This window comes from Zootoca vivipara, chromosome 16 (genome assembly GCF_963506605.1).
Source record: "Zootoca vivipara chromosome 16, rZooViv1.1, whole genome shotgun sequence".
NCBI classification, from domain to species: Eukaryota; Metazoa; Chordata; class Lepidosauria; order Squamata; family Lacertidae; genus Zootoca; species Zootoca vivipara.
This window is the reverse complement of record NC_083291.1, coordinates 25,866,161-26,139,260: the sequence shown is the minus strand read 5'-3', so window position 1 is coordinate 26,139,260 and position 273,100 is coordinate 25,866,161. Positions and strand designations below refer to the sequence as shown.

At 46.7% G+C, this 273,100-nt stretch overlaps 9 protein-coding genes and 2 non-coding genes across 36 annotated transcripts in view; 9 read left to right on the top strand and 2 right to left on the bottom strand.

The window, feature by feature from the left end:
- The first annotated feature begins 2,230 nt into the window (after window positions 1-2,230).
- Window positions 2,231-2,303, top strand: TRNAK-CUU (transfer RNA lysine (anticodon CUU)). Its single transcript has one exon. It is a non-coding gene; the product is annotated as a tRNA-Lys (tRNA).
- A 28,670-nt stretch (window positions 2,304-30,973) lies between these two features.
- On the top strand, window positions 30,974-59,696 carry ZNF384 (zinc finger protein 384). Of its 8 annotated transcripts, none has more exons than XM_035140918.2 (10): window positions 30,974-31,069; window positions 36,440-36,510; window positions 36,600-36,840; window positions 38,916-39,234; window positions 42,835-42,957; window positions 50,161-50,385; window positions 50,952-51,134; window positions 51,988-52,066; window positions 55,672-55,830; window positions 55,973-59,696. In XM_035140918.2, the coding sequence occupies exons 2-10, from the start codon at window positions 36,445-36,447 to the stop codon at window positions 56,357-56,359; spliced, it is 1,782 nt and encodes a 593-aa protein (XP_034996809.1). In that variant the 5' UTR covers window positions 30,974-31,069; window positions 36,440-36,444; the 3' UTR covers window positions 56,360-59,696. The 8 variants fall into 8 exon arrangements, with proteins under 8 accessions (XP_034996809.1, XP_060125150.1, XP_034996807.2 ...); XM_060269167.1 differs by lacking the exon at window positions 30,974-31,069 and adding an exon at window positions 31,079-31,447; XM_060269171.1 differs by lacking the exon at window positions 30,974-31,069 and adding an exon at window positions 31,398-31,447 and having other exon boundaries at window positions 36,444-36,510.
- An 18,295-nt stretch (window positions 59,697-77,991) lies between these two features.
- ING4 (inhibitor of growth family member 4) lies at window positions 77,992-89,474 on the top strand. Of its 4 annotated transcripts, none has more exons than XM_035097322.1 (8): window positions 77,992-78,065; window positions 79,598-79,669; window positions 79,824-79,990; window positions 80,198-80,312; window positions 83,563-83,671; window positions 84,379-84,526; window positions 86,854-86,915; window positions 88,985-89,474. In XM_035097322.1, exons 1-8 carry the CDS (start codon window positions 78,029-78,031, stop codon window positions 89,022-89,024), a joined length of 750 nt encoding a protein of 249 aa, XP_034953213.1. In that variant the 5' UTR covers window positions 77,992-78,028; the 3' UTR covers window positions 89,025-89,474. The 4 variants fall into 4 exon arrangements, with proteins under 4 accessions (XP_034953213.1, XP_034953217.1, XP_034953216.1 ...); XM_035097326.2 differs by having other exon boundaries at window positions 77,993-78,065; window positions 83,566-83,671; window positions 84,382-84,526; XM_035097325.2 differs by having other exon boundaries at window positions 77,993-78,065; window positions 83,566-83,671.
- Window positions 89,249-114,880, top strand: ACRBP (acrosin binding protein). The gene is made up of 9 exons (XM_060269110.1): window positions 89,249-89,253; window positions 95,737-95,969; window positions 97,512-97,606; window positions 101,052-101,833; window positions 105,100-105,232; window positions 109,169-109,348; window positions 109,452-109,616; window positions 109,706-109,792; window positions 114,758-114,880. The coding sequence occupies exons 1-9, from the start codon at window positions 89,249-89,251 to the stop codon at window positions 114,878-114,880; spliced, it is 1,803 nt and encodes a 600-aa protein (XP_060125093.1).
- Window positions 114,881-120,340: 5,460 nt separating this feature from the next.
- Window positions 120,341-129,871, bottom strand: LOC118075300 (protein Wnt-4). Its single transcript, XM_035097206.2, has 5 exons — window positions 129,807-129,871; window positions 128,828-129,066; window positions 125,605-125,736; window positions 123,845-123,987; window positions 120,341-121,218 (listed from the first exon to the last, which is right to left on the bottom strand). The coding sequence occupies exons 1-5, from the start codon at window positions 129,869-129,871 to the stop codon at window positions 120,751-120,753; spliced, it is 1,047 nt and encodes a 348-aa protein (XP_034953097.2). The 3' UTR covers window positions 120,341-120,750.
- Window positions 129,872-133,417: 3,546 nt separating this feature from the next.
- On the top strand, window positions 133,418-153,756 carry LPAR5 (lysophosphatidic acid receptor 5). Of its 3 annotated transcripts, none has more exons than XM_035097379.2 (2): window positions 133,418-133,525; window positions 149,019-153,756. In XM_035097379.2, exon 2 carries the CDS (start codon window positions 149,252-149,254, stop codon window positions 150,362-150,364), a length of 1,113 nt encoding a protein of 370 aa, XP_034953270.1. In that variant the 5' UTR covers window positions 133,418-133,525; window positions 149,019-149,251; the 3' UTR covers window positions 150,365-153,756. The 3 variants fall into 3 exon arrangements, with proteins under 3 accessions (XP_034953270.1, XP_034953271.1, XP_034953269.1); XM_035097380.2 differs by lacking the exon at window positions 133,418-133,525 and adding an exon at window positions 140,443-141,583; XM_035097378.2 differs by lacking the exon at window positions 133,418-133,525 and adding an exon at window positions 140,443-141,669.
- Window positions 153,757-179,155: 25,399 nt separating this feature from the next.
- On the top strand, window positions 179,156-207,326 carry CHD4 (chromodomain helicase DNA binding protein 4). 8 transcript variants are annotated; one of them, XM_060269145.1, is made up of 40 exons: window positions 179,663-179,757; window positions 181,069-181,248; window positions 184,271-184,398; window positions 184,574-184,768; window positions 185,132-185,250; window positions 186,227-186,468; window positions 186,693-186,820; window positions 186,987-187,122; window positions 187,549-187,730; window positions 187,838-188,077; window positions 188,878-189,081; window positions 189,174-189,379; window positions 189,771-189,902; window positions 190,130-190,226; window positions 191,374-191,565; window positions 191,661-191,861; window positions 192,054-192,191; window positions 192,814-192,935; window positions 193,046-193,219; window positions 193,514-193,655; window positions 194,204-194,335; window positions 194,593-194,710; window positions 195,113-195,237; window positions 196,331-196,595; window positions 196,727-196,899; window positions 197,119-197,299; window positions 197,399-197,485; window positions 197,877-197,965; window positions 198,140-198,273; window positions 198,553-198,697; window positions 198,888-199,053; window positions 199,341-199,465; window positions 199,872-199,998; window positions 200,185-200,262; window positions 200,361-200,498; window positions 200,595-200,703; window positions 201,940-202,072; window positions 202,982-203,177; window positions 206,479-206,654; window positions 206,813-207,326. In XM_060269145.1, exons 2-40 carry the CDS (start codon window positions 181,152-181,154, stop codon window positions 206,828-206,830), a joined length of 5,790 nt encoding a protein of 1,929 aa, XP_060125128.1. In that variant the 5' UTR covers window positions 179,663-179,757; window positions 181,069-181,151; the 3' UTR covers window positions 206,831-207,326. The 8 variants fall into 8 exon arrangements, with proteins under 8 accessions (XP_060125122.1, XP_060125123.1, XP_060125128.1 ...); XM_060269144.1 differs by having other exon boundaries at window positions 200,358-200,498; XM_060269143.1 differs by having other exon boundaries at window positions 197,119-197,302; window positions 200,358-200,498.
- Window positions 199,091-199,223, top strand: LOC118075510 (small Cajal body-specific RNA 11). The gene has a single exon (XR_004691388.1). It is a non-coding gene; the product is annotated as a small Cajal body-specific RNA 11 (non-coding RNA).
- A 3,103-nt stretch (window positions 207,327-210,429) lies between the features above and the next one.
- On the top strand, window positions 210,430-231,548 carry NOP2 (NOP2 nucleolar protein). The gene is made up of 16 exons (XM_035141214.2): window positions 210,430-210,635; window positions 213,184-213,229; window positions 214,046-214,113; window positions 215,485-215,729; window positions 217,841-217,884; window positions 219,437-219,594; window positions 221,022-221,221; window positions 223,376-223,465; window positions 223,556-223,643; window positions 223,769-223,909; window positions 226,030-226,169; window positions 226,576-226,665; window positions 227,834-227,956; window positions 228,838-228,935; window positions 229,040-229,170; window positions 230,991-231,548. Exons 1-16 carry the CDS (start codon window positions 210,530-210,532, stop codon window positions 231,314-231,316), a joined length of 2,094 nt encoding a protein of 697 aa, XP_034997105.2. The 5' UTR covers window positions 210,430-210,529; the 3' UTR covers window positions 231,317-231,548.
- Window positions 231,549-233,577: 2,029 nt separating this feature from the next.
- On the top strand, window positions 233,578-257,887 carry IFFO1 (intermediate filament family orphan 1). 7 transcript variants are annotated; one of them, XM_035141206.2, is made up of 10 exons: window positions 233,582-234,490; window positions 245,335-245,395; window positions 245,492-245,587; window positions 247,754-247,894; window positions 248,347-248,355; window positions 248,829-249,013; window positions 250,523-250,643; window positions 253,481-253,576; window positions 256,059-256,189; window positions 257,089-257,887. In XM_035141206.2, exons 1-10 carry the CDS (start codon window positions 233,664-233,666, stop codon window positions 257,189-257,191), a joined length of 1,770 nt encoding a protein of 589 aa, XP_034997097.1. In that variant the 5' UTR covers window positions 233,582-233,663; the 3' UTR covers window positions 257,192-257,887. The 7 variants fall into 7 exon arrangements, with proteins under 7 accessions (XP_060124650.1, XP_034997101.1, XP_060124649.1 ...); XM_035141210.2 differs by lacking the exon at window positions 248,347-248,355 and having other exon boundaries at window positions 233,580-234,490; window positions 253,484-253,576; XM_060268666.1 differs by lacking the exons at window positions 248,347-248,355; window positions 257,089-257,887 and adding an exon at window positions 256,622-257,069 and having other exon boundaries at window positions 233,580-234,490.
- A 14,269-nt stretch (window positions 257,888-272,156) lies between these two features.
- The window catches only part of GAPDH (glyceraldehyde-3-phosphate dehydrogenase), a 7,869-nt gene continuing 6,925 nt past the window's right edge, over window positions 272,157-273,100 (bottom strand). The window contains exons 11-12 of the mRNA XM_035140942.2: window positions 272,607-272,704; window positions 272,157-272,386 (exon numbers count right to left, since the gene is read on the bottom strand). Of these exons, the coding sequence (XP_034996833.1) occupies window positions 272,317-272,386; window positions 272,607-272,704 (168 nt within the window). The 3' untranslated portion in view covers window positions 272,157-272,316. The remainder of the gene's footprint in view (window positions 272,387-272,606; window positions 272,705-273,100) is intronic.

Here is a 273,100-nt window from a genome sequence, read left to right as displayed (position 1 = left end):
CTTGATTTTCAGTTATTTGTCTATACATTTATTTGGTCCATTTTTATGCTTCCCTTCAAAATAAGGGCCTCTTCAGAGGTCCTTTTCTTTGCATATCTGTGATGATTTGTGCTCAGGATCGTATTGGGACAGTTGTACACAACCCAGCCTTCAATACTGTTTATGCCTACAAAAGTTGTGGGGCAAACCCAATTGGTGTGTGTCTCACAACTCCCAGCTGAAATCCTGTAACCTTTTATACCACGAATGCTTACTTTTTTTGTCCCACTTCTGTGGCACTATAGTGCAAGAGTGCCCCTCCAGACAGCAATAATGGGAATAATATTACTGGTTAAGCATCGCAGAATAACTAATAAAGCAGGATCATGTGTGGGTGGTTCAGTATATAAATCCACCACCAACACACTATTTTTACATCAATGACAGGTTGCAGAATCCACCTGCCGAAAAGTGGTCTGGAGGGGCCATAGGAATTCTTGAGGGGGCTCTCAGCAATTAAAAACACACACGATAAAAATCTGTTTCATTTGGACTCAATCACAACAACTCCTGTCCAACCCCAGTCAGAACAAAGAGTCCATTCTTTCAGCTACCACAGCCTTAAGTGAGCCAATTATCAGAAAAGAAAGGTGGAGGGGGTGGGGAGAGAAAAGGTGCTGGAAAGAGATTAGAGGTGCAGGCAAAGGCAGGGAGGGCACGGCCAGTGGGACGCTTGGGAGACGGCGGAGGTGCCTGGCCCTTGCCTGCATTAGGTGGGCACCTCTGCTAATCCCTGCTTTTATTCTGCTTGGCTCCCACCTCCCCTCTTAGCTTCCTCCAATCACAGCTCCTTCCCAGTATTGGCCGCTTGACTAACCCATGACAAAGTTCCTGCACAAATGTCACTTCCATGTAGGAAATGGATGCTTGCTCCAGTAGTGACCGTGAGCAGTCAAATATAGAGTAGCAGCCAGAGGCAAGAGGTTCAGCAGTGGGGGCTGAACAGGCATGGAGTTTTGCCATAATAATAAGCATTAATAAATAAATAAAAACTATTGTCACAATTTCCTCTGTAGTATGGAAATAGCACTATAACGCTGTAATATAAATAGATTATTTTTTTGAGTAAAATTGTCTGTTTCTTGGAAGATTGGGTCATGGCCAAAGATGCGCTGGGGAGTGTTCTGAATAGGCTTGGTTAAAAGAGGAAGAACCTGCGAGAGATTATCTCCTCTCCTCTCCTCCCTCCAATTACACCACTGTCACATGTAACAAATGCCTGTCTGGGATGTGTACATGCCTGGGGAACCCGCCACCCACCGAGTCGACTTGTGGCCAAATAAACGCATGTGCATTTGTGTGACGTGCGACAGTGACCCTGCAAGTTTCTCTCCTGGAAGTGCTATCTGTGCCTAGCACATCTGTCGTGTGTGAAGCAGGGTCTCTCGTGTGTCTTGCCCTCCTCCTCCTCCTGCCCCTTGTGCACCGTATGATATATTTTTGTAGGGTTTTCTTCTCCTCGTGGTGAAGTTCTTAAATTCTTGTGGGATGTAAGTTTCAACATTTTTTTTAAATAAAACTTTGCAAAATACTGAAAGCAAATGGCTGGCTGCGTGCTCTTGTGGGCTGCTTGCTGCCTGGTTGCTGTGAGCAAGCCGATCATTATTACCCATTTTTATTTTATTATATTATGGGGAATTTTTTTTGCCTTGGGCAGAGCTTGGGATTTGAGAAAAGAATGTTAAAATTTCTTAATGGCCCAAGGCGGCCGGTAGATGTCTCTTTATGGGTGGGAGATGGTGGTCAGAAGATGCTTTCTCACTACAGAGATCTCTCTGCAATGTTTGGGAGGGGAAATCAGGTGATCAAACTTGTTCAAGGTGATGAGGTGATAGGGGGTCAGTGGGCAGCCAGCTACTGACCCTCTGGTGTCGTTGCATTGGACCAGACATCATGTCTGGTATGGGATGAGAAAAGATGTGGCTCCAAGGAACAGTTAAGAACTTAACAGGAGCTCCTGATGTTTCCTTTGCAAATGGGCTTTGCTTCCAGGACTGGCTCAGCTGCCCTACCAGAGCAGCCAAGAGGGGTGGCTATTAGTGTCGTTCAGCAAGCTATACCTGCACATGAGCATGCTTCTTCTGCAGACAGGTTGCCGGCTATTGTATTTTGGTGGCAGTCACCAATCCCACCCGCCGTAGCTAAAGGGAAAGGTCAGGTTCCTTGTGTGTGAGAGGGAACAGAACAAGATGCTGGGGTGGCTCAGTCGGTAAAGCACGAGGCTCTTAACCTCGGGGCTGTGGGTTCGAACCCCACCTTGGGCAAAAGATTCCTGCGTCCCAGGGGGTTGGACTGGATGACCCTCAGGGTCCCTTCCACCTCTATGTTTCTACACAGTTTAGGGAGAGGCAGAAGAAGCAGCTGGAGGCCGGGAACATTTTAGGGTGCAGAGATCTGGTGTGAGGTAGCACATTGCTTTCTCACATCAGTGAACATGCTGCTTGCCTCTATTAATGCTACTACTTTCATATTTAAGAACCGGGGTCAGCAACCTTTTTCAGCCGTGGGCCGGTCCACTATCCCTCAGACCATGTGGTGGGCCGGACTATATTTTGAAAAAATAATAATGAACGAATTCCTATGCCCCACAAATAACCCAGAGGTGCATTTTAAATAAAAGCACACATTCTACTCACGTAAAAGCACCAGTCAGGCCCCACAAATAACCCAGAGGTGCATTTTAAATAAAAGGACACATTTTACTCATGTGAAAACACGCTGATTCCAGGATCGTTCATGGGCCGGATTGAGAAGGCAATTGGGCCGCATCCGGCCCGCGGGCCTTAGGTTGCCTACCCCTATTTAAGAACAAAGCATTTATTTATTTATTTATTTATTTATTTATTTATTTATTTATTTATTTATTTATTTAAAGAAAATAAATCATAAACCGCCAGTGCCCTCTCTCCTCCCTTGAAGGGAAGCAGGGCACAGGAATGTCTCCCTGCTAGGGAATTGGAGAGCATGTAAGAGTTAATTACGGGGAGAAATCTGTCTAGGCAGTTGGCTTGGGAAATGTAAGGCATTGCTTAACATGTTGATTCTGTGCAGAAGGAAGATCAACTCCATTCTGGTCACTGGTTTCTCCTGGTCGTCCTTTCTCTCCTCCAGCCCACATGGTGGTAGTGGTGGTGGGGAAATCCTCCTAGCAGAGACTCTTATTTCCACGGGGCCTTGCTCAAGATATTTTGGTACCTGAGTGGGAAATCTAAATGCATCTCCCTTCTTGCCAGTTAACAGTGTGTGTATGTGTAGCGGGGGAGACACAACCCACTGGGAAGTCCTCATGCTTGAGCTTCACAGGAGAACTTTCTGGTGGGTTGCGATCTACAAGTAGGATCTGACTGTCTCCCACTCGTGACACCTTTAATAATAACATAACAAAACCTGACAACCGGAGGGGCTGCCTCATCCTTCTTCCACGGTTAGGTCTACCTCAGAATTCCCGTGCTCAGTTCGGTAATTGCTGCTTTTGCTTGCAACATACAATTTCCCATCTCGAAATCTTGGATTTTTGTAACATTTTAATTTCAGGCTGCAGGAGGGAGGGAGGAGAGAGGACAGAAATAACTGGAAGAAAAGGGAAAGCAAGGCAGGGAGCAGAACGCTCGCTCGCTCGCTCGCTCGCTCCACTCCCCATGGCTGCCTCCACGCTTTCTATTTAAGGCTCTTCTCCAGCCTTCTCTTCTGTCTAGGCTGCTGCCAACGTCCCAGGTTTCCAGGGTTGTTCGGCAGCCTGTCCCCTCGCCCCCCCCCCACCCATCATCTGCTTAAAATCCCACCCCCCACCCCCGCACTTCATCAACCCTGGCAATCAATGATGGAGAAAGGATTTTGGCACCACAGCAAAGCATTTCAGTGCCACACTTTAGCCCTTGGCTCTCCAGACGATTAGACTGAGGGTGGGCTGGGAGATGGATTAATAAACCCATGTTGGCTGAGATGAAGACCTCCGTCTGAATAGGAAACTTCAGAGTCCTCAAGGGATTTCAGAATTGAGGCTACCCCAGCTCTGGACACAGAGGCTGGCCCTACATTTAAAAGTTATTTTCAAACGTTGGCAGAACACCACACTCGGGGGATTCTGACTGAACTTGTGTCATTGTTCCCACAGTAAATATGGGACTGCTGTGTGGCAGCTGGGAGTGGGTGGCTAGGTGTCATATTGCCCCGCCCCCCGTTTCTTTTTTAAGAACTCGATCATAGAGCGAAAAGGTATTCACTGAATTTGCCGCTATTACCACAACGCAGCCTAGGCTAAATGTGAGTGAGGGTGCTGATGTCTTAAAAACCCACCTTCGCCTTAGGAGTGTTGAGAAATATGTACAGATGTACTTCGGAGTGACGCAGGTGGCGCTGTGGGTTAAACTACAGAGCCTAGGGCTTGCTGATCAGAAGGTCGGCGGTTCAAATCCCTGCGACGGGGTGAGCTCCTGTTGCTCGGTCCCAGCTCCTGACAACCTAGCAGTTCGAAAGCACGTCAAAGTGCAAGTAGATAAATAGGTACCACTACAGCGGGAAGGTAAACGGTGTTTCCGTGCACTGCTCTGGTTCGCCAGAAGCGGCTTTGTCATGCTGGCCACATGACCTGGAAGCTGTACGCCGGCTCCCTCGGCCAATAACGCAAGATGAGCGCCGCAACCCCAGAGTCGGTCACGACTGGATCTAATGGTCAGGGGTCCCTTTACCTTTACCTTTACTTCGGAGTGAGCTCTGCTTCCCCTCAATTTTTCTGGACAGAATCCCAGTTGCCTCTTCCTATTTGCAAACACACACACATGCGCACACACATGCGCGCACACACACGCACACACACACACACAGAGTCCACTTTGGGTTTTTCCAAGCACCTCAAGTGCTTGTCTGCTCAGCACTATTTTAAAATAAGTTTTTTTTAACACTTCGTCATCCTCCTTTTAAAACACTTTTAAGAAGGCGATGTGGCTAATTATATCTACGAAGTCTTTTGCTGTGTTCCCCAGATGCTTAGCCTCCTTCTCCTCACCTCAGGGTGGGTTACTTTAAACTCATCCCTAACCTGTTTTCTAACCTTGATGCAAAACCTTAACATGGTGTTCTGGCCTAAAAAGCTCCCTCATATACATGCTGTGCCATTCCTTCCTTTTGTCAATGCTTCTGTCACAAGGTCCATCCCAGCCGTGGCTCTGGGGGAATGGAGCATAGCTGCCAAGTTTTCATTTTTCTCGCGAGGAAGCCTATTCAGCACTAGGGGAAATCCCTTAAAAAAGGGATAACTTGGCAGCTATGGAATGGAGTGGGGGGATATCTCATTCAAGAAAGAGGAGTGGCGCTTTGCAGAGTCCTCCAAGGCTGCACACAGACATAATCTCTTAATTGCTTGTAAAAAGCCTTGGAGAGGAGAGGACTTAAGACAGCTGTGGGGAGGTGGGGGCTTTCAGTCTCAGCATCTGATTCAAGGGGCAAGACCTACTGGGGATGAGCTGCTATGCTTGTTAGGCCTGACACTCCATCAGTGTTTTTGCTAATAAAGAGTTAACTCAAAATGGGAACGGTGTGATTTACAGCTGGCTTTGACACCAAGTGACCCAGTCACTTTGCCTGGATGCCCATGCGCCGCATCTGGATCTCTGCCTTCACCCTCCTTTGCTCCCACCCACCCAGGAACAGAGGGAATAAAAGACCTGGCAAGGTGCTCAGAGCTGGTGGAGGAGAGCTGGCAGCCAGATGGCTTCATTACCTGGGGTCTCCTTGAGAGGAGGGAGAAGCCAGCCAGGAACCAGGTGTGCATTGATACCCAGCAGGTGGCCAGAAAGGAGGCAGAGGTCCCTGAAGGGATATAAACCTCCAAGCCTCTCTGGACCTTTGCTAAAGTAATGGTTCCCTATTAGGTGCCTATAGGAAATGCCAATTAACCCAAGCGGTAGCTCTGGCTCAGCCCATCCTTGAGACAGGAAACTGATGATGGACAAGTCCCTCTCTCCTTGGTCCCACCCCCTCCATGAAAATCCAGAGAGATTCCTGGAGCCATAAATATTGTCTCTGGTAAGTGGTTCTGGGCTAATAGCATGCTAATGCCTGGATAGCTCAGTTGGTTAGAGTGTGGTGTTGATAAAGCCAAGGTTGCAGGTTTGATCCCTGTATGGAACAGCTGCATATTCCTGCATTGCAGAGGGTTGGACTAGATGATCCTCAGGGTCCCTTCCAACACTAGAATTCTATGTTTCTAATGGGACTTGAGCCCTACGCAGTTTGTGGCCTGAAGTCACATCTTTTCCTGTCCACATGTTCCATGGCGAAGGCTGGGATTCTTCTTGGGTCGTTTGTTAAAGTTGAAAAAGTACTGCTTCAAACTGGTAAGCTGTATGAAGCTGCTGTTCTTTTTTTAAACGACTTGCCACTTTTTAAATATTTTATTTTATTTTTGCAGCTTGGTCCAGGCTCAAAATCCTACATGGTGTCCACAAAAGTTCTCAGACCAGATGTAGAATGAGAGCACATACTGTAATTGTACATTGCGCCTCAAAATGCATGGGGTATTCAGGTTTTTGCTCCCTCTCCTTTCCTTGTGTGTCCTTGACACACACACACACACACAGAGAGAGAGAGAGAGAGAGAGAGGCACTTGGTGGGTGTCAGGGGATCTCCCAGAACAGTGAAGGGGCGAGGAGATGGGAGATTTTTTTGCTCTGATAAGCTTAAACGTTTGCACTGATTTAGCAATCTGTATACTGCTACAGTATGTTTCATTCCTCCCCGTTTCCCCTGATATTCAGTAACCTCCATTACGTAACAAGAAAGGCTTAACACTGCCGTTGTGGAATATGTTTACTGTATGAAGCAGGCTATTGGCTTCATGCTGAAAGAAACCTTGGGTTATTACTGTTATTATTAGATTTAAATACTGTCCTTCAGGGCAGTTCACAGAATAAAATACAGGATAAAAACCAGGAAACAACTGAAACGAAACAGCAAAACAATAACCCCCTTTCCCACAGCCAACTAAGTCACACTCAGAGTAAACCTATTGAAATAAGTGCACTTAAGTTGGTCAAGTCCATTGGGTTCAGTGGGCCTCCTAAGCACATGTCTTCGTTGGCTGCGATCCTTTGCAGATAGCTAAAACACAGCAAATGAAAGAGCCTTGTATGAAAAGCACAGTACAGAATATAGATCGGTTTTGTTTGATGACATTTCTTGGGATGTTGTTGGAAAATATTATGAACTGATTAACTGATCAATGTCACCATTGATCTCTTTTGGCGCGCTGCTCCGGTCTGAATGTGAATACGCACACAGCACAGTGTGGTTCGGTTCAGTATGGTTGCCTTGTAAGCACCTGCCAATTCCAGTTCCGTAGCCTTTCCTGCGGTTGCACTTGATGGATGACTTCAGGTCCAGATGGGTTGACGTGCATTTCCAAGACGAGTATCCAATTAGATCCAACAGACTAGCCATCACATCAAGCAGACACAAAGGAAGCTGTGGGTAGACTGAATTAGCACTCCTGCGACACACTGTGCTTTTGAAATACTGGGAGATAGCAAACCACGGTGGGAGGAAGCTGGTTTGGCTTGAGCCTGTGGATTTGCATACAGAAGGGAGCACAGCTCCCGTACAGATGAGTGGGTCTTCGATTTGTATATCAAGCATACAAATATTTCCAGTTAAAAGCATGCACGCACATACCTTCTGCAAACATGTGCACACACACACACACGAGAGAGAGAGAGAGAGAGAGAGAGAGAGAGAGAGAGAGAGAGAGAGAGAGATTCTGCAATTTTGCCACTGCACTCAAGGAGAGTGGCTGGGGAAACCCAGCCAGATGGGCGGGGTATAAATAATATATTATTATTATTATTATTATTATTATTATTGTTATTATTGTTATTATTGTTATTATTGTTATTATTATTACACAATCATCCCTACAAATCGTCCCACAAAGTTGCCTCCAGTCAAGGCATGCCTAGTAAGTATATATCCTTCATGTGCTTTTGCTTCCCATACTGGGAAATGTATTCCTCACTTGCTTGTTCTTTTTCCTGTTAACAATTAAATGCTTTAAGGAATGGTTGGATATAGTTAGATCATCCACAAATGGTACATCTCCATTTGGGGATTGAATGACAGCACCAGCATCCATATTGATTGTGCTTGCGCAAACTAAAGAGAAGTGCTGGTCTCTTCAAGACTGTGTGTTTTACGCACAACATGGAACAAGAGTGTGCCTTTTCATGGTTGTGGCTGCTGTCATCATGGCCTCCAGGTCATTACCTGACCAAACATTTTGTAATGACATATTCAATGACTTACTCAACAGAAGACCTCTAAGCAGTTTGTTGTTGTTGTTTAGTCTTTTAGTTGTGTCTGACTATTCGTGACCCCATGGACCATAGCACGCCAGGCACTCCTGTCTTCCACCGTCTCCCGCAGTTTGGTCAAACTCAAGTTGGTAGCTTCAAGAACACTGTCCAACCATCTCGTCCTCTGTCGTCCCCTTCTCCTAGTGCCCTCCATCTTTCCCAACATCAGGGTCTTTTCCAGGGAGTCTTCTTTTCTCATGAGGTGGCCAAAGTATTGGAGCCTCAGCTTCACGATCTGTCCTTCCAGTGAGCACTCAGGGCTGATTTCCTTCAGAATGGATAGGTTTGATCTTCTTGCAGTCCATCGGACTCTCAAGAGTCTCCTCCAGCACCATAATTCAAAAGCATCAATTCTTCGGCGATCAGCCTTTTTTATGGTCCAGCTCTCACTTCCATACATCACTACTGGGAAAACCATAGCTTTAACTATACGGACCTTTGTCGGTAAGGTGATGGCTCTGCTTTTTAAGATGCTGTCTAGGTTTGTCATTGCTTTTCTCCCAAGAAGCAGGCATCTTTTAATTTTGTGACTGCTGTCACCATCTGCAGTGATCATGGAACCCAAGAAAGTAAAATCTCTCACTGCCTCCATTTCTTCCCCTTCTATTTGCCAGGAGGTGATGGCACCAGTGGCCATGATCTTGGTTTTTTTGATGTTGAGCTTCAGACCATATTTTGCGCTCTCCTCTTTCACCTTCATTAAAAGGTTCTTTAATTCCTCCTCACTTTCTGCCATCAAGGTTGTGTCATCAGCATATCTGAGGTTGTTGATATTTCTTCCGGCAATCTTAATTCCGGCTTGGGATTCATCCAGTCCAGCCTTTCGCATGATGAATTCTGCATATAAGTTAAATAAGCAGGGAGACAATATACAGCCTTGTCGTACTCCTTTCCCAATTTTAAACCAATCAGTTATTCCGTATCCAGTTCTAACTGTAGCTTCTTGTCCCACATAGAGATTTCTCAGGAGACAGATGAGATGATCAGGCATTCCCATTTCTTTAAGAGCTTGCCATAGTTTGCTGTGGTCGACACAGCCAAATGCTTTTGCATAGTCAATGAAGCAGTTTACAAAGTTACAAAAAACCTAAAATATAAATTTAAAAATACAGATGGAAACAAACAACAAGTTAACGTGTACAGTAAGTTAAATGCGTACAGTATTAGCAATTTTGAAACAATTATACATGCAGTCAGTTCTGTTTTGTTGTTAACATGAGAAAACCATTTCAAGGAGATTTGATTCATGAATAATTATTTTTGTGAAATGCTGTGGAGGGTTCATTTCCCTCAAGTTCATTTAATTCAAATCTTTTCCTTAATAAAATGTTCAATGCACCAATCGAACACCAGCCTAGCTTCATCATAACATTTTGCTGTTTGAATGAATCTTTGGACAAATGCAGTTATTCCAGCTGAACAAGTTGGTTGTTTTTAATAGGGCGGGCACCATGGAAATGCCAACAATAAAGACCACTTGACCTGTTGGTTTATTGCTTTTGGCTTATGCACTTGCGGAAACATCCTTCGGAGCACGAAATCCACATCGTTATCACCCTCAGAGCTAAATTTATGGCATGAGATGTGTGCTTCCAGAGGAAGTGTTTATTATACAATCAGTATGCCCTGTTAACTCATGTTCCACAGAGGATGAGGCCCACAAAATATATTCATCAGCATCTGCCAAAGAGTGAGCCAGCAGTAAATCACACTCTTCAAAGTTGGTCTTAACTCTTTATTAGCAAAAACATGATCTCCACAAACTTGGTTGAGTGTCAGGCCTAATGAGCACAGCAGCTCATTCCCGGTGGTCCCACTCCATGAAAATCATTTGCTGAGACTGAAAGTCCCCACAGCCATCTTAAGTCCCCTCTCCTCTCCATGGCTTTTCCCCAAGCAATCGTGTAGCCAACCTCTCCTCCATTGTTTTCATGCCTCTTCTGGTTCTGGGACAAGGGGGGAGGAGAGCTTGTTGCAGCAGGAGGGAGAGGCACCTATGAATCTTTGCCAGCCTGACTCATCTCTGCCTCTTGACCTCCCTCTTCTCCTGCTTCAGCTCCTGCCTCTGATTCTGGACTTCCTTCTGCCGCAGACTCTCCCAGCTCACTAAGCCCTGTTACCTCTTCAGCTTCCAACACCTCCTTCTCCCAGTCTTCTCTCTCTGACCACTCATCCTCATCCCACCACCATTCCCTAGCCTCTGAGCCTTCTTCCCTTGGTGGCTCCTCAGCTGGTACCTCTTACCTACCATTCCTCTGCATCCAACCAGTCCATGACATCATCTTTACGCATCTACCCTGCCTCTCCTCCCAAAGGAGCTCAGGACAGCAATGCACAAGCCTCATGTTCCACTGACCTGCGTCATGCAGATGCCTTGCACTTTTGCAGTTTTGGGAGGAAAGCGTGGATTTAGAAGCATAATTTCTCTGCAGGTGTGGAAGTAAAATTGGAATTGCTGAAGGTGGGCGGCATGCTATAGGTGCCCTTTCTTCCATTTGTCACCTCTCTGCATTTCCAGTCCCCCTGAAGAGCACAGTATTATGATTTTTGTCAAGAAAAAGAAATTGGGGGGGGGGTTGGGGCTGTTTAGTGGTCTGAATTGACCTGTGGTGGAATAATGTGACTTATTTTCCTTTAATGGAGCATGCACACTGATTCAGAACTGGTAAGTGCACACATCAATGCTCAAATGGTGGTGAGAAGTCCCTGCTTTGAAATGTCTGGAAATCTTGAGGGCTTGGAAGAAAGTAGAGCCTACTGGGCTATGTCCTGTCTGATGTGTGGATGCAAAACTTAGGAAGCTGTGCACACCCTGAAGTGCTAAACTCCTTGCAGCGGGGACTGCGAATGCCAATTCTGCTTTTACCTTACAGCTAAAGACCAATTATTTGGTAGTGCTAGGAACACTCTAGCAGGAAGCACCCATGTTCCAACATGCAGAACACTTCAATTTGCCATATGGTAACAAGAACAATTAATCCGATGAAAATATAGAGAAACGCTGCCAAATTTATACTCCCCAGCTCATTTCTTCATACTATGTTTTGCATGGGCTCTTGCTAAAAGGATAAATCTCAACGGAATACCTTGTTCCTATTTTATGCTGAGGATCTCATCACCTACCGAAATAGCCTTCAAAGCATTTGCTGATTTGAACGTCTTCAGTGCACTTTCGTCAGGTGATCCCACACACAATGTTAGTGTTCATTAAGCAGCCATTGATTATCTTTTCAAACAGTGCCTGTTCAACAACAGCGCAATTTGGAACGTTAGAATGCCATTTGTTGTCTGTGTGCCAGCAAATTGGTCACCATGTGCAACAATTACCTCTTCCCATTTTGCAAGATTGCACGTGGCTCTTTCTCACCATAGCTGTGAGAAATAGCTGGAAAAACCATATACACAGAATACCTAAAGCACAGTACAGTGGTACCTCGGTTTATGGACACAATTGGTTCCAGAAGTGTTCATAAACTGAAGCGTTCATAAACTGAAGCGAACTTTCCCATTGAAAATAATGGAAAGTGAATTAATCCATTCCAGATGGGTCCGCGGCGTTCGTAAACCGAAAATTCGTAAACCGAGGTGTTCATAAACCGAGGTTCCACTGTATGAGGTGTTTCTTGATCGCTCCACTGCAGAGAACCTGGAAGTGCCAAACACATTGAGAGCGAACCATGGAGTTCTTTTACTATCTGAAGTACAGATGGGGAAGCAATTTGATTCAGTTCGCATTTTAATGCAGACCAACCAAATTTGCACGTCTCTGAATTTTGCAATGCAGAGCTCCAACCCAAAACCATGCATAAAAAATGTGGATACAGTATTTGGGGAAAGTGTGCACAGAAATGCACAGGTTTGTTAAATAGTATGCAAAACTGCATCACATCAGGGAAGAGTGCTTAAGAATTGAAGACAGATGGATGGAAGAGGAGGAGGAAGGGAGTTGGAGTAGATCAGATCCTGATGGCCACAGGGGAAGTCACTGGCAGAGCGTGAAAGGCAACAAAAAGCAAACTTTTTGAGTTTCTGGTCCATGGTCTCTCCCAGCTTCAGAGCTACCACTACATGTCCTTACCAAGAGCGCAAGGGAGCCTAGCTATGCCTGTAGTTGCATCTAACCTTTTCTCTCCATGTGGGCAGTGCCAGGCGAGATAACATGTTCTCACACAGTAGCCATGTCTCTCATCATTTCTGCCCTTGACCCCACTCTCCATGCAGTAAGAGAAGCTCTGAGAGGGAAGCTTGCTGAAGATGTATAGGCTGCCCCCATGAGCTGGCATGTCGCAGCAAGAAGAAAGATGACATCCGTAGGTCTAAACTACGTTTTATTCACACTATATACAGAGGATCCATAATCACGTCTGTGTTCTCCAGCTCCGGCAGAAACAAGACCTAAAAGACACACTGCAGATGTGAAAGTACAATCCAATAACACTCTCAGACGGAAGAGATAAGACAGTCTTCCGTTCCCACAGTCTTCTCAGACAACTCATGTGATTCACACCAATCACACTACCCAGCATCGGGTTCACAAAATCCTAACAGCCCTGGGTTCAGCAGATTCCCCCCCCCCCCCGCGCCTGCCTCCAGGCTTTCCCCCAAAGTATGCGCAGGGTGTGGGCCAAAGCTGGCTGGGGATGTGACAGTGAAACAGGACTAGGAGGCGCACTTCTGGCCCCACCCCCAGTCCCTCCACAGGGTCTTCAAAAGGAAAGCGAAAAGTCATTGAGACCAGAGTTGGTAAGGCTCAACTCCTTTCGAACAGCCCATGAAGAAAGCCGGTAGGAGGACCAGTGGCAAGAGACTGCAGGAAGACGTTCTGTGCACCCAACAAAGGTGGAAGGGACATAGCAGAAGAAGGAGATTAAGGATTCCGAGTAGTGGTTAGAAGCCAAGCCCTACTTGCCAGTTTTTAAAACAAATCTCTAAGATGCAATAAACATGGACATAGATGATCTGTGGTACGAATGACATCATTCCAGTGTTAAGTTTGAGCATCCACCCCTTCAGGTATTTATACCATTAGTGCTGAGCTGCTAAATATCCTGGGAAGAGGCTGATGAGGGCCTTGTGTTCTCTGCTGGCAATTTCCAACGGTGAGAAATTGCACGGTCCTTATAAGGCCTCGGCATGCGTTGGGTAACAAGCACGGTGTTAAAGATGCTAAGCACAGCTGCATGTAAATGAAACACAATAAAACACAGGGAATATGGACATGGTGAATAATTCAGACAACAAGCTAGCTATAGAAATCAATCTCATTATAAATTGCATCGGAGGAGGAATGGAAATACCATCGTGCTTAAAGGATATGAAGGCGGTAAAGTTAAACACTCGAGTGTTAGAAACGGCAACAATTGAAGCGGCTTTTTCAACTTTCCTTCTGCCCTCTTTGGCACTTAGGAGGCACTTTAATTATTTTACCACGTTCTCTTTCTCCAAAGAACCTTCTCTCATTTAGAGCTTGAGATGAAGAGAGCTGAATGAATGGTTGGCTCCTCGGTATTCTTTCTTCCGCTCATCATTGTATACCTGGCCTCAGGCCTTATTTATCACACACCATGCAATGCCTGTGCTGAATACAAAATTATCCTTTGCCTCTTTTTTTAAAACAAAATTTGTTTCCATGTACCAAGCCCTGTAGTGTCTGGGCATTTCACAGCATCTCCTTCTTAGATCATGGCATCTGGAGAAGAAGGGAGACCTGCATCTTACCAGAATGCTTTTGCTATGAGTCGAGTCCCATCGGTTTGCCATCAGCAGACACTGCAGGGAGAGTTTTGGTCATGTTCCTGGTGTCTCTCTGTGGGAATCCCTGAACCAGGAGCCTCTGAAGATTCATGAAACCACTGGCAAGTTCCCCCAAATGTGGTAGTTGGGATTTTGACAAGACAAGCCTCTTCAATGCATATTGCGGTACAGTGGTACCTCTACTTACGGACGCACCCCAAAAAGTCCGTAAGTAGAGCGCCGCTTCTGCGCATGCACCTGATGCAATAGAAGAGAAGAGGAGGAGGAGGAGTAGTTTGGATTTGATATCCCGCTTCATTACCCGAAGGAGTCTCAAAGCGGCTAACATTCTCCTTTCCCTTCCTCCCCCACAACAAACACTCTGTGAGGTGAGTGGGGCTGAGAGACTTCAGAGAAGTGTGACTAGCCCAAGGTCACCCAGCAGCTGCATGTGGAGGAGCAGAGACCCGAAGCTGGTTCACCAGATTGTCTACCACTCTTAATCACTACACCACACACGCAAAGTGCGCAGAATGCTTCTGCGCGTGCGTGGTGAAACCCGGAAGTATACACTTCCGGGTTTGCCACGTTCGCAACCCGAAAATCCGCAACGTGAATCTAAAGCAACTAGAGGTATGACTGTATTTAGGTCCTTCAGGCAGGCAGAGTGTCCATATTAACTGTTTGGATTTGTTCTTATATGCAGGGCCGGCACTACAATTGGACAGAGTGTGGTGGCCGCCTCAGGTGGCAGCTCTTGGAGAGCAGTAGCAAGATGTTGGAGGACAGGGCAGTTTGTGCTACATGCCCTTCCCTCACCCCCTAAATTAGTCTGTTACCCCTCAAGTGCACACCCTCAAAGTGTCCTGATTTTCCAAGGACAGTCCTGGAATTGTTGAAGCCATCCTAGCTTCTGATTTGATCCCAGAATGTCCCTGATTTCCCCACCAGTGCTGAGTTCAGGGAGGAAGATGAGCTGGAGCTTGTCCCGAGCGATGGTGATGGCGGCAGTGGCAACTGAAAGGGAACATCCCATAGCCTGCCCATGGCCACTGCTGTCAGACTCCTCCCTTCGGCAGCTGGTGGCAGCTGGTGGAGAGAGGGCAAGGAGGAGAGGCTGTGGCCATTGAGGCCCAGCCCCGCATAATGCGCCAGCTTTGAGGGGCAGGCAGAGGGCAGGAAGAAATAGTGAGCGGAGTGGAGCACAAGGAAGACTGTATTGGTTTTTAAAATGCTTTGTGCGTCCACGTCTAATTTTGCCCCTTTCTAAAATTCATTTATTGGTATGTGTGTTTCTTTTTGCAACTCTACAATAAAATAAATTGGAATTGGAATTAAGGGGTTTTCTCAAGATTGTGTAAGGTGTTTGTGTTATGCCCCGTTGGTGAGGTGTGAGACTCGCCCTTCCTCTGGTAGGAAATGCTCTGTGGAGGGGAGGGAGACAAAAAAAAATGGAGTGGGTTGAGGAGGGTCAGTTGGAAGGGAGTGAGAAATGCCCCTATTTTCATCTGAGGAATGTTGCAGGGTATGCAAGTAGAGCGGAAGATGCCAATGCAACTGCCAAGCTGGCAGGCATTTGTGCATGGAGCGGGAAACGCCATCTTGTCTGCCTCAGGCAGCAAAATATCTTGAGCCGGCCCTGTTTATATGCATCTGTCCTTGGCAAATGTAAGGCCAGTGGGCAAGCTGGCAGTAGAAACCAGGCCAGGCTGGATCTTACAAATCAATCCAAAGAGACACTGGTATAGTCAAATCGAGTCCATAGCTACTGCTGAAAAACTATATTAGAGGGCCAATTTAGAAAAGACTCATTTTCAACTACAGTACATGGCAAAAAAACATATTATATATTTATGATGACAGCAGTGTTCCAATGCCTCCTGTGAAATATGCCACAATTTGGAATTTTTCATAACTTCTCAGCTTTGTGAGAATATCATAAGGCCTCCAGGACAATATACGGATACACTATTTATAAACAAGACAAATCTTTTTAAAAATTGTTACTGACCCTCAACACCAATAATGGTAATTGGGGTTTTTTCCTAGCGATTGTGAACGAAATGACCCAAATTTGTGTGTGTGTTAATTTTCATTCAACTGTATTATTATTTTCTTTATTTCTTTACTCTTGTATGCCACTGAAGTACATATTGTTGATTAAATAAATAATTTTAAAAGCATTTTTATCATCATTCTGCCCGGACACTGAGGTCCAGCACCGAGGGCCTTCTCGCAGTTCCCTCGTTGCGAGAAGCCAAGTTGCAGGGGACTAGGCAGAGGGCCTTTTCGGTGGTGGCGCCTGCCCTGTGGAACGCCCTCCCAACAGATGTCAAAGAGGAAAACAACTGAAGGATACAGGCTTTTAGAAGACATCTGAAGGCAGCCCTGTTCAGGGAGGCTTTTAATGTTTAATAGACTATTGTGTTTTATTTTTCTGTTGGAAGCCGCCCAGAGTGGCTGGGGAAACCCAGCCAGATGGGCGGGGTATAAATAATAAATTATTATTATTATTATTATTATTATTATTATTATTATTATTATTATTAAAAGAGATACTGTAAGAGCCTTTCCAAGTGTAACTGATGCACAGTGCATTTTTGCCATTTGGGACCTATACCCCGGGTGTATTTTTTCTTAATGGCCCTAGTCTGACCAGGTCGTTTTCCATAGGCTAGCCCAGGAATTCCTCTGCAGCTGGTATTCCTCCCTTCACATCCCAAATACTCAAAATCCCGGCATTTGCATATCGAGGTTGCCAGACATCCCCCCTGAATAACTCACACCACACACAGAAATTTTGGTTTGGGTTTTGGCATTAATTTGGCCACAACTTTATTTAAATACAATTAAATGTGAGTGTTGGCTTAGGCATTGGTTAATCCACCTGTCCCCCGCCTGGGACAGATCAGCTCTGACTTCCCTAGCCGTATAGGGAAGTCAAGTAAACCCCCCCATGGGAGAGGAGGTAGCTGTGTCCAGGCACTCTCCCCTCGACCAGAAATGTTCCCCAAGGCTCATGGTCTGTAATGGCCCCAGCCCCACCCGTTGCGGGGGTGTATGGACTAGAGCCCTGGAGCCCCAGGATTCCTTTAACGGAATACTTCTATGTGAAGCAGCATTTTAACGAGGGGTAGGCACCTCCATGCCATACTCCCTCCACCAACCAGAATTATTAACCAATGCCTAACCGCCAACCTAACAAGTTGTGACGATTTGCTAAGCCGTAGGTAAAAACCAATGACAACACCCAATCAGCTAAATGGCAAAATTCCTACTGGGCCCTTGCAAAACAAGCGACCCCATGAAAGGCAAAGCAATGTCAGGCTAAAACCATTAGAAAAAGGTGGTGGGCGGGAGGGAGATCCGAAGCACTTTGCCAAAGTGAAACTAACCGCCAAACGCTGATGTTTTAAGGGTCACTTTCTGTCAATCAAAATTGGCTACATGCTTTTTACCCCAGCAACCCAAAAGGATCCTATCACACACACTCCCTCTCATCCGACACCCCCCCCCCCAACCCAGGAGATGTCTTTTAACCCTTCCACAACACGCTCTCTCCCTGATCTTACCTTTCAAGTCCCGGACTGCAGAATCCGGGACCGGCAGCTATGTGACACCGGACGTTGCGTCGACGTAACTTCCGGTGTCGCTTTGCCCTTCTATGGGCACAAAAAATGGCCGGCGGCGGCATCGAAAGTCGCTTGTACGCATGTCAGGAAGTGCGTCGACGCAACTTCCAGTGTCGCTCCGCCCATGTATGGGCACCAAAAATGGCTGCCGCCGACACCGGAAGTCGCGTCTATGCACTTCCGGACATGCGTAGATGCGACTTTTGAAGCCGCCGGCAGCCATTTTTGGTGCCCATAGAAGGGCAAATCGAAAAAAATGGCTGCCGGCAGGAGAAAATAACGGAGAAAAACGGGAGACGAAGTGATACGGGGGACCACCGGGAAAAGCTAAGTAAAAACGGGGGTTTCCTGGGAAAACGGGGTACTTGGCAGCTATGTCCCTGATTGGAAAACGCGTGTTATGTACTGAGCTGACTCCTAGAACAATAGGATTCAGAATCAGCGGGAGCTACCCAATCCAACTCCAGGTGGAAGTGAATCCGCAACCTGATTGGCCTGCTGGAGCAGCCAATCAGGCGGCTGGCAGAAGTCAATCCATAATATAATTGGCCCACAGGTGTAGCCCTGAAGTAGCCAATCACGCAAGGCCCATTGTGTAAATAATGTATATAAGCAGTTAATTAATTTCTAGGGTTTAGGGAGGGGACCCCCCCTCTAAATCTAGAACAGTATTACGGGCTATACCAAAGCATCTTTTGGTATATTCAGTCCTTTTTTAAAAAAAATCTGACTGTGCTGCATCTTTTGAGCAGAAGGAACTGAGAACTAGGAGTCAACATCAACGTCATTGTAACCTCCAGGGGTACCAGTACAGAGATCATGAGACTCCTGATTCAGATGTTGGCTTGTCCGGAGCTTGACAGTGATGGAGCCCAGAAGGCCTATTCTTCCGTCATTTCTTTCTGTTGTGTTCCTCCCTCCCTCCGGCTCTGAGGAGGCTCTGATGTGGCCCAAATAACTGGAGGGGAGAGATCAGGTCAGAAGCCCTGCTGTGGAAGGAACCGGAGCAGCCTGCCTGAGTCATCCTCTCTGTAGCGGCAGAAATCTCTGCTCAGCATCCTGCTCGGATCCTGCCCCCAACTTCTGCAGAGTCCTGATGCTGGAAAAGAAATGTCACCTCCAAGGTTGATTTATCAAGCACGGGAATAAATTACATTACATGAAGAGTGGGGGGAAAGTGATGAGTATTCATGAATATTCAGGAGGCAATTCAAACAAGCCCAATTAATAAGGAAATTAATTACCAAAGTGATTGGGGCTGCCAGTTCCTTTTATTTAAATGCACCAACAATTGCCTCTGCATGATCCATCTCACTAGTGGGGTTGTTGCAGGAGAAATGAAGCCCCATAATCCCATTTCTGTTAGAGTTGTCAGAGGTGGGACAGTGATGGGGAGGGTCTTTTGCAGGAAATTTGGGGGTACCATTAAAGGGAAGCAAAAATATTTGTGTTGTTGTTGTTTTTTAACACCACAGCAGCCACCGTTCCAAATTACTGCTTCAGGTGTTAAGATGTCTTAGTCCATGTCTGGGTTGTGACCCAATCTGTGAGCTATGCGAGGCTGCGCTTTCCTGCATCAGACTTGCTCCATCGAAGGTCTTATACAGCGAATGGAAGTGTGGGTGGGTGGGAGTGTAGAACTCTGTATCCTTCAGAGCACCTCTTTTTGTCAACTCTCTGGAGCAGATGAGAGGGAGCTTTTGCCCCAGCAAGCATAAACAATGACTAGGGATGATGGGAGTTGTGGCTCAGCAACATGGTTCCCCACCTAAAGGTTCCCCACACCTGCCCTAGAGCCTTTAAAAAGAAATATTACAAGAAATAAGATGTCAATTGGAACAAGAGAGAGAAAACACAAAATGGACAAACAGTAGATTTGCAAACCTGGGAAGTGGGGACATTAACATCCCTTATTATCCCATGCCTTGGTAGGCTTGAGCCGGCCAACAGAAATGAGGGTGAAAGAGTGCTCAGTGTTCCGATGTCCTTTTTATAGCTTAAAAAGAAAAAAGAACTCCTCTGCTTTTTAAAACTGTGGGAGTGTTTAGGATGGTAGGAAAGGATATACTGTATTGAATAAGTATTATCCTTCCTTCACTCACGCTAGTAAGTGATGTAGTAGAGCAGATTCTCCTCAATATAGCTGGAAGCTGGTTTGCAGATTCATTTGAATCTCTTAAGATTATTACCTGTTGTCCCCTTTGATCCCTCTTAAAAGAATAAAGACACAAGAGTCTTTCTGAGTAAAGTAACAAAAGGTTTACTCACATTTCAGTTCACGATTTGGTCCCTGAAAGGCAGTCTTTACTTAGTATTTACACAAACTGTGAGTTCATCTCATATAGAGACTGAACTCGTGTGCTGCTGGCTGAGAGCCGGCAGACAGCAAAATTACATTAATAGAATAAAATGGCTGCAGGAGAGCAGCATGACAGCAAGAGATACAACAACAACAACAACAACAACAACAACAACAACAGTATCAAGACAGCAAGAATCAAGACTGTGAAAATGGCTGCATGACAGCTCTTTTATCTCCCAGGTCACATGCAGGGGGAGGATGCTCCAGACCGGTGGAACAGGAAGTTACACTGACTGGATGTCCCCCTGCCTTGGCCCACTCTAGGGAAATAAGGAATGTTGCATTTGACTGTACCAATGGATTAAAAGGTAAAGGTAAAGGACCCCTGACAGTTAAGTCCAGTCACGAACGACTCTGGGCTTGTGGTGCTCATCTCGCTTTACTGGCCGAGGGAGCCAACATTTGTCCACAGACAGTTTTTCTGGGTCATGTGGCCAGCATGACTAAGCCGCTTCTGTCACAACAGAACACTGAAACCAGAGCAGCGCATGGAAACACCAATTACCTTCCCGCTGGAGCGGTACTTATTTATCTACTTGCACTTTGATGTGCTTTCAAACTGCTAGGTTGGCAGGAGCTGGGACTGAGCAATGGGAGCTCACCCCGTTGCGGGGATTCGAACCGCTGACCTTCCGATCGGAAGCCCTATGCTCAGTGGTTTAGACCACAGCGCCACCCGCATCCCACCAATGGATTAAGGTAAAGGGGCCCCTGACCATTAGGTCCAGTTGCAAACGACTCTGGGGTTGCGGCACTCATCTCGCTTTATTGGCCGAGGGAGCCGGCGTACAGCTTCCAGGTCATGTGGCCAGCATGACTGCCGCTTCTGTCACAACAGAACACTGAAACCAGAGCAGCGCATGGAAACACCAATTACCTTCCCGCTGGAACGGTACTTATTTATCTACTTGCACTTTGATGTGCTTTCGAACTGCTAGGTGGGCAGGAGCAGGGACTAAGCAACGGGAGCTCACCCCGTTGCAGGGATTCAAACTGCCAACCTTCTGATCGGCAAGCCCTAGGCTCTGTGGTTTAACCCACAGTGCCAAAACAAGGGGAGTGAAAAAGGAATCAGGCACATGGCTCAGTATTGCCCTGGCCTTCCACATATCAGGGGAACAGGGCAGTTCAAGACTGTCTTCAGTATAGATAGTTCAATTTTGGTTACATAATGATTGGTCTCTGATGAAGCATCTATGACGAAGACCCCAGAGGTGATGTGCTTCTGAATGCTGGTTGCTAGGTGTCAGAGACAGCTAGGGAGAGCTGCTTCCTTCATGACCTGCTTTTGGACTTTTTTGTCTTTTATTGGGAACAGGATGATGGACTATTTGGGCCCTTGGTCTAATACAGTTGGGTGTCATGTATGGGTTGGACGCAGAAGAATGGTGGGAGGAACCAGCTGGGGAACCCCCAAGGAAAGAAGGCTTGGAGCCTAGAGATTGATGGTGGGACACTTGTGAGTGGTCACAGGGAGAAGAGGGAAAAGACTGGGAGGAGGAGGTGTCAGAAACTGAAGAGGTAACAAGACTTAATGAGCTGGGAGGAGTCTGGGGCAGAGAGCAGTCCAGAATCAGAGGCAGAATCTGAAGCAGGAGAATGAGATGAGGGAGGCCAAGAGGCAGAGATGAGATAGGCTGGCAAAGAGTCACAGTTGTCTCGTCCTCCTGCTGCAACAACCACCCCTTCCCCCTTGTCCCAGAACCAGAAGAGGCATGAAAAAGGCGGAGGAGAGGTTGACAGCAGACAGGTGCAGTTTCCGATTGCTTGGAAAAAACCTGGAGAGAAGGCGGGGACTTTCAGTCTAGAGAACTGACTTTCATGGGGGAATGAGACCACCGGGGATGAGATTTTCTGCTCATTAGGCCACAGACTCAATCAACTCTGTGACGATCGTGTTTTTGCTAATAGAAAGTTAACTCCATCTTTGAACTGTGTGAATGCTCCTGTAGCATTGGGATTTTTTTATGTTGAGCTTAACCATGGCTCTACACAGCTGCTCTGATGGCAATGGCAGTTCCTCTACCTACCCTGTGTGACCATATCTGTGACAAAAGGATGACCATTTGCCTGCTGATGGTGACCATGTCTGGACTGGCAAGGGATTCACACTCTTATCTGAGGAGGGGGCCAAAGGTCATGCAGTTGGTATTGGTTGCTGCTTTCCAGGCGATTGGAGGCTTCTGCCACTGTGGGCATTCCCACCCAGTTAGCTTACCTTGCGGACTGCAAGTGGAGACGAGGCCTATCCTGGATCGCCTGCCCTAGCATAAGTGTGGCACTCTCATCGCCATTGCACTTTGACTGGGACCTCCTTTGCGAGGGTCGCATGGGGCCATCCTTAGCGCACAACATTTCATGGAGGCACTTCCAAGGATGCTGTGGAAGGGAGAGCTGACGTTGCTACATTGGGGTTTGTTTCCTCGGTTATTGTTTTGCTTTCTCCTTTGATGCTGAGAGTGCGCAGGATTGTAAATGCATGGTGCCAGCATGCATTAGCTCTGGCATAGCGACTACTGGAGCAGCCAAACATAGGACCAGCCTGTCTCTTATAGATAAGGAATGCTGTGTTGAAGGCAAGGAAGTGGGGGGGGGGGGGAGCTGCGGTTTGATTCTTATTATCATACAGAAAAAATATGGAAGTTTTTGTTCTCTAGAAGATACAGGGTGAGGAGACCGCCTCAGGAGACGTATTTTGGGGTGTCATTAAAAGGCAGTAAATGGTCAACTATTTAGTTTATTATGTTTTTACCACCCTAGGAGGTGTCTCCTGCATCTTCTCACTCAAAAACAAGAATGTCAAGGATTGTCTGTGATTTCATATTTGGAGCACCAGTATTTTCCCTATTTTAATGGGGAAAGAAAGCAAAACAAAAAAACCAGTTCCCTCTTAGAAGAAGGTTCTTGTCCACATGAAGCTTTCCATGAAGCACGGTCTCGAGTTGGAAGGGACCCCAGGGTCATCTAGTCCACCCCCTGCAATGCAGGAATCTCAGCCAAAGCATCCGTGACAGGTGGCCATCCAACTTCTGCTTAAAAACTTCCAAGGAAGGAGAGTGTTGCCAATAAATCATGTTACCGTAGTTGAGCCTTAATTTAAGTAGGAACAACAGCTAAGGAAAGATAGTTCTACGGAATTTTCCAAAATAAATATGGGCGGGTACCTCCCACCTGTTTGGGCTGGCCTTTGACCCACCCTTAGCCAGGGAGGACACTGGCCGGCCGGCCAGGGTGGGGCTAAGGCCAAAGAAAAGAGGCTGAGCCTTTCGGCAGGACTCACTTGGTTTATTCCCTCCAGGATCACCCACCCAACCCTCCCTCAATAATAATTCTTGCCTCCTAATTTCATCCTAGGTCAGCGGACTTCAAGTTAACATTAACATTTATTTTTTACAGACTAATATTTTGCGTTCCAGGTCAGCGGGTGCTGCTGCGGTCGTAAGATGGTTGCTGTATTCAGAACCAGGAAGGAATTTCCCCTGCATTGGCAGGTTTCGCCTTCCCCGTAGCATCTCGTCACAACTTGGCAATTTTAGGCCTTGGCAAGGTATCCTTTATCAGCAAGTTGGGGGGGGTGCATTCATGCTCCCTTCCCATGCGGCGGCGCTTGCAGGGCCCGTTAAAGGACAAAACTGGGAGTCCCTGGCCCTAGAGTAGTGGCATGTAGGTCAAACTCCCGGGCCGAGGTTAGTGGAAGGGCATGCTGTGTAAGTTTGTGCTTTACAGTCCCCTCCCACTGCATCTCATCAGCCTGCATATCCTCAGCCAGACGTCCTCAGCCATATCCTCCCACTTCTGAGGCTCAATAAAGTTGTGGCCAATTTGAACCCATACTCTGGTCTCTTGTCTCATTCTTTGGGGGGAAGGGATAGGCACCACAGACAGGGTTTAGCGTGTGTGCCCACAAATATTTGAGGTCAATTTGGGAGAGTCAAAATGGCTTCAGGATTGTACTATTTTGTACTATACATGGTTTATATACTTATGTGTTTGCCTTGTACATTTATGAACATTTATTTTATATTTTTCTTATAACACCTGTGAGGAACATGGCAGAAGAAGAAGAAGAAGAAGAAGAAGAAGAAGAAGAAGAAGAAGAAGAAGAAGAAGAAGAAGAAGAAGAAGAAGAAGTTTGGATTTGATATCCCGCTTTATCACTACCCGAAGGAGTCTCAAAGTGGCTAACATTCTCCCTTTCCTTCCTCCCCCACAACAAACACTCTGTGAGGAGAGTGGGGCTGAGAGACTTCAATGAAGTGTGACTAGCCCAAGGTCACCCAGCAGCTGCATGTGGAGGAGTGGGGAAGCGAACCTGGTTCACCAGATTACGAGTCTACCGCTCTTAACCACTACACCACGCTGGCTCTCCATTGTGGACTTTCCGGATATGTGTTTGTAGCACTGCTAGTGTGAGAGAGAAAGGGGGTGTCAGAGGAGGAGGACACACAAGCGAATTCCGCCACCTGCAAAAGCTGAGAGTTTTGAGGTTCTAAGAAGGACAGCAAGAAAATTGGTGCCAGTAAGACAGCTTGCAAGCCCTAATCCAAGGGCAAACCAGCACCACAGATTGAGGCAGCCTTATTCTCTCCCCTGTGAGGACTGTGGTTCTAGAGCAGAGGAGCTAGGAAACTGGAACTGGCGCAGAAACTCTTCAGCGGCCTCCGCAAGCAACAACCCCTAGGTTTCTTTTGGGTGTAGCTGTGATGGTGGGATGAAGCCAACACAAATCTGTAGTGTAGATATGCCCCCAAGTGGACTTTTTCAGAAAAGTGATGTGGTGATGAGGCAGCATCTTTGCTTACAGATCTTTCTGGCGAAGGGGTGGGGGAGAAGACAGCACACAGGGTGGTAACGTATAGTGCATTCTTTCACGAGAAAGACAGTGGCTGGGATTAAATATTAACATTGGCTGGCCCAGTGATGTAGGAAATGAGCAATAGAAGGTAGGAGCTTGCCCTAGGTTTCTTTTGGGTGTAGCAGGGAACCAGGCAGAGGGCCTTCTCGGTAGTGGCACCCACCCTGTGGAATGCCCTCCCACTAGAGGTCAAGGAGAACAACAATTACCAGACCTTTAGAAGGCATCTTAAGGCAGCCCTGTTTAGGAAAGCTTTTAATGTTTGATGGATTTCTGTATTTTGGTGTTTTGTTGGAAGCCGCCCAGAGTGGCTGGGGGAACCCGGCCAGATGGGTGGGGTATAAATAATACATTATTATTATTATTATTATTATTATTATTATTGCCCTATGTAGATGCTACTGTTAATGTTTAGCTCGGGCTTCGGGCAGAACAATGCAAAAAGCAGCATACTCTCAAAATGGAGAGTTGGCAGCCACTGCCACACCAGCAGAACACCCGCCTTATCCAGTGCATCATTAGCCCTAGAGGGGAGGACAAGACCACACAACCCCAAAATAGTTGAGTTTGGGAAGTAGGCTGTACGCCGAAGACCCTCCTAACCCCTGGATCTCGCGAGCGTTAAAACATAAGCCAGGTTCGCTTCTTGGTAAGGCGATCACCCAGGTGATGAGCCATTAAGGGGAACAAAGGAAAGGGGCTCTGGGCGAGGTGGCAAATGGGTGGGGGCCCTCCCCCAACTTGTAGGTAGAGCGAGAGTTGAATTTGTTTGGAGTGACGTTAGCTAGAAGAAAAGCAGCAAGCTGGGAACAGAGAGAGAGAGAATCATGACTGATTTCTGTTTGAATGCAAGGCTGCGGCTATGGTCACCGCCACATGCCTCCAGAGAGTGTCATTCTATATGGATGATATCACTGCCCCAGGCAGCCCAGAGCATACCTGGCAATGACAGAAACAAATCATCCCCATGCTTGCATCAAGCACAGAGGTCGTGGGGTGTCAGGATGACATGTCAGCATGCCCCACTGCGGGCTGACATCATGTGTGCATTCTGTGGGGCATGCTTGCATGGCGTGCTGATGTCATATATCTACAGCCCCCTCAATCGCGGGGGGCATGAATGGAGCGAGGCTTCCACTGAATAATTGCCCATCAGCCAGGATCACTCAGATCTAGTATTGCATCCTAAATAAAAACATGTTTTGCCTCAAAACTTTTTTTTTTTTACAAAAGAGTTAGAAATCTTTGGAATATCTTCTGTGACAGGTTCGAGATGATGTGCTTCAGTTATGTAATATGTAGCTTAGCTACAAAGGGATTGATAAATATCCACACTTTCTCCCCTTTTTGGTTAAACACTGTAGGCAGTCAGTGTCATTACTTATTTGTCTGCAAATCTTAAAACAAAATACAAAACATTAATCATCTGGCTGCTTTTGAGCAGCAGTTTTGCAGTAAAAATCTGGTAATAAATTAAACTGCAGATATATGTAGCTAGACGTATTAATAGTCAATATATAAAGGGGCTACATGCTTACTTTCTGTAGTTAAAATATACCAGCTCTTTGCTTTTAATCTAAAATTTATGCATTTTCTTCCTCTTCCTTTATCATCTCTTTTGCATTTATTATGGTGAAAGGCAACAGCTTTAAAATATTGATTATGACAGCTAAGGAAATAAACCCATGGGAAGGTTCCTTGTAATATCCATCATTTTCTGGCTTATGCTTCAAAAGAAAGCTATTTCCTTTGCAGTTCCCCATTTGTTGATATGATCAAAATTCATTCATCTTCATCATCTTCATCTTTTTCTTCTTCACTGGTGTTTGCCTCACTTGCCACAAGATAAACTTGCATTTTATTAAAAAGCATTTGCTTCTACCAGTTCCCCCTTTTGATGTTGATGAATTCATACATACAGACTGATTATAAAACAAAAGCAAGCAAAAAGCTGCTCTGTTCTGTTTATAACATTGTTTTATATAGTTGTTATTCTGTAATTTATTAGATAGGTATAGATATATAATTTATATAATTGTTTTATATAAATCAGGTCATCATTTTAATTTCATTTCACTTTTAATTTGTATACTGCCTTTCCATATTGCTATACACAAGGCGGTTCACAAGCTGAAGAAACAACAAAATAGCAAAGATCACACACGTAAGAATCTGATCCAATAAAAAAAAAAGTCACTATAACTTTAAAAGAGACAATGTATCAAATCAAGCAATATTCAATAATCCATTAGAATATGATAGTAAACAGTAAAATTAAAGATCAGCAAATAGTAATTAAACATTTGTTCATGTGACCCTTTTTTGTGTCATAAAATTTGTTAATTCAAAAGTGGACTTCCCTGCAGCCTGCCATGATCCCCGTAGCTTCTTCAAAAGATAAGTGCCAAGTGCAATTGTTGGAGGAAATTGTCATGTGCCGTTATGCTGTCCAGACCTCCTCAAAGAACATCTCACTGTTCATTGGATAGGCTGTGTTTGCAAAGGACACTTGCTCTCTGCTTCCTGGTCAGGTGAATTCAGCTCAGTGCCTCCGCCACCCCCTTGCAGGTTGTAGCCCACTAGGATTGGACAATACCTGTGTCCTGTTGCTGGCCTGAGCATCTAGCAGAGGGGAACTCTGGTCTTTGAGGTTCCATCTGTGTGTCATGGCTAACAGCCAGTTTTTAAGAACGGGAGCAAGGGTAGCGCATTTGAAGTCATCCTCTGTGGCAAGTCATGGTGGTGCCTGAAACAGAATTTAAAATGCTATCCCCATTTCTACTGTTTACATAATTCATGCATAGGCTTCACTGAAATGCACAAGAGTTATGTAGCCCAAATTCGTTTCAGTGAGACTTATGCAAGAAAATTTCCCAGAGGTTTGTGTTCCATGTTAAATAGTGGGATGTGAAATCTGTTTCAGGTAGCAAAATGACTTGGGACTGCTAAAAACATTTGCTGTATCCCATCTTCAAGGTTGGTACAATTCCGTTCCCTGCAGACATCATTTGCACTTTTATTCATACAGTATTAAAATGTACAAGCTGTGTTTTGGCTTTAAGGGGCTCTAAAGCAATGCACGACAATCATAAAACGAACACACAAAATTTAAAAGCAAGAAATGTGCTAAAATGTTCAGCAGCACAAAAAGCAAAAGGAGAGCTCATTCAGCAAGCAGAGTCAAAGAGTGAAACTGTGAGTAGGTGTGTGAATCGGAGCTTATTTCTATGGTTGATCTCTGAAGCTCATAGTACGGTATATGTATATAGATTGATTTGACATAAATAGGACATGAGATTCTGCACCGTGAACCTTGCTTGATCTTGGTAGAAGTCTGATACCAGCCTCAACTCCAAACACATCCTGAAGGCATTCAGGCATATCCTGAGTTCCTCACACTTTGCATAAAGGTCAATGCATGTAAATAAAGTTGCCAAGTATGGTGTATTCAGACTCCCAAATGGGAGTCATCAAGGTCATGGTGAGGCAGACAACAGACAAAAAGGTAGCCTGTTCAAGTCACTAGGATGACTTTCACTCAAAACACTGAACTTGCAAGATGGGCAAAGCAGGCAAGAAATTCTGGGATAAATTCAAAAGCACAATAAAACCAGCTGTTCATCTCAAGGCCCCCCCTCCACTGGCATGCCTTGATCAGAAGTATACAAAGCAGGGGTGCCCAAACTTTCCTGCCTGAAGGGAACATGTGTGAGGGCCGACCAAAGTTGTTGACCTTTTTTTAGGATTGAAGTTGTTGAGCTTTTTTTTGGATTTTACCCCAGGAAATAAACTGCCACAGGGGCCGGATTGAACCAACTGGCAGGTCAGATTAGGCCCCCAAAACGGACTTTGGACACGCCTGGAAAGGAATCCTAAAATTTGGAATCAGTGGCTCTCCTAGCTCCAACGATGACCTTCATTCAGTGCTCCCAAGAACACACATACGCTTAGAAACAGGTATAGCCTACTCTCCTTCCCTCCACCTCCATTTCTTAAATTAGTGCTCACTTCTGTAGGATTTTGAGAACGAGTAGGGATTATTCCACTCTTTAGATCAAGGTGTGTACAGTATGTATGGTTGGATTTGCTGCCCGCTTAAATTGTAATTTCACTGTCTGAAACAAGCTTTCTTAGTCAATGTGTCAATATACAGCTGTTTGCTTGCCTCTAAAAATTACTGGGTCACCAGTCTTGCATTTAAGAGGTCTTTAGGATTACCAGTCCAGAATAAACTACTGGATATCAGGTGTTTTATTTAGACAGGAATAGAGGCAAACACATATTCACAAATGGGCACACATTATAACTCCAGCAAAAGATCTTAAACCTCTCATTGGTTGTGTGAATACATGTCTGTGCTGGACATGCATGTTGGTTTAGATACCTGCTGTAATAAGACTAATTAGAGGGAGCAAACCATCCCACTATTGAAGGCCTAGTGAAGCAACACTGTCTTCACCATCTTCTTAAAGGTTTTCAGGAAAAGGGCTAGACAAGTCTCCCAAGTTTCAGAGTTGGGAACTTCAACTAAGGTGGTTATGTCTGGTATACTCACTGGGGGTGGGGAAGCAAGATCACGTGGGAGTAAAATCTGTTGGGCGTAGTTTTTTTTTCCTTTTAGATATACTATAGTGGGTAATTTTCCATCGCATTGTAGATGAAAACCACCAACTGTGTAAACAATACACCTCTCCACTAGTTCTTGCCTCTTGCATTACCTCATTGCTGAAGTAGCATGTAACACCACTGTTAAACCAATGAGTGATATTGAATGTTAGTCATACTCAAAGTAGACCCACTGAAACCAATGGGTCTACATTATGGCTAATACTGGCAATCACTCAATAAAGACTCTGGGTGTGGGGGAATCACACATCCATTTTTAATATCCATTTAGTAGCAAGGACAACATAATTCAATGGCAAGCACAATAATTATGGCCTATACAGTGCCCTTCATCCTAAGATCACATGGTAATCTACAATACAAGAGCTGAAAAACACACACCTTATTAGCAGAGACAGACTTTAGTCTTTCAAATTTCAGCAATTTCTGAAAGACCTGAATTCGGTGCCCCCCCACTCTCACTTTGTTCTGTACTCAGCACCCAGTACCCTAAATCTGCTTCTGTATATTAGTAACATAAACAATAAACAAGACATAGGCACCCCAGTGTTTGCCAGCCATTCCAATGCATTTGTATTTATTAGGCAATAATAATACAGGTGGTGACCATTTTGCACACATCCAAATGACAAGTGACTGCCAAAGCGCAAGTCCTTTTGGACCTGGAAGAGGGCGGAAGGGGCTTATGCGCGTTCCACCGATGGACACAGGGGCCAGGAACTGAACCCTCATGCAAATTGTTCTCCCCCTGTAATAATAAACACTCTACAGAGCAGGACTGGGGACTGCTTCTTCCTGGCCCCTGAGGCAGAAATGCCTTTCCCGCTTAACCTCTGAGTAACCTCAGAAAGATAAAAGGTTGGCGTTTCCTTTAAAACGGCAGCCGAGAGACCGAGCTCGGGAAAGGGATCCGAAATATCCCACTGGGGGAGGGAGAAAAAGAGAGACCCTAACCCCCCCCCGGCTGCAGCCATCACCCCAGTGCGGCTATCTGGCCAAAAGCCTGGAGAAAGGGCCGAGGAAGGCAACGCGAGCGAGCCAGCCCTCTTTACCGATTTAACTCGGGGGCAGCTATTACTATTTATTTGCTTACTAAATCTGTATACCGCCCTCCACCCGTAGATCTCAGGGCGGTTTACAACATAAAAAATACAGGTACAAGCCAAAAACAACAACAACATGCATAATGGAAACAAAACAGTAGCCTCCCCATAGGAGGGGAAAACAGGCTTCAAGCCCGTAGCTGAGGGGAGCCGCCCCGCCAGACCCGGTCCCTACGGCTGCCGTTGTCGCGCCCGCTGCCCTCTGTTTTGGAACTCCGGTTTTCGGCCGCCGTCCCCGTCACTTCCGGCGCGCGCGAGGGGGGGATTGGGAAGGGGCCCTCTGTCCAGCCGTAAGCTCTCCGGGAGCCCCGGAAGTTTTAGTTGCCAGACCCCGCCCCCTCGCCCTCGGAAGTGACTCGCGGCCCCCTTTTCCGGTGAGGAGGAGGAGGAGGCTGCCGTTGCCGCCACTTGGGCCAGAGCCTGGGGGCTGCCTCCGGGGGCCGGGCCGGGCGGGAGGAGCCGGGCGATGGGCAGCGGGCGGGAAAACATGAGCGGCTTCCCTCGGCAAGGAGCCCTCTCGGGCCTAGGTCACCCGGAAACGGAAGACAAGGGCTGCCTGCTGTCCGCCTGGCTGTCCGCGGGAGCGTCGGTGGCGGCGGCGGGAGGAGGAGGAGGCGGCATCGTCGGCGGTGGCGGCTCCGGGGCTGCCCCACCTCAGCTCGTGGCCCGTGCGCCGCTGGACTCCGCGTCGGCCCGGCCGCTGTTCCCTGCCTCGGCCCGGGCAGGGCGGAGAGCAAGGGGCCGCGGGCGGGGTCAGTGCGAGCGAAGGGACGCGGCGGGGGTGGCTGCTGGGGGCTGGGAGGCTGACGGGCGGAGGGTCGGGGGCTGGCGGTTCTCTGAGGCGGCGGGGCGGGTTGCTGAACGGCGTGCAGGTGGCTGGGGGCTCGGGGACCGGGAGAAGGGAGCCCGCTTCTCTCGTCGCGTTATGTACGGCGGTTTGGAGGGCTTGAAAGGGTGGCGGGGGTTCAGTCAGGTTTGCGGAGGGTAAGGTGGTCGGTGCCCACGTGGAACCTCCATGGTCAGAGGCAGCATCCCGCTGAACGCCAGAAGCTGGGGACAGACAGCATAGTGGGTAGGGGTGTGTGTGTGGCTTCATGCCCAGCTAGTGGTGCTCTCTATAGGCGTTTGGCCCATGGCCTGATCTGATAGAGTTTTCCTTATGGGCTTAAATGGGTTCCTCATTTCGCTTTTCTCCCAGGGGCAAGGGCTGCATATGCTTCCCCACTGAATTATCCTCTTTTTTCAGTGTACAGCTTTTAAGTGCATTACAGTTCTCTTGTGGGCTGCAGTGTGAATGCTGAAACAAACCTTCCTCACTCCAGTTCTAAAATGTGGCTTCTTGAACTGCTGTGGTTTTGTGCAGGGAGGGCATTTGGGTTACATGGAAGCAGGTGGCAAAACAGAGTTCCAGAAAGGAGAGGACTTGTAGTAGGTGGATCATGCCCACTGGATAAGTTGCTGCTTTGTTTTTATATTTTCTTGTATGTTCTGGGGGGTGGTGTCTAATGTTTTTATATTTAACATTGGATAGACATAGCTTAGCATTGCAATATAAGAGTTCTTGCTCCCCACAATCTGAATTGTAAACAGGGTGTTTGTATCTGCAATTTCTTTTTTCTTTGCTGGAGTGCTGTGGGTTTAACCACAGAGCCTAGGGCTTGCTGATCAGAAGGTCGGCGGTTTGAATCCCCGCAACGGGGTGAGCTCCTGTTGTTCGGTCCCTGCTCCTGCCATCCTAGCAGTTCGAAAGCGGGAAGGTAAACGACGTTTCCGTGTGTTGCTCTGGTTCGCCAGAAGTGGCTTTGTCATGCTGGCCACGTGACCTGGAAGCTGTACGCCGGCTCCCTTGGCCAATAACGCAAGATGAGCGCGCAACCCCAGAGTCGGTCAGGACTGGACCTAATGGTCAGGGGTCCCTTTACCCTTAAAAGCACCTCATCTTGCTCTCAGGCCTTTCAGGGGCACAGGTCCTAGTTTGCAATCTGCATTGATGTATCAGATATTAGTAGCTAGTCCCCTGAAATATGGCACTTGAGTACACTTATTTCTGTATAAGGTACTATCCCTTCTCTGTAGCTTGTTTAATTGTCCATAGTACTTTATAGTCCAGCCTGAGGCATTAGGGCATGTCATTTTAGGAGCTGAAACTTAATTTTTGCAAATTTCTTTGGTGAGGGCTCTTAAAAATAAGTTTTTGGGTGCAAGGAATTAAAATCTGTTATTTTTGTGATTGAACAACATTTAAATTACTTTTTGAAAACATTTTTTAAATTTTTATTTTCTGAAAATGTCAGGTAATATAATATAACCAACTGCAAGTGCTTGACAATCATTTTTAATGGTTTCTTTACGATTTTGCACACATGTTACTTACCAAGCAAAACTAAAATATATGAATTTAACCAAAATATATTTTGAGTTCTCAGGTCCTTAGCACCCCTCATTTTTTGAATTTGAAAGTTGAAAAATTAAACACGCCCTCCTGAGGCATGCCCAATAAGTTTGGTTGGCTTTGAACAATCGGCGATATCAAGAATAATGTTTCTTAATAGTTCTGTTGCTCCATATTTAATCTTTGATGGAAACCCTTGGGAACTCCGTAATTATAAGTTGGAGGTGAATGAAATTTGAATATGTGGCAGCATGTTAGTAATCAATGTGGTCTTTCTGCAGATTGTTCTGTTTTGTCAGTAAATACAAACTTTGGTTGGAATGTTTGTTTGTATTGCTTTAAAGTTGCACTGGTAACCCTTGATGGGTGACTGGAGGTGAGAAAAAAGGTTTATTTGGCTTATCTTTGACAATAGAAATAACCTTTCTGTATAATTCAATTCTAAAGTTACCACCAAGGAAGTATGCATAGGATAGCAACCATTGTTCATTAGAGGTCATTGGGGGCCTGTGTTGCATGTTTTGTATTAGAAAATATGTATGCATTATCATATTAAGTAAACTTTCCATTGTGGAAGTTGTGCTGTGGTGTAAAACTCACATTTTCTCCATGTTTATTTTACAAAATTCCGTAAAACTATCTTTCCTTAGCTGTTGTTCCTACTTAAATTAAGGCTCAACTACGGGAACATGATTTATTGGCAACACTCTACTGGCATGCACTTCAGATGTATAATAATGAAATATTGTGGGTGGCTCTGGACGTGACTTTAAAAAATAAAGTAACATTTTCCTGGCATGTCTGTCATAAAATGTAAAGGGTGTATGATGAGGTGAAACATCCAGGACATACCCATAAGGATGTCAGTTGTGTTTTATAAAAATTCACCATTGCATTTTCTGTTTGGGGTATTCTTTTAGTACTCTGACTCTTGCAGTGAAGTTTTTTCAAAGGTCTACAGGTCTTTCAAAGGCCTCCAGACTGAAGGAAAAATTAAGATTGGATGGCACTGATCAAGCATATCCTATTTTAGGGAGTTGTGTACTAACAGCATGGGAGTGACTACAAATAGGGAGTCCGGACCCAGGACTTTGGTGTTTTGTTGACACATATGGGAGAGAGAAAAGGTTTTTTTAATGTCCTGTTGATCTCAGAGGATTCAGAACTAAGAGACATATCCTTTGGCTCAACAAAGTCAGCAGAACATTTGGGCCATATGGCTCCACCTCATTGCATCCCAATGGGCTGAAGCAAATGAGACCTCTTTCGAACTTCCAGTATTCAGCAATCATTAATAGACTTCAGAATGATGAAATGCAAGGTTCTTTATCTGCTGCCTGTGTCCTCGGTTACAGGCAAGTAGCTGTGTTGGTCTGCCATAGTCGAAACAAAATTAAAAAATTCCTTCCAGTAGCACCTTAGAGACCAGCTAAGTTTGTCATTGGTATGAGCTTTCGTGTGCATGCACACTTCTTCAGATACATTGAAACAGAAGTCACCAGACCCTTATATATTGTGAGAGGGTGGGGAGGGGTGGTGGGAATGGGTGATTGGCTGATAGGTGTGGTAAACCTGTTGACGACTGTTAACGACTGCAATTGGTCTTACAGGAAAAAGCAAGGGGTGAGATGGCTAAAAATAGCTTTATCATGTATAATGAGATAAGAATCCAATGTCCCTATTCAGACCAGGTCTCTCCATGGTTTTAAGTTTGGTAATAAGTTCCAATTTAGCAACTTCTCTTTCCAGTTTATTTCTGAAATTCTTTTGTAATAAGACAGATACTTTGAGATCTTGTATAGAATGTCCTGGGAGACTGAAGTGTTCTCCTACTGGTTTCTCTGTCTTGTGATTCCTGATGTCAGATTTATGTCCGTTTATCCTTTGGCGTAGCGTTTGGCCTGTTTGTCCAATATAGAGAGCTGAAGGGCACTGTTGGCATTTGATGGCATACACAATGTTAGAAGGTGAACAATTAAATAGTCCTGAGATGGTATGTTTGATGTTGTTGGGGCCAGTAATGGTGTTGTGGGGCTACCTTTGAAGGTGACCCGGAAACTACAACTAATCCAGAATGCGGCAGCTAGACTGGTGACTGGGAGCGGCCGCCGAGACCACATAACACCGGTCCTGAAAGACCTACATTGGCTCCCAGTACGTTTCCGAGCACAATTCAAAGTGTTGGTGTTGACCTTTAAAGCCCTAAACGGCCTCGGTCCGGTATACCTGAAGGAGCGTCTCCACCCCCATCGTTCTGCCCGGACACTGAGGTCCAGCTCCGAGGGCCTTCTGGCGGTTCCCTCACTACGAGAAGCCAAGTTACAGGGAACCAGGCAGAGGGCCTTCTCGGTAGTGGCACCCACCCTGTGGAATGCCCTCCCACTAGAGGTCAAAGAGAACAACAATTACCAGACCTTTAGAAGGCATCTCAAGGCAGCCCTGTTTAGGGAAGCTTTTAATGTTTGATGGATTTCTGTATTTTAATGTTTGATGGATCTCTGTATTTTAGAATTTCTGTTTTGTTGGAAGCCGCCCAGAGTGGCTGGGGGAACCCGGCCAGATGGGCGGGGTATAAATAATAAATTATTATTATTATTATTATTATTGTCTGGGTGTATGTGGCAGCAAAGTTGTCATCTGGGTTTATTGCTGGCTCTGGTACCAGTGTCCATGTTAAGTCTGGTGGCTGTATTATTGTGGGTGAGGAGTTGCTTAAGATTGGGTGGCTGTCTGTAGGCAATGAAAGGTCTTCCTCCCAGAGCTTGAGAAGAGAACCGTCATTGTCAAGGTTGTTAGGAATTGTTCTGCAGTTCTGTCATCCAAAGTTCCACACCAAGGAAGGTATTCGTTTTGTTTAAGATTTTGGTAATATTGCAACCATGCGCATTTGTGCAACATCTCCCTTTCTGTATTTTGTTTGTCATCTGGGCAAAGTTTCAGGAGAAAAGCAAGAGAAACATGAATGTTCCCCCCCCCCCCCCCAGCTCCTGCCATGTTGGTCTAAGCAGCACAAAATTCTCGTCTTTCTATGAAGCCCATAGGTGGGATTCAACTAACAACTCCTATTAGCTTAAGAGAGCTTCACCCTCCTTCCTCATCCTCCAAAATTGTCTCAGGTGGATGTTGAGAGACCCCCAAAGCAGTGCACTGGAAGGAAGAGTGAAAATTTTGGATAATTTGGACTGTGGAACATAAGAGCATATTAGCAGCCCCCAATTTGCTTAGCAAGGTCATGGAGTGTCAGGAGTAGAGTTGGGGCTGTCTTGAAATAAGAAAGTCACTGTGTTTCAGTAGTAACATAAAAAGGTTCCCTGGTTTAACATCAACCCTTCTCTGTCTTTATCTCCCCCAGCTAGAATGGAAGAATCTCACTTCAACTCCTCCCCATATTTTTGGCCAGCAGTGCCCACAGTCTCAGGACAGGTAAGGAGTAACCAAGTAGCAACATGCTTCATGGAGTGTTTACCCCGTAGCTATTCTAAACTCTTCCCCTTTCCTCCTTCCCGCTGTAGATTGACAACAGTATGTTCATTAACAAGATGAAGGAGCAGCTCTTGCCCTCAGAGAAGGGCTGCGGTCTGGCTCCTGCCCACTATCCCACCCTACTGACTGTACCCACCTCTGTGGCCCTTCCCACCAACATTTCTATGGATTCTGACACCAAGCCAGAACAGCTTACTCCACACAGTCAGGCTTCCGTGACGCAGAACATCACTGTGGTGCCTGTGCAGTCTGCTGGGCTCATGACAACAGGTGAGAGGATTGGGCGGGTGTAGTAGCAGTGGAGGGGTGCAGCTCAAAGAAACGGTGCTTGGGCCATTCTTGGTCAAAGAGCAAGACTAATCCTTGTCTCAGATGGTTAAAAAAAGAAGAGCATGCTGTCCGAACGCACAGTATGGCCTGAATGCTTCTGTCCCATAAAATACCTAACTATCCACTTGTTGCCTAGATGAGTGTCTTGGTTTCAGTCCTGTACAGTGGTACCTTGGAAGTCGAATGGAATACATTCCGGAAGTCCTTTCAACTTCCTAAACATTCGAAAACCAAGGCGCGACTTCCAATTGGCTGCAAGAAGCTCCTGCAGCCAATTAGAAACCGCAGCAGTCGCATTGGATGTTCAGGTTACAAAGAAGGTTCTCGGAACACTCGCTTCCGGGTTTGGGAGCCAAAACATTCGACTCACGAGGCATTCGGGATCTAAGGTGCAACTGTATTGTTTGTGTCTTTATTACACCCTTCCTCTGTTGTATTCACCAGCTCCCCTGCCTCTTGCCTACTTGGCTGGGAATGGAGGGGGGAGTTTGCATCTCAGTTCTGACGGTCAGCCCAACTGTTCTCAGGCAGCAATGTCAACTTCTCCTTATACAGTTTTCCTGCCCAGGAGCAGGAAAAGCCTGGAACAGGAGGTCCCAGTTAGGCCATGGGTTGCCCAGGCTCTTTGGGTTCTTTTGGCATGCAGCTGTCAACAATCCACAGCCTTCCTCAGATTTGGAGCTGGGCAGGGTTGGGGGATCACCAGCAAACGATCTCCACCTACCATTGCAGCTTCACAATTGAGAATAGGGCTGGGCAATAATCTAGTTTTCAACATTGTGATATATCTTCAGCTGAGAGTCCCATGGACTGTTAGAAGATCAAACCTATCCATTCTGAAGGAAATCAGCCCTGAGTGCTCACTGGAAGGACAGATCCTGAAGCTGAGGCTCCAATACTTTGGCCACCTCATGAGAAGAGAAGACTCCCTGGAAAAGACCCTGATGTTGGGAAAGATGGAGGGCACAAGGAGAAGGGGACGACAGAGGACAAGATGGTTGGACAGTGTTCTCGAAGCTATGAACATGAGTTTGACCAAACTGCGGGAGGCAGTGGAAGACAGGAGTGCCTGGCATGCTCTGGTCCATGGGGTCACGAAGAGTCGGACACGACTAAACAACAACAACAAACATCACGATATACTGATATATCACAGTGTCTGAAATAAGAATGGAGCAATGTAGAGGCATTGGCTGGCTTCATGGTTTTCCCCACACTGTGATTTTTGCATAAAACACACACATCATGATTCACAATATATTGCGAGGTCAAAAATAATGAAATCATTATCATGATACGGACTTGAAACCGGTTTTGGATGATATATCGCCCAGCCCTAACACATACCATGATTCGTGATATATTGCCAGGTCAAAAAAGAAAAATGAAACTGATAGCACAGTATGAACTGCCAGCCGGTTTGGGGTGATATATCAATAGATCACCCGGCCCTAATCGAGAGAAATCAGCCAATTCTCATGCTTTCCAAAAAAGAGCACCACAGTCATTGTGGTGGTGAGATTTGTTGAAAGCCAGCATTCAGTGCTCTTCCTCTCCCAGGGCCGGCTCATCATAGACCCCCGGTGGCGCAGTGCACCATGGCGCCGGCCCGCCAGGAGGGCGCCGCGAGCTGCGCCCGCCCGCTGACCAGCTGGTCCGCTGCGCGCGGCGCCCACCTGCCCACCGCGCTGGGAAACGGGGCGGGAGGGCGCCATAGAGATCGCGCTGTGTGCCCGCCCGCCGCGCAGCAGCGCCGCGCCCACCACGCTGGGAAACGGGGCGGAAGGGCGCCGGAGAGATCTGGCGCGCCATGGCGACAGGGGCGCTTAAGACGGCGCTGTCCTCTCCCCACCCCCTTTTATCCTCGCAGCAACCCAAGTCCTAGTCCGAGTCTTAATTACTGCATCATATGGAATGCCTTATGTGGCAAAACTGTTAAATGTGTAGGTCTTCTTTCCTTTGCCATCTTGAAAGATGGAGTTGGAATCTGACCCTTCCCTTTTTCCTCATTGCAGGTCCTGGCCTGGTGATCACTTCTCCCTCTGGTTCTCTGGTGACCACAGCCTCTTCCGTGCAAACCTTTCCCATCTCTGCACCAATGATTGTCTCAGCGCTTCCCCCTGGCTCCCAGGCAACTCTCCAAGTCGTACCTGACCTTTCCAAGAAGGGGGCCACGGAGGGTGGGGCAGCCGGAGGTGCTGGAGGTATAACCCCCAAAGCTCGTGGTCGAAAAAAGAAGCGGCTACAGGAATCTGGCCTGCCAGAGATGAGTGACCCTTTTGTGTTATCAAATGAGGATGATGAAGACCAGCACAAAGATGGCAAGACATACAGGTGTGGTTATGGGACTCAAAGTTGCATATGGGCAGCTAGTGTGCACTTTGAATTTTAGACTTAATTGGTTCGGGTTTAATCATGGTCTTGGCTCATGAACCAAACGTCATGGCATGGCTCAAGGGCAACTCTGGAATTAGCAATAAGATGAGCAACCAATGCTGGAATAATTGAATAAATGGTTAATTACAGAAATAAAAGATTAGTTACAGCAGCCGCATTCACATAGGACCAGCAACTATTTGAGTCGATCTCTAGAGGATCAGGACATATAGAATGAGAAGAAGCAATGTGTTGGTGCCATGATAATTGTGGACAGGGGGCAGCAATAGATGCCAGAAATACATGGCATCCCTTATAAGGCTTTTATAGGGGATGCCATGGTTTTTTTGTGTGCGTTTTTTGTACCTGTCACTAAAAGGTAGATATGCTTCAGGAGAGAGAAAGACAGACGAATTGGAAAGGGAAAAGCGCCTAAGGCACAGGTGTTGCCTATTCCAAGATGATGGGAGATGCTAATAATCAGGAGTTATCCTCTGGTCTAAGGCTTCTTGGGCTTTCCTTTGCTGCAGGTTTGTGATAGGAGAACTGGGGTAAAACAAAGCTTTTGTAGATCACCTTAACATCCCTTTACCTGGAGAAAGAACATGAGGCTATGCATTCCATTAGAAACCCAAACGGAACAAAAGTTTTAAAACAGAGATGTAGGAGGAAAAACTGGAGGGGAAGTCGAGAAAGAGAATTGGGGGCTGGGGAGGCAAAGCTACCAATTTCTGGACTGACCTCAATTGGATGAGCTAAAACAGCACCTCAAACTCCACTTTACTTCTCTTATAGATTTCGTACTTCAATGAGGGGTTTGCCCAGATCACTTGGGGGGGGGTGCCTAGAGAGCTAGTGATATCTTAAGTTTTTCTGCCACAGATGCTGAGTGCAAAGGTTTGTGTAGTGCAAAATGAGTTTTGTCTATACATTATGAGTAGAGGTTCCTAGCCTTGATGGATGCTAATGCATGCTAACGTGTTGGCTGGTGGTTGTAGTGTCTGAGATACGGAGTTTTCCTTTGCCAGAACTCTAAGCAGGCTTGTTAGTGATTACACCCTCAGCTGGTTGATTGTGTTAGGGACCAGAACAGGAGGAAAGTATCTGCAGATTTTGGCGTTCTCGTACCTCTTCGCATATCTGGTAAAAGTCGCTTGGAAGTGAACGTGCTAAAGAAGGAAATCATGGGGCTGCTTCCTTATTGTCTTGGGTGCCTTAATCTAAGCCAGGCATCCCCAAACTTTGGCCGTCCAGATGTTTTGGACTACAATTCCCATCTTCCCTGACCACTGGTCCTGTTAGCTAGGGATGATGGGAGTTGTAGGCCAAAAAATCTGGAGGGCCGCAGTTTGGGGATGCCTGGTCTAAGCTTAACATCTCAGCCTAAATGGAGATTTGAAGTCAAATGTGACCATGGAAAATGATTGGGAAGTTGATTTCCTTGATAACAATGGTTGTGTCCTTCTAATGCTTGATTGGTCTGTTTGTTGCCAGTGAAGGTGCCCAGACAGAAACAAGTTGCCCTCAGTTCCCAGGATTATATTCCATTGTTAACTTTTAGCAAGTATTGGACTCTCGAGAGGCTAATGCAAATTGCCTGGGGCTATAATTTTATGCTGAGAACATATTTAATTCCACCTGCTGCAAGTCTTGTGTAAATATGAGATACTGAATGGTCATACTTTCCTTGTCCTAGGGTGGATTCTGAATATTTGATATTTGTAGTCTCAGTATATTGCCATAGCTGAACTATTGCTCTGTCTGTTCCGTAATTCTGAGGAATTTGTCTCTCAAGTAGCAATTCCAGTTGTCTCTTGTGCTGAGCTCTGTAACATGCGGTGTGGCTGAACAGGTTGTGCTTGTGTGGGGGTGTTTGCTGTCCATACTACAGGGTTCTCTTCCATTTAAGTAAGATGGTCTTGCATACTAAATTTATTTTTAATAAGTAGCATGAAATAGTTTGCTGGAATCCAGGATCATTATAGGGCATTGGTACAAGCCAGCTCATTTTGTCTTGAACTTGTGCTGAGGAGTGTTCTTAGATCTGTTTTACCTTGTCCTTTTGTTTTGCAACTGAATTCAAAGCAGGATTTGTGCTGCTGGCACTCTATCCTTTTACTTCCATTGTTGACTTCTGTAGTTGGTGAGGGCTGCTGTCCTGGTTTGCTTATTAGTGTCTCTCAAGTGTTTCCAAATTATAATGGCTTGGCTTGTCCTCTGTGGCCATAATCCAGCAAAACTATATGACTACATTGGGGCGAGGCGGCAGTATTTTGCATGCAACTTGTAGTTTCTTAATATGCTTATAGTAGTTTATTAGGACTGTTGAAGAAGCAAATTGCTTTTCAGATTAAAATGGCTTGTTTCTTCGGTATTTGTCATTTCTACCAAAGAAACTTCTGACTCCTTGCTCCAGTGCAGTACAAAATATGGAGCCTCTGACATTGATTGGATGATCAGGTGTGATTGCACAGCACATTCTCATTGACATCGTTCCGGGTACTCAAGGAGCAAAGACATTAGAATGTTTTCAGCCCAACTTTGGTTAAAAAAGGGGAATGTTGCCAATTCTGCTGGGTTAAAAACTTGAAAGCCCTTGAGGAACAGGCTGAAGAATGGTGAAAGGGGTCAAGGGAGAGGAAGCCCAGAAGCAAAGTGGCTGATGGAAGAGTGCAGAGTTGGTGATGGATTGAGAAATCAGAGTCTGAGGGAAGAGCAGGTGAGGGAGGAATGGCCTAGTGAGCAAAGAAGTCTTGGAGTTGTGGGAAGAAAGGGCTAATGAAAAAGAGAGATATCTCAGCGTCAAGGGGGAGTAGGTGGCATAGGGAAGGAAGGCGGGAGTGGTTAGAGCAGCGTTTCCTGAACTTGTTGTCTCCTGCTGTTTTGGGACAACAATTTCCACAATCCTTTACCACTGGTCTTGCTAGCTAGGGATTATGGGAGTTGTAGTCCAAAAACAGCTGGCGACCCAAGTTCGGGAAAAACTTGTGTTAGAGGAAACAGAACGAAGAAGCAAGTGGGCTAGAAAGTTGCAACCTAAGGAAGCAATTATTATTGGTTGGGTATAATAAAATGGGGCAGCAGGGAAGAACCAAGGACAAAGTAAGACGTAAGGGATAAGGAAGCAGATGTGCAATTGAGCTTTCAGAGCCTGGGGCAATGGGATTGCTAGACCCTGATAGGCCTGCCTGTACCTTTTAAGAATCGCATAGGAGGTGAGTTCTGTTATTTGTGACTTACTATCACTGCAGCATTTCACATGACCCTACTAAGGGGACAAGGACAGACTAGAAGTAGTGGCAGATTGGAGCTGCTGTCCTATAGAAGTGAAGCTTAAAAGGGTTGGCATTGCTGTAACAGGATAACTGCTGCCTACGTAGATTTGTTGAATCTTTTCTCTTAATCTGTACCAATTGGACCCAATCTGGCAGCAAGTATTTCAGCCCAATTTATAAGCTAATATTCTGTGGTGGGTGTGAGATCGCCACCACAAAGTGTAACTGATTTTTCCCCCTCCACTAAACTTTGATTATGAAAATCTTCCTCTCTGTTGACCAGGATCCCTGGGGAGCCTAGAACTTCATGGTTTGCAGGATGTGCTGGCTGCGTTAATACTTGGTATAGTTGTCAGAGCTTGGACTTCCCAGCTTCTGGTTTCGTTCATGGAAAAGATCACTTCAAGTTAGTACTGATATTCAAAACTGTGGTTGTTTCTGAGTGTTTATTCAAGCAAAAATAGGCGCTGATGCTTTGGGATCGTCAGATCTTGAGAAGGTGCTGCAGAATACAATTATAGTAGCAATAGCCTTTGGGTGGCGGGAGACTTTCAGTTACCTACAGCAGCTTAGGCAGCAAAATGCGATGCCCAGTGTTCTTTGTGTGCCTAAAGGGCAATAGCGTGAAGCTATTTAATTCAGTAAACAGTAGAACTTTTAACAAGATCTCATGTTCAGAAGTGTTTCCACCCAGGCTGATTCATAGAAGGGTCCCTTGAAAATTCCTAGCCTCTTACTAGCCACTTCCTCTTTGATGCTATTCAAGGGGGCTTTGGATGTTGGGTTGGGACATCTTGCCCACCTGACCATGACACAGAGCCTTGGCTTTAGTCTCTGGTGTATCAGTGACCAGTTCTGAGACCTCGTCATTGCTGGGCAGGCATGTACAGTTGAGGTTGCAATGGCCTAGGCAAAGTCCCAACTGGACCCGATAACTTTTGTGGTCCTTTGAGGTCTGAGGATGGGGAGAAGACAAAAGGCTTGGGAATAAGTCACTGTGTAGCTGAAGAATACTTTGCAGGCAGGGAGCGCTTTCATTTACAGATCCAGAAGCTCATCACATGGTGAAACAGCAAGAGTTCTAGTTGTAGAAGCTCCTGATACTCTTTGTGCCATGTAACTACCATCCATCGCATCCTCTAGGCTAGGTTTGGTTTTTCTCATTCATACAGTCCTTACAATGAGGCAGGGCGGAATAGTTTTGTTGCCAGAACTACAGGGCTATTTTCCCAGAGCCCTCTCATGACTGCCGCCTCCTAATGGGACATGGTTATGTTATATTCAGCCATATCCAACTTTGGGCCAAAGCTGTGGGTATCAAGTGCAGATAGATGCTCCCCTCTGTTGGAAATGAGTCCAGTTTGTGAGCGTGTCAAAGTCCGTCCTGTTGAAACACTTTTAAGAAAGATGGTTCTGTGTATCCACAGTTAAAATGCTGCAGCTAAGGCTTATAATGAATGTGAAGTCGTGAAGCAGGTTGTTGTAGCAGCATACAGAGGAAGGGGTTGAGCAGGCAGAGCCTCAAAATGGTGCCAAGAAATCAATCTCTATCCAATAATCATTTCTGTAAAACACTGCAAAGCTAGGCAAGAACTGTATTTGATAAAGATTGATTTCTTGGCACCACTGTGAGGCTCCATCTTATCTTTTGTGGTTTTGGTACAGCCTTTTTTCTTATCCTTTTTCACTGTAGAGCATCATGGGGTCATATGGTATTGCATTGGTCTTTCCCAGTTCTTGTGCATCTCCAGCTTTTGAGGGCTGCCTTCACGTAGTGAAGTGTGGATGCCTGCCTGAGAGGAGAAGGTGCATGCATGATGGTAGTGGTGAAGTGAACATAGTCTGCAGTGAACATAAGAGCTCTTCTGGATCAGACCAAAGTAGTCTGATCTAGTCCAGCGTCTTGTTTTCCACAGTGACCATCCAGATCCTTGTGGGAAGTCTAACAGTGAGGCATCAGTGCTATATCCCTCTCATGCTGCCTGCATATAAATTTTGTATAGATTTGTACAAATGCTGCCATTACCGGGATTTAAAAGGTGGAATTGACGTCCTGGATCTTAGGCAAGTCAATTGAAAAATTGCAACTCCAGCCTTACAATATTGGCAATTATTATTATTTTTATTCCTTTCCTAATGATCCCTGACATGGAATGTCATTTTCAACACTGTTGTACCCTCAGTTGTCTTTTTCATTGATTTATCCACCCCAATCCTAAATCGCTTTCCTAGTCAATCACCCCACCTGCTAACATTGACTGAACATTTCTCATTTCTCTCAACCTCTTTATTTTTATTACCCTGAACAATTCTCAGCAAATTTGACTACATTACTGCTTGCTCCTAGCTTCAGATGAACAAGCTTAAAACCACAGGCCCCGATGAAGGTCCTTTGGGGACCCCACTGATTAAATTTCTCTGTTGTGAGAACAGCCTGCTTATTCCACTCTCTGCTTCCTGTTCTTTATCCTATGGCTGCTAAGTTTCCTCTGGAGCCTTTGGTGAGGAATTTCTAACAGGGCATAATCCAGTGTGAGTTTGACATTGACTCCCTGCTCCTCTTCAAATGGCCATGTCCCCAAGCTGTTTGAGAGTTCACCAGCTGGAAGGAAGGAAGGAATAAGGGCACCTAATACTTTCATTGGAGCCTCGGGGCCTGCTTCCAGTCATCAGAGCATGCTTGTGTGTGATATCTGTGGGTTCCAGTGCTACTAACCGCAGGAGATTTAGGCTTCCATTACCGTTTTGATGCTTCATATTATAGTGCACTCACCCGGCTCTTCTCAGCATTTGTTGAAGGGGCGTTGTATGTCTGGGTTGCCTGGGCCTTTCCCCACTCCACCCAGTATCGTCCCCCAACTTAAGGCACTTGTCCTTGAACCCTGTTGCAGATTGATTCCTGGTGCTAGTGGGCATGTGCCTGGCAGCGTTCAAAATTTGCCAGGCGCATTTTGCACCTAGCTATCAGCCACTGTGAGGATGCCCGGGTGCCAGGAGGGCGCCTGACGTCTCCACCATCTGGAGGTGCATGCCTGGGGATCCTTGGATCTTGCCTGTTTTCACACACTAGCAACGCATCCTTTAGAATTCTATTAGTGGTATTTTATATGCACAATCGGAATGAATTTCAGGAACCAAAATGTCGTATTGAAAAATGCAACCTTTGTGCCATCTGGCCCCAAAATGGCAACTAGACATTCTGTTTTGGCGACTGTAACCTGGTTTAAGGAGCCTTTGGGCGCTGAGTTTCTAATACTGGTGCCTGGATATTTGACACCACTGGTTTGAAGGTGGTACTGCCAGACAACCAAATGGTTTTAGCTTTGTTTGCCAGATCAGCTTGTTTAGGCATGCATATGAATGAGAGAATATCTTCAGAGTAAAAACCCCAGCTTCTGCATTTACAGGGGGGTGGGGGGAACAAGAAACCCGCAGCACTTGGAAATTGATGGTGTGGTGTAATGTTTGATTTTGGCAACTATTTGCATTCTGTGGTTGGCTTAGAAAGATGCATTCAGTCAAGAGCAAAGAAGAGCTCAGTGCTTAAAAAGAGTTGCCGATTCCCAAGTATGCACTGAGTGTTTAGTTTGATGGAGGGCTGGTTTGGCATGAGTTTTGAGTCAGAAAATCCCCAGGTCGGATTTCAGTAAGCTCAATTTTCTAGCCTCTTCTCTGAAATACGGAGGACATAGAACCATTGCAAGGATGATCTATGTGGCTGCTTTGAGCATAAGATTTTGAAAAGGATGCCACCTTTTCACAGTGCAGCACTGAAGTTCCTTCTCCGGCTTGCATGGGTTAATAACTACTATGACAGCAGTGGGTGTATATACTTTCTTTCAGTCCCAGCATAGAGATCCATAAATCCTGAATCAGGTCCTAGCTGAGTACTGCTTATTCTGGCATTGACTCGCCAAGGTCTCAAGCTGTGTTCTTCCTCAGCCTTGCTGCAGGGTTGAACTTTGGGGACCATTTGCATGTGAGGCATGCTAGGGAGGGACTCTCCCAGAAGGAGGTGTTCCTGTGAGCTTTTCAGCCCAAGTGAAGTGTATCCAGGCTTACATTTTTTAATATTGTTCATATGCTTCTAGAGGGGAGAACCAGTTAAGTGTAGGTACGTTTTTCTGAAAGTCGGAGAGCTGGAGAAGCGTCTTCGTGGTCCCTGGGTGAGCTACAAAGGAGTGTGTGTTGGTTTTGTTTTCATGCTCATGGCTTGCCTTACTCTTAAAAGCACTTCCCTGTAGCTGACCCAAGTCATTCCTGCATGTTGAATTGTTTGCAGGCAGCTTTGCAGAAGATTTGGGTGAGTTCGCAAGCAGAGGTCCCTGCGCCAAGAAATAGGGAAGCGCAACATGTAGAAATATCTACGTAGGGGTCATTGTTCCCTGTTTAAGATCTGAAGCACCCCACTTTGTTCTTAAAAACAAAATGTGTACTGTACGTGTCATAGCGCATTCTTTTTCATCTGCGGGATTAGAAATGTCCTGCTTTCCTATGGTAGTTTTCTGTCACCATTTCATAAGTGGGAAACTTTGCCATGATATTCCCTCTATTGATCTTCATTCTTCTAGCAGTGTGTGGTCGGGATCTCACACAGCGATCCTGCCTGCTTTAGAGGCTGAGATGGTTATGGCAACCTTTTAGAAAGCTGTTTTGAGAACCTCACACAGCTTTCTGAATACTGAGGAAAGAAAATTGGGGAGTTTTTAAGACCAGCTTTTTATGTAATGGCTAAGAAAAATTGGGAAGGAAAGTTGAGACTGAAAACCCTCTTCTTTTTCTCAAAGCAGCTACTTCTCTGTCCTTCCCTTGTTCTCCTCGGAGGAATGAATGCCTATGCAAACTTTCCTAGAGGCCAGCTCCATTTCAGCTGTGTTGCTGAGGACTGTTATGCTGGGGGAAATGAGTTAACAGCTTAGCTATGGCAAGAATTTTCTATCTATAGGAAATCCAGTTGTGAGATCTTTACACTCAAACCTGCAGAGTGTGTGGCATTTCATGTGAGGCTCCCATTTTTAAAAGGTTTTGCATAATCAAAACCATCTGTTGAATTTTACCAGACACCAGACATTTTTGTTTGTTTTTTTAGAAAAAGGAAGTTAATCCTAGAAATTCAAACCAAAGCCTTGTGTCCGGGTGGCTATTTTGGGAGGGGGGGGGGCGTTGGAGCTATAGCTAGTCTGGGAAAGCCCTGCTTTAACTGCATGGAAAAGGGAGCATGCCAGTTCATACATGAACTATTTAAAAATCTATCCAAAAAGGCAAGCAATAGGTACTGTTGGCAGAGTGAAATACAGAAAGCGTTGCTTTATTAATGCCATGTGCTCATGCCCCTACAGTATCATTCTGCTTTCACAAATGGTCTGAAAAAGTACCAAGTAAAGACATGTAATCTATTATTGTCATTTATTATTATTTACTAAATTTGTATACCGCCCTATACCCACAGTTCACAGGATAAAATCACAATATAAAATCACAAAATACATAATAATAACAAAAGCAACCCAACCCCCCCCTTCCCATAACATTTTAAAAGGCATTGGATGGCAATCAGCCAAAGGCCTGGTTAAAGAGGAACATTTTTGCCTGGCGCCTAAAGGTGTACAATGAAGGTGCCAAGCAAACATCCCAGGAGAGCATTCCATAGACGGGGAGCTACTGCAGAGAAGGCCTGTTCTCCTGTTGCCACCCTCCGGACTTCTCATGGAGGAGGCACGCGTAGAAGGGCCTCAGAAGGTGAACTGAGGGTCCGGCAGGTTCATATGGAAACCTGCATATGAACTCTGAATTCTGTGTTGTTATAAAATTGTCTCTGCCATATGAGAAGACGGTTAGGGATTTAAAATGGGAGTTGTTGTTTTGGTCTGTTACTGTGTACTTTTATCCTGTACAGTATTTAATAAAATAAACAAATTTTAAATACATAAAAACATATTTTAATACATTTATTGAAATAAAACATTTAATTAAATAAATAAAATGTAGAAGGATACAATGAAAGGGTGGCCTGTACATCATGGAGCAACCGTTTCCTTCCCACCAGCCAAAGCAAAATGAGATAGAATGTCTGAGTTATGGTCACATGACTTTCCTGAACATGTGATCTTCCTTGTGAATAATGTGCTCCTACTTATAAAGCATATCTGAGCCCTTGCATGGTGAAGGTGGGGGTATGAATCAGGAAATCCTTAGTTTAAATCTTGTCTCTGCCTTCCCTCAACTCATTAGGTAGCCATAGTCCAGGCATAGGCAAACTTTGGCCCTCCAGATGTTTTGGCCTACAACTCCCATGATCTCTAGCTAACAGGACCAGTGGTCAGAGATGATGGGAATTGTAGTCCAAAACATCTGGAGGGCCGAAGTCTGCCTATGCCTGCCATAGTCACTCCCATAGGCAATATGGGGCTGATACTGACCAACTTTACCCTGTTGTATTCTTACAAAAAACATGTAATGTGTGAAGTTATTTTAGAGTATGTGCATTATCTAAATGTTAAGGTGATATTGATGATGATGGCATTTAAAATGACATGTTCTGTTGTTAATGAAATGTAAGTAAGCAACATTTACCATCCAATAGTAGGGGTAGTAGGGGTATCCCAGGTACTAAGACGATTTGCAGGGGTTTCCACATCAATCATCTGCCATCCTTTTCATAAGTGAACTGCAGTGATTGTGGCTATTTCTTCCTGAAAAGAGGGGATGTCTTATAATTTTAATGCTTACCTAGGCTTGGGAATAGGTTAGAGATTAGCTCTTTGGTTTGGGAAAGGCAAGTGACTGTTATAACACTATATGTTGTGGATTCAGATTGCATTGTTGAGTAAAATCAGCACTCAGTTCTACAGAGCAGAAAGCAATTGCTTGTATCATGGCATCTCAGCTTACATCCATTATGGGTATCTGTCATGGTTTCTTTAGCTCCACATCCTAGGGCACTGGGGAGGGGGGTGGGGAGCCATGAGGCCCGGGCCAAATGCAGCCTTCATGTCCTCTGTCCACCGCTTGGACCTCTACCCAGGCCATGCCCAGTCTTCTGACACTTCTCAGTGACCTTGCTCTGAGCTAACGTCAAAACATTTGACTTTTCTGAGTAGTTTGCACAGAGTTTAATGTGCAGAGTTAATTACCCGAGGTAGATTCACCCCAATTGTTGCATGTGTGAAACGAGGTCCACTCATGCAATAGGACTTCCTGCCTCTCTTCCCCCTGTGTTCCCCAAATCTGCTCTGGAAGGCTGGGGGGAGGGGGGACTCCCAGAACAAGTTTGTGGGGGGCACACTTGGGGAGGAGAGAGTGGGAAAGTCTTGTTGTGTGAGCAGACTTTGCTCCCATGTATAGCTATGTTGAATTCCACCCACTGGATGCTCCCTTAGTTTTGCTTGGGGGCCCCACCCAGTGATTGCCCCAGAACGTCCCCCATGATGGAATATTCCCACCCCTGCCCTAGTTGCAGATCTGCTTCGCCAGAACTGAATTAGGAAAAAAACAGAACTTGGGGGTGGAGGAGGTAGCCCTTGGGGGTAAGCAGCAACCTTCTAGCGAGCAGTGGATAGGTATCTTCAGGCACGGGGGTGTGATCCTGTCTCTTTCGCCCTGGTCTCAGGTGCCGGATGTGTTCCCTGACCTTCTACTCCAAGTCGGAGATGCAGATCCACTCCAAAACCCACACCGAGGCAAAGCCGCACAAGTGCCCTCACTGCTCCAAGAGCTTCGCCAACAGCTCCTACCTGGCTCAGCACATACGCATCCACTCGGGGGCCAAGCCCTACACCTGCAGCTACTGCCAGAAGGCCTTCCGCCAGCTCTCGCACCTACAGCAGCACACACGGTAAGGGCCGCGAGGGCGGGGGAGGCTTCCGCGCTGCATGTGCTGCCGGCATCTTCGCATGGGGGGGAGACTGCTCAGGGCAGCGTTGACATTGACTGCCAGTGGTTCCCCCATTAGTGCACCGAGCAAAGGTACTCCTCAGTGTGTGCTCTCTAGCCCTCTTCTAAAGAGCCGCCCGGGGCGAGTTGAGGGGGGCTGTTTAGCTGTCAAAGACAGGCATTCCTCTGTGATCCGTGGGAGACTGAAAGCTGTAGGTCAGGACTGGCAGCCTCCCCAAACGGCACTTCCTGAGCAGCCGTCCCTACCCCCCCCCAAGCCTACCCCAGCCCCCGGGGCTTCCCAAGCGCCCACTTCTGCCAGCCCGGTTCTCCTCTCTCTGACCTCCTGGTGCAGCTAGCGCTCTCAGCCTTTCGTTCTTTCTTTGCTGGAGCTCGGGGCAAGAGCGCTCCTTGGTTTTCCTCCCCTGTCGCCAGGCAGCATGGCGCCGTCCCTTGTGTCCTTGCTAGCCAGCTGGCGGTCATATCCCAACTGCTGCCCCTGCTCCTCCTCCTCCTCCTCTTCGGCAGGATCCACTCCAAGCTCCACACGGCGATTGTCAAGCCGCACAAGTGCCCTCACTGCTCCAAGAGCTTCGCCAACACGTCCTACCTGGCCCAGCACCTCCGCATCCACTCGGGGGTCAAACCCTACACGTGCCGTTACTGCCAGAAGGCGTTCCGCCAGCTCTCCCACCTACAGCAGCACACACGGTAAGGGCCAAGGAGGCTGGGGGCCCAGCCTGGCCCCCCGTGCCGTCAGCATGCACCTTTTTGGAGCACGCACGCCAAGCATGCAGAGTGGGGGGGCGCGGGGGGGAGGTAGAACGGCCCCGTCAATCGCAAGGGAGCGGCCCACCAGAGAGGATGGAGTGAGGGCTGCAGAAAAGACAACTGACCTTGCCAGGGCAGGGGTGGGCAGGGGCCTACCCTGGGGAAGTCTCTCCCCCCCCCACATTTCCCCCAGGGGGTCACAGAGAGAGAGAGAGTGGGGGGCAGACACGGGTCATTAGGGGTCCCAACCTATGGGAAGGGGGAGGGATGGCAAGAATTGGAGCGCAAGGGTGTGGGGAAGCTTCCATTGGATAGAAAGCGGAGCCACTTCCTTTAGCAATTCTGGCCTGGCCTTGGGGACGGTGTTGGTTCTTTTGTAAGGCCAATGAATGGATCTGTGGGCCTGTCCTTGGGCACTGTGGAGGGCAGAAGGAAATTGCCCACAGACTCCGCTTGAGCAGAGATCTTGCTCTCCAGTCCCTTGCCTTGGCACAACTGCGGGTGACTGTGGTACCGGTGAGCTTGCCTTTTGTCCAGGAGCTGCTTGTCCCTCTTCTTTTGTTCTTGCACAATCTTGCATGCTTCCCCCTTGCCCTTAGCTAGCTCAAGTCGAAGGAGTAAGGGTTTGCGACATGGGGTTCACACTAGAGAATTGAACGAATAAGCCTGGTGGAGGGGAGTTCACCTCTTGCTTAGCTCAACTGTAGGGCTTGATCGGAGCGTCTGGGAGCAGGGTTCTCTTTCTGTGTTTCTTCTGCTCATCTTCCCTTTGCGCTTTTCCTTTCTGCGGCAGGATTCATACTGGAGACCGGCCCTACAAATGTGCTCACCCTGGGTGCGAAAAGGCTTTCACGCAGCTCTCCAACCTGCAGGTAAGGTGGTGAAATTGCTTCATATTCCCTTTTGAAGTAGGACACTATATGGTCCTTTGTTTCTCCAAACCAGAGCAGAAAGGAGTTGTGGCTGGAGAGTGTTAATGTTAGAAAAGGAGGCATCTCTATATCTGTTCATTCCTCAAGTGCAGGATCTGTGGGTGTGACCAGGGTTGTGTTGAGAGCCTAGAACAGGCATAGGCAACCTTGGCTCTGCAGATGTTTTGGAACTACAACTCCCATGATCCCTGACCACTGGCCCTGTTAGCTAGGGATCATGGGAGTTGTAGTTCCAAAACATCTGCAGAGCCAAGGTTGCCTATGCCTGGCCTAGAATGAGCAGGAAGTTGTTTACTGTGGGGGGGGGGGGCGTTCATCAGAATTTAAAAGAATTGTGAAAATATTGAAATCCCTAGAGTTATTTTTGGAGGGTGGGCTGGGGATAAGACAGCTCCCATTGATCTCAGTGGGGCCTAAGTTCAACCAGTTTAGTCTGCTTTTATGGATAGCTCAGTTGCTTAGAGCGTGGTGCTGATAATGCCAAGGTTGCTGGTTCAATCCCCAAATGGGATAGATGCCTTGCAGGGGATTGGACTAGAGCAGGGGTCCCCAAATGCGGGGGATGCGGCCCAATCGCCTTCTAAATCCGGCCCGCAGACAGTCTAGAAATCAGCATGTTTTTACATGAGTAGAATGTGTCCTTTTATTTAAAATACAGTACATCTCTGGGTTATTTGTGGGGCCTGTCTGGTGTTTTTACATGAGTAGAATGTGTCCTTTTATTTAAAATGCATCTCTAGGTTATTTGTGGGGCATAGGAATTCGTTCATATTCTTCCCCAAAATATAGTCCGGCCCCCCACAAGGTCTGAGGGACAGTGGACCGGCCCCCTGCTGAAAAAGTTTGCTGACCCCTGGACAAGAGGATCCTCGGGGTCCCTTCCGACTACAATTCTATGATTCTCTGGTCCCAATATTAGTAGTTTTAGTACCAATATTGCATAAAATTAATGAAGTGTTCACTAGACATTGTGCAATAAATGGAACAGACCAGTCTTATCCTACTACAGGCTTGCAATTCTGAATCAAAATAAGCAGCCTGAAGAAATGTGTGTGTGTGTGTGTGTGTGTGTGTGAGAGAGAGAGAGAGAGAGAGAGAGAGCTGGAAGTCTGAGTATCTGTTAAATGAAAAGGCGAGGATGTTCATGTGTGCCTTTTTTCAATTACTGTGGTGCAGTCTGATTTGGTTGCTTAAGTAATTGTGGGAAGATCAGTGGTTGTTGCCTGTCACAGTAGGTAGATAGCTTGATCTATAAAAATTAAGATGTTCCTATCGGTATGAATAGTGACAAATCTTAATGCTGAATTCAGAACAGCTGCCATTGCTTCCTGTGAACCGTGTGTGTGTGTGGAATCTGCTTGTTAACATGACTACATATGAATTTTAATGGCTTGGGGGGACGGGGGGAGCATGCATTGCAGAATACAAATTCTAAAAATTAAAGGCTTTGCTTGAAGATTTTGGAAAGGATAGCTTAGGGTGTGCTTGCATCCTTTTTATGCTGAACAAACCTGAAATGTGGTATGAGTTTGGAGCAGAGAAACAAAGAAGGATGGGATAAGGGAGAAGGAACATTGGGAGGGATGGGGAAAGAGATGGGTAGATGGAGAACCTCGTGAAGTGCCCAGGTTTGAACTCTGGACACAGCAATTTAAGCAAGGTTTAATTAACCCATCTTCATAGGGGAAAGGCCTGGAGCCCAGGAAACAAAATTGGATGCTAAATCCCAACACACTGTCCACTTTCTTGGTTATTGCATATTTAACCAGATAAGTTAAATATTTCTCAAAGTCGTTTTCAGAATATTTTAAACGAGGGCTGGTGGTTCAGTTAGCAGCCTCTTAATGAAATACCATATATAACTAATCCCATCTTTGCCAATGCTAGCATCAAGAAGAAAAGGAGATGGCTCTCCTCTCTTTCCCGTCTGGTGCATTTAGGTCCACTTTACCCCCTTGCAATGCCCCACACCTTTTATGGAACAGATTCTGCACCGCTTGCCCATGATGGCAGCAGGGAGAAGAGGAGGAAGGACAAGTCAACTCGCACAGCTTTAGGTATTGTTCAAAGTCTGCCAAGCGACAGCTGATCTCTCCTAAGTGGAAGTGTGGGGCAAAGTAAGGAGATGAGGGTCAGCAACACTCTGAAGCCACTATTACTTAACCTTGGCCTCTGAGAAATGGAATAGAGATGGTAGGGAATGGGTGAATGGGTCTTTGAACATGGCACCACAATAAGAAGCTAGGTTTTATCAATACAGCTTCTGCCGTGTGTGCATATGTGTATAGAGAGAGCCAGTGTGGTGTAGTGGTTAGAGTTGCAGACTAGGACCATGAAGACCTGGGCTCAAGTCCTCGCTCAGCCTGCCAAGATCACTTATGATCTTTGTCCAGTCGCTTATTCTCACTTCTTCCATCTCACAGCCCTGAGCTTCAAGGGCTTGATTAATGAAAGCAATGGTGGGTGGGTTGGGGGTACCATGTTTGCAGCCTTGACCTTGGAGAAGGGTGGAATATAAATGAAGCAAATGGTATAAATGAAAGCTGCGTTGGTTTCATATCACTTTGGGTTCCTTAAGTGCAAAGGCAATTAACTGAGAGGACAGCTAGCATTTGTATGGCTGTCCAAAGCAAGCATAAATCTCTGGCTATAGAGTATGTTACAGGTTCAGTATGTCAGGTCAAGAGCAAGCTTGAAGTCTCAGGTGTGTAGAGATTTGAAGGACCTCTATGGAATCAAGACTTGGAGTGCTTGTTAATAATAATAATAATAATAATAATTTATTATTTATACCCCGCCCATCTGGCCGGGTTCCCCCAGCCACTCTGGGCGGCTTCCAACAAAACAGAAATTCTAAAACACAGAAATCCATCAAACATTGTTCTTGAGCTTAGAATTCTGGGGTGACTACCGGCTAACTTGCCCTTTCTCAACCTTGGGTCCTCAGTTGTTGTTGGACTACAATACCCATCATTCCTTGCTGCTAGGACCAGGAGTTAGGGATGGTGGGAGTTGTAGTCCTACATCCCATATGAAGGATCATGTTCCTCCCTCCAGAGAAGGAACTTGTCACAGTAAGCACCAACGTTTGCATCTGGGGACATGGGCGTAGCCAAGAGGGGGCAGAGGGGCAGCTGCCCCCCTCCCCCAGATCAAGTGAAATAATAAAAACACTTAGCTAACTGACCAGTCATGTTGGTTTTGTCCCCCCTCCAAGTCCTGCCCCCCCCAAAAAAATCTTGGCTACACTGATGTCTGGGGACCCTTAAATAATCCAATAGCAGAATGGGCAGGGCGTCCATGTTCTGTGATTAGCATCACCCCTGAACCTGCTCCAGAAGATTCCCCTAACCCTCCAGACCAGATTTTGGGATTGCACAGGGAGAGAGGGGGATGATGAAAAATGGCCTCCTCTTCTTGTTCCACTGACAGATTCCTTCCAGACTGTTGTTATTGGGCTCCACCCTCGTTTCTGACTGCATCAGTAGTGGGGCTGAAGTCTAACTTTAATCCGCACCCCTTCTGTCTCCTCTCATGCTCTGCAGTCCCACAGAAGGCAGCACAACAAAGACAAACCATTCAAGTGCCACAACTGCCACCGTGCGTACACGGATGGCACCTCTCTCGAGGTCCACCTGGCCACCCACACGGTGAAGCATGCCAAGATCTACAACTGCTCCATGTGCAATCGGGCTTACACCTCAGTAAGTACCATCCTGTGCTGGGTCTTGGCAGTACTTTGGAAAGAGATTCCCCATGGCTTCTCTGTTAGCATGAAGGAGATAGTTGTCCTGTCTGTCTGTCTGTCTGTGTCTGGTTTTATTTTCCATCTCTCTTCTGTTACAGGAGACATACCTGATGAAGCATATGCGGAAACACAATATCCCTGATGCCCAGCAACAGGTGGCTGTGGTCCAAGCCCAGGTGCAGGCCCAGGTCCAAGCCCAAGTTCAGGCCCAGGTTCAAGCCCAGGTCCAGGCCCAAGTTCAAGCCCAGGTCCAAGCTCAGGCTCAGGCTCAAGCTCAGGCATCGCAGCAGCAACAGCAACAGCAGCAGCACTTCCAGTCACAAGGCGGCGGGGCAGCCGGGGGCCCGTCTGGAGACAACCCTCCCAACCCGCCGCCCCAATGTTCCTTTGACCTTTCCCCTTACAAGACTTCAGAACATCACAAAGACATCTGTCTCACGGTTAGCACCAGCGCCATCCAGGTGGAGCATCTTTCCAGTTCCTAGAGACCTTGCTAGAGGGGAACGGGGGGAAAACTCCTTGCTCGTAATCTGTGCCCGAGGGCATTTCTGGTGTGGCGGCCTCTCCTCGTGCAGCAAGCAGCCTCTGGCCTCTTCTTCTACAGCTTCCCTTTGGGTGGGCAGGGGGAATGGGAAATGGGGGCTGTGTCCCCGTAGCGGCTGCCCCTTGGCTCAACCATCTGTGCTTCAAGGCGCAACAACAGCACGTCCTAGACGTAGGGGAACGAGCCGGTTACTTGTGAGAGGCAGTCCTCTGTTTCAGGAAGCATCTTTGGTTCGTCCAGGGAAAGCCCCCGTTTCTGTCACTTTATGAGACGAAAGGAGAACGCCCTTTGGTTGCCTAAGTGAGGTGAAGCTGTTTGATGGAAGGGGCTGCAGCAGCGGCTGGCCGATGGCGGATGAGCGAGGGCAAGGGAGCCTCTGGAAGCTTTCCCTTGGGTGGGGAGCGGAGAGCACTTGCTCTTTTCGTCTCCCCTCCTTTCGAGGGGGAGGAAAAATGGCTGCTCCAGTTCTAGGTACCAAATGTGCCCACCTTGCAGACGTGTAGGCAAAAGGGGTGTTGCAGAGGGTTTGACCTGTACCGGCTGAATCACACACTGTAGGTGGCTGGCATTGAGGTTACAAACCTTTCTTCCCAACCAGATGCAGAAGTAATGGGGGGGGGGAGGTTCGGCCCCCGTTGCAACAAGAAGCCTGCTGCAGATAATAAGATGAAAGTCTGAACCAAAACAAAATAAGCAGCTGGTGGTGACAGTGCCAAAATGAAGCCCGGTCCCTTCCCTCAGAGAGGAGGGGAGGTTGGGGGCTAGGGAGGCCATCCTTCTGACTTCTTCCCCCCCAGGATCACAGGCTGCACCCCCAAAAGGGAGTCCTTTCTGAGGGGCCAAGGGGAAAAGGAACTGCTGAGCTGCTCCTTGCTGCACATCGTCCAAATGCTTCCTTTGCTCTCTCAATCGCCAAGAAAAAACCCGGAAGGAGGTGGCTGCAGTGGCAGCACACAGACAGCAAGGCAGCGACTGAATCTTGCAGAGGGTGGACAGTGGAGAAGAGGGGAAGACGATGGAAACAGCTGCTCACACAGAGAGAGAGACCAATGAAAAAAGGGGGAAACCCCAAGCATAGACTCAAACTCCCATTGAATTTAAATATATCTATATATCTATATAAATATATATATACAGATAGATAGATAGATATATCTATTCACACCCCAGCCCCATTTGGCCTGCTCTGTCCTTGCTGTAACTGTTTTTATCTGTGTTTATAAAACGCATTATCCTTGCACACTTTTGCTTTTCAATCCTTGATTTATGCCCTTTCTTGCTCTCACCATCTTCCAAGTTATTTCCCCCCATTTTCTCTTCTGCTATCGCCATCTTCCAAGTTATTTCCCCCGTTTTCTCTTCTTCTGCCCCCTCCCCAATCTCTCTCTCTCTAATCTTGTGGTTTCCTATGCCATCATTTCAATTTTCCTAGTTATCACTTGAATCACAGAGGAAGGGAAGGAAGCGGGGAGGGAGCTGATTGGAATTTGAGCAACAACAACGGAAAGATCCCTTACGGGCATGTGAATACCGCAAGGGGGAGATTTGGGAGGAGGGGGGTTGTAAGGACTCTGCTTTTTTTTATATAAAAATAATAATACTGGTGCATAAAATAGAAATTGGTTCAGATGCTTTTCTATGTGAATGAAGGTACTGGGAATCGTTGGCAGTAGCTGCATGCCCAAGGCCAAGAGTATGGGGATTGCATGTTCTCCTCTCATCCATGAGAGATCCGGCCAAGCAGGAACATTGCAAGCCACCTTCTATGCAAACTGCTCTTGCTTCCCTGAGTGCAGAAAGCAGCTGCTGTTTGAACACAAATCCATAAGTGACCTGATAACTCTTGGGATGGACCAGGACTGAAAAACACGTTCCCCTCCCCACCCACCTCCAATGGGCCACACGAAGCCCCGCTGAAACTAAAAGGCACATTTGACATTTCAAAACTGAGGTTCGGCTCCAGGGACTGTGATGAATTTGAATGTGTGTGTGTGTGTGTGTGTGTGTTGTTTCTGTCGTCAGACATGGTTGCAAATATCCTAACAAAAGTGCCATGCGTGTATAGTGTGTGTGTGTGTGTGTGTGTGTGTGTGTGTGTGTGTACGTACACAAACATGCACATGTCTGGCTGAATCCTACACTTCCTTCTCATTGGAGTGTGAATTACCTGGGCCTGATAATATATGTCTTGGTTGATCATGGTTGCTAACCATTGTTGGAGCTGCAGGAATGGTGTGCCCTCTTTTATTTCCGTGTACCAGCTTCCACATGCCAGCCATAACCTTGAGTTAGTAACTAAAGTTGTTGTATGTGAATACCCATGCAGTGTTTCAGCATAAGAGTAATTCCAGTTCCTACCAGAAACATTGGGGCAGATGAACGCTTTCATGAGCCACAAATGAGGCAGTGTTGGCATTTCCCCAACACAGCAGAGTCTAAGGCTGTGTACAGACCATAACTGAAGCATATGAGAACACTGTCCGTGCCAATGGCACCCATATTCACGTCTCCCCCCCCCCCCAATTATGCTTAGAAGGTTTGTAATTGGCAAAACCTGTTTGACCACAGAGGGGCAGCCTATGAATGTATGTACCATGGGCAAAAGTGGTACACTCTTTCAGGCCTTTGAGAAAAATATATTTGCACTGCTTTCAGCACTTAAGGAGTCAGATAATGTGCCTTGGGGGTGGACACCAATTCATTTTGTACATGAGAACGCCGACTTCCGGGGCTTGTTTAAACTGACCTTTTGACTCATTCACCAGAATGAAGCAGCTATCTCAGTCTCCTCGCTCCTCCGTGAGGAGGTGACTATGGGGTGTACGTTGAGAATCCTGTTTTCCAAGCGTAGAAACGGCCTGTGTCCTTAATCTGATGCGGGCCATTGAGATAAAGAATTGGACAGCGCTGAGAGCCACACGTGGTTCCAGATATTCAAGCCTGGGCGGGTTGGAGTTGCAAGGATTGAACCTACCTGTTGGTCTTGGAAATTTAACAGGACGTGAGTTGGGGTAAGAGCACCGCAGTCTATTTGGCAATCATAAAGCACCTTGCGTATGTGGGCATCTTCCCAGGCTGGCACCCCTCTTCTGCACTCCCCTAACTTTGATTTGGTTGCTGTTTCGGTCAGCATCCCCACCTCTGAGCTGCACCAGAGAGGGAAGAGATCTGAGAGAAGTGGGTAGTGGGAGCTGAGAACACAGCGTTGCTTATGGTGAATAGAAAAGCGCTTCTCCGCAGATGCAGTGTCTAAAGTAGCCAATGAAAACACATCAAGTCAAGAAATGCCAAATGTTCCCAATGCTGGGCCAGTGTTCATGCTTTTCCCGTCTTCAGTAAAGAAAGAGTACCAGTGGAATTTGGGTAACTGAATATTAAGGCAACCATTTCCTGTTTTTGCTCGTACCTCGTTAAAAACGCAGCATCAGTTCAGTGTAATTTTCACTTCTCTCAAAAGACCTTTCGAGTTGCATTTCCCAGAGGGAGAGGGGTATTTTAAATTTCAAACTTTTAATATTGCATTAGATCTTTTTGTATTTAATTTCATTACTTTTTTTAAAAAAGAATAAACTCCGAAAGCCCTCTTAACCTTCATGAAACCAAATTTGTGTGTGGTTGAATTTTTAGCAGTTGACATGGCTGGAAGGGGTGCTGTAATAAAACCATCCTCTAAACTGAACGTGTTTTAAAAAAAAAAAGCTTCAGAAATTTTGTTGTTCATGCCCCTCTTTGTTCCTAAACATTAGAATGTTCACACATATTCCCAAACACTTTGTTTGTCTTCATACTGCTTTCATTATTTTTTCCCATACTGCTTTTAAATGCCAAAGAAGGTAGAGGAGATGGCTGTATCATTTGTTGTTACTATCAGCATGTGTATACTGTATATGTATTTATTTGCATCCCACTCGTTTTCAACCTAAATTTATGTTCCCCTGGGAGCTTTAAGCAAAAGGTAGGAAGGAAACCAGTAAGTACAATAAAACTAGCATACTATTATAATAATCCAGCCAATTGGACAGTAAAATCAAAACTTCCTAAATTAAAAATAGTAGCATTAGAAGTTGTTAAAAGTCTGTGAAAATAGAAATGTGCTTGCTTGTGCCCAAATCAGGATTTGCCAGCCTAGCTCCCATGAAGGCTTCCACCAGTGCCCCAGACTCTGGCCTTTCTTTTCTTTTTAAAAAAGTAATTCTCTTGCCCTCCTAGCTAGAAAATTGTGGGGCAAAACATTAAGGTATCTTCTAAGCCAGGGTTTCCCAGACTTGAGTCTCCAGCTTTTTCTGGACTACAACCCCCATCATCCCTAGCTAGCAGGACCAGTGGTCAGAGAGGATGGGAATTGTTGTCCAAAAACAGCTAGAAACCCATGTTTGGGAAGCCCTGTTCTAAGCAATTTCTCTGAAATGAGAGTAGTGTTTTTCCTGGTATACTGAGGAATGCTCCCTGTTAGTAGACAGCATCATCAGTATTCATTGTTCCGTTTATACCCCACCTTTCCTCCAAGGAGTTCAAGGTGTCATACATGGTTCTCCATTTTTGTCCTCACAACAACCCTGTTGAGCTGAGAGACTCTGAATGATCCATATTCACCAAGTGGGGATTTGAATCATGGGTCCTAGTCCAGCTCTCTAACCACTCCTGATCTCCATAATCGGGACTAGCAGAGCAGAGGGAACTATTCATGGTAAGCATAAGGTGCTTGTCGCTCTGATTTTGTTTTACTCCATGTTCCCCATGGTAGCCGTTTTGCCATGCCCACTCCATTGCAACTAACCAGTCCAAAAAGGTTGGCAACCGCTGGGCGAAATGATCAAACCAGTTGCTGGTCCTGTATGCTCATTCTTTCTCATGTAACACTTGTCTTTTGCCCACCCAACAGAGGAGCACTGATTCATGGGCTTCTCATATGTACCTAAGAAATTCTCCATTTTTTGTGTACCTGGTGAATGTGCTTCATGCCTCAGGACAGTTCAATCTGGCTTTGGTTCTAGAGGCTGATCAGTGCTCCCAAACGATGAACTCTGATCTCTCAGAGGAAGTGCATTGGCATCTAGAACACCATTGCACTCAGGCCCACCTCATGGCAATACCTCCATCTTGTTGAGATACAGCTTCCGCTTAGTGGTCCTCATCCAGTCAGCTCAACACTTCGTGGCCTCGCTTGGACAAAAAAAGAAAGAAATGGACATGCCCTCCCAACATTTTCCCGATGGAAATAGGGATGTCCTATTCCATAATAATAATTTTGCTATTTATACCCCGCCCATCAGACTGGGTTGTCCGAGCCACTATTGGCAGCTTCCAACATATATAAAAACATAATTAAACATTTAAATTAAACATTTCCTATTCAGGGCTGCCTTGTGGGTTGGATAACTCCATACCCTCCTTTCATTTCTCCAATGAAAATAGGGACGTCCTAGGGAAAAGTGGGAAATCTGCAGTTACATAAGGGTAGTCCTAGACCAGGCATACCCAAACTTCGGCCCTCCAGATGTTTTGGACTACAATTCCCATCATCCCTGACCACTGGTCCTGTTAGCTAGGGATCATGGGAGTTGTAGGCCAAAACATCTGGAGGGCCGAAGTTTGGGGATGCCTGTCCTAGGCTGTATAGGAGGCAAGGTAGACCCTCGTGGGACCACATAGTGTTAAACTACGGGAAGAGGGGGAGTAGTCTAGTACCCCCTGGAAATGACAATTCAAGCAGGAGCAGAACCACAGCAACACAAATGTCCAAAATCCCCACCTTGGGCAGTATATCTGATGGATACTGAAGGCCAACAAGAGGTCAAGGAGAATTAGCACAGTTGCACCCTCTTTACTATCTTCCTGTCATTGAAGGCTAGGCCAAGGCAGTTTTGGGATCAGACCCAGGCCTGTAGCCAGGTTGAAATGGATCCAAATGCTCAATCATTCCAGAGGTACTGCAATGTTGCACTCAAGTATCATGCCTCTAAAGGGAATATTAGCGCCTGGCCAATAATACAATCCTTGGCGTCCGGGAAGAGCTGCTTTAGCAGCAGTATTATTGTTAAATTTGTTTGCGCCCTTGTATACTGCGTCTTTTGAATAAAACAAGGGAGTTTTAAGCTAATGAGACTTGTGAGTACCATATATGGCTGTAATAAATAATAGTAGTGCAGCCATCGTAGTGTACCCACTGGCTTTTAACTAAAGAAAAATCTGAACTGATCAGTTCCCCAACTTTCGAATACAACTTCAAAAATAAATGAAAGTCTTGCTTCAGCTTCAGCTTCTGAGCAAAGGGGAGATACCAGCAGCAGCAGTGATGTCATATCTAGTGTCAAACTAGGACCAGGGTTTCAAATCCCCGCTCTGCCACGAAGCCAGTATCACAACACCTTTATTGGCATATATAAAACAATAGAATCATACACACCATCTACAGTGGAACCTCGGTTTATGAACACCTCGGTTTATGAATTTTCAGTTTACGAACACCGCGGGCCCACCTGGAATGGATTAATTCACTTTCCATTACTTTCAAAGGGAAAGTTCGCTTCAGTTTATGAATGCTTCAGTTTATGAACAGACTTCTGGAACCAATTACACCCATGCTTCGGGTTAAGTACGCTTCAGGTTGAGTACTCCACGGACCCGTCTGGAACGGATGAATCCACTTTCCATTACTTTCAATGGGAAAGTTCGCTTCAGTTTAAGTACTCCGCGGACCGTCTGGAACAGATTAATCCACTTTCCATTACCCTCAATGGGAAAGTTCGCTTCAGTTTATGAACAGACTTCCGGAACCAATTGTGTTCATAAACTGAGGTACCACTGTATCCTATATAATAAAGTGCAAGTGTCTCTGCGTCCAGTATTCCCTGTGTCCCTGGGTTTGCGCTACTGCGCATGTGCCCCACGGACACAGGGGTTGGACGCAGAGACTGCACACACATACTCTCCCCACCCACCCCACCCCTCTGCAAACCGCCTCACTGTGCGAGGAGAAGGCTGCTTCCTTTGCCGCCGCCGCAGAAAGAGGCCAAATCGCGACCTTCTCCTGGGCGCCCGCTGCCCTGCTGGGCTCAGCGGAGCGCCCCAACGAAAAAGGCTGAATATTCTAGCGCCCCATCTCATGCTGGAGGTGCGCGGCGAGGCGGCGGGGGAGAGAAGCGCTCCTCCCCCCCCCCGCGCCTTGCCGCGCACCGCCGGCATGGGACGGCGCTTCATCGGCGAAGGCAAGCAGGCGGGTTGTCTGCCTGCTTGTCTTCACCGAGAAAGACGAAGGGGCAGCGGGCGCTTTCTGGGTGAAGGCAAGCAGGCGGGCTGTCTGCCCGCTTGCCTTTGCGGAGGAAGTACCCGCTGCTGCTTTGGCTCGGCAGCAGCAGCGCTTCCTCGGCGAAGGCAAGCAGGCAGACAGCCCACCTGCTTGCCTTCGCCGAGGAAGCCGAAGCGGCAGCGGGCGCCCAGGAGAAGGCCGCGATTTGGCCTCTTTCAGCGGCGGCGCGTGGGGGGGCCAGCTGGGGGGGCGCGTGGGGGGATCACTGTATATATAGAATGATTCTAAAACACACAATGAATAGGGGGAAAGGGTGGAGGATAGGGAATCCTCAGCAGTCACTATTGGGTAGGCCAGATCTATACTGGATTTGATTTCAAAAATCCTGGTCAGGTGTTGCACCATAACTAGTGAGTACAGGAACTGGACCACGTGTTGTTTATTGGAAGGGGCCCTGAGCCACAAAGAGGGCATTGAAGGGCCAACACGGAAGATGTTAGAAAGAGAGCATTCCAGAATCATGTGGTCCATAGAGTCCGGCACATTCTCTGTTCATCCTTAGTATGCCACTCCAACAATAAATTATAAATCTTTGAAAGATTCTTTGTTTTAGATTCTAACAAATCCATTTCCAATTTGGATTTTTCCATTTGAAAACCTACTTTTTAATTCCATTTTAAACATTTCATTTATTTGATAATATTGCAGCCAATCATTTAATTTTTTCTTCAACTGATCATAAGTTTTTAACTTAAATTGATCTTTCTCCTCCTCCAATAAATCCTTATACGTCAGCCACTTGGTTTCCATATTCAATTTTTTATGTACTTTAGCCTCTAAAGGTGAAATCCACCTGGGTGTTTTCTAACAATTCTTTACCGTATATCTATCCCAAACATTGAACAATGATTTTCTTATAATATGACATTTAAAACCTTTGTGGACCTTGATCTTATCATACCACAGATATGCATGCCATCCAAATCATAACCTTCCAGATCTAATACATCAGTATTATCAAGTAGGAACCAATCTTTCATCCAACAAAGCACAGAAGGCAGATAGCACAGAAGGCGGAAAGGCGTTTAAGTGGGCGGACATAAATGCTCTACGGTGTGATGGCGTGGTCAAATCATAAAAGTTGCCATGAAGCCTACTGGGTGACCTTGGGCCATTCACTGCCTTTCAGCCGTAACCTACCTCGCAGGGTTGTTGTGAGCATTCAATGAGGAGGTGGAGAACCACATTGAGCTCCTCTGAGGAAAAAGATGGGTTTATAATTTATAATTTAAATCAATCCATCACAAACTATTAGGCTCCACTGAAAGTCACAATGCAGTGTGCTAGTTCTTGAGTTTCACAGAGCTCTTAGGCTGGATGTTAAACAGAAACGGTGGCGCAAAGATATTGCTGCTAAAGGGCTGTTTGCAATCCTGACATCCTTAAGATGGTGGTTCAGAGAGAAACTAAAGTAGTTTATTGCCAGGAAAAACGTTTTTCTGGTTGCATGGACGCATGCTAGGACAATGAAGCAAGGGACTCCTCTCCCCTTGGAGAGATCAAAGCCAGCGGTCATCCTCTCTAGCACAAGTCAGAGCTCAATCATCATGCCTAGAGTAGTATCTTAAAATTGAATTAAAAGCCCATGAAACTAGGAAGTGTATATTTTGGTTAAGAGACGGAAAAATCCTACTGCTCTGTGTGTCCTCAAGCTGCTAGCCAAAGGTTTCTCAGAATTTTGGCCACTCACCTGTTGCCTGCTTTACAGGGTGTTTGAGAAGGAATAGAATTTTTCCACCTAAAATTGGTTCTCTTCCCCCCCACCCCCGTTTGAAAATAACAGGGCAGCTTCTCATATTTATCACAGCCGAATTATAGCCCCCAGGATGTTGTCATGGCAACCTTCCGAAGGCAGCAGTGGGAGTTCAGGAGATGGGGTCAGAAACATGGGTGGCAAAGGGAGGGGAGGTTTGTTGGCAGTGCGGCGAGAAAATGACTGCAGAGGAGTCGAAGCAGAGCACAAAGCAGTTCATGAGGAGAAAATGAAGAGGACCAAAGTATAAACTGGGATTCAGCAATTGCGCTGTGGCTGCGTTGTGTAAGTGAGCTTTTCCCCCTTCTAAGGCTATCTTTTAAAAAACCAGCTTCATCCCCCTGGATTTTTATTCAATGTAGCACTAAGCAAAACATTTCTCTTTCTGTGCACAGCAAAGCATTCTCCACCCGCTAAATCTGTTCTGGGGGTTCCCCCAATGCTCTGGAGAAGATTTGGGGATGGCACAGGAACCGTGCAGAGGGTCAACAGGGTTGAAGGCTGCCGAGAGATCAAGCAACAGCAACAGGGTTGCATTTCCCATGGCAATCTCCTGAAGAAGACCATCCATTCAGGGCAACAAATGCCAATTCTGTCCCAAAATCAGACTAAAATGGGCCAGCTTGGTCAGTTTCATCCAAGAGCATCTGCAGCTAGACCAGGCATCCCCAGACTTTGGCCCTCCAGATGTTTTGGCCTACAATTCCCATCATCCCTGACCACTGGTCCTGTTAGCTAGGGATCATGGGAGTTGTAGGCCAAAACATCTGGAGGGCCGCAGTTTGGGGATGCCTGAGCTAGACTCTCTAGCCCCTGAAACAGGTGTTGTGAATCCATCTGCCTCCATTTCCATTTTTTAATGTCCATCTGCTTTCATGAAAGTGTTAGCACAGTGAGACCCTCCGAGTGTCCCTCTTTTTCAGGGATAGTCCCAGATTTACAGAAGCCATCCTAGCTTCTTCTTTGATCTCAGAATGTCCCACTTTTCCTTAAGATATGCCTATTTTCATCAGAGAAATGTTGGAGGGTATGGTAGGACACCTCTATTTTCATCAGAGGGTATGGCGTTATGTGACCCCCAAGCCAAGGAGATAAGTAACTATACAACCTTTAGAAGACATCTGAAGAGACAGGGAAGTTTTTAAATATTTAATGATTTATTTTGTTTGTTATATGTATTGGAACCCGGATGGGGCAACCCAGTCAGATGGGTGGAGTATAAATATATTATTATGATTATTATTTATTAGATAAAGGTAAAGGTCCAGTCGTGACCGACTCTGGGGTTGCGGCGCTCATCTCGCTCTATAGGCCAAGGGAGCCGGCATACAGCTTCCAGGTCATGTGGCCAGCATGACAAAGCCGCTTCTGGCGAACCAGAGCAGCACACGGAAACGCTGTTTACTTTCCCGCTTGGAGCGGTACCTATTTATCTACTTGCACTTTGACGTGCTTTCAAACTGCTAGGTTGGCAGGAGCTGGGACCTAGCAACGGGAGCTCACCCCGTCGTGGGGATTCAAACCGCCGACCTTCTGATCGGCAAGCCCTAGGCTCTGTGGTTTAACCCAAAGCGCCATGTTGGAGGGTATAACAATGTAGTTTAGCTTTGACTGGATTGTGCTGAGTGTGTGTTGGTGTGTGTTTTCATACCTAAAACGTAATCCCAGGAGTACCAAATTTATTATTATCATTATCCTGTGATCACCACACTCCAAGAACGTAATTGAGCCACAAACAGATTTTGCTGGGTATCCAAGTGCCACAGAAACGGTTGTAGAGCGTCATCTGCTGGTTATAATGGATAAGACATTCATTCCTGCTAAACCATCATCTTTCCTTTGCCTGTTGAGGGTGCTTTTTAAAACATCGTGTTCATAGGTACAAGAGTCTCCCTTCTGTTCTGCTCACATTAACCGCCTCTAATCAGTGACATTTAAAGAATAGCAAGACCTCCTGAGTCATGAGACGAAAGAGGGAATCTGTTGTGGTCAGTTTACTAACACAGAGAAGCCAATATAGAAAAGCAAATTACATCTTGAATGAATGCTTTGTGCAGCAGGTGGAGAACAGCTTTCAGCAAGGGGTCCTATGGGAAGTGCAAAATTCTTGGTATGAAAACTGAGAGTATACAACAACGTCCCTGTTTTCAACTATGAAATGTTGGAACGTACGGAGCTTACTCTGGCGATATTATTATTTCCCACCCAGCATGAATGTCTAGACCTCAGTAAAAGCAGTATTTTTTATTTTTTTAAGGAACACGAGGCAAGCATTCCAACCCAGACCCTGGCAATGTGTTCTTTTCAACTCTTTTTTTTTAATTTAAAAAATTTATCTTCATTGTTCCCTTTAAAAAGAATACAAACAACAACAAAAAAAGGGGGGAATACAAAAATGATAACATAAATAACATAAATTCAAATTTAAGCCACCCAACGTAAAATAATACATAAATTAAATCTATTCCTCTCAAATCCACTGGGCAAATTAAACAAATTAAGCTATACAGTACACATAACAATAAATCAAAACAAATCCCCAAACCGATATGTAAAATATAAACATAACAATATGCTCACCGTGTCTTAAAATCAGCTTCCAGTCGCTTGTATATCGTTTCCCTTGCTATATTCTTTTCAACTCTTATCAACATAAGCACATCTACTGTGAGATTAAATATTACCTAACAACCAGAAAAATGCTTGCTGGTGGCACATTTGCAACCAGAGAGCCAGTGTGGCGTAATGGTTAAGGTGTGGGACTAGGACCTGGGAGACCAGAGTTCAAATTCCCTCTCAGCCATGAAGCTCACTTGCTGACCTTGGGCCAGTCGCAATCTCTTAGCCTGACCTATCTTTCACTCTATTCAGCTCATTGAAATACACATACACACAATGCCTGTGGCAGCAACTGCCTTCTGAAGGGTCCTTGGGCTGAAGGTTTGGCAGCCTTGGTGAAACCAGCCACCCCCTGCTGGCAAACAGTGTCTCCTTCTCCCCTCAACAGTTCTTCCTCTGGAAACAGCTCCCTTCTGAAGGCTGATAGGGCTGGAGGATGGAGGATGGGACAAGGCAGGTGGGAAAAAGCCATTACCTATCTGCTGTGGCGCTGTGGGTTAAACCACAAAGCCTAGGGCTTGCCGATCAGAAGGTCGGCGGTTTGAATCCCCGCGACGGGGTGAGCTCCCGTTGCTCGGTCCCTGCTCCTGCCAACCTAGCAGTTTGAAAGCATGTCAAAGTGCAAGTAGATAAATAGGTACCACTCCGGTGGGAAGGTAAACAGTGTTTTCGTGCGCTGCTCTTGTTCTCCAGAAGCAGCTTAGTCATGCTGGCCACATGACCCGGAAGCTGTACGCCAGCTCCCTTGGCCAATAAAGCGAGATGAGCACCGCAACCCCAGAGTTGTCCGCGACTGGACCTAACGGTCAGGGGTACATTTACCTTTACCTTTACCTGCTGACCAACACTGACTCTCTCGCCTCGCAGTTCTTCCTCTGGAAACAGCTCAGAACATCACTGTTTTACCAAGGATTTCACATGCACAGTGCAAACACAAACACACACACATGCCCAGAACACGCATTACGGATTAAATGCTAAGCTCAAATCTTTTTGAATTTTGCATATTAGAGCTTTATAGGGATGGGGAATAACGCCATAGCCATGAATCATGAAAGAGAAGAATTTGGTTGCTCCTGTTATCTCTCTGCCTCCATTTTATGTCTAGCTGATCCTTTGTCTCAGACATTATCCTGAGCATTTGATGATAGCTCCTTGTACTGAATCCGAACCAAAGGCTGATCCGACCCAGAATGCTCTGTTCTCAAAGTTGGCAGCTCTTTTAAGTTCTCAGCCAGAAATCCCTGCAAGCCTGTGGCAATGGCATCCTGAATCATTCTAGAAAAGATTTAAGTTATGTTTTGCTTGTCTTGGCCCAGCTCTGTCCGCACCGCCTGCTACTTAGAAAAAGAATGGGGTGATGGCACATTCTTCTGCTGCCTATTCCTTTCACAAAGAACCCGGTTTGAGAGGTGGAGGCTGCCTCACATTGCCCTGGCAACCCTACAAAGCTGAGTGGAGGGTCTGATTGTTCTGCCTGAGCAGAGTTGTGTTGGTATTTCAAAATCTCCCTCTCGCCCCAAGTGCAGCTGCCAACACACACACACCACCCAGCAAAACACACATCTACCTTCTGTTGCCCTCATTTCCATCTCAATAGCTTCTCCTCCTCTGTCCCAGTCTCTATTCACCCTCTTCATGCTTTTTATTCCCCCACCAACCCACCCACCCTGTCCCTAAAGGAGCAGCTGGCCGGCCTGAAATGAAATCCCCTTTTAAAATTCCCTCCTGGCTCTCTTCTGGACAGTTCACTGGAGTGCAGGACAGCCTCCTGGAGACCATAGCACTCCTCCCCTCTCAGAAAGACAAATAGGATTCTGTAGCTGTTCATTGGCTGCCTCTGTTGAGGGCGAGTAAATAGGATTTGCGGACAATGTGACAGCTGTGCTGGGGATGTCCTATAAATTAAAGGGAGGGCAGAAGGAGGGAAATTTGAAAATATTCTCGGAGAGACAAGATGAGCCTGGAGACGACAGATAGCAAAGCTTCATGGATGACGACAGGGGCAGCCAGGGGGTGCAGATGGAAGAAACCACATCTGGAACAGCCAAAACGTCTGGTCTACAAAAAGGTACATGCAAAAGAAAAGAGGGAGAGGGAGAAGCTGTGTTGGCAAAGGTCTGGAGGTGGGTTAAGTATGGGCTGACTGTAAGGAAGGCAGAGACGGAGGGAGACAGAACTGACCGACAGGTGCAGTTCTGCAGGATATTCACTGCAATCCCCATTGAAATGAACAGTTGAGGAAGAGTGAGGCTGTGATCTTGTGCATCTCCCATTCACTTCATTGGGGATTACTTGGGGAAACTTCCCGCCAAACTGCGTACCCATGTTAATTAGTGAGAGGGGATATCATTTGGATTTTCTGATTCAGGCACTTCAATGTTTTGGGCCAGCTTTGATCAACTGCTCCCCCTGTTCCCCAGTTCTCCTCCTCCGCCTTTTGTCCTTGCTCAGCATGACAAACAGCTTCCTAGTCAATTCCTCTAGTGATGCAGAAATTCCTCATCTGCAGATCATCAAACCGCTAATGGAGAAGAAGCGAAGGAATCGAATTGCCCAGTCTCTCAACCAACTGAAGGCTCTCTTACTAGATGGCACCAGCCCAGGTAACAAGGTAAGGAGCCACATTTGGTGTTTCCCCATAACCATAATAACACATTCCACTGGGGATGAGAGGGCATCTACCATCAAGCTTCTGTATGTATCTAACGCGATAAGCTTCAACTTTTTATTTTATTACTATTTATTAAATTTGTATACTGCTCTATACCCGCATATCTCAGGGCGATTACAACATAAAATCAGAATATAAAAGCACAAAATTCATAATAAAACAAAACAACCCAATAACCCTCCTCCCCAACACGTTTTAAAAGGGCATCAGGTGTCAATCAGCCAAAGGTCTGGCTAAAGAGAAACGTTTTTGCCTGGAGCCTAAAGGTGTATAATGAAGGTGCCTGGCAAACCTCCCTGGGGAGAGCAGTTCGCAAACAGGGAGCCACTGCAGAAAAGGCCCCGTTCATGTGTTGCCACCCACAGGAACTCTCATGGAGGAGGAACACGTAGAAGGGCCTCAGAAGGTGATCTCAGGGTCTGGGTAGGTTCATATGGGGAAAGGCGGTCCTTGAGGTATTGAGGTCCTGAGCTGTTTAAGGCTTTATAGGTCAAAACCAGTACTGCACAGTGATAACTTGGTTCTCAAACTTAATCTGTTCCGGAAGTCCGTTCCAAAACCAAAGCGTTCCAAAACCAAGGTGTGCTTCCCCATAGAAAGTAATGCAAAACTAATTAATCCATTCCAGACTTTTAAAAACAACCCCTAAAATAGCAATTTAACATTAATTTTACTAACAAGGCCATTGATCCATAAAAAGAAAGCAATAATCAATGTATTGTACTATAAAATGGGACAGTATTGTAGATGGTAAAAAATTAAATTAATTGTTTTTCTTACCTGTACTGATGATAGTCATTGTCTGGATGGGGGGCTTTTATCCATTTTTGCAGTCACACAATCAATCAATCAGCAGCTGAACTGGGTTCCACACAGTCACAAAAACAAATTAACAGAAAAAGCCTCAAAAAACAAAAACGCAAAATAAATAGCAAAAACAAAAGTGCCAAACTTAAATCCGTTCCGGAATTCCAGGGGTAGCCAACTCCCAAGAGACTGCGATCTACTCACAGTTAAAAACTGGCAGTGATCTACCCCCCTTTTTTGGGTTCCAGTCAAAATTGTTGAGCCTTTTTTAGGAAGGAGGAATGCACATTTGGGGGGGGGGGTTCAGGTCAAAGTTGTTGAGTTTTCAGGGAGGAGGTAAAATGTTGAGCCACAGTTGTTCAGCTTCTGTGGGGGGAGCCAATGATCTACCAGGGATCTACTGCAGATGTCCAGTAATCTACCAGTAGATCACGATCTACCTGTTGGACATGCCTGGACTACCGGAATGTTTGAAAACCAAGGCGCAGCTGATAATTGGTGCAGGCGCCCCGGAAACAATAGCCGACAGCCACATTGGATGTTCGGCTTCTGAAAAACGTTTGGAAACTGGAACACTCACTTCCGGGTTTTCAGTGTTTGGGAACCAAGGCGTTTGAGAACCAAGGAACCACTGTACTTTGAATTGGCCCCAGAAACTAATTGGTAGCCAGTGCAGTCGGACCAGGACCAGTGAAATATGCTCAGACCGTCCTGCCGGTCCGGTGAGCGACCTGGCCGCTGAATTCTGCACTAGCTGAAGTTTCCGAACTGTCAATAAACTTGTTTATTCATATTCTCTCCCTCTTTCTCTCAGGATCCCTGAGAAGTATAGTTGTGTGAGCTGAGCTTAAGGATGTAAGGGAGAATTCTTAGCACTCTCGTCAAACTGCAAAATACCGTATTCTTCTAGGGAAGCCAGGGGAGTTAAATTGGTATGGCACTGAAAGAGGTTTGTGGTGCAGATATAGGTTCCTCCTATTTCTTCCTGCCAGGCAGCACCTACACAAAAGGATCTTAAATCTTTTGTATTCTGAAGACAACCAATCCCACTGGGTAACATGCTGGATATCATGTATCTGAAGAAGTGTGCATGCACACGAAAGCTCATACCAAAATAAAAACTTAGTTGGTCTTTAAGGTGCTACTGAAGGAATTTTTTTATTATGCTGGATATCAGTGCAGCAAAATGCAAAACCCAAAGGCTCACAATTTGAAGCCCGGACTGTAGGACACTCTCTCCCAGTGTTCAAATGACAGTTTGGGAGAAAGTTTCCAGTAAAAGAAAATGCAATATGAGTTGCAGGAAGATAGTCTAGTTTCATTCACTTTTGAGACACCACACTAGAAAACTTACATTGAACTACCTTCAAAAAAACCTTCAGAACTGTAGGTTCATGGGGTGTGCTGATAATATTTTGAATCAGATATCCCTGCCTTCTTATTAGGAATCATCATTCCCATGGTGATTCTGTAGGGGCCTGTGAAATTTAAAGTGATTTCAATCTGAGACGCAGATGTCCCCCCAGTTCACTGAATAATAGTTTCTTGGAAGTACCAACTCTCTTTGTTCAATTGAGAGTGGTTCCTGTTCATGCCAAATCCTCTTCTTTCTCCTCTTGCCATGCCCACTTCTGCCCAGTTCCAAACCGGTCTCCAGTTATCCTCTTTTTTCCCTCCCAAAAGCCTCTTCCTAATTCTCGCATGGACAAGGCAGCTCTTCTAGAAATGACTGTGCAGCGGATTCAAACATTGCAGCTAGCAGGTGAGTTGTAGGTGGGAATGGCTTATTGCAATGTACCATAGTGAAGATGGAGAACATGGAGCAAGTTTGGTGTGATGGTTAGGGTGGAGATCAGGAGTGGATCTACACACAGGGGAAAAACACTATAAATACGTCAGAAATTAAATCGTTATAACAAAAGGGGAAAAGGGGAAAAATTGCTCCCCAGTGCCATCTGGTGTTGCATGTTTGTTACACATTCAAAACACTTTTTTTGACTAATGTAGCTCGGTCCCAGTGTTCAAATCCCCACTCAGCTCTGCAGCTCACTGGGTGACCTTGGGCCAGGCACCATCTCTCAGACTAACCTACCTCATAGGATTACTGTGAGGACAAAATGGAGAGAGGGAAAGCCATGAATACCACTTTGAGTTCCTTGGAAGAAAGGTGGAATAGAAATGCCATAATTATAACAATAATAACAAATGAAGTGCCTCAGAGAGGAGTCGCTTAAGCCACCTGCACAGAATAGATTGAGTTCACTAGGCACATATTACAAAATTTTATCTGGATTGTAGGTGGGCCTGCCAGGAAGTAAATGGAGCAGGATTCAGCTCCTAGATATTACAGCCTATAATCACAATTGTGTGAATTTCTCATAATAATAATAATAATAATAATAATAATAATAATAATAATAATTAATAATAATAAATTTTTATTTATACCCCGCCCTCCCCAGTCAAACCCAGGCTCAGGGCGGCTCACACCAATAAAATTACAATAAGACATAAAAGAAAAGAAAACAATTAAAATACAGCTTAAAATACAATATTAAAATTTAAAATTTAAAATGCAGCCTCAGTTTAAGTAGTCCATAAATCCAAACCATGAGGGAGGAAAACACAGGGGTCAGACTGAATCCAACCCAAAGGCCAGGCGGAACAGCTCTGTCTTGCAGGCCCTGCGGAAAGATGACAAACCCCGCAGGGCCCTGGTCTCCTGTGAAAGAGCGTTCCACCAAGTTGGGGCCAATACTGAAAAGGCCCTGGCCCTAGTTGAGGCCAATCTAGCCACCTTTTGGCTCGGGATCTCCAGAATATTGTTGTTTGTGGACCTTAAGGTCCTCCACGGGGCATACCAGGAGAGGCGGTCCTGGTAAAGAATTAAAAGTCTGCAGCCAAGCAAGCTGAATTCTGCAGCCAGTATAAATGATGTGAATGGGCAAATCTGCATAATTTCTCTCATTCGGCTCTGTTAAGCTATGCAAGACCAATTGAAATCTTCAGTCATCCCCTCTGGCTTCTGATACTTCCACTGGCATTGCCCACATACTTTCATTCATACTTTCATTCATAATAGTTGAGGTCAAGAAGTTGCGGCAAACCAAGACCCAAGGGAATGTACCCAAAGGCAAGATCAGAAGGTGTCAGGGACTTGACAAAGGAGGAATGGTGGAGACTGCCTCCCCAGCCTGAACCTTTCAGAGAAGAGGAAGACAGTATAGATTTACAACAGTGGTTTGCGGGAGGTCATGGCTCAGAGGCAGAAGAGGGGAGAAGCTGGGAAATAATGGGAGAAGAGGAGGAGAAGGCAGAGCCAAAGCAGCTGGCTGACATGTTATCACTAGAAAGCATTCCACCCACCCCTTCTCCCAGAACCCAGTGAGCATTGAAAGTAGGAGAGCAAAGGGCTCAGAGGCAAATGACTCTAAGTGGCCACCATAATGTGGGTGGGGCTGTTGACAATTGAGGAGATAAGGGGTGGGGGTGGATAAGTGAATAAGAACTCTTCTTGTCTGTCTATTCCTGGCAGCCTACTGTGGGGGGATCAGATTCCCTGATGCCTGACAGAAGGGCTTTTTCTCCTGCACTTTTACACTGTGAATCACTGACATACTCACCTCCCAACTGATTGCTGATTTAATGATCGGTTTGCCCCTTCTCCATACCTTAGGCAGGCTGTCTGCTGTTTTCATTGTTTAAGGTGTCACTTGTATCCATTTAAAATTTAATTGGGGGTTAGGCAAAAACATGGAGGATAAGGCTATCAATGACTAGTCGCGATGGCTCTGTATGCACTCCCTCCTGAACCAGAGGCACCTGCCTCTGAATAGCAGCTGCTGGGAGTCATGAGCAGGAGAGTGTGAAAACAGACCAGTGGTGTAGCGTGGGTTGCCAGCACTGGGGCCGTGTGGAGTAGGGTGGGTGGAAGGCAAGGAAAATGCACATCCAACTGCCTAATGCTATCCGCGTCACCCAGGAGGTCGCAGCCGCAGAGATAAGAAAAGACGAGTTGTTCCACTGTCTGGAGAGGTCACTTCTTGGTTCACATGGAGAATACGTTTTTAATGGAGCCTAGCAACGGAAGTGCGCAGTTGCGTTGAAGCAGCACTAGGTGTTGAAATTTTGCGCCTCCTAACAATTTTGCGCCTAGGGCAATCGCCCTTGAGACCCCCCCCCCTGAACAGGACGAGAAGGGCTTGGGGTCTTATCCAACAAGGCTCTTTTATGTTAGAAGAAACCACACAGATTATATCCCAGGTTCTCCTCATGACATGCAGATGCATACATTTGATGGGTGCTTGACTTGCATCTCTCCTTTCATCTCTCCTTTGTATGTTCTTTTTCTCTCCACAGTGGCAGAGGACAAGGGCTTTCATACAGGATACTCCTACTGTGCCTCTCTTGTCCAAGCCTTCCTCATTTCAGAGACACAGCAGTATCTGAATGCGGCCAGTCAGTCAAGCTCTTCATCTAGACGCCCCTCTGGGGCTTCACTGGCAATCTCTCCACCAGCATCTAAGCTGGGAAAGGACGCCAGCTGGAGTGAAAAGTGCCTGGCTTCCCCTGGCTTTAGTTGTTTTGAAAGGGCTGTCCCTTCTGGGATCCTGAACAGAACAGGGTCCCAGGTATTCTGGAGACCCTGGTCTACTTGAACCTCTTTTAACCTACCGTATATATAAGTGTTGTGAATTTTAAGAAATGGGGGCAGGAAGAATCCTGTGAGTACTGAATCCTCTAATTTATTTGGCTTTGGGGAAATGTTTTCATGAATGTTTGTGTGCCTTTGAAGCTCAATAGAGGAAAGTATTTGTGCCCTTCTTGTTCTGTCCATCTTGTCTTATGATCCATTTCCTGCGGTGTACATAAGTTTTTCCTGTGCTGCTTTTTCTGGTTCTACATCACAGTGTGCTTGGTGTTGTTCATGTGTATTAAATATAAAAGCCTGAAGAAACGGGAAATTATTTGTAAATAAATGCTTCAAAAATACAGAATGATGTAAGAATTTTCATTAACTATATTGTTTGGCCTTCTCCTAAGTGGGTCAAATGTGCCCTAAATAACTGAAACTGCAAGAATGTAATTTTTTTTTTTTTGGAGGAGCTTTGTGGTGTGGCATTGATATGGAGAGCACCAGTACCTTCCCAATCGTCTGCACTTCATTTGCAACTGGAATATAGTGTTCGCTTTCCACTATCAAGCCCAGAAAACGTGCAAGTTCCCAATATATATCTCCCACACAGAGGGATACAAAAGTTTGGACAAGCCAGTGATTGCAGAGGGCAGAATAATAGCAGATATGAATGAAGCACTTGTGCTTCCTATTTTGTCTGAATCCATGTTACATCTAGAGCTGTATTTTTAAGGCAGTGTTGTTGTTGTTTAGTCGTTTAGTCGTGTCCGACTCTTCGTGAACCCATGGACCATAGCATGCCAGGCACTCCTGTCTTCCACTGCCTCCCGCAGTTTGGTCAAACTCATGTTCGTAGCTTCGAGAACACTGTCCAACCATCTCGTCCTCTGTCGTCCCCTTCTCCTAGTGCCCTCAATCTTTCCCAACATCAGGGTCTTTTCCAAGGATTCTTCTCTTCTCATGAGGTGGCCAAAGTATTGGAGTCTCCTCCAGCACCATAATTCAAAAGCATCAATTCTTCGGCAATCAGCCTTCTTTATGGTCCAGCTCTCACTTCCATACATCACTACTGGGAAAACCATAGCTTTAACTGTACGGACCTTTGTAGGCAAGGTGATGTCTCTGCTTTTTAAGATGCTGTCTAGGTTTGTCATTGCTTTTCTCCCAAGAAGCAGGCGTCTTTTAATTTCGTGACTGCTGTCACCATCTGCAGTGATCAAGGAGCCCAAGAAAGTAAAATCTCTCACTGCCTCCATTTCTTCCCCTTCTATTTGCCAGGAGGTGATGGGACCAGTGGCCATGATCTTGGTTTTTTTGATGTTGAGCTTCAGACCATATTTTGCGCTCTCCTCTTTAAGGCAGTATCTACCCCCATTAGCTGCCATTCCTTCTCCTGCTAGGAAATTGGTTTTGAGAAGAATGATCAGCCCACCCCACCCCCAAAAAACCCACACACACTACGATTCCCAGGATTCTCTGGGAGGGGGGGACCACAGCCTGTTAAACTGGTATAAAACTCGCATAAACTTATTGTTATTGTTGGAAATTGTCATAAAGTAACACTGATGGGAAGGAGACATTGGTGGTCTTGATCCATTAAAAACACAATAGCTGCCTCCCAATCGAGTTCCCTTTGCAGCGGGAGACTAAGGGGAGGCGAGGTGGGAAGCGAGCGGAAGCGACCCGTCCTAGAGGGGGCGGAAGTGCCTCTGCCGAAAACAGGAAGCTGCTCCTGTTAAGGGCGGAAGCGAAGCCAAGGTGGGCGGAGCCGGCGAGAGGGGAAAGAGCCCGTGCGCTTGGCTGGAACCCAAGATGGCGGCGGGGATGTACCTAGAGCACTACCTAGACAGTAAGAGCGGGCGCGGGGTTCGGGCGGGACGCGGCTCGAGGCAGGCGGCGCAGGCGGCTCCCAGGAGGCAGCAGAGGCCCCGAAAGCCCGCAGTCGGGGGAGGGGGGCGGCGAGTGAGGTCAAGGGACCTCATATTCCTACGTGTGGGTCAGTTCACACGTTACGACAGCAGCCAACCCGGGTTCGCCCCGGTTCCTTTTTAACAGGGCGCTGCACCTTAATCCTTCAGTGTGCTCAGTGGTTCCAGTTCTTTCCCTTCGTGTGCGTTGCCTGTTTTGAGTTTGCCCACATTCTATTTTTCATCCTCCACCCCCAGAAGGAAGGGTGGAAAAAAAGGAACTGTTTGATGTTGGCATTGGTGAAATTTAAATGTAATAATGTTTGCAAATTCCACACCCCCTCCCTCTTCTTCCCACATCCACAATTTGGCTCTGCCCTGGTTAAAATATGGCAGTGCACTCAGATACTGCTGGACGCAAACACCCGCTTTACAAAAAACACAACACAACAACCACTGTATGGTGCATTGTTGGTTTGTTTGTGTGTGTGTGTGTGTGCAAGTGCAAGCATGGGGGAAAGCGTATGCAAAGCTGGCACCTCTTACATGGCTCAGGACCTCAATACCTTAAGGACCGCCTCTCTCCATACAAACTGACCCAGACTCTGAGCTTGTTATTTGACACCCTTCTCTATGCCCCATGTCCCTGAGAGGTTTGGAGGATGGCAACAAGAACGAGCCTTTTCTGTGGTGACTCCCCATCTGTGGAATGCTCTCCCCAGAGAGGCTTGCCTGGCACCATCATCACATGTCTTTAGGGGCCAGGCCAAAACCTTACTAGTTACCCATGCCTAAATAATCTATGGCCTGTTGAAGCTGGAGACACTGTTATTATGATTATTTTATCACACTGTCTATTATGTTTTCCGCTCCGTAAACATGTTCTTAATGTTGTATACCGCCCTGGGATCTTTTGATAAAGGGTGATATATAAATCAAATTATTATTATATGACAGCCTATCCAGACATGTAGAATATTAACATGTGTTTTAATCTGTTTTTTAGCTCATCATTTATTTTAAGCGTTTTTGAATGTTGTTATTTACTTATAATGTTATTGTTCTGTTATTTTTAAAAATGCTTTGAGGTTTTATTGCAGTCAAGCCTTGCGAAGTAAATAAACAAAATGTGTTTTAAGGTGTGCACCTACAAATGTAAAATATGATTGAGGTAAACGTGGGTATCGTATGAGTATGCTAGTTGAAGAGCCAAAACTGGCTACAGCTTCTTTTCAAGTATATGTTTGGTTAGGAAACCTGAGTTTGTTAACACATGAAGTGGCCCTTTCTTTCTCTTGTAATGCCTCTACTTGGCTTCAAATGGTGTAAAATTCACCCTGTAGCTATTCAGTCAGCATGGAGTTATTGTTGAGCGTACAGTAAAAGAAAGCATAAATGAAGGTGTAGGAAAGAAGTAACACAGGCAGGTCGCCACCAAGCTGATCTTCTTCTCACACTTTCCCTCTTTCTCTAGGCATTGAGAATTTGCCCTTTGAGCTGCAGAGAAACTTCCAGCTCATGAGAGACCTAGACCAACGAACAGAAGGTAAGTCTGCAAAGCCCCTGCTGGTTCAGATTGACTACGTAAGTCTTCTTTGTCACACATTGAAGAACAAATAAACCTGGTGTTCGTATCCCTTTCTGTTTGTTGTCATGCCAGAGTGGTCTGTCATAATGCTGCACCCTACTTTTGGTTTCAGATCTCAAATCAGAGATTGATAAACTGGCCACAGAATATATCAGTAATGCACGGACGTTGTCTTCAGAGGAGAAACTGGGGCTCCTCAAGCAGATCCAAGAGGCCTATGGGAAGTGCAAGGAGTTCGGCGACGACAAAGTGCAGCTTGCAATGCAGACGTATGAGATGGTACGAGGGGGCCTGATTGGGGGGGGGGGACAGTCCACCTTTATTGGACAGTCTTTGTGAAGAGCTTTCATCCAAGTGGAATTTTATCTCTTTGGGCAGCTACTTTCTGCTGCCATTCTCTTTGCCTTTGTATAAGTCTTTGCTCTCTTGGTGGTTGGGACACATTACCTCAAAAATAATGCTCTCCCCCTCTTATCGTGTTTGCAGGTAGATAAGCACATCCGGCGACTGGACACAGATCTCGCCCGGTTTGAAGCTGACTTGAAAGAGAAGCAAATAGAGTCAAGTGACTATGACAGCTCATCTAGTAAAGGCAAAAAGAGTGAGTTCTGGTTTATGTAGAAGTGGCTGGCATGGGAGGGGGGGAAGGGGCAAATGAAAGATGTCCAGAAACGGTGATAGTAGAATTTCAGTCTTCATTCTGAAAGAAAGACTCCTGCATCCCCCTAAATCTGTTTTGAATTTATAACAAATCTAGAGAGGTACGGAAGAGGAAAAATTACTGAGTATTTCCTTATGTTCTGCTGACTGATTCCATCAGCAGATGAAACACATTGGGTACCATCCCCACAGTTGCTGCCCGACTCCACCCAAACTCATAGTGGGGGGGGGAATGCTAATAGGTAGACAAGGGGGAAAATATTCCATAATGAGTGACTTGAAGTACACTTGCATTGGCAGGGTAAATGTACATCTAGGCTGCAGCAAAGAGACATTTTAATACTGTAGCCTTATTAGCTGATAAGGGTCCTTAAGTTGCGCCCAGGCAAGGACAGAGACATCAACAAGACTCCAAGGGTTGAATTCAGAGAAAGAATTTAATTTCTTATTAATAAGAGACTCCTGGTGGTCAGCTCCACGACAAGAGTAAAGAAACACAAATTGCAAAGCTTCTTATACACTTCTTGGGCTCCTTTCCCCCTCCTCTGTAAATGTGCGCACGCAAGGGGGTCACAAGTACATATAAGGATCTTCCTGTGTCCGGTCCTGTGCATAAACACATGCTGACTCATGCTACCCTGGTAGCATCTTCCAGCAGCCTTGAGTGCCTGTTCTGTGCGTCAGACTAATAGCGTCAGACAAGACAGTCATCCGGCCTTGATAGCTTAGCAGGGTATTCTGTCTGGCTTACATTCCCCTTTGGCACACAGAGAGAGGCAAAGAAAAAAAGCAAGACATCCCAGGGATATGGGGGGGGCAAGCCATACACTCACAATTATACAATGCAGGCAATGCAAACTATAGGATCAGATCTAACTCAATAACAAACTGGCAAATCCCTCCCTTCAATACAGTAAGTGACTGTGCCTTAGAACAGTGAAGTCAATGAGCCAACCAGGAGGGAAGCCTACCTGGTGCTATCAAATTGAACATATTTGTAAGTGAAAAGTTGTGTCGACATAGAATTTGATGTTAAAAGAAGACACTTCTAAAAAAAGAAGACGAAGAAGAGGGGATTGGTTAAAAATAAGTTAAGGAAGAGATGTCGACACCAATTTATTATTTATATGCTGATCATCTGGGTGGTTCCAGCCACTCTGGGCGGCTGCCAACAAATTAAAGCATCAGGCACAGTAAAACATCGAACATTAAAAACTTCCCTAAACAGGGCTGCCTTCAGATGTCTTTTAAAAGTCAGATAGTTATTTATTTCCTGGACATTTGATGGGAGGGCGTTCCTTAGGGCAGGAGTGACTACCGAGAAGGCCCTCTGCCTGCTTCCCTTTAACCCCACTTCTCACAATGAGAGAACCGCTAGAAGGCCCTCGGAGCTGGACCTCAGTGTCCGGGCTGGACATGGGGGTGGAGACACTCCTTCAGGTATACTGGGCCTGTATAGACCTTGCTCCCACTTTGACATGCTCTATCCCCATCATAGGAAGTAGCAAGTACTGCCAGAAGGTTATTTAAAAAGCATTGTAATAGAAACTCCAATTAAATGTATCCCACAGATTACGAAAAAAATGCACAAATGAACCTGAGAGAATGTAATTGTGATTTACTCAAGTCAAGGAAGCTATAACAGGCAGGAAGGCTTCCTTTTAAAAAACACATGCATATATGTTTTTTGGTTATGTAAGTAGCAGGCGAAATTCTGAATATTAAGTGGCATATAAATAAAGTAGATTCTGCCACAAACAGATTGGCAAAAAAAGCTTTAGGAAAACAAGAGATGCTGAGGGAAAATCCATATAGCTTCTGCAAACAGAAGTCCTGCCATAGCAACCTTTTAGAATTATGCCCTCATGGAACAGTGTCTGGGTACAGGACATAAAAGGGAGTAGATGTAAAATGAGAGTTTTCAGAATAGAAGGGAAGCAGTGAGGTATTCTACGGGTCTGTGTTGAGACTTGCACTGTTTGACTTGTTCATAAATTATCTGAAATCCTCTGTGAACATGAGGGCGAAGCTTACAGATGACACCAAATGATGGATTCTAAAGAATTTAAAAACCAAAAGGATCTCTACAGATTGGGCAACAATGAATGCCATTTGAGATTCATTGCAAGTTGGCGCAAAATGATAATAATAATAATAATTTATTATTTATACCTCGCCCATCTGGCTGGGTTTCCCCAGCCACTCTGGGCGGTTTCCAACAAAGGATTAAAAATACATTAAAACATCAGTCATTAAAAACTTCCCTAAACAGGGCTGCCTTCAGATGTCTTCTAAACATCAGGTAGTTGTTTATTTCTTTGACATCTGATGGGAGGGCGTTCCACGGGGTGGGTGCCACTACCAAGAGGACCCTCTGCCTGGTTCCCTTTATCTTCGTTTCTCGCAGCGAGGGAACTGCCAGAAGGCCCTCAGGGCTGGACCTCAGTGTCCGGGTAGGACGATAGGGGTGGAGATGTTCCTTCAGATATACTGGACCAAGGCCATTTAGGGCTTTAAACATCAGCAGCAACACTTTGAATTGTGCTCGGAAACGTACTGGGAGCCAATGTAGGTCTTTCAAGACTGGTGTTATATGGTCTCGGCACCGCTCCCAGTCACCAGTCTAGCTGCCACATTCTGGATTAGTTGTAGTTTCCGGGTCACCTTCAAAGGTAGCCCCACGTAGAGCGCATTGCAGTAGTCCAAGCAAGAGATAACTAGAGCATGCACCACTCTGGCGAGACAGTCTGCAGGCAGGTAGGGTCTCAGCCTGCGTACCAGATGGAGCTGATAGACAGCTGCCCTGGACACAGAATTAACCTGCGCCTCCATGGACAGCTGTGAGTCCAAAGTGACTTCCAGGCTGCGTACCTGGTCCTTCAATGATGGCCATCAGAGCAGAAAATCTGGACAGCTACCGTGAGAAGCAGGATGCTGGGCTAGGTGGCTCTGTAAGTTGATCCAGCAGGCTTTTTTGTGTGCAGTCAGATTCACATTGGGCTTAATTTATTCAGATTGCTAATGCTGTTTCCAACGTGTTCGATAGGGGGTGGGGAGGGGGAGAGATTTCTAGAGCGCCAAATAGTTTTTTTCTACAGAGGTTTGAAAGTATGCTAGTAGGCCAAATGAGCTCCGTTGGTCCCAAAGAGAGGTACTTGATTTGCCCCCCTTTGTCCGTGTTGTGCACACAGAAGGCCGGGTCCAGAAAGAGAAGAAAGCAGCCCGTGCTCGCTCCAAGGGGAAGAATTCTGACGAGGAGGCGCCAAAGACAGCCCAAAAGAAGCTGAAACTAGTCCGCACGTGAGTAGGACGAGGGGACAGGCAGAAGGCAGTGATCTGTGTTAGTAGATGTTACCAGTCTCACCCAATGTCAGGTCTACTCCATTCTAGTACCACCCATGGTCATTGTTGTGCCCAGAAACTCTGGCAGACTTGGGAGGTCAGGTTTCCTACTGGTGAGGATTGTGAGGAGTGCCAAGCTGGCAAGTTCTTTATTTCTTAAGGGAGACCAAGGTAGTTGGTTCCAAGGGATGCAGGTGGCACTGTGGTCTAAACCACTGAGCCTCTTGGGCTTGCCAATCAGAAGGTCGGTGGTTCGAATCCCTGCGACGGGGTGAGCTCCCTTTGCTCTGCCTGCCAACCTAGCAGTTTGAAAGCACACCAGTGCAAGTAGATAAATAGGTACCGCTGTGGCGGGAAGGTAAATGAAGTTTCCTTGCACTCTGGCTTCCGTCCCAGTGTTTCATTGTGCCAGAAGTGGTTTAGTCCTGCTGGCCACATGACCTGGAAAGCTGTCTGTGAACAAACGCTGGTTCCCTTGGCCTGAAAGCGAGATGAGCGTCGCAACCCCATAGTTGCCTTCGACTGGACTTAACCGTCCAGGGGTCCTTTACCTTTTACCTAGTTTATTCTAGAGTGAGGTGGGGGTGAAGGGAATGTTTTTTGATTGCAGGGGTCTGAGAGAAGTCTCCACTGATGACTTACTAACTCTGTTTTCCGTCCTGAAGCAGCACAGAGTACGGGATGCCTTCAGTTACCTTTGGAAATGTGCACCCCTCCGATGTGCTGGACATGCCTGTGGACCCCAATGAGCCCACCTACTGCCTCTGCCACCAGGTCTCCTATGGGGAGATGATTGGTTGTGACAACCCTGATGTAAGAGACTATTGGGAGTTGAGGGTGCAGGGTGAGAGGGGCTCAGCTCTGGGGCAATGTGAACAACTGCAGATGCGGGGAATCTAAAGGGCCTCATGACACCTTTCTGGAAGTCAGTATTCTGAAGCTAGAATATCTTTGTTATGGCCTTAGTACAAATTGGCAACACTGTTTAAAATATAAAAGGTTCCTAAATTAGCAAACCACCCTTGGGCTTGCTGTTCGGCTTGCCTTGTTTCTTCTTTTTTGGGAAGCGAATGCCTATGAAAAAGCTATGGATAGGGGGCAGTTGTTTACTGTGTGTTTATGTATTCTTTCCCTCAGAACTCTTGCCAGGCCTTGTGCAATAGTGCAGTTTTAGCTGAAGTTCTCTCTTGCCACTGCATAGTGGATAAAGGAGTGTATCATGCCTGAGCAGCACAATGTGCCTCACTTGCCTCTTTCTATAAAAAAAAATTCCTTGAATGTTGCCACATTATCTCTGCATGCCTTAATTCTGCGTGCCTTAGCACTTCTTCAGCCAGTCCTTCAGCTCCATTCCTTCCCTCCCTCAAGGAGCTGCAAATGGAGGGAGCACTAAGTGGAAAGGGCTTCTAGTGACCTAGCATGTGCAGTCACTGCCCAACCCGACAGGTTTCCTTTAGGCTTCCCAGCTGCAGTGTTCCTTGAAACACTGAGGCGCTTGCTCCCCAAGTCATCCCTGGCAGTGCTGCCTGTGTTATACTTCCCAAACTTTGTAGCACCCACACCCCCAAATGGAGAGGCTCTGGGTTCACAGGTTCCATCTGCTCAGTGAAAGATTGCATATGTGTAATAAGTGGTAGGAGAAGAATATGAGAAGACGATACTAGATCGGAGCCCTGCCCTGCCCTGCCCCCATTTGAGTTTTTTGTCTTAATTTATCACAGGCAGTCATTTGGTGATACTTCCAGCCTTCCAAATATTTTCCTGTTTTAATATTCATTTATTTCCACATATTTCCTGGGTCTTCATCTACTAATCAGTTAAAAATAAGTCCAAATGAGCGTGTGCGTTAAGGCTTTTGTGTAAGTGAGCAGGAGTGATGTATGACTTTAATTCTTCAGTCTGCATTCCCAGCAAGTTGTATCTGCACAGGACTCAACAGTTCTTTAGATAGATATGTATTTAGTTGTGTTAGCTACTGGCCTTTGCAACTTGTGTAGAGTATTATTAAACTGAATTAAAACACCAGTTATTTGTGTGCAAATGTACAGAATACATACAACACCCCTTAAGAGATAAAATACTAAAATTCAATTCAAATTTTAAAATTACACAACTATACAGTTTAAAACTCAGGACGTTGTTGTGGCCTTATTTGAATCGTCATCATTTGTATGCTGCCTTTCCAAAGTTAACTATGCTGAAGAAAGCTTGCAACATGAAAGCATGTACATAACTACAGCAATATAACAAAAAAGTAGACATGAGCATAAATAAAAAATATCTCTGTAAGCATACAGAAAAATAAACAATCCCCAAATAAATCATAAGGTTTAACAATAAAGATATAAAAACCCAGTAACAGCAAAATTTATGCATCTCCAAAATTAAATATTGACCCCCAACAAAAAAACCACCTCTAAACAATACTCTACCCTAAGAGTGCTTTGCAGGACTCGCAGCAAAATTAGCTTCTGGCATCTTCAGCAGCCTCAGCTTTTCTAGCTGGAGTCAGTCTAGGCCCCTTCCTCAGGACAGCTGAAAAGAGGCTAGAAAGGCAGGGAGCAGTCCTGTAGGGCTCACAGCAAAGATGGCACCTGGCCTCAGCAGCAGCCTTGGCTTTTTACAGCTGGAGTCAGTCAGGGCCCCACCCTCGCCGGCCAGGTGGAAAGAGGAGGAGCAAAGCAGGGGCCTGGCCTTGCAAGACTCATAGCAAAGATGGCTGGTTGCAATTGGCTAAAATGTCATCGCTGAGACAGTATCAGTTATTTATTAGGATGAAGAAGCTGCACTCGCTGAAGTGGTTGATGGTTTCTTCAGCAGGCACCATTTCACTTGTGTGTGTATTTCTAATGAGGTGTGTGTGTAACATAGCTTCAGAGTACAGGGGGTAGATGTGCCCCATAGAGATGGATGGATGGTTAAGAAGCTTTGGGAGCGTCAGGAGCAAGGGAGAAGGGAATGTTCATTATGGAGTAGAGTTATGTACTGATCCTTTACAAAGCCAGTGATGGCAAACCATAAGAGGGAGGAAAAGGGCTTGAAAGTGAGGCTCTGAGAAACCCCAAACAATTAAAACATGGAGAAGAGATGATGAGGGGTCACTAACTTTAAGCTTTTGTGTTCTTTATACCTTTCACCAGTGCTCCATTGAATGGTTCCATTTCGCTTGTGTGGGCTTGACAACAAAGCCAAGAGGGAAATGGTGAGTGACTTATTTACTTTCTATAGTGCCTTATAAAATCTCTGTGCCCAGCCCCCACTGCTCTGAGGGAATCAGAGCACTGAATGTTTGGAGCTTGAGGAAAGATTGTCGTTTTCTGAAGAGTCTTTGGGTGCTCGTTAGGAAAGACTAGCAAAATGCACAGAAGACTGCATTGCGGGGTTCACTGGTACAAAGCCTTGCAGGATCCTCATTTGTAAGAAACGGGCCTCCCAGAATCTAACTGGAGGCTAGGTTTTGCTGCCACTGCAACAGCTCCACCCAGTACTGTACCTTACCCCATCCCCTTGGAGTGAATGGCAGCTATTCATGTATTTGGGTGAAAGTTGTAGGGGTGTGCTTGGTGACTCAACTGATGTGATGGCCCCGGCTACTGAGAACTGTTCCTGTATTCATTTGGCTGCTCCAACCTCTCAAGAGTTTCTTGGGCATACTGGAGTTTTGACACTGTGAGTCCATAGTAATTGGGGTTTAAAAATATACAGTATTCAGTATTTGTTCATGTCTATGTTATGTTAGGGACCCAGGTGGCGCTGTGGGTTAAACCACAGAGCCTAGGGCTTGCCGATCAGAAGGTCAGCGGTTCGAATCCCCGCGACGGGGTGAGCTCCCGTTGCTCGGTCCCAGCTCCTGCCCACCTAGCAGTTCGAAAGCACATCAAAGTGCAAGTAGATAAATAGGGACCGCTCCGGCGGGAAGGTAAACGGCGTTTCCGTGCGCTGCTTTGGTTTGCCAGAAGCAGCTTTGTCATGCTGGCCACATGACTCAGAAGCTGTCTGCGGACAAACGCTGGCTCCCTCGGCCTATAGAGCGAGATGAGCGCTGCAACCCCAGAGTCGGACACGACTGGACCTGATGGTCAGGGGCCCCTTTACCTTTACCTTTATGTTACCTGTACTTAGGCCTCTTGTATGGATGTTGATAATTTGATCTTGATATTTCAACATTTCATATATGCTTGTAACAGTAGTCATAGTAATAATAAAGTTAAAATAAAACAAGCTGCCTGCCTGCAATATATTGTCAGGACTTCAGGTGCTTGTATCACTGCAAATTGTGAATTTTGGACTCTCACTTTCTGGTGCCATACTTGATGGATAACTAACTCACTTGGTGACCTGAAAATATTACACTATGACGTGGGGGGAAGTGTATTTTGGACTTTTCTGGCAACACAAATGCTTTATGCAGTGACTTGCAAAAGCTCACAACCATAGAGAGGGTTGTTTTTGCTGAAAAGATGCACCCCCCTTCAGTTGTAGTTCTCTTTTGTGGGAAAACAATTTTCTTCCGAATGCTCCATGCAGTCCTGGCAGACTGTTGAAATCCAAATTCTAAAAAAAAGCTTTACAGATTTTTAAAACCTAGGCACAGCATTGAAGGAAATGTATGAATACGGCCATCCTATGACAAGATGAAAAATCCAGATGACATCACTAATAAAGTATGCTCTGCTGGAAAGTTTTCTTTCACTGGCTTTCCTTAAAGCAATGTTTCCCAAACTTGGGTCTCCAGCTGTGTTGTGTTTTTTTACTACAGTTCCCATCATCCCTTACCACTGGTGCTGCTAGTTGGGGATGATGGGAATTGTAGTCCAAAAACAGCTGGAGATGCAAGTTTGGGAAGCACTGCCTTAAAGGAACAGGAGCATTTGAATAAATGCATGGTGGATTGTGCCCTCTAGGTCAGACCAGACCAGGCATCCCCAAACTGCGGCCCTCCAGATGTTTTGGCCAACAACTCCCATGATCCCTAGCTAACAGGACCAGTGGTCGGGGAAGATGGGAATTGTAGTCCAAAACATCTGGAGGGCCGAAGTTTTGACCAGACTGTCTCCTACTGTGTTGCTTTTAGTGGCACCCAGAATCCGAATTGTTTTCCTACCTTGCCTCCTGGTAATGCAATTTTTGTATACAAATTTACTCAGTTTGCTTTTCTGCTTGCAGAATTGAGAATTTCTTAATTTCTTAATACGCCATTCTAGATGCCTTTTCATTCTCAGACACTATTTGTCTTGTGATTACTGCTTTTGCCTTGTCTCCCTGCTACAGGTTCTGCCCTCGCTGCTCCCAGGAGAGGAAGAAGAAATAAAATCTGCGTGTTCCGAGGTCCAGATGTGGTTACCAGAACACCCACCCCTACTCCTGGGCTTCAGCACCCTTTTCCCAGTTCCTGGGGCTTCATAGTTAGGGGGGGTCTCATCCTGGGTGTGCAGAGCTACCTGTGAATGGTTTGTATCCATATGATGGTTCCTGCGTGTACTGAAACACTCACTGCTTCCCAGTTCCTCTGTGGCGGCAACCCTTGAGGGGACGATGGAGTAAGCCCTCTTCGTTCTTACCACCTTTTACCCTGCATAGGTTCCAAAGCTTGTATTAGCTCGGAGGAACCCAGACTTGTTGGTGGAAGAAGGAACGACACCTGAACAACAGAAGAAATAAAACATTTCCTCCAAAAGTTTCTCATTTGGGTCCCAGAAGAGAGGGGCAACCAGGTCAACCCCTTGTTCAGTAAGTTGGGTAAGAAGATGGGCCTCTCATGCCTTCCCTTTCCCCCCCACAACATTCCATTTCTCAAAGGGAGCAGAACCATTTAGAGCCAACTGGAATGGATCTCGTTTTCTTCGTGCGGAGCGCCCCCCTGCCTGCTGAATGAAGTGTTTTGTGGATTTTTAAACAGAGGCCATCCAGAATTCACTCCTCTCTCGGTGGTGCTTGTATTGGGGGAAACCCTGTGTTGTAAAATATGGCATTAAATAAAGTCAGTTCAACAAACTTCATAGTGATTCTCAGTTGTGAGTAGAGGAGTGGGATCAGCAGCGGAGCTTCATGCTCTGCCATCGGGGGCGGAGAGCAGGCTCGCTGCCCCCAGTGACGTGGCGCGGGGGGCGCCGTGTGCAATGATGTGCGCATTTTGGGGGCAGGGCACGCCGTGCGCAGTGATGTGGCACACGTTTTGGGGGCGGGGCACACGTTTTGGGGCGGGGCAGGCAGCGGCGATGGCGCCCCTGGGATCGCTTCGCTCGGGGCGCACCGCCCCTATCTTCCTACACCCCTGGGTGGGATTCACGGAGCTGATGGTCAGCAGCCAAGTCATAGACGGAAGAAGAGGCATCTTCAGCACTTAAGAGCTCTTACTTGCCGTCTTACCTGCTGTGGTGTTTCTGATATCTGGTTTTCAACATTGCAATATGCTGATATATCACAATGTCTGAAATAAGGCCGGAGCACGGTTGCTGCTGTTGTTATTTTATATGTACCCATCTTAGATGCCTCAGCCATTCTGGGTGGCTTCCAGCAAATATAAAAGCATAATAAAATATCAGACATTAAAAAACTAGCCTCTACAACTTTGCTGCCTTCTGATGTCTTCTAAAAGTTGTATTTTAACATATTAATGCAAAACGCTAATAATAAACGACGGGAAATTCAACTGGTTATAGCAACAGGAGACAGACTTGGCAAAAGTGCTTTTAAAAACCTGGGTGGTTTTTTTTAAAAAAAGAAGTATTTGCTAGATACCTAAAAGATAAAGTATGCACCAAACAAGCATCCCAGGGAAGGGAATTTTACAATGGGGTGTCGCAGCCGAAAAAGTGCTTTTTGTGATTATTAGGATGAGCCTGATGCATAAGGCAAATGTCGGCAGTGGCTCCATCTGATTTTTGCTCTGGTCCTGCCCACTTTTGACTGGCTCCACATGCAGCCACAATGCAGCACCAAACAGGCGACCCCCCAAAGTCTGGATCTCCCAACCCATGTAGGGCTTTATAGTTTAGCACTGTGACTTCGAATTGGCCTTTTCCTCCACTTCCTGTCCTGGCCGCCTTTCTACCATCTTGCTCTCCAAACGCCTTCTGGTTTCTAATTTATGTTGATGGTCCAGTTAACTCCCATACATTTATTAAAGCCCATGTTCTGCTTCTCCATGCTCTTTATAAGGGGGAAAATAGATACATATTTTTGCCATTTAGTTGGTGTTTTCTAGCTTTTCTGCTTAACGCTGCCGTAACCAAATAGTCATTTCAGGTTTACTGTAATTGGGACAAAATGTTCTATGGAAGTGGAGGCAGTGGAGGCAAGAATGAACACAGGCACATTACAATATAATTGTCTCAATGAGTTGCTAAAAAGCCAGAGGTAGTGCTATTTCCATTTCTCTACCATCTTTAAATTATCTTTTTAATCTGGGCTGCTTATTTCCATTTTAAATGTATACGTGGGAGTTGTGGGAGTTGGTGCAGGGCGAGGCACCGTGAGAGAGCTATGTTCATGTTGAGCCCTAGTGGAGGAATGAGCATGCCCTGCAAACAACTAAATGTAGGAAATTGTGGACTGTGCTATCTTGGAAACAAGAATCCTGCTGTGGTAAAGCCTGTCCCTGCTCAACCACCCGCACAGTCTCATGATGTCCTCCTTTTCCTCCAACTTTCCCAGTTTCTCTTGCTGGCAACACAGAAATGTTGGCATCTGAGGAGAAAAACGCACAAGTGGCGCTACCTCAAATTAATGTCCATAAGCATCTTCTGCGTAAACCCCACTTGAATGAACCAGACTTGAAGAACACCTCTCTGTTCATTTGCTGCTCCCATTCATTTTTCTATCGAATTGTGAGCCATTTTTCGGATGTTTGCTTCCCACTCGGCTGCTTTCAATGACGGATGGAACCTGGTGTCTTATCTTGCCTCATATTCGGGCTGCCACATATAAAACCACCACTTTCCTGTCTTCCCCACCCCCCTGCCCAACCCTCCTTAGTCCACCTAGATTCTTGCTCCTGTTGCTCTCCTGCAATGGCTTCAACTGTGAGGTCATTGTGTTCTCATTCCAACAGCTTCCGGCCTTGTTGGCCTTTGAAATGGGGTGAGCCTGATGCAGAAGGGCAATGCTGAGGCTCAAGTTGCTACGATGGGCCTGTCTGGTGGGTGAGTGACCGACTTCTCCATTTATCCAAGAGGAAGCCTGGATGGATTTCTGGCTTGTGATCATCCGTATGGCCTATAACTGCCATTGCTCATGACTGGCTTGGTTGTATATTCTGGCCGGTGCTCTTTTCTGACAGCTCCTATTAACATGTGGAAGTCAGACATAAAAGTCAACATGGTCCATCGATCGGATCCCACTGTGATTTTAACTTATTCTGCCTGGTCTGGATTTGAAGAAAACTGGACGTTTGGGGTGGGTGGGTGGCTGACTTAAGAAGTCCCTTATGATCTATTCCAGGCATCTCCAAACTTTGGCCCTCCAGATTTTTAGACTACAATCCCCATCACCCCTGACCCACTGGTCCTGTTAGCTAGGGATCATGGGAGTTGTAGGCCAAAACATCTGGAGGGCCGCCGTTTGGGGATGCCTGATTTTCCTTCACAATGAATAGTGAAATTGGGTGTTGTTGTCGTTGTTTCTTAAGAGATATTCATTAGTAAATAAAAGTTTAGGTTTGATAAGTCAGTCAGTGTATCATATACAGTAGAACCTCAGTTTTCGAGCGTCTCAGAAGCCGAACAATTCAGAATCCGAACACCGAAAACGCAGAAGTACCAGTAATTGCTTCCATTTTCGAATGTGCCTCAGAAGTCGAACGGCTTCTGAGGCGTGTTTTTCATCCCCCCCCCAATTGACTTTGCAGCCAGCCCACTGATCCTCAGTTTTCGAACGTTTAGAAGTCGAACGGTCTTCTGGAACGGATTATGTTAGAAAACCGAGGCTCCACTGTATTTAACAAGTGGCGCAGCGGTTCAGTAATATTCAGTAATTTTATTTACAAAAATATTTATATGCAACTACATGTTTAAAGAAACACCAGAAAAAGCTTAAGCTTGCAACAACAGCATCTATAGGAATAGGAATAGGCAATAAAAGCAATGTAAAAAAAAAAAATAGAGACCATCAACGATTACAGAAACACATTTTCTTTATTTCCTGCACAAGTCTGGTGGCAGAGAATAGTTCAGCAAATTGTGCATCTCTGTTTTGGACAATAGATGGCCCTCTTCTACTTTCTGGTTGCTCAGTAATGAACTACTGTGGCCTGTGCTATTGTAAGGGAATCTACGTAGAAGTGTTTGTATTCAACATTGGGTGAAGGAACACAGTCTTTTATGACAAGTGCATGACAGTGTAATCTTATGTATTTTTACTCAGATGTACATTTTCGCTGTGTTCAACAGTGAAAATGTGCCTAAGATTTAGCCTGAAAGTCAGACGGATGACTTATTGTGCTTCTCTCTTGGCCTTTCAACTGCAGAAGGGTGTTTTTGTTTTTGGTTTTTGTTTGTTTTTATTGTGTGGAGGTATTTTAGAGGCTGTCGTTTTTGCTGTGGTATTGGCAGTTAATGCTTTACAAAGTACCCATTGATCTGAGTGCAGTTGAGGGGTCACAGAATAGCCTGATCATGTGTCTAACTTCCTATTGGACTTTTTATAACATGTTGTTATAAGAAAAAAATTCTCCCTTTCCCTTATTGGGTATTCCAGAGCCCGTAGAGAGTCCTTAAGTGGGTTCCCTATCGGTAGGAGAAAATAATAGAGGCCAGCCAGATAATACGGTATTGAGAAACAAAGCCTGATCTTTATTAAAGGAACTGTTGCAACAGAGTCCCCACAGAGTCCACACAGAGGGAGGAGATCCCTGAACAATGGTGCTCAAAACCTTATATGTCGTTTAGTCGTTTAGTCGTGTCCGACTCTTCGTGACCCCATGGACCATAGCACGCCAGGCACTCCTGTCTTCCACTGCCTCCCGCAGTTTGGTCAAACCCATGTTCGTAGCTTCGAGAACACTGTCCAACCATCCCGTCCTCCGTCGTCCCCCTCTCCCAGTGCCCTCAATCTTTCCCAACATCAGGGTCTTTTCCAAGGATTCCTCTCTTCTCATGAGGCGGCCAAAGTATTGGAGCCTCAGCTTCAGGATCTGTCCTTCCAGGGAGCACCCAGGGCTGATCTCCTCAAGAATGGACAGGTTTGATCCTCCAGCAGTCCACGGGACTCTCAAGAGTCTCCTCCAGCACCACAACTCAAAAGCATCAATTCTTCGGCGATCAGCCCTCTCCACGGTCCAGCTCTCACCTCCATACATCACCACTGGGAAAACCATAGCCTCAACTATACGGACCCTTGTCGGCAAGGCGATGTCTCTGCCTTTTAAGATGCTGTCTAGGTTTGTCATCGCTTTTCTCCCAAGAAGCAGGCGTCTCTTAATTTCGTGACTGCTGTCACCATCTGCAGTGATCAAGGAGCCCAAGAAAGTAAAATCTCTCACTGCCTCCATTTCTTCCCCTTCTATTTGCCAGGAGGTGATGGGACCGGTGGCCATGATCTTGGTTTTTTTGATGTTGAGCTTCAGACCATATTTTGCGCTCTCCTCTTTCACCCTCATTAAAAGGTTCTTTAATTCCTCCCCGCTTTCTGCCATCAAGGTTGTGTCATCTGCATATCTGAGGTTGTTGATATTTCTTCCGGCAATCTTAATTCCGGCTTGGGATTCATCTAGTCCAGCCTTTCGCATGATGAATTCTGCATATAAGTTAAATAAGCAGGGAGACAATATACAACCTTGTCGTACTCCTTTCCCAATTTTGAACCAATCAGTTGTTCCATATCCAGTTCTAACTGTAGCTTCTTGTCCCACATAGAGATTTCTCAGGAGACAGATGAGGTGATCAGGCACTCCCATTTCTTTAAGAACTTGCCATAGTTTGCTGTGGTCGACACAGTCAAAGGCTTTTGCATAGTCAATGAAGCAGAAGTAGACGTTTTTCTGGAACTCTCTAGCTTTCTCCATAATCCAGCGCATGTTTGCTATTTGGTCTCTGGTTCCTCTGCCCTTTCGAAATCCAGCTTGCACTTCTGGGAGTTCTCGGTCCACATACTGCCTAAGCCTGCCTTGTAGAATTTTGAGCATAACCTTGCTAGCGTGTGAAATGAGCGCAATTGTGTGGTAGTTGGAGCATTCTTTGGCACTGCCCTTCTTTGGAATTGGGATGTAGACTGATCTTCTCCAATCCTCTGGCCATTGCTGAGTTTTCCAAACTTGCTGGCATATTGGGTGTAGCACCTTAACAGCATCATCTTTTAAAATTTTAAATAGTTCAGCTGGAATATCATCACTTCCACTGGCCTTGTTATTAGCAGTGCTTTCTAAGGCCCATTTGACTTCACTCTCCAAGATGTCTGGCTCAAGGTCAGCAACCACACTACCTGGGGTGTACGAGACCTCCATATCTTTCTGGATATGGACCCTTATATAGACTTTTTAAATTGCCCACCCTGTAGCCCAAGATTACCCAAAAAAAACATCTTGCATACATCGCAGAAGGAGGTGGTCTACAGCAGAAATCCTGCCTTCCAGGATTCCTGATAATGGTCACTGATTGCATTACCTGGGCAGTCTGGCCATTCTTTTGTGATGGTTAATACTTCAGTTCTTGAATCCAGGTCACAGGCTCACCCTATTCATGCACAAATATGCCCTTAAAGACAGGATTTGCAAGCAAAAAGACAAAGGGAAGGCTTTCCCCATTTGCCTCCCTTGCTGCAGATGAATATTTGACGTCATTGGGAGAGTCAAAATGGCTCCAGGATTGCTCTCCCATACTATTTCAGACACATGGTTCATATATTTAGATATGTGTGAATTTATGAATATCTATTCTATATTTGAGACCTTAAAATTCTTATAACATCTCCTTGTACTCCTTTTCTTTGTAGTAATTTAATTTCCTCTTGGACTTTTTATAGCATGTGTTTTGTTTTGTAATTTGCGTTGTAACAGCCGCTGGCTATAAGCAATAAAAATCTAACAGACAGATAACTTCTCCTTCAGGGTTCGTAATCTTCCTGGCCCAGTTGGTCCCGAGGACTTTGTCCTACCACCCAGGCAGCCCCCTCACGACTGATGAATACCTGGATTTTTTTGCATCCATGAGGCCCAAGTGGAAGGCAAGCGTGGTGTGTCAGATCCGACGTAGTAAAGGTTGCCAGGATCCTAAAATCCTACAGCTGGATCAGTATGAGAACCATGGCGAGATTCCAGAGGGTATGTGAAGATCACTGGTTCACGCTTCAGATTCCCCCCAAAACCCTTTTGTGGTGAGAGACACTGGTTGCACTTTATTCAATATATGATTCCCGCCACCAACAGCCTTTTCTGTAGTCTGTAAATCTACAGATCTCTCTAAATATGGTCTGTAAATGTATGTGTGGGTCCTATGGCAACCATCTTCAACTCTTTTAGACTTCAGACCAACCTTTAAAACCAATTTTAAGCATAGGACCAACTTTTGAATTTTTTTTTAAAAAACAAAACTTTATAATTTCCTCTTTCACAAGGCATATCTACACTGCTGAAATGTGGGGTTTTCAGTATTTCTTCACCCTGGGGAAACCCTTGGAATTGTAGCTCCGTCAGGATGGGGCAGAGAGGTGGCTAATAAATACTTTTTAGTATCTGCAGCAAAAATACTTTTTAGTATCTGCAGCAAACTGCAGACGTCAAGGAAATAAACAACTATCTGACTTTTAGAAGATATTTGAAGGGCAGTCCTGTTTTGGGAAGTCTTTGATGTTTTATCGTGTTTTTAATATTCTATTGGGAGCCGCCAAGAGTGGCTGGGGAAACCCAGCCAGATGGGCGGAGTATAAATAATAAAATTATTATTATTATTATTATTATTATTATTATTATTATTGTTATTAACAACTAGCAAACTACAGTTCACAAAAGGAGCATATAGCAATTGCAATCAGCGAGTATAGAACAAGCAAAAGATAGGTATATTGCTAGACATGCCCCATCTCTCTTTCCTTCTCTCTCCATACTCCTCTTATTTTTCTATTTCTCTTCAAAAATTAAAATAAAATGGTGGCTTTGCCAGGGAAGCAACCCTCCTTAGGTTGGGCCAAAACCCACTTGTGGATCCACTCTCAGCCTACTAGATGAAGGCCTAAGAGAAGAATCAGAAGATGCTCTAGGTCAGGCATCCCCAAACTTTGGCCCTCCAGATGTTTTGGACTACAATTCCCATCTTCCCCGACCACTGGTCCCGTTAGCTAGGGATCATGGGAGTTGTAGGCCAAAACATCTGGAGGGCCGCAGTTTGGGGATGCCTGCTCTAGGTGTTTTCATCAGCTCGCCTTTACTGCCGTTCTGTTCAGGGAGGACACAATTCACCCCAAAACAGACCTGTGCAAGGCTTGCCCAGGAGTACCTTGGAGTGGATTGTGTCCTTGATTCACCAAACCACAACTGTAGCTATTAATCTGAATTTACATGGGAATGGGAACGGGCGTTTATCATCTGCAACGAAAATTCTATGCAGTTCTGTATGTCATGTGCTTTGGAAGCAAAACAATGTAGAAATTCTCCTCTTGGCTTTAAGGGAATTGGAAGAAAATAAATTGGATAATGGTAGTTCGTTGTCCGGCAATGTATTGCCACAGGCCCCTCAGTCATTAGAGAACGTAAGTGTATAGCTCAGTTCAACAACCGGTGCATTTGTTTACCTCTGTGCAATGCTGGAGGACATGGTACTTTTCATTCTTCCTTCCCATGGTAAGACTTTTCGCCTTCTGCTTCCAGGTCCCATCTGTGCGGATCTTCCTCACATCCTACGTTTTGAGACTTTTTGTCTATTTGCACAGTTTCGGTGTTCAAACCGGAGGTTCTACGTCAAGGTGAGGGGGAGAGAAGTGTGCCTGCCCACTGCAATAGAGCTTCTGTTTTTAGAAGAATACGAAATCCTGGGTGATTTGGCTAAAAAGCAGAAGGTTGAGGCATGTTGGATATCGTGAAGGTCCCTTAATAGGTCACCCTTCACCCACCCACATAATTGGAGTATTGCAGGAGGGTTGGGGCAAAGGCACAGACAGGACAAGGTTCTACATGAGAAGATGCCCAGAGAGGAGCTGGAACAAAAATGCAGACTGAGAGTGGACAGGCAAGCCGAGATGGCTGGGGTGAAGCAGGGTGCCACACAAACCAGGCCACAGTCTTACTGATGCTTTGGCAAGGACCCAGTAGCTTGCCTTGAGAGGTGGAGCTACACTGAGACCTGATAGCACAGTGCTATACAGTGCTACTTTGGTACTCGAACGGCTTGGCTCCCGAACAAATCAGTTCCCGAACACCGCAAACCTGGAAGTGAGTGTTCTGGTTTGCAAACGCTTTTCGGCAGCCAAACGTCCGACGCGGCTTCCGCAGCTTCAGATTGAGTGCAGGAAGCTCCTGCAGCCAATTGGACGTCATGCCTTGGTGTTTGAGCCGTTTCGGGAGTCGAACAGATTCCCAGAACGGATTAAGCTTGAGAACCAAGGTACCACTGTATTAGTCTTCCTCCATTTTGCAGCCTTGACAACACAGGTGCACCAGTGCACAGACCAAGAAACTCCTGCCTTAAATTGACATACGCTATTCAGAAATCATGACTGTCTGGAGGTTGTCGCAGTATGGAAGGCGTATTTTCTTACGAGTCCCTTGCCTTTGCTCAGATCTTAGGGCAAATGTTTAGATGGGCAGGGATATTTCACTCTCATTTTAATATTTCACTCTTAATTTGTATACCACCTTTCTATATTACCATATCCAAGGCGGTTTACAACCGGAAGAAACAACAAAATAGACAGCAAAGTTCGCACACCTATTAACAATCTGATCCAATACAAAAAAGTCATAATAAAAACACAACTTTAAAATAAACAACTTATATCAAATGCAGTCGTACCTTGGTTTTTGAACGGCTTGTGAGCCGAACGTTTTGTCTCCCAAACATTGCAAACTCGGAAGTGGCTGTTCTGGTTTGCGAACTATTTTTGGAAGCCGAGCGTCCGACAGGGCTTCTGCAGCTTCTGATTGGCTGCAGGAGCTTCCTGCAGTCAATCGGAAGTCGTGCTTTGGTTTGCGAACGTTTTGGAAGTCGAAGGGACTTCCAGAACAGATTCTGTTCGACTTCCAAGGTACGACTGTAAAGCAATAGTCAATAATTCGTCAGAACATAAGAGTAAACAGTAAAATTAAATATCAGCGAATAAAAATTAAACAGTTTACACTTAACAATTACAATAAAGAATCACCAAACTGCAATCAACAAAGATAATGGCAAGTCACAATGCATAAAATACCTCAAAACATACAAAACCATGTAAAAGGGTCAAACTGAGAAGCAAGGGCACACAACTTATAATTTTTTTTTTAAAAAAAAATTATCCCTGAACTACTCATGCTCTTACCAGCTGCTGAAATTTCAATCTAAAGGGGGATTAAGCAATTGCTACACTTTCCTGCCTTTTCTTTCCCTGATCCTTTATATCTGCTGCAGCAAGCAGGACTTTAATATTGCCTTGGCTCCAGGCTGGAAGGACTGAGGAATGAATGCAGAGAAGGGGAACCAAACACCCCTAATTCCTCTGCCAGTGGTGGATAGGCTCATTTCGCCGTGGCCTCTTGGCCCAGCAGGTTTTGCAATTTCTTTTGTGGTGCTTCCAAAACTTGCAAAACCCGTGTGCCCAGAGAAACAACAGTGTATGTAGCTTCCCAATCTGTTTGATTCCTGGCCCTGCCTCATCTTCCTTAGAAATGGCACAGGGGTTGATTTGCTTTTAAGCAGGAGACGGGTGATACCTCCCCCCCCCAGATAATGTATTTAATCAAGGTTGTTTCGAGACAGAACATTGCCTCTTTGTGTGCACGTTCTCCCTTTCCTTTTGCCCCCGGTAATCGGGTTTTGAAGATTTAATATTTGGAAAACCTTCCAAAATTCTTTTAGAAGAGGCGATGAAACAAATACCGGTAGGTCTGTCTGCCAGGGGAAAGGATGCTTCTTTCAGGCCTCTCTTTAAAATAATATGAGGAATTCCACATCATGCTAAATTGACCGTTCAGAACATTACAGCTTATCAGACATAATGATTCCCCCACCTCCCCCCGCACACTGTTCTGAGGCTCTTGACAATCCTGCCAGCCAATTTCGGGAGGGGTGTGTGGGGAGGGGGGTGAAACACTATTGTATAATCCAGTGGTGGCCAAACTTGGCACTCCAGCTGTTTGGGACTACAACTCCCATCATCCCTAGCTAAAAGGACCAGTAGCCAGGGATGATGGGAATTGTAGTCCCAAAACAGCTGAAGGGCTAAGTTTGGCCATCACTGGTGTAAGCTGTAGTCCTACCCTATATGTTTTTCCATCCCAGGTGGGGTGTGGAAAGCTTACATTTCCTCCTAAACCACAGACATTGTGCAGAAGACCTCTTAGAAGCCATTTTGGCATAGAAGCAGCATATAAATAGGGCTGGACTTAACCGCACCAGAGAGCCAGGTCTGGTTGGAATAGCAGCAAAAAATAAGCCTTCACTGAGGTTATGGTATTTCAAGAGGGGAAGTCCTTTTTCTTATTTATTTTTTTATGGGAGAAATGTGGAAATTCCCTGTACAGTGGTACCTCGGGTTACAAGAGCTTCAGGTTACAAACGCTTCAGGTTACAAACTCCGCTAACCCAGAAATAGTACCTCAGGTTAAAAAATTTACTTCAGGGTGAGAACAGAAATTGTGCTCCGGCGGTGTGGCAGCAGCAGGAGGCCCCATTTGCTAAAGTGATGCTTCAGGTTAAGAACAGTTTCAGGTTAAGAACGGACCTCCGGAGCGAATTAAGTTCTTAACCAGAGGTACCACTGTATACCTGAAGGACGATTTCCACCCCCATAGTCCAGCCTGGACACTGAGGTCCAGCTCCAAGGGCCTACTGGCAGTTCCCTCACTGCAAGATATGAATCCCCAGGGAACCAGGCAGAGGGCCTTCTCGGTAGTGGCACCCGCCCTGTGGAACGCGCTCCCGTCAGATGTCAAAGGGGGGGGGGACACACTATCTGACTTTTAGAAGACATCTGAAGACAGCCCTGTTTAGGGAAGTTTTTAATGTTTGATATCTTACTGTGCTTGATGTTTTAATTTGTTGGAAGCCACCCAGTCAGATTGGTGGCCTAGAATACGAATACTAATACTAATACCAGGTAATGAACTAGGGCTGATGAGAAATGGAGACATGGGGGTGTGGGAGAGAGGATTCTTCACCCAAGACAACTTGGTCATGTTTTTCCAAATTTTCTCCTTCACCCCCACCCTGGATAGCGGATACTGTGCCCTGAGTTTGAAGAGGAAGAGGAAGAGCATGAGCACGAACATGAGCACGAGCACGAACATGAACACAAACATGAGCACGAACATGAGCACGCGCATGAACACGCGCATGAACATGCGCATGAACATGAGCACGATAATGAGCACGAACATGCGCATGAACACGAGCACGATAATGAGCACGAACATGCGCATGAACATGCGCACGAACATGCGCACGAACATGAGCACGAACATGAGCACGATAATGAGCACGAACATGTGCATGAGCACGAGCATGAACATGAGCACGAACCCGGGCATGAACATGAAGACGAGTACGAGGATCAAGACGAAGTCAATGCCGTTTCTCCATCCCCAAGCCAGTTGCGCCACATGCCGCCAATAGACCATGGTTTCACACCCTCCCGTGACGCCCGCCTCCGCTCCAACATCGACGCCATTTTGAAGTATTCCTTTGCCGTCTCAGGCCAGGAGCCCGTGGCCAAGGAACGCTTCTTCCCAACTCCCTCCAGCAAGCCGGACTACGCGAGTGCCGTGCTTGTCGCGGCCACTGCGGAAGTTGTGGCCACCACCGAAACGGCCACCTCCGAAGTTGGAGAGCTGGCAGCCACCAAGGGGCTCTCGAACCAGCAGCTCCATAAGAGCATCCACCGCCTGATCGGCATGGCCTTCTCCCTGGAGCAGTCCCTGAATGCCGAGAACGCGCAGCCTTTCAAAGACAAAGAAGGAGATCTGAAAATCCTGACTAGCCAGGAAGGTTCCAAGGGGAGGTAAGGGCAAGTCTTGCTCCCAGGCCAAAAGTAGTAACATTTGCTGAGGAAAACAGGCCCCCCAAGCACAGATGGCAGGGCCTAGAGGAAGATGCCTGTGACAGCATTGTTGTCAGCTCTCACTAGCTCCTCCCTGTTTCCCCCCTCATTATATTTACTAAATATATATTTCTATATATCCAAAATGCTTGTGTGGACTAAATTTACAAGTAGAAAATAAAAAAGTGCATTGAGGACAACTAATGTGGAAAGTCCCAAAGTTTATTTTCAAGACTTGCTTCTTCAACTCGGTCAACATAGTCACCCCAACAAACAATATTACAGGGTAGGGATATTCTGGCACACTGCAAAGCCATACAACTGAGTCACCCCCATCATTCCTCTGCTCTCACTTTACTCCGTGCTGCCTCCTCCCCAGATCTCCTACATCATCAATCCATGTTCTTTTTTATTGTTGAATGTAAGGTGGTTTCTAGTCAGGAATTGCATAGAGGCTTTGTTTTGTACAGGGCCTCACACCCTGTGAGTGCTAAATCAGTGTGTAGATGAGCGACAGCTGCATTGCTTTGTTTTATGATGGAAATCATTGGTTCTCCATATCCTTACTCCTTTAAAAACAACTTACCCAAAGGTATATGAAATGATTGACATCGATGCAACGCTTCAGCTCCCAATTTGGGCCAGTAGGTGGCGATGTGCTCTAAACGACAGAGCCTAGGGCTTGCCGATCAGAAGGCCAGCGGTTCAAATCCCGAGCTCCCATTGTTCGGTCCCAGCTCCTGCCCACCTAGCAGTTCGAAAGCACATCAAAGTGCAAGTAGATAAATAGGTACCGCTACAGCAGGAAGGTAAACAGCGTTTCCGTGCGCTGCTCTGGTTCACCAGAAGTGGCTTAGTCATGCTGGCCACATGACCTGGTAGCTGTGTGAGGACAAACGCCGGCTCCCTCGGCCTATAGAGCAAGATGAGTGCCGCAACCCCAGAGTCGTCCGCGACTGGACCTAATGGTCAGGGGTACCTTTACCTTTACCTTTTTAGCAGTCCCTCAGTTATTTATCCATTGTGATGGCCAAGTTACAAATAGCCATAAGCCCACACACTCTAAAACCAAGTAAAAAAACAAGGAAGAGCAAATCCATTCACTTTTAAAAAGAGAGAAAGAGCAGCTACTTCAGGGAAGAGTGGGTTCTAAGGGTGCATATCTGTTTCATAATGAGCAAAGAATTAAACTTTGGCTGAAGTTTTAGATGTAATGGAATGGCTTGCCCTGAGTAATTAATAGGTACAAATGGATTCATTGTCATCCCATTTATACCCATCTGAGGGTTGGGAGTTTATCTTTCCCTAAGAGTGGCAGCAGCTCATTTTGGGGACTTCCACTTCTTTTTCGTAGACTTCTTAGAATATCACGTCATTTGGAGAGAAGGGGTTGGTGCTAATGGAACTTGCCTTTTCCACACACACCCACACCCAAATGTCCCACAATGATGCAATACTCAGAGCATTCTGGGAAATTATAATGGCAGCTTCCCCGAATCAGCTCTGTTGCCGCCGACCCAGGAAGCAGCAGCAGCGACGGCAAAAAGTTGAAACGCAGACAAGAAGCCATGAATGTGGAAAGAAATGTGGTTTGAATGAATGAATAACAGGTTGAGCGAAGTTTCAAATAAAGAAACGGGGTGGGGGGAGCACATCCTCAGGTGATGTAGAGCAAAGGAGCGATGGGGAGAAAGGAATCGGTGCTTGTGTCAGGGGTAGGTGTGGTCAGGCACTAGTTGATGCTCACAGCCCTACAGGGGGCAAACATCCTGTTCATTATTGTCACCTGTTCAGCTACCTTCTCAAAAAATGCAAGCAGTGAGAAGAGGCAGTAGTCTCCACTTCCTTCCTGCCTTCCTCCTACCCTGGGAGTTGTAGGGATTGGGCCCAGAAGAACAAGGCAAAGGAGTACGTAGGTGGTGGTGGTGCCTTGGTGAGGAGAATGGAGACCCACAAAGATGGTGGATGTGTTACCTAAGGGTCCCCCAAACCCTGGACCTGGAACTAAGACAGGGGACTAATGTTCTCCTCACCTGCCTCGTCTTTACTCCAAGAACTCCTCCTCCTCCTCTCCCCCAGTCATACATTTCTCCTTAAAAAACAAAAACAAACCAAAGACGTTTGTCAAGATTTCATATCTGCACATTTGTTAGGACACGAGTTTGCTGGTGTATCCTGCTAGAGTATTAAAGTATCCCAAGCCTTTGGCAGTTCCACACTTTCAGATAATGCATTGCAAAACCATAGAGCACAATTAGATTTTCTGGCAGCTGTAGGGAGAGCTTAAAGGAGCATGTTGCGAATTTTTCAAAAGCAACGTCTGCGGTTGGCATTCAGCATTGCACTAAGATGATCATTCCATCAGGGCAAGGATTTCTGCTTGCCAAAGGGAATGATCTCCCGTCTCCACATCCCACACACTGTTCTGCAGCATTCTCCAGACAGATTTCAGAGTGGATTTCAGAGAGAGGGGAAGGGAGGAAATCCCCATTGTCCTAGTAGGAATCCTTAGTCTGGGTTAGTAAAACCAGCATCAGTTATTTATTAACCTAAACAACTGCATAGCCAACCATTTGTAATATCTATTTTAAAACTGTCAACTTCTTTTGCTGATTTTCCAATTGCATGGGCATTTCTCTCTTTTTGCCAATCACCATCCACAATGGCCCATTCACTCATGAAAGGCATCACTTGATTACTTGTCCGTAATTGGGGGAAAAACATGCACATACCCTGACGGCCCTTCGATGTGGTGGTATTGTAAAAGGACTCTCTGTTGATAACCATTTATGGGTTCCTCCAAAGCACAGATCTCCTTTATGGGACCCGGGGGGAACTATTTTGCGAGGTTCTGCATTACGCCATAGGGGCACTTGTCCTGTGGATTTAAATAAGGACCTCTTCTGAGGCTCAAACAAGGCATGAGGTTTGCCACTGAAAATGGCAGTTGGATATCAACTTCCCCTTCCTCTATCTACTTAGATAGCGCAACATGCATTTCACCAAACATGAGTCATCTTAGTCCCATGTTTCCTTAATTAGTTACAGTGACTAATTGGGGGGGGGGGGTTGACATAGAAGGCTGCCATTTTCAGCGGTTTCTGCTTGGGCTGATGAGCACCCAGGTATCGGAGCTGCCTCTAAGAGATATTGTGAGGGGGTTGGGAGATCAAAATGGCCCTCCTTCTCACAATTTCTTTCTCTCCGTTTCTCCTTTGTTGCCTTAGCCTCTTAGCTCTTGACAAGGAAGAAGCGCTGGTGATTCTCTGCTATGCAGTGCTGCAAGACATTTGCATATCCTCAGCTGTTAGCAAGGCCTGGAAACAAATGGAGTCAAAAACCTTTGGCTTTGGGGATTTGGTAAGCTCCGTGCTGGATGCCAGTTTCATACCTTCTTACAGCAGAGCCCAGCAGTTGATAAACTGGGAGATCTCCAAGCCCACCTTAAATTTTGGTGCCACCTTCTGAGAATAGCTGCCAAGACTCCCGTTTTTCGCAGGAAACCCCTGAATTTTAATCCGTTTTCTGCTGTTATCCCGAATAGGAAAAAAATCCCGGAAATCCCCCAGATTTCCTACCTGCCAGGGAGGCTCCATTTTGGGTGCCGCTCTGCCCATGCCTGGGCACCGGAAATCAGGCAAAGCGGCACCGGAAGTTGCTTCTACGCATGTCCAGACATGCGTAGAAGCAACTTCCGGTGCCGCACCACTGCTGATCCTGCATTTTTCAGCGGGAGACTTGGCAGCTATGCTTCTGAGCTAGTAAGAGCTCCTGATGAGAGGAGGAGGGGAGGCAGTTTGGTTGAACAGAACTTAATTTGTGGATTTATAATCCTCACTTTCATTTTAAAAAGAATGCAGCGAGGCGGAATGCAACATATAAAAATAAAATCAACAAAGAGATTGCCCTTACAAAACATAACAACAACAGCAAAAGAACACTCATGTGGTAAAGGTCTGTCTATACAAAGGTTTCGAAAAACTTCTGAGGGAAGAATAAGGAGTTCCACAGGTCAGGGCTTAGCACACTAAAGGATCAGTCTCTCTAGTGATGGTGAACCAGGCCTCCAGGGCGTGTGGCACCTCCAGAAGTGTGCCATCAGAAGATCTAAGTGACTGAAGTGGAACACAGGAATCAGACAACTGGCGCCCAAGTTATTTAGGCCTTTGAGAATTCACACAGATTAGACTTAGGAACACCAATACTAAATGGAATAAAAGCCATTTACCAAGATCAAAGGGACAATTTGATAATAAATGGTGAGATGACAGAATATTCCCCCATACAAAAGGGTACACGACAGGGAGGGGTGGATTTGGGCTTCCGGACTGGAAAATTTATTATCAGGCAGCATGTTTAGAATGGATAAAAGACTGGATCATGTTAGAAAAAGCAGATATTTTAGATCTCAAAGGATGGAACAACCGCTTTGGATGGCATGCCTGTCTAATTTATGATAAAACGGCAGTAAATAGGGATTTTCTAAACCATATAATCAGAAGGTCTCTATACACAAAGTATGGGCAACTTATAGATGGTTGCTAGAACCTAAGATACCATGGTGAGTATCTCCATTAGAAATTATGGTGGTAAAAAGAGTAAACATGGGAAGGATTGGCCAACATACCGACAGTAACAAAGGAACATGGTGAGGTAAAAATAAGACCCTATGAGGAGGTCAAGAATTATTGCAATAGCTGGTTACAATACCACCAGATACTGCATATCTTTAGCCTATATATATATATATATATATATATATATATATATATATATATATGATTTGACCAGGAAACATCAAAACTACAAAGTGAACTTATACAACCAAATAAAAAAATAATATCGAAATTATATAACCTGCTCCTTGAATGGGAACTGAAAGATGAGGTAATAAAAGAACCAATGATAAAATGGTCTCAAGAGATGGGTCAAACAATTCCTTTAGATAGATGGGAAAGGCTATGGAAAACCGACATAAACTTTACAGCGTGTTATTCGATTAAGGAAAATATAATGAAGATGTTTTACCATTGGTACCTCACCCCAAAAAAACTATCAAAATGTATAAAAACAAACAAAACTCGGATGGAGATGTAAAACAGAGGTGGAGACGATGTACCATATGTGGTGGGGCTGCAGAATGGTGAAACAATTCTGGATTATGATACATGAAGAGCTTAAAAAGATATTCAGGAGTTCAATTTTGAAGAAACCAGAGGCATTTTTACTGGGTTTCGTTTCGATTGACATCCCTAAGGATAAAAGGAATGTATTCCTCTACGCAACCGCAGCAGCCAGAATTGTATTGGCGAAAAAATGGAAAAACTGATAAAATACCAGAATTAGTAGAATGGAGAACTAAAATGTTTGAATTTGCGGAGATGGCAAAATTAGCAGCATCAATTAGACTCAAGGGGCAGCCCATGATATCATGTACTGCGTTCACATCCTCTGTCTCTGGCTGTCAAGCCAACGTACCACACTGTGATAAAATATGAGAGGACACTTTCTATTGTGGACCAGTAGAAGGAGGTACCATATGTGGTGGGGCTGCAGAATGGTGAAACAATTCTGGATTATGATACATGAAGAGCTTAAAAAGATATTGTTGTTTAACATTGTTCTTTCACAAGACCCTAAGCAAATGGAGACTCTGTTGGGCCTTCCTAACCACCTGAGTTATATTGTTTTTCCAAGTGAGGTCCTCACTAAGGTAAACCCCCAGGAATTTAAAGGAAGAGACTCTCTCCACACAACCCCCCCCCCCCGATATACAACGGGGCCAGAGCCGTCTTTAGCATATGTGGCGCTGGGGTGCAAATATCCACCCAGCCATAGCTGCCAAGTTATCCCTTTTTTAAAGGGATTTTCCCTTATGCTGAATAGGCTTCCTCGCGAGAAAAGGGAAAACTTGGCAGCTATGCACCCAGCGCCCCCAAATTACCATGGATGGTGTTTTTTAATAAACATTTTAATTAGATTTTACAATTTTAACATCTAATTCATTCTCAAATTATACAAATTTCATTTAAACAATGAATCCAAATCTTCTGCCAAATTATACAAATTTAAAATTGACTCCCCATGCTTCAGACTCAGAAAGTTCCCTCCTCCTCGTCACTGCTTTCTAATCAATAATTTCCAGATCTTGTCCAATAATCTATCAAAGTTCTTTCATCTTCTTTCAAGCCCCTGAGTTTTCTCAGACAGTTTGACCAATTACCATGAATAGTGTTTGGGTGGCCATAGCTGCGCACTGCCAGCCATCCGGGGGGTGCACTCTCCCCCATGCCGCTGCGGGAGAGCGATCCTCGCAGAGGCTTGGGAGTAAAGTTTCGCCCCTCCCAAGCCTCCGCAGGAGGAGAGCGCAGCTTCCCTCCCAAGTTTCTTCGGGAGGAGACCAATCCTTGCAGAGACTTGGGAGGAAAGCTGCGTGCCTGCCAGCCATATGGTTGGCGGGGCGCAGCTTCCATCCTAAGGCTCTGCGGGGATCACTCTCCTCCCGAGGAGGCTTGGGAGGGAAGCTGCATGCCCACCAGCCTTATGGTTGGTGGGGCGCAGCTGGGGCGCCCCTGAGAGGCCAGAGCCCTGGCGTGATGCACCACTAAGCCCTATGGGAAAGATGGCTCTGAACGGGGCTAGTTCCCCTCTCTTCCTCCAAAAGTCCAACACCATCTCCTTTGTCTTGCTAATATTTAGGTGCAAGTTATTCTCAAAGCACCGTGTAGATACTTTTTGAACCTCCCCTCTGTACGCTGATTCATCTCCACCTGTAATTAGACCCATTATGGTAGTATCATCTGCAGACTTAATAATTACAGTGGATGGATCAGGTGAAATACAGTCATATGTATACAACGAGTACAGGTAGGGATCCGGAAATGTCCCTATTTCCCCTGCCCATGAGCTCGGCGGGGAGGATGAGCCAGCGCTTGTCCCAAGCAACAGCAGTGGCAGCTGTGAAGGAGCATCCCATGGGCTCTCTATGGCTGACACTGCTGGCCTCCTCTCTTGGGCAGCTCCTAGTGGCTGCTGGGGAGTGGGTGAGGAGGAGGAGGAGGAGAAGGAGAAGGAGAAGGAGAAGGAGAAGGAGAAGCCGCCAGACATTTGTCCCTATTTTCATCTGAGGAATGTTGCAGGGTAGGCAAGTGGCGGCACTCTGAACAGAAGGACCGACATGTTGGGAAGGACTGCACCTGCAACAGTGGTTTGCCACATGCTTCAAGACAGAGAGGTAGATTGTTCCAGCAGGCGTAGCTTTGTTTTGGTCCTTCTCACTGCTCCATCACTCCCTAGGTGTGTGATAGCCTTGGCCGACGCCATGCCGACATGTGCTCTGAGTGTGCTTTCTGCTCCCTGAAGACAGAGCAGTGCCAAGGGGCCTCCAATCTGAAGCGGACCCACTGTGTTGGTGGCATATTCACATCCTACATCAACCCGGGGATCTTGGCTCAGCACCGGGCTATGCGTTCTAGGGTAAGCCAAACGTTTAGGTTGCCCAGATATTAGAGAAAGCTTCGCTTGAGGACAAGTTCCATTGATTCCGCCCCTTTCCCTCCTCCTCATTTTTAATCACCAGGTCCCCACAGGGGTAGAAGAGTATTTTGGGGTTGAGTCATATGCAGGCTTGAAAGCAGACTATTGGTGCGGTCGCTTGGCTGCTCAGGGCTGTGATGATTATCGGGTGTCTCTGTGGTTGAAGACGGAGTATTCCTCCTACCAAGAAGGAGATTTCCCAAAAGAAGTGAGTATTAATGGAATATCTGTCCCTTGCCCCCATCATGTTGGTTTGTTCCTGTCACCCCCACCACCTTGTCATTTCCTTCTTCCCAGATCTGCGACTCGACAGGAGTTCAACACCCCACCTACTGTGCCTTCAAGAGCAAGCAGTGTCTGAAAGACAACCTTGCTGGAGAGAAGGTGGGAGATGACACCTTCAAGTTCCCTTCTTGAAGCTTAAGTATAAGAAATTAGTTGTTTGTTGAGTGCTCCCTAATAATAATAATAATAATAATAATAATAATAATAATAATAATAATAATAATAATAATTTATTATTTATTCCCCGCCCATCTGGCCGGGTTCCCCCAGCCACTCTGGGCGGCTTCCAACAAAACACCAAAATACAGAAATCAATCAAACATTAAAAACTTCCCTAAACAGGGCTGCCTTAAGATGCCTTCTAAAGGTCTGGTAGTTGTTGTTCTCTTTGACCTCTGGTGGGAGGGCATTCCACAGGGTGGGTGCCACTACCGAGAAGGCCCTCTGCCTGGTTCCCTGTAACTTAGCTTCTCGTAGTGAGGGAACCGCCAGAAGGCCCTCAGCGCTGGACCTCTGTGTCCGGGCAGAACGATGGGGGAGGAGACGCTCCTTCAGGTATACTGGACCAAGGCCATTTAGGGCTTTAAAGGTCAGCACCAACACTTTGAATTGTGCTCGGAAACGTACTGGGAGCCAATATAGGTCTTTCAGGACTGGTGTGGTCTCGGCGGCCGCTCCCAGTCACCAGTCTAGCTGCCGCATTCTGGGTTAACTGTAGTTTCCGGGTCACCTTCAAAGGTAGCCCCACATAGAGCGCATTGCCATAGTCCAAGCGGGAGATAACTAGAGCATGCACCACTCTGGCGAGACCGTCCGCGGGCAAATAGGGTTTCAGCCTGCGTACCAGATGGAGCTGATAAACAGCTGCCCTGGACACAGAATTGACCTGCGCCTCCATGGAGAGCTGTGAGTCCAAAATGACTCCCAGGCTGCGCACCTGGTCCTTCAGGGGCACAGTTACCCCATTCAGGACCAGGGAGTCCTCCACACCTGCCCGCCTCCTGTCCCCCACAAACAGTACTTCTGTCTTGACGGGATTCAATCTCAATCTGTTCTGGAAAGGCAAAGCTTATCCTTGTCCAGTTCCTTTCAACTAAAAAGAAAAGAGGTAAAAAGCAACAAGGCTGTCTATGTTTAGTTGGATCATGCATTGAGGGCTCACCCAGACTTCCTTTTGTGCCATGTTTCTGGGCACATGTCTGCATTTTCAAGCACCGTGCCTGAGCATTTGCTTATTTTTGTCATGGTGATTTCCCCAGGAACACCTGCATTTTACTGAGAAGAAAAGGTGCAGTGATAGGGGCAGGTGGGGCTCGTCAGCCTGGGAAGGTAGCCCATCTGGGAGAAGGAAAACTCTGATCCTAAACCTTGCAGCATATCTTTGGGAGAGGGAAAAAGCTCAGGAGTAAGCCCTACACAAATCCGGAGTGGCATCCCTAAGACAGTTGGATGGCACCTTGTACGCCTCCTTCTGGCAAGTCCTATAGCCAAGCTGGTGCTGAACACATTGCTGTGCTTTCCTTTGGAGCACATCAGAGAGACCGAGAATGGTGTCTTGTCATCCAGATTCCAGGACTTCCATGCACCTGGGGGAAGTCATTTTTGTTGCTGAATCAATGCGATTTCCCATGGATTGCTGTTTGCTCCAATTCAGTGGTAAAATGCAGGTTTTCCCTGTGTTATAAGAATTTTAAGGTCATATATATATATATATATATATATATATATATATATATATATATATAAAATAATTGTTCATAAAACATGTACATGAATGTACAGAAACATGTCTGAAGCAGCACAGGAAGACAGGCCTGACTGACACCATTTTGACTCTCTCTCTATCTGACCAGGTGTTCCTCTGCAAGGAAGAAGGGGGGTGGGGGAACCTTCTCATTGTCTCAGGAATTAAAGTGATAATCCCTGGCATCCTGATACCTGGGTGCCAGACAAAAGGGTGTGATTAACTTGGCTGGGAAACAGGGAAATGTAAATATCTCTCTTTTTTGTTGAGTAGGTTTTGGGGGCAGGGGGCAGGGTCCAGACTGCTCAGATTACTGCCACCAGACCTCCCCTTTCATGATGTACCTATGATGAATCTAGGGAGGGGGGTCTTGGGCTACACCCCTTCTGTGACATATGGATGATGCTTCTGGGGGGTGGGCTGAAACCAATTTCAAATTTCTTTTTAAGGGCAAGACACCTTTGTTTGGGGTTCCTTCCTTGTTCTCCTGCGTGAGAGGAAGGACCCTGTTGCAACAGCGAAAATAAAAGTGCCTTGCTTCGTACGTCCTGGTTTGGTCTCTGTTGTTTGGTGGGCAGGAGACGCTTAAATTCGTCTGCCTGCCAGGATACCTGGACTCTACCTGGGTCAAGGATCCACTTATTCCTAGGACCGTGTAGCTCCGCAAATTTTTACAACAGTTTTGGCGACCACTTCGGGGACCCCAGTTTTGCCTTGAGCTCCGGGTTCACTGGGGAAGGGGAACCCAGCGCGCCCCTGCCCCTTTTGCAGGGGGGTAAACCAACCTCAGGACCCGAGGCACTTGGTAGTAATTGAGAGTCCAAGCGGGACCCCCAGGACGAAGCAACGTTTAAGGGGACAAGGCTGTTTTTCTTCAGGAACCAGTTGGAAGCTGGAGACAACGGGATTCGACTGAAAGGATCGGTCGTGAGTATTAAAAGGGGACACCTTGGGTGAGCTAAGAACCACAGCAACTAAAAATCTATTTCTCCGCTTGGACTATCCTTTTCTACTCTCCTCTTTGGACCTTAGTTGCAGCAAGGCTGCCAGGCACAGTTATAAAGTAGAACTGAGGTCCAGGGCAACAGTCTTTACGTTAAACGCAGAGCTTAGAAAGACTGTCCCAGCTCCCTTCTGCCAAACTGAGCAGAAGTCTGAGCAAACTGTCGCTTTTCTACCAATCTGGGAATCTGGCTATCCCAGCTCTGTTTCCTATTCCTCTGTTCTTTTCCAAACCTTTTTTTCCAAAGACCAACCACCTGGCATTGCATACGCAAGCGTCCAAGGCAGGTAGTCTTTTTCCATAGTAAGCAAGAGGCAGGGAAGTTGCTGTGGAACCCTCAGGCAATTGATGACCAGTGGGAGGGTTCCAACAGGGTTTTAGCTGCACCAGCCGCCTAGTAGTTAGTGCACGCGAACGGTAGGCAGGAACACCACTAGAACGTGGGGGTGGGTCATAGACTCGGAAGGTTAGTGTGTCCAGGAGAAAGGGTCGGGGACCCGAACTGCAGTATAAAAAGACAGAAGTAAAATGGGTGCAACCCACTCTAAGGAATTCCTTTCCCAGACTCCCAACCGAGGCAAAGCACAACTGAGGCTTGGCTCCGGTAAGGACTTTGAGGATGAAAGTCCACTCCAATTCGTTCTCTTAAATTGGCACGAAATCCCCGGGGCGGACAAGCTTGAAGGGAACCAATTGCAAAAACTTTGTAAGAAAAAAACATTGGGTCCGATTTACTATGGACCACCCAGATGAGGGGAAATGGCTACCAGGAGGTTCCTTTAACATACAGAGAATCTCCACTTTAAAATTGACCCTGGAAGACCAGTACCCCCTTCAGAATGTTTACACGTTACATGTTGTCTGTTATGTGTGTTGTCTGTTAAGTGTATGTGCGTCTGTTCCTTGTGTCTGCTATAGTTCGTTGTTTCCCTTAAAGTAAATGAGAGATGTAATCCAGGTTTAGGAAATTAGGGGTTTGTGTTTAAAATTTGGCCATGACACCCACAGACTGCCTTTTTAAAGCACGCATAGTTTAAAATAATATAATAATAAGGCAAGCTTGCTTAAATAATCTTATGTAAGGGCTTGATCAACCCAAAAACATGGCAAATATTTAAAAGAGTGGAGGTAGTGTGTAAAGGTTTGTTTTAAAGAGGCTGTAGAAGGCCATTTTTTCCTCTCCAAAAGTAAAAAGAGGGGGCAGGATGAAGGAAAATAAAGAGTTGTAAGTTTGAAAATGCTTGCTCAATGCTTTGAAAATATTTTGAAACTTGAAAATGTTCACTTCATGAGGTGTGCAAATGTTTGTTATTGAGAGAGGCTCCAAAGGGGAGTCTTTCTCCAAGTGACTAGAGGAATATTGACTAAAGGAAAATTGAACAGCTATTCCTATAAAGGTGAATTGTCTATCTGAGTCTAGTTTTAACTTCAATTGTGTTGGACAGAAGGGTTATTGTTGGGCTCCTGATATCAGTCTCTTAAGGAAAAAACTCATCTGCTAAAGGGTTCTGTATAAAGTTGGTATTTTCATTCAAATCTTGTGAATCCTGTATCTTAGAGGGTTAGACTAAATGACCTCAGGGTCAGAGTTGGAACAAGAGTGTCATTGTTGTTTTTTATGGAGTGATTATATAAGTTTTTATCACTTTGTCTATTAAGGTTTAAAGTTTAAGCACATATGAAAGTCTTGAACACCTGGGAAAACAAAAACCACTCAGGCATGGAGCTTTAAAGCTCAGACCTGCGCCTGGAAAGTGTGGTGCAACAAGAAATCTGGAGGAGCCCTTAGCCGCTCTTTTGGAAGTCATTTCCAACTACTCAGCAGTTCTGCTCCCCCATCTGAACTTGGTTCAGTCTTTGCAGAGCATCCAGGCTCTGCCACATGCTTCCTCCTATGTCTCAAGCTTATTCTTTCCAGGAACTTCTAAAGGCAACTTTAGCCCTCCAGATGCTGCTGAACTACAATGGCCATTGCAATTGATGGGAGTTGTAGTCCAGCAACATCTGGAGGACCAAGGCTTCCCCACACCAGTTCTAAAGGATGCCAAGTTCCACTTGGCTAGTAGTGGCAAACTTTGGTCTCTCAAATTTCAGTGGCACCCTGTGCTGTGCTAAAATCAGGTGCCCCCCCCGCCTCTTGCACTCCACTCTACAGCACTGTTATGGTGCCCCTGCAGCACAGCGCCCTGTGCGACCGAACTGGTGGCTTTACCCTAACCCTGTGGTTAGTTTGGGGCAAGGTGATTCGATCCTTCGTCAGAAGCGGAGAAGTCAACTCTAATGTTCCATTGTTCTTCTTTCACCCCTTTGTCCTCAGGTGATGCGGAAGCCTTGCCAAAAATACCAGTCTTACCGAGTGCTAAGTAGGGAAGAAGGGGAAGAGGAAGTGGTGCTTTGGAACAGGAAATTCTTTATCCTTAATAAAGAGGGGAGAGAGTGAAAGCAGTGGCTCCAATAGCGAGGCGGTAAGGCAGAGAAGACGCAGCACATAAGAGACGCATGCATGCACAGTGTGTGACTCTCATCTGATACAAGGCATTCTGCAGGGCACAGTCTCTACCGGTCTCTTCTGTCCTTTGCTTGGTATTAGGAGTGATGTCACTGTGGATACTCTCGCTGTACAGCTAAAATTGTGTGTCTACAGCACCAACCATCTTCACCCAAATCCTTCAGGCTCATCTGGGCCTCTGCAACCTGGAGCAGAATTGGCAAGAAGGCAAATAGCGCAGCATTGCCATTTAACCCCAGTGATCCTTACCCATATCTCCATCAGTGAATTCAAATCTCAACACTATTGCTAGACCATATGCTTTGTATTCTAATACATAAAGGACCATTTCAATGCACTGTGCGCACTTGCTTCTCTTCAGCTCTGTAGGGCTCCTCTTGGTGTGGTGTCTTCATTTCTGGTGAACATTTTGGTGACTTTTTTTTTTTTATCAGATCACAGCCTGTGTGTGAGTGCAGATGTTTCCTGAAATATACTCAGAGTCCTGTAGTGACTTCATGCTCTTTATTGCAGCTTGTAAAACAATGAATGAAATACACACACACACCCCAAAAAAACCCTCAGGCTTTTATATACATTATTTACACAATGAGTCCTGTCTGATTGGCTGATTCTGCTTCCCTCCTGGAGCCTGATTGGTCTTTTCCTGCAGGCCAATCAGTCGTTGCATGTAACGATCCTACCAGCCTAATAGGCTGATTAACTTCTTCCTGGAGCCTGATTGGTCTTCTCCTGCAAACCAATCAGTCGTTGCATTCTAGGATCCTACTTGCCTCTTGTTCTAGGATCCAAGCTTAGTACATAACATTTCCCTTTAACAAGCCCAAGTCTCATGACCAGAAAGTAAATTCTATGTTCAGAATCTAACATTAGACAGGCTTGAAATGCATTGGCCAATCTGTAACTTCACTTCCTTTGTCCAGAATTTGATTTCTTTCAAGTTTCAGAACAGATTTGGGCAACCCTACCATACTCAAATCACTTTTAGTTTTTCAAAAGGTTGGCAAAACCTGCCTTCACTTCCTTAAGTTTTTAAGCAAAATAGTCTCTTTTCCATTGACTCTCCCAGGGTCTGCATCAAGTACCATGTTCTTTCATTTAAGCAGAATTCTAAACAATGAAGTATTGTTCCTTTTTTCCACAATGGCTAGTTCTGGGATGTAAGAATTCTGGGCTGAGCTATAGGTGGACCTTAGACTCCACACAACCTTATTTGACAGCGATGCAGCATTCTGTTTCACCCCCGCCTGTGTGAATTAATGGTATGGCTCCTGTTAGTATGCATATGAATGAATACAGGCATATGGTATTTTAGCAATCAAGCTGCTGTGGCAATACGCTCACAATGTTGTATACAAACACACAATTCCCTCTCCAGGATTAATCTCAGAGGGGGGGGGGAACCACTTTCACCAATTTGCAGAAGAAGCCAGCTGGTGCTTGCAACATCAAAAAAAAAATAGTTCTTTTGAAACTGATTTCCGTTTTTAAGTCGTTTTAAAGGGGGAAATCAGTTTCAAAAGAACTTTTGACTTAAAAAAAAACACTGAAAGAGATAATTCATAAAGATAAAGTGGGCTTTCTTCGGGGAAGGAAGATGCAAAAGAATATTAGAAATGTGATTGATATTTTGGAATATTTAGAAAGCAGGAATGATAAACCAGCAGCAGTAATGCTACCGGTAGTAGATGCAGAGAAAGGCTTTGACAACATATCCTGGCATTTTATGAAAAGATTGAAAAGATGTATAGAATGGGTTTTGGGGAGACCTTCTGTAAAGGAATTGAGGCAATATATTCAGATCAGCGGGCTAAACTAATCATAAATGGAAATGTCACAGACAGCTGTAATATAGGAAAAAGGACAAGGCTAGAGTGTCCATTATCTCCATTGTTATTTATACTAGTATTGGTACTACTAAATAAGAGAATATACAAGCATAGGAGGAGTTGTAGTAGGGGAGAAGTCATACAAATTAAAAGCCTTTGCTGATGGCCTTATAATCATGACAGAAAATCCAAAGGAAAGCTTATTAAAAGTGTTGGAAACAATCAAGGAATTTGGTCAGGTGGCGGGCTTCAAACTGAACAGCAGCGAAAAGAAATTATTGGTTAAGAATATGGGAGCCCAAGAAAGAGAGGAACTAGAAAGAACTTCGAAACTGACAATCTGTAAGAAAGTAAAATGCCTAGGAATATGGCTAACAGCAAAAAATATCAATCTATTCCAAGATAACTATATAAAAACATGGAAAGAAATCAAAAGGAACCTGGAGATTTGGAGTAGTTAAAATTATCATTCTGGGGAAGAATATCCACCATAAAAATGAATGTACTTCCAAAAATGCTTTCCCCCCCTTCCAATCAATTCTGATGATAGAGGGATTGGGCTGCTTCAAAGAATGGCAGCGGGACATCTCTAGAGTCATCTGGCAGGGGGGGAAACCCAGGATTAAGCACAAATTATTAATAAATATAAAAGAAAGGGGGATTTCCCCTGCCAGATTTGAAATAATACCAAGAGGCAGCCTGCCTCTCCTGGATCAGAGAATGGTTGTTAAGACAGAATATGGATTTATTAGATTTGGAAGGCTTCAATAACCATTATGGATTTTTATCATATTTTTATCATATTTAGGGTATGATAAGGTTAAGATCCACAAAGGATTTTTGAATCATATAAGAAAACTGTTATATGTGGTATGGGCCAAATACAAAGATCTACCGGTACTTGAACCAAAAACACCCTGGTGCATATCACCCTTAGTGGCATTTGCAGTGAAGAAAAAAAAACATGAAAGGAAACTGGCCAACCTATATAGAGTATTGTTAGAAGAAGAGGAAAACCAGCTTAGATTAAAAAGTTTTGATGAAATTAGATCACATCTCTCAGACTGGCTCCAATACCATCAACTAAATGAGACATTCAAATCAGATAAAAGGAAGGGTTTTTGCTACAGAACCATCTAGATTAGAAAAAGAGTTGATTCAATCAAAAGAGAAAACCCTTAAAGGTATTTCTCCCCTTCTCCTTCTTATCCCCTCCCCAATACACTCTTAATTAGTTCTCAGTCTCTTAGTTTCTCGGTTGTTATCGTTCTTGTCTCAGTGGTTTTATAAAAAAGAGAGAGAAAGAAAAAAAACCCTCTATAATTATTATTATTATTATTATTATTATTATTATTATTATTATTATTATTATTATTTCCCACCCTCCCCGGCCAAAACCGGGCTCAGGGCGGCTAACATCAAAATATATAACACATTAAAACATAAAAACAATTTAAATACAGCTTAAAATTGGATTAAAATCAGGGGGAAATCAGTATAAACCTCTCCTTGAGGTCAAGGAGGAGGAGGTAAAATCTGTGATGGTCAAATGGCCCAAGACTTTGGATATAACATTCCAATGGAGTCTTGGGAAAGATTATGGAAGGAAGACCTAAGATTTATCGCGTGCTACATGCCCAGAGAAAATTTTATGAAGATGCTATATAGGTGGTATTTATCGCCTTCAAAACTAGCAAAAATGTATAGAACTCCTCAAAACGTTGTTGGAGATGTGGCGAGGCAGAAGGCACAATGTTACATATGTGGTGGAACTGTAGAAAAGTAAAGGAATTTTGGGAAACAGTTTACAACGAACTCAAAAAGATATTCAAGATTACCTTTGCAAAAAAAACCTGAAGCCCTCCTTTTAAGCATAATAGACACGGATATACCAAAAAAGGTGAGGAACATATTTCTCTATGCCGCCATGGCAGCAAAAATTCTAATGGCTAGTAACTGTAAAGGAGACGTAACACCGACTAAACTGGAGTGGCAATCAAAATTGTTAAGAGTTTGCAGAATTAGCAAAAATGATGGAAAAATTAGGGACCGGACTGAACAAACATTTATGAGGGAATGGGACATGTATAGAAAGTATCTCAAGGAGCACTGCAAAGATCTGAACTTGTTGGCAGGCCTGGGGTGACTTCTGAAGGAAAGTAGGAAACCGTAGAAACTTAAGAGAACTAAGATGTATTATTAGTGATAAAGATAAGTGCGACAAACCAAAAAGTACTAAGGAACCATGATGGGGTGATGGGAAGTCGCCATAGAAGATATGTATTATGAAACTATTATAACTTTTGCAATGTGTTAAAGTGTTTTTGTTGACTGTTTTCTTTTTAGAATCAATAAAACAAAATATAAAAAAGAAAGAAAGAAACTGCTTTCCCTCTAATAAATAAAACAATTATATTTTCAAACTAGCTATACCCGGCCATGCGTTGCTGTGGCTCCATCAGGGCCCCCGTTTCCCAGGACAGACGCATGACGTAACGACACCCCTCCCTCTGTTGTCCCGGCAGATGACATCATGTTCCCCCCGCGTGACGTCATCCTCCACCCCGAGCCCTCTCTCTCTTCCCCTCGCATACCATATGGACATGTTGGGGAGGGTCCCTCCAGTGGATTCCAGCAAATGAGGGAGCAGGTGGGCCAGCTGCAGGTCCTTAGAGAAGGCGGACAAGTCGAGGGCGGTGGGGAGAGCTGAGGCACCGTCGGCGGAGGGAGAGGATCCCGCCCTCGCTCTCCCAGAAGGAGCCGCCGGCCACCCGCTCCCAAGACCCTCTACCGCATTCCCCACGGCATCCTGGGAGTAAAGAATGTTCTATAGTGTCTGTTGCTTTGACGTCCAACAGATGGCGCTGTTTTTCCACAAAAATCATGTTTTTACCTGTCACAGGTGTGACATCTATATAATCTAAGTATCTGCAAACACTCGCATATTCGCATGCAACTTTGTGTCAAAATTTCAAGGCAATCAGTCAAGCACTTTCGGAGATTTTTGGTTATGTACAAACAGACATTTACATTTTTATTTATACAGTATAGATGAATAGTCAAGTTGCATTTTTAAAAATGAAAAATATGGATGGGCTTTTGAAGACTGAGAGAAGGAGAAAGGCATACAACGGCAACCTGTGTTCAAATCCTGAAGGAGCACATCTGTTTATTGTGTCACATGCATGGAGGAAACCGGGGATTTTTTTTTTCCAGTTGGAGCTCACCGGAACTCAGTTCTGGCACCTCTCAGGTGGGCACCATTGCCATTATAAGAGAACAACAGAGGTGTTCATGGTGAGCTCTGCCACCTCTTTTCCCAGAAAAATAGCACTGGAGGAAACCACTATACAGTCATACCTCAGTTTAAGTACGCCTCGGTTTGAGTATTTTCAGGTTAAGTACTCCACGGACCGTCTGGAACAGATTAATCCACTTTCCATTACTTTCAATGGGAAAGTTCACTTCAGGTTAAGTACGCTTCAGGTTAAGTACAGACTTCCAGAACCAATTGTGTTTGTAAACTGAGGTACCACTGTAAATGGGAAGGGGAAGCCTATTTTAAAAGTACATGTATACCCACCCCTACCATACAACAGTTCAGATCTTCCACAATGGAGCTTCCATTCACGCACCCACAAAAGCACCCACACTTCTTTAGCAAAGTCATTTTATTTCTACTATGCAAGGAAATCAGCTGGCTGCATGCCCTGTGTCCAAAAAACACAGTGTCACAAGAAAAGCAGAACAAAGCGAACCATTTGGGTTTGCAGTAGCCTCTGCCAGAAAGACGTCGTCATGGTGGGTACACTCCTGAAATGTGTCCCTCCTAAGTGCTCACACCCAGCTCTTGGCAACAGAGCCTGTCGCCCTGTGACTCACTTGGCTTCTGCCCCTTTGATGGACGAAAGAGTCCTAGCCAGAGTTTCTGTTTCCTTGGCAAGCGGCCCCTTCCTCCTCCCACCTACCCTCCTAGCGGCAGCGGTGCACTTCCACCAGATGCCGGCATTGCCTGCACTTCACTGAGCAACACCAGCGGAATTTGCAGCTGCATCTTTCCACCACCTCGGCCTGAGCCGTGCGGAAGCCGCGGCCACAGCACAGCAGCTCGCAGCCATTCACAGCAGGGGAGGTCCTGTTGCACTGACGTCCTGTGGTGCCAAAGATCCCTCCTCGGGGGTCCCAGTTACAGAAATCCGGGCTGGCCACCAAGTAGACTAAGTCGTGAGTAGTGTAGGGCTTGAAGCGGGAGCTCTTGGGCACCAGCAGCTTTCGGGACCCCACACGTTTCAGGTGGACTTCGGTGGCACTTTCAAATTTCTCCTTCAGGAGGTTGCCCACTTGGTGAAACGGGGGCATGACCTTCCAGCATGTGCGAATCTCACAGGACCCCGACACCCCATGACACTTGCATTCCACCTTCATGTGGGACAGGATGGCCTAGAAAACAGAAGCAAAGATTCCAAGGGCACCTTAAGCAAACCTGCATGTGCTGGAAATTTTGTCTGGTTTTTTTCTTTCTTTCCTTCAAACGCTCACCATCAGCATGGAAAGAAACTGCATTTGAAAATTATCAAAAGAGAGAGAGAACTTTGGTGAAGTTTTCTTGGATAAGGAGGGAGGTTTTTGCTGCATTTACCTAACTTTTGATGTGGCCAAAGGGTTTTGCAAGTGCTCTGTCTTTTTATAAAGAGTTTCTCTGGTGGCGTGCATTCTGCAGCCTTCCTAGGTGCCTGCACTTCCTTGAAACGTCATGATGTACTCAGCTGCATTTTCCTTTAAATGCAGGAAGTCCGAAAGGCTGTCTGCTTCCTGTGTGCCTGCAGCTGTCCATCATTGTTGATTTTTAAAAGTGAAGTCAGCTTACTTTTAAAGTACAGTCGTACCTCGGAAGTCGAATGGAATCCGTTCCAGAAGTCCGTTCGACTTCCAAAAGGTTTGGAAACCAAAGCACGGCTTCTGATTGGCTGCAGGAGCTTCCTGCAGCCAATGAGAAGGCGTGGAAGCCGAAACGGACATTCGGGTTCCAAAGAATGTTCGCAAACCAAAACACTCACTTCTGGGTTTGCAGCATTCGGAAGCCAAAATGTTCAGGATCCAAGGTACGACCTTAATCTGTGCAGAAAGCTTTCTTTAAAAAGAAAAAAAAAACCAGTAAAAAAAAACAGTAAAAGGAAGAACTTTCCTTAAAAACAAAACCAGCAATTGTATCAATCTCAGGTGCTAGGTAGCTAGCCTTGTTTTTTATACATTCTTTAAAACCCAGAGGATGATGTCATGAGGTAACTCCTTCCATAAGTCCCCCCCCCAGATATGGAAGCATGGGCAGGTGGGGGGTGCTGCAGAGCAGCAAATATATATTTAATGGAAATTATTGCACTGTAGACCACCTCGCAACAATATGAGCCCAAGCCTGAGTCCAACAATATTATTAAGAAATTTCAAACCACCCTGTACAAAGCAAAACAACAGAAGCTCTCTTACTGGAGAATAAAACTTTTAGAGAGTGGAAGATCAGTTTTGGCAAAGCACTGAATTCAGCTGTGAATGTTTTATTGTAGAATCACTGTTTGCTTTTTTCTACAAAGTGCACACACAGTTTAGATCTAGTGCATATTTTCCGACCCCTGAAAAGTGTTTCTCCAGAAACTGCTTTCATTCTGAAAAGAAAAGCTCATTGAAGGTGGATTCTGCATAAGTATGAAAACTGATGCAAGTGGTCCCAGCAATGGAGGATGTTTCCACACGGGCCTAACGATGTTGCTTCTGGGCATGTATAGAAAGATCACAATCAACACTTCCTCCTTCATTCATGTGCAGGGAGGAAAAGGCATGGATAACCTAATCAAGGGGAGAGTTTTCAACTGCATATCAAGAAATCACACCCACCTTTGTGCAGGGCAGGATCTGGAATCAACACAGACTGAAAGCAGCGTTGAGGATGAGCATAATTGTTTGGGATTGTTAATAGTTACACCTTTGTGCTACAAACAGGTACATGTGTAGGGGAGGGGAAAGCTTTACCAAAGCATTCCACACCCAAAAGGGTGAATTCCAGACTCCCCAAGTGTCCCTATATTCCAGGGACAGTCCCAGGTTTACAGAAGCTGCCCCCCCGGTTTCTGATTTGATCCCAGAATGTCCCGCTTTTCCATAGGATGTCCCTATTTTCATCAAAGAAATGTTATGTGACCCCCCAAGTCAAGGAGATAAGATACAACCATTAGAAGACATCTGAAGGCAGCCCTGTATGGGGAGAGATTTTTAAAAATGTTTAATGTTTTATTGTCTTTTTATATACCGTATGTTGGAAGCCACCCAGAGTGGCTGAGGTGTCAGGAGTATGGGCAGGAGTCAGGCTCTGGGGCCTGTAGTGCTTTGCAGGACTGGGGCCTGCCTCAGCTTGTGCTGGAGAAGCAAGGAGTGGCCACTCAGGTGAGGCCTCAGCTTGTGCTGGAAAAGCAAGGAGTGACCACTCAGGTGAGGCCACTTGATACCTCACTGCACCTGGTGGCAGGAGCTGGGAGGGATAAAAGCTCAGCATTTCCCTTCAGCTCTTTGCCACAGCAATGCTATCCCTGCCTGGTTGCATCTGGCCTCTTGCTCCTTGGACCCTCGCCTTGCCAACGCCTTGATCCTCGACCCGTGGACCTTTGCCTTGCCGACGCCTTGATCCTCGACCCTTGGACCTTTGCCTTGCTGACACCTTGCTCCTTGACTCCCAGACCTTCGCCTCTGCCTCGCTCCTTGACCCTGCGACTGCCCGCTGCTGGACCCTCAGCCCTGCACCTGCTCCTGCTTCTACACCACCATCTTGCCTCTGGTCCTGACGTCCTCAGCCAGGGCTTCAACCGCCCGTCGACCGGACCGTGACATGAGGCAACACAGTCAGATGGGCAGGATAGAAATATTATTATTATTATTATTATTATTATTATTATTATTATTATTATTATTATTGATTAGGACGTCTCTATTTCATTGGAGAAATGTTGGAGGGTATGGGACAGGAAGCTCCCGACCCACCTGAAATAGCAGCATGGATGAGCCCCGTCATGAGACTTACCTTTCTGCCTGCTTCATTGTTGTGCAAGTTCATTAGTACTCTGCTGGAGGAAGCGCCACGGTTCCGCTCCGTGGTGTCCACGAAAGCCTGGGAGAAGGCAATGCCATAGGACAAGTTGTCAGAGCAGCCTGACCACTGGAACCCTGTTGGGTTGGGGAAGGAGAGGGAACAGAGTTCTGTACAGCCAGTACTAAAATGCATGTTCAACATTCCGTAACCGGAGCGCCTAAACTCTGCAACATGCACAAGTCAGACAAATTTGCAGGGGCTTTTAAATTATATTTTCCAAAATGTATTTGCTCCATTTTTTTCTAGTACAGTTGTACCTTGGTCTTTGAACAGCTTAGTTCTCGAACGTTTTGGCTCCCGAACGCCGCATACCCGGAATGTGTGCAGGAGCTTCCTGCAGCCAATCAGAAGCCGTGCTTTGGTTTTCAAACGTTTTGGAAGTCGAACACAGGGGCGTAGCAAGGTGTGTGTGTTGGGGGCATTCCACTCTGGGTGCCACCCTGGAGGGGGTGACACTCGCCCCCCCCCGCCCACGACTCCCAAGCCAAGCCCGGAAAAAGGCTTCGCTCAGCGCGGTGGCGACTGGCTTGGGAGGTGCGCTTTGCTTTGAGGGGTTGGCGTCCATACGGGCTACCGCTCTCGTGCGCCGTCTGTACGGGATGCCGCCTGTGCGACAGCCTATATGGCCACCACGCACGAGCATCAGCCCGTACGGACTGCACATGCGCAGTCCATACAGGGTGCCGCACAGGAGCTGCACCGGGTACTGTCTGGGCTTGGTACGCCAGTGCCGGAACAGATTCCATTCAACTTCCAAGGTATGACTGTAGAAGAGAATGGAAGGAAGCTGCTTAGGACACCAAAGTCTTAGCCTCTAACCACTAAAAGTGTCGTCCGACAACCCCATGGGCTTCTGAGGTTCAATCTAGGAGGTCTTATACACACGCACAGTCCCAGTCCTATTTTTTGCAACTAGAAGTCCCAGCAACTTCCTTAAAACCAAAATAAGCAGATTCTTATGAGGCATGTAATGCATAGCTGCCAAGTACCCCGTTTTCCCCGGGAAACCCCCGTTTTTACTTACCTTTTCCCGGTGGTCCCCTGTATCACTTCGTCTCCCGTTTTTCTCCGTTATTTTCTCCTGCCGGCGGCCATTTTTTTCTGATTTACCCTTCTATGGGCACAAAAAATGGCCGCCGGCGGCTTCAAAAGTCACATCTACGCATGACCGGAAGTGCGTAGACGCGACTGCTGGTGTCGGCAGCGGCCATTTTTGGTGCCCATAGATGGGCGGGGCGACACCGGAAGTTGTGTCGACGCACTTCCGGTCATGCGTAGAAGCTACTTTTGAAGCCTCTGGCGGCCATTTTGGGTGCCCATAGAAGGGCAAAGCGACACCGGAAGTTACGTCGACGCAACTTCCGGTGTCACACGGCTGCCGGTCCCGGATTCTGCAGTCCGGGAGGTAAGATGTAATGCGCTTTTCTGTGCTTCTGCAGAAATAAATCACAGCAGCAGCTCCTCCTACTCCTAAGGACAAGAACAAAATCAGGGTGCCTATGGTCCAATAGGAGCCTCTCCCTTTATTCTTCCAGTCAAAGCTAATCACTCTTCCCTTACTCTTCCACGTAGCTAGGAACACCAGAGTGATTCCGTTCTGAAACTGACATTTCCCCTTGCTCATATTACTCATGCTCTCCTCCATAGACTGGGGGTGATTTCTAGTTCACGCCAGCTGTATATCTCCTTACCTTCAGGGCTGACTCCTCTGACCTTGCGATCACACCCACACTTTTCCAGTTCGCCGCGGCTACAGGCTCGGGTCACAGCAAATGCGATCCCGGCTGAAGAGACAGCATGAACAAAGGCCGATTCTCGAGTGCCTGCAGCAAAGAATGTATTAGCAGAAGTGCTGCTGAGAGGTGGCTTAGAGGGCTCAAGCCCCAGGCCCTACCCCTTTCTTAAAGCATTTTTGAGTGCTGACTTTGCAAATGGGAGGGGGGCAGGGGGGCACTGCAAAGCAGAGGGCTGGTGATACCCCACCCACCTTCTTAAATTCCAAGAGGCATCCCTACAAATAAATTAGCCTATACAAATGTGTGTTGTGGTGGGGCTTCTACCCTGAGTCTTTGCAGTGCCTAGCAAGGCCTCTGAATGTATGAGAATGTGTGTGGTTTTTGTATATAGAGAGTGCACCCTTTAGAGCCAGTGTGGTGTAGTGGTTAAGAGCGGTAGACTTGTAATCTGGGGAACCCGGTTTGCGTCTCCGCTCCTCCACATGCAGCTGCTGGGTGACCTTGGGCTAGTCACACTTCTCTGAAGTCTCTCAGCCCCACTCACCTCACAGAGTGTTTGTTGTGGGGGAGGAAGGGAAAGGAGAATGTTAGCCGCTTTGAGACTCCTTTGGGTAGTGATAAAGCGGGATATCAAATCCAAACTCTTCTTCTTATTTTCTCCATTCTAGGTGAATGGTTGCCATTTATTTGGAGTGAGGAGCCAAACACTGCACTTGGGAAGTAGAGGGAAGTGAGGGGCAGGTTGGGCTTGTCAACCTGGGAAGAGGTAGCCCATCTAGGAGAAGGAAAGCTCTGATCCTAAACCAGGGGTCAGCAAACTTTTTCAGCAGGGGGCCGGTCCACTGTCCCTCAGACCTTGTGGGGGGCCGGACTATATTTTTTTTGGGGGGGGATGAATGAATTCCTATGCCCCACAAATAACCCAGAGATGCATTTTAAATAAAAGGACACATTCTACTCATGTAAAAACATGCTGATTCCTAGACCATCCGTGGGCCGGATTGAGAAGGCAATTGGGCCGCATCCGGCCCCCGGGCCTTAGTTTGGGAACCCCCGTCCTAAACCTCCGCTGCCTTGTGGGATATCTTTGGGAGAAGAAAAACCCTACACAAATCCAGAGTGGCATCTCTAAGATGTAGATCTTGCAAGTAAGAGGAATTGGAATAAACATTCTACATGCCTTGTATGCCTCTTTCTGGCAACTCCTGCAGCCAAGCTCTGCTTTCTACGTATTGCTCTACTTTCCTTTGGACCCCATCAGCAAGGCTGAGGGGGGTGGGTCTGGTTGTCTGGGCAGCCCTGGACCTCCATACATACTGTATACATACAGCAAAGTACATACACATACATACATACATACTTGCGCTCCGGGGAGGTCACTTCGGTTCTGCTAATGCAAAAGTTTGGCTTCACCCCCAGTGGAGGTGCAATCCATGGTCTCTCAAGACAGACGCCAGCAGCACAGGCAAAGCCCATTCCTTTAGTGGCAGGTTCCACGCTTTTTGAGGGGTGTGTGTGGATTTGCAGACCCTCCAATTGTCCCTATTTTCCTGGGGTGTCCCTGATTTAGAGAAGCCATCCTGTTTTCTGATTTGATCCACGAATGTCCTGCTTTTCCTTAGGACATCCCTATTTTCATTGGAGAAATGTTGGAGGGTACGGAGTTATCTGCCCTGAGCCGCCTGAAGGCAATCCTGTATAGGGAAGTTCTTTAAATGTTTAATGTTTTATTGTGTTTTTATATGTGTTGGAAGCTGCCCAGACTGACTGGGGCAACCCAAGAAGATGTGTGGGGTATAAATAGTAAAATTATCATCATGGAATGGGACGTCCCTATTTTTCATCGGATAAATGTTGGAGGGTATGGACTTGTGTGTGTGCATGCAATGTTCATTCTTATAGAGATATGCAGTGTACTCACACCCAAAAGGCCTTTGCAGTATGAAACCTTATCTTAAATAGGTATTTCACTAGTGTCTGTTGGGTGGAATCCTCGCCCCAAATTTAATCCAGCCTTTCTTCACTGTCAAGACACAAGAGCATCACTGAGCCACTGAATAATCTAAATTCAGAGGTAGTTGAGGAATCCAAGCAGAAAGACGACATCCATGACAGAAAGATTGTGCTAGTGTTTATTCCAAGACCTCTTACTTGCAAGATCTCCCTTCTCAGCGAGGCCTTTTTGGATAAATGCTGAGGAAAGATCTACACACAAAGCTTTCCCCTCATCATTTCTCTTTGCTCCTGCTCTAGTTATATGGCTTAGTCTGGTTGCTGTAGAAAGTTGGGCAGGTACCAAGTTCCTTATATTAAGTACTGCATAACAGCATAGCAACCAAGTTCCCTTACCAGAAATATTAAACTCTGGAGTCCTGCTGTGGTACAGTGGTACCTCGGTATTCAAGCATCTCAGAAGCCAATCGTTTCGGTTTTCAAACCCAGAAAACCCAGAAGTAAATGCTCCCATTTTTGAATGCGCCTTGGAAGTCAAACAGCTTCCGCTGCGCTTTTTCCAATTTTCTCCACTGACTTTGCCGACCGCCCTTTGTGCCTCAGTTGTTGAACGTTTTGGAAGTTGAACAGTCTACCGGAACAGGTTAGGTTCGACAACCGAGGTACCACTGTGTGCCAATTTAGTTTAGATTCTATATTGGGTTAGGGTTCCATTTGCTGTTACTATAAGAACCCAAGCTGATACTAAGAATATGTGGTTTAGATAGGAGTGCTGTAGTGGTTAGAGTGTTGGACTAGAACTAGATCAGAGTTCAAATCCCCATGCATTCATGAAGTGTGCCGTGTGACCTTGGGCCAGTGGAGCTGCGTTCACACCATACATTTAAATCACATGGCATCCCTCAAAGAATCCTGGGAACTGTAGTTTAACCCCTCCCAGAATCACAATTCTCAGCCTCCTTAACCAACCACAGTTCCCAGAATTCTTTGGGGGGAAGTCATGTGCTTTAAATGTATGGTGCTTGCAAAGCCGTAGTCTTTCAAGCTAACCTGATTCATGGGCTTGCTGTGAGGCGGAAAATGGAGGGGCAGGGGAAACAATGTGCCTCATCTTGAGTTCCTTGGAGGAAAGATGGAATACAAGTGTATTGATTGATTGATTGATTGATTGATTGATTGATTGACTGAGTGGTATGCCCTAGTCATGTTATTAATGAAGTCTGACCTTGCAGAATAACTTTCCCGAAAACCTGCAGTCCCTGCAGGGTGGAACAGTTCCAGGGGCGGTTGCGAAACTGGTGCTGGCACTCTTTGAGGGCCACCTCAGCGCCATGCTTTACCGAGTCCATGGCTTCCACTTGGCGATGGCATATCCTCACTTGCTCCTGTGACAAACCCTTCAAGCTTTCGCAGGCGCTGGGGTCCCTCACAAGCCCTCGGAGGGACGGCTGTTTGGCCAGGTATCTATGCAAAAGGGACGGTGGGGAGGGGGAAGCATTTGAGACAAGATTGTTAAACACTTTTGGAAAAGGGGAATCAGTCCCCTCGCCCATGTCGTTATGACCCAGCTGCATTTTTCTTGCAGGTGGCAGCATTTCTGCATTCCTGCACGATTCCCCCCATAGTCAGAAGTGGCTACTAAGCAACAGAATACAGTGGTACCTCGGGTTACAAACACCTTGGATTACTAACACTTTGGGTTACAGACTCCGTTAACCGGGAAGTAATACCTCGGGTTAAGAACTTTACCTCAGGATGAGAACAGAAATCGCCCCACGGCGGCAGTGGGAGGCCCCATTAGCTAAAGTGGTACCTCAGGTTAAGAACGGTTTCAGGTTAAGAACGGACCTCCGGAATGAATTAAGTTCGTAACCAGAGGTACCACTGTAGCTGAAGCAAAGTGAAGTCATCCGCCTCAAGCCCTCTGACTGCAGTTCTCCTTTGGAGCGTGTCCCTCTCACTTTCCTGTGAATTCATCCCACAGGAAGTATTGTCCACCAACCCCATCCCTTCCTCTAAAATCCTTTTGCGAAGTTTTGGCAAGTGGCAAGCCAAGTAGCTCAGTCAGTAAGAGTACAAGGCTCTTAATCTCAGGGCTGAGTCCCATGTTGAGCAAAAGACCCCTGCATCACAGGGGGTTGGGCTAGATGACCCCCCGGGGTCCCTTCCTACTGTACCATTCTGTGGTTCTAGGGTTTACTTACAGCCAAGTCACAGCGAGGGCATGATGCACCAAAGCCAGCACTGAGCACAGGTAGACACTTTCCATCTTGCTACTTTGCCAGATACTTAACTCTCCCTCTTCTTTGCCTTCCTTCCCCAGTTCTGCTGAAGGCTTACTCCAAAAGCTGTCTGGCAGCTGGGCAGAAAGCAAATATTCCGGCCCGCTTGGAAACCATGTTAGCTCCTCCTGTTCATCCACGCTGACATCTTACATACTGAAAGGCATTCGTTCCAGGGTTCTCAGCCAGCGGCTCTGATCGGTTCACCCACTGATTCACATATCTGGACCGCAACGCCATGAATTTTTTAAGTGGGTTCTCTTAAGCCCATGTTTTATATTTTCTCACAAACTCTTCCTTCTTCAACCGCAGAGGTTCACGCCACAAACCATGCAAGATCATTACAGGGCAGAGTTCCCAACTCAACCGAGCTCCTCGGCACTTCGAAATCCTGCTGGCATTAGATGGTAGTCGCTCAGTGACCCAGCTAGGGGATCGCAATCCTCCTTTCCGCTTGGCTCAGCTGCTCAGCTCTTCCTCCATCAACCCACCAGTCCGATTAAGCACTCAAGCAAGACCCCCAGCGCTGGTTCTCAGGAAGGGGAGCCTGGGCTGGTGAGAGACTTGGCTGTCCTGCTTGGCTCCCTTGCGGATGTTCAGATGTATTGGAGATGCCTCTTTTTCTATCCTACGGCCCTCATGGTGACAGCAAACACAGACAGCTCTGCCTGCTGCTGGCCAGGCCCTTTCGCTCTTTTCCCTGCTGGTGATTTTGCAGCCCCTCCTAAAACGTTTGGACACAGAGGCAGCTGTGTGGGAGACAAACGGTGACACTTCAACTAAAGCCGGCCCTAGTTTATGGGAATAGCTTATTTCACACTGGGTCAATTTGCTTTCCTCCTAGTCAAAGACTGGGAAGTCTATGGAAACTGGGCAGAATTTAAACTCTTTAAGTTGGGTAGGGAGAATCTTGACAGAAATCAATTCCCTTCAGAAATCGCTGCTGTTCCTTCTGAGGAACTCGAGAGAAGCTGAACTCTTGTATTGTCAGTTGCAAGAGGACACTCGCAAGAGACAAGGCAGATATTATCTGCCTTTTAAAGATAGTGCATGCTCTCTTCTCCCTCACCCACCACACGCCACCCCAGCACATGACACGGGTGACAAAACTTCTTGTTTTTTTCTTGTGGATTTGACTGTGCCTTCACAACAACATCTCTAAATGTGTGAGAGGCAAGAGAGCCTCCTCATCCCTGATACAATAGTTGTGAGCGAGGCTCATTTTAAAACGAGGAGATTTTACTTTGGCCCCCATCTACACTATACGTTTAAAGCAGTATGATGCCACGTTAAACTGTTATGGCTCCTCCCAAAGAATCCTGGGAAATGTGGTTTGTTGAAAGGTGATGAGAGTTGTCAGGAGACCTCTGTTCCCTTAAGAGCTATAACAACAACAACAACAACAACAACAACAACAACAACAACAATTTATTATTTATACCCCCCCCCAATCTGGCTGTTTTTCTCTTTGACATCACATGGGAGGGCGTTCCACAGGGCTACAATTCTCAGAGTGGTTTAAGTGTTAATCCATCTTCTCAGGGGACTCCCCTGTGAGGAGAATAGTGGTCTTCTAACCGCTCTCTTGCAGACTTAAAAAACTACAGTTCCCAGGATTCTTTGGGGGAAGCCATGAGTGTTTAAAGGGGTGTGATACTGGAGGATGGATGGCGGCTAATGGATTGAAGTTGAATCCTGACAAGACAGAAGTACTGTTTGTGGGGGACAGGAGGCGGACAGGTGTGGAGGACTCCCTGGTCTTGAATGGGGTAACTGTGCCCCTGAAGGACCAGGTGTGCAGCCTGGGAGTCATTTTGGACTCACAGCTGTCCATGGAGGCACAGGTCAATTCTGTGTCCAGGGCGGCTGTCTACCAGCTCCATCTGGTACGCAGGCTGAGACTCTACCTGCCCGCGGACTGTCTCGCCAGAGTGGTGCATGCTCTGGGTATCTCCCGCTTGGACTACTGCAATGCACTCTACGTGGGGCTACCTTTGAAGGTGACCCGGAAACAGCAATTAATCCAGAATGCGGCAGCTAGACTAGTGACTGGGAGTGGCCGCCGGGACCACATAACACCGGTCCTGAGAGATCTACACTGGCTCCCAGTACATTTCCGAGCACAATTCAAAGTGTTGGTACTGACCTTTAAAGCCCTAAACGGCCTCGGTCCTGTATACCTGAAGGAGCGTCTCCACCCCCACCATTCAGCCCGGCCACTGAGATCCAGCACCGAGGGCCTTCTGGCGGTTCCCTCATTGCGAGAAGAGAGGTTACAGGGAACCAGACAGAAGGCCTTCTTGGTGGTGACACCCGCCCTGTGGAACGCCCTCCCAGCAGATGTCAAGGCAATAAGTAACTATTCTACTTTCAGAAGACAACTGAAGTTTAGGGAAGTTTTTAATGTTTGATGCTGTACTGTTTTTAATATTCGGTTGGAAGCCGCCCAGAGTGGCTGGGGAAACCCAGCCAGATGGGCGGGGTATAAATAATAAATTATTCTTATTATTCTTCTTCTTATTATTATTATTTAGATGTATAGTGCAGCTGAGGCCTGTGTCAAGGCAAGCTATCTTAGTTCTAACAACTACAAGAAGTTACAAGAACAATATAAAAAACGTTCATCTTCAACCAGGCCTTTGGCTGATGTCCTTTTAAATTTGTTTGTGGGAAGGAGGGTTATGGGTTTGTTTTGTTCTTGTTTTTATTGTGTATTTTTTTTGTTTTTATCTTGTGATTTTATGCTGTGAACCACCCTGAGATCTTCAGATCAAGGGTGGTATACAAATTTAATAAATAATAATAAATAAATACCAGTGTACACCAGCGGATGAGAGCCTTTCAGCAATGCGTAGTTGACCTGTGTACAGTGGTGCCTCGCAAGACGAATTTAATTCGTTCCGTGAGTCAATTCGTTTTGCGAAAAAAATCGTCTTGCGAATCGCGGTTTCCCATAGGAATGCATTGAAATTTCTTTTTTTGCCCATAGGAACTCATTAATTAAATTTCAATGCATTCCTATGGGAAACCACAATTCATAAGATGAATTTTTCGCAAAACGAATTCGTCTTGCGAGTCACCATCAGATCGCAAGACGCGTTCGTCTTGCGAAAAATTCGTCTTGCAGGGCATTCGTCTTGCGAGGTACCACTGTATAGGGAAAAGGAAAGATCTGTGTGCGTAAGGCAATGACACCTGTCCCAGGGCAGGGGGGGGGGGCTGTTGCAGTCTATGTGTTGTCAGACTCCAGTTCCCATTCCCTCTGACCGTTGACCATGCTGGCCCGGGGCTGATGGGAGCCCAACAAGATCTGGGAAGGGCCACAAGGTTAGCTAGCCCTGCTGCTATTCTCACCAACGAAATGTTGGGAGGCTGTATCTCCCTATGGTTGTTGTAGCAGGTGGTGTTCTTCTTCTTTACCAGGAACATGTTTGGATCTGTAGCCACTCCTGACACACCCCGAAACACGCCCCAGGAGTCTGGTTTTACCTGCTGCCAGCTCATGCAAGGAGATGAAGTAATTTGGGCACTCCTGCTGTTTTCCCTAAGGAGTTCAGATCACAAAATGCATCTCGCCAACACAACATGGGACTCCGCTGGTCAACAACTGCACTGGCTCAGGGGCTGAGAGAACATAGGAGGTAGGTAGATCTGAATTTTTGACTTCACAGGGAAGGAGGCAGAAGTACTCAGAGGGGCCCATAGCAAATATCGCAGCCTTAGCAAAGCTCCCAGACCTTGGCTGGTTCTCGGTTTTGCAGGACTCTGAGGAAGCCTCCCTTATTGTGAAGGGGAGGGGTGTCGCTCCCACTAATTACGGGACATCACAAATTAACTGGCAGCCATGTTTTCATCCCCCAAAGCCAGGTCTTCACTTCTGGCTGACATTACACTCTGTGTGTGGTTTTAGAAACATTTTGTCCTAGAAGACTTGTGGTGAGAGTCCTGCCGCTGTGGTTTCTTCGGCAAGTGCTGCAATGAAGCGGCTGCCTAAGTAGGTCACATCCACAGTGTACGTTAAAAGCTTTAAGAGGCACGGCATTCTCCCAAAGAATCCTGGGAGCTGTAGTTTGTTAAGGGCGCCCTCAAAAACTCTCAGCACCCTTAGCAAACTACAGCTCCCAGAAATCTCGTGAGGGATGTACTATTACGTTGCCGTTTTTATGAGGATATACGTTTGACTTTTATTACACCTGTTTTGCAAAAGTCCACGAAAGAATCCGAACACCATAGTTTAAAACTACTGGTAGAGGACAAGAATCCCAAGACTACATTAAATGTAGCCAAATTTTGTGTGACTGCAATCAATCGCAGGAAGCAAGTGGTATCCAATAATGATCAAACCCCTAAATGTTAACTACAGGGGGTACGCTAATAATTAATTTTAATTTTAATATTTAAATCCTTGTTATATTCACACTGTCCTTTGTATTTTTGATATGTTTTATGATCTGTGATATTGTGCGTGTTGATGCTGGTCTGCGACCGTATTAATAAATTCATTCATTCATTCAATCAATCAATCCCATGGCTCTTAAAGAGATGTAACGGGACACCATAAGTACAAAACTTGCCTCAGCAATGAATCCACAAAGTGGCCTAAGAGAACCCACTATTCTCTAGCATTTCTTCTCTAACATCTCTTCTCTGACAAATAGTTGTAAAGGGGACAGTAAAGAGTTTTTAAAATCATGAAGGATGTGGAGATATTCCCCCCCCCCCCCGGTAATACTAGAATGGTGTAAAATGTGTTGGCACAGGCCAGAGAAAAAAAGAATTTCTTCACATGGTTCACAGTTTTATTATTAGCTTATTGAATTCACTGCCACAAGATGTGATGCTAGCTGCTAGCCAGATTTCCACTCTCAACGCCGCTTTCCCCCCAGGGAAACCCAATCTTTAGCGCTTAATCGGAGCAAATGTCCCTCACGTTTCCTCTGGGTTGATGTTTGCCCCTATTTAAAGCTAAAGAGTGGTTTTCCCTAGGAAAGGAGTGGAGAAAATCGCTCAGATCCATTCTTTCTAGGCACGGGACACACAGAAGTGTGGGTACACCCTTAAGTCGCTGCTTTCTTCCAGTGTTTTCAAACTTGGGTCTCCAGCTGTTGTTGGGCTACGTCCCTAGCTAGCAGGACCAGGCATGATGGGAGTCGTAGTCCAACAACATGTGGGGACCCAAGTTTGAGAAACACAGCTTGAGAAATCATGCCACATATTAATGCAGAGCAGGTCTGACAAGGACCAGTAGAAACGATAACTAAGTGGAAATGCTGGGATCAGAAGTAGTGTCCCTCCAAACACCAGGAGATGGGGACAAAAAGCGGAGAACATGTATGAACTTAATTCCCTGCTCTTGGGCTTCCCAGAGACATCTGAATGAAGCCACTAATGAAAGGCATAATACATACCCCCCCAACATATCTCTGATGAAAATAGGGACATCCTATTCCAAAACAATAATAATTTTTATTTATACCCTGCCCATCTGACTGGGTTGCCCCAACTACTCTGGGCAGCTTCTAGCATATATAAAAACATAATAAAACATTAAAAAAAAACTTCCCTGTACAAGGCTGCTTCAGATGTCTTCTAAAGGTTGTGTAGTTGCTTATCTCCTTGGCTTGGGGGTCATATAACTCCATACCCGCCAACATTTCTAAGATGAAGATAGGGACACCCAGGGCTCTTTTTTTAGCCAGAACCAGTGCTTTTTTCTTTTAAAAATGTTTAGATGGTGTACTCTCATTTTGACTCAAGAAAATCACCATTTTATAGTTCGAATCGGAAAAGGTAAATACAGTAAATGGACAAAAGTTCAAAGATTCACAAAATGTTTAGGGGTGTGTGTACCCCTGCGTCCCTCCAGAAAAAAGCACTGGCCAGAACTCATCGGAACTCAGTTCTGGCACCTCTCAGGTGGGTGCCATTGCCATGATAAGGGAACAAGGAGGGTGTTCATGGTGAGCTCTGGCACCTCTTTTTCTAGGAAAATAGTACTGGGACGTCCTAAGTAAAAGTGGGACATTCTGGGATCAAATCAGAAATCAGGACGGCTTCTGTAAATCTGGGACTGACCCTGGTAAATAGGGATACTCGGAGGGTATGGAATATAATGCATGACCATAAGACACCTTGGTCTGATTCAACAGGGACATTCCTAAGGGTTCAGAACACTTGAAATATGGAATTATTATTACTGTTCCTACTACTAAAATTGCTACGCCCTCCTTATATCGCCTGTGCCGCCAACACCCCTGTGTCTGACTGTTCCTGCTTCCTTGTGAGCTTCCATGGCAGCTTTTCTGGCTGTTTGTAGCCGTGTACCTGCCAGCTTCTCCCGTTCCACACTTCTTGAAAAGGGCCTGAAATTTGGAAGGACAAAGACCCCAGCAACAAGGGATGGGGAGAAAAGGGGGTTGGCTCTGAAAGCAAAGGCACTAAAACGAAATTGGATGAGATCACTGGCTGGGAGGCCTTTGTTATCCCCTCGGGATTTATGGGTGGCAGGGACACATATATATCCCCTGGGGTGTCACCCTCTGAATGAGGAGCCAGTGCCAGCAGAAAAAGAAACATACAGAGACTGAGAAAGACAAACAAGGGCAGAGAAGGAAGGTCCTACAGGCCGAGGCTCCGGAGAGGAAGACAAAAGGGAATGAGGAGCTCCCAGCCCATGCCCAATAAATCTTGGTTATGGGAAGTCCTAACTGTGACCCCCCCCCCCCTCAGGGTAGCTTTCCCTGCTGTGAAGACTCTGCACAACGGTTCAATTAAGCAGTTGTAGACCCTGGATGTACACATGTCCTTATGGAGAGCTCCTCTTTAAGCAGCCATTGCATGTTGCTCTGGTTGGGAAGTAAATAATAATAATAATAATAGTAAAAATTTATTATTTATACCCCGCCCATCTGGCTAGGTTTCCCCAGCCACTTTGGGCAGCTCCCAACAGAATATTAAAAACACGATAAAACATTAAACATTAAAAACTTCCCTAAACAGGGCTGCCTTCAGATGTCTTCTAAAAGTCAAGTAGTTGTTTACTTCCTTGACATCTGAAGGGAGGGCGTTCCACAGGGCGGGTGCCACTACTGAGAAGGCCCTCTGCCTGGTTCCCTGTAACCTCACTTCTCGCAGTGAGGGAATCGCCAGAAGGCCCTCAGAGCTGAACTTCAACGGACATTTCTCTTCTCTCTCGCCGCCACCCCATGTTAGAGGCACAAAGACACAAATTGCCAGCCCTGATTTTTAAAATAATAATAACAGATTGCTTATACTACACTGGAACAATAAGGTACAAGAAGAAATCATAGGATCGTAGAGTCGGAAGGAATCACGGGGGTCACCAATCCGTTGCAATGCAGGAATCCTGCGCACAGCCAACCCTAGGTGGAATCTTCTGGGTTAACAGCTGGATGCACTAGCCCATTTCGCCACAGGAGACAATTTCTGTTAGAAGACATATAGAAATGATGGAAATCTTTGTACTCTTTAATTACAGGCTAAGCCCTTTATTGTGTCATTTAAAATAAGATAGAAATGTTTGTATTTATATACAGTACATTGCAGGTGATATTTAACCAACTTTTACTCAGAGCAGAAAAACTGAAGTTAATGACCTGTTGGTTGATTTCAGTGGGTCTTCCCAGAGCAAAGCTTAGTTGACTGCCACCCTATGGATGGGCTTTAACTAATGTCCTTGAAGTCTTTGCAAGGACTTCTGCTAGTGTAATAAACTCGTGGAGCATTGCAGGCTGGGCCAACGAATTCGGGGATGAGTCTTTCTGCAAGTACAGTATATAAAGGGTTATGATGTGATAATGCTGCAAGGAACTTGGCTAACTGACAGCATCTCCCTTGATGACTATCATGTGTTTGAAACCTAGGCCTCTAAACTGACACGGAAGGGGCGACCAGGAAGGGGCCTTGCTACAATGGTCTCTTCATCCCTCTCTTCCCAGATCACAGTCTTCGAGGGGCCTGAGCATCTAAGCTTTGGGAAGCATTTTGAATTTTGGGACTAAATCTATTATTTTTGTCTCTGTTTATATTCCACCCTATAAAGTTAAAGCACAGATTGAGAGCTCCTGGCACAGATTACAAAGCTGCCCATCCTCTCCATTAATCAAATGCCCTACTGCTCCTGTGTATAAAGGTAAAGGGACCCCTGACCGTTAGGTCCAGTCGCGGACGACTCTGGCGTTGCAGCACTCATCTCGCTTTACTGGAAGAGGGAGCCGGCATACAGCTTCCGGGTCATGTGGCCAGCATAACTAAGCTGCTTCTGGTGAAACCAGAGCAGCGCACGGAAAACGCCGTTTACCTTCCCGCCAGAGCGGTACCTACTTATCTACTTGCACTTTGATGTGCTTTCGAACTGCTAGGTGGGCAGGAGCTGGGACCGAACAATGGGAGCTCACTCCGTCGCGGGGATTCGAACCGCCGACCTTCTGATCAGCAAGCCCTAGGCTCTGTGGTTTAGACCACAGTGCTTTAAAAAAATGTTTAGGGGCACTCTCATTTTTACTCATGAAAATCACCATTTTATAGTTCAAGTCGGGGGAAACAAATACAGTAAATGGACAAAATTATAAAGATTCACAAAATGTTTGGGGGTATGCGTGCCCCTGCGTACCCCCAGGAAAAAGCACTGATTCTATACATCAATTGTCTATATAATATTGCCTTACTATTATTCTCTACTATTACCTCCCTTGAAAACTTAATGATGGTGATAATAACAATCATGCATGCACACAACACTCAGAGCATGTGCAGTTTCTCACTTTAAAGGCACTTAAATCTTCGCGCCATCTAACCTACAGAAATGAAATGGGGTTTGCTTCGGCCGCCCCAATGCTTAGCACATTTACTTGGGAATGCAAGCACCAATTTTGTTGCAGAAATGGATAACATATATTTAAAGCAAAAAGTAATGAAGTAAGCATCTGTCATCACAGACGGGCCCAGGCGGCAACCCCGTGATGATAAAATCATTTTAAAAATGAGAAGGAAGGAAGGATGTTGTGGCAGTCACGCACCAGAATTTTGTTTCATTCTAATCTGATACAATTATATAACTTGAAATCTACTCTGCTACTTTTGTTTGGGTACGGATTGTTCCTCATTAATTCTGCCCCCTCTCCAGTGCACTGTCCCTCTGCAAAATGTCTGCCCACAGGGCAGCGTGAAAAGCATCTCTCCACGTGTCCTTGCTGTTTGAACTTGGTGCATGGATTGTATGGCCAATAAGGCAATCTTGGCAAGGCCAGACCATCAGTTGAGAGGTAGAGGTGACTTGCTTCTTCAGTTTACTGTATTTATATCCCCTCTTCCAAACAGCGCAAGGTAGCATACATGGTCACATACACACTGTTTTATCCTCACAACAGCCCAGGGGAAGTTAGCCTCAGAGACGGTAGCCAGCCCAAGGTCACCCAGTAATCTGGGGTGTGAAACCAGAAGCCTCTTCAGCCCTGTTCATTTGCCATGCTGGCTGCAGAGTCCAACAGAATCCGAAGGGCCACAAGTTCCCCACCCCTGCTGTTACTTTTGTTGGTGGTTGTGAAGTTTATAGAGGTATTATCATAGAACTGGAAGCAACCACAAGGGTCATCTAGTCCAACCCCCTTTTTTGCTCAATGTGGGTCTCGAACCCACAACCTTAAGATTCATAGCTGCCCAATCTCCCGCTGAAAAATGCGGGATCAGCAGCAGTGCGGCACCGGAAGTCGCTTCTACGCATGTCTGGACATGCGTAGAAGCAATTTCCGGTGCCCAGACATGTGTAGCGCGGCACCGGAAGTCGCTTCTACGCATGTCCGGACATGCGTAGAAGCAACTTCCGGTGCCACTGTGCCCGATTTTCAGTGCCCAGGCATGGGCGGAGTGGCACTGGAAGTCGCTTCTACACATGTCCGGACATGCATATAAGCGACTTCCGGTGCCGCGCTACACATGTCTGGGCACCGGAAATCGGGTGGCGCCAGGACCCAAAATGGAGCCTCCCTGGCTGGTAGGAAATCCAGGGGATTTACAGGATTTTTTCCAATCCGGGCTGCCAGCGGGAAACGTTTTAAAATACGGGGGATTCCCGCAAAAAATGGGAGACTTGGCAACTATAATAAGATTAAGTGTCTTGTGCTTTATGGAATGCTCTAAGCTTAAGCACTGCACCATTTGGGGCCTCTATCATTCTCGAGAGGCAATGGAAAGTGCCTTCGGGGGTGAAGTCAAACTCAGGGCTGTCTTAAGCGTATCTGGCGCCCTGGTGCCGTGGTGCGCTGATCCCTCCGGCGCCCCCCTGCCCCCTTTCGCAGCGCAGCTGTCTGGTGGGCACCGCGCACAGTGCGGCACTCCCTGGCAGCCCAGCACCCTGGCGCATTGCGCCACCCAGCCTTGCCTTAGAGTAAGCATCTGTCATCATAGACGAGCCCAGGCGGCAACCCCGTGATGATAAAATCATTTTAAAAATGAGAAGGAAGGAAGGATGTTGTGGCAGTCAGGCACCAGAATTTTGTTTCATTCTAATCTGATGCAATTATATAACTTCAAATCTACTCTGCTACTTTTGTTTGGGTACGGATCATTCCTCATTAATTCTGCCCTCTCTCCGGTGCACTGTCCCTCTGCAAAATGTCTGCCCACAGGGCAGCGTGAAAAACTGGTCAAACTGCTGTGTTAGCAGCACTGAAGTGACCTCCCCAGCGGGCAAACCTGGAGAGTGTGCATGGAGGTCCTGGGGTGCCCAGACATCAAGACCCCTCTCTTGGCCTCGCTGATGGGGTCCAAAGGAAAGCAGAGAAATGCTTTTGACACCAGCTTGGCTGCAGGAGTTGGTGGAAGGAGGTATGGAAGGCGCCATCCAACCACCTGAGGAGCTCCACTCTGGATTTCTTCTCCCAAAACCTTCCACAAGTTTTAGGATCAGAGTTTTCCTTCTTCTAGATGGGCTACCTTCCCAGGTTGACGAGGCCCATCTGCCCCTATCACTGTACCACACTTTTTCTGCCTCAGGTGTCAAAATGTCTTGGGATTCTCTGGCTCTCACTACGAAGGAGAGAATGCAATCTCTGAGTGTTTTAGACCCAGGACAACCGTGATTTTAACACGAAAACCAGCACCTTTTCAAGCCGGAAAAGGCAATTCAAATGCTGGAGGATTGGTGTGATGTGCTCTGCGTGACACACCCATCCAACAGACGCTCAACTTCCTTTCAGCTCTGCAAGCCTGAACTACGATGTGATAGCTACTGGCTAATTATTAATTTCCTTGCCTTGCTCTGCGCTTTCCGCACAGGGGTAGGGTAGACGCCTGAGGAAGTGCAAGAGAAGAGAAGTAAAAAGCTAGCAAAAGTACCACTAGCCCACTTCCTGGTTTGTCACGTTCCTCTCACCACAAAACTCCGGCAGTGGGCAGAGCATGGTATGTTTTCTTCATGCTTGCTCTTTCTTGTCTGAGGAGCCTGTCATGGCTTATCAGCTGTTGAAACCAAAGTTCATATGTTGTTATCGATGGCAAGCTGTGTCACAGACACATGATGGCCGGGAAATGGGATTCAAGCACGAACAAGAGCAATTTCCGTAAAAGAAGGAATGGAAGCGGCCAGGTGTGGTGAGAGAGAGTCCGGACAGTGAAGTCCATGAAGCTAGATTTCCTACCTACGGTAACCTGAGGTCCTCGCTCGCTTCTAAGTTCTGCTGGTGAGCTAAAATACCTTCAGTTGCTGTGGACATTCAGCCGAGGATGTCAGAAACCTCAAGACTGTAATTCCTCCAGATACAGAGAGGTAAAAAGACTCCAAGAGAGTGGAGAAGGGAGATGAGGTTAAGGGCTGGTGACTGTGATAGATAATTTATTACAGTCGGAGACCAGTTTAAGCTGTTGATTGTGATGGTAGCCATAAAACTGTTTTGTTATCTGTCGGTTAGCCGGCTGACTGGAAAACCTCCTCAGCCTGGCCTGCTTTATTTTTTCTGTAGGGTTGCCAAACTCTATTGAGGACAGGACTTCTGTGCCTTTAATTGCCCTGCTCTCTCTTGAGTCTGGAAACCTTAAAGAGAAACCAGCAGACCCTTTGCTTGGAAATTAATCAAAGGGTCTGCTGGTTTCTCTTTAAGGTTTCCAGACTCAAAAGAGGGCAGGGCAATTAAAGGCATAGAAGTCCTGTCCTCTATTGAGTCTGGCAACCCTATTTTTCTGCTCAGAAAAAAATACAAGGTGGCTCATAGGAATAGGCTGATGTTAGCCCTATGGCAAAGTTCAATGCCACGATCTGAAAATCTCCCCCTGCTAATTTCTGCACATCAAGCATTTGTTGAAGGCCAGGTTTGGGGCATGAGCTATGCTTACTCAGTGGTGGGGAAAGCATACTCTGAACATGCTCAGAAGCATTGAAAAGAGATTAAAGTGAGATGTGGTTATGACGGCCTGAAATTGTGTCCTCAGATAGTGTCCCTACGTTTACTTTTGGCAGGTCTTCTTCTGTGCTCCTAAAAGAAGAGCGATAAGCAGAAATTCAGCAGGTACAGCTTCTTCATCACTGCATTTCCATTCTAGGAAACTCGCATCTGCTGAATTTCTGCCTGTCGTGCAACTATTAAAGGCACAAGAAATCAGACAGAACAAAATATAGCAATGCTTCCCTATTCCTTCCTTGGCAATTTAGACAGTCAGATTTTTTTCTTTTACTTATTTGCGGAGTTATTTTTATTCTGCTTTTAAAAGCAAACCCCTTGCAAGACAGCTACAAGATAAGAGTTAGGATTAAGAACATCACAACAAAGTAAATACAATTAAGAATCCACAAAACAGCATCACGTTAAAGCAGAGAGAACCAGTGCCAGCATTTTTTTAAATGGCAGAATAAAAGGTTTTAGACTTTGTATTTATTTATTAAGACTACTTTATTAGAGAAAGAACTTTTGCAGAATGGGACTTAGTTGTGAGTAAGCATTGCTGAAGGATCTTGGCCATGTGAATAATAATGCTATAATAATTTATAATACTATATCAAATTCCACTTGTATATAAATGAGCTGGATGGTATATAAATGAAGAAAAACTTGCTAAGGAGAGGTGTGTTGCCATGATGCATTGGAAAAGCCATTGGAGGGGGTGGTATGTGTGACTTTCATTTCCTGGTCTAAATGGAATTTTACCAATTTTACCCAAAACTGGAAATGAAAGTGGTCAGGTTGTTTTCGGCTTCAGTTCGGTACCCTATCTAGCAAAGTGTCTGGGCACCTTCTGTAGAAACACAAGGTAAAACTGAAAAGGGTCCCTTCAGAATTTGCTGTGACACTTTGGGCAGATCTACCTGCAGGATAATCTCAGAATGGTTTCAAAGCCCGTGTTCCTCCGCTGAAATTGGCTGCCTCCTGTAGCTGCTTTTCATTTTTGAAAAAATGTTGGGAGACTGTTCACATGTCCCAAATATAGCATCTGATTTTGCCCTAAGAAAAAGGCTAAGAACAGGGATGGGATCTCCAGATTGCGATGGACTCCAGTTCTCATCCAGTCTGGTCATTGCTGACCCCTGCCATAGAGCATGTCCTTGGGGATCCTGCCATCTTGCATTCTGTGGACATGACCTTGACTTGAACAGATCGTATTCTCTAGGAAGGCCTAACAGACAGGAAATTTATAGAGCCATTCCACACTCCACAGTAGTCAGTTAACATTTGCACAGAACCTTTTATGCAGCACAATCCTATACATATCTACTCAGAGAAATTGGTTTCACTGAGTTCAATGCGGCTTGCTCCTAGGGCATAGGATTGCAATCTGCCCTCTCCATCACCTGTGCATTTTCTCAGATAATCAGAAAAGACTCTCCACTCTTCCACAAACATTTACTAGTCTTTTTGGTCTCCTATTTTAAAACTATTGGACTATATGGAGGTGGTGAAATTGACGGCAAAAAATAATAACTTTAAGCATATTGGATTACCTGCATTTAGGTTTTGGCTGTTCTTTATTGCTTCATCCTCTGCCACCCTGCACACTCTTTGCATTTCTCAAAAATGTTGGTTACACGCCTAGAATGTAGTTCGTTACAGTGACAAGCAGTGGAGGAAATGAGGTGACTCCTGTTCCATTAATAGTTGCAAGTAAGAGGGGATTCCTTCAGCTGCAGTTTGTCAGGGCAGATGAACTGATAAAAACCTGTGCCTTCCCAAATTCTGTGTTACGATTAAAAGTACAGTAGCCCTGGCCACTCTTCCACCTGACCAGCCTAGAACAGGGGCATGAAAACGGGCCCACAGAGCGGTGAGATCACACCAAGGGACTTCTTTTCCCCATGACCGTCAGCAAAAATAAAGGATGCATAGGCGTTCGCTGACAAAAGTTGGTTCAGAAGTTCAGCCATGTAGAGGCTTGCTGGGATGCTGGACCTCTGCAGGAGTTGGGGTACCAATTGAAATAGGCTAAAGGATCCTGATGGTTTCTGGATGACTCCTGGGAATTTTCGTCTCACCTGGGATACTGTCAAAGCCATGGTGGACTTCTGGAATGGGGAAATGACTCAGGTTCACCGAATGGGTGTGCTTGTTTCATCAGTTTCATCGGTAGCCAGGAGCGCTTTTGCACAGCTGCACTCCTTCCAGAAAGTGACACATGCTTTAGTTACATCTTATTTGTAATATGGAGAGACTCTCTGGGAGTTAAACCCTGAGGAAATATCAGTACATGCTGCCTTGCAGGACATCTTCTGGAGAAGAGAAGGCTAAGCGTAAAGCCTTCGCAAATCTGGAGTCCCTAAGGCGGTTGGGTGGTACCTTGCATGCCTCCCTTCCGGCAACTCCTGCAGCCAAGCTGGTGCCAAAAGTATTGCTCTGCTTTCCTTTGGACACCATCAGCTGAGAAGAGGGTCTTGTTGTCTGGGCAGCCCAGGACTTCGAGACACACTGCCCAGGCTTGCACCCAGGGAGGTCACTAAGCTGTTTAGCTTCACCCCTGGAGGTGCACTCCATTGTCTCTTGAGATAGATGGATGTCAAGTCCAGGGCTGGATTTAGGTTTGATGAGGCCCTAAGCTACTGAAGGTATATGTCCAGCTGTCCTTTGTCAACAACAAATTGTCGCTGTTTTTTGTGTTGAATATATGCTATATGGCAATTTATGGACCTAATAGGTCCATAAGGGACACAGGTGGCGCTGGGGGTTAAACCACAGAGCCTAGGGCTTGCTGATCAGAAGGTCGACGGTTCGAATTCCTGCAACGGGGTGAGCTCCCGTTCCTCGGTCCCAGCTCCTGCCAACCTAGCAGTTCAAAAGCACGTCAAAGCGCAAGTAGATAAACAGGTACCGCTACGGTGGGAAGGTAAATGGCGTTTCCATGTGCTGCTCTGGTTCGCCAGAAGCGGCTTTGCCATGCTGGCCACTTGACCTAGAAGCTGTACGCCGGCTCCCTTGGGCAATAACGCGAGATGAGCGCCGCAACCCCAGAGTTGGTCACAACTGGACCTAATGGTCAGGGGTCCCTTTACCTTTTTTAATAGGTCCATACACAACACAACACAAAACAAAACAAAACACTGTTGCTGTATGTAGGTTTTATTTTATTTGTTTTTTATCTTATATTTTGGAAATGTACATCTAGGTTTTTTCCTTTAATTTTTTGGGGAGTCCCCAAGAGAGTGGGGCCCTAAGCTATGGCTTGTTTAGCTTATACATAAATCCGGCACTGATGCCAACAACAATAGCAGCAGCAACTCCACAGGCCTGGCTTTGAATAGTGCTTGGAAACTTCAGCTAGCAGCCAAACTATTGACCACCAGGGCTGATTCTAAGGGGCATGTGACTCCCTTGTTACCTCTTTGTTACCACAGCTTCACTGGCTACCAGTCTGTTACTGGACACAAGTCAGAGTTCTGGTTCTGACCTGCAAAGCCTTACACAGCTTGGAAGCAAGTGATCAGACGGACCGCATTCTCCCATATGAGCCAACCTAGGGTTGTTGTTTTTAAAATATTTTATTGATTTCTGTATGTAACAGAACAAAACAAATACAAGAAAGAAATCGTAGCCCTCAACCCCAGCCAAGGCAAAGTCTGTTTTTCAACCGTCCATGTTTTCCATATCCGTTCTGGAAAATATCTGAAGAAATGTGCATGCACACGAAAGCTCATACCTATGACAAACTTGGTTGGTCTCTAAGGTGCTACTGGAAGGATTTTTTATTTTTATTTTGACTGCATCAGACCAACACGGCTACCTACCTATAACTGGAAAATATCTGTTATCTCAAGGTGTCTCTCCATTGGCATTCATGTGTGGAGTGTGTTTGGTCGTTGTGTTCTTTTGTGGTTGCATATGTAATAAAACTGTTGAAACCACATCTGAGTGGGCAGTCTAAGTGTTTATATGAGCACTCAATTGTTCCATGAATGCTAAATTGGGTCCTCCCTAACAAGAGGGCACGGGTTGCGGTATGACCTGGCAACCAGACCCTGTGTTGTGGGTGGGAACGTTTGGATGGCCACAACACCCTATTGGAGGTCCCTCGATGCTGAGTGCAATTAGACCAATGGGATGCCAGCAAAATTGTATCGAGGGCCCTCTATATAAACCCATGAATGTGTCCCTGAGCTTACTCTTTTGGGCCAGCGCATCGGAACACCCACCCACCTCTCCCTATATTTAGGGCTTGCATACATGACTTTGCTGTGCCATTGTGTGTCGTCTGTCATTGAGACAGGGGCACGGCAGGAATTTTCCCCACTTGGCTGATTGGCTGGTGCCATTTCGGGTTTGCCTGCTGCATAGCAAATCGTCACAACTTGTAAGGTTGCGGACAGGCTCTGGTTCAGGTGATAGGGGTGGCAGAGTGGTCTGGCCATCCCTATGTGATGGGTATTCGGTTAAAGGAATCCTGGAACTCTTGGTTGATCAACCCTAAGGAGGGGTTTTGCCCAGAGCCAGAGTCCAGGGGGGGCATCTGGCTGGTGGACTGGCTTGACCCCGCCTTCCACTATGCCGGGTGTTCACCCAAGGCTGACCTATGGTGTGCCCAGAGTCAGGGCTGCCTGCAGGGCTGCAGGGAGCTAGTCGAACCAGATCCTATGCAACCACTGACTTGATTGTAATCAAGAAAGTTGTGGCCTAAATTCTGCCAAAAACCAAACCAAAATTTGAGTCTTGTCTGAATTTATTTGGGGATGGTTAAAAGGTCTACACATGCAAAAGCTAAAGCTGTTGGTACTGCATCTGGTTTCTAATTTCCTGGAGGCAGGGGCTTTCCAGAACTTTGCAGTTGTCAATCCTGCAGCAGTAACGGGGACCCAGGTGGCACTGTGGGTTAAACCACAGAACCTAGGGCTTGCTGATCAGAAGGTCGGCGGTTAGAATCCCCACGACGGGGTGAGCTCCCGTTGCTCGGTCCCAGCTCCTGCCCACCTAGCAGTTCGAAAGCACATCAAAGTGCAAGTGGATACCGCTCCAAGCGGGAAGGTAAACGGCGTTTCCGTGTGCAAAATAAAGAATATAAGAAAGGGAAAAAACAAAATCCTGCAGCAGTAACTATGAATAAGAGCAATTTCCTATGAAGTAATCCAAGTTCTTCTCTACTATATAGGGGGGAAAGAGCCATTCGAAGTTTCATAGGAATTTGTTGGGTTGTCATCATGCTAGCTAGCTAGCTAGCTCTTCAAAGACTTCCTTCCAGAATGATCGGAAGAATTGAGGAGCTCGATTCCACATGTGGACATACTTTCCTGTCTCGCAGACATCAGTTTGAATGTTGTTGGGTTGTGGGGGGCGGGGTTTGCACCAAATTGTAACCCATTAAGCAGTATTGCTTTTTCGCATAGATCTTTTCCCCATAATTGGTTTAGGGTATGGCACAGATTCCCATGTTTCTAGTTTTTAATTAATGTTTTGTGATTAACAGAGATTTGTTTGAACACAACATGCAAGGAGTGTTTGAAAGGGCTCCTGTGTTTTGGAGACAATGTATTTGTACCCTGTGATTGTAGCTTCCTCACTGCCTCAAGGAAGGGCCTGCCAAATCAACACCTAGTGGAGAATAATGATAAAAAGGAAAAGGAAATCTACTAATCTAAGTGCACGGTCAAGTTGGGGAAGTCTATCCAGTAGGATAAGAGGTCAAAAACCATAATAATGCTCGATATCTGGCTAGGGCAGCTTCCCCAAGCTTGGATTTCCATAATGAAGTGTGCCATTTCTTTCATTTTTTTAAAGTCTAGTATAATAATTGTTATGTATTCAATGGTCTGTGTTTGCCTGAGCTTGAGTCTGGACTAAGGATTCTGACCTCCTGTGTTCTGATTAGGTACATGATGTCCAATCACAGAACGTTTTAGGATTTGGGCCTCTGCCATTGGCCCTTGAACTCTTGAGTTGTGATGTTAGGCAGCCAATCACGGTGGGAGTGGGAGTGGCTCAGGCTTTCAGGAATGTATATAAGCAGTTGCTTTGCCTGTTTCCCAGTTATGTAGTTCAGTAAAGGGTCTTGCCGTTATCGCTGTGTCTTGCCTTGTGGGAACTCACCCAACACTTCATTAATGGTTTTACTTGCTGTTTTCTCCCACTTCAACGAAAGCTTAATTCAGACACCCAGACACAGCAAATGAATCTTACCTCTTCCTGTCAAGAGATAGCAGAATCGGAAGTCATAGTTTGAAGTGAAACTGCCAGCTGTGGTTTGTGCATGCAGTGTTGACATGCTCTCTGAATTGAGCCAAGATTTATGGCGGGGGGGGGGGGGAGTCAAAGGAATTCATTATCTGATAGTTCAACCCCACCCAAAAATTCTTGAGGATGTTATGGGTATTCTCAGTGATGGCACCACCCTATTATCAGAACCTGGAGAAGCAAAAAGAGGACCTACCCCAGGCATGAATTTTTTCTGCTGCATAAAGAGGGGTAGGGACAGGGTTAAGCTCCCCCTCCTCTGTGTAGCTAGCTACCAAATTAGCTGATCAATAGCAGAGAGGAAAATCTGGATGAACCTTGTGCACTTTCTGAATATTTTAATAACAACATGCTGTATCTATCTACCTGTTGCCTTTTCCTTCCTCCTTATGTGCATTTCCCCACTCCTGTGACTGAATTCCTCACTTTTCTTGATGTGAGTATGCTACAGTTAAAAGCTATATTTTTCGTACTCTTCCAGACTCATCATTCTGTATGATCATGAATGGAGCCCACCTTCCCGTCTCTGACAGTTCCTGGGGCCTGGAGGCTCAGGTAGGAATGCTGGGAAGAGAACCATCTAGCAGCAGCAACTGCTAGAAATGAAATGAAGAAAGGATCGCCAGCTTGAGAATTGCGCGCCCTTTCCTTTGAAGGAGATTGTCTCCAAGCACCCTGAACAGCAGGACTGAGGCCCTCAGATGCTTCACAGGCATGTCATTGGCCAACGTCACACAGAGCGTGATTTGCAAGGACCACAGTGCCAACCACCGGCTGCACCTGATCGGCTACAGCCTGATCTTCACCGCAGGTTTGCTGCTCAATGTGGCCGCTATCTGGATCTTCTTGAACTACCTGAAACTCAAGTCGGTGGTGAGCATCTACATGCTTAACTTGGCCGCAAGCGACCTCCTGTTCACCATTTCTTTGCCCTTCCGTATTTACTACTATTCCACGGAGCAGTGGCCCTTTAGAGAATTCCTCTGCCAGGTCTCTGGCTCTGTCTTCCAAATCAACATGTATGGTAGCTGCCTCTTCCTGATGTGCATCAACTTGGACCGCTATGTGGCGATTGTCCACCCGCTTCGCTGGCGCCACCTCCGGCGCCCCAGGCTAGCTCGGATTGTCTGCCTTGTGGTCTGGGTGCTTATCCTGGTGGGCTCTATTCCCGTGGCTTATGTCCACAAATCCACTTCCTGTGTCAAAGACAGGACGACCATCACTCTTTGCTTCGAGAACTTCAGTGAGGGCCTGTGGCAGAAAGAGCTCCTCCCCTTGATCATCCTCGCGGAGATCCTTGGCTTTCTTCTGCCCCTGACCTCCGTTTCCTACTGCTCAGTCCGAATCTTCCAGAAACTGTGCCAGGCTGGTGGGATGCAGAGCCTGCGCCAACGGAAGACGCTTCGCATGCTAGTGGTCAACCTGGTCATCTTCATTATCTGCTTTGTGCCCTACAACGTTGTTCTGGCAGCGTATGGGCTGATAAAAGCCCAGCTGATCAAGACTGACGTGCAAATGAAGGATTCGGTACGGCAGGCCCTGGTCATCACTGTGATATTGGCCAGTATGAACTGCACTCTGGACCCCCTGATCTATTACTTCAACACAGAGGGCTTCCGAAACACTTTTAATAAACTGAGGAGGGCGCAAGCTTGGGACTCTGAAATGGGAACACTTCAGAATCGGGTAACTGAAAGTAAGTCCTACCAGGCAACAAGTGCCAAGCGAGGATTCCCGGTCCAAACCTTAATCCTCCCCTACGAGGGCTTGCCATTTGTTCCCCCTAAGATATTTTTGAACAGCCCCATTGAAGATTCGGAAATATAAGCACGGGTGGGCTCTCCGACTGGTGACTACTGCAAAAAGTGCTTGCTAGGAATTTCTGAATGATAAACAAAGGGGCGCGGGATGTGATGAAACAAAACTGTAAAGGGGGTAAAGCCTCTTAGAACATGGATGTATGGAGGCAGTTTCAGACCTGTAGGGAGTATGTTTACATGACTACTGTAATCTGTTTCAACACCCTTGGCATTGTCTTCTTCTTTAGCGATCACTCGTAGCCAAGTAAGATTGTCTTCCATAAACACCGTTTTAACCGTGGGTCCGTAGCTGACTGTGGAGGCCAATTCTGGATGCACACGTCCTTGCACAGTGGGGACTTAGGTTTCCGGGCAGGAGTTGATCATTGTGCCTTCCTCTTAGCATGTTTCTCCCTTTCATCCTGAGTTTGAGCATCTTCAAAGCCCATGACACCTTTGGGTAAAGGCTGTTCTCCAATTGGAATGCTCTCAGGCCAGTGTTTCCCAGTTGTCGTTGTTTATACAACTTTTTTTAAGATTTGCCTTGGGAGAGTCTTTAAACCTCTTTTGTTGACCACCAGCATTACGCTTACCATTTTTAAGTTCAGAATAGAGTAGTTGCTTTGGAAGACGATAATCAGGTATCCATACAACACGACCAGTCCAAAGAAGTTGATGTTGAAGAATCATTGCTTCAACACTGGTGATCTTTGCTTCTTCCAGTACACTGGCATTAGTTCTCTTGTCTTCCCAAGTGATGTGTAAAAAATTTCGGAGACACTGTTGCTGGAATATTTCGAGGAGTTGGAGATGGTGTTTATAAGTGGTCCACAGGCATACAGTAAGGTTGATAGTACAATAGCTTTGTTAAAAAGCATTTTGGTTTCCCTGCGAAAGTCCTAGTGCTCAAACACTCTGCACTTCAACTGCAACTTAAAGTGGATTGGATGCCTCTCACATGTAACTTGTGTTCTTCTCAGCCACATGGCATCCCACACTATCCCCCATTTTCACTTGGATTTTCCCAATCCATAATACGGTAAGGAAATAAAATCGCATGTTACCCAGCTGCCAACTACTGAAACGCATTGTGTGGGTGGAGTTTCATTTCATTTTTACTTGTGTGGTGAGATATGTGCATATATTTGCAATGCAGGCTTCTGGCGATGGTGGCAATGGTGACTAGGGTGGTACTTTTATTGCACCACTGTACATGCTGAGCAAAAAGGAAAGGGAAGAAATGCAGGTCCCTGCTTTGAGGACTGTACAAGTCGAATTTCAGCAATTGCAGGGACAACAAACAGGAAAGCCTGTGTCACAAGGGATCGATGTGATTAAAAGCATTTGTGATTCCTTTGGCTTAATTTTAATTGAAGGATAAAAGACGAACGGCTTAAGCCAGACTCCATGGGGGGGGGGGAAGGGGGCTTGAAGTGGGGGTTGATGGGAGACTAAAGGTGCTCTCAGACAGAGTTTAGTATTGCAAGCAGGTCATTCGGGTTTTGCAAATGGATTGTTACCAGCAGGTTCCCCACCACCAATGTATTGGTAGAAGAAGTGGAGCAGAGGGGCACGGCGACTGGCATTTTGAAAATGCTGACATCATATATAGACACTACATTTGGTGCACCGATCCCACAACGAAGTGCAGTATACAGTACATACACATCTTGGATAACATTGTGTGAACATGGATTAAAAACTCAGGATTTGAAATGCATTGGGTGCATGTTCAGTATTTACTGAGCATTCATCTGTTTGCAGGGAGGTTATACAACCTTCTTGTAGAATATTGCAGAGTTGGACAGGGCCACAAGGGCCATCTAGTCCAACCTGCTGCAATGCAGGAATCTTATGCCCAAATGGGGCTCAAACTCAAGACCCTGTGGATTATATGGAACTTGCTGATCTGACTGGAAGACTACGCGAGCAGGGAGAGGAGAAGGTGGAAGAGGAATGAAAGAAATTTAGAATTTCTTATAAAAAATATTGCAGAATTGATGTATGATGAGAATTATAAGCCATTGTGAAGTTGCAGGTTAAGAAATTAAGTGAGATATAATTGAAAATAGGTTAGAATATTATAGTGAGTTGTAAAATTGAGAAAAGGATGTAATTAGGTTTGGAAAATAAGATATAGAATTTGTCAAGAATGATATGCAATGAACTGTTAGAAGGGGGACTCGGGGAAGTCCCTTACTAAAATGAGAAAAAATGGAATGTATATGTTGTTTTTTTCTTTTAACTCTTCTTCTTTTATTTCTGAATTTTTGAATATTGATGTTATAATAATGTATGGAAGTTATTCTTTTCTTTTTATAAAACTTAATAAAAACTATTTAAAAACAACAACAAACAAACAAACTCAAGACCCTGAGGTTAAGAGTCTCATGCTATCCTCTGAGCTATCCCACGTCCTTCCCATGTACCAAGCAAGCATTATCCCACATTTCCCGGTGCATTTTCCTGTCACTTTCCCTATTGGAAAAATTCCTTGGCGGGCAGAGAGCAGAAGTGTTACGCCAGAGCTCCAAATCAACTTATGGTAAATTGCACAACCTGAACTTGCTGGTAGGTGAATGAATCCCATCTGAAAACACAAGGCAGAAGTGCATGTTCTTCATTCCAATTTGCAATCCTCCAATTGATTGTGATAAAATGAACAATGATGTAGCCACCAACAGACTACTGTGTGTGGTCCCAAGGAATTGTCTACTAAGGAAACATTGCTCGTTGCAATTTTTGGAGAGGGGAGCGGGGAGCTCCCCAGTCCATTTTCCTCACAAAGATTGCTTTGTTTTCCCCCTGCTTCTGCAACCATCACCTGCCCCTTACCAACCAATTCCAGACTGTATCAAAGGGTCAAAGTGGATGAGGACCGAATAGAAGCCCATGGAAGAGTCCAGTAGTTTCCAGAGGGCCGTTTCAGTTGAGTGCAGGGAACAAAAGCCATTTCGAGGAGATCAAAAGCAGAGTTGGAAGAGAGACAGCAGGAATAAGCTGTACCCTCCAGGTCCAGGAGGTTACAGGGGAAGGGTGTAACAAAAGGGGAAGGCTATAGGATGCCTGCTTGTGCCTTTCCTTGCACAGCTGCCTTGCAAAGTTAGTCAGTTGCAGTTCAAATTATCCATTACTGCTGCCGCCACCCTACCCTCTGAGTACCTACACTCAGAAAGACAAAAGGCAAGAGTTGAGAGGTGACTGATGTGAGCTAGAAGCTGGAGGCAAAAGTAGCAGGCTGGAGAGGCAGAGAGAGAAAGCTGGGCCTGATTTCTCTTGGAACCCAAGGCAGTGACTATGGGAGAAAACAAGACTTTTTGAGGTCTGAACATAGCTGCCAAGTACCCCGTTTTCCCCGGGAAACCCCCGTTTTTACTTACCTTTTCCCGATGGTCCCCTGTATCACTTTGTCTCCCATTTTTCTCCGTTATTTTCTCCTGCCGGCGGCCATTTTTTCTTTCCGATTTGCCCTTCTATGGGCACCAAAAATGGTCGCCGCCGGCTTCAAAAGTCGCATCTACGCATGTCCGGAAGTGCATAGACGCAACTTCCGGTGTCGACGGCAGCCATTTTTGGTGCCCATAGATGGGCGGAGCGACACCGGAAGTTGCGTCGACACACTTCCTGACATGCGTACAAGCGACTTTCGAAGCCGCCAGCGGCCATTTTGGGTGCCCATAGAAGGGCAAAGCGACACCGGAAGTTACGGCGACGCAACTTCCGGTGTCACATGGCTGCCGGTCCCGGATTCTGCAGTCTGGGACTTGGAAGGTAAGGGTCTGAATGCTGTGAGTCTCTCCATCATAGGCTCAGGTTGTATATATAGAAGAGAAGAAGAGTTTGGATTTGATATCCCACTTTATCACTACCTGAAGGAGTCTCAAAGCGGCTAACAATCTCCTTTCCCCTCCTCCCCCACAACAAACACTCTGTGAGGTGGGTGGGGCTGAGAGACTGCAAAGAAGTGTGACTAGCCCAAGGTCACCCAGCAGCTGCATGTGGAGGAGCGGACGTGAACCCAGTTCCCCAGATTATGAGTCTACCGCTCTTAACCACTACACCACGCTGGCTCTCTGATATATGTGTGAATAACCCTTATATCCTAAAGACACCACATTCTCCCCTGTGCCGCATTTTGAAAAGGAAACACAAACCCTTCACTGGGAGATTGGGGTGGTGTGCAACAATTCAACAAGCAAAAGTTGTGAGTTAAGAGGGGGAACAATGTGGTAATTTGATTTATACCTTTCTGTTCAGTTATTCCAGGAACTAAATAGGTTATTTTATATAAAAAGGCAGTATTAAACTGAACTGTAGCTAGGATTTTACTTGTAATAAAATGAATGCATCATATATTTAAATTGTGCCAATAATAACAATAACAATTTATTATTTATATGCCACCCATCTGATTTGGTTACCCCACCCACTCTGGGTGGCTTCAAATAACACATCAGTTGTTCCACTGCCGTTGATAGATGTTCAAAAAGACAAAGGCAAAAGGGGTAGGAGGAGCTCAGGCCCAATAAAATCTGCATGTTTACATTTTCAAAGCACCCTGTTAATCCGTGAGCTGAAATTGCCATAGGATCCTCCTATTTCCACTACAAAACCAAATTTCCTCATAAATGCACCATGGTTCCTGCAAACAATATTGCTATCTCTAGTCCAGCCCAAATAGTAGTCCTGGCCTGTTCCTCTGCTGCCACCTGGTGTCTTAGATATCTGCTGAAAATAGCAATGTTGACAGCTCAGTTACTCTAAAAATAGGGAGGTGTTTCTCCATTTCTCTCTGGTATTGCCCATATAGCTCTATAAAAGTGTTGTTGTTGTTTTGTATGCTTTTTTTAAAAAAATGCCACCACTCTATTTTTGCCATGGTTTGCTTCTGTCTTTTTGACCTGAGTTATTGAGGAACAGCGGCAAGATGGAGGAGAGTTTGCTAGCACAGAAAACGTGACTAGTCGAGATGAGCTGCCTCAAGCAAGTTTCAGAAAATGTCCTCTTTTTCTTGCCTTCCCTGTCTGAAAGCCATCGACCAAATGGCAAGGGGACGGGTGCCACTTCCCCTCTCTTTTTTTTACTTCAGGAATGAAAATGTCTAAAGGCAACGGGATGCAGGTATGCGAGTAAGAGAACCTCACATCTTTTATACCTCCAGTTTCCTTGCGAGAAGGGAGTCATGGAGAGTTGTGGCGCCATTTTCAATAAACTGTTTATTTGCAAGTGTAGCCTGAGCAAGCATGCGCATCCTCTCTCCCACAAGCAGGATTCACCCCCAAGAAATAACATCACTCCAGCACCCCAATAATAACTCAGCAAGCTATTTCCCTCACTCCCACACTTCCTGGCAATCTTCCTTTTCCAACAAGTTTTCAATTCGCTTTTTCTTTTAACCTTTTTCCTTGGGACCCTTCCAACTACCTCAGCGTAATGAAGGCACCAGGCAAACTTCCCTGGGGAAAGCATTCCACAGACGGGGAGCCACTGCAGAGAAGGCCTGTTCTCGTGTTGCCACCCTCCGGACCTTTCGAGGAGGCACACGAAGAAGGGCCTCAGAAGATGATCTCAGGGTCTGGGTAGGTTCATATAGAAAGAGGCGGTCCTCAAGGTATTGTGGTCCTGAGCCATTTAAGGCTTTATAAGTCAAAATCAGCGCTTTGAATCTTTCCACAGGGCCTGCAAGACAGAGCTCTTCCGCCTGGCCTTTGGGTTGGACTTAGTCTGACCCCTGTGTTTTCCTCCCTCATGGCTTGGATTTATGGACTACTTAAAATCAGGCTGCATTTTAAATGTTAATACTGTATTTTTATCTGTATTTTAATCAATTGCTTTTTATGTTGTATTGTAATTTTATTGGTGTGAGCCGCCCTGAGCCCAGTTTTGACTGGGGAGGGCGGGGTATAAATAAAAATTTGTTATTATTATTGTTAGGTTGTGGGTAAGCATAGCAGACGACACAGCAATCTCTCCAAAGCAGCTCTTTATTTGGAAGCTGGAACAGAACTCAACTGCATTGCCGAGCTGGCCTGCTTTTATAGAGGCTGGCTCAAACAATGTATCAAACATAATTCAAAATTCCCTCCTAAAGTTCCCTCCTAAAGTTCCCTCCTAAAACAACTGTCAAGGACCTGAGGACCTGAGGGAAAACTATATACACTAATACATAACAATTATTATTATTAATCGGTAGCCAGTGCAGTCGGACCAGGATCGGCATAATATGCTCAGACTGTCTTGCTCCGGTGAGCAACCTGGCCACTGAATTCTGCACCAGCTATATCATATATTATATATTATTATTATTATTGCAGCAGACGTACTCCTTGGGGGAGGTACTTTTAATATCTTCTTCCTTAGACGCCAAAATAATTTGACTGGCCTCGTGTACCTTGATTTGCAGGGAGGGATGCTAGTTGCTGCTCTACCATTTGAGAGTCACACGCCAGCGCATACATGCCACGAACACGCAAACACTCGTGGGTGCACTCACACTTACTGATGCAGCGCACATACATGCACAAAGCATAGGTGTACACGCCAAATGTAGGGACCCAGGTGGCGCTGTGGTTAAACCACTGAGCCTAGGGCTTGCTGATCAGAAGGTCGGCGGTTCGAATCCCTGTGAAGGGGTGAGCTCCCGTTGCTTGGTACCAGCTCCTGCCAACCTAGCAGTTTGAAAGCACGTCAAATTGCAAGTAGATAGGAACCGCTCCGGCGGGAAGGTAAACGGCGTTTCCATGTGCTGCTCTGGTTTGCCAGAAGCGGCTTTGTCATGCTGGCCACATGACCTGGAAACTATACGCCGGCTCCCTCGGCCAATAATGCGAGATGAGCGCACAACCCCAGAGTTGGTCACGACTGGACCTAATGGTCAGGGGTCCTGAAATATACTCGGAGTCAAGAGTGAATTTCATGCTCTTTATTCAGCTCATAGTCATCAAGGAGGAGAAGAGAAGACGAATGGCTCTTTTCCCAAAACCATCTGCTTATATACATTATTTACACAATGGGCCTTGCGTGATTGGCTACTTCAGGGCTACACCTGTGGGCCAATTATATTGTGGATTGACTTTTGCCTGCAGCCTGATTGGCTGCTCCTACAGGCCAATCAGGTAGCAGATTCACTTCTGCCAGCCGCCTGATTGGCTGCTCCAGCAGGCCAATCAGGTTGCGGATTCACTTCCACCTGGAGTTGGATTGGGTAGCTCCCGCTGATTCTGAATCCTATTGTTCTAGGATTCAGCTCAGTACATAACACCCCTCCCCTCTAAGTTCCAGTCCTGCCCGGGAAGTTGCATTCGTAGTCCCCAAGGTCTGCTGGCCGCCTCCGTGTGCGTTGTGGCCTGGGGTGTTCCTTGGTCAGGGGTTCTGGTTCTGGCTCGTGTTCCGAGGCTGCTGGCTGTGCCGGGGCTGTCTGGTCTGGCGCCACTGAACCACTAGGTTGTAGCTCTGGTTCCGGTGTCCTTCCAGCCTCGGGGCGCCCCTCTGTGCCTACTGCTTCTGCTTCCTCTGCCCACCCCTCTCGCTCTACAGGCCCCACTGCCCTGCTGTCCCCTTGGGACCCCTCTGTCCCGCTCTCCTCCCGGGTTCCTCCTGGGAATCGTCGCCGTATCTGGTCGCAGTGGCGGCGCCAACATTGCCCCCCTTCCGTTAGTACCTCGTACGACACGGGACCGGTCACCTTGGTGACTGTGGCGGGTACCCATGCTGGGCCTGCCCCAAAATTCTTTGCATACACTGGGTCCTGGGCCACAAATCTCCGGGGGTTCCTGCCTTTCCCCACCACTACCTCATCCTGAGCTCTGTCGGGGTGAAGTCGGTCCAGTCTAGTTGCAAGGCGCCGGCCCATTAGTAATTCAGCTGGGCTCCGGCCCGTCGTTGTGCTTGGGGTGCTGTGCTGTGCTAGAAGAAATGCGGCAAGGCGGTATTCCCAGTCCCCTTGTGTCATGCGGCGGAGGCTGTCCTTGGTGGTCCGCACCATGCGCTCCGCTTGGCCATTGGTGGCAGGGTGGAATGGTGCTGAGCGGATGTGGCGGATGGCGTTCTGCGCTGTGAAGGTCTGGAACTCCTCTGACGTGAATGCGGTTCCATTGTCCGAGACGAGGGTGTCAGGGAGCCCGTGGGTCGCAAACAGCTTACGTAGTACCCGGATGGCTGCCGCCGTAGAAGTGGATGGTACCAGTGCGACCTCCAGCCATTTGGTGTAGGAATCCACCACTATGAAGAATGTTTTTCCCTGGAAGGGGCCAGCGAAGTCCACGTGCAAGCGTGACCATGGATGTCGGGCGGACTCCCAGGGCTGGACTGGGGCCCTTGGGGGATCCGGGCGGGATTCTTGGCAGGTCTGGCAGTGTTGGACGCAGGCCTCTATCTCTCTGTCAATCCCCGGCCACCACACATAACTCCTGGCAAGGGCCTTCATCCTCACTACCCCTGGGTGTGTCTCGTGTAGGGCTGTGAGGACCCTTTTGCGGAGGGGCTGGGGAACAACAACCCTGCTTCCCCATAACAGGCACCCCTTGTGGGCCGACAGTTCATGTTTGCGGTTTGTGTAGCCAGCGAATTCTGGCCCGGGGCTGCTGCTGGGCCATCCTCGCCACACCCAGTCCAGGACCCGGGAGATGACCCTATCTTTTGTGGAATGGTGCGCAACTTCTTGTGCCTGAATGGGTCGGTCGGGAAGCAGCTCCAGGGTCATAACCTCTTGCGCAGGCGCTGGGTCGGGGCCTGTTTCTGGTAGTGGTAGCCTGCTGAGGGCGTCTGCGTGGCCCATCGCCTTCCCAGGGCGGTGGATTAGTGCATACTGGTAGCCGGCAAGGAAAATTGACCACCTGAGGACACGTGGAGACAACACTTGGGGGGTCTGCTTCTCAGGGGCAAACAGGCCAAGCAACGGCTTGTGGTCAGTCACTATGGTAAAGGGCCGCCCGTACAAGAAATCATGGAATTTTTTTACGCCCTTCACGATTGCCAGACCCTCCTTGTCAATCTGTGAGTAGTTTCGTTCGGCTGCAGCAAGCGTCTGGGAGAAGTATGCCACCGGCACCTCTCTTCCATCCGGGAGTTGGTGTCCCAGGACAGCGCCGATGCCATAGGGAGAGGCGTCGCATGCCAGCACCACTGGCAGCCTCTCGTCGAAGTGTGCTAAGACCGAGTTCGAGACGAGCAAGTCCTTGACTGCCTGGAATGCGGCCCTTTGTCGCTGGCCCCACACCCAAGGGGCCCTTTTATCTAGGAGTCTGTGTAGGGGCTCCGCTACCGCTGCCTTATGGGGAAGGAAGGCATGGTAAAAGTTCAATAGTCCCAAGAATGACTGAAGTTCGGGCTTGCTCTTGGGCGCTGGGGCCTCACAAATGGCCCGTACCTTGTCACCGGTTGGATGGACCCCTTCTGCGTCCACCTTAAATCCCAGAAAGTCCACCTGCGGCACTCCCAGTAAACACTTTTCCCGCTTCACCTTGAGGCCCGCCGTCTGGAAACGGTGCAGGACGAAGCGGAGGCGGTCCTCAAATTCCTCTGGTGTGGGCCCGGCGATCAGTACATCATCGAAGAAGGGGGTGACACCAGGAATCCCTTTAAGGAGAGAGTCCATTAGATTCTGGAATATGCCTGGTGCCACGCTAACGCCAAATTGCAGCCGCTTTACTCTGAATGCCCCTCTGTGCGTCACAATCGTCTGAGCCTCTGCTGTGGCTTCGTCCACAGGCAACTGTTGATACGCTTGGGCCAAGTCCAGTTTGCCAAAGATTTTTGACCCAGCCAGGGTGGCGAGGACATGGCTGACCACTGGCACTGGGTATGCATGGGCCGTGAGAGCCTTGTTTATGGTGCATTTGTAGTCTGCACAGATGCGGACCGAACCGTTAGGCTTGACGGGTGTGACAATTGGAGTTTCCCAGGGGGCGTTGGGCACCGGCTCCAGCACTCCTTGCTCCACGAGCCGGTCCAATTCCTCGTCTATGCGGGGTTTCAGGGCAAACGGGACCCGGCGGGCCTTGTGCCTGATGGGTCGTACAGCGGGGTCTAGCTGTAGGGCAATGGGGGGTCCTGTATATCGTCCCAATGCCCCATCGAAAACCCCTGGAAACTCTTTGCATATGGCGTCCACGTCCACTTGTAAGCTAGTGCGGTTCACCCCGGTAACGGCTAGCCCCAGAGGTCCAAACCATGCCAGTCCCAGTAAGCTAACGTAGGGGCCCTTAACTACCAGCAAGTCCAATTGTTGCTTTCGCCCTCGATATTGCACCCTGAAGGTCCCCACCCCCATAGTAGGGACCTTACGTTTCTGGAAGTCCCGGAGGGTGAATGGGGCCGGCCTTAGTTTGGGACCCCCATTAGGGCACAGTTCCCTTAATGTTCGGGCCGAGATTATGGATAGAGTTGAACCCGTGTCCAGCTCCATGCGGCATGGGGCTCCCTCTATCTGTACCTCTATATAAATTTTCTCTGTGCTGGGATGGGGCAACTGGAATACCTGGTAGTCCGTGATCTCCGTCGAGTTGCCTTGGTGCATGGTGCCGTGTGACCTGGGGCTCCTGGGTCGGTCATCTGATGCTTGTCGACGGGTGAGTCGAGCCCGACACACCCGGGCGATGTGTCCCAATTTTCTGCACTGCCTGCACTCTGCGTTGCGGAAACGACAGGTCCTCCTCTCGTGGTTCTCCCCGCAGCTTGCACAGTTCCCTCCTTCTCGTCGAGGCTGCTGTGGTGTGTGTGCTGCTTGAGTGCGCCGCTGTACTCGGTGTACTTCCTCCCTGTCAGATTCGGATTCGTCGGTGAGGTCTTCGTGGTAGACCCTCGGTTGGGATGGCGGGGCCGGTCGTGCCTCTTGCGTTGACCTCTCGGCGGCTTCGGTTGCCAGGGCTTCCTCCAGAGCAATCTGGAACGTGAGGTCTTTTTTGGCGTAGAGGCGTCGTTGCAACATCTCGTCCCTCATGCCACCGACGAGGCGGTCACGAAGCATGTTCTCCAATTCTGAGAAGTTGCATAACCGGGCGGCTTGGCGGAGGGAGGTCACAAACCCAGTTATGGTTTCCCCCGGGGCTTGCCGTTTTGCGTAGAAGGCATTTCGGCAAGCTACCACCGAGGGCTGTGGTGAGAAGTGCTCCTTCAGCCGTTCCATTATTGTTTTGTAAGAGACGGTAGCGACATCCCTAGGTGCAAGGAGAGCCCGGGCGATTTCAAACGTCTCCTCTCCACAGACGCTGAAGAATGTCGCCCTCTTCATGGCATCGTTGGTGACTTCTTTCGCTTGCAGGAGGAAGTTGAAACGGGCGGCGTACCCTTCCCAGTCTCCTGATGCTGGTTTGAATGGCGAGAAGCTGCTGTTGGTTGCCATTCTGGGTTCCTTGGGTCCTGGAGCTGAAGCCTGGATGCACGGTGCGATGCAGCGGTGCAGCAGGTGGCGGTGCTGCGGTGCAGTGCGTGGTGGCGGTCAGCTCAGCAGGATCCCACCTTCGTCGCCAGTGAAATATACTCGGAGTCAAGAGTGAATTTCATGCTCTTTATTCAGCTCATAGTCATCAAGGAGGAGAAGAGAAGACGAATGGCTCTTTTCCCAAAACCATCTGCTTATATACATTATTTACACAATGGGCCTTGCGTGATTGGCTACTTCAGGGCTACACCTGTGGGCCAATTATATTGTGGATTGACTTTTGCCTGCAGCCTGATTGGCTGCTCCTACAGGCCAATCAGGTAGCAGATTCACTTCTGCCAGCCGCCTGATTGGCTGCTCCAGCAGGCCAATCAGGTTGCGGATTCACTTCCACCTGGAGTTGGATTGGGTAGCTCCCGCTGATTCTGAATCCTATTGTTCTAGGATTCAGCTCAGTACATAACAGGTCCCTTTACCTTTTTACACGCCAAATGCAGCAGATGGGGAAACAGACAAGCACGCACAACAGAGGTATTCTCCTCCACCTCTTCTTCCCGTCTCCCAAAGGTCTCTTGCTCTGTCTATCCACTTTCCTCTCACTGGCAAGCAGCACAACACACTCCCCATACATACATGGAAGCAGACAGCCCCGTCTCTTTCTCTCCGTTCCTCATGCAGATTCAATCTTACAAACCCTGGGAGGAGAGCAGTTCCTGCAGATCAAGAGTACCAAGGCTCCATAATACAGGCCTAGCTAGCAGGCTCACTCTGGGTAAAAACCTGAGGGGCTGTTGTTTTTCCATTCACCAACCCAGAAGCAGTAACCTTCAATGCAGAGGGACTGTCACCAGGGGAAACCAGGCTCACTGACTTCAGGGACAACCCATCCGAGGGAGGAGCCCAAGACATGACAGAAGTCCCTTTCTCTGCAGCAGTGACCAAGCTGTCTCCCACTGGAGTATCTCCTTCTGCCTCCCATTGCTAAAATAGCCCTCCCTGATTCCCTCCATCTCCCTGCCAAGGGTGAACTTTGGTAACGTTCAGTAATGTGGCATCCTGAGCGAGGCCAACATTTGGCGCTCCTTAGTGGATCTTCTCAATTATGGATCACCTCAATTTTGCGCCCTGTGCAGGGGAACTGCCCACACTGCCTTAAATCTGACACAGCTCCTTGCTCCCTCTCAAAACACCTCTCTGCTACTTACAGTGAATGGCCTCAAGCAGCAGGCAACACTATCCGGACCCAGCAAGATTGGTAAAGAAAAAGTGTTTTATAGGCGTTGTGTATGCGATACAAAACTGTGGCACCAGGTGGCGCTGTGGAGTCCCGTCTTGCTCTGTCAGATTTCCCTGCATGAGTTTACAATGCATTTCACCGAATCGCTTCTTTGACGTGTCTAGATCCAGCCTCTATCTATCCCAAACACGGCAAAAGCCACCAATATCGACTTTTCCTCCTGAAAGAATTCACAGGAAGCTGGTGCCCTTACCAGAACAGGCCCTCCAAACTTACAGCCATGGTAATTGTAGTTTGTTAAGCATGTGGGGTGTTGTTTGGGGATCCCAGTTCCCCCCACAGAGTTCCAGTTCCCAGAATAGGGCAGTGAGGTGAATAGAGGTCGCCTACCAACTCAGAACTCTTAACAAACTACAGCTCCCAGGATTTTGGGGAAGGCAGGACTGTTTAAAGTAGTTCAAGAGTGCTTTAAATCATGGGTTGGCAAACTAAGGCCTGAGGGCCGGATCAGGCCCAATTGCCCTCTGGATCTGGCCCGCAGATGGTCCTGGAATTGCCACTTGGGTCAGCGTGATCGTTCGGGCTGCACCATTTTTTTGCAATTTTTTGGGGGGGGCACCATTCCCCCCCTTACACACACCAAAGCGCCCTCCCCCTCCCTCCCTCCTCCTGGCTTCTCCCCGGCCTGCGGAGGAAAGGAGCTGGGCTTTGATTGATGCCAGCCAATCCAAAGCGCCTCGCCGCCCGTGCGCTGAGGCACGGCCCAGACTCACCACCCGCCCACCGGCCTCTCCATCCATGGCCACCTGTGGGCATCGTGACGGGCACATCACGGGGCTTTAGCTGGAGCTTGGTGCGCCTGCTGGCCCTGCGCCTAGCGCCCGGGAAAGCTGGCCCGGAAAGGAGTGGCGCCGCCACTGCCACTGGCTCCCAACCGCAGGCAGAGCCCCTCCGCTGTGTGTGTGTGTGCACGCAGTCCGGCCCGCCACAAGGTATGAGGGGCAGTGAACCAGCCCCCTCCTAAAAAAGTTTGCTGACCCCTGGTTTAAATGAATAGTGTAGGTGGGGCCCCAGGCAAGGCTCTGGCAAAGAGTCTTAAGGGCCACTAGCCCTTCAATTTTTGCCCTTCCTTTCCTGCCAAAGTCTCTGGAAATGAAGGTGGCTCTTGAAGGTTCCAGGACTTGGAGTGGCCAGCAGAGGGAATGTGCTCTCCATCACTCGGCCTCTTCAGTTTCATCGCTCTACAAGGTAGCTCCTTGTGCAGCGCATTATACAACCCTCGGCTATGAAGACTTGAACGGCGGCTGCAAAGTCTGAAATAACGATGGTTGGTAATGCAGCGTCAGAAGAAGAGGAGATAGGAGACACCGGTCTTCATAAATGTAACTGTGGCGCTTCACAATGCATGATGGAAATTTAGAAACAAAAGCTATGATGCACAATCGGGCGGATTATAATTGAAAAACTGGAAAGGGCCGGCCACTGAACTTTGCGAAACTGTGTAGAAAAGGCTAGATGTCACCCCTCCTCCGACGCTTTTGTTAATCTCTGATAGCCCCTCACTGAAAGTGGCCGAGACGTCAGGCCTCCATCTTTGTTTTCATCTTTTCGAGGGGTTTGTTTCCTTGCCAGTCTTGACTGTATATGCCTTTGCTATGGATGTGTAGTGAGCTGCCTGACTCTTTCTATTGCTGCATCTTTTAAGGGATGAATCTTTGCTTTTGTGTAAAAACGAAATATTTGACAGGAAAGGAAAAAGAGAGGGGGAAGAAACGAATGCTGTTTCTTTCCACAGTAGGGAAGACTGTGGCCTGTGTGCCAGTGCAATGCAGACTGATGGGCAACTGCTCGCTGCTCTTTGTTTTTTAACCAGAATTGAACTGGGCAGCCCTTCAAATGCAGCATTATTTCAAATAAAGGATTGTCCTTCCAACAGAGGATTGTCCTCTGTAAAGAAGGGCGCGTGCCCACCCTTTTCTGGAATTGCACACACATACAAAAAAGGCAAAGTGAGATCAAAATTTGAGCTTCTTCCTTAATGTTTACACTCTGATGTCCATTTAAAAAAACCCTAAAACTGGGACTCAGTATCTGGAACAGATAAGGGGTCAGAGATGGACGGGGTGTAAATATTACAGACCAGAGGGCTATTTCTTTATTATATTATATTAAGTTGTTAAAGGGGGGAAAGAGATGAATGTTACAAACTGCAAAGGCACACAGGCCCAGCCACAGGAAATCTCCACAACCGAGCTGGCTTAGCCGGCTGGGGTTTGGCCCACGGGGTCAGGCCTCTGGCACTATTATGGGATGGCGAGGCTTTATGCGATGGGGGGGGAGGAAGCCAAGGAAATATTATGGGCTGGAACGGCAGCAAGGGCTTATGTGACCAGAGATGGTGCGGCAGTGCAGTTTGTGTGCGGGTGGGGTGGGGGTGTTGTTAAGGAGAAAATATGGGTGGTGAGAGAGAGAGAGAGAGAGAGAGAGAGAGAGCGCTGTGGGATGTGTGGCGACTGCTGCAGCTGGCGAGAGTATTATGGGATGGTGCCCCACGAGAGGCCAAGACTATTATGGGATGGGAGAGGATGGCAAGGCGAGTGGAGGGGGGGTGGGGTGTTGCAAATCGGAGAGTGTGCTCGGGGGAGTATTATGGGATGCCTCAGCATTTCAGCCAGCCAGCACGCCACACGTGACTGGGGGTGGGTGGGTGGTGGGGAGAACATTATGGGATGCGGCCGGCCTCTCAGTCTCAGTTACTACGGGGTGTTGTGGACAAGAGGGAGGAGAGCGGGTTATTATGGGATGTCAGCGCAGACGGTGTGTCTGGCTGGGTCTGTTGGGACTGTGTCCAAGTGGCTGCCCTGCCTTCTTCCTCTCTCTCTCTCCCTCTCCAATATGCTCCCCTTTTCCTTCCTCGCCCAGCCTTCCCCCCCCCCCCCCGCTCTGTAATCTCCTCTGTTTCAACTGTCAGAACCTGTAAAGCAGGCATGCTATTATGGGATGGCTACTCTGTAGGTGGGGGTGGGGATGGTTGCTAGGGAATGTCTCCTGTCAGAGATATTATGGGATGTGACCAGTTTTGCAGGGTGGGGCTGCCCAGGAGGTTTATTCAGGGGCCTTCACGGCCGTGTGAAGAAAGAAGGCAGATTGCATGGAAACCCTGTGAATTAAAGGTGTGTGTGTATGTGCACATGCACATACACACATATCTATCTTCTATTACACAGAGACAATGTGGGCAATGCCACCCGTTTTTTTCCAGCCCTACTCTCAGCTTTATGTACAAAAGAAACAAATAAGCATGGGGGGGGGTGGACTTCTTGCAATTAGAGGCACTTATTTAAAGGCACGGGAACAGGGGTGGTAAAATTATTGAATTATTCCTTCCCACAGTTAAGAATCGTGCCATTTCCAGTGTGGTTTGGTGGTTATAGCGTCAAGTGACTGGGGACCGGCAGGCCCCAATCCTCCCCACATAGCCATGAAGGTCACGGGATGACCTTGGGCCACCAACTTTTTCTCATATTCTCTCTCTGCTTTATCTGCCTCATGGGATTGTTGTGATGATAAAAGGGTTGTGGGGAGCAGGGACAGCCATATATGCTGCCTGGGGTGGGGGGGTGGGAGGAAGTGAGCTGTAGAAATAAGTAAGACCCTGTTGGAAAACGTCTGTACACGGAGCAGGTTTCAGACTTCTTCGGGATAAAATAGTAATAATGAAAACTTTTAAAATGGCTAGCCAGTTCCGGTACTTCAGTGAAGGTTGAGGCAAGGTCATGTTCAGGAGGACGATACCAGAAAAACACATCCGGACTGTTGTGTATTAAAGTAATAGCACAGCCAAGTGTGTATTGTAATATAGAGTTTATTGTATTGTATTACAGAGTTTATTTGAATGTATAAGTTCCAGCGGGAACGTATATCATTTCAGAGCGTTCAGAGTGCAGGATTTGGATCCGCTGCTGGATTGGTTTACGCTGGAGGGAATCCTTGCCATTGGTTCCCGCCAAAATGTATCTTTTCCCTGCTAGTTCTCTATTACTATATAAGCCCCAGTTTTCCCCATTCCTTGCGTTCTGGCTCTTACCTGTTCTTTGAAGTAAAGAGGTGTTGTATCAGATCCTCGCCTCCTGTTTCTTATTTGCACTGAGCTGAAATCACTGAAGACCCACTACACAACACGGACCCCACAGCGGAGTTCAGAAATGCCTACATTCAAGTCAAAATGAATTTGAATTTGCCAAAAAAATAATAATCTCCACTTCCTGACTAACTATTTCAAGCAAAACATGCTCCAATTTCATCACCACTTTCAATTCTTAAATAATGGAAATAATGGAGCTGGGTGGATCCAGCATGCAATAGAGATAGAGCAGAAGACAGTTTTAGGGGGGGGATTATTATTATTTTCCCTTCACCCTCCTTTTACAGTATAAACAGTAGAGGATGTGCTCCAAGATCGAAGAACCTGAAAGCTACAGAGTGGGGAGAGTTAACATAGCAGAGAATACTTATCATTAATATTGTTCAGTATTAATAGGAAGGAAAACAATTGTGTAGAATTCCCCTCCCTCCCATATTGAAAAGAATACATTGATCGCTAACGATGTCCTGTCCAATAGGTTCTTGTGACATAGGTGAAACAAGAATATTGAGAGGTCCCTTCAAGGGGTTCAGCTTCTTAAGGAAGACTCGACCTTCGGAGAGAGCGTACCTTTTAAGGCTCAAACCGGTTGGGAAATGAACAGAGACCAGACCAGGATATACAAATGCAAAGGGCTATAAGCCTGATCTTTGTTAACTGTTGCAACAGGGTGCTCACTGCCACACACAGGAGGCAGGAGGGACCCTGGGCAAAGGTGTGCAAGCCCTTATAATATATAGACTTTTGAGCTGCCCATCCTGGAGCCCAAGACCACTCCCCAATACATCATGTGTACATTAGAGAAGGGACGGACTACAACGGAAATCTGAATGCGTTGTTTTTATCCTGTCTGCCAGGTTACCTGATTGGATTACCTGGGCATCCTGGCCACTCTTTTGTTATGATAACTACTCAGTTCCTGAATCCAGGTCACAGGCTCACCCGATTCATATCTAAACTGTGTCCTTGAGACAGGACTTGTGAGCAAAGAGACAATGGGGAGGATCCCCGTTTCCTTCGACCTTGCAGAGAAATATTTGAGGTCAATTTGGAAGAGACAGATGGTTTCAGGACTTTTTCTGTGGGGTTTCAGACATGTATGTGCTTACTTGAAAGAGGAGAGCGCAAAATATGGCCTGAAGCTCAACATCAAAAAAAACCAAGATCATGGCCACTGGTCCCGTCACCTCCTGGCAAATAGAAGGGAAAGAAATGGAGGCAGTGAGAGATTTTACTTTCTTGGGTTCCATGATCACTGCAGATGGTGACAGCAGTCATGAACTTAAAAGACGCCTGCTTCTTGGGAGAAAAGCAATGACAAACCTAGACAGCATCTTAAAAAGCAGAGCCATCACCTTGCCTACAAAGGTCCGTATAGTTAAAGCTATATATACACACACACACACACACACACACATATATATATACACACACACACACACACACTACACACACACACACACACACACACACACACACACACACACACACACACACACACCATAGGCTATATTATAAAATTGTAGAGTGGGAAGGTACCCTGAGAGTCATCTAGTCCAACCCCCTGCAATGCTGCAATCCTGCTCACAGCTGTCCCTGGGTAGCCTCAAACCACCAACCTTCTTGTTAACAGCCAGATGCACTGACCTGTTGTGCCACTGGGGACATAGACACATTAACGGTTTGAAACAGCAGCAAGGTCAGAATTTTCCCCTGCTGCGTTCCCAGTTGCTTTCTTACATTCCTGTACGCATTGTACGATTTGTTTCCCTGCTCCAGACTCCCATTCATTTAAGCTGTCATCTGCGCATGCGCAACCTCTGTCTCCAAAGAATACACCTCAGCTTAGCCGCAATCGGGTGGAAGCTGGCGTAAGGGAAAGCGCATCCAACAGGAGCGTTTCTCCAGAAGCCAAAGGGTGCAGATGGATTGGGGCCAATGCCATGTGTGCAGTACATGGCTTCAAGCACCAGTGATGAGAGTGTGCCCAGACCCGGAACAAACGGTAATGTACACACAGCTACAGTTTTGAAACCACATTGGACAATCCACCATCCCAACAGGTGCACTGAGGTGGGTGGGAAGGTTAGCAGACCTGGGGGGGTAGAGGGGGGGTTGCATTTTTCCAGCAACAGAATCCTGAAAGGGAAATGCTTTTTTTTTGGCATAGCACCAAACATTTGAACCACCTTGCAGCAACAGAATAACTGGCACATTTCTCATGCTATAAAACGATCAATACGAAAACTCATATTGTGCACCTGGGAAATTTCCTTCTGTGAGTTCACACATTCAATTTGATCATGACTGATTTATGGGATGCAGTTGTGGCAAGTGTCATAGACAACTATTGGATATTGTCTGTGACAAGAGTCTCTTTTTCTGGGTAAAAATGAAGGATCTATGCTTTATTTAAAAAGTAGTGATGAATGATGCAGCTTTCTACACATCTTTACCATTCTGTGATTCCATCGCACCCCATAAGAAATCTTCGTTGAGGAATGTACGTATATTCTTGCATTATAAGGTATCTCCAGCACAAGAAAACACACACACACACACACGGGTGTGTGGGTGTGGGTGGGTGTATATATGATAAACAGGTGTTGCATTGGGGCTGTCAATCAATGATTAGTTAATCATCTGCATTTTTAAACCAACCAATTGATTAAAACTTAATTTGCATATTAAAAATACTTGGCTACAGGTGCCTTTTTTGAGATATTGTGTAAGAGAACATACAATGTAATAGATTATTAATTTTGTGAGTTGGGAAGTCAATTAATCAATGAATGATTAATTAGTTAATAAACTAAAACTCACACAATTAATCAATTATCATTATAATAATTAATCTATTGATTAAATTTGCACAGGGACTAAAACCAATATTTCTGAAACACTTTTTTATTTTTACAACACAAGCGGTGTAGCAAGCATAGTCCTTGAAGATCCATTTCCTCTTTTAAGATGGGACTTGCCACCTGCAGTTTTCATAAATGTGTGTATTGCAGTGTGATTAATCAGGGGCACTTTCTTAATCCTTTAAACGGTTTGCTAATCAGTTAATCGACCGATCATAAACAGTTGATCATAACACCTAAAGATAAAAATATGTGATAGTATGTTTACATCCCACAATTTATCTGTACTGCAATTATTTCATAACAAGCAAAGTCGGATTCATCAAGACCAGGGTGTTATGGGGGAGCAGTCCATTCTGGGATTTTGTTCCTGTGAATTTGCATAAATGTGCTTTAAGCCATGCCTACTGTCTGGATAGGCAGTTATGGGTGACGGCAGAGGGAAAGCAATGCTCTGTTTATTTGTGGATGTGGGTGTGCATTTAAATGCATGCATAAGAAGCGTCAAGATGCAGTCCCACAGAGTTAAATCAGAGATTTAGCCCTGAAAAAAATACACTGTGCACCCCCCACCCACCCCCCAAAAAAACATTTCCCCAAAAGAACAGTGGACAGTGATTTACCAGGGACAGGCACTGGAAAATAGAGACTATATTTGGTAAATAGTTGTGCTATATCCCTCTCACAAATCAATCCTATGTAGGTCTATTCACCTATTTAGGACTTGGTGGTATTATTAGGTAGGAGTCGGAGTCATTCTGGACCCAGGTGGCGCTGTGGGTTAAACCACAGAGTCTAGGGCTTGCTGATCAGAAGCTCGGCGGTTCGAATCCCTGCAACGGGGTGAGCTCCCGTTGCTTGGTCCCAGCTCCTGCCCACCTAGCAGTTCGAAAGCACATCAAAGTGCAAGTAGATAAATAGGGACCGCTACAGCGGGAAGGTAAACTGTGTTTCCGTGCGCTGCTCTGGTTCGCCAGAAGTAGCTTTGTCATGACCTGGAAGCTGTCTGCGGACAAATGCCGGCTCCCTTGGCCTATAGAGCAAAATGAGCACCACAACCCCAGAGTCGGACACGACTGGACCTGATGGTCAGGGGCCCCTTTATCTTTACCTTTAGGAGTCATTCTTAGGGGAATATGCATAGGAGTGCACTCTCAGAGATCTAGACTATGAGGGAGGGCTGTGAAACCTGAACTCTACTGCACGTGGAAACAACAAACGGTCTTGTAGTAGTTCAAAGACTGATTCATTAATTGAGGCAGGGACTTCCATAGGCAGGAGTCTACTTCTGCTGGTCTGAGAACTGAACAGTGAAGTCATTGCAGATGATGTGCAGCCATCGCTGTGACAAATAAAGGATACGATACAGTATAAGGAGATACTGGAAACTTGATATTATGTTCAGACCATTATTATGTATGTGTTCTTTGCAAAGAAACACCATAAGAGATCACTACGATGGCCTGTTTGGACTTTCTAAAGACAGTCATTCTTCCTTCGCTTTTGTATTAAAATTTCTTTACACAGCTGCCTGGATTTTTGGACTCTCCTTTGGGGTAGCTAATGGGGTGCTCCTGAACTTTCAAGCTTAACCACCATTATTGCTGGTAAGTGCTCCTGCACTTCCAGGCTGACCGGCACACCACTGATCAAACCATGGAAAGGTAAAGGTACCCCTGACCTTTACCTTTGGCAGGAGAGCTCACCCCGTCACAGGGATTCGAACCGCCGACCTTCTGATCAGCAAGCCCTGGGCTCAGTGGTTTAACCACAGCGCCACCTGGGTCCCTGATCAAACCATGGAGAATTAGGCTATTGATGGCCACTAGCCATGGTGGTTCTGTTCTGCCTCCACTGTTGGAAAGCAGTATGCCAGTTGCTGGGAATAACAATTGGGGAGATGCTCTGGTGCTCTGTTCCTGTTTTCTGGCTTTCCAGCAAACAGGAAGCTTTCATTCATCTTGCACAAGACCTTTGCAGAATCAGATTTCCTCCCTGCATGCAGAAATTGGGATTCCCCTTATACCACTTGCGTCCCAATGGGAAACATAGAAGGCAGCTTTGAACGCCAAGGGTATCTCGTGAGACATTTGTTCTCCACCAGCTGCCAGACCCAGCCCTATATCCCAGAACCAAGAGTCCCATGTCCTGCTAGCTGTGGCCTACTGGGGTGGGGAGAAATTCTTAGATAACAAAGAACAATTGGCAAAGAACAATACCAGATAAGAAAATAGAAGCTTTTATTGAACAGAGAGGGAGATAGCTCTCAAAGCAGGACAGATTAACAGGTTTGCCCAAGAGTGCCTTGTCCCAGCAGCTCTTGGGTGCCCTTGAAAGTTATACGAAAGACTGCGGAGTAAGACAATACAGTATGTAGCTGTCTGTCCAGAAGATTTCAGAAGGTACAGGGCAATTCCACAGGGAACAGCCAGAATCACACTGATCACTGGGAACTGTCCTCTGGGGAGCAGATAGAGAGAATCATAGAATCATAGAGTTGGAAGAGACCACAAGAGCCATCCAGTCCAAGCAGGAAACACCATCAAAGCATTCCTGACAGATGGCTGGCAAGCCTCTGCTTAAAGACCTCCAAAGAAGGAGACTCCATCACACTCCTTGGCAGCAAATTCCACTGTCGAACAGCTCTTACTGTCAGGAAGTTCTTCCTAATATTTAGGTGGAATCTTCTTTCTTGTAGTTTGAATCCAATGCTCCGTGTCCGCTTCTCTGGAGCAGCAGAAAACAACCTTTCTCCCTCCTGCATGTGGAGGTGGCCCCTAGTCTGTTTTTCTGTGTGCAAGACACAGTTACCGTACTAGCTGTGGAGGGGAGTTAACAGAGGCATGGTATGTGAGCTATCATACACAGGACTCCTTTGCTCATTTGCAGAGCTTGTTTTATTCTAGACTAGTGCACCCTCCTCTCTGGGAGGCGAGTGGGGAGTTGTTCATGAGTGCTTTTGTACGGGGTCCTAAAGCAGATAACTTGTAAGGCTTTTGAGAAAACGACTGTTAGCTATTTGCTCTTGCTATAATTGCCCTGGGGCTTTGTGCTGTTGTAAGAGTGCAAAGTGCTCCTTTCTCCATTAGTTCCCATCACCAAAATTTCCCCCTGGTGTACTCGGGGTGTGCAAAACATGAGGTCAAATCAAGCACACCCTTTCATTTAACTAATGAACTCCCTGGCAGGGTTTTATACGCTGATGTGTTGTGTTAGTATGAATCCTGCATTTCATTGCAAAGCAGGAAGATGTGAGGGGACCACTTATTTTTGCTTCCCATTTACCTAGTTCAGCAGGACTGCTTTGGCTTACATCACCTTCTTTTCTGCTAGCACGATGGCAAAAGAGCATGGTCAGAGAGACGTGAAGGCATTTTATTATAGAATCTATGAAGATCAAGGACTTGCTTGTTTATTTCTTTTTTTTAAAGAAAACTGTTTTCGTTAAAGCTTGAAAAAGAATGGCAGATTAGAATGGCGGAGAAGAATGGCAGATTAAGTTGATGGACTATGCCGAAATAGCAAAAATGACCGGAGGAATCAGAAATCAGGAAGACCAAAACTTTAATAAGGAATGGGGGAAATATACAATTTACCTTAAAAATGATGGTAAACAATTAAAATTATTAGGGTGAATTGCCTGCTTGGTGTAAAGATTGTGGCTGTTGCTCTTTGTTTAGGTAACGGACAGTGCTGGGGAGGAGCCAGTGGCTGTGGTGCACATTGGCACCAAAGATATGGGGAATTGTGGTTGTGAGGTCCCGAAAGCCGGATTTAGGCTGTTGCGTAGGATGCTGAAAGCTGGGACCTCCAAGGTAGCTTCCTTTGAAATGCTCCTGGTTCCAGGCACTGGGTTGGTCAGCCAGGAGCAGCTTTCTGGTCTCAATACGCGGACGAGAGAGTGCTATTGGGAGGTACGGTTTGGATTTGTTAGGCGCTAGAGAACAATCGGGGACAAGTCGGGCCTGTAGAAAAGGGACCATCACCAATTGAACTGGGGTGGAACCAGATTTGTAGACCCTTGGAAAGGGGGCAGAGGAGCTTTTAAACTGAGTTGGGGGTGAGAAGAACACTGGCTGGAGGTGAGGAGAATCCAGTTCAGAAAAAAACTCCCCCTTCCTGGGATGAAGATGATAAAATTGAATTTTTTTTTAAAATGGGGGACATGTTAAACTAGGCACTGTGAGTGCAGGGGCACAGGGTAGCAATTCAGAGAGGCCGACACAGCACAAGTTAAAATAGTAAAGGTACCCCTGACTGTTTGGTCCAGTCGCGGATGACTCTGGGGTTGCGTGCTCATCTCACTCTATAGGCCGAGGGAGCCAGCGTTTGTCCGCATACAGCTTCTGGGTCATGTGGCCAGCATGACTAAGCTGCTTCTGGCGAAACCAGAGCAGCACATGGAAACACAATTTACAGTACCTTCCTGCCGGAGCGGTACCTATTTATCTACTTGCACTTTGACGAGCTTTCGAACTGCTAGGTGGGCAGGAACTGGGACCAAACAATGGGAGCTCACCCCGTCGTGGGGATTTGAACAACCGACCTTCTGATCGGCAAGCCCTAGGTTCTGTGGTTTAGATCACATCGCCACCTGCGTCCCTCAAGTTAAAATAAGACTGTATAAAGCCATTATACCAGGGCTGGTGCAGCCATTAAGTGGTGTGTGGCCGCCACCTCAAGTGGCAGAAGCCCTAATCAATCAATCAATCAATCAATCACTTCCACTGGTGGAGAAGCAGTGCCAGCATCAGTAATGATTTTGGGCAAGATCTTGCCAAAATCACCTGAGATATTGTGGAGCACAAGAGAGCTGTCCTGAAATCATTTATTGACTGAAATTGGCACCGGTGCCACCACCGCTTCTCTGCTGGTGGTGGAGGCAGCGGCGGCAGGGCAGGGTGGCACTTCCTGTTTCACCTCAAGCAGTGAAATGGGACATTCCGCCCCTGATTGTAATTCTGTGAGGGATAAACCAGGCCTGGCTCGCCCATTGACTCTAGTGGCGCAATGCACCACGGCGCCTGGGTGATCAGGGGGCACTGAGGGGCGCCCCAGCAAGTGGTGGAGCTTCGCGGCGGCCTCCCTTTTCCCTCCACCAGCTGTGCCGCGAGAGCAGGGAGGGAAGCGAGCGGAACAGGGGCACTAGGACCCTGTTTCGCTCTGCAGCGCAAGGGTCATTCCTCACCCCGGTGCTGCGTTTCATTGGTAGAGGTGACGCCACATGGCAGCACCTCTACCAATGAAACGCAGCGCCCTGTTGGCGGGAAGGAACCCGCCGTGGCCCGGCCTGCCCAGGCACCCCGCTCCGCTGGGAGAAGGGAGGAAGGCCGTGCGGAGCAGCGGCGCCCCCCCCCACTCAATCCGGCGGCATCAGACAGGCAGGCGGCCTCCGGCACAGCGCGGCCCTGCTGTGAGGTGCGGGGGCCGCCGTGAGGCTCCCGCCGCCCGGCACGCCAGGTAAGAGTTTTCCTTTTTTTTTTTAAGAGTGGGGGGCGCTCGAGGGATCCCTGCACAAGGGTGCCCGATGACCTTAAGACGGCCCTGGGATAAACTACAGTTCCCAGAAATCTTTGAGTGAATGAATGAGTTTCAAATGCTCTTTTATGGTATGGAGTAAAATCTGCAACAAGCTGTTATTTTTATAATGAAACCAGTTTCTCAAGAACTGGCTTTCAGGGGCAGAAATATGCAATAGATCTCGGTATGTGTATGTACCATTTAGCAAAAACAAGTACAGTGGTACCTCGGGTTAAGAACTTAATTCGTTCTGGAGGTCCATTCTTAACCTGAAACTGTTCTTAACCTGAGGTACCACTTTAGCTAATGGGGCCTCCCACTGCCGCTGGGCCGGCGGAGCACGATTTCTGTTCTCATCCTGAAGCAAAGTTATTAACCCGAGGTACTATTTCTGGGTTAGCAGAATCTGTAACCTGAAGCGTCTGTAACCTGAAGCGTCTATAACCCGAGGTACCACTGTAGTCACTTTCCTTTCATGCTAGGATAAAATGTCATGCATACACAGCTTTTATTTTTTGAATGAATTGAGTTCCTCAGTAAGTGCTTTTCAGGAGCAAAAGTAGGCAATCAAACAAGGATCCTTTCGGAGGAAAGGCAGGACATAAATGTTATGCTAAATAAATAGTGTGTAGACTACATAGGGCGGAAAAGCAAGTATGTACTCAGCCTCGAATGATTCCAGAATAAAACGTTGTGTATACACAGTGTGTCTGTGTAAAAACTGATGCAGAGGGACCTGGCAATGGGGGTTGTATCCAATGAGGGGTGTATCTAATGAAGTTGTGGGTGGGCCTGTACCAAGAATACAGTGACTACTTCCTTCTTCCTTCACCTGGGGCATGTGCAGGCAGGAAAAGGCATGGATAACCTAATCAAGAGGACGCTTTTAGAACACATATCAAGTGAGCACACCCACCCTTGTGCATGCCAGAAGCTAGAATCAATAGAGATTGAAAGCAGCATGTTGAGAATGAGCACGAACAATTACGTTGGAGAAAAACTATGCTTTTGTGCTATAAACCGGTGAGTGTGTACGCAGCCTAGACCATGGGTAGGCAAACTAAGGCCCGGGGGCCAGATGTGACCCAATCACCTTCTAAATCTGGCCCGCGGACGGTCCGGGAATCAGTGTGTTTTTACATGAGTAGAATGTGTCCTTTTATTTATAATGCATCTCTGGGTTATTTGTGGGGCATAGGAATTTGTTCTTTTTTTTCTTTTCCAAAATATAGTCCAGCTCAGCCCCCCACAAGGTCTGAGGGGCAGTGGACCGGCCCCCTGCTAAAAAAGTTTGCTGACCCCTGGCCTGGACAATATCCACTACTCTCTGACATACCCCTCATGCCACACTTCCCCTATCCTTCTAACGTTGTTGTTCCATCAGTGACAGGGATACACCAGCATGACCCACACATCACACTGACGTTGGGTCCCTAGTGCGAGGCATGTCTCCAAGACCTAAACAAATCCTAGGAAACCTAAACAAATCCTAAACCTCTCCCATCAGCATAATTTAAGTGTAAAAATATGTGTACAGATAAAATTAGATGTGCAAATTTACAGTTAGGATAGCAGCTTGAAAAAATGCAGTCCAAAACTCATGAGATCTCAGGAGAAAAACAGAGTTCTTCGTCATTTTTACACAGGCAATAGTGTGCATATATAACAGGTAGTCTGTTATAGTAAATACATAGCTGTAATAGTGAAGCTGTCTCTGATCTCATAAACACCTTTGGTATTAATGGAATTCTCGAGCTCCAACTGCTATCAAGATTATGGCCTTATTTATATAGATGTTGTAAAGTTTGTTACAGGAGGCTGACCTTGTCTCTGATACCATTCCTCTCCCTTCCCTTCCCTTGCCCTCTGTGTACGTTGTGTTTAAATGTAGCATGCTACTTACATTGATTCTTATGTCTGTGAGCTATGACAAATGCAATGAATGGAAATTCCCTTTTTCTGAGAGATTTTCTCAACGCTTTTTCTAAGAGACACCCACAGTTACTACTGAATTGTCTGTTGTTGTTGGGTTTTTTTAAAAACTGCCATATCTCTGTTTTTATGTTGCATTTCTGTATACTGCTTAGAATTTTTAAAGCGTTAAGCAGTTTGGAAATGCTTTTTAATAAATAAATAAAATAATAAACATGCATCTTATGAGATGTGTATATTGCTGCAGTTTGTGTATTCAAAAATAAAAACATTGTCAATCAAAATAATGGAGGAAGAAAAATGTGCACTGTTAAATTAGGGGATGGACAGAAGCAATCGTCAAGTGCAATTCACTAAGCCCTGCTGCTAAACAGTCTCCATTTATTTCAATACAGCTTGCATAGCAATAGAGGAAATATTGGAGAGTCGCTTGCTCCCTGTGCATATTAAGGACCACATTAGGATTAGGAATATTATGGTGGATGGTCAGTATGCTGATAGCATTACGGAGCATCTGCCAGACCTTTTTTAAATCACAGAACTGCACAATTGCAGTGAAGATCCCTTAATGGAATGTGGATTCAGAAACGGCTTTTCCTGCATCATCAGGTGGTTGGACTAGATGACCATGGAGGTCCGTTCCAGTTCTATGAATCTATGAGATTTTTACGGGTATCTGAGAACAAGTGAGATGGTATCATTTGTAAAAATGATACTACAGTAGCATTATGAGATAGACCTGTCGAAACTTTTAACGTCATGACAGCAGTCCCACATTTCCAAACTGAAGTACTGTACCCTGAATCTTCAGAGGGTGGTAGAAAAAGAGGCAAGAATATTTGCTAGGAGAAGTTTGCGCACGAATCGATCACCAAAGTTCGCATTGGTAGCGCATTGGTGAGACGGTTTGCGCATCAGAAAGTTACCTTCTTTTGCATATCTGGGAATGCCAGGTCACATAAATAGCACCAGGTCACATAAATAGCGAATGGCAGAGAGGGGAAGCCTGCCTAGAGGCCTTGCAGCCAGACCTGTAAGGGTCTGACTTCCCAACGCCTGTGTATGAAAGATTATGGGATGTGCAGCGTCTGCATCATCTGAAGGAAGAATAGAGAACCCTGGCAGGCTTTGCCAGAGTATTATGGGATGTGCCATTGGCCCTCTGCCCCCAGTGGTTATTATGGTCTGTGCACTTTTAGGCGGGGGTGGGGTGGGGGAAGTGGGGCACATTTGTAATAGGCACGCCAAATGTTTTCTTAGGGGGCAGCTGGAAGGAGACCCCTGGAGGGGGCATTGGGTGCTGTGAACTGTTTTAGCAGGGTTCCATTCTGTTTTGGGAGGAATAGTGTGCCGGTGATTATTATGGGCTGTGTGAAGGCAAGCGGGGGGGGGGGGCGGGAGTGGAGAGAGAGAAGATGCAGTAAGTGCAAGCATTGTCGGCTGTGGCTAAGAGTTGCTGACAGTATTATGGGATGTCTCGCTGGACGAGGACTATTATGGGATGCTTGTCTGAGAAGGGGGAGGGGGAGGAAAGAGGTGGAAGTGGCTGATATTATGGGATGTCTCTGGTGCGGACTATTATGGGATGCCATGGGGGCTCTCATGGAATATTTCAGGGAGGAGTGCGCCTGCTATGGGATGCCAGACTTGGCAACGTGGAGTGTGTGTGATTATTATGGGATATGTCAGGGAGTGAGTGAGTGATTGGGGGTGGGGAGATTGTTGTGGGTTGGCTGGAAGAGCCAGGGAAGGAGATGAGGGTAGGTAGCGACTATTATGGGATGCTCACGGCAGGGACACAGTGCCTGTGGGAGGATGGGGGGGGGTGAGCAAGGAGAGAATGTGATTATTATGGGATACCTCGGTGGGGGAAGGGTGGCTACTGTGGTATGTATGAGTAAGGGCAAGTATTATGGGATGTTTCCGCTTGGTGTGTGTGTGGGGGGGAGTGTGGATTACTGGACGGTGCCCCGCAAGGACTATTATGGGATGCTTTGGTGGGGGGGTGGGGAGGGCGATTATTATGGGATGCAGGGCTGGGCTCCGAGTTTTGTGGACGGTGAAGTATTATGGGATGCCTCGGTCGAGGGGTGGCGCGCGCGTGTGTGTGTTACTGAGGTGACGGGGGTGGGACCCGTCGCCAAGGCGCCGTGTGGTGGCGGCCGTGGGGGGGGCGGGCAAGGGAGCGCATATTATGGGATGGAGGCGGGAGCGCTGAGGAGGGGAAGAGAGGGGAGGGGCTTGGCCGGGGCTTTTTTTCCCCTTTAAGAGGCGGCGCTGGAGCCGGAGCCATTTTCCCTTCAGCGGCGTCGAGAAATAAGAAGCCGGGGCGCCCCGGAGTCGGGTGAGGGCGGGATAGAGGCAGAAGCCAAGAGGGGGCGGGAGGGCAGGTGGGTTTTTTGTGGGGTGGGGGGAGAGAGAAGGAGGGGAAAGCGCCCTGGATATTGGGGTTGGGGGGGAGGAGAGGAGGGCGAAGGGGGGGCGGCCAGGGACGAGGCAGGAGAGCTGCCGGGTTTCCCGGCTGCACCGCCGCCCTGCAACCCGGGCGACCCGCCGCCGCCTGAGGGAAGCGGAGCGCCCCCCCCTCGCCAGCCGCCCCCTCTCTCCCCCCCCTCACACAACTCCCCACAGCCTCTCTCGGTGGGTGGAGGTGGGGAATGGGGTGGGGTGCCCTCGTCTTTCTTGGTGGGGAGCCTGGGGAATATTAGGCCCCCCCGACACGTGTCAGGGGGGTGCCTTGTATGTAGATATGTGGGGATATTATCTCTTCCGTTTTCCCCCCCCACCCGTGGCGGGAGAAGTCAAGAGATTTCCCCCCCCCCCCACCGTCCCAATCCTCGACCTTCCTTGCCGTAGGCCCCCCCCCCCTCCCAACCTTCAATAACAGCTCTTCTCAGCCAGCTCCAAAATAAATGTTCTGGTTTGGGTCTGGTCTTTTCTCTCCCCCCCCCCCCAAGTTTGGGTCTTTTCCTCCCCCCTCCCAATAGCTAGGAGGAGTTTTGCAGCCTGGTCCAAAACTTTCAATTTCCTTAGCCTGTTTATGTCAGAAAGAAAACGGGGAGTTAAGCTCTTTTTTTTAAGTTCCAACTGCCCATCAGGGGACGCCAGGACGACCATTCTCGGCCAGAGAAGAATGAGTGGGCTTTGTAAAATAAAAATAAAAAACAGCCCCTCATTTCTTATAGCATTTCCATTGCGCGTCTTTTCGTGAGTGGGCGTTTTTTTCCCTTTTTTTGTCCATGAGCTGAAACAAACTCTCTGGGTGGTGGTGGTAGCTTTGAATTATGGTAGCTTTGACCACAGAGGCGCCACCAAGGGGCATTTCTTGATCCATGGGAGGTGGGTTGCTCCAGGCTTTTGTTTCCTACCCCCAGGTTTTGTCAGTCTGTCCAAAATACAGGTGCAACCAAACTGGGAAACCCCAAGTTGGTGTGGTGCCTGTCAAGATCCTCATAATAATGAGGTGGCGACTCGGATTAATTTGGCATTGGCCTGAAGGCCTTCTGAGATGAGTGCTTGGACCAAGCTGCTACCTAGTTGTCTGGCCCTCCCTGCCGCTGCCACCTTTCTCCAGAGATCCAGAGGCTTTTTTTTTTGCTTTTTGTTATAAAAAAGCTGCGACTTATAAGTTTCTTTTCCTTCTCTCTTCCTATAGCCCGTTGCTGGCCTTAGCAGTAAGGAGGCGCCGAGATAGCAGGATCTTCTTGAGCCTTCGGATTGTCCTCCAAAACAGAGGACATGGCGTCGGGTATCGGATCCCCATCGCCATGCTCTGCAGGCAGCGACGAGGAAGAGATGGAGATCCTGCTGAACAACAGCATCCACCAGCACCAAGGTACACATACCAGCTAGCAGAAGAGCACTGACCCCTTTGTTTTGGGGGTGCTATGGCGGCTTTTCCTTGAACCAAGGAACAAAAAGAGTTATCTCCTATTTTGCATGCTTTAGACCAGTAATGACAAGGTCATGCTCTTCCAACTCCCTTTTTACTGCTTAATCCATGTCCTTGCTTAATGGGTTGGGGGGGGAGGGGTGGCATCTTGCCCTGTGTTTCTGATAACTCTGCTACATAGACATGATGGGAGAACTTGATAGTTTGGATAGGAGGCTGAGGGAAATTAAAAAAAAATTGTTCTGAGCTTCTTTTCACTGGGGCTGCAAGATTAATCATTGACTGCTATTGCTGCTAATGTTTTAGATGTCTCGTTTGGTTGCCTCTTTCCATGGCTTCCTGCTGAGTCCTCCTCCTGCCTGGAGAGGGCTTCCTGTAGATCCCGCTCAATCATTCTGCTAGCTTTGCTTTTGAATGAACACGAATGGTGGCTGCAAAAAAGACATGGCTTAGGGGAAAGTTCTGTTTACTAGGAAGTTCTGTGTGAAAGAAAGTATCTCATTCCTTGTGCTAAAGGTGTGATGGGAGTTCATTGGGGGGGCTTGTGGGGGAGGGGGGAACCTTTCAAGTGGATTGACTGAAGTGAGGGTGGAGGACAGGTTCTTATCCAATGCACATTTCAAGCTGCTTTGAAGGGAAATGAGAAGTGGAAGGCTTTCTTTCTCTTGCCCACTTGAGAGCTCAACTATGTTTTGTGTCCAAAATGATCTGTGCCCTGGGCTGTTGCATGACCCACTTTCCTCCCTAGCCACACCCTGTGGAGCTTACTTCACAGCTGCTCACCTTAGTCCTGTATTTTGGGTTGAATGTGGCTTGCACCATGTGGCGGGGACATGGGAGCAATGCATTTTGCTGTGTATCTTTTTGCCTTGGTACCTTTCAGAAGAATTGTAGTTGAGCTCAGTTGTACGGAGTGGCCACCTATTGATTTGGGTTGAGTGCAAGAATATCCCTAGGAACAGGGTGAAAGTCTCCTGGCCTCTGAAGTGCTTTTACGGTAGCGCTTGGCCCAGCTGGGAGCTGCATCACCTTGTAACCTCAAGCTTGTTGGCTGTTTCTTTCTCCCTAAGTTCAGGGGGGGGGCAGACATGGATTGTGTGTTTTTGAGCTCACAGGCCAAAGAGGGAGTCAGCTCTCTTTTACCATTGTTGGATGGTACCATTTACCATTGCTAGAAAGAAGATTCCACCTAAACATTAGAAAGAACTTCCTGACAGTAAGAGCTGTTCGACATTGGAATTTGCTGCCAAGGAGTGTGGTGGAGTCTCCTTCTTTGGAGGTCTTTAAGCAGAGGCTTGACAGGCATATGTCAAGAATGCTTTGATGGTGTTTCCTGCTCGGCAGGGGGTTGGACTGGATGGCCCTTGTGGTCTCTTTCAACTCTACGATTCTATGATTCTATGGATGCTATAAGGCCTGGAGAAGAGGTGCAGATGGTGCTTGTGGAGTTGAGCCTACCTGAAGTGCACGGGGGAGGGAGAAACATGGGAAAGTCTTGCTGGAGGAAAATACTTCTGGCACAGGATACATTTGCTGGTTTGGGAAAGCAGGGCTCCACCCTGTGCCATTTCCCCTCTGCTCCTTGTCCTTTGGTTGCAGCAACTGCTGTGACCTGTAGCTTCCCCCATCCTGCCCAGTGCCTGTGGTTAGGAGGCCATTTTCCCTTGGAGGGAGAGCTTGTGACTCTGGCTGCGTGTAATGGGCGGGGGTGGCTGCTGAGGGGGGAGGGGAGGGAGAATGGCTGGTTACTGTGGATCTTGTCACAAAGGAAGCTGCCGGCTGGCTGTGCCCCTCTGGGCTGTTGGGGATTGGAGAACAGATGGGAGTGTGGTCTGTCGGGTTAAGGAGTGACATGTTTGTGTGCGCACTCGTGCTTGTGCATGCATGCGCGTGCACCCACATGAGGGGGGGAGAGGGAATGAGTTGAAGCTTGCATTTGCATAGCGAGGAGGTGATTTGTGAGTTGTGAGAGGGCTGGCACCTGAGTTAGCACCTGGTGATTGTTAGTACTCAGAACCTCAATTTCAGTCTAGGTAGGATGGGAGAGTTGAAGCAGCGTCCTGTTGAGTTTGCTGTTAGCTATGAAGGTTTCTTCAGGGGGATTTTGAGGAAAGTGGGAGAGAATGTTTGTTGTACCCTGATCATTATCTAGCAGGTGTATCTTCAGAAGTTCTTGCTTGCAGACTCATATTTTTCATTTGAAACGACATGGTAAGGGGTGAATGGGGCAGTGCTTTGCTATTCAGTTGCATTAAAAGCCAGTACTGTTCCTAGTCTGTATTTTGCTCTGGTGCTGGATTAAACAAATGTCTTCCTTATGGAATAACTTCACTAAGCAAGAGGTAGAGGAAGATGCATGAAGACACTTAGTTGATATGTCTGTGGTCAGCCCCCCACCCTTTTTGGTGCAGGGCTCCTTTGGGGATCCTGGAAGAATCTTGAGGCAGGTGGCACCTTCCTCATTCACTAATTCAGACCTAGGATGGGTTGAATGCGCCTGGGCAAAGGACCCCCTCCCTCTCTCTGAGTTGCATTAGGTTTGTCAGGATACGGGAGGAAGCTAGTACAGGAAGAGCTTCCAATTTCTTTCAGTGAAGCCTCCCGGTATACGATTTTTGGGAGGAGATCAGAGATGCCTTGTTCTCTTTAATCTGTTAACCCCAGTTTTGGACTAGTACTCCAGTCTGCAGTTACTTCAATGCAATAGCAGGAGGTTGAACACTGGAATCACACCCGTGGGAAAGACAATGGGGGGCAGTGAAAGGTAGTTCAGAAATGGGCCCAGTTCAACAACAAAAAAAAGGTGAGAAGTGACCCTATTGCATATGGTCTAACTTGGGAGTGTGGGAAAGCAACAATGGAACAACTACAAGTGGGGTGTAGTCTGTGGCAATGGGATTGTGAAGGAACACCTAGGCATTGGAAAATGATTAGTTACCCCTGCTACCTTCATAATTTCCCTCAGAGCCGGAAGAAGAGCCAGAGGAAGAGCTATTATCAGAGGCAGAACTGCCAAAAATCAAGAAGAAGAAGAAACCCAAGAAGCTGAAGGAACCTAAAGTGCCCAAGCTTAGTAAGCGCCAGAAAAAAGAGGTAAGAAATAGAGTAGGGCTTGTGGCTTGGAGGGGGGGGGTGAGGGAGAGAAAAGCAGCTTAATGTACAGATGGGTCTGCATGTTGATTACATTACAGTCTTGCTTTCTTTTGGAAAGAACATTTTTTGGGTGCTGATTTATGTGCTTTAATTCTTCCCTCGCCCTCCATCCCAGCTTGGAGACAGTTCTGGTGAAGGAAATGAATTTGTGGAGGAGGAGGAGGAGGTGCTGCTGCGCTCCGACAGTGAGGGAAGTGACTATACCCCTGGGAAGAAGAAGAAGAAGAAACTTGGGGCTAAGAAGGAAAAGAAGAGCAAAGCCAAGCGCAAGGAGGAGGAAGAAGAAGAGGATGAAGATGATGACTCCAAGGTGAGAAGATCCAGAATGTCCTATTAAATCACATGAACACGTGATTCCACTGCTCCTATAGTGGTTACCCTTGCTTATCTTACTTGTTTTTGTACTTTAGGTTTGGGAGGGAAGGGTGGGCACAACACAAGGTCCTGCTAAAAGAGGGTGATGTTTTCCTTCTTGGGGGTCTAAGGGAATGCCCTGTCCTGTTTTGTAGGGTAGGTGTGTGTCTTGGGTTGTTCTTGCTTTTGTCCCAGTCCTCTATAATTTCCTGCTGATCCTGTCTTTCTTTGACAAGCTTCCTGCTCATGGCAGGAAAGTGTCTCCTCATTGAAACTAATATATTTTTAACTAGCAACTTTCCCCTGTCACTTTCTCCAGGAACCTAAGTCTTCTGCCCAGCTTCTAGAGGACTGGGGCATGGAGGATATTGATCATGTTTTCACAGAGGAGGATTATCGCACTCTTACCAATTACAAGGCTTTTAGCCAATTTGTCAGGTGCGTCATTCAGTCTTTTCATATCTTAGGAATGCAGGGCAAGAAAGGCTTAATACTCTAGCAGGTGATGTGATATTTGAAGTGTATTATCTGTAAGTCTCTGGTTTAGTTTTTTTGTTGAATGGCAAATAGGCATGCTACTTTTTCTGTGCCTTGACACCTCATCTAAAGCAGGGGATAATACTACTTGGCTTACAAGGCAGTTGTAAGAATTATTGAGATAATTTATGTGAATTCCCATGAATGTTTTTATATAGAAAATGCTATATAAATTATCACAGTGTTCCAAGCTTGGGCTCTTGGTGCTACAGAATTGTTGGATTACTGTAGAAAATGGGTTAGACTGCAATCCTAACGCTCATTGGATTCAATATGGCTTACTTTTGAATAGGCATGTTTAGATTTGCATGTTAACTATTACCCATAGAAGGATTTGGGGGGGGGGGGAATGGAGAATCTAAATAATTGGTCTCAAAAATCTTTGTGGCAGAGTTGGGGACTTAGGAACATACCTAGCTTTTCTAGGAATACTAGAAAATGTTATTCTCCCATGTGTTAGTTGGCTTCAGGGGCAATGGGAGGGGCTAACAGTCTTAAGAATAGGTTGTAAAGTTTGAGCTTCCCAAAGTCCAGACCATCCAGCAGTGCTCTTTTTTTCTTCTTCCCCCACATAGGCCACTTATTGCTGCTAGGTAAAGGTAAAGGGACCCCTGACCATTAGGTCCAGTCGTGACCGACTCTGGGGTTGCGCGCTCATCTCGCATTATTGGCCAAGGGAGCCGGCGTATAGCTTCCAGGTCATGTGGCTAGCATGACTAAGCCGCTTCTGGCAAACCAGAGCAGCACATGGAAACGCCGTTTACCTTCCTGCTGTAGCGGTTCCTATTTATCTACTTGCATTTTGATGTGCTTTCGAACTGCTTCCCAAAGTCCAGACCATCCAGCAGTGCTCTTTTTTTCTTCTTCCCCCACATAGGCCACTTATTGCTGCTAAGAATCCCAAAATTGCTGTCTCAAAAATGATGATGGTGCTTGGAGCCAAGTGGAGAGAGTTTAGTACAAACAACCCCTTTAAAGGGAGCTCTGGGGCATCTGTGGCAGCTGCAGCAGCTGCTGCTGTGGCTGTGGTGGAGAGCATGGTGGCTAACGTGGATACAGTTGTTCCTCCGCCCCCAGTTGAAGTCCCACTTCGGAAGGCTAAGACCAAGGAAGGCAAAGGTGAGGTGATCATATGGGGGCTGTTGTGATGATGAGTTGGGGGAGGAGGGAGGGGCTCATAAACTCTGTGCCGTCTTCTAGCAACTTTGATCAACTGTACTGCAGGGCACCCATTAAGTCACTTCTGGAAATCTCTTGTAAGATTTTACATTTCCCTTTAAAGCACAGCTCAGCTGGGATCTAGGTACCATTTAATAATGGGGTGATGATGGTCTGTTTCCTAGGTCCCAATGCCCGAAAAAAACCCAAGGCTAGTCCTCGTGTTCCTGAGATCAAAAAACCCAAAACCAAGAAGGTGGCACCTTTGAAAATCAAGCTGGGAGGATTTGGCTCCAAGCGTAAAAGATCATCTGTGAGTTTTTCTTTTTCTGGTAAGAGGGTGGGAATTTTCTCCTGGCCACATTGTCTCTTGCAGGATATGGGTGTGTGGGTTTGTGTGGGGCAGCCTCAATAGCACTGGGTCACAAAAGTCAGTTTTCATATTCCTTTACAGTATTTATTTATTTTTGTACCTCCAGAGTGAGGAGGATGACCTGGATGTTGAGTCAGACTTTGATGATGCAAGCATCAACAGCTACTCTGTGTCAGATGGCTCTACCAGTCGCAGCAGCCGCAGCCGCAAGAAACTAAAAGCAGGAAAGAGGAAAAAGAAAGGTACTGAGCTCTGCTTGGCTCACACGGGAGCTGTGTGGAAAGAGTGTGCTCGGGGGCAGGGATTTCATGACTGCAAGCGTCTGGAAGGTGGTTGGGGACCATTTGTATAAAATATTTGCTATTGCGTACCTAGGGAAGAAGTCAAACTCTGCAGACTTAAAAGATTGAGGGATTTTCAACGGAACAAGACACGCTGTGAGGAAAACTAAAAAGTTTGTGTTACGGCTTTTTATGGTACACCCATAGCCATTTTCCTGCTCTGACCCTTGGGATACAATAGTGATATCCAGGCTGTGCTCTCTAAATAATAAATCTTTGCTATCTAGATACTGCTCTGTGGCATGAGGTTGGAGTATCCTCCTTGTTGCTTAAACCTACTGCTTGCTTAATTGTTTAAAAGCTTTCTCCACTACCTTGCTCTGCTAGGAGAAGAGGATTCTGCTGCAACCGTTGATGGCTACGAAACGGACCACCAGGACTACTGTGAGGTGTGCCAACAGGGGGGAGAGATCATCCTGTGTGACACTTGCCCTCGTGCCTATCACATGGTTTGTCTGGATCCAGATATGGAGAAAGCGCCAGAGGGCAAGTGGAGTTGCCCGCACTGTGTGAGTTTTGGGTTCTATGACGCAGCTAGAGGTGTGGGAATGCAGGGTTAGGAAGACAGCTTGAGGGACTTCAAGCATCTTAGTCTAACAGATTCCCTCCCCTATAGGAGAAAGAGGGTATCCAATGGGAGGCTAAAGAAGATAATTCTGAGGGTGAAGAGACCATGGAGGATGCTGTGGGAGATGCAGAGGAGGAGGATGATCACCACATGGAGTTCTGCCGTGTCTGCAAAGATGGAGGAGAGCTGCTCTGCTGCGATGCCTGTCCTTCTTCTTACCACATCCACTGTTTGAATCCACCTTTGCCAGAGATTCCGAACGGAGAATGGCTTTGCCCGCGTTGTACTGTGAGTTCCTGTGCTCTTCCACAAATGGGAAATACAAGCTGAGTTTGTGGGAGTCCCCTGAGTGAGATAGTTGAATCAAGATGGCTCACGCTGAAATCCTGTTCTGAAAAGCATTTGAGTACATTTTTGGATCCTACTCTCCAGGCAGACTTAATTTTTTGTGATTAAAAAGTGAGCTAGCACTATGTTCATCTGCTGCCAAGTAATTAAAAACAAACAGGTCCTTGTGTATAAAGGGAGGGTCTAGATTAGCATCTTGTGATAGGTCCAGGGTCTGGGTTCAATGGTTGACCCATAAATATGAGAAACAACAAAAAAACCAGTAAGCTTGTCATACTCCTGCCATAAATGTACGAGGGCCTCTCTCTTGCAGAATCATAGAATTGTAGAGTTCAGTACCAGCAAAACACTACCTTCAGCATTGCCTCCTGGACTCTGGCCAATAAGTTCTTTATAGGAAGCTTCACATGTCTTTTAGCCCAGGCATCTTCATCTGTTATGTCTAGGATTGTTTTCCCACGCCTGGTGCAATCCACCTGCATTTCCCATCTTGCAGCCAATCAACAATTTATAAAGTAAAGAAGTGGAACCTTTGTAATTCAGTCGGTAGAACAGGAGACTCTTACTGTCACGGTCATGGGTTCAAGCCCCATGTTGGGCAAAATATCCCTCCATTGCAGGGGGTTGGACTAGATGACCCTTGTGGTCGCTTATGATTCTAAGTATGAAGCAGATTGGATAAGTGCTGTTCAAAAGCTGTGGTGGGGACTGATTTTAATCCCATGGTCCATCTTCTCCAGTGTCCATCTCTGAAGGGTAAGGTGCAGAAGATCTTGACTTGGAAGTGGGGACAGCCCCCACCAGCCACGCCGGTGCCACGACCGGCTGATGCAGACCCAAATGCACCTTCTCCGAAGCCCCTGGAGGGAAGACCCGAGCGACAGTTCTTTGTCAAGTGGCAGGGCATGTCGTACTGGCATTGTTCTTGGGTGTCTGAACTACAGGTAAGCAAAAGGCATATTTACTAGAAGCAGAGCAAAGAAGTTGACTAACCCCACGTCAGGATGGTGTGTAACTGCATCTGTTTGTACCTCAGCTGGAGCTGCATTGCCAGGTACTGTTTCGCAATTACCAGCGTAAAAATGATATGGATGAACCTCCTGCAGGAGACTTTATGGGAGAAGAAGAGAAGAGCCGCAAACGTAAGAACAAGGACCCAAAGTTTGCAGAGATGGAAGAGCGTTTTTACCGTTACGGGATCAAGCCAGAATGGATGATGATCCATCGGATTCTCAACCACAGGTGAGGAAAGAGATTGAGATTGCCTCGGTCTCTGAAACATGAATGGTTGAACATTCCTGAGTTGAAAGTGACCCTAAAAGGTCCTGAAACACTCAAAAAGGAGAAATTCTATTCTATTTGTCTCTAGCCAAATGAATATAAAGACACCTTACCTTATATATTGTCTTTCCACACTCACACAAACATGTAAAGAATAATATAAAATCAGCAACACCAACCAATATAAAATCAGTAAGAAATCCAAACATACAATTCAGCCTCCTTTTCTGTGCCTCCTCTGGTTCCCTTCATTAACTGTATTTTTTTGGGGAAACGGGAACAATATATGCAGTTTTCATCCTTTACTACTTTACATAGATTGTGATATTCATTTAATCTCTCTTTCCTTTAGCATTGATAAGAAGGGGAATGTTCATTACCTTATCAAATGGAGGGATCTACCATATGACCAGGCTTCTTGGGAGCTTGAGGAGGCAGAGGTACAGGATTATGATATCTACAAGGCGGCATACTGGAACCACAGGTGAGCATGGATTTCATTCTTTGATAAATGGGTCAGGTGAGAGAAAAGCCCAGCTGGGTTGGTAATGTGAATTGAAGCATATCTATCCTAAGATCTTTGTCGCTTTCTCTCTGAAAGGAGAAGGATACTCAGCCCTGGGGTGCTTCCTTTGGAAGAGTTTCTTCTTTCCATCTGCTGTATTGGAAGTACAGAGTCTATACAACCTATGTGCCTCTTTTCTTGCACAGGGAATTGATGAGGGGTGAAGAAGGAAGACCTGGAAAAAAGATAAAGAAAGTGAAGTTGCGGAAATTAGAGAGACCCCCAGAAACACCAACAGTGGATGTGAGTTAATGGCTTTGAGGGTTGTGGGAGGGAGACACAAGAAGGGGAAAGGACATGGTGGTCCTGCAGTTTGTATGTTCAAGGTCCGAGACAGTACGTTTTGTAGCTGGAGCGAAAACACTGTATTTATAATGCTTTTAATCACCAAAGCAATCCTTTGTAATTTTTATGCATTCTGTGGAATCTTGGTCCTGGACCAGTTTTGACGGTGTTAAGTTGCAGAAGCATAGGAGCCAACTGCTAGGGAATGAGGTCTCTTCGCCCCCCCCCCCAATACAATATTTGAGCCCCCCTCCCAAGTTGATGGGCAATGGCATTCAAGTGGTGTGTGCTGTGTCTTGTGATCGATTATTTAAGTTGGCACCCTGAGAGTAGCTCAGGCCAAAGACAGGTGGAGCAGTTTTCCTTTTTTTGCCACGGGTGGAAAAGGGATAAATGCAGACACACAATCTAGTTCACTAACCTTCTGTGAAGAGGAATATACTGCTGTACAAAGATAAAGTAATATTCACCAGAGCAAAGGATCTTGTCTACAGAACTACCACCCTCTGCTGCTACTATTTTTTTTGTGTAGTATCAGAAGTCCACTAGGTGCTATACTAGGGTCTTTATATTTCAAAGAGCAAAAACCTGGACACTCACCCACCACCATTGCACATCTCCATCAGGCACACAGAGAGACTGGAAGGGAGGGAGGGAGAGAGGGTGCAATGTTGGAGGGCACCGGGGAGGGAGGCAGCTGGCGTGAGCCAGCCCTGCGCTGAGAAATAAATTTTGCCGAGTTCCGAAAATTCCCCCTGGGCACCCATTTTCAAGAGCGGGGTCCCGGATATGTCTGGGGAAACCAGGACGTACGACAGCCCTATGCTATACAGAACTCACACCATTCCTTCCTGAGAAAATTACTCTTGACTTTTCAAAGGAAGCAACAAACATCCTTTTTGCACTGTGTTCCTCCCTTAGTTCTTGCCTGCCTTGCCTATATCCTGTTCTTCTTTAAACATGTGCCATGCAGTCAGTTTAAAACTTAGTGTTGAGCCCTGAACTGAGATATTACATATTATCCAACTGGGCAAGACTCAGCTTTGTCGAATAGCAGCAGTAGCAGAAACTGAACATTTTCAATTGCTTTTCTCCATCTCTGCAGCCAACAGTGAAGTATGATAGACAGCCTGATTACTTGGATGTGACTGGAGGAACCCTGCATCCTTATCAGCTTGAAGGTCTGAATTGGCTGCGTTTCTCTTGGGCTCAGGGCACAGACACCATTCTGGCAGATGAAATGGGTCTGGGAAAGACTGTCCAGACAGCTGTGTTTCTGTATTCTCTGTACAAAGAGGTGAGGTTCCAGAAGACCTTGACATGCACACATATATATCTTCATTCCGGAAGTCTGTTTCCTGCTGTCTTAACATCAGGTTTATCTGATTATAGGGACACTCTAAAGGACCTTTCTTGGTGAGCGCTCCATTGTCCACCATCATCAACTGGGAGAGAGAATTTGAGATGTGGGCCCCAGACATGTATGTGGTGACTTACGTGGGGGACAAAGACAGCCGGGCCATTATCCGTGAAAATGAATTTTCCTTTGAAGATAATGCTATTCGTGGGGGAAAGAAGGCCTTCAAGATGAAGGTATTACAGCAAACTTATTGAAGTTAGTGCCTCTCTTGAGAACTTTGTAATGTTGCAGGTTCCTGAGTGAAGCATTGAATGCCAAGTAATCTCAAATGATGGAAAGATGGGTTTTTGTGAGTGTGGTTCTGGCCTCTGGCTATACCTTTCCTGCTGTTTGTTTCCCTAATGTGTAACTTCTGATCCTTGCAGAAAGAGGCATCTGTGAAATTCCATGTATTGCTCACTTCCTATGAGTTGATCACTATTGATATGGCCATTCTAGGCTCCATTGACTGGGCCTGCCTTGTAGTGGATGAAGCGCACAGACTGAAGAATAACCAGTCAAAGGTAGGGAGAAATTTATCTTGGATCTGTAAACTCTTTATTCCTTTTCCCATGTTTTATGATTCTGATTAGAGGGGCTTGCCAAGATTAGACACTGCTCTCTCTTTCTAAATTCAATGTTAACAAGCTTTTCAGAAGACTTGTCACAAGCAGCATTCTTACACTGTGTAAGTATGTGTGTGCGCACCCATGTATGTGGTATGTGTGTGCGCACCCATGTATGAGGAAGCTATTAACCCTCAAGAGCAGCTTTTGTGTTTGCTGTGCAGCTCCTCCTAATTTTGTGCCTATGATTAAGGATTGTTCTTGTTTTAAAAGAGGGATAAACATGCTTGTTTTGTTTTTTTGGTTTTGGTTTTTTTAAAAACTTCGTGTTAGTCTCATATTTGTTATTTTCTGTGTTGTATTGGAACTGTCTGGTGCTCCTCAGGCTGGCCTCTGCATAGTCCTTTAATTGTTGGTAGGTTATTGTAGTTTTACAAAAGCTGAGAACTTGCTTAGAGATTACACGATCGGTGTCTAGTCGCCTTCTGTGCAGATCTGTATATTTGGAAATATGTTGTTGTGAATTTGGTTGACTTTCTCTCTTTCCTTTTCTTGCTGGTGCCCTTCACACTTCCTTCAGTTTTTCCGGGTGTTGAATGGCTACTCTCTTCAGCACAAGCTGCTACTCACAGGGACACCCCTGCAGAACAATTTGGAGGAGCTTTTCCACCTGCTTAATTTCTTGACGCCTGAAAGATTTCAGTAAGTCCTGCAGTGTGCACTCAAGCACAGCTTACCTGTTGGGTTGCTGTTCCCATGTTTCTTGTTTTGTTTTTTATTTCTCCTGACTGTCTGTCTGAATTCCCTCATAGCAACCTAGAAGGCTTCCTGGAAGAGTTTGCAGACATTGCCAAGGAGGATCAGATCAAAAAACTTCACGATATGCTGGGCCCACACATGCTGAGGCGCCTCAAGGCCGATGTCTTCAAGAACATGCCTTCTAAGACAGAGCTTATTGTCAGAGTGGAATTAAGTCCTATGCAGAAGTGAGTGTGGGAGGGTAGTCCTTTGCTCCTTTAGCTGAGTATCTTGACATTAACAAGGTTTGGCCTATGCTTCAGGGTGCTGGACTTCTAATATGCTCACTTTCCTGTTCTTGGTTTGTCTCTCATCCTGATCAGCTGCATAAAGTAGACTTGTACTGGCTGCTTTTCTGCGTACAAGGTGGGAGAATGGGAGGGGAGCTGTGCTTCAATAGATAGTTCTGAGATAGAAGCGTAGTGTTTGCAGCAGACCTAAGAAAAAAGTAATCAGTAATGTGAATATTCATATTTTTACAGAAAGTACTACAAATATATCCTGACAAGGAACTTTGAAGCACTGAATGCCCGGGGTGGCGGCAACCAAGTTTCTCTACTCAATGTGGTTATGGATCTGAAGAAATGCTGCAATCATCCCTATCTCTTTCCTGTAGCTGCCATGGTAGGTTATGTCTCCCAGAATTTCCCTTTAAAGTGCTCTATACACTTTGCTCTTAATTGTCTAGGCATTGGGGAATGGGCCTGTTATTTTATCTCCCCTCTCCTGCTTAAACCTTCATCCTGATCTTAAATATTGTCATATGGATTGCTTTTATGAAGCACAACTATCATTTGAGGGTATGGTTGTGTGCAGCAGTTGCCACATCATTAGCCTTTGAATGTAGGAATTGGAGGGAAGTTTATAACTTGATGATTAACTCAGAAGACTGAGAATTGGCACATAGCAGGAAATTTATTAAGTAATAGGCCATCTGTTTCTTGCTATGCTGCGTTTTGTATAGAAATAATAGGGCAGCTTCAAAAATTAGGGAGAATTGCTAGAGAGGCATAGGTAAGAAAAATGAAGTGGAAGGAATACATAAGACTGCTGGAGTCCCTACAGGGTAAGCTAAGCTGTTTGACACTTGTGAATCATTAATGGCCAGGACCAACAATTTGAAGAATACTTTCCCTCCCTTCTTCACCCCCCCTTTTCAATTTTTCATCTAGGAAGCACCAAAGATGCCCAACGGCATGTATGATGGTAGTGCCCTAATCCGGGCCTCTGGGAAGCTGCTTCTGCTCCAGAAGATGTTGAAGAACCTCAAGGAGGGAGGTCACAGGGTGCTGATCTTCTCTCAGGTAACCAAGAGCTATTGTGTATTGGGGAAAATTTTCCAGATGGTGATGGGTTAGCTCAGGCATCCCCAAACTGCGGCCCTCCAGATGTTTTGGCCTACAACTCCCATGATCCCTAGCTAACAGGACCAGTGGTCGGGGAAGATGAGAATTGTAGTCCAAAACATCTGGAGGGCCGAAGTTTGGGGATGCCTGGGTTAGCTGAATGCATTTTGTGCATTTTTATTCCAACTCATTTCTTTGTCCTTTCCCCCCTAAAGATGACTAAAATGTTGGATCTGTTGGAAGACTTCTTGGAACATGAAGGATACAAGTATGAGAGAATTGATGGTGGGATCACAGGAAATATGCGCCAGGAAGCCATTGATCGTTTCAACGGTACGTTATGAGACAGAGTACATAATGGCGGGCACAGTTACCCTTGGCAGGAGCCAGGGTTCCCCTCTCATACTTTGCTAAAAATGTCAGTTCACCCTTTACAACTACTAGCAGGGCAGCTGTGTTACTCTTTGAGCTGTCACAAGACCTCTTTACTGTAACAGGCTAACATTTGTTAGCATATAAGCTTTCATGGACTACAGTCGACCACCACCTGATAAAAGTGGACTGTAGTCCATGAAAGCTTGCACCATAACAAATTGATTAGCCTTTAAGGTGACACAGGATTCTTTGTAATTGCGCTTTATAGTATCCCTGCTTTATTTGGAGAATGGTGAAAATGAAGGTCTGGATGATCCGTATATGTGATATCTGACAGTATCTCAACTCATTTATCTCTAGCTCCTGGTGCTCCACAGTTCTGTTTTCTACTTTCCACCAGAGCTGGGGGGCTTGGCATCAACCTTGCCACTGCTGACACCGTGATAATCTATGACTCTGACTGGAATCCACACAATGATATTCAGGTGAGTTTGAGCAGCAAAATAAAAATCCCCCCCCCCTCTCCATTGCAACGGTGAGGAGTAATCTGGAAGCAGCCACTTGCATTTTAGAGTAACTATAGTTTACTGTGGTTAATCTTAGCTATGGCTAGTGAAAACGGCTAGTTCATAAACTGATTTGAAACTGGTTTGTTTCAACAAACCATACTTAAGAGTTACTGCCGTTTGTCAGCAACAAGGCCACCTGCTTTCAATTGTAAACATGGCATTCCCCTTCCAGAACACCCAAGTTGAAGGTAAATCAAGGGATGTATTCTGGTACATTCCATGGATGTATAAAAGACAACCATTGGGAGCAACGGGCATGATTATTGCCCAGGAGCGTGACAGGACTTGGGATTTTATAGAGTTTCATAGAATTGTAGAGTTGGAAGGGACCCTGACGATCATCTAGTCCAACTCTCTGCAATGTAGGAATATGCAGCTGTCCCATATGGGGATTGAACCTGCAATCTCAGCGTTTTCAGCACCACTCTCTAACCAACTGAGCTATCCAGGTTCAAATAAGGGATAAAAAGAACGCAAGTATAAAGGAAGGTGCAAGGGGATCTTTTTTGGATATGGCTAAAGAACAGGGAGGAATCAGAAGGAATTGAAGTTATACAAAGGCTAGGAAGTGGGAAAGCTGAGCAGAATATGCTGTGTATAGCTTGGGATTGACTTTAATGCTGTTAGAAGAGTCAACCGGGAAACCGTGTGATGAGTAGAATCCTGAGCTTTTTTGAAAGTACTCTGAAGTAAAAGCACACTCTAATGGTCTCCATTAAAAGGAAGAAAAAATTACAAGGGGGTTGGATGGCTATGCCATCTGTGTTTAGTGTAAAGTGAAAGTAAAACCTTTCAGACTCCTGCTATTCTGCAGGAGGTGTGGAAACTTGCCTAGGATCATTCTTGTAATGCTAAGCTGTGGTTTGAAATAGCTTGGAAGGCATACTAATATGGCAGTGGGCAAAGGGATGGGTCTGCTTTAGGAAGGCAAGGAAACTGAAGGACCCAAAGACAGCAAAAGCATGTTTAATGAATGAAGACTGAAAGAGTACCTTTTTCTCTATGTTAGGCCTTCAGCCGTGCTCACAGAATTGGACAAAACAGGAAGGTGATGATTTATCGCTTTGTCACACGAGCATCTGTTGAAGAACGGATCACGCAAGTGGCCAAGAAGAAAATGATGCTGACCCATTTGGTTGTGAGGCCAGGGTTAGGCTCCAAGACTGGTTCTATGTCTAAACAGGAACTGGATGACATCCTCAAGTTTGGTACTGAAGAGCTTTTCAAAGACGAAGCCACTGAAAGTGGCAAGAATCTACGTAATGTGACACAATGTGAGTGAAGTGATTAACTTTCCTTTAGTTAGAGCCTTTGCTCTGTCCCCTTTCAGCAACCCAACAGCTCCTTAATTACAGCGACTGTCCTCCTCCTCCTCCTCCTCCTCCTCCTCCTCCTCCTCCTCCAGGTGATATCAAGGAAAATGAGGATGGCAGTGTCATCCATTATGACGATAAGGCAATTGAACGCCTACTGGACCGGAACCAGGATGAGACGGAGGATGCTGAGATTCAGGGCATGAATGAGTACCTGAGCTCCTTCAAGGTGGCCCAGTATGTGGTGCGTGAAGAGGAAATGGGGGTAAGTGAGAATTTACCGTCTGCTTTCTGATTCATTTGTTTTTTGGTGCAAAGGCATTCACAGCTGGCGGCTAGAAGATGGAATTCTGGAGCATGCATGGGTTTGAAGCTTCAATCCTAAACCTCCTTACTAGGGTGACAGCTTTACTTGAAGGCATTGGGATTTCTGAGTAAGTATGCTCAGGATTGCCTCTTCATTTTTCTAATTTTCCTATGTTAGGAGGAAGAGGAGGTCGAACGGGAGATTATCAAACAAGAGGAGTCTGTGGATCCAGACTATTGGGAAAAGCTGCTTCGTCACCATTATGAGCAGCAGCAGGAAGACTTGGCCAGGAATCTGGGAAAGGGCAAACGCATCCGCAAGCAGGTCAACTACAACGATGGCTCGCAGGAAGACCGAGGTAGTTGTGCGTGCGTGAGATTGGAGGAAATGGTTTTATATTTAAAAAGTTTGGGTTTTTCCCAGTCCACTTACTTTGGGCATTCTCTTATCTTTCCAGATTGGCAGGATGACCAGTCAGATAATCAGTCTGATTACTCTGTAGCCTCTGAGGAAGGAGATGAAGATTTTGATGAGAGGTCGGAAGGTATGTTGAGGTGTTGTGCATTTTGACTCTTTGATTTTGGGAAAGTGCAATAAAGAGATGCACTGAGCTAGAGTGGTGGAGTGGGGTAGACAGTCAGAGCAGAACTAGAGAGGCCACCCACTTGGCCATGAAGCTCTCTGGGTGACCTTTGACCAATTGTGATCTCTTGGCCTCACAAACATTAGAGGGGTGCTGGGATTTAATATTGTTAGGGTGGGGTGAGAAACATCCTGCCTTGAGCTCCTTGGATGAAAGGCCAGGCATAAATTGAATAAGTGAAACAGATTGGAAGCTCTTTATATGATTGCTATGCTTTTCCATGCATACCAAACTCCATCTGAGTCAATATACTGTCTTAAACTGGTACTTCTCCCTTTTTCTGTCTTGCTAGCTGCTCGCCGGCCTAGTCGGAAAGGCCTAAGGAATGACAAAGACAAGCCCCTACCCCCACTCCTTGCTCGTGTAGGAGGCAACATTGAGGTAATTCTTAAGAGTTCTATACTCCCAAAATTCTGAGAGTTTTATACTGAGGGTTTGGCATAGAAATCTTCCAAATTAACAAAATCAGATCCTTTGTGGAACACTTTAGCCTCTATGATTGTGGGGGCTGCTGCTGCTGCATTTAAGCTTCCCCCCCTCCTTTCTCCTGTTCAGGTTCTGGGCTTCAATGCTCGCCAGCGGAAGGCCTTCCTCAATGCCATCATGCGCTATGGGATGCCACCCCAGGATGCCTTTACTACCCAGTGGCTGGTGCGGGACCTCCGTGGGAAGTCAGAAAAGGAGTTTAAGTGAGTCTGGCGTGCTGGTTGGAGGAGGCATCACTTGTAATGCCCAAGAGAGAGTGGAATTAGGGGAACAAACTTTGCTTAGCCATGTCTGGGCTGGGGAGTGATGGAATTTGACAAGCAGTCTCTGGAAACCAAGCTTGTTTGCGTGGAATAAGGGAGATTGCTGGTCGAGAACTTGCACACACTTTAATTGTGAGTCTTGCTGGGGAATTACTTGCATCGAGGGTTTATGCAGCCATGATGCTACCAGTCTTTTTAAGGCTCCCTTCCCTCCTTTAGGGCCTACGTCTCTCTCTTCATGCGCCACTTGTGTGAACCAGGAGCGGACGGTGCAGAAACGTTTGCTGATGGTGTCCCACGCGAGGGCCTGTCCCGACAGCACGTCCTCACGCGAATAGGGGTCATGTCTCTCATACGCAAGAAGGTGGGTATTAAAACAAACTTTTTAGAGACCTCTAGATGGCCCTTAGCCTCATATATGCATTGGATGGACTAATCGGTGATCCCTTTTGCCTCCCAGTTTCTATTTCCGGAGTTTAGAAGGACACTGATGCATTTCATTGGTTCTGAACTTGAACGACTAAAATGTGTTTTCCATGTTCCTGCCCCATTAGGTGCAAGAGTTTGAGCATGTGAATGGACGCTGGAGTATGCCGGAGCTAGCAGAGATAGAGGAGAACAAGAAGCTTTTGCAGCCCAGCTCACCTTCCCCCAAGACCCCAACTCCCTCTACGCCAGGAGACACACAGCCTAATACCCCTGCCCCTGTTCCTCCAACTGGTGAGAGCCCTGCATTTGTGTTTTTGTTAAAAGAGCCCTGTCCAGCCTTCAATGCTGCTCCTCTTTCCAGCTGCGACAGAGGACTTGGGGCGGACATAGATCAAACCAACTCTTAATTTAGGAGGGCTTCCTGGAGCTAAGGCTAGCCCTCAAAGGCACAAGAGGACATCGCTGTGGATTGTCTGCGTGGGAGGAGGGGCATTCCAGAGGATCAGAGTATAGAGACTTTGAGTCCCAAGTGGTGCGTGCTGAAAACTACTTCTGCTTTCTCCCCTACTGATTTATAGAGGAGGTAGTGAAAATAGAAGAGGGGGTCACTACCAAGGATCAAGGGGAGCCCACAGAACCTGAGAAGGAGACTAGTCCCACTGTTGCTGCTGCTTCCACTGCTGAGAATGAATCCCCGGTTGAGGTGAGTTTCAAGGGTTTTCTTCATGTTGCTGCTAAATAAATGTATTTCTTCTTCTGATCTTTGGAATACTCTGCCGATGACTGAGGTTCTTCAGCTTTCAAGTGCTGTTATCCCCCGGGGCATATTGTCTTTGGGAGAGGGGGATGGAAATGTGATTTTTAATCAGTTACTCCTCCGCACCTACTTCAGGATTCTGAAGAAAGACATCTATTTTGAAAGATAAATGCTTTGTTTTTAAAATGCAAAACTCCATAAAGCAGTGAACAGTGTCCATGGCTGGGAGAGAGTCGTTTGTTATTGTGCCTGATTATGCTGTGAAACCTGACCACAGAGGTTGGTACATTTCTTACACTCCACTGAGTAAGATTCTCACACACACCCTTCTCTCTTTCTCTTGCCCACTCAGCAGGCTCCTCCTGCAACAGAGACCCCTTCACAGGAGGCTAAATCCCCTGTGAATGCTGTGGAAACCGAAGAGAAGAAACCAGAAGAAGTAGAAGTGAAAGAGGAGCCAATGGAAACAGAAAGCAAAGGTATGGCTATTAATTCATAGATGCATGTGCAAGACATATGGCATTCCAGAGCATGGGGGGGGGCCTCTCTGGTAAATGTCAAGGAGAGTTCACAGGGCTACCAAGATTAACCTGGTTGGGACTGAATTAGCCACGGCTTAAATCGGGATGGATGCATTCAATTCTTAAAACCTCCCTCTCCTGCAGCTGACATAGAGAAGGTGGAAGAGAAGACGCCTGCAGAGTCAAACCCTGAGCCTCCAACAATTAACCTTGAGGAGAAGGGTGAGCATTCTAGGAATGGCTGGTATGACCTTGGCTGTGCATACTGTCGCTGCGGAGAACCGGGGGCTAACTAACAAGTTCTTTTCCCCTCTAAGCAGAGGAAAAGAAAGAAGACGACAAGAAGGATGTCGTGATGCTGCAGAACGGGGAGACACTTAAAGAGCCTTCTGAAGACCGGCACAAGAAAGCCTTGAAGCAGCGGTTCATGTTCAACATTGCAGACGGAGGCTTCACTGGTACTGGCTGGCTGAGGGTGCAGCTGCTGACTGTGGGAAAGCGAGGTCTCACTCGGTTATGAGAAAATAATTTTCTGACATTGTTTCCTCTTGCAGAGTTGCACTCCCTGTGGCAAAATGAAGAGCGAGCAGCTACTGTTACCAAGAAGACCTATGAGATCTGGCACCGGCGCCATGACTACTGGCTCCTGGCAGGAATCATAAAGTATCCTTTCTCCAGCATCTTCAGGATTAGCCCAGCCCTAGACTTTGAGTGTGGCCCCGTGCAAACGGCTTCGGCAGGTCCTAAGCTGCCATTGCAGCTTTGCCTGCATTCGTCCACTGCATTTGCCGCTTTCTATTCATATTCCATCCTTCTTCCAAGAAGATAAGCAGCACAGTACATTGAGTTACCTCACTTTAGCCTTGCATCATTTTTACTCAGTAGGTTAAGATAGGAGCAACTTCCCCACGTATTGCATGCTGAATAGGATTTGAACCCAGGTTTTCACATATCTGAACCCAGCTCTCCCAGAATAAATGCATCTGCACGTTGCAATAATACATACCAACGTACGTATGTGCACTCAGTTGCTCGCATTAGGATACTGTACTGTTTGCTGCTTGGCTTCTGAAGGATTTTCAGGTTTCCTGCTGCAATTGCTGCTGTTCCTGTGTCATTCTCATCATCTATTAAGGCAGTCTGCCTGCTCTGTCTGGCAAGCTCCACTTTGCCATTGTATAGTAGCTTCATCCAAACCGAGAACTGCTCTCTGGTGCAGGCAGGCTATGCTCCAGCAAATTTTGCAGCAGTGGTTTGGCAGGAGGAGCAGTAGGATGAAGAAAGCTGACATAAGGAGGTGAGCAGCTAGGAGGGTGATTGCATTAGCATCTGCTTTGTAAATCTGGGGCTATGGGAGCCTGGTACATGATTTGCATCTTTTGAAAAATCTAGGGGACTTCTTCCTATTGAAAAAAGAACACTATCTCCATACTGAATCTTAATGCTTCAAGAACCGCCTCCCCCAAAATGAAATGACCCAGCCCCTGTGATCATTATCTGAGGCTCTTCTTCGTGTGCCTCCTCCATGAGAGGTCTGGAGGACAGCAATACGAGAATGGGCCTTTTCTGTGGTGGCTTTACCTGTTTGTGGAATAATCTCTCCAGGGAAGCACACTTGGCAACTTCATTTCATATTTTTAGGCATCAGGCAAGAACCTTCCTCTTCTCCCCGGCCTTTGGCTAATTAAACAATCTGTGGCCTTATAAACTCGGGGGGGGGGGGGGTTGTATGTATGGTATGTATTTTTGTGTTTTTATATTGTACACTGCCCTATGGTCTTCAGAAATGTAATAAATAATAATATCACCACTAAGACACTCTATGAGTGTTAAAAGCAATGCTAATTGCTGGAACAGTGCATTTCCAAAATTATTTCTTCTGAGCTTGGCCAACTTCAGCCACGGTTACGCTCGCTGGCAAGATATCCAGAATGATCCTCGTTACGCCATCCTCAATGAACCTTTCAAGGGTGAAATGAACAGGGGCAACTTCCTGGAGATAAAGAACAAATTTTTGGCCAGGAGGTTTAAGGTGAGAAGCTATGAATTGAATGCTATATTTCAGTGGTGGCTTGAGTTTTCTCCAATGAGCAAAGTAGCTTATTTTCCTCTAGGCTTTCTAATTAAGAAAAGAGTACTCTGTAGATACATGTGGATTTGAATTAAACATTGTGAAAGGCATGGCATTTAAACACAAGCAAAACTGAATGGAGATCCTCCTGAGCTGCTCTTATGGAGATGGTCTCTCCCACAAACTCACACCAATATATATTTTAAACAAGATAAGTAAGCTTTTTAAAATATGCAGGCATGTTTGCCAAAGCACCTTTCTTAGACAAACAAACACCTGTTGAGAGGCTGAGTGGCTTCATCCTATATGTACCTGGTACAATTGGAGCAACACACTGGACTATAGATCCCAGGAGCACAGTGGTAATTCTTGGACTGCAGCTAGCCTTTAGCTACAAGTCTCTCCAAACTTGTGTATTCTGTTTCAGGTTATGTTGCAGATGTCAAAGGGGTGAATCTGCTCTTACCTTCTTGACCTAATTATACCAGTACACGCCTGTATAGCTGGCATAGGCATGCAGTATTAGCTACTGAACCCATGGTTTCGTTTTGGTTTAAAGAACAAATTGTGTGGCGGTACAAGATTGCATAAGCTATGCAACCATTCCTCATAGGCTTGCAGTAAACTTTGTGGTGGTATGCCGTTTCTGAGGGAGTTTAGCATATGGATAGATTTCTCCTTTTGGCAACACTATTGATCTTCCTAGTACTGTGCGTAAGCATGTCGGGACAAGAGTGAGCAATTGGCATAGACCCTGCAGAGGAAGCTGGGTGGCTCAAGTGAGAAAAGGCCTCCCTTGTTCTGGGAGGGAGCCTCGCAGCAGTTTGAAGAGCTGGACTCAGGATCCTGTGTTTTTTAATTCTTTTGAAGCTGCTGGAGCAGGCACTTGTGATCGAAGAACAGCTAAGGAGAGCTGCCTACCTGAACATGTCAGAAGATCCATCCCATCCCTCTATGGCCCTGAACACCCGTTTTGCTGAGGTGGAGTGCCTAGCTGAGAGCCACCAGCATCTATCCAAGGAGTCTATGGCTGGAAACAAACCAGCCAATGCGGTGCTTCACAAAGGTGAGGAGTCGGCAGGAGATCACATGGAGTGAGGGCAGACTTCTGTTGTGTGCCACTGGCCCCTTCCCCCCGCCCCACCTCATCCCGCCTCCCTCCACCCCCACCCCCCATTGCTTGTGTCTTTCTAAATGTGCAACTTCTCTTTCTCTTCTAGGGGAGGAGGGCAGCTAGTGTTGGGGGGGGGGGGGACCCTCCTCCAGGTTCAGAAGGCAAACTCCAATTTTAAAACAAGGAAGAGGGGCTTTAACTCCCTTACATCCCCAAATGATTTTGGGTTTGGGGAGGCTCCAGCAGAACCTGGTTGTCTTGCAATTGCAAAGCAACAAAAAGCGAGATGACATAACTTTGCTGCTGGAAGCAGGAGATGGGTCAGGGTTTATATGTCAGTTCCCACTGAGGCCTACCTTAGCACTGGTTCTGAAGGGGAATGTTTTGGCATGGCCAATGAGAATGTGTTTGGGCTGGTGTCATCATATGATTGCAGCCGAACATTGCTGCAGCACAGGCTTCTCTCCTTCACATCCATTATCTCTTGGAGAGGATACAGTGGGAGGCAGTATAGCCTCCCTTCAGCAAAAGGGCACAAAAACAGTTGTGGAAATACAGGAAGGCCAGGTAACACCCCCAAGGAAGGCCCTACTGCAGAGCCCATTCTCTGGGGAAGATGCTTCCATTACCTGAGGCAACCATCCTTTTGAGGGAAGGTATGCAAGAGGTGCTGACTTCCCATTAAAGGGGAGACAGTTTCCCCCGACACACACACACACCTTTATGCAGTGGATCAAAATGTTTCTTCTGCCTCTTATTAAAAAGAAATGCACTCTTGAGAGAGTGTTTAGGAGCAGGAATCCCTCATTCAAAGGTAGAAGTGATAGTACTCATTTTTCTCATACCTGCTCCAGGGGCAGAAGTGCCACTCCCCAAAGAGGTAGAAGGTGCAGTGCATCTTGGGAGCACATCTGTTCTAGGTCATTTTATTATTATTGTTCATGGGGATAAGCACTATTTACATGGCCAGAAAGAAGAGAACTTCTGTCAGCTACTGAAGACATCCCACAAGAGTGGACTCTTTCCCAAGTTGGACATCCCTACGATGATCTTGCTTCCAAGGCAGTGCTCTTCTGAAGCACATGAGTTGTTGGTAGACCAACAGAACTACAAGTCTGGATCTCCCCTGTCAGAAATGTGCGATTCCTCAGCTATGACGCTAAGATAACCTTGCATGGAGTTCATTATCACTAGAACCACCTTTACACAAGTCTCTGTGATGCTAGATAAGGATGGCTTGGAGAGATAAATGCTGCCTTGAATGGGAGTGTTTCTTGGTGATTCATCTTTGGACCCTTATATAACTAGATAACAGATTCATGGCCTCCAAAAGGGCTGCCTTGAACTGTGTTGCTACCAAAATAAGGTGTAAATTCAAAGTCTAAGGCCTCTGGAGGCAGTCTTTAGTAGAAAGTAAAGCTTCGTAGTGCACAAATCGATCTTCCAAACCACGTTGCTGCTTTTTAATGTCTTAAAATGGGGGTTAAGTCCATATTGCAACAATAGCAGATACAGAGAGATCCAAAACGGGTTGCTGCTCTGGAAGGAAGTCCAAACTCTGACTATCTATTGTGCCCCACCCCTTTTCCTGCAAGAGCCTGATGGTTGGAAGCCACATGAAGGAATTCATGGACATCTAAACAACCATCACCAATGGATAATGAAATTAATCTCCAGAAGCTATGCTTTAAGATTCACCAAGATGCTGAGACAGATTTTAGAGAAGATCTCCTATATATCCAATAGTACCTTCAAAACATCACTGGATTTCCAAAGTGCTGGAAATTAAGGTCAAAAAATCGTTTCTGTCTCAGAAAGGGGATACTCCTGAAGAAAAATGGTGAAACACACCGACTATGCTGGGTACTAAAGCATGGCAAGCAGTTCCTGGACAAGTTTCATATGCTCCTTTCTCCTGCTCAGTGTCATCCTGGCCTACTGTCGCATCCTTGTTAAGAGCAGACATGCAGGTGCTTTCGTTTCAGCTGCAAGAACCAATAACAAATTTTATGCCAAACCCTTTGGTCTTCAGCAGGATCCCAGTGGCCTTAAAGTGGAAGGATGACCTACTTATCTGTTCTCCATCTCTCTGGCATTGTTCCCAAGGTGTGGTAACTACTGTCTCAACACTACAAAGACGTTGATTCTTAATCAGCTGCATGAAAATCTCATTGATCTTTTGCTTCTCCACTAGGGAATGTGAATATCTTCATAAACTGAGTCTCTCTCCCAGTAGGCAGACTTCTGCAAGCATGCTAGTAGCACTCCTCCACTACTGTCCCAAATGACATCTCCACTGTCTGCCCAAGCCCTCAGAGACTGATTTCATAATCTCTTTATCTCCTGTGGGTAAGGTTTTGCTATAGACCTTTGTTCGTCATGAAATACATGTGATGCCTGCAGGACTTTTGAGTACTCCGTAAACAACACTGTCCATTAAGCAGTAGAGGTCTTATCTGTCTCAACCAAGAATACTTCATAGGGCAAGAAAGTGCCTACAGCTTCCTTGGCATACTGGAAAGTGTCAACCTAGGCAACTCTTCAGCAGCTTGCATGTTTGCAGGAGTGTTTTTGCTCCTTCTGTAAGGGGTACTATTTCCTCTCCATCCTTCAGGGAGAGCTCTCCTCTTAAGAAGAGAGATGAAAAATTACCACATGGGTTTCGATGTCTGACTTTACCAGACAGTGTTAAGACACTTTTTGCCTAAGTTGAAAGGGTCTTTGGGTGATATTTTTCATATATGGCTGCATACCCTTTGGAAGTGACAGAGTAGTTTCCAGTTTCCAGACAGGTACTTCTCTTTTTCGCAACCTAATGCTACCTGCCCTCTCCTCCCCCACCCCAAGATTGAGAAGAGGAAATTCTGTACTTCCCTGTGAATTTCTGTTCTCCTCAAGGAAAAGAGGGCAGCTAGGTCCATTCTGCGGTGCCATTCTACCTTGTAGACTCCCAAATGCAGTAACACTTCTAGGGGAGGATTGCTTCTGGGCTGACTGGAGCCACCCCTTATGCTGTGCTCTCTCCATTTAGATGTAGAGAACTGTTTCAGATTTCAGCTGTTCAGTTTCTAGTTGGGCCTAGGTGCATTCTCAGTTTGGGGAGTAGCGGGGGTTTGTCCCTCCTCCTTGAATCCAAAATTGGAGCCTGCCTTCCTGGCCCCAGAGGAGAAGCTTTCCCCAAAGACTAGCTGCCCCCCTCCCCTTATGGAGACCAAATTCACAGGTAAGTCTAGAATTTCCTTTTTTCTTCCAGTGCTGAAGCAGCTGGAGGAGTTGCTGAGCGACATGAAGGCCGATGTGACGCGGCTGCCCGCCACAATTGCCCGCATTCCTCCAGTGGCTGTGCGTCTCCAGATGTCGGAGCGCAACATCCTCAGCCGCTTGGCAAACCGTAGCAGTGAGCCTCCTCCGCCACCACCGCCCCAGCAGGTAAGCATCCAGACCTGCTGCCTTTCCCTTTCCGCCCTAACCCTGGCCACGAACCGGAGGGAGGGGGCCCTTGGCGACTGCCCCAGGTTGGGTGGGTTCTGCAGGAAATACACAGCACTTAAGAAGCTCTTGTTCCTCTTCTTTTTTTTCTGCCCTAGGTGGCTCAGCAGCAGTGAAACGCTTGCCCAGTGCTGACAACCCAGCGATTCAGCTGAAGTGACATACACACACCCTTGTTTGAATTCTGACCCCCTTCCCCCCCTCTGCCTGGCACTCCTGATCAGATGATGTCCTCCCTGCATGGGGGATGTGGCTGGAGAGAGGAGGAAGTGCAATTCTCCATAAGCTGCCAGTTGCACTTGGATTGCACTTGGGTGTGATAAGGGGACATTGGACGGACTCTGTATATAGTGACTGCTGGAGGCTGCAGCGCCACATCTGTTACACAGACCTGGCTGCGACGCGCATCACCTTGGCCCACACTTCCTTGATTTTAATTTTATTTTGAGTTTGTTTACCAAGACGAGTGCAAGCAAAAGTCAGGACAGACACAGCTACCTCCATCAAGATCCTTTTAATACAAAAACTGACTGGACTTGTCCTCTGAAACAGCTGGAAAAAAGACAAAAAAATCTTGATAAAAGTTGAAAATAAAGGTTTCCTTGTATTTTATTTGGCTCTGTCAAAGTATTTGGGAGCTATGGGGTTTAACTCTACATTTCAATTCACTTTCTGCCAGGAGAGCCTACTCGTACAAGCAGCCAGGGGCATGTAATTTTTATAGCTTGAGTAAAGTGAGCAAAGCAAATCCCAGACTGGTTCAAATACTTACAGATGACCCTGCAGCTTGACTGGTATTTCATAACCATATTGACTGGTACTTCATAACCTAAAGCATAGCCTACATAAGATGTTATAGTAGTAACAAAGATAAATTTAGCCAAATGTTTAATATCTGAATATTCCTAGGTTGGACCATGACATTGAGACAGCCTGTAACTGACATCTATCAGATCTGAACTTGATGTTATGGCTGAGTTCCAAGTAAATTACAAACTGGATCACCCCCTACAAATTCAGTCTATGTTACCAAACATATACCGGTATTAAATTGTTGAACTGCCGACGACCTATTTTGTTGCCATGCACATATAATGCCTGGTATGGACTGCTAGTTAAATGCAAACCTGCAACTTGCAAGAAAATAAAATAAGGACGAAGCCCAAAATGAACTGATGCGCCTGGAATGTGGAGGTCTGCCTCTACACATACAAAAAAAGGCCAGAACAACCCCCTCCCACAGTTCAAGACCATCTGCTTGCACTAGAAAGCATTCCAGTACAGTATCAGCAGAGGCCAATATGGCACCCCAGGAAATGATGAAGTTGGCAAACCTAACTAGATCCTTCAATAAGGATACACATTTTGCACTAAAATCTGAATACATACAGGGACTGGACACGAGCAGGAACAGCTCACCCATGAGACAAGGTAAGGTGACCACCTCAGGTGGCAGGATCTACAGGGGCAGCAGATCCTGATGTACCATAGATATTTTATTTCCCCCTTGTTCCATGTAGCTCTTCACTCACCCGATTGGGCCAGATCCGGCCTGGACCTTAATTTGCTGACCCATGATCTATGGAGACAACAGCAAGCTGCTCAGCTGCCTAGATTGTAGATCAAGGGGGACACAAGTGCATTTCTTGAATTGCCAGTTTCAGTCACAAACTTTCTTATGGGCTGAAGGGGCAGCAAGGGCTACCCACTAAACTCAGTTGGAAAAAGCCAGGATTTTACTGGAGCTGTGATTGTGTAGTAACTTACAACCCAGCAAGAAAAGTGAGTAGCAAAGGTTCCCATGCTTTCCAACCCAGTGGGTCTTAAATTCGTGTCAAAAAGTGGTTTTGCTTAATTTTTAATATGGAGTTTTCAAATTTGCCTGCAAGCTAATGCAGAACCGTGGAGAAGAGAGTGACTTAGGACAGTCCTCCAATATGGCCAGCGAATAAAATTGCATATCTGACGCAGTAATAAGGTTTGATTTACCACGAAAAATTCCCTTGTACTTAACACATTTCAGTTTGCGACAGAAGTCAAAGTACAGTAAGCCCGCAACTGACACACATTTAACTTTTGCGCATTCAGTTTAAGGCACTTGGCAAAAAATATATAAAAAGGGGGGCGGGTGTCCAGGGGGGAAAGCATCTGCTATTGCACCCAATGTGTTTTGACCATATGCAATTGTGGCTTTAGGTCAGTGATGGCGAACCTATGACACGCGTGTCAGACGTGACACGCAGAGCCCTCACTGCTGGCACGCGCCCCATTCGCACTGCTGCTGCTGTTGTTGTTTTTCCCCTATTTGTTCTCCCGCTCCTCCTACAGCTTGTCTCCGCTAGAGCTTGTCTCCGCTGTTAAAGCCCGCTGTTGTTGTTGCTGGTAGCCAGAGATTGGTTTTTTAACGCTTTCTGTGCTGTTTTTTTTCTGGCGCTGTGGCAGACTATGATTGGGTGTAACAGCAGTCATTTTTAACCCATTATGTGCTGGTTTTTTTGGCGCTTTGGTAGACTATGTCGGTGCTGCGTGTTAGTTCCAGCGAAGGTATTATTTGTCATTTATTTCTGTTCTCTTCCCCCCCCCCAAAAAAAGCAAAGCAGCTTTTGGGCACCCCCCCAAAAAAAGCAAAGCAACTTTTGCACCCCCCAAAAAACCTCCAAAACTTTGGTCAGCAGCTCCCCCCCAAAAGCTCAACAACTCTGGGCACTTTATGATAAATAAGGGGCTTTTGGTTTGGTTAAATAATTAGTTTTTGGTTTATTAAATACAGTTATATATTACAAATATACATTTTTGTTATTTAAACTATAAATATCGTGAAATTATTGTTTTTTCTCTCGAAGTGACACACCACCCGAGTTATGCTTGCTTTTTTGGCGAATTTTGACACACCAAGCTCAAAAGGTTGCCCATCACTGCTTTAGGTGCAGCCCCAGAACGCAACACCTGCATAAATTGAGGGCTTAAACTGCTGCCTCAGGTCCACTCCAGGCCCAGACTCAGCCCAAACCCTCATACTCCCATTGCCTTGTGGGCCAACACCTTATTAATTTCAGTTATATCCCACTTTTTTCTCAAAGGAGCTCAAGATGTCATACACGATTCTCTTGGTCATCATTTTAACCTCCCTAACAATGACCCTGCGAGGTAGGATAGCACACCTGGGATAGCTCAGTCGGTACAGCAGGAGGGGCTTGGGTTCCAGTCCCACGTTGGGCAAGAGATTCCTGCATTGCAAGGGATTTTTTTCTTCTAGATGAGCCTCGCGTTCCCTTCTCTACGGTTCTATGATTGCGTTAGGCAGACAGGCAGCGGCTCCCTAATGTCATGGCCGAGTGAGGGATAGGAACAGGTTAGAGACACTGATCACACTTTGTCTTCTAAGCTAAAATCAAAAGTGCATGTTTCCCCATGAATGAAAACCTGCGCTTGCAGCAACTGCTGCGTTTCCCTGAGTTACGTGCTGCTGCCCCCAGTAACTGTTGTAAACAAAATCTGCCCTAGGTCATGAAATGAAATAAAATCCTGGGTTTCCTTCTTCTCCACTGGTTTCCACGGGCAGCCCTCACTTCCGCCTCGCGGGAGGAAAGGAAAGGGAAAGTCAGCCTCACGAAAGCGGAAACTTCGCCTTGGCGGCTCAGCCCACCCACTTGGCTGCGAATGCAGAATGAAACAAAGGCATTCGTTTGGCAAGGCTGGCCAATCAGCGCCCGTCGGCGGGACGGAAGGAAGGAAGTGCGCGCGGCTGAGCCTGGGAAAAGTGAACAGCCCACGTGCAGGAATCCCAGCTCGTCTCGCCGAGGGAGAGGGACGCCATGGGGCGCAAGTTGGACCCGACCCGCAAGGTGAAGCGAGGCCCGGGGCGCAAGGCTCGCAAGCAGCGCGGAGCCGAGGAGGAGCTCGCTCGTTTCCTGCCGCCTGGTAAAATTGCGGACCCCCCCCCCCTCCCCATACACTTTGGGTTCGGCCCTGCGGGGTGGATCTTGGGCAGAGTATCGGCGCGGGTGAGCCGACACCAGAGAGTGCACATACTGTAGAAACCTCAGTCCGCGTGCATTTTAGATCGCGCGTAGAAAGCGCGCATTTGTTGTCTGTATATCGGGGGATCTGGGATTAAGCTGCCTGGTCGGCCACTGCGACAGCAGGATGCCGCGCACCGATGGGCCGTCGATTCTAGGATATAGGACAGGCATCCCCAAAATGCGGCCCTCCAGATGTTTTGGCCTACAACTCCCATGATCCCTAGCTAACAGGAGCAGTGGTCGGGGAAAATGGGAATTGTAGTCCAAAACATCTGGAGGGCCGAAGTTTGGGGATGCCTGATGTAGAATCATAGACTTTTAGAGTTGGTAGGGACCGCGAGGATCACCCAACGTTTCTCAAACGTGAGTCACCAACTGTTGTTGGACTACAACTCCCATCAACCCTAGCTAGTAGGACCAGCAGTCAGGAATGACGGGAGTTGTAGTCCGACAACAGCTGGGGACCCACGTTTGATAATGGAAGTTAGCTGCTAGAGTGGATGTAGTCTGTTTTCTGCCCACCTCTAGTGTGCTAAAAGTGAAGCCCTATGTATGCTTAACTAAAAACAAGCAAGTCCTGTTGAATTTGCTTCGAATTTGCCTCTTAGTTGCAGTGTTTTAAGATTGCTCCACACGTGCTAGTTCAAATCTCTTATTTCTCACGAGATCACTGGTGGCCATTGGCAATCCGCTGTGCCTCCACCCCCGCATCTGCAATAGGGTTGATAGTAGTTTTACTTAATAGGGTTGTTTTTAGGGATCTGAAGGTGTTATTGTTATTGCTACCTGCTCTTCACAAGCAGGGCCCAGCAATGTAAAATTCAGAATTAAAATCAGCTAAACCAGTTCACAGGGATAGGGTGGGTCCTGAAAACACGCGCCTCAGATGTCAGAGGCCAAGGTAAAGAGGCAACGGTAACATAAGAAGCGTGCTTTTAATTTTTAAAACTTGCATGGTTTCTGTAGGGTATTCCATGGGTCTCCTGCTTTGCACTCTTGCATGAAAACTGGTGTTTCATGTCGAGTTCAGCGTCTTCTGAGCTGCAGCTCTTGTTTTTAGTATGCATAAGCCTATAACCTGTTTTGCTTCTGGAAAAGGGCTTTGTGTAGGCTTTGTTCAAAGACTTGTTGGGGGATGGCTGGAATCATCTTGCCTCTTCTGTTGAAATGTTCCCTCCATGGCTTTTCTGACATAGTGTTATAGGGCTGGGTAGCCAATGTAGTCCCTCTATATGTGGTTGGACTACAGCAGGCATAGGCAACCTTGGCACTCCAGATGTTTTTGGAACTACAACTCCCATGATCCCTGACCACTGTCCCTGTTAGCTAGGGATCATGGGAGTTGTAGTTCCAAAACATCTGGAGAGCCAAGGTTGCCTGTGCCCGGACTACAGCTTCCATAGCCACTGACACACATACTTTACATACCGGCTGACATTTCTCCAACCCTTCTTTGTTTCTGCTTGTGACAAACAATGGTTGGGTCTTCTGAGAACGAGCCTTGGCTGTCCCTTGCTCTCTTCCCCTTGTGTGTTGCCCAGTATTTCCTTCTCGTTTGTGACAAACTCTTGTTTGTCGTTTTGTTCAGACAGGCAAACCATGGTTTGCACTTGTCTGCAAATGTGGGTTGCAAACCAGGGTTTGATTCTGCTTGGTAAGCAAATGTAAACTATGGTTCATCTGCCTGAACAAAATAGGGGGGGGGGTGGTTTGCTGCAAGCAGGAACGTGGAGTACGGCAATTGATTGCTGTGTGCAAGGAGAGAAAGGAATATGCAGCTCGTGGGTCTGCAGGGCTCTTTCCATAATACCCAAACCATGGTTTGGGACAGCCTTGTATGTAAGCCCTTGCCTGGTAGCCATGGATGACAAGGAATTGTGCGCAGGTGAGTGGGAGAATCGATGGAGAACTGCTCTTCCCCAGTGTAGAAATGTGTCAGGCAGCTGTTGTAGGAGAGATGGAGCTCTCTGTCCCTCTTACACCAACCCCTAGCTGGCTACTTTAAAAATGTGCGGGCTATTAACATTTGAGAGCTTATTCCACGAATCTGGATTGGCATTGCATCTGGGAAAACCATAGCAGCAAGTTTTCCTTTCTTGCCTCATCCCAAGGAGAAATGAGCCACTAAAGAAATGGGTAAAGAGAGAAGATCAGTGCAAAAAAGCAGCTTTCACCCTGTGAGATTCCTATCCCCTTCTCCTTTCTCTGGGTGCTGGTGGCTGTTTCAAAACTCTCAACAGGCAGAGATCTCTCATTGGGGGTAATGGCATTGCAGCCTGGCAGCTCTGCCTCCCCAGTTGAGTTTTTGTCCTATTTAAAATCACATTAAATACATTAAAAAATCACATTAAAGCCTTGATGCTTTCTTGGTCTTGCTTGCTATATTGCTAGATCAGCCTTCTAAGAATTTTTTTTTTATTGTTCTTTTTCTCCTGCGCAACCTCCAGATTCCTCTGACAGTGCAAAGAAGCTTTCCAGTCATGCTCGACGAAGGTTGGTTGTGAAGGCGGCAGCATTTGCTGTGTATTCAGAATGATGCTTTGCTCTTATTTTAAAATAATTATTGCCCACCAAGGAGAGAGACTTTGGTTCTTTGTTTTTTCACTGTGTTAATTGATTCATTAATGACCTCCGTGTTGACGGATTGCATTAAGCACATCTATCAACCTGGATTTTGTTAATGTTATCTGCTCTCTGAAGAAAATGATGTTAGAATGCACATTGTAAACGAGTGTGCTTGCCACTCATTGGTAGGCCATCTCTGATGAGATTTGCCAGTAATCGTGTGGTTTGCTTTAGGCATGGCTCTCGTGGTAGGTTTGCTTCCACAAGGCTGTGTGGCTTGAATCCTAAGGATTTGATTCTTATACTCAAGCAGTCCAGGTTAGAATGAGAAATTGAGAAACATAACTGGCAACAGATTGTCAACCCTTGCATGTTAATGTTGATTGAAGTGAGTCTGGCTATGGTTAACTCTACTTTTATATTTGATATTCTTAGGAACTAAATAGTTGTGCTAGCAGGAATCAGCACAGAGTCCTGCTAATGCAACAGGATTTAAAAATATATATCTTCTAAATTATACTTGCTATCATTTTTTTTTAAAAAAAATAGCCACATTCATCTTACTGTATATATTTTTCTTTTCCCCTAGACAACACGATACCAAAATGACTTGGGAAAAAAGCAAATGTTTCCTTAAATCTAACTCTTATTGAATTATCGGCTAAAACTTTACATAGCATACATTGATGTATTTTGCTGTCTTAGCCATTCTTGCTTTTAGCTCATTCTCCTATCTTATTTTAGAGCTGCAAAGAGACGGATCAAATCTACAAAGCCCCAGGCAGATGCAGATGGCCCTGATCTCCAGACAGGTGAGGGGGCATCAAATTCATTTTTGTTCATCACTTCGAAGAGGCTGCTGTTGCTCTTTAGTGCCTAGAGCAGGTGGATGTAAAGATGTTGGTGGTTGAGTGTTTCCTTCCTGGTGAAAACCAGCAGGGGTGATTCCCTGCAGACATTGGTGTCGATTCCAGCAGGATTTCTGTCCTCCCCACAACCTCCAGCTGCGCCCCCTCCTCCCCACACCCTGTTATTTTATGGGTGGTCTCCTGAGCCTCAGGAACAGGTGTGGAAGAGATTCCATCTTCATCGTCTCTTGCCTCTGCTGGGATTTTGGGGAGCTCTCCCTTAACGGGAGACTTATAATCCAAAAAGGTAACAGTGTTGGTCCGTATTTGGCAGTAACCCTAGAATTCAGGGACCTTAAAAATCAGCAGATGTCTTGTGTCACAAGCCGCCATAAATAATAGCAAACCCTCGTCAGATGCTAGAAAATTTTGAGTTCAGGGCAGCTTTCTGTCTTTATCTGACTCCTTCTGATGTCTCAAAGGAAGGAAGAAGACAGGATTCCTTCTTGATTCCACAGGCTGTAACAGAGTCAGGAGATTACAAGCAAAAATCCCTCACAATAATGTACCTCTTCCCCCCCCAAAAAAAGTTCTATATATATCTTGCTCTGTTTTAAAGCAAAAAAAAAAAAGCACTTATGCCCTAAACTCTCAATCACAGGTTGAAGTTTGCTTTTACTCCCATCTATTAACTGGCAAAAGTCCTAGTTAATAGAAGTACATAATTAAAGTACTTACACAAGATCGATGACAACTTGTGCAGGCCATGGTTCTGGGAGGTGGATCTGATCTTTGAGCTCAGCTCTTTATTCTTGTGGCAGGATTGCTTGCTGTGGCATACGACCGACCTGCCGACATCTTCTTTCGCTTCCATTCGTTTTTAATGTATTTTTAATCTTTGTTGGAAGCAGCCCAGAGTGGCTGGGGAAACCCAGCCAGACGGGCGGGGTACAAATAATAAATTGTTATTGTTATTCTGCAAAAATGTTGTTTTTAAAAACATGGTGTTTTTTTTAATTCCTTTAAAGACATGGCCCCATATTTTTGTGCGATGGGAGTCTTTCTAAGGACTTCAGGTTTTCGCATGCCTTTGGTTCTTCACTGTTTTAATCTTGCGTTTCATATTTTGCAATACCTGTTGGCCTTTCTCTAAAGTGCCTCCATACTTGGTTTGAGTTAGATGCCTTGAATACTTGGATTTTTCTCAGGGAACCGAAGTATGAAGCACTCTTTAGAACAGGTACAACTCCTACTGCTTCTGCTGCTTCAGAGGACAAATGGGCATGTCTTCTTCAAGACTTGTTCTAAATAGTTCCGTTTGGTCCTACTTTGCAGCTGCAGAGACGCCTTTGTTGAAGGGTGCAAATGGAAGAGCGGCCTCACAAGATGGCCGCCGGCGTGGCTTCAGCGACGCCAACGCTTCTTGGCTGACTCTTTCGGCCTCGGGGAAAAAGAGACCAAGACCCAAAGAGAGCGATGAAGAGGACAGCGGGGCACTTGGTGAGAGCAGCGGAGATGATGGAAGTGAGGAGGAGATGGTGGACGACTATGGAGATCTGTCTTCTGATGACGAAGAGGAGGTAAGGATTTCTTGGCCTTCCATTACAAATGGGTGAAAATAATTCTTGCTGTTGGGTGGGAAAGAGTTTGTGTTGTATAACTCAGCTGCGACTTGGTAATCTCCCGCCTGAATCTTCAGTCCACCGTGAGGTGTTAAAAATATATGGTAAGTACAGTGGTGCCTCGCTAGACGAATTTAATTCGTTCTGGCGGTCAATTCGTCCAACGAAAAATTCGTCTTGCGAGGCACCGTTTCCAATAGGAACGCATTAAAAGTCAATTAATGCATTCCTATGGGCTCCAGGGGACTGGCGGCAGTGGCGGCGCTTGCTTGCTTGGCTCCCTGGAAGGCAAGCCCTTTCTCTTCCTTCGATCCTCTCCCCCTGCCACCGACAGGAAGGAGACATCCCGGGGTTCGGAGAAACGCTTGTGCAGCGCTTCTCCAAACCCTGGGACCTGTCCTTGCTGTCGGCGGTAGGGGGACAGGAACGAAGGAGGAGAAAGCAGCCCAGCAGCGCCACGCAGAGCACCCCGAGCCAGCGGGACCCAGCAGTGCTCTGTAGCACTTTGAATCCTCCTCCTCCTCCTGCGGCTCTGGGGGACTCTGTGCGGCGCTGCTGGGAGCTTTGTCGGCGCTTCAGCTGTGTCCCGCTGGCTGGGTGTTTTGGCGAGGCCCTCCAGAACTGCACTTGGCACTACGGCTTATTTTCGGGGTATGTCTTATATTTTTTTCGGCGCATGAAAATCGTGCCGTGGCTTATTTTATAGGCACGTGTTACTTTATGAGAAACACGGTAGACTAAGAGAACGAGAAGAACATTCGTTTAAAGAAGATTGGGAAATGTTTACTGAATATATGGGGGGGGGAATTTTGTACACTTGGAAAGGTTGGAAGCATTAAGATAAATTCAAGAGTGTAAATAAGTTTTGATGGAAGTAATAATGGAATACTGAATGGTTTATATAAGTTGCAGGTAGGTAGCCGTGTTGGTCTGACATTGTGGAAACAAAAATTAAAAAATAAATCCTTCCAGTAGCACCTTAGAGACCAACTAAGTTTGTCGTTGGTATGAGCTTTCGTGTGCATGTGTATCCGAAGAAGTGTGCATGCACACGAAAGTTCATACCTATGACAAACTTAGTTGGTCTCTAAGGTGCTACTGGAAGGATTTATTTTTTAATTTTTGGTTTATATAAAATATGTGCGGCGCAACCCCATAGTCGCCTTTGACTGGACTTAACTGTCAGGGGTCCCTTTACCTTTTATAAAGGTAAAGGGTCCCCTGACCATCAGGTCCAATCGTGTCCGACTCTGGGGTTGCAGCGCTCATCTCGCTCTCTAGGCCAAGGGAGCCGGCGTTTGTCCGCAGACAGCTTCCGGGTCATGTGGCCAGCATGACAAAGCTGCTTCTGGCGAACCAGAGCAGCGCACGGAAACGCCCTTTACCTTCCCACCGGAGCGGTCCCTATTTATCTACTTGCACTTTGACATGTTTTCGAACTGCTAGGTGGGCAGGAGCTGGGACCGAGCAACGGGAGCTCACCCCATTGCAGGGATTCGAACCACCGACCTTCTGATCAGCAGGCCCTATACTGGGTCCCTGGTTACCTTTTATAACAATATATAAAAGCCATAGCAGAAATTGGTACTTGAACAGATGATGTGTAGAGAGAAGGGATGAATGTATTTTGAAATGATAGTTGGAAAAGTTGTTTTATTGGGAGCAGCAAAAGGAGGGAGGCAAATAGAGGGGACATCTGGGATGAGTGGGAAGTCAACTTTTAAATTTGTATTGGATTTGTATTAATTTCATGACCATCTGTTTAAAATGATGGAATATCAATAAAAAATAATTGGCAATAAATATATATACATATATATAAATACAAACCAGCATAAACAGATGTGTGAATTTGGAAGATAACAATCTGTGTGTCTGCGTACAATGAACAGTGTCGACTTCCCCACTGCACTTCCTGTTGTGGATCTGTGTTATCCCACTTGATGTGTGAGGTGTATATCTGACATTTGATTAAGCTGCTTTTCTCTCTCTCTCTCTCTCTCTCTCTCTCTCTCTCTCTCCTCTTTGTGTGTGTATCTCTCTTCTTCTTTTTTCAAATTTAAACTCAGCTCTTGCCTATAGAACAAGCTGCCCAGAAAGAGAAGCTGGAGGGGTGAGTAAACCAAGAGATTTAGATTTTGTGGGCTGATGAACCCTTCACCCTTTTAGAGCAGGCATTGCCTCAGTCAATGTGACTAATGCTCAGGGACGATGGGAGTTACAGTCTAGCAATATCTGGAAGGCACAAAATGGAGGCCAGTATGGTGCAGTGGTCAGTGTTAGAAACTCGGCTATATAATCTATAAACACCAATTGGGCACCTTAAACCTAGGCTGCAGTCGCCACAATGGAATGTCTAGGCACCGTCCGTCCCCCCATTGGACTTACGATGATGATTCATTCCATTTTTATATCCCTTTATATTTTCAGAAACAAATCTCAAAATGGTTTACAACACATTATAAGACATCAAGTAAAACTAACTCAAGCTTTAAGAAAAGTATTTCAGACCCTTCTCTAAATGATATTTCGTTTCCCCCATATTTATTTACCTGCTTAATTTATAGAGCTGCCCCGTAGTTCAAAAGTAACTAGGGACCCAGTATGGTGTAGTGTTTAGAGCAGGGGGTAGGCAAACTAAGGTCCAGGGGCCGGATCCGGCCCATTTACCTTCTAAATCCGGCCTGCGGACAGTCCGGGAATCAGCATGTTTTTACATGAGTAGAATGTGTCCTTTTATTTAAAATGCATCTCTGGGTTATTTGTGGGGCATAGGAATTTGTTCATTCTTATCTTCAAAATATAGTCCGGACCTCCACAAGGTCGGAGGGACAGTGGACCGGCCCCCTGCTGAAAAAGCTTGCTGACCCCTGGTTTAGGGTATTGAACTAGGACCTGGAAGATCAGGGTCCATATCCTCACTCAGTCTGAAGTTCTCTGGGTAGCCTTGGAGCCAATCACAGCCTGTTAACCCACCCGACAGGGTCGTTGTAGAGATTAACTGAGGAGCGGGGAGAACCATGGAGAAGACCGTGGGATCTAAATGCAATAAGTAACCTCTTCTGCTTACTTGCTTAAGAAAGCTAGAGGAACCAGTTTGGATGGAGATGTCAGTCGCCAACACGGCATCCAGAGATCGCCACGTGGTCGCAATTGGACTGGCGCCTGGCTAATAGGGTTGCCAGACTCAATAGAGGACAGGACTTCTGTGCCTTTAATTGCCCTGCGCTCTCTTGAGTCTGGAAACCTTAAAGAGAAACCAGCAGACCCTTTGCTTGGGAATTAAACAAAGGCTCTGCTGGTTTCTCTTTAAGGTTTCCAGACTCAAGAGAGCGCAGGGCAATTAAAGGCACAGAAGTCCTGTCCACTATTGAGTCTGGCAACCCTACTGGTTAATTTTGAACACTGGTAGCGCTTAGAGTGTCGGACTAGGACCTGGCAGGCCAAGGTACAAATCCCCACTCGGCTATGAAGCTCAGTGCCTCTCAGCCTAACCTACCTCGCAGGGGTGTTGTGGGGATTAAATGAGGAGGGGGAGATCCTTAGGGGAAAGTGGGATGTAAAATAAAAGAATGAACAACATTGGCTTACCCCTCTGCCTAGGGGTATGCACTCTGACGAGTGGTAAAATCTCCTGCTAAAATGCTTCCCTTCCTTGGATGCAGCCCGGCCTTCAGCGACGATGACAGTGGCAGTGAGAGTGAGACGTCGCCACGGAAACGGGACGCAGCGCAGGAGCAAAGCAAGGACACAGACCTGCAGCTCAACGTGGACACAGAGGAGAACTTTGTGCTTCCCAGCGGGCAGGAAATAGAGAAGGAAGATATCCTTCCTCTTGGTTGGAGATGGGAGTGCCTACATGTCTTTGGGGCGAGGGGGGGGGGAGATGTGCCGTGTTGCCCTGGGCTGGCTGCCTTAGGCTTCCTTGCACGCCTTTTCCTCTGTGGCCCCCATGGGCCTCACTTTGGCATGGCAGCGTGTCATTGCGATGCAGCGGGGAGCTAACCTTTCTCAGGCCAAAGACCACGTTGACCCAGCTCCAACAAAAGTGGTTATCCTAACCATGGTCAATCTTTTTTAAAAAAATTAAGGACAGATTTTGGGGGGTCTTGTAGGGTGTGTTGCAAAAATATTCTGGCACCACATTAGGAGCCCTTTGGGGAGTGCTCAGTTAAAACACGGTTACATTTTTTTAAACAGAGAAATTATGGGGGGCCTTGGCATCATAAATTCTTCTTATTATTATTATTTATTGAATTTATATACCACCCTATTCCCAGAGGTCCCAGGGCAGTTCACGGAACAAAATCAAAATATAAAACCACAAACTATATAATAATTTTTTAAAATGGCATCAAAATATCACAGCGAGGAGAAGTCCGTAAAAGAAAAAATTCTCTTATTTTTGTAATCAATTAAGAATGGTGGGAGGCTTGGGGAACAGTCCCCCCAGAAAGTCATCTGGTATCACAGCAGGGAACCTTTGGGAGCAGCAAGTTTTTTGTTTTTAAATGATGGGCCCCACATGCAAGCTAAGCACCTACATTGTAATGGGAATGAGTGTCTGTGAGCTGGGGGAATCTCCTGGTTCAGATATCTAGCGCCTTCCCTTTGGCTTGAAACTCTTCGTTCGCAGTAACAGAGTGGTAATTCCAGCTTGCTTTTACAGGGCTGTTTCAAGGAATGCCAACGTGTGCAGGTCCTTGAATTCTTAGCTGCTCCAAAGTGTTGTAAGGATCCAATTTTCCACTCGGGAGTATACAGTATGAAATCGGCACTGTATAAATGTAGCATTTCTGTATGTAACAGTGTGTTTTTGTAATACAGTGGTACCTCTATGAATTTAATGCGTTCCGAACGCACATTTGTAAGTCGAAAACATTTGTAAGTCGAATCCCATAGGAATGCATTGGGAGAAAAAAAATTGTAAGTCGAAGCAACCCTATCTAAAAATTCGTAAGTAGAAAAAATCCTATCTAAACCGCATCCAAGATGGCGGACGGAGCTCCATTCGTAAGTAGAAACATTCGTAAGTAGAGTTATTCGTAAGTAGAGGTACCACTGTACCTTGTCTTAAGTTGTCTGTTTCTGCTTCTTTGTGGTACACTGCTTGGAGATGTTTTTAATATATTAAGCAATCTAGAAATTAAATCATCAAATCAAAAATCAAGTGGGCCAGCTGGGGGGGGTCTGTATTGGGATCAGGCCTCAACCCCTCTCTCTGCTGTTGCTCCTTAACATCCTAATCACCTGCGCAGCCCCCTGACCTGCAGCTCATTCATCAGCGCATAAAGGACAACATAGAGGTGCTTCAAGATTTCAGTGCGAAGCGAGAGGAGGGGCACTCGCGGCAGGAATATCTCGCCCTTCTGCGCCGGGACCTAGCTGCTTACTACTCTTACAGCGACTTCCTGATCGAGAAGTTGATGGAGCTTTTCCCACTCTCCGAGGTACTTTACATTATTGCTATCCTAACCAGTTTTCTGCCTGGATATTTTCTTTCTGGGGATGCCCCTACTGTATTTTGGAGTCCACATGTTGTTGGGCTCCAGCTTCTTCCAGACCCAAGCCAGCAGGCCCAATGGTCAGAGTGATGGGGAGCCAGGTTGGGGAAGGCTGCACTGAACTGCGGTTAAGTAGCACAGCACCTGAAGGCTGTACGTCACTGGCCCATGTGGTGTTGTGGTTAAGAGCGGTAGACTCGCAATCTAGGGAACCGGGTTCGGGTCTCCGCTCCTCCACATGCGGCTGCTGGGTGACCTTCGGCTAGTCACACTTCTCTGATGTCTCTCAGCCCCACTCACCTTACAGAGTGTTTGTTGTGGGAGAGGAAGGGAAAGGAGAATATCAGCCGCTTTGAGACTCCTTAGGGCAGTGATAAAGCAGGATATCGGATCCAAACTACTACTACTCTTCTTCTTCTTCTTCTTCTTCTTCTTCTTCTTCTTCTTCTTCTTCTTCTTCTTCTTCTTCTTCTTCTTCTTCTTCTTCTTCTTCTTCTTGGAAGACTTAAGGCTTGCAGGATCTTTTTTTCTAACTAACTAACTGAAACCTCCAAGGTCCACTGACTGGCAGTTTGGGGGCAGGGGAATAAGGTACAAGTTGAGTGTGAAAGGAGAGTGGGAGAAGAAACTACAGGAGATGGCTAAAACAACTTTTGAGAGGCCTGTGGGAGTGGGGAGGAGAAAATATAGAAGTAAAAGCAACCGTCACTTAGAGCAGGGGTCGGCAACCTGTGGCCCACGGGGGTCGTTTAAACGGCCCCTGAACCCAGCCACCCACTCTGCGAGTACCCGCACGCTGCGCTAAACTGGCAGAGTGGGGACTCGCTTCCGCAGCACCAGAAATCACGTCTGCACAGACGCGATCCAGCCCACAGGAGTAAACCTTGCTGACCCCTGACATAGAGGCATCAGGATTTGCCTGAAAGTTTTTTTGGGGGGGGGGCTGAATCACAATACCTCTAGAATAAATGTAGCTTGAAAAAAGGTGAGCTGTGGAACTCATTACCACAAGGGAAAAGCTGTCACAGTAACTGCCAAGTGATTATGCCAAACACACTCTTCATCAGCCATCATCTTGGGACTGGCTGTGCTCATGCACCATCGTTTTGCGACTAGTGGTCCAACAATTTCCAGAAGCCTCATTTGAGCCCTTGGGACAATACGTTTGAGAACTCCAGCCCTAGGGCAGCACAAGGCGGTGTTGTTACATTTATATCCTACCTTCCCTCAGAGGAGCTCAAAGTTCATCCCATTTCCTCCTCACAACAGCCCTGTGAGGGGTAGGTAAGGCCGAGAGGCAGTGACTAGTCCCAAATCACCCAGTGAGCTTCATGGCTGAGTAGGAGATTTTGAACCCTGGTCTCCAGCACCCTAACCACTAAAACAGAACACTGTACATCTTTTCACTTTTATTGACCTGACTTCTCAGGCACAGGGCTTTGTTGGCAGGAGATGTAAGACACACCAAAGAAATTATTATTATTATTATTATTATTATTATTATTATTATTATTATTATTATAAATACTTTCCCACACACTATGGAATTCATTGCCCCAAGATGTGGTGACAGCCACTCTCTTAACTTTCTTTTTACAGTGGTACCTCTACTTACGAATTTAATGTGTTCCGAACGCACATTTGTAGTCGAAAAAAATTGTAAGTCGAATCCCATAGGAATGCATTGGGAGAAAAAATTCGTAAGTAGAAGCAACCCTATCAAAAAATTCGTAAGTAGAAAAAATCCTATCTAAACCACATCCAAGATGGCGGACGGAGCTCCATTCGTAAGTAGAAAAATTCGTAAGTAGAGTTATTCGTAAGTAGAGGTACCACTGTATTTTGATATCGATTTATGGAGAATAAATAGGTCTATTGGTGGCTGCTAGTCAAAATGGTTTGATGGAACTTCCAACGCCAGTGGCAGCAGCAGCACCAATCCCTGGGGAGCATGTAGGGAGAGAATGGTGTTTCACGCCTATCCTGCTTGTGGGATTTCCCCCACAGGCCCCTGGTTAGCCACTCTCAGAATACGGCTGCTCATAGGTGGCTCTCATGCCTCATTTTGGTCTTTCTCTCTCCACCCCACCCCACATTTAGCTGGTTGATTTCTTGGAGTCCAACGAGGTCCCTCGGCCGGTGACCCTTCGCACCAACACGCTGAAGACACGACGGCGCGACCTGGCTCAGGTGTGTAGCTGGCGGAGAGCCCCCCACCCACCCTCAGCCTAACCCTGGTTGACAAAAGCTCGCTCTCATCCTTTCCACTTCATCCCACAGGCCCTGATAAACCGCGGGGTGAATCTTGACCCGTTAGGAAAGTGGTCCAAAACTGGGCTTGTTGTGTATGACTCCTCTGTGCCTATAGGTGAGTAGAAGGCTGTGTGTGTTATCTTTCCCTTCACACACACACACCCCTTGAAAAAGAAAAACACCGCCACATTCCTCAGCAGCTGGTTTCTCATGGCTTTGCTTCATCTCCCCCTCTACCAGGTGCCACCCCAGAATACTTGGCCGGCCAGTACATGCTGCAAGGAGCATGCAGCCTCCTCCCTGTCATGGCTCTGGCCCCCCAGGAGAACGAGCGCGTCTTGGACATGTGTTGTGCCCCAGGAGGCAAGACCAGCTACATAGGTACTGGTGGATTAGGACCGGACAGGGGTGGGAGGGGAGAGGGGTCTGTTCTGCCATCTTGTTGCCTCCCAATGGACCACAAAGCACAAGAGTGCTGCTCTTCTCTGCCGGCTAAGAGGCTGTCTCACTGAAGGAAACTTCAGCTGGAGCATGGGCTTGGGGAAAACTAGGCCACAGAACAGCAGAACCTCAGCTGGGCTCTTTGGGAGCCCCCACCCAACATATTTCCACTGAGGGGAGAGGTACAGTCATACCTCTGGTTAAGTACACTTCAGGTTGAGTACTTTCAAGTTAAGTACTCCGCGGAACTGTCTGGAACGAATTAAACTACTTTCCATTACTTTCAATGGGAAGGTTCACTTCAGGTTAAGTACGCTTCAGGTTAAGTACGGACTTCCAGAACCGATTACAGTCATACCTCGGTTTAAGTACGCCTTGGTTTGAGTATTTTCAGTTTAAGTACTCCACGGACCGCCTGGAATGGATTAATCCACTTTCCATTACTTTCAATGGGAAAGTTCGCTTCAGGTTAAGTACGCTTCAGTTTAAGTACTCCACAGACCGTCTGGAACGGATTAATTCACTTTCCATTACTTTCAATGGGAAAGTTCGCTTCAGGTTAAGTACGCTTCAGGTTAAGTACAGACTTCCGGAACCAATTGTGTTTGTAAACCGAGGTACCACTGTAAGTACTTAACCTGAGGTACCACTGTAATCTAGTTCTACTTACATGCACCTGGGCTAAATCAGACCCTGAGGTCATCCTCTGAGACTCTTTTTCATTTGCTTCCTCCACAAGAGGTCTGGATGGTGGCAGTACAAAGACAGGCCTTTTCTGCAGTGCTCCTGTGACATGCTCTCCCCGGGAAAATTCGCTCAGTGCCTTCATGCATCGTTAGGCACCAGGCAAAACGTTCCTTTTCAACCAGGCCTTGGGCTGACTGACATCAGATGTCCTTTTAAATGTGTTGTGGGAAGGGGTGGGTTATTGGTTTTGTTTTTGTCTTATTTTTATTATATATTTTTGTCTTTTTTATATTGTAATTTTTTGTTGTGAACCACCTTGAGATCTACGAAAGAGAGGCGGAGTAAGGGGGAGGGCTTACAGAGAACAGCCCCCCCCCCTCATCTGAAGCAGCCCGTCTCCCAGCAGTCACAAGAGCGAAGGGTCTGATGGAGGGAGTCAGGAAACGGAGAGGGAGTGCCAGGGCTCTGGCAACATCCAAGAGCCCCTGCTCCATAGGCAGGGAGAGAGGGAGGGGGAAAGAGAGGACAGGAATCAGTCAGAACGGAGACCCCTTCCCCCCCCCCCCGACGCTGGAATTGAGGAGGAGGAGAAAAGGGAGGCGCTTCACAGTTCCGAGGCTTTTATGTTGGTCTAAAACGCAGAGGGGGGCAGTGCAGGAATCTTGACTTGAGCGAGTAGACATGAATCCAGCAGTTCTTTACACTGTAAATAATGTGCACTAATAAAAGCTTCTGAAAGACAAGCATGTGGAAGGTCGTTACTCAAGAGTAGTCACAACAACCCTGACAGGCGGTATTTAATAAATAAATACCAAGTCCTCTTGCTGATGTCATGGCTGTGTCCCAAGAGAAACCACCTGCAAGTTGACCTGTGTTTTTGGAGAAACTAATCCCACCTGCTCACCTTTGCTGTGTTTTTGGGTCACTGGGAGCTGACAAGTATGGCTCATTGGACAATTTTGAGCTTATGTGTGGACTCTTCTACAGGGCCCGCAATCTGCCCTGCTTCTTGTTTTCCTGAGTTGTCGATTTGGGAATTTAGCTGCTTGTGGGGTGCAATTCATATTCCTTTTCCAGCTGGCCATCTAGCTTAGGGTAAGAGATTGCAATAAGGGAGGGTATGGAAGTTCCCTCCCATTCTTAGCGCTCAAGGGAGTCATTCTCCAAAGAACTTGCCTCTCCCCCTAGTGGAGGGGCGCCCAGAAAATTCACATGTACCGGTAAGCCCAAACTTTGATAGGTACAGAGCTGCCTAAGGGCCTCAAGGACAAGATGTATGGGAGAAATTTTAAGTCTCTAATGATCAGGGCTGAAGGGAGACCTGTTGTTATTATTTTTGCAAGCGCTAACCCATTTGCGTTCTGCTTTGGCAGCCCAGCTGATGAAGAACACAGGTGTGATCCTGGCCAATGACAGCAATGCCGAGCGTCTGCGCAGTGTGGTGGGCAATCTGCACCGCTTGGGAGTCACAAACGCTGTTGTGAGCAACTGCGACGGGCGCCAGTTCCCCAAGGTATATATGGTTGAGCAGGAGGTGGGTTGAGGGCATTGGGGGTTTTGTTTTGTTTTTTGATGGATCTGACCTTCCTTGACCCAGTGGATCCCTGGCGGGGAGGGTCCACTTTGTGAGGAAGCGGGTACAGATGCTGTCTTGAAACGGGGCAGAATTCCACCAGTGCAGACGGAGACAAGGCAAGAGTGACAGCCGCTCAAGTTGAGTTCTCTGCCACCTCCTTTCTGTGCTGGGGGGAGAAGGAATCCCCAAGTGATGGGGATGGGCAGAGACATTTGCCCCTGTTGTGTCTTCTGCTGACCAGGAAGGTTTTAAGATAAGCATTTGGTCTCCAGCCTAAGGGAGGGAGAGACCATGTAGAACTGAGGGAGAAATGTCCTCCTGAATTGCATTTTTCTTTCCCAAGGTACTGGGCGGCTTCGACAGGGTTCTGCTTGATGCTCCTTGCAGTGGAACAGGTGTTATTTCAAAAGACCCCACGGTTAAAACCAATAAGGTGAGTTGGGCCTTAATCGCTGCAGTGGGGCATTGGAGGGGTGTCTTAATCTGTGTGCAGAAAGAGAGGGACTTGGAGCTGCACTTCTGCTTCATTTTATTTCTTACCAAAAACCTCTTTGAGGATATTTTGGGGGAAGTGAGAGAGGTGTGTTGACAGCAACAAGTATGCCACAGATTACTAAAGGCACGAGAAGTGCAAGAGGATGCCAGCGTGCTTGATGAATAAAGGCAAGGAAGCGAAATAAGGCAAGAAGGCCTTCGTTTTTGAAAGGGGGACAGTGTGACCCAGACGAGAGTGAAATTAAGCACAAGCTCTGGCAAAAACAAGTGTTACGGTGACAACCAGGCAGGCAGCGAACATTTTGGCCATTGTATAGCTAAGTGAAAGGATTATCGCACGAGAAGAGGGAGCTTGCAGAGAAGCTGAATTGATTATTTATGCCTGCCTACACTTCAAAAGAGGCTTGCCACTTGCCACACCTGAACCAGTTTTGTGGGGAGAGAACCTGAAGAAAGAAGTCAAACAGAATGTAGTTTTAGGGCTAATGGACCTATTCTTTAAACTTAACCAATTGCCAGGTCCAGGTGGCTTAAACCTAATAGTTTTTGAAAGAACTCAAAGATGTAATGACACACGAAGGCACCTATACCCAATCACAGTGTTGGTGTGGTCTTTGCCAAAGGCTCTCCTAGGCCTCAGGCCTGCTAACTAAGATCCTTCTAGCTGGTGACGCCAGGGCCTGAACCCTCTGAAGCATTCTGCATGCCAAGCATGAGTTTTGGCTCTTGAGGCCCCTCCCCAAACTCTGGATTGAGTAGTGACAGAAAGTGCCTTCTAATCCCACCTCTGCCATGAATTTGCTGCGCTGCATTCAGCAAGTCCTGTCTCATCCTTAGCACCTCCGCGCCACCTACAAATGGGAATCACAGTGGTAGGAGGTTTCTTTAAGGGCTGTTGGGAAATGTAAACCAGTAGTGGGGAGTGGGTGGCCCTCCAGGTGCATTGGAGAGTCCAATTCCCACCTTGACAATTGGGACTGATGGGAATTGTTGTTCAGCACCATCTGCAGAGCCGCAGATTTCCCCATCCCAGGTGTAAACAAAGTGCTGCTACACGAACATTTCATCTCACTATCACCGATGTGTTGCCTGCCTTGTTCTTTCAGGATGAGAAGGACATTTTGCGCTGTGCCCACCTGCAGAAGGAACTGCTGCTCAGTGCTATTGACTCGGTTAATGCCGCCTCAGAAACCGGGGGCTACATTGTGTATTGTACCTGTTCAGTCATGGTGAGTCTTCTTTCCCCTTCGCTGCCCCAGGCAGTGGAGCACCCCTTCTTCAGTAGGAAGCTTTAAGGATGCGGGTGGCGCTGTGGTCTAAACCCCTGAGCCTCTTGGGCTTGCCATCAGAAAGTTGAATGTTCAAATCCCCGCGACTGAGTGAGCTCCTGTTGCTCTGTCCTAGCTCCTGCCAGCCTAGCAGTTCAAAAGCATGGCAGTGCAAGTAGATAAATAGGTACCGCTGTGGCAGGATGGTTAATTAATAATAATTTGATATTTATACCCCGCCCATCTGGCTGGGTTTCCCCAGCCACTCTGGGCGGCTTCCAACAGAAAAATAAAATAGTCGATTAAACATTAAAAGCCTCCCTAAACAGGGCTGCCTTCAGTGTCTTCTAAAAATCTGGTAGCTGTTTTTCTCTTTGACATCTGATGGGAGGGCGTTCCACAGGGCGGGCGCCACTAGCGAGAAGGCCCTCTGCCTGGTTCCCTGCAACTTGGCTTCTCGCAAGGAGGGAACCGCCAGAAGGCCCTCGGCGCTGGACCTCCGTGTCCGGGCAGAACGATGGGGGTGGAGACGCTCCTTCAGGTATACTGGACCGAGGTCGTTTAGGGTTTTAAAGGTCAGCACCAACACTCGGAAACATACTGTGAATGGCGTTTCTGTGCACTCTGGTTTCTGTCACAGTGTCCCATCGCGCCAAAAGCAGTTTAGTCATGCTAGCCACATGACCTGGAAGGCTGTCTGTGGACAAACGCCGGCTCCCTCAGCCTGAAAGTGAGAGGGGCGCCGCAACCCCATAGTTGCCTTTGACTGGACTTAACTGTCCGGGGGTCCTTTACCTTTACGTTTTTAAGGAATCTGACCGCCCATTGTCTGTGTTTGACAGGTGGAGGAAAACGAGTGGGTGGTCGATTATGCTCTGAAGAAACGCAATGTCCGCCTGGTGCCGACAGGGCTGGACTTTGGCAAGGAAGGATTTACCAGGTGTGGCTTTCTAATCCTAAAGCTGGAATGCAAGAGCAGCTCATGATTCTCATGGCTCTCAGCAACTCACAACATGCAATCTTTGTGTTCCCCTCGACACTCAGGTTTAGGGAGCGCCGTTTCCACCCTACCTTGAAATCCACTCGCCGCTTCTACCCTCACACCCACAATATGGATGGCTTCTTTGTCGCCAAGCTCAAGAAGTTCTCCAATGCCATTCCCAAGCCTCCAAAAGGTAACTGGGTGGAGGGTTTGCCTCATCAGCAACCTTTGTTTTCTTGCCAAAAAAACGCTTCCACAATTCTGTATCCTGGAAACTGTTTCTTGGCTGCCAGTTACGCAGTTTTGCTGAACTGCTCTCTGCAACATTCTGATCCTGTTGAGCTTTAGTCAAGTGGTAATGCTTTTGTTTTGAAGCGGTGGGGTTGTGGCATCTAGCATATATTTTTAGGTTTTTGGTTCTGCTTTAAATATAACCTGAGTGATGGTGCTTGCTGAAGACGTTCTTATTTTCCCAGCAGCCTGTTTTTGCTCTTAATTAGTCTGCATCTTTTGGTTGGGTAGGATGTATCCTTTTTTATGTTATTGCAGGGTGAGCATTTTTAGTTAATAATGCTTTTTTATGTGTTTCAGTTTGGTATTGTATGCTTGTTTCCCTTGAAGGAAGGAAGGAACAGCTGAGATACATTCCAGACTTTGTGCTATATCAGCATATTGCAGTATTTAGCTGCTGATATATCACAATGTTGAAAACCCGATATCGCCCAGCCCTGATACATTCTGTATGCACCAAGCAGCATACGTCACTTGGCCCAGAACTTCCCATTGCTTCACCTGACCAGATGAGGGCATAAGTGGCAAATACCCAAATCTTACAGATAGTTCCCCTTTCTGGGCTCAGAGCCCAGCGCCCCAAGCCCACAGATAAAGATAACGTCAAAGCAAGCCAGTTGTTGTTGTTGTTGTTGTTGTTGTTGTTGTTTAGTCGTATCCGACTCTTTGTGACCCCATGGACCAGAGCATGCCAGGCACTCCTGTCTTCCACTGCCTCCCGCAGTTTGGTCAACAGGGGTCAGCAAACTTTTTCAGCAGGGGGCCGCTCCACTGTCCCTCAGACCTTGTTGGGGGCCGGACGATATTTTGAAAAAAATATGAATGAATTCCTATGCCCCACAAATAACCCAGAGATGCATTTTAAATAAAAGGACATATTCCAAACATGTAAAAAACATGCTGATTCCCGGACCGTTCGCAGGCCGGATTTAGAAGGCAATTGGACTGCATCTGCCCCCCCCCCCGGGCATTAGTTTGGGGACCCCTGGGTCAAACTCATGTTGGTAGCTTTGAGAACACTGTCCAACCATCTTGTCCTCTGTCGTCCCCTTCTCCTTGTGCCCTCCATCTTTCCCAGCATCAGGGTCTTTTCCAGGAAGTCTTCTCTTCTCATGAGGTGGCCAAAGTATTGGAGCCTCAGCTTCAGGATCTGTCCTTCCAAAGGACCTTGCCCCATGGAGGAGTGTCCACTGTTCCAAGTTGGACTGTGTTTTCTTGATAATATGTGTAAGATCTGTCCTTCAGGGCTGATTTCCTTAAGAATGGATAGGTTTTATCTTCTTGCAGTCCATGGGATTCTCAAGAGTCTCCTCCAGCACCATAATTGGCTCCTCAAGCAAGCCAATTAGCTTATAGCAAAGCAAGTGAATATAAACACTGGTGAGCTCATTGCTACAACACCTAACAATTAATTATCTTGACTACCAAGATGGCATTTGCAGAGCTTCTAGAACAGGCATCCCCAAACTTCGGCCCTCCAGATGTTTTGGACTACAATTCCCATCATCCCTGACCACTGGTCCTGTTAGCTAGGGATCATGGGAGTTGTAGGCCAAAACATCTGGAGGGCCACAGTTTGGGGGTGTCTGTTCTAGAACCTTGGGTTCAACGCAATGCTTTCTTTTTTCTTTGTGTTCCTTGGCTTGTTCCCACCTTGCTCTTTTCCTGCTTGCTCCAGTGTTGCTGCTGTTGTTCTGGTCTAACGCTTGCTTCTGTTTCCAGATGAAGAGCCAAGCGGGGAGCCAGCCGTGCAAACAGCAGAAGAGGGATCTGTTGCAGTACCAGCTGAGCCGCCGGCTAAAGCAGGGAAGCACATCGAGTCGAAGGCCGTTAAGAAGCAGCCTGCAAAACAGAAACTTTCTGCCAAGGCGCAGCCTGCGAAAGGAGAGTTGAAAGGGGATGAGCAGAAGAAACTGCTCTCGGTCTCACGGCAAGGCTCCTTCCAGAAGCGGTCCAGGCCCTTGAAGGCTGCTCGGCCTTCTCCAGGAGGTGCGAAAGCTCGGCCAACCCCCAGCAAGAAGCGCAAGGTGCACCGAAACCACCAATAGGGAGGAAATTGCATTGTTTGATGCTTCTCTGACAGCTGCCAGACAACGCTAGTAAGACTGGCGGGAGATCCTCCCCAAGGCACTTTGCCCTGGCAAGACCTGTGCCAGGTTGGCGTTTGGGCATTCTGCTCTGCACACCGGGGCTGACGTAAAATATTTAATTTACTTTTAGCCCTGTTGGAAGGGCAGAAACTGTCTGAATTTGTCAGTCATTAAAAGATTTTCTACCTGGTCATGTTGCATGTCGGGTATAGGATTTTATTTCAAGTCTCAGTATGGTTATTTTTTTCACAGCTGAAGTAAATACTGTTGGATCTTCTAAACTAAAAGGGAGAAGGGGGTTTGGTAGGGGAAGGAGACTGTGGGGAGAAACAGAGACTGGCAAGGAATAGGTTCTGGCAGAGCCCACTGGACATGTACTTCATGCAAAGAAGTATGGATCCCAAATCTCGGAGTGCATATTCTTTTTGTGCTGCCTGGTGAAAGTAGCCTTTTCGTATGTTGTAAGAATAGGCAAGTCTTCTGACTACTGAGCCGTTATGGGGAGGGATACTCCCCTTCCAGTGTTGCAACACCCGTCTTTTGACCAATAGGGCGAACAAAAGTCCAGTTACATTGCCCCTTCATCAAGGCCCACAGAGTTGGCTATAATGGAGCACCTGAGAATTTTAAGTCTGTCCCCCACTTGTCCATCACTAAGTAGCTCCGTAATTGAAGATCTGAGCCAAACCTTACAGAGGCCAAGGCCGTTTGCCATTGCTTCAAGTGTATCGGGAAGTCCAGCTCTCTGGTCTAGGCCTCCCTTGGGTCATTCACATGAAATTTGCCATTGCCCAGTGGGGTCTTGTAGAGGGTGGCTTTTGTATAGTTCACCAAGGGCATCAGGTCCTGCAACACCGGGTTCCAGAGGTGCTTGCTTGAAGTAGAGGTGGGTGGTGTAGAGTGGGGCACCCCACAGCACCTAGCTCAATCTGGGTAGCCCATTCATTTTCATCACATGGAAGAGTGTCCACCGTTCCAAGTTGGACTGTGTTTTCTTGATAATATGTGTAAGAGTCCAGTTGTCCTGTGCTAACAGTATCCTTGGGAACAAGAATTCCCAGGTAAGTTAGTTCAGTGGGAGACAAATGGAAATTCTTACTATAAAAATGGATGGGCAGCACACATCATCAATAAGCACAAATTCTGATTTAGACCAGTTAACCCTTCTTGTTGGCATCCGTCTGTCTTAAGAGATGATGGTAGATGACTCTGGGGGTGAAGTCAAACCACTGTGTTAGCTGCACGGAAGTGACCTCTCTGGGGTGCAAGCCTGGGCAGTGTGTATGGAGGTCCTGGGGTGCCCAGATGACAAGGCTCCCCTCTCGGTCTCGCTGATGGGGTCCAAAGGAAAGCAGAGCAATATGCTTGGCTGCAGGAGTTGCTGGAAGGAGGCGTATACAAGGCACCATCCAACAGTCTTGGGGACTCCACTCCAGATTTGTGTCGGGTTTACTCCGGAGGAGATGCAAAATGATAACTATAACAAAAGCTATATTTATACAGATATCTATCTACTGAGAAGATCCATTAGAAAGCAATTGTACCAAATGGAATCATTGTGAAAATAAAGAATAATGGGGCACCATATTTTGTCCTTGGCACCAGATTACAAAATTCTGCCTGCAAAACACACACACGGGGAGAGAGAGTGCTACAGCTATGTTAAAGGTCTTGGACTTCCACTTTTGGAAGACTGGGGTAACATGGTAGAGCATGAAGCTCTTATAATCTCAGGGTTGTGGGTTCCAGCCCCACATTGGGCACTGCATGGGGGTTGGACTAGATGGTCCTCGTAGTCCCTTCCAGCTACAATTCTGTGGTTCAATCTAAGGGCACACAGAGGCAGCTTGTCCATCATCCAGCCTTGTTCTGAGCTGCATCGCCGCTCGCAGGCAAAAGGCTGTTTCTCGGCCAGCTGATTACCGCAGCTCCGTTTGGCGAAGGAGCGCCTTGCTCCTCCTGCGCGCCACGGTCTCCAGGCGTCAGGGGCGCAGCCAGCCGCGCGGCTGTGCGTCCTCGGCTCCCCCCTGGACGTGCGGCGCGCCTCCATCCCCCTGCCCGTCTGGAGGGCGCCGCATCGCCGCCCTCCTGCGCTGCTGCATCCCTCCCTCCCTTCCCTTCCTCCCTCCCCGTCCAGGCGCCTCCCTTCTGCAGCGGCTGGAGGTGGGCGAGCGGCTGGATCCCGCCCCTTCTGTGCCAGCCCGGCAGGCGCCTCCGGCTGCGATTGGCCGTGGCGAGCGAGTGTGCCCGCCCAGCCCGCGCTTCCCCCGGCGCCGTCGCAGCCCCCTGGACGGCCGCCGCAGCCATGAACCCGTTATTCGGCCCCAACCTCTTCCTCCTGCAGCAAGAGCAGCAGGGCTTGGCGGCATCGGAGCCCGAGCAGCAGCAGCAGCAGCAGTTCCCGGACCTTTTCTTCCTTCCCGGCGAGCCCCCGAGGGACTTCTTCGACGGGGAGCTGGCCCCGCCGGCCTCCCTCTCCGCCGGCTCTGCCTTCCCGGCCCCGCCGGCCGCCATGGCGCTCCGCAACGACCTGGGCTCCAACATCCATGTCCTCAAGACCCTCAACCTCCGCTTCCGATGCTTCCTGGCCAAGGTGCACGAGCTGGAGCGCCGCAACCGGCAGCTGGAGAAGCAGCTGCAGCAGGCCCTCGAGGAAGGCGGCGCCCGTCGGAGCAGCCTGCAGCGCCGGGACCAAGCCGTGCAGACGGGCTTCGTGGGCCCCATCCGCCCGCTGGGGCTTCCGCTGGCTGGGGGCGTCGGAGTCGGCGGCGGCAGCAGCAGCAGTTGCAGCAGCCCCCGCTCGGTAGGGCTGAGCACGCCGTCGAGGGTGCTGAGCTCGCCCAGCTGCCACCACCCGGGGGCCCCGCTCACGCCCACCTCGTCGCAGTCTCCGTCGCTGCCCGGCGGCACTTTCTCGTCCTCCTCTCGCTTTTTGCCGGGCACCATCTGGTCCTTCTCGCAGGCTCGACGGCTGGGGCCCGGCCTAGAGACCACCTTGGTGCAGGGGCCCGGGGTCTCTTGGGTGCACCCTGACGGCGTCGGAGTGCAGATCGACACCATCACCCCCGAGATCCGGGCGCTCTACAACGTCCTGGCCAAGGTGAAGAGGGAACGCGACGAGTACAAGCGCAGGTGAGGGGCTCGACGGGGCGGGCAAAGCCATCGTCGCGGTGGGTGGGTGCCAGCCGGCAAGGAGGCCAATGCCAGGGAGAGGGAAAGAGATGGGCTGGTGGAAGCACTAGGAAAAGAGGCGACGAAGGAGGGCTACCGTCGCAGGAGCCTCTTATTTTGCCAGTTTTTGTTTTTGTTCCGTGGCCAGGCCAGCTTCCGTTAGAGGACTTCCTTCCTTTGCTGAATTCGTCAGTTCCCGACATTGTGATGCAGTGTGCAAGTCATCCTGATCCACTTCTTCCACACATGTCAGCAAGCATGCCAACTTGAATAAAATATTTTTTTGGGGGGGAGAGGTAAGCTCTACCCCACATAATCGATCACAAGATGCAGTGCATGCCCACCATTTGAATGGCAATGTCCATCAACTTTAGGGGGGCCCAGCAGCCCCCTGAAATACTTTAGGGGGGTGGAAAGAAAGGACCTCGGCCCCTAGCAATTGGTTCCTCTGTGTGGCAGGACAGAGTTATAAAGCAGTTAAATGAGCTATCCCGGTTGCCACTGCTCTCCCACCCCCACCACCACCCCACCCATTTTAGAAGAAGGGAGAGAAAAGTGAAATTAGGCCAAGGACTAATGCGCAACTCTTCCCTGCCACATTGAAGCATTTTGTTAGTCGCGTCTACTTCATATTTCTATAACTAAGGTGTGACGCTTGGGCTAACCCTTCAAAGCTCCCCACCACCACCACGTTTTTGCCAGTTTGTACCTAAACATCCCCATCTTGTATAGAAAGCCAGTGTTGGGCGAGTTCTGTGTCGCAGATGCTCACTCAGCTGACTTGCTGGGGAGAGAAGCCACAGTAACCCAAGCCTTTAAAGATCTTCTGTGTGTGCAGGATAATAATACTAATAATTATTATTATTTGTAGTAGCCACATGTTATTTATATAGTGCTATCAGTGCACATAGTGCTCTGCAAATGTAAACGGCAGATGTCGGCTTCATGGCCTGAGGAACTTGCGGTCTCCATTTAGACGCTGGCTGGGAGTGACAAGGGATGGATGTGAACAAGTGCATTTTTATGCGTCCTGATGCTTCATTTGGCTTGGTGGCGAAGACTAAAGGGCCAAGCTGCACATGACATATATCCTTTCTCTGAAAACTTCATTCCCTTTTTCTGAAAGCAGCATCTAGGGCAGAGAAAGCTATGGCAAATGAATCAGAGAGGTTTTATTTCTCTCTTCTTCTTCTTCTTCTTCTCCTGCTGTTCCTCCCAGAGGAACCCAGGGTGGCAAATAACAAGCGACAGAACCATACAAACACATTTAAAACTATTCCAGGGCAGGTGCAGATTGGGAAAGATCACACAACTTGAAAGGCTCATTGAAAAAGAGGAAGGTCTTCTGTAAGTGCCGAACAGTTTCCTCAGCCCCCAGCACTTTTCTTATTTATTTATTGTTTATTTACTGCATTTATATGCCACCTTTATCTTCGAAGGATCTCAAGATGGTGCGCGTGGTTCTCCTCTTCCCCTCTTCATCCTCACAACAACCCTGTGAGGTAGGCAAGGCTAATAGATGGTGGCTGGCCCAAGGTCACCTGCAGTGAGCTTCATGGATGAGTGGGGATTTGAACCCTTCTCTCCCAGCTCCTAGCAGGTACCCATAACTTTTTTCTGAGTTGTGATGTTTTGAGCGTGCGTGTGCACACACACACACACACACACACATGAGCAAGAGGTAAGCAACTTCCCTTTTCATAAATGTGGGGAGTTTTGAGTTAAGCTTGTCTCACACAAACCTGCCAGCTACTAAGATCATTCTCAGACACCCTCCAAGGAAGGGCACCATCAGTGACCAGAATCAAGGACCTCGCGGTGCCCAACCATTGAATGCTCACTCCCAAGGGAGGCTTGCCTGGGGCCGACTCTATTGCCCTTTTGGCACCAGGAGAAGAAGACCTCCTTATTTTGCCCAGCCTGCTAAGAAGGCTCTTTCTGATACGACATTTCTGTTTTGTGCTGTAAAGGTAAAGGGACCCCTGACCATTAGGTCCAGTCGCGGACGACTCTGGGGTTGCGGTGCTCATCTCGCTTTACTGGCCGAGGGAGCCGGCGTACAGCTTCCGGGTCATGTAGCCAGGATGACAAAGACGCTTCTGGCAAATCAGAACAGCACACGGAAACGCCGTTTACCTTCCCGCTGGAGCGGTACCTATTTTTCTACTTGCACTTGCTTTCAAACTGCTAGGTGGGCAGGAGCTGGGACCAAACAACGGGAGCTCACCCTGTCGCAGGAATTCGAACCGCCAACCTTCTGATCAGCAACCCCAAGAGGCTCAGTGGTTTAGACCACAGCGCCGCCCGCATCACATCCATTTGGATAAATAACATGGGCAGAAAGTGCCAAGTAACACCCTTCTCTCCCTGTCCCACTTTTTCTTTTAAATAGTTCAGCCTTGAAGCTCCCATATCATACCGTTTTTGTTTACTGTGGTTGGGGAGGGAAAGCGAAGAAGAGTTATGCGTAGTGTAGAGAAAGTTAACGGAGGAATTATTCTTCTCCTCCACAATGCAGAAATCAGTTTAGGGCAGGTTTTGTAATTATTATTATTTAAAGCCCTGAGCCATACATAGTGCTAAATGAGAGCCTTTCCTGTGAAATATACCTGCCTGGTCTTCATTGATAGTGTTGCTATTTAACAATCCCTGTGTCTAATTGTTGTTATTATTATTATTATTATCATTTATTTAATTATACCCCACCCATCTGGCTGGGTTTCCCCCACCACTCTGGGCGGCTTCCAACAAATACCAAAATACATTAAAATATCACAGATTAAGAACTTTCCTAAACAGGGCTCCCTTTAGGTGTTTTCTAAATGTCAGGTAGTTGTTTATCTCCCTGACTTCCGATGGTCAGCTGCATAATCACAGAATCATCAGGTTGGAAGGCACCTCAGAGATCATAAAGGCTAACCCCCTGTCCAATCTAGGAAAGCTACTTCAGACTACAACATCCCTGATAGGTGCCCATCCTGGCTGTACTTTTTTTTAGGCAGTCCATTCTGTCGTCAAGCAGCTTGCACTACCCGCAAGTTCTTCCTAACATTTCGTCCAAATCCATTGTCTTGAAAATTGAATGCATTGGTCCAGGTCCTGGCCTCTGGAGCAACAGAAAACAAGTTTGCTCCAGTGCTTGTGTGACAGCCCTTCGGATAGTTGGCTGTCATGTCACTGCTCAATCAACTCTTTGCCAGGCCTAAGTATCCTCCCCACAAAGGACTCTTATCTCGGCGCTCATCAGCATTGTTCACGCCCACCTTTGGGCAGGCTCCGATTCATCTTCCTTCCCAGAAATGGACACAGTACGCCATTACTCCTTGCGATATATACTGTATATTCCTGCGTATAAGACTACTTTTTAACCCAGGAAAATCTTCTCAAAAGTCAGGGGTCGTCTTATACGCCGGGTCGTATTTCTTATATGGCGAGTATATCCCAAACTCTATATTTTAACTGGAAAAGTTGGGGGTCGTCTTACACGCCCAGTCGTCTTATACGCTGGAATATACGGTAGTTTGCCTCTCTTGCCAGAAAGGCTGTGGAGCTCCCCTGCACGACCTCCTTGCTTATCCAGACAAGATGAGAGGCAAGCAGATGATAATACGGGCATAGCTGGATCAGAAGGAAGTGCTTTGATGGGATGGAGCTAATTGCCGCTCACTGAGCCTCCATATTTCCCCCTTCAGGCTTCATAAAGCCTGGATCACTTTTCTGAAGGTCATCCTTGTTGGGATTTACATGACCGACCTTTTAGAGCTGTTTCTGGTGGAAAGGCAGGAGTTAAATAAGCATACATGTGTTAAGAAAAAAAACAGCTTTGGAGCAGGCCATTTCATAACCAGCAGATGCTGTTCCTTAGCCATTTCCTCGTCTCCTTCTCTGCTCCAAATGCACGTTTGCCCTTGCAAACATATTGTTTGGGATCCTATTCTGTTTGTGTGTGTGACTTGGGAGTGGGGAAGTGGCAGGTGAGAAGAGGAAAGCATCGTGGCCATGCTTCCATTATAGATTCCCCACTCATTTGTGTTTCATAGGTTCATTTTTCGTAGGGCACGAGACTCTTAATCTCAGGGTCGTGGGTTCGAGCCCCACGTTAGGCAAAAGATTCCTGCGTTGCAGGGGGTTGGACTAGATGGCCCTCGTGGTCCCTTCCAACTCTTCTGTGAGTTTACGATACATACTTAGCCTAAGTGCCTGTAATGCTTTTGGGGTAAATTCCTGGAGACGGGACCAGCCTACGACACACGGGCCTGATGCAGAAAACCAAAACAGCATCTTCTTTCCATTCATTAATGTAAAATACAATTTACCAGGATGTTTTTTTTTTGTTTTTTTTCTGCTTCAGAGAGGAGGAACTACAGAGTGGCTTGCAATATCTCTACACGCACAGATTCTGCCCATTTCCTGTGTCCCTAGCAGCAGCCTGGTGTAAGGTGATCTGCTGAGGGCAGCTGTTCTGGTAGCAGAGAGGAAGTGGTGGCAAACAGTTCACCTGCTTAAACAATCTCAGCCATGCTGTTGTTAAAAACAGAGGGGAAGGACCAGTGAGAAGAGAGCAGCTGGAAACACTGAGCTGCATTGGGTACATGGGGAATTTGGACACATGGGCTGTGCACGTGAGAGAGAGAATGTTTGTGCGGAGCTGCATGATGCTCGCGTCTCTCATAGCGAGATGATAATTGCAAAGAGCTTTGTGGAATTATGGAAAGCACTAAATAAACACTAGGAAAATATACTGACATGCAGCATCATCCAGGAGCCCAACCAGTTACTGAAAAAGGGGCCTAATAATTAAACTACTGCTTTCTGTCCTTCCTTCCCCTCACTTGTGATATCCTAAGGGGAAAGTGACTTCACTAAATGCCTCGGTGGTGCTTGGAGATTTCTCTCTGTGTGTGCGTTGGAATTTGCAAAGCTGGCAAAGGGTCCAATGCAGAGAACCAAGATGACTCTGCAGAATGGCTAATGCCAGCAGAATAACCATTTATGGAACAGGGAGGGATTTTAAAAGGCCATTTGCTCAGTCTCCCTAACTTCATTAAAGTTCATTACATAATTAACACTTATTAGAAGTGTGCTCCCCCCCCCAAAAAAACCCTTGACCACTCTTTTGTAACTTAATTCATTTGTATTTCATTCAGCCTGAGAATAGCAATGGTGAAGAGGAGCAGGCCCCTCGCCCTGCCTTTTTATTGACAGAAAGGAGGACACCTCTGAACCACCAACTTGAATTGATTTATACAATTTTTACCTACCACAGATTCTTCCAGAGGATCCCAAGAATTGCAGCTTTTGTGAATGTGCTGAAAATCTGTTGGAGATCCTTAACAGCCCCTGCCTCTCAAAGTAATAGTATTCTCAGGAGTCCCTAGGGGTGTCTATTGCTCCCCACCCCATTGTAGATCTGTGGGTGCATTGGAAATACCAGGGGCTGGAGACAAAGGGGAAAGAGCTGGTGCTTCCATGCTTTGCTGGTGAGCTTCTCTGAGCCACCAGCCACGGCTGGAAACCGAGAAGTGGCCCCGAATATGATGCACCAAGGGGATCCTTATAGTCTCTAACACATGCATGTGAGTGAGGAGCATCAGAGGTATCTGGAAAATGCTCCAGGTGTGAAAGCTTTATAGGAGACTTTAAGCTGCTCTGTAGACATGATAGCTGTTGTTGCCTCCAAACTAGCCCTCTGAAATTGGCTGCTCTCAGAGTTACATTACAAGTACCTTGCATCCTTCACCCATAGAATAGCTCTTGAGAGACGAGACTCTTAATCTCAGGATCATGGGTTCGAGCCCCACGTTGGGCAGAAAGATTCCCGCATTGCAGGGCGTTGGATTAGACAACCCTTGTGGCCCCTTCCAACTCTACGATTTTATGATTCTAAGCAGATAAACTCTAAATCTGGAGTTAGCTGGGAGCCGAATGCTGTTCAGACTCAACATTCAGCTGTTTCCATCGTGTTCCCTTGTTGCTCTGAGTTTATCACGTCTTGAGGGAATGGGCTTGGTCTCTTTGGGGAATGGTTCCCTGCATCTCTTTTGCCCCTCCCTTTCGTCTTGCACCTTCAAACACATCTTCCTGGGAAGGAGGGAGCCGTGGGGTCACTCAAGGAAACGGCTGCTTGCGCTAGATTGCCTGGGCTGCTCTGCTTCTCCTGGGCTGGGCTGAGTGGGGAGGAGGGAAGGTTGCAGTCGAGACTATTATTAGGAAATGGTGCATTGCAGAGGAGAGTGCGAATCGGGAGGTGGAGGCGGGAGGTGCAGGGTGGGGGATCAAGAGACTAGGCCGGATGTGAAAGAGGCTTAAGAGTCCCCTTCTGATTCTAGTGGGCCACCCTCAGATCAGTGTTGCTCCCTAGGAAGCGTTTACTCCCGTTTTCACTCCCGTGGGTTTACTCCCGTGGGTTAGGGAGGGACATAAAGTGTGTCCTCTCGTCCCAGTTCTGAAGAACCAGCAGGGAGCGAACAGGAGATAATTTTGGAAGGGCCAGGGTAGAAATAGCGGGGATAAAAGAATTGAAATAATAGTTTTCAATACTGAAACCAATTCCTAGCATTCTGTCGCTCAGTGAGCTGTGGCCAACCAGCAGAACTCAGGATGTGGAGAGACTCCACGCTCAAAGGCCGGTGTTGCTCTTTGTGGGCAGGAAATGGGTACAGACTCCGCTGGTATCCCTGACTATGTCTACTTTTTAATTATTATGAGTGTTTGGACTGTACAAATGATTGCTAGACCCCTTTTTTTAAGAGGAAGTGGGAAATTAAAGCAGCACATTCTGGGATGCTCATACCCTCCAACGTTTATCTGATGAAAATAGGGATGATAATAATAATAATACCACCCCACCCATTGAACTGCGTTGCCCCTGCCACTCTGGGGGGGCTTACAACATATATAAAAACATAATATCAAGAGGGAGGGCAAGAGTATAGATAGACCCTCCCAAGTGCCCCTATTTTCCAGGGACAGTCCCAGATTTACAGAAGCCACCCCGGTTTCTGATTTAATCCCAGAATGTTCCTCTTTTTCTTAGGCCATCCCTATTTTCATCAGATAAATGTTGGAGGGTATGGAGTTATGGAACCCCCAAGCCTAGGTAATACAACCTTTAGAAGACACCTGAAGACAGTCCTGTATAGGAAAGTTGCTTTTTTATGTTTAATGTTATACTGTACTATGTTTCTTTATATCTTGGAAGCTGCCCACAAGTGGCAGGGGCAACCCAGTCAGATGTGTGGGGTATAAGTATTATTATTATTATTATTATTATTATTATTAATAGGACATCCCTATTTTCATTGGAGAAATATTGGAGGATATGGGGCCTGGATCTTCCTCTACCTATGGCAACTATGTTGTACTCACCACATAGATGGAACATAGCAAGCTGTGCAAGCAGGGGGGGAAATGCAATATTCCTGCTAATGTGGACAGTCAACTATAGCTTGCGGCCAAATAGCAATGATTATTAGGTGACAGGAGCCACATGTCTGAAAGCAGGATTGGAGCCTGAATTGCAATATCGCAACATTACTAGTCCCTTACCATCTAATAACAAGCATGTGCTATAGTTATACGGTAATTAGGCTTTATTTATAACACATAATCTCAAAAAAGCAGACCTCTCATGCTTTTTTAAACATAGGAAGGCAGCCTGTACCTAGATATCTTTTGCATTGCCGTTTCTTTTGATAGCGTGCTATGGATAGCAGGCCATGGTTCCAGGTCCCCCCCCCCCCCGAATAGGAGAATGAAGTATCCTTAAACAACATGTTTTCTTCTCTGGAGTCTCAAGCTTTCTGCCTGCCCCTTCTTCCACATTTCGCCTGCCTGAGTCACCTCACCCTTCCTTTCTCATATTCTGCCTCATTTTCTGTGTTCCTTCCCAAACCATGAGTAATCGCCCGTTTGTTTTTGTCCTAAATGGGTGGGTGAGCAGGCAAACTCTTATGGCCTATGAAGCATTTGGCTTTGAGGTTTGCCAGAAAAGAATTCCACTTATTTTAGGCAATGAGAGATGCCAGCACAGCCTGTTGCTTCTGGAAGGAGGGAGACTTTTCAAGTTTGTTCTGGGAAATACTAAAAGGTTGCTGAGAGAAGGGACAAGCAAGCTTTATCGAAATCCCCTGGAGATAAAGATCAGATTGACATCTGAGCAGATTCTTCCTCCCAATTTCCACAGGCCAGTTTAGTGGGGGACCACAAAGCATTACAACACAGACGCTGATCTAGTTATAAGATGCATTTGTACCTCCCCTGGCTGTGTATATATAATAACCTGCTTTTATGAGGTAAAACAAGAGAAAAGCTGATTTGGAAGCCAGGAAAACCTCTGCCTCTGAAACCATTTATATAAACCTATATAAAAAAATCCTTTCATATCAGCTAGATCTTTTAAGTTGCTTGCCTAGACCGTAAGACATTGGCCAGGTATGCTTTCGATACAAGGAACCAAGGAATCCCAAAAGCGGTTTGTGATAGAGGGCACTGGATGTAGCTGTGTCTGCTGTTCGGGGGAAAACATGTTGACAATCCTGTTCCGTGCCTCTAAGGCCTTTGGGTGCATCTCGGTCTTGACTAGATGACCAGTTGGTTTCCTTCCCACTCTGCACTTTATGATTCAGTTGCTTCTTCACAGCTATTTTGTGGCATTGCTCATAAGGGATCACAGAATTGTAGAGGTGGAAGCAACCCTAGTCAACCCCTGCAAGACACAAGGATCGAACCTGCAACCTTGGCATTATCCGCACCACGCTCTAACCAACTGAGCTATCCATGCACGAATCATTAGTGCAACCTTCTTTTCACCAACCGCGTGCAACGTGTTGAGCATCAGTAGCTAAGTAGATCTGAAGGGCGTAGAATGAACTAGCATATCTTTGCTGGAGCAGCTCGAGTTAGCAAAGCATAAGGGTGTTTATTTAATGTATGCCCTGCTGTTCAGTTTGCAGTGAAGCCCTAGAGCGGCTCTTTAGCTGTCCCACTCAGCTGCAGTATTGCAAAGTTTCTTGCAATGATAAACCTCAGTAGGCTCGCTAGAGCGGTCCAGGCCAGTACAGATGGTTTTTATAGCAGCAGCTAAAGATTTACAACCAGAATGTTTGTGTGGAAATCTTAACATTTTGTGTTCCTCGTGCTTTTAAACCAACCTACTTCCCTAAAAGGAAATAATACAGAAATGTAATACTTCTACTGCTCTTTCTTGTTGCACATGAGATATGGGCCTCTGGAGGGAAGAATGTGGCCATGTTGCTCCTTCTCTTGTCCTGCTCTTGCACTGCTTTGTGCCAACCCAGATTCCTGGTTTATGTTCCCCAGGAACAGTAAACCATAGAACAGGCTTCCTCAAACTTGGCCCTCCAGACGTTTTTGGCCTACAACTCCCATGATCCCTAGCTAGCAGGACCAGTGGTCAGGGGTGATGGGAATTGTAGTCTCAAAACATCTGGAGGGCCGAGTTTGAGGAAGCCTGTCGTAGAACAAAGCTGGGCTACAGCTCTTGATTTATCTGGAAGAGATAAGTCACGAGCTCAGTTTGGGTGTAATAATACAGTGGTACCTCTACTTACGAATTTAATGCGTTCCGAACGCACATTCGTAAGTCAAAAAAAATTGTACGTCGAATCCCATAGGAATGCATTGGGAGAAAAAATTCGTAAGTTGAAGCAACCCTATCAAAAAATTTGTAAGTAGAAAAAATCCTATCTAAACTGCATCCAAGATGGCGAACGGAGCTCCATTCGTAAGTAGAAACATTCATAAGTAGAGTTATTCGTAAGTAGAGGTACCACTGTAGTAGTAATAGTAGTAATAATAATAATAATAATAATAATAATAATAATAATAATAATAATAATGGTTTAACAAACAGTAGTATACATTGGAATCTACTTTGGATCAATATTGAGTAGAATTTAAATGACAGATACGGACTTCAAACCGGCTTTGGACAATATATCGCCCAGCCCACATACATTCTCTTTTTTCAAATATGCTTGCAGACACACACTTCCCACAGCTGATCCGTGCGGATCCGCTGATGCGGGAGTTACCAGCACACAGACACCCTCTTTGCTCATCAAAAGGTTTGATATTGTGAGGACAGTTTGCATCACCAACAGTGTGCTGGGCTTTTCTCCCAGTAGTACTGCGTGTTAGTTGGATCTGCCACGCCCCCCCCCGGCTGCTCCGCAAGTTGGTTGAGTCTTGGGGGGGGGGGGACTAGAACTTTTACTTTGTTTTACTTGGCTTGGGATGACCCTATAGCTATATAAATCCCTGTGAAGCAAATGTACATGCATAGCTATCTGGCAGCAGTAAAATGCCACTCGGTAGGCCGGGGGACAGCTGAGTGCCAGCTATAGTTGTGAAGGAAGGAAGAGGGAATGCAAGCCTTGGGCTGCCCAAAAACTGATGAGCTTAGGACATACCCAGCGGCCCGATCCAGCAGAGCAAAGGAAGGAGAGGCAGGTCTCATCTGTCGATGTGGTTTATTCTGGGGGAGCGAGTCTCTTGCAGTTGCTAAACATAGTTTGTGGTTCCTCTCCTCGGTCCTCGGCCCAGTGGGATGTGAATTCAGAGCAGCAGAGTTAAAAGCCTGTGTGGCAAAGCCTTGCCAGCTGTCACTGCGGCACATTCCAGGGGGGGGGGGCGCCTCTGCTTCCGTGCCAGTCCCTCCCACGTAGCACAAATCCCCGTGCAAAACTTCCGGTGTCGCCCAAGGGGGGGGGATGCACCTGTCCTCCCAGCAGAGCCCTGTGCAAAAAGAAATTGCCATGTCTTTGGTCCGTTTGTCTCGCCAGGTGGGAAGAGGAGTATACGTTGCGTGTTCAGCTGCAAGACCGAGTGACTGAGCTGCACGAGGTGAGGGTCATCCCTCCCCCCCCCTCCGACTCCCTGCGCCCCGGGGCCTGGGTCTCTCCGAGCGCTGACCTGTCTATATGTCTACCTCTCCACTAGGAGGCCCAAGAAGCAGAAGCGTGTCAGGAAGAGCTGGCGATGAAGGTGGAGCAGCTTAAAGCAGAGCTGGTCGTTTTCAAGGGGCTGATGAGCAATGTGAGTATATGTACTGCACCCCCAAATGTGCACCCTGGTTTATTTTGGACCACAGATGGCTGGCAAGTGAAGACATGTAAACTGGCATAGTCCACAGCAGGGTGGATTTGATTTAAATCATTTATTTTATTTTATTTTTACAGAAAGACTCATTCTTGCTGGTATCATCTTAACATTGACAACCAGGCAGAGTGGATAAAAATCAATGATTTTTTTTAAAAAAATAATTTACAAAATCAGATTTTTAAATTTTAAATTGGATTTTTTTTATTTAAATCGGATTTTTAAAATAAAATGCTTTTGGAGGAAAAATCTTTCGAAAGATAGTTTTCTATTTAAATAAAAAAATTCCTTCAGTAGCACCTTAAAGCCCAACTAAGTTTTTATTTTGGTATGAGCTTTCGTGTGCACACGAAAGCTCATACCAAAGTAAAAACTTAGTTGGTCTTTAAGGTGCTAATGAAGGAATTTTTTTATTTTGCTTCGACTCAGACCAACACGGCTACCTACCTGTAACTTTTCTATTTAAGTTACATTATAGTCCAAAGGCTCTCCATCAGGAAATAAGGATTTGTTTTAAGTTTTTCATGTGTGTTAAAACACAGTCTAAGTTTTGTTTTTTTATTAGATTTGTTTAACCACATCAGTTAACAAACACGGGTGCATATGCTATAATGTTATTGTTTTAGTTAAAGAAATTGTTCAAATTGCTATTAAGGAAATGATTATTTTTCTCCTTCCAATAAAGTACAGCAGAAGAGTTGCCCAAATATAAACAGTTAACTTTTTAAACCTCACCATAATTTCATAATTATCTATGTATTTCTAATAGTAGAACCAAATCAGTAATTTTTGATATAACTGTAAAAACTACTCTGAAAATTTATTATTCCAAAAACAAAATCTCCCTCTGGTTGCAGGATTTAAATCACTAGTCAGTAAGACTTGATTTAAATCTCTCTTTTTTTTTTTAAGGAAAAACATTCTTGCTGGCATAATCTTAATATTTACAACCAGATGCAATAACTAAAGCAATAACATTATAGCATATGCATCCATGTTTGTTAACTGATGTGGTTAAACAATTAAAAAAAACTTAGACTTAAAACAAGTCCTTGTAACCTTTGGACTATAATGTAACTTAAATAGAAAACTATCTTTAGAAGAATTTTTCCTCCAAAAACATTTTATTTTAAAAATCCAATGTAAATAAAAAAGAATTTTAATTCTTTTAAATTTTAAAAATCTGATTTTATACACAGACACACACACACACACACACGGGTGTGTGTATCCAGCCTGGTCCACAGAGGTTGTTCTGTTGCTGGGATGGAGTAGGGTCCTGTGCCTTCCAGTTGTTGTGGGACCCAAACTCCCATCTATTACGCCAATAAAGGCTGAATGAATGAACGGAACTTCCATCTTCTCCCTGTCCATCAGCCATGCCTGCTGGAATGGATGGGATTTGGGGTCTTGGAGGGCCACAGCACCCCCACCCCTGCTGTGCTACTTGTCTGTACGATATGTTGCCCAACACAAGGTTTTTCCTCCACTCCATGCTTAATGTGAGAGTTCGTGAGGTAACATCATTCACATCAGAAGCTTCAGAGGACCCTATCGAGCAATCCCCATCTTTCTCTCCCCCCCCCCACTTTTCCTTTTCTCCTTTAATTATGAAAAGGCACTAAAATGTGCAGGAAAAAATACAAATGTATACAGGGGGGAAATACCCTAACCCACATATTCTTTTATAAATGTGATATTATTATCCTAATATATATGTAAATATTAATAGCCTACTACATTTTGTATAAACTCGTTCCAAATACAGTGGACCCTCTAGTTACGTACCGCTCTGGATACGCAACTTTCGGGTTACGTTCGCGGCAAACCCGGAAGTGTATACTTCTGGGTTTCGCCATGCACAGATGCGCTCAATTGCACCGCGCGCATGCACAGAAGCGGTGCCTCTGCCTACGGACTTTCCGGGTTGCGGGCGGACCCCCAGAATGAATTAAATTTGTATCCGGAGGGTCCACTGTATTGTCACATTGATCCAAGCAAAGCCTGCGTCTGCAAGCAGTCCGTTCATAAGGGTACAGAGGACCTTAATTCACGATCCCTAACTTTCCTCCCCCCCCCTCTTTTTCTTGTGCGCTGGGCCAGAATCTGACTGAGCTCGACACCAAAATCCAAGAGAAGGCCATGAAAGTGGACATGGACATCTGCCGGCGCATAGACATCACGGCCAAACTGTGCGACGTCGCCCAGCAGCGCAACTGCGAGGACATGATCAAAATGTTTCAGGTGAGAGGCACCAGGCGCACTTCCCACCTGTGGGGAAGGGCGGGCCGCAGCGCCCCCCCCCATACCTTTCCAAGGGGAAATGGAACCCCCTTGCCACCCAAACCTCATTCCATGTATTCACCTCAGTCCCCGCGGGGGGGGGGGGACGGCAGGCAGTTTGAGGCAAGCCTTCACGAGACCCTCTGTGAGGCTGTGTGGTAGGAACCCTGTACCCCCACCCCACCCCACCCCACCCCTGGTCCCTGTCATCATCTCTTCAGGGCGCCCCACCTCAGGCTCTTGCCAGGCCCCGTCAGGGAAGCAGCCACTGGAGAGGGAGACATGGTGGAAGTGTTTGTGTGTGCCTCTCTCTAACACCGTCTCTCCCCTCTCCTCCCCGCCCCCCTTTCTCTCTCTCTTTTCTTTGTCTTATTCACTCACTCACTCTTCTTTCTCTTGCTTCCCCTATACAGAATCAGTTGGTTAGTTGTTGTTTGTTTCTTTTCTCCATTGAGCTGGAAAACTAGGCGAGTTAGAAGCTTTTCTGTAAAAATAAAAAATAATTAACTGTAATTCCCGGCATTTTCCTCTTTCTTCTTCTGGACACCTCTGTCTTAATCTTGTCTTCCTGACGCCATCTTTGGGGTGTGATTGGAGTTCCCTTTGCTGTGAACCCTCATCAGATTCCATCTTCCCATTGCTTAGTTTTTAATTTAAAAAATAGAGGTTTCTAAAAACTGCATTCTAGCCATCGCACCATCTTTAACCTGGTCATAATAAGCCCGTCTCTCTCTCTCTCTCTCCTCTCTCGATCTCTCTGCTTCTCTCTCTTTTGCTCTCTTCCTTCCTTCCTTCTTTCTCTCTCTCTATCTCCACATCACCCTACACCACTCCATTCCCCCTCCCCCATCTCTCCCCACCCACTTCCGACCTCCAACCCGACCTCGTTCTGTAGTCTCTGCACTTGTCTCCCATTAAGGTCCCAGCCACGATGGGGCGGAAGCGGGAGAGGAAGCTGGTCAGCGACGAGGACACCTCCCTCTCTGAGAGCGAGACTTCCAAAAAACTCGAGGAGGAGGAAGAGGATGAGACCACAGCCATGAGCATCAATGAGGAGATGCAGAGGATGCTGAACCAGCTGTGAGTTTATCCCTTGCATCTGGAGTTACCTTCTAGGAGGACCAAGTTACTGGTTAGGGATTGCCAATCTAGCCTCTGGAGGGGAGGAACAAAGCAAAGTTGCGTGGTCCTCCATGGCCGTCCGCTGAGATTGCCAGACCACAACTCCCATCATGCCTGTCTGTGGCTGATGGGAGTTGAAGTCCGACAACATCTAGACATCACCACATTGTGCTACCCTTGTGGTTCCCTTTTTCCTCATTTTTTTTTAATTTAAAGGATGAATAATCCTGGGGATAGCTCTTATAAGAGCATTGTGTGGGGCTACCTTTGAAGGTGACCCGTAAACTCCAGAATGCAGCAGCTAGACTGGTGACTGGGATTGGGCGCCGAGACCATTTTACACCAGTCGTGAAAGACCTACATTGACTTCCAGTACGTTTCTGAGCACAATTCAAAGGGTTGGTGCTGACCTTTAAGCCCTAAATGGCCTCAGCCCAGTATCTCTGAAGGAGTGTCTCCACCCCCATCACTCAACCCAGACACTGAGGTCTAGCGGCTCCCTCACTGCAGGAAGTGAGGTTACAGGGAACCACTCAGAGGGCCTTCTCGGTAGTGGCACCTGCCCTGTGGAACGCCCTCCCATCAGATGTCAAGGAAATAAACAATTGTCTGACTTTTAAAAGACATCTGAAGGGAGCCCTGTTTAGGGAAGTTTTTAATGTTTGATGTTTTATCGTGTTTTTAATATTCTGTTGGGGGCTACCCAGAGTGGCTGGGGAAACCCAGCCAGATGGGCGGGGTGTAATTATTATTATTATTATTATTATTATTATTATTATCATCATCATCATTATTTAGCTGTCTCATGTGCTTTCAAGAAAGGAAAAGGACCTCCTTGCAGTCTGCCTTATCGTCACAATCATTCTTGGGACAGCCCCCCCCCAAATTAGTGACTAAATTCCATATTTATGAATAATAATAATAATAATAATAATAATAATAATAATAATTTATTTATACCCCGCCCATCTGGCTGGGCCTCCCCAGCCACTCTGGGCAGCTTCAAGATTCAAAGCTTCCCTAAACAGGGCTGCCTTCAGATGTCCTCTAAAAGTCTGCTAGTTATTTTTCTTTTTGACATCTGGTGGGAGGGCGTTCCACAGGGCGGGTGCCACTACCGCCAGAAGGCCCTCGGCACTGGACCTCAGTGTCCGGGCAGAGCGATGGAGGTGGAGACGAAGCCCTCATTTGCTCGATGAAGCCAGCTTTCTCGCATGGACTGGCTGCCTGAAGGAGGAAGGGTCGTGCTGGTGCAGCAGCTGTCCTGGCCGCTGGACCTAGCCTCCGATCAAGGACATCTAAGACGGCCACTCCCAGAACTGAAAGTTGCTGGAATGGTCCCTCACAAGCCAGTCTCAGTACGGAAACGTAGCCAAGTCTCTCCTCCTATTGCTTCTGGGCATGCCTGCTCCCAAGGAGAGCCTGCCCACCTTCTCTTTGCTGATCATGCGGTTCCTTTGTCCCCAGGAGGGAGTATGACTTTGAAGATGACTGCGACAGCCTCACCTGGGAGGAGACTGAAGAAACGCTGCTGCTGTGGGAGGATTTCTCTGGCTATGCTATCGCTGCAGCTGAAGCCCAGGGGGAGGTAAGCGAGTGGCCTCCTCCTCTTCCCGTCGCACTTTGGAGCTCCTCCTCTCGTCAGCGTACATTTCCGTGCAAGGCCTTCTCCATTGTTGTTGAGTGGGTGCTTTGAGTCGTGCTTGAAGGTTGGGCACAAAACAAAAAACCAAACCAGGCAGAATTCTTGGCCAAGGGATTCATAGGTTTCCTTGGTTTGCAGAAGGAGGTGACCTTGTTCTGCTTCTTAAGGAAGGGGCAGTGAGCTAAGCAGGGTTTGAGGCCTGGCCACAGGGCGACGCCTTGCATTTAGAGGTTTTGCCCGCAGATCTTGAAGCAGGTGCTGTCAAACTCTGGCCCCCAAAGGCTGAAGGTACACAATATTAGAAGCCCACTCCATGCTGGAATAGCGGTTGCCCTTCTTGCACTTTTCCCCTCTAAAAATATGTTGAGGGGTACTCAAGAAAACCCCCATTTTATAGTTCAAATCTCCATGTTGTCCACAGATGATGCTGTATCGCACAACACCGTTGTCCCATCTTTTGTTTTCACAGTCATTAACTTTACACTTCTTTGCTGGCTGCGGTGATGAAAAAAGAGTAATTTTCCTACTCATATTGAAATACTGCCCCTCAAGGCGGCCACACATCCACATTCCACACTGCTTCACACATTAAATGCTCACTTCCGTCTGAGACTCAGGAAACACCATGACAGGAAATGAAGCCGCCATCGGGGGTAGCAACGGAACTGATGATTCACCATGCTAGAGAAGAAACTAAAAAAAATTAAAAATTAGTTTCTTCTCCCGTTAGATTCACAAAATGTTTAGGGGTCCCCCCCCCCCAGGAAAAAAGCACTGCACTCTATGTTGTAGAGTACAATTTGCCTCATGCAATGCACACTGATGTGGCGGCCTCTACCCTTTTGTGTCTCTCGCTATTTGGTTCCCCCTTCACACTTTTTCCCCCTTTTTCAGTGTGTCCGATCTCTGTTTCCTTCTTTTCTGCATAATTCCTCTGTGCCCCAAAACGGGCCGAGAGGCATTACCATACCAGCAAGGGAAGAGAGCAAGGCTGCCAAAGGCCTGGGCTTTGTTTCCTAGCAGGCCAACAGCCCCAACTGCCCTAAAAATGGAAAAGGAAAAAAAAGGAGAAAGGAACAATCTCCATTACTGCTGGTACACAGAAAGGGGGCAGCAGAGGGCGTGCCATGGGTAGGGGGAAGTTTTATTTCACAACTTGCCAGCCCGGGTGGGTGTGTGCCAATCCAGATTGAGACCTCACCATGAAAGATAAGGAGGGGTTATCTCTTTGCTTCAAACTGTGGTCCTGATCCAGACCAAGCCGATTTCACAGGCAACATGCATTAGGAAAAGTTCCCATTAAACCAAAGAGGCCCGTTTTGCAATGCAAGTTGCAAGCACAGGGAACTCTTTCTGGATCAGGATTACGGCAGAGGAGAGGGTCAAAAACCCTGATCCAATTTGGGCCCTTTGCAAAAAAAAAAAAAGGCCTATTGGACCTTTTTTTTCCTTCCACTGCAAACCGCAGGCATGGGATTTGCCTGTGCGCATGTGTAGTTTCAATGCTGGGTGGATGCTTGTGTAAAGGTGATGGCAGTGTTGTAGCTCAGCAGAGGAGCATCTGCTCTGCATGCGATATTGTCCCAGGGTCAGTCCCTGGCATCAGCAGCTAGGACTGGGATGCTGCGCCACCTAAACCCTGGAGAGCTGCTTGCAGAGAAGGGTGCGCAGCGCTAAACTGGGTGCACCAGTAGTCTGACTCGGTTCCTATGTTCCCATGCGTTGTATCCGCAACAGTTTCTCAAGTTTCCAAATGTGCCCATGAGCCCCAGAAATGTCCCTGATCTGGATTGGGAGCAATTCCCTCCAAATTAAAAGAAACCCAATGTCAGGCATGGAGAGTTCTCTCCTCCCCCGGTAACTTCATAGGCAAGAATCACAAGCTGTTTGTATTTTACAGTCCTTTTTATTCAGCCATCTGGTTGCAAAGCAAGGGCTCTCTCTACAAAGAGAGAGCCCTTCCCCTTCTGTCCCCAGCAACAAACCAGCCACCAATGGGAAGTTCCACCCCTCTGCATTCTCTGTTCTCTAATACAGCTGGACCTGCGAGCCCAAGAGGAGCGGGGATCGCCCAGGCTCTCTAGGGAGGTCTCTGCTGGCTGTTCCCTCCTTTCCCCCTCTTCTTCCACTATCTCGTAGCTCGGCAACTCCTGCAGAGGCTATGCACCATTCTCCTCTCTCCTACTGGGGAGAAGGGGGGCAAATTGTTCACCTCCTCCTCCTTCTTGGAGAGAAGCTGATCTGGCTGAGGATACCCTTCCCACTCCTCCTGTTTGGACCATTCCTTGAAACCAAATTAAGCTTCCTTCAGCTAATGCCATGGGTTGTTTGGCTCCTTCCCTCTGTGCCACTGTGTGCTCTCAGCAGATGCGCCGGCTTGCCTCTGCAATGGAGGGGGCCTCGCTGTGAGATGTGCTCACACCATGCGCACGCACTGCACAGCAGCTTGCGTGCATGATGTGAGCATGTTGGGGGGGTGCGCACGTTGCTGGGGGAAATCGAGGGGGCCTTGAAAATTTTAGAGACAGATGGCACCCCAGACTCTCAGGTGGAGCTATGAACTCTGTTGACACACTGTAAGTGAGGCTGTGAACATCATGCGCTCTGTAGCCTGTCCTCCTTTGCCTCAGCCCTTCTGTGGCGATGGACGCTGTGTCGTTTTGCAACGTGTGTCACTGATGGGCGGCAACTGCTCTCTTTCTTTCTTTCTTTCTTTCTTTCTTTCTTTCTTTCTTTCTTTCTTTCTTTCTTTTTGGGGTCACTGCCACCTTCCTTGCCAGCAGCCGGACGACAGTTTGGAGAAAGTGATCAAGGACACGGAGTCGCTCTTCAAAAGCAGGGAGAAGGAATATCAGGAAACCATCGACCAAATCGAGGTGGGGAAAAGAAGGGTGTGCAAGGAAATAAATGCTGGAGATGAACTATTAGCTCCCTGCCACCGCCAGAAAAGGAAGGAGACCAATGGGGATCAGTGTTAGATTATCATATGCCTTGGTGCGGGGGGGGGCGACGCTGGCTCAGCTCAGGGGGCCAATAAGGCAGCTGCCCCAGGCGGGGCATCAATGGCATCTAGCAGCACCAGAATTAGGGTGGTTCACCCCCTCAGGGCACCAAGACGAAGGGGTGCAAAATTGATAAGATTCGCAATTGAGAAGATCCATTTGCAGGAGCCAAATTTTGGCCTCACACAGGGGGCCATAGTGTGAAAGATTATACCAAAGCCCATCCCAGCAGCTGGCAAATTGCAAAGATCATTGGGCACAAGTTCCTCGGTGAATAATGGAGTCTAGGGAAAGGGGCAGCTTTGTTCTATGTATCTACTCGGGCCTTTATGTTTTTCCCATTTAACACCCCTTCTCACTGCATTTGATAGTACAGAATGGAAGAAAGGGCTTGTATATCTCAGGGATTATGCAGTGAGGAGCAGACAGGTCTCGCTCCCAAAAGTTTTCCTGCTTCTCAGTTCAGCTATAAATTGTCATTTGGAATTGTCATATTCCCAGCTCCTTCCCCTTTTTGTTTCCCTCCCTCCCTTCTTACTAGGAACAAATAGCCTGTTAGTTTTCCACCCGTTTTGTAGCACCTGCTTGTTAGGCACAAATAACAAGGAACTTTATTAGCCTAATATCCACCGTTGTGTTTCGGTGGGTCTCAAACCCTCGGTGGGTTAGGCTGCAGCAGCTTGAGCGGATGAGACCAAGAGTGGGCCTAACGGTCGAATTGGCGTTTTCTGCATGCGCTGCTGAGGGAAGTGAGGGGCAGGTGGGGATCGTCAACCTGGGAAGGTAGCCTACCTAGGAGAGGTTTGGGAGAAGAAAAGACTAAGGAGTAAACCCTATGTGAATCCAGAGAGGAGTCCCTAAGGCAGTTGGATGGCACCTTGTACGCCTCCTTCAGGCAACTCCTGCAGCCAAGATGGTGCCAAACGTATTGCTCTACTTTCCTTTGGACCCCATCAGTGAGGCTGAGCAGGGGTCTTGTCGCCTGGGCAGCCCAGGACCTCCATACACACTGCCAAGGCTTGCGCCCCAGGGAAGGTCAATTCGGTGGTGCCAACACAGTGGTTTGACTTCACCCCTGGAGGCACTCCGATGTCTCTTGAAGCAGAAAGATGCCTACAACAACAAAAAAGGGTGTGTAAGGAGGAAATAAGGTTAAACCACTGAGCCTAGGGCTTGTTGATCAGAAGGTCGGCGGTTCGAATCCCTGTGACGGGGTGAGCTCCCGTTGCTTGGTCCCAGCTCCTGCCAACCTAGCAGTTCGAAAGCACGTCAAAATGCAAGTAGATAAATAGGAACCGCTACTGCGGGAAGGTAAGCGGCGTTTCCATGTGCTGCTCTGGTTTGCCAGAAGCGGCTTTGTCATGCTGGCCACATGACCTGGAAGCTATACACCGGCTCCCTCGGCCAATAATGCGAGATGAGCACGCAACCCCAGAGTCGGTCACGACTGGACCTAATTGTCAGGGGTCCCTTTACCTTTACCTTTAAGGAGGAAATGCCAGTATATTGAATTTCATTACATACGGTGTTTGCGGAGACTCTGCCCACCAAGGCCTGGCCTCCCAGTTTCCAGGGAGGGTGGCCTGCTTTGCCCCCAAGTGCAGCCATTTTCTTCTCCCCTTGGGAGAATGGCCATTTATTTATGCTGGGAAAAGTATATCAGGGTTAGGGGGCATTGCAGGCCCGGGGACTGAATGTGGCCCTCCAAGACTCTCTATCTGGCCCTCAAGATGTGCTTTTGCCTGTCTGAAATGTGTCTTTGAATTCTGGCCATGCCTACTACTTGCCTGGGTGGAGGACAGAGAGAGAGATAAACGGGTGTGCATGTGTAGAAAGCTCTCTGGCGTTTGCCTGGCTCCCGTGTAGCGGGTGGCGCTGTGGTTTAAACCACTGAGCCTCTTGGGCTTGCCGATCAGAAGGTCAGTGGTTGGAATCCCTACAACGGGGTGAGCTCCTGTTGCTCTGTCCCAGCTCCTGCCAACCTAGCAGTTTGAAAGCATACCAGTGCAAGTAGATGAATAGGTACCGCTGCGGCGGGAAGGCAAATGGTGCTCTGGTTTCAGTCGTGGTGTTCCGTTGCACCAGAAGCAGTTTAGTCATGCTGGCCCCATGACCTGGAAAGCTCTCTGGACAAACGCCGGCTCCCTCAGCCTGAAAGCGAGATGTACGCCGCAACCCCATAGTCGCCTTCGACTGGACTTAACCACCCAGGAGTCCTTTACCTTTACCTTTTACTGATTGCATAAAGTTAAGAGTTGCATCCAGCAGCCGTGGGAAAGGGCCCTTTTTTTGAGACGGGGTGGATCTGGATTGCTATTGGCAGGATGACTGCCCCTGAGGCTCCTCTCTTCCTCAGCTGGAGTTGGCCACAGCAAAGAATGACATGAACCGGCACCTACACGAGTACATGGAGATGTGTAGCATGAAGCGGGGCCTGGACGTGCAGATGGAGACTTGCCGCCGCCTCATCACCCAGTCGGGAGACAGGTGAGCTCCTCTTGCGGGGATCTGGCCAGGCCCTAGTCCATAGCTGCCAAGTTCCGGCCTGAGAAATAAGGGACTGGACCGGAAGTAGCAGACCGGAAGTCGCTTCTGAGCATGCTCCGCCCAGTTCCAAAATGGCCGCCGCGCCAGAATAACCCGGGGGAAAACAAAAAAATCCGTTTTTTCGGCTGGGAACAGCTGGAAAAACGGGGGTTTCCCGGGGAATACGGGAGACTTGGCAGCTATGCCCTAGTCCTAGCTGTGGGAAGGGTACACCAGGGTTTGGGGTGGGGTGGGGCTGTCCGCAGGGCCTTGTCGGTTGTTTTCTCTGTTGTGGGAGGGGAGGGGAGTGTGTGTGTCCATGGGGGGCGGGCGGGAGGCGGAGGCAAATTTGGGTTGGATTCTGAGTGATTGGCTGTAACCCCCCCCTTGCAGACTTACAGGAGTTGTGTTTCGTGCCATGTGTCTCTAGAAGGTGACGCAGTTCCGACAGGCGCAGTCGCCGTCAAAAGAGAGCTTCGGCCGGAGAAGGAGAAGCATCGCCGACCTGCTGGGCTTTTTGGCACTGCTTCATGGGACAATGAATTCAGTGCAGCGCTGGGCTTGGGGAGGATGTTCATGCTGTGCCCCCATTCCCTCTCAACCCTGGGCTTGGCAAGGTTCCCAAGGAAGCTCCTTGACACACACCCCGTGTCCCCCCACCCCCACCCCTCTCCCTGCAATTGCATCCAGTGTAGCCAGACTCCCTCTCCCTTCCAGTACAGTATCAGAACGCTTTCCTGTGCTTCCTTCTCTGCCCGCCGCGAGCGTTTGTTACAGGCGCCCACTGGACCTTTCCATCATGTGTGACCCGTCCCCCCAGCCCTAGTGCGCATGTGACCCCCGCCCTTTTTTTCTTTCAGAAAATCTCCTGCTTTCACTCCGGTCTCGAAAAGTGAATCGGCTCCAAGCGAGGAAAAGGAGGAGTCCGATCATGACCTCCCAAGCGATGCCTCCATAAGATAATGAGGGGGGAATCTGCCCCCTCTGCATCTCTCTCCTGGCCCAGGAGTTGTGAGCGTGCCGTTGGGGGGTGGGGGAAGCCATGCCCTCGCTGTGGCTGTGCCGGACGGAAGGGAACCAAGAGCCATACCCCATTAGAAGTCCTGCCACACAGTCCCTCCGCAATCTGGAGGGGGAGCTAGATAAGATGCACATCGGGAGAGTCTGGCCTCTCCGTTCCTTCCTCTCCTCTTCTCCCCCCTCCCCCAAGTACTTTTTTGGGTTTTGGTGGGGAGGCACCCGCCTTATTGCATCTGCTACTCCTGGGTTCTGCCTCGGGAAGCCCCCCCTCGCCACCTAGTATATGTGACTTGCCTCCCCACGCTACACACACACACACAAGCTGAACTGGATCCTTTCCTCTCTGCAAAACCTGAACCTCATCTCGTTGCCAAGTGGGCTTTAAGGCTGGACTCTGTTCTCTGAACAGGCAGAAGTGCATTTGGGCAGTGCGCGCCCCCCCTCCCAAGGCCACGTTGCCCCCCCAACAGCAAGAGCCTCTCCTCGTGTGGGGATGAAGAACGAGCCGCGGTCTCCTTCGCCCCTGCCTCTCCGCCCTTGCATTCTGCTTAGTCGCGCTCCCGTGGCACAAACAATGTCTGCGATGTGCTATGTCTGGAAACGAGGAACATTAAATGGATTTGACGTCCTTTTCTACAAGCTGTTGTGCGCGTGAGATTTTGTGATCCTCGTGGCGGGGGCTGCCGACGCCAGAGCTCTTGGTGCAGGTATTATGTGATGCCATGGGCTGTAATTTTTTTAAAAAACAAAACAAATTTATTAAAGGTTTTCCAACATGTAATACAATAAAAGCCAAACAAAGCTAATATCTAGAGCTGGCATGTCCAACAGGTAGATCGTGATCTACTGGTAGATCACTGGACATCTGCGGTAGATCTCTGGTAGATCATGGGCTCCCTTCAAAGAAGCTGAACAACTGTGGCTCCCCTAAAAAAAAGCTCGACATTTTACCTCCTTCCTGAAAAAGCTCAACAACTTTGACCTGAACCCCCCAAAAGGGGGTAGATCACTGCCAGTTTTTAACTCTGTGGGTAGATCGCAGTCTCTTGGGAGTTGGCCACCCTTGATCTAGAGAAAGCTAATATCTAGAGAAAGCTAAATAATAAAAAAGGGAACCTACACAAACACAAATTTTTATATTCTGTCAACCTTCTATCCTAATCTTCAATTCACAAGCAGATCCACATCTTCCCAGTTCCCACCTAGGGCAGCTCCCATCTTTCTCAGGCTCGCACTCTGAGAAAAACCACTATGCTGCCTCTCACATAGTTTTCTAGCCTAGGGTTTGCTGATCAGAAGGTTGGCGGTTCGAATCCCTGTGACGGGGTGAGCTCCTGCCCACCTAGCAGTTCAAAAGCATGTCAAAATGCAAGTAGATAAATAGGAACCGCTACAGCGGGAAGGTAAACAGCGTTTCCATGTGCTGCTCTGGTTTGCCAGAAGCGGCTTTGCCATGCTGGCCACATGACCCAGAAACTGTACACCGGCTCCCTCGGCCAATAATACGAGATGAGCACGCAACCCCAGAGTCGGTCACGACTGGACCTAATGGTCAGGGGTCCCTTTACCTTACTTTACCTATCTTCATATCATATTTATAAGTAATTTTAATATTAATAAAGGATGATCCAAAACTAAATAAGAAAGAGAGAGAGGTACTTCTACTCTTCTATCATCCAATTATATACAATACAGTTATTTCCAATATTTGGCATATGCACTCCAGAATAACTCCCTGCACTAGGAGATATGCAGCTTTCTGCCATCTGCTAAGTGAAATAAGCCAAGTTTTCAGATCACCCCAAATTTATTCAGTAGTGAAAATCAAAGAAGGATTTGGAGAGCTGAAGGGTGGCTCTGCCCTGGGTGAACAGGCAATAAAATGGTAGCTGCAGATCAAGGTAACTAAGGAATGCCCACACCTGTTTGCCCCACTGTTTTCCTCTGGGGAAACCCACGATTTAGCACTGAATCAGAACAAAGAGCCATTGAGTTTTCTGCAGATGGCTGTTTGTTCCCTTTTAGAGCTAAAGAGTGCATTTTCCAGGCAAAAGCAGCAGGGCAAAAGCTAAACCTCTTGGAGCTGTGCTTAGGGAGCACAGGGGGAGGCCTCTATTGCCACACCCCCTGCCCCCATTCGCTCCTCTTACAAACAGCTTTGCATAGGACCTGTCATATTAAAAATAATGTATGTTTGGGGCTGCTCAATGATCTGAATTTATGGGGAGCGCTATGTGCATTTAGGTCAGGTTAGAGCGGGAGCATTTTAGGCCTTGAGCGGGCCTAAATATAGAATTTCATTTTTGAATTTTTCAGTTTTACATACATCTAATAAAATAAAAAATACACATATCCCCTTTGATTTCCCTCCCTCTCCTTTTTGTGGATCCTAATATTATCATTACCCCCCGCCTGCATTGTCTTTTTAAGTCCGATTTTTGATAAGTCCTTAAATATTCCTTAATTCCAATTTTCGGGTAGTAGTTTCAGAAGCCACCACACTTCCTCCAGCTGTGCTAGATACTGCAAGACGGCTGCCAGGTAGTGCCAGGGCTGAGCATCTAATATCTATATCGGGCACCCCCAAACTGTGGCCCTCCAGATGTTTTGGCCTACAACTCCCATGATCCCTAGCTAACAGGACCAGTGGTCGGGGAAGATAGGAATTGTAGTCCAAAACATCTGGAGGGTGTCTCTGCAGTCCTAAAATAAGAGAGAGGAAGGAAGTTGTTATTTCCAATTGTATAGCAGGTGTGTGGGTTAATGGAAGGCCCACACTTGGGAGTTCTGAAGCATTGCCTCCCTCCACACAACAGTTGTGCATATTTTTTGTATATTTCCTTCTCTTCACATTTCTGCCCCAACCTTTCCTCCAAGCAGTGGGTGAATGACTGGCCCACGGTCATCCAGTGAGCTTCGCAGCTGAGTGGGGATTTGAACCCTGGTCTCTCAGGTCTTAGGCCAGCACCCAAAGGACCACACCGCCACGGGTTTTGGGATCCCAGCTATAAGAGAAGTGGAGAGCAGAAGCGGGAGAAGAGCTCAGCACTATGGACGTAGCCAGGGTGGCAGGGAGGGCAGCTGTCCCCCTCCTCATCAAGTAAATAAATAAAAATACTGAAAGTAGAAATAATCAGAATATGTGGAACTGGAATGTTCCCTGAGGTTGCTTGGATGGTGTGGCACATTCTCGGGACACAACTGGCAACACCCAACTGAGTGCTAGGTGTGGCTTACATGAACAGATGGAAATCTTTTACCCGGCCACAGAAAAAAGCACTGCTCATCTCTCTCGCTCAGCCCTGTACCTTTCGTACCATAGAGCAATCATTTGGTAGCTCGCAGAGAGTAAAGACCTGGCTAAGGTCATGGATGAGAGGGGAGCGTCTCAATGGGCTTAGCTTACTGGGCGTGCACAGAAAATTGGCATTGGGAAAAAGGAGGAATTTGAGAAGGAAGTGCTGAAAAGGTTTTCAGCAAATCCAATAAAACTTTTAGATTCAGGTAGGTAGCTGTGTTGGTCTGACAGAGTAGGAATTTATATATATATAAAATAAAATAAAATGCCCAGTAGCACCTTAGAGACCAATTAAGTTTGTTCTTGGTATAAGCTTTCGTGTGCATGCACACTTCTTCAGATACATGTGCATGCACATGAAAGCTTATACCAAGAACAAACTTAATTGGTCTCTTAAGGTGCTACTGGACATTTTTATTTATTTATTGTTTATATATTTCCAATAAAACTTGTTTTAGTTTAGATTTTTTTGAAAGTAAGATTTATTTATTTATTTATTTATTTATTTATTTTAAAAGGTGTGTTCTTTGTAATTTTGCAAAATATTCGCTGCATGAAAGGTACTCCCAGGTGTTAATTTTTTATTTAGCTTTCAAATGACAAGATTTTTGACATACTTTCCTGAGCACTGGGGGGGGGGGGCAAAAGGAAGCAATTTGTGGTTGAGGCATTTCATTCCGAATCTGCTAGACAGACAGAGACAGACAGAGGGGGCTGGCGGGTGGGTGTCCCGCCCCCTCCCAACATAAATCATGGTTACGCCCGATGCTCAGCTCCACCCTCCACCTCTGGGCTGGGCTGGACTTCTCCCACCCTTGGCCAATTTACAGCTTTTCAACTGGTTGCCTTTCCACCCTGACACCCAACTCATAGGAAAGCATTCAGGAAATAGAAGAGCCTGTGGTTTTGAAGAGGCCGCCATAGTCAGACTTATGTGGAACTTGTCCCGTGTGGCATCTGCGCAAAGTTTTTTGGCTCTGTTTAAATTAGAAGCTGCTCTCGGGTTCATGTCATGAAACAGGTCCGGCCCCACTTGCTGGAATTCCTGACAGAGAATTCATGGAAGCGGGTGCCTGCGGAGAGAGGCAGGTGGAGCTGGCAAAATTGCCAGTTGCTAAGCACCAAGCTGTTGATAAGGGGTTGTTTGCTAGCAAAGGTCAGCCGGCAATCGTAAGTATTTGTGGGTACGTGTGGGTGTTTGGCAGCGGCTTGCTTTCATCCCCTGTCATGTCCAGCGGTTTCCCTTACTCCATTTCTGTCAATATCCCACAGGTGTTGGGGTAGGCTGTTTGCTAGGTAGAGTGCAAAACTCTGCACTCTGCGCTGTGGCAGTCGGAAGCGGGAGCAAGGAGGTGTTACATGGATGTAAACCGTGTCTTGGGCTCAGAGGGTGGTACTGTGGTGGTCTAAACCACTGAGCCTCTTGGGTTTGCCGATCAGAAGGTTGGCAAATCCCCGCGACGGGGTGAACTCCCATTGCTCTGTCCCAGCTCCTGCCAACCTAGCAGTTCGAAAGCACACCAGCACAAGTAGATAAATAGGTACTGCTGTGGCTGGAAGGGAAACGGCCTTTCCGTGCACTCTGGTTTCCCTCACGATGTTCCGTTGCACCAGAAGCAGTTTAGTCCTGCTGGCCGCATTCCGTGGACAAACGTCAGCTCCCTTGGCCTAAAAGCGAGATGAGTGTCGCAACTCCATAGTCGCCTTTGACTAGACTTAACTGTCCAGGGGCCCTTTACCTTTACCTTTCACCTTCCTAGAAAAATATGCTGGCATGGGCGTAGTGAATAAATAAAAACAAAAATACAGTGGTGCCTTGGATTACAGACGCTTCAGGTTATAGACTCTGCTGATCCAGAACTTTGCTTCAGGATGAGAACAGAATTCGTGCTCCGGCAGCACGGTGGCAGTGGGAGGCCCAATTTGCTAAAGTGGTACCTCAGGTTAAGAACAGCTTCAGGTTAAGAACGGACCTCCGGAATGAATTACGTTCTTAACCCGAGGTACCACTGTATGTAATTTGTACAAAGATGTTGACAGGTTTTTCTGAGCACTTGAGAGTCAAAGGAAAGTAATTTAAAGCAACTGTTGTTGAGACATTTCATTTCGAATCTGTGAGAAAGAGCCAGACAGAGGAGGATGAAAGGTGGGTGTCCTGCCCCCCCCCATAAATCCTGGCTACGCCCATGTATGCCGGATGGAAGATTCTTTTTTTAAAAAACACCATTAAGTTTTTATTAATTTTTCGCTTTTTAACAACTTAAACAATACACATTAATCCAAACAATACATAGCTGTCACCAGCTCTGACTCTCCCCCCCCCCCAAGCAGGTAAATTAGTTCCATCCTCTCGCGTATTTCAAATTTATCTTAAGATCACAGATTTAACTCATAACCACCAACATTTTCATTCCTTTATAATTCATCCTAGCATAGTCTACAAATTTACTCCATTCTCTATGAAATTTCTCCTCAGTCTGGTCCTAAAGGTCAGTTTGGCCATTTCCATGAGATCCAGCAGCTTCGTTTGCCACTCCGTAATCAGAGGTAACTCATGTGACTTCCACTTTTGAGCAATTAATAATCTAGCGGCCACCGTGGCCTACATGAAGAATCTTTGGTCAATCTTTGCAATTCCATTGTCCATCAGCCCCAATAAAAAAGCTTCAGGTTTGTTTTGGGAAGGTATACTTAAATATCTTTTTTAATTCATTATAAACCCGGATGGAAGATTCTGGACAGATAAAAGAAAATGCCCCTGATGCAGTGAATGGAACTCACAGGAGGCAGTGATGGTTGTCAATCTAAATGAGTTTAAAAGAGGATTAGAAAAAATCCATTGTGGAAGAGAGCCATCACTGACTATTGGCCTAATGGCTATTCTCTGCCTCCACAGCTTCTGAATACCAGTTGCAGGAAACCACAGGAGAGAAGAGGGCTCATCCTGCCTTCCCACTGTGAGGATGCTGGACTGAAAGGGCCATTGTCTCAAGCCCGCAGGCTCTTCTAATGCTCTTATCCCACCTTTGCATTTAAAATATAGAGCTCAAGGCAACCAAGGAGGCGTACGTAAAAATAAAATAATCCAAGCAGACTAAAAACCAACAGCAATAATAAAATCAAGGGCAAAAACCAAACCCACTAAGGATTAAAAGAGGCAGGTAGTTAAATTCCTAGAGCTGAGTCAGCAGAAATATGCCTTTAAAAAATCCCAACTAGGCAGAAATATCTTAACCACCTAATAGGAGCTTTAAAAAAAACGCTTTGGGAACCAGAAGTCACCTGGGAGGCAGAGATGCAGACATATTTAGGAGGTGCTCTAGGTACAGAGGGACGCAGGTGGCACTGTGGGTTAAACCACAGAGCCTAGAGCTTGCCGATCAGAAGGTCGGCGGTTTGAATCCCTGCGATGGGGTGAGCTCCCGTTGCTCGGTCCCAGCTCCTGCCCACCTAGCAGTTCGAAAGCACGTCGAAGTGCAAGTAGATAAATAGGTACCGCTACAGCGGGAAGGTAAAGGGCGTTTCCGTGCGCTGCTCTGGTTCGCCAGAAGCGGCTTAGTCATGCTGGCCACATGACCTGGAAGCTGTACGCTGGCTCCCTCGGCCTATAGAGCGAGATGAGCGCCGCAACCCCAGAGTCGGTCACAACTGGACCTAATGGTCAGGGGTCCCTTTACCTTTACCTAGGTACAGAAGCAAAATACCGGTAAACATTCAGGTGTGTGTCTGTGACAGCCAAGCATGAGGTTCATGTGAAGGTGAAGATTCTGCAAGCATTAAAGATACCCTGGACTATATCTCTCCCCCCCCCCTCTTCAAGTCATTGTGTGTTTCACTCGCTTGGTATGACATGGAAGTAGGCATCTTCCGCAAGAGACCTCAAATTAATCAGGCAGCTCTCCAAATAATAATCAGTACAGGATAGCAGCTGTTATCTTACCTCCTTGGCAAACTTCCCTTAGGCTTGGCAGGATAGCCCATTGTTTAGAATAGTAGACCCAGTCAGTTTCACAAAGCGTCAGCAAGTATATTCTCCCAGCACAGAATCACCACACACCCCCAAGCCCCTCTTTTCATGTGAATTTAGGACCAGGTTTAGGCAGAAAGCATGGCAATTTGGCAAATTTGGATGACCCGACCATCTGAGTTCCAACCTACTCTTCCAAGGACATAATGCTCGATTCAGACCACAGGACTGGAAAGATTTCTGTTGCCTCAGTGAGAAACCTGTGCTTTTTGGGCACAGCAACTTTCCACGTACAGCTGTATCCCACTGCTCACTTCCTTAGGCATGGAGGAGGTAATTTCTGACACCGTATATTCAGCAATGAGGACCTCTTAGCTCTCTTTGCTTAGAGCTATGAATGGGGTGGAATATTAATCATATTAGAAATTAAGGCTGCCACACACCCCAATAATTCTGTATCGCTATTTTTGTTTCTTGCAATAATAATAATAAAAGCTTTGCTTTATTTAGCCTGGTTCAGCTCTGTATTCTTGGGTTATACGCATGCTGATTGAATAGCTCTGTCAGTAGAGCATGAGTCTATTTAATCTCAGGGTTGTGGGTTCGAGTCCCACATTGGGCAAAAGATTCCTGCATTGCCGGGTGGTTGGACTGGATGACCCTCATGGTCCCTTCCATCTCTACAGTTCTATGTACCTCCATCTTTCTGCCCGGACACTGAGGCCAGCACTGAGGGCCTTCTGGCGGTTCACTCGTTGCGAGAAGCCAAGTTGCAGGGAACTAGGCAGAGGGCCTTCTCAGTGGTGGTGCCTGCCCTGTGGAACACCCTCCCACCAGATGTCAAAGAGGAAAACAACTACCAGACTTTTAGAAGACATCTGAAGGCAGCCCTGTTCAGGGAGGCTTTTAATGTTTAATAGATTCCTGTGTTTTATTTTTCTGTTGGAAGCCGCCCAGAGTGGCTGGGGAAACCCAGCCAGATGGGTGGGGTATAAATAATAAATTATTATTATTATATTATGATTCTATTAGTCACAGAAATAATATTATCTATTATTCCAGAAAAGTACCTGGTTTATCTTTAGCAAAAGAAACCACCCTCTTTCTCTTGAGGACATAACTTTAAAGAGATAAGTGGGGTACCGGGATCCCAAAGGAGCAGAAAAGGCTTTTTATTTATTTTTTATTTTTTTAAAGTAATTTTAATTCAATTTTCCAAATAAACAAAACAAATTACATTCCAACAAATATTCACCCTTCTCAATACCATTCGCTCTGCCGAGCTTGTGACTTCCCTCCCTCCCGCCATTCGGCTTTGTTTCTTAATCTGAGTCTTACAGTTCCTTCTGTTAAATCAAGTTCACATCGTAGGATTTATTTCAATCCCGCAAGCGTCTTCAAACTTCTACAGTTATTATTAATATAATCAATAAATTTACTCCATTCTCTCTGAAACTTTGTCTCTCCCTGGTTTTGGAACCCGCAGGTCAACTTTGCCAGTTCAGCATAGTTCATCATCTTCGTTTGCCACTCCTCAATATCTCCTGTAATTCCCACTTTTGGGCTAGTAAAGTCCTCACCGCAGTCATTGCATACATAAATAGTCTCTGATCTACCTTTGCAATTTCCTTTCCTATCAAGCCTAGCAAGAATGCTTCTGGCTTTTTGGGAAAGGTATACTTAAACATCTTTTTCAGTTCATTATAGATCATTTCCCAAAACGCTTTTACCTTCTCGCATGTCCACCGCATATGAACAAACTCACCATCTTTTTCTTTACATTTCCAGCATAATCTGTTACTCATCCTATACATTTTATCTAATTTCACCGGTGTAAAATACCATCTATTTTCATTACATTTTCTTTGTTTCATTCCATAATTTCAACCACGCGTCATATTCAATATTATAACCAAAATCCATTTCCCATTTTATCATCACTTCTTTCATCAATTCATCTTTTGTAAACCATTCCAACAGAAAATTATACATTTTGGATAACAATTTACTTCTGCCTCAGAAAAGGCTTTTTATGTACGGGACAACAGCCGCTCGGATGCTACTAGGCCAGAGATGGAAAGACGAAAGAGTCCCTACCAAAGAGGAATGGAAAAGCTCAGGAACCAAGAGGACAAAAACTTTTTAAAAGAATGGGGAAAATTTATAATCTATTTAGGAGACCACTGCAAGCAGATGAAAATATTAGCAGGATTTTAATATCCCTTGTAATGTAACAAACTTTATGGATAATATGGATTGATAATATAGACTATGGAAATAATATGCAGTTTTATATGTTGACAATAGGACCCATGAAGGGGGTGGGGAAGTCTCAAGATTCAGACTAATCTCCATATATGGATATGCATTTGGACTGTTATAAAATTATATTTGTAAAATTAAAAAATGATTTATTTATTTTTAAAGTACACAAGCACAACCCTCCCACAAAAGAAAGATAAGTGGGAGACATCAGGTTTCCCAATAGTCTCTGTGGTGACAGTAACCCAAATTGGATAGTGCTGCCTAGCGGTTAGAGGGGCATCTTGTTTGGTTGTTATGCAGAGCAATGCACTGTTTGCAACGTCAGGATTTCTTCTTCTTTAACGATAAAGTAAATAGAACTTGTTTTGTGTGCATGGGGAGCGGGGACTAGCAGAATTTCCTCTCGGACGGGTTGAGTGTTGTTTTGAGCCTCCAGACACAGCAGAAATATTTGCGGTTGCTGTATGTGCATTTGGGGTGGCCTGAGGACATCCAGCAGTTGGCGCACTGGTGCTCAACCAAAGGTCTCTTTTTAAAACCGTTTTTAAGTACCTCAAGCAATGCACAGCCGTTCTCTCACTTTTGCTGCACAGCCCACGCACTGTGCCCCACTTTGGTAGCTGAGTTATAAGGGTGATGTTATTCTTCCCCTTGGTAACACACCCATCATCACTGCTAAGTGGAATGTGGTTAGCGATACATCACGAGGTCCTATTTGATGTTGCTTTTGTCTTGACGTATGCCAAAACAGCACAGTTACTTGCGCAAACACATCATGGCTCTGCTATTTTGTGACCTATTTTATAACTTTGTTCTTCTTCTTTTTTCTCAGAATTACATTTTGAAAAGTTACAACCCTCCCCTTGCTCTTCACCCTTGTTGCTTGCTCTTTAAAAGTGGAAACTTCTAGGTTAGTTAAATAGTTATACACAAGGGGGTCGTTAAAAACTCCTAATAGAAAGATAGATCACAACCTCTTTTTTTAACTCCTGTGTAGTTTCATCTTATCTTTGGAAAGAAGTAGCAAGACATCTCAAATCCGTGAAGCAAGATCATTCGGTCTTCCTGGATTCAGGCAGGTAAAATATATTGCCTGTGCTGAGAAATGACAGCAAGTTGTCCCTCCAGGAGCTGCTGAGCTAACTTGTTTCTCCTTTTGCTGCATACAGATCACTTACCCACATGGGAATACTTACTGTTCTAGAGTCTAGAGATGCAAAACATTTCAAGGTAGACAAGTAAAGTGCCTGGACCTCATACTATTTTATATAAAAGGACCCTGTTAAGTCTAGTCGGAGGCGACTATGGGGTTGCGGCGCTCATCTCGCTTTCAGGCCGAGGGAGCCGGCGTTTGTCCGCAGACAGCTTTCCGGGTCAAATGGCCAGCATGACTAAACCACTTATGGCACAACAGCACACCGTGGCGGAAACCAGAGCAGTGCACGGAAACACCATTTACCTTTCCACCGCAGGGGTACCTATTTATCTACTTGCACTTTGACATGCTTTCGAACAGCTAGGTTGGCAGGAGCAGGGACAAAGCAACAGGAGCTCTCCCCGTTGTGGGGATTGGAACTGCCAACCTTCTGATTGGCAAGCCCAAGAGGCTCAGTGGTTTAGACCACAGCGCCACCCACGTCCCCCTATTTTATATACAGGCGATGTGGGAGGGTGGCACTTCTGCAGTCAGAGGTGTGGGCAGGGCCGTCTTAAGCATATCTGGCACCCTGGCGCCGTGGTGTGAAGATCCCTCTGGCGGCGTCCCCCCCCCCGCCCCGTTTCCCAGCGCGGCTGTCTGGCAGGCGCAGCGTGCAGCGTGGCAGCTGCAGGCTCAGCAGTGCGGCGCCCCCCCTGGCGCCCTGCGCCACCCAGCCTTGCCGTAGGGCCGGCCCTGGGTGTCGGAAACAATGGATTAGAATTGTTCCAACTTGTTCTGCCGAAACATAGGTTATGCAGCAAGCGCTGGCAGTCGAAGCCTAGAATTTCTGCCCTCTGGCACCAAGATCCTTTGGGTTAGAAATATGGTTATTCTTTTATTATTTGTTACATGTTTATCTCACCTTTCCTCCAAGTTGCTCAAGGGGAATACATGGTTCTCCTTCTCCTCATTTTATTCTCACAACAACCCTGAGAGGTAGATTAGGCTGAGAGGCAGCAAACTATGCCCAGGGTCACCCAGGAAGCTTCCTGGTTGAATGGGGATTCGAACTCTGGTCTCCCAGGTCCTAGTCCAGCATTCTAACCATACAACACCGGTGGCTCTCAAATAGAAATGTAGAGCTTCAGCGAGGCCCAGGCTTTTCTGCTACTTTGATCTGTCAAAGTTGGCAGGTTTGGGGGCTGGACAAGGGCAGTCTGCTTGGGGAGGACGTCGTGCTGCAGAGCTATTAATGAAAACAAAAGCAAAATATGACTTTAAACATTGATTTTGCCTGGGGCGGAAAGCCCGCTAATGTTACTTCAACTGCCCCAACCAATCTCAGAATTTCTCAGCTTAAAAATTAAGTTTGTGTTGCTCTAGACCTGTGGACTCATTCTGCCAACAGAGACAAGGAGAAAGGAAAGTGCCATGAATAACCCAGTATCCTGGTAAGTGAAGCATGGCTGCAGTGCCCTCTGCAGGATACGTTCTTCAATCCTACATCGTCTGTCTTAATTACTCATCGCTTGCAAGGGAAGGACTAGGACAGAGGTCGGCAACCAAAGGCCCAGGGGCTGGAAGCGGCCAATCAGGGTCGCTTAACCGGCCCATGAGCCACCCCCGAACCGAACTGCCCACTCAGCGAGTCCCTGCATGCTGTGCTAAACCGACACAGCGCAGCATGGGGACTCTCTTCCATGGCTTCAGAAATTGCTTTTGCGCATGCCCAGACACCGGAAATGGTGTCTGCGCATGTCTGCGGTGCCAGAAATCATTTCTGCACATGCCCAGGCGCTTCTGCGCAGACGCAATTTTCGGCGCCTGGGCATGTGCAGAAGTGATTTCTGGTGCCGCGGACATGCACAGACGTGATTTCCGGCATCGCACTGCGCTGGTCCGGCCCATGGAGGATCTCTGTGGGAGTGATCCGGCCCATGCCCAGTAAGCCTTGCCAATCCCTGGACTAGGAACACGTGGCAGTATTTATCCTTGAGTGCATTTGACTGTCTCATATAGTTCTTATACACCAGGCACCCCCAAACTTCGGCCCTCCAGATGTTTTGGACTACAATTCCCATCATCCCTGACCACTGGTCCTGTTAGCTAGTGTTCATGGGAGTTGTAGGTCAAAACATCTGGAGGGCCACAGTTTGGGGATGCCTGTTATACACAGTTCAGCAAGAAATAATCATGCATCACGCCCTTTCCTCCATTCAAAAACGGTTTCCTGTGGCAAGGAATTTGGCACCTCTAAAATAGCTCCTGCCCACCCCAAATACTTCAGAGTGTCCGAGGCCAAAAATCCAAACGGCTGTCACTTCCCATTAACTTGAGATGGGGATGCTCCAGGAAGGGGTCTTGCAAAATCCAGTTGCACAGAAGCTGTTGCAGCTTCTGCAGCTGGTAATTGTGTGATGCTAAATGTGACACCGGTTCATGAAGGAGAGAGATTCATCCTTGTGTATGTACCATAAGGAGGCAGAATGGCTGTTCCCCACACATCCTCAAAGTCTGACTCAGCTGAAGGCAGAGGACTTAGGCTCAAGCAAAGAGTTTGAGTCTAAGGGGAGTAAAACATAGCCTGTTCACACACAAAACAGAGCGAGCAAGGAAGATGTCAGCCAATTGTAAAGAGCAAGGAAGATGTCAGCCAATTGTAAGCACTGCTCGACAGTGAACAGGCACCACTGGAAGATGGTGAACTGTTTCATTGCCGGTTTTAAAGCAGAGCTTGGATGGCTATCTGTCATGGATGCTTAAGATTCCTGCACTGCAGGGGGTTGGACTAGATGACCCTCAGGGTCCCTTCCAGCTCTACAATTCTGTGAATTCCACAGCTGCCTATCAGAGAAAACTAAGGGAATGTGCTCTCCTTAGGCTAAGCAGCCTGTATGCGTTTCTGCCAGCAGCTGGTGCTGCAGTGAGAGTCATGGCCACGCTCCCATTGCGGAACTCCAAACTATTCATCTACTTCACTGCCATTGTACAGCTGGTTACATCATATAATGGAAGAAAACAAAGTACATGCTTTCCTAAATCGATTCCAAGATTTCAGTTCCTTACTAAATGAGGCAAATTACTAATATAGCTGCCACCTACTGAACATTCTCATGCTGCGTTGTTTTCTTCCTGGCTGCATTCCCCCCCCCCCCTGAAAGATTTGTGGCTTCTTGCCTTACCCAGCATTGCAGCAGGTTGGTAAAAGTATGAGTTTTAAAAGACTGGAAACTGAGGAAATTGAGTGAAGTGATGTATTCCTGTATTCCTCACATTTTATCAACAGACTTGGGATAAATGGGGTAGAGGTAAATCATTGTTAAGAAACTTGGCAGGAATATGAGAACTTATTTAAAATTGCCTCAGTAGTGTAGTGTCAGCAGTTTTTCAAGCTAAGACTACAGAGACGAATGTGAAGTTCTCCATGTAGGCAAAACAGTCTCAGGACTGTGGACAATCAGAAGCTGAACTTGAGTTAGCAATGTGACGCAGCTGGAAAAGAAAACTCATGCCATTTTTAAGCTCCATTAACAGAACTATTATTTTCCAACAGCCTTAAGGAATAGTTCCATTCTGCTCTGTGTACTAATTAAACCTGCTGGCATGCAGTGTCCACTTCTGGACACTGGATCTTACATGGGCTTCAGTTTCGAGGAGTACAGATGTCAAAACTTATTGACGGCAACAGCCATTCTGACACAATGGAACAATTTAGCTAGCTAGGTGAAGATCTGAGCGATGTTGCCCTGGTTTTGGCTTCCAGCATTCAAAAGTAGTTGCAGCCAGGTGGAGTACAATTGTGTGAGCTTTACAGTAAAAAATGAAGACTAGCCTGATGGGTCATTGGCTAAGCACAATCACATGGTTTTATGTTTGATTTTACCAGCAAGTCAAGGTGTGTGTGCCCACCCCCCAATGAAGCGGCAACTGCTCTTGGTTATCTTCTGTTGCTCATTCTTTAAGCCGCAGCAGTTTGACCCCTTCAGCTACAGGCATTCTGAGCCCTCAAAACTCTAAGCCAGGCAGCTGGCAGCATCACCACTATGCCTGCTGGTCCATACAGTAGTACAACTGCTGTTCAGCAATGCAGCCATCAAGTGGGGAATTTTCATGCAGAAACTCTGTCCTGCGCCTATCAACTTTCAAGGCAGCCCAGCTCTTTTGGGGGGAAAGGACAGCCTTTGTGCTCACACCCTCACTTCCCCAACAACAACAACAACAACAAGGAAGAGAACAAGGATTTGAGACAGTGATGACTTTATTGAGAGGGGAGATGTTACTGAAACAGTCAAGTTTCTTCCAGCCTCTCCACTTCCTCAGAGGCAGGTGGAACAAGAGAAGGCCTCTTACTGCAAGATACAGAGCCGAGTTGTAAGAAAGTAAGAAATGGAACTCTGCCTTTACTCCTTTGATGCCATGTGAACCAACAAGTCCACCACACGGTTGCTGTATCCATATTCATTGTCGTACCTGGAAAAAAAGGCAGGGGGATAGTAGGGTTACCTACAGTATCATCGCATTGTAAAATAGCCTCCCCCAATTTGACAAGTGGTAGGAAGATTGCAGAAAGTCTATACTGTGTCCCCCCTCCCCAAATTTCAGCAGGCCACTGGATTACCATAGCAATTAAAACATCAAGAAGTTCCTTGATCCTACACAACTCTAGAACTTATCTAGCTTGATCTCTTACCAGGAGACCAGCTTCACAAAGTGGTCGTTGAGAGCAATGCCAGCAGCAGCATCAAAGATGGAAGAGTGGGTATCACCATTGAAGTCACAGGAGACAACCTTTGAGAGAAGAAGGGAAGCTCACAATACAAGGCAACACAAGTCTCAAAACATGATCTCACATTTTATCCAACAGAGGGCAACGTGGTGTAGAAACTTGAAGCAAAACTGGTATGGTCTAAAGGTGTATGGGAGTATGTACACGTTGGGTTCCAATATGGAAGAAATGCAGGATGAAACCACATGCTGCCAGTCACGTAGGGCAAGGAAGAAGACGGAGGAAAGAAAATGTATCATATAGATACATTCAATGTCCAAAATTATCTTTACTGACACTATCATGGTAGCAGAAATTGATACAAAATGTACCAATGTGCTTTCTCCATACAAATTGTGTGTATACATGAAGAGAAAATCCAGATTTGACAGTCTGCTGAAGCAGCCACAGTGGCTTAC

What these genes read in the sequence shown, in the direction of transcription:
- ZNF384 (XM_060269167.1), top strand. Translation starts at nt 31,162, where the DNA reads ATGGGCAGCGGGCGGGAAAACATGAGCGGCTTCCCTCGGCAAGGAGCC. An exon ending in TGCTGGGCTCATGACAACAG is followed by an intron (nt 36,841 to 38,915) that starts GTGAGAGGATTG and finishes TCCTCATTGCAG; the next exon opens with GTCCTGGCCTGGTGATCACT. An exon ending in AAAGATGGCAAGACATACAG is followed by an intron (nt 39,235 to 42,834) that starts GTGTGGTTATGG and finishes TCTGTTGACCAG; the next exon opens with GATCCCTGGGGAGCCTAGAA.
- ING4 (XM_035097322.1), top strand. Translation starts at nt 78,029, where the DNA reads ATGGCGGCGGGGATGTACCTAGAGCACTACCTAGACA. An exon ending in CAATGCAGACGTATGAGATG is followed by an intron (nt 79,991 to 80,197) that starts GTACGAGGGGGC and finishes TCGTGTTTGCAG; the next exon opens with GTAGATAAGCACATCCGGCG. An exon ending in ACAAAGCCAAGAGGGAAATG is followed by an intron (nt 86,916 to 88,984) that starts GTGAGTGACTTA and finishes TCCCTGCTACAG; the next exon opens with GTTCTGCCCTCGCTGCTCCC.
- ACRBP (XM_060269110.1), top strand. An exon ending in CAGGAAGGTTCCAAGGGGAG is followed by an intron (nt 101,834 to 105,099) that starts GTAAGGGCAAGT and finishes TTGTTGCCTTAG; the next exon opens with CCTCTTAGCTCTTGACAAGG. An exon ending in ACAACCTTGCTGGAGAGAAG is followed by an intron (nt 109,793 to 114,757) that starts GTGGGAGATGAC and finishes CTTTGTCCTCAG; the next exon opens with GTGATGCGGAAGCCTTGCCA.
- LOC118075300 (XM_035097206.2), bottom strand. Translation starts at nt 129,871, where the DNA reads ATGGAAAGTGTCTACCTGTGCTCAGTGCTGGCTTTGGTGCATCATGCC. An exon ending in CGGGAAAGTTATTCTGCAAG is followed by an intron (nt 125,737 to 128,827) that starts GTCAGACTTCAT and finishes TCTTTGCTGCAG; the next exon opens with GCACTCGAGAATCGGCCTTT. An exon ending in ACAATGAAGCAGGCAGAAAG is followed by an intron (nt 121,219 to 123,844) that starts GTAAGTCTCATG and finishes TCTGTTTTCTAG; the next exon opens with GCCATCCTGTCCCACATGAA.
- LPAR5 (XM_035097379.2), top strand. Translation starts at nt 149,252, where the DNA reads ATGTCATTGGCCAACGTCACACAGAGCGTGATTTGCAAGGACCACAGT.
- CHD4 (XM_060269139.1), top strand. Translation starts at nt 181,152, where the DNA reads ATGGCGTCGGGTATCGGATCCCCATCGCCATGCTCTGCAGGCAGCGAC. An exon ending in GTAAGCGCCAGAAAAAAGAG is followed by an intron (nt 184,399 to 184,573) that starts GTAAGAAATAGA and finishes CCTCCATCCCAG; the next exon opens with CTTGGAGACAGTTCTGGTGA. An exon ending in AGAATGAATCCCCGGTTGAG is followed by an intron (nt 199,466 to 199,871) that starts GTGAGTTTCAAG and finishes TTGCCCACTCAG; the next exon opens with CAGGCTCCTCCTGCAACAGA.
- NOP2 (XM_035141214.2), top strand. Translation starts at nt 210,530, where the DNA reads ATGGGGCGCAAGTTGGACCCGACCCGCAAGGTGAAGCGAGGCCCGGGG. An exon ending in TCCAGTCATGCTCGACGAAG is followed by an intron (nt 213,230 to 214,045) that starts GTTGGTTGTGAA and finishes ATCTTATTTTAG; the next exon opens with AGCTGCAAAGAGACGGATCA. An exon ending in GGCAAGGAAGGATTTACCAG is followed by an intron (nt 228,936 to 229,039) that starts GTGTGGCTTTCT and finishes CTCGACACTCAG; the next exon opens with GTTTAGGGAGCGCCGTTTCC.
- IFFO1 (XM_035141206.2), top strand. Translation starts at nt 233,664, where the DNA reads ATGAACCCGTTATTCGGCCCCAACCTCTTCCTCCTGCAGCAAGAGCAG. An exon ending in GAGTGACTGAGCTGCACGAG is followed by an intron (nt 245,396 to 245,491) that starts GTGAGGGTCATC and finishes CCTCTCCACTAG; the next exon opens with GAGGCCCAAGAAGCAGAAGC. An exon ending in TCAAGGGGCTGATGAGCAAT is followed by an intron (nt 245,588 to 247,753) that starts GTGAGTATATGT and finishes GCGCTGGGCCAG; the next exon opens with AATCTGACTGAGCTCGACAC.